Here is a 257,716-nt window from a genome sequence, read left to right on the forward strand (position 1 = left end):
CGGGTGTTTTTAATTTGTAAAAAAGTGTTTTCTTGAATTACACTCTTTTGAAACTTCCATTTCGCTAAATATTAATTGTCCACAAAACTATTTCATATTAATATTAATAATAATCATAAATCAGTGAAAAAATGCGAAATTGTTCTCTCGCCTCTCTTGCCGCTCTCGCGTTATTGTATGAGACAGTTTAACTATAAATAGAAATTAAAAATTTACAGAATTGTGCTAAAAATACCAGTTTATAAAATTTAAAGTCTGAGATCTACCCTTTTAACACCCTTTTTGAGAAAAAGGAGTAATTCCAGATACATTTTACACCTATATTAACTTAGCGTTTTTGTCGTAGATAATGGTCACCTTTAAAATACCAATATAACACCGTTTTTGTTATTCATGTGAAAATGTTAGGTGTTATATAGGTGTATTTAAAAAGTACACCATTTTCACTCCAAAGAAACACTCAATTTTTTTGTGTGTGGCCAAGTCTATATATGTTAGTTAGATTAATATCCTTACATGATTGTCTTTGAGAAACTTTGCAGACAGGTTGGTTGCGTTGAGTACAAACTGATTCAAATAAACACCAATAATAATTTTCTCTAAAGGCTCTTTCAGACGATCCAACTTTTTGACTCAGCTTGATGGGTCAACTCGAGTTGAATCAAGTAGTTGGATCGTGTGAATAGACGCTGGATGAGTTGAGTCACCAAAAACGTTGGCTAAGAAAAATTGGATCAGTGATCCAATTTTTGCTGACTCAACTTTTAATTTCATTTCTTCAGCCAACCAAAATGATTTACGAAAAAGCCTTTTTCGCGGCTTATTTCGTAAGTGCCAAGGTAGGTGGCGCTTAAAAAGTTCCTGTGACTGTGAAAGTTTGGTCTTGTGAAAAGGAAGGATTTACTACACTTTTCCCTTCAAAAGTTGGGCAAGTTGATACAACTTTTTGACCCATCGAGCTGGGTCAAAAAGTTGGATCGTCTGAAAGAGCCTTAACTCTGGTTGTTGCGACCAAGAGATAAGAATTAAAAAATTATAATATTGTGCATACCAAGCCTTAAAATGGACCTAGCGTAAATTTTCTCCTAAATCGAGCTAAAAAGATGAAACCAAGCTTGTCTTACCTTTTTTATTAACGGACTTGTTCAGTTGTCGTATGTCTCTCTCATCTTTGAAAATTAGAAAAATAAACATTTATATATATTCTTGATGTACGACTTTAGGTATTTATTTCTGAAAATACGGTATGGAGAGCTCTTTCGGGTCTCCTTCGCTCCATTGTATCCACAGCCACGGCTAACGTCATAGCGTACAACGAGAACAGTATCCGCCAAACTATCCAATGGTGCTTTGAACACCGATATGGTTCGAACACAATGCTGAAAATCTCCATTATTTTCACTACATATTCTTGGATATGGGCTAGCTTCGCTTTATCAATTTGGATCGCTATTATGGTTAAAATGGACCTTGAGTCGGCCTTTAATCTGTATTACTTCGGTTTATCGCCTGCTACAATGTCGACTTTCAGCGCTTATCTTCTCGTTGCGTTGGAACTTACACTAAACACATTTCTAAATCACTGCGTCATGGCATTCTCCTTATCCCTGTACATCGTGTTGTGTTACGGCACCAAAAGACGCGTATCGAAAATGGGACGCAACATGACGTTATCGTTGAAATGGTATGGCTTCCAAACATTATCCGTGATACGCAAGAACAGAAACGAATTTTTGGAACACTTAGAACGCTTTGACGGGGTCATGTCAAAATTACTCTTTCTATGGTACTGTTATTTCATGTTTCTCGTTTGCTTCGATGTCACTAATCTGATACAAGCCGAAGGTGACGCCCAAATTCTCCGAGTCCGTTACTACATATTTTTTCGTTGTATCACTTTCATACTTTGGTTTGTGGCATTGACGTTGGCAGCGGCTTCGGTACACGAAGAAGATCAAGCTTTGAAAATGAACGTTCAACGTTGGGTTTCCCAGCAAGTATTTACAGAGCAAAAGAATTACGGGGAGTTTCTGTGTTTGATCAACTTTTTCCAAGAGATTCCTTTGAGTATGACTGCCTGGAAATTTTTTTTAATCAGAAGGAAGGTTTTGTTATCGATTCCAGGAACTATAGTAACTTACATGGTTATCATATTTCAATTAAATCCTAAAGTTATGGGCGTGCTTAACGGATAAGGATAATACCGAATAAACAAAAAAAAATAATAATTCTGACTTATTCATTTTACAAACTATACTTCCATAACAGGTATTCATAAATTGTTCAAACTAGAAATTGGTAATGTTTATGGATGACTAAAATTTATTCTTCACAGATTCAAATAGGAATAAAAAAATTTTTGGGTATCGGGATGTGAAACTTTAACTTTACTAATCTTCTTATGTCTTCGTAGAGAGAAAAACAATAGAATAGACGAAAAAAAATGATCTTACTTTTTATTTGAAATCGATAAGTTTGAGTAAAAATAGATTCATTATGTTCCATCTAATACATCGTAATTGTAAATCTAAATCATTTTATTTAAAAATGACATTGTTCTAGTGAACGTCCCAACGTTTATAGTGACACTTTTAAAATTTAATTGGGAATTTGTGTTGTATCACATATATCATGCAGTAATTGTAGAAATTACAAAATTTTAGACAAATGTTTGAGACGTTTTTTCACGATGGCTTTAAAACTAAAAGAATAAATTTTATTATTTTCATTATCGTTATTAAAAGTTTTATGGTCGCAAAATGTCAACAAAATTTTAATTATAAATCACAATTTAACACAAGCAATATTTAATAGTGTAAAAATTAATTCTTTTTGTGCAAAAGTTAAATTAAATAATATTTTTTTCCGAAATTGAAAATGTTAAATGATTTATTTAGTGTTTAAATCCACAGATTAAAATTAATCATTAGCTAATTTCATTGCATGCATGTAATTCTTTTATAGCTACCACCGTGGGTCAAGATAAGCAGGAATAATTTGAATTTTGAATTTGAAGGATGCGTTATGAAAGCTCTTTCGGAGTTTCTTTCAATAACGTTGAACATAACGTAATATATTTTAAAAACTGGACTGTGTTTCAAATATTCTTTCAGTAAGACAGACTTTACTTTCTCAATGTAGGTTTTCGATTGTGAAACCTCCCGAAGATGTTCATGGGAACTTGAAATCTGATGGAAATTGGACTGGAGTTATAGGCGTATTAAGCAGAAAAGTAAAATGCGCATAAAGTTTTAGCGCATAAAATTAAAAACTGCTCAATTTCAACAGGAAGCGGATGTTGGACTGCTTCCATTTGGTTTAAGCATTCGAAGATTTGACGTTGTTCAATTCACTGTTCCGTTTTATTATTCGTACGCTACTATACTGGCACAATCTCCTTATAGCTTGAAGGATCCATTCAGCTTTCTAAAAGCGTTCGAGATTGAGGTAAGTTTTAATTTAACATACTAAGTATTTAATTTTAAATTTTAATGGAAACCTTCACGAATAAAGATAATGCTATAACTTTGAAAACTTTTATCAGGTTTATTGTTATATTCTAGTTAATAAATTAAAATTATGAATATGAATATGATTATCATTAATATACATGATTTGATTGAAAATAATATCAGATGAAAATTTATGTTTATAATGCAAACTAATTAGAAATGAACAGATTTTGTTAGAGACAGTTTTTCTGCTCAATTTTAAATTAAATCATTTTTCCCTGCGTTATTACTTGTTAAAAAAATTTAATTGAATCGAAATGAGGTTTTTTTTAAATCCTGCATTATAACATGACCTAGTCACTTTTTACAATTATGTAGGATTGTTATTTTCTAAGGCTCTGATATTTCAAATCATTTTAAATTTTAAAATACAATTAAAATTTCCCTTAAAATAATTATAATTTCTCTTAGAATACAATTAAAAATTAATATTCATAACTAGCAATAAGGATGTCCAGTAAATTTCCAGAACGGGATTTCATCCTTAATGAAAATCCTTGCTACGATTTTTTCAATTTGTCATGAATATATCTGAAAATATTATCACTGAATTTCTTTTAACAATAGAGAAATTATGTGATTACCTCTTTAAAATAAAAGTTTAGAGATTTAAAAATAAAGAGTCTCAAATAAAAATTGCAGGTCTGGACTTGCGTTATGATGTCGTTATTGGCGATTTCATTGGTCTTGTACATCATAGAGAACTATTCGAACTATAACAGTGTTCGAAATAAATATAATGAATTCAAACCTCATCCAGGATTGAGCTCCTATATTTGGATTTTAGTTTCTAATGTCTTACAACAAGGTACGTTTTTGGATATCTTTCAATATGTACCTTGAGGTTTTTTAGTGTGGACTCACTACAATCCAAAGACATGGATTCTTGATTGACAAGTGTCGTTAAAACAAGTTTGAACCCATAAGCATTAGAGCATGTAATAAGAGTCAAGATTTCGATACGGTTCTCGAGAAGTTTTGTTGCAGAAATGTCTACCCTCCCCTTCGCATGTGTGGTAGGTTGAACGGTACGTGGCGCCCCTATCGACGAGCAAAAGAGTTAATAAATTTGAACAATAAAGAAATACTATAACTTTGCATCTCGCAAATGTTTAAATTATCTGTTATTAAACCTCTCTGCTTTCTGCAAATAGTTTCCTTCCATTAAATTAAAATATAATAACTGTTAAAAGTCTCCGGCGGGATTCAAACCCTGGTTGTCTCCACCCTAAGTTGTTGAACTTCGAGTGTTAACCAGTTATTCAACCCATTACACATGCGACGGGGGTCTGCCACAACTCTGAAAATTAAACTGTTCATCTTGTATTTTTACTGTTGAAGCAACGAAAATTTTAAAAACACGTGAGGACTAGGCATATGGTCTTTCATCCCAAAACCAAAACACGCAGTTTTATTCAACACGCGACATTGTTATTGGTTTGTTGATGTGAATGTTGAATCAACATACATTAAAAACCAATTATATCCCATAATTTTATTAATAAAAGCTTTGTTCTTTTGTATCTATTTATGCTTTTATGTTTCTTAATACCTCGGCAGGTGTTAACTGGAAACCCAAAAAACCTTTGAGTAACGCCGTATATGTCGTATGGCTGTATGCCAGCGTAGTTATTGCTCTGGGCTTTTCTGGAATACTAATTGCACTATTCGCTTCGTCGAAAGAAATAGTTATTGATAGCTTAGAAGATGTTGCGAAATTGCCAGGAATAAGACCGACGGCTCCTAAAGACAGCATGTTTCAAGACTATTTCGAAGTAAGACAATTAAGGTTACATGATGCTTATGAGTCGTTAAAAGGATCAAACAAAGAAAAAGATATTCGCTTTTAATCCTTCTAAAACAATAGTATCATAATGAATAAAATTAACACATTAGTTCATAAGACATGTTCCATAAGTTTGTCACTGGTTAATGAGAGCTTGGCATGAATGATGAAGTAACGTAGGTGAAACGTTATATAGTCTCGTAAAGCAACGCCTGGTGAGGTGCTGTCAAAGGCTTAGTACAGACTAAATAGGAAGATGGACTGCAAAACAGTATAGTGTAGTCAATTCTGGCTTGTCGTTCTCGAACTAGCTCTCAGTAAGTCTCTAGCATTACGAAGCATAAAAAGTGTCATATACTTATGGAACATATCTTATAAACTTATGTTAACGAAATGATTACACTTGTGTTAACGCTAATATGCTTATGATACCGCTTCGTATATTGTCTGTGCTGACATCTATAACCCATATTTTTTTTTGAATAACTTCGGTTCATTTAATTCTGATCAGTTAAATTTCAAATTCTTTCAGTTTTCACCTTTTGAAACGAACCTCAAAATTTGGAAAAATATGAAAATGAAAGGCGGTTGCTTGTCAGTGCCCCAAATATTGGGCCAGAAAAATATGGACGCCATCACACGAGGAAAAAGTGTTATTATTTACGAAATAATCCCCATCAAATTCGCCATTTCTAAGATGTGTGATACGGATAAAATTTACCATATTTCGCAACCACTCTTTTGGATTCCTCTTTCCTTGGCAGTGAGAAAAGATATGCCTCCGTCTGATGTTGAACGACTGAATCAAGCGTAAGTAGTCAATCACGAAGGAAAAATTAGATAAAGATAAGCAGGAAAGTTACATTGGGGAAATTACGTTGCGCTTGTACCACCATCAACGGCTTAAAAAATTGCCTCTGCATTCTCAGCATTTTAGTAAAGTTGTTTTTGAGGCACCACTATGCCAAAATACAAAATAATTGTCACACAAATTTAATGAGAAATCGTTTTCCAAAAAAATTACGCCCCTTCCAATACGCCGTGAATTCTGGGAATATTTCTACACACATGCCTACCAGCATTTTTCTCTATTTAACTTTCGTCTCCAAGCTCTAACCACATGTTGATTCTAGTCCCACATATTAGAGTATGGGATTTGGAATGTTAGGATAGTCAAATAAAACGTTTTTACCATTAAGTGGCGCCCTCTTTCCCTGTTTAAGAAGTTATCGTCACATAAAAACTAACAGACGCAGAGTTGCAATAATGTGAGGTTTTTATCTTTGACAATTTTATTTCAAATATGATATGTTTTACAGACGAAAGTCTAAAAACAAATCAAAAGTTAGCAATCTATATTGTAAATTTCACTTCGTTTTCCAAAACCTTTATAACTCGTTGATGTGAGAGTCTGAACACTTTCATTACCAAATTCAGTGTCAAACATTTATGAAAATAATTGCTACGAAATTTTGGGTTTGAAAAATGTAATTTAAGAAAAACAAACATACGTAAAACTAAAATTCATGAGGTTTAACTATTGCCTCCAATTTTTAGCCAATAATTTATCTATATGAGCTTTCATATTTTACATTTTAGAATGAAAACATTAATAATTTTCTGTAGGATTTTGCGTTTTGTGGAAAGCGACCGAATTCAGATAATTTTGGACAAACTATTTCATCTGGGAAGAGAATGCATTTGGATCAAGAAACCTCCAAGAGTTGGTCGTCTTGGACTCAAGGAAATATTAGGGTTAATGTATTTCTTGCTGATTGGATATTTAACTGCAATTGTCGTATTTGCTTTTGAACTAAAATTAAACCTGCTAAACCTGCGTAGGAAGTAATATTTTGTTGTATTAAAAAGCCACGCCAAGGGCTATCTCATTTAGACCATGATTAACTAGTATAAAATGTACTTTGTTGTGTGTATTCATTCTCATGGCAATTGGCAAGCACCCTTGACACCCCCCCCCCCTAAAAATAGTTGCATATAAAACCTTACGTGCATTTTGATTGATCATTTGAAAAAACTGTAATATTTATTTGCTGATAAACACATGTCGTTTGCTTTTACTTTATTTGCCTCATTTATTATTCCATTGTTGAAAAAATACATCACAAAATTAGCGCCGTCTTCTAAATGAAATTTAACGTTTTTTTAAATTTTTAAAATTTATTAAAGGTGCAGTTCGGATTAAACATAGTTTCAATTGCGTATAAGTGTAATATTTGAAAATTATCAGCAAGTGCATTATGTCGATTATATAAGGGTTTTGCTGTATGATTAAAATCGTGTTCGTGTGAAATGTCCCTGGTGCAGTATTGACTCCTCTTGGTTGAATACAAATTACTTTCGAGGTCCTATGTAAGAATATTTGAAATTAAATGTTGGCACTTATCATGTAATGAAACATAGAAAAAACATAAACTTATATGGGAACAGCTATGCTATAATGATATGGGACACCAATTTGAAATACCGAAATTATACGATGTCTAAATATAAATTGTTAAAGTAATAGATTATTTTCAAAAGAGGATTCGAGGAATGCATGATCAAAGTCGTAGAATTGTAATTTTAAGAAACTAAGTCTCTATTTCAAGTCATTCTTTTGAGAACTAACTGTTTCTAATCCTTTATCAAACGTTTTAGGGAACTTTCAAGCACGGTTGGCACACTGGTATCCAGTCCGGTTTTATCCAGGTGGATAAAACCGGTTTAAACCACGTTGAAAAATCCAGTGGACTATATGAAAACCCTACCCGACCCAACCCAAAAAAGGTTTTAATTAATTTTTCCAACCAGACCCGACCTGGGATTTTTCGACGCTTTTCGGGTAGGGTCGGGTTGAAAAATCCCGATTAAATCGGGGGTCCTATATTCGTCAACAGGGGAAATGCCTATAGAGTTTTATCAACTATCATAAACATTCAAAGTTATTCTCACTAGCACTAAATGTAAAAAATAAGCGCCAGAATTAAGCACTATAGAGTAGTTTTCTTCCTTTTGGAAAAACGGCGGATAAAAGCAATAAAATCCGGTTTAAACCAGCAAAACACCATACCAGTGGTTTTTTCAAGAAAAATCCGGATTTTTGCCAACCCTGCTTTCAAGTCTCAAAGGGTCAAAATCAAAAACTCTATATTCCGTGCCTAATCATAACGCAATATTTGATTTGAAAAGAAAAGCATATTTTTTTCTTTTAACTATATACAATTAAACAATAAATAATCGAAAAAATTTGAGAAATCTTACTGGCTATGCAAAACAAGTTGTATAAAAACAAAATAAAACAGAAAATGTGATTAAACTAAGCATAAAATTAATAAACATAATCGAAACTTACGGACTATGCAAAATAAAATGTTTAAAGAATAATAAAACAGAAAATGGGTCAAACTAGGCTTAGAAAAGAAATTTTACCAACTACGCAGAAAACAATGTTCAAAATAAAATAAAAAATATGTTCACAAATAAGGCATAAACTTAATAAAAATAATCGAAATAAAAAGAAAAATCTTACAGTCTATGCAAAACAAAATGTTTAAAGATTAAACACGAAAAATGTTATCAAACTAGCCATTGAATTAATAAATATAAACTCTAAATAAACAGAAAAATCTTACCGCCTAGCCAAAACAAAATGTTTAAAGATAAAATAAAACAAAATGTTATAAAACTAGGCATAATCGATGGAAACAGAAAAATCTTACTTTCTATTTAAACACATATTAAAAAAATAAAATAAAATAAAACAAAAAAGATAAGAGTTGAACCTAGTAGGCATTGAATAAATAAATAATAATTGAGATAAGCAAAGAAATCTTACCAACTACGCAAAACACAATGTTCAAAATAAAATAAAATTAAAAAGCATGTTCTCAATCTAGGAATATATTTAATAAATAAATAATCGAAATAAACTGAGAAATTTACTTGCTGTTAAAATAATGTTTAAAGATAAAATTAAACGGAAAATGTTATCAATCTAGGTAAACAATTAACATAAATTAATAGTTATAAAGACAATAATCTTACGGACTATGCAAAAAAATGTGCAAAGAAAAAAATAAAACAGAGAACGTTATCAAATTATAGAAGTATTAAATAAAATCTCGTAATAAACTGAAAAATCGTTAATCATACCTCCTATGCAAATGAAAATGTTAAAGTTAAAATAAAACCGAAAATTAAACAAAACAATTAAATGAGAATTCTTTCTAGTTTTCATTGAGTAAATAAATAAATAATTGAAACGAGTAAAGAAATTTTACCAACTATGCAGAAAACAATGTTCAAAATAAAATAAAAAATATGTTCACAAATAAGGCATAAACTTAATAAAAATAATCGAAATAGAAAGAAAAATCTTACAGACTATGCAAAACAAAATGTTTAAAGATAAATTAAAACGGAAAATTAGTAAATAAAAACTCGAAATAAACAGGAAAATCTTACGTTCTATGAAAAACAAATAATTATAGATAAAATAATATAAAAAAGGAAAATATTAACAAACAAGGCAATTAATAAATAAAAACTCAAAATAAAAAGAAAAATCTTACCTCCTACGCAATCCATAGTGTTTAAGAAAAATAAAAGAGATAGGAATTCCAACTAGTACGATTGAATAAATAAATATTTTAGAGAAGAAAAGAAATCTCACCCACTATTCATAACAAAATGTTTAATATTAAGAGAAAAAAGTACTTCTCATTCTAGGAATGCAATTAAAAATACAATACTCGAAATAAACCAAAAAATCTTACGTCCTATGCAAAAAAAAAGGTTTATAGAAACAAAACAAAAAAAGGAAAACGCTATAAAACTAGACATGATAGAATTACTAAAAACTCGAACGAAGAAGAAACATCTTACTGGCTATGCAAATAAAAATGTTTAAAGATAAATTGAAACGGAAATTGTTACAAAATTAGGAACAAAATTAATAAATAAAAACTCGAAAACTAAACGTAGAAATCTTACTGCCTACGCAAAAAAAAAGTGTTTAAAGATAAAAAAGAAAAATGTTATCACACTAAGCATAGAATTAATAAATACAAACGAGAACTTAACAGAAAAATCTTACGGCCTAGGCAAAACAAAATGTTTAAAGATAAAATAAAACAAAAGTGTTATGAAACTAGGCAAAGTATTATTGAAATAATCGAAATACACAGAAATAAGTCTTACCTTCTATTTAAACACATGTTTAAAAAATAAAATAAAACAAAACAAACAAGTTGGAAAAACCAAAATATTACCTCTCCGAGTTGAATCTAGTAGGTATTGGAATAAATAAATAATTGCGAAAAGCAAAGAAATCTTACCAACTATGCAAAACACAATGTTCAAAATAAAATAAAAAAACCATGTTCTCAAACTTGGAATAGAATTTATAAATAAATAATCGAAATAAACTGAGAAATTTACTTGCTATGTAAAAAAATGTTTAAAGATAAAATTAAACGGAAAATGTGATCAATCTAGGTAAACAATTAATATAAATTAATCGTGATAAACACAATAATCTTACGGACTATGCGAAGTAAAATGTGTAAAGAGAAAAATAAAACAGAAAACGTAAACAAATTATGGAAGTAGTAAGTAAAATCTCGTAATAAACTGAAAAATCATTAATCATACCTCCTATGGAAATGAAATGTTAAAAGTTAAAATAAAACAGATAATTAAATCAAATTATTCAAAAATTAACAAAAAAAAATATAAACGTAATAAACAGAATATTCTTACGGACTAGCAAAAAAAAAAAACGTTAATAGAAAAAGTAAAACGGAAAATGTCATCAAACCATCGAAATATTAAATAGAAACTGAAAATAAACAGGAAAATCTTACAGGCTGTGTAAGACAAAATGTTTAACATTGAAATAAAACCGAAAATAATATCAAACTATAGAAATTTTAAATAAAATATAACAACTCGAAGTAAACAGAAATAATCTTACGGGCTATGCAAAAAAAGTTTAAAGATAGAATTAAATGGAATATGTTATGAAAGTAGGCAAAAATTAAAAAATTATTATCGAAATAAACAGAATAATCTTAAGAACTATCAAAACAAAAGGTTTAATGAAAAAATAAAACGGTAAATTTTATCAAACTACGGAAATACTAAATAAAAACTCGAAATAAACAGAAAAGTGTTACCTCCTATGCAAAAACAAAATGATTAAAAATAAAATAAAACGGAAAACGTTATCAAAATATAGAAATACAAAGTAAAAACTCGAAATAAACAGAAAAATCTTACCTCCTATGCAAAACAATATGTTAAAAGATAAATTTAATCGAAAAATGTTATTAAGATAGGAAAATAATTAATAATTGTCATTATAAAATGATGAGTGAGGGACGCCAAGTAGTGTAAAGCCGCACTTCGTACCTCCGTAGGTGTAGAATGTAGGTGTAGAGTGTAGGTGTAGAATTTCAAGGTCACCCTCTCGCCACGCCCCCTTGGGAAACTCGCGCGCGCCCCCTCGCGGGAAAACTCGCGGGCCCCCGCGCGCCCCCTGGCGGCTGCGCCCCCTCGCGGGAAAACTCGCGCGCCCCCTGGCGGCTGCGCCCCCTCGCGGGAAAACTCGCGCGCCCCCTCGCGGGAAAACATTGCGCGGGAATCTGGCAGTCCTGTCTACAACTGTCTCTGTGACGTCATTGGCGGGAAAACACCTGTCAGTCTCTTCTACAACTGTATTTGTGACGTCATTGATAAGAGACGAGAATTTTATTAAACGTACATGGCCAAGGGTTAATGATAGGCTGAAAGTTGCGCAATCCATTGTAATATTTAGTTTGACTCAAAATTTTAACCTTTTTTAAGGAGTTTATTTTGATTATGGTATTGTTTTTAATGGTAATTAAAAGGTCCACGTAAAAGCGTAATTAATATATAAGAAATTCATCTTAGACGTAATAGTAGAAAGCAACTGTATCTGTAACGTCATTGGCGGGAAAATCTACAACTGTATCTGTGACGTCATTGATATAAGAGATGAGGATGAATGGATAAAGGTTGAACTTATAGCTTTAAGCATACATTGACAAGGGTTAAATAGAAAATCTTTCATTGAGAAAGTGTAATTATGGAAAATAAGTTAAGCCGAGTGTATTATAACAGTGAAAGTCCTCTCAGTTACGGTAGCGTAAAGAAATTGAAACAAGGAGTGAAAAATGTTTCGAAGAAAAAAATTAAGACATGGCTTCAGTCTCAACCAACATATACCATTCACAAAGCAAGGAGGATATACTTTCCAAGAAATCGTACTTACGTTACAACAGCCAATGAAGTATTTCAGTGCGACTTGATCGATCTACGAAATCTTAAGAAATATAATAAAGGGTTTCAATATATTCTAACTATTATTGATATCCTCTCAAAATATGCTTGGAGTCTTCCTTTGAAAAATAAAACTAGTAAAGAGGTTTTGAAAGCTATGCGGAGAGTTATTAAAGAAAGAAAGCCGTTACGAATTAATGTTGATCAAGGTAGCGAATTTTTATCAAAATTGTTTAAAGATTATTTAAGAAAAGAGGGGATAAGTCTTTATACTAGTGTAGGTGCGATTAAATGCGGAGTAATTGAAAGGTTTAATAGAACTTTAAAGGATAAAATCTTCAAGTTATTAACTAGAACGAAGAAACTAAATTACATTGATGCCTTACCCAAAATAATGAAAGCCTACAATTCAACTGTACATTCAAGTACTGGTTTGGCTCCTGTTGATGTCAATATGCAAAATGAGCATTTAGTGTGGAAACGTCTGTATGGTAAACAATCTAGGGCAAAACCACCAATGTTAAAGGTCGGTGATCTTGTTAGGCTATCAAAAAGCAAACCTTTGTTCGAAAAGGGTTACAAAGGGTACTGGACCAAGGAAATATTTATCATTTCAAAAATTCTGTACAGAAACCCCGTTTGTTATATTGTAAAGGACTTTGATGATGAAGAAATAAGGGGAGCTTTTTACGAATGTGAACTTCAAAAAGTTATCTTGTAAAATATATAGAATAGTAATTGAAAAATAAAAAACATTTAAAGTTAACGAGTCATGTCGAACGATTCATTTTACGTAACTCTCGTGAGTACGGCTTCTATGAACGTGTTTCCGGGAAACACGCAATCTCATTTTAAAGTTCAATTACCAGCTCCATTGCATTTGAATGGAAACTGGCATGTGGGTTTAGCCGAAGCATTTTTACCTAAAGCTTGGGATAATGTGTCTGCAGACTATCTTTATTTTAGGGCCGGAGTCTACGATTATACGGACAATATTTGGGATCAATTTAAGGTGCAATTTACCGGCGGAACTTTACGCGGAGATGGTTACGACGCGTACAAAAATTTATTAAAAACTATGAACAATGCCATACCACCGGAAATACGATCTTCGGTATACATGTTTGTAGCATATAGTGACGATAATGAAAAAGCTTTTTGCGCCCTTAGGGCTAAAAATGGGTATGAAGTTCAAATACCTGAGGAGATGGGTAAAATCCTAGGATTGAGTTCCATGGAATGGATAAAAGAAAGATTTACGTTTCCCGAAGAACTCGTTAAAAGAAAGAAAGAGGACCCTCTCGTCCTAGATAGTTCCAATAATTTTTTCTATATCAGGAAGAGAAAAGGTCATAAAAATGCTCGAGAGTTGATATTACAAATACAACCTGGTCAATATACAAGCATTGAAAACGTCATCGAAGCTATGACCAATGAAATTCCTACGGAACATAGATCTATGATTAAAATAAACCTGAATCCCGACGGAAAAGTAAATATCAAATGTGTAAATGATTATTATCTACTGTTCACGAAAGAAAAGTCGGGTCTTGGAAGATTGTTAGGGTTTCACGAGGATCAAATGGACTATCCTCTTAGAAATTCAACTAGCAAGAGTATAGCGGATATTGACAAGGGCACTGCAAGTTTATATATTTATACAAATTTAATACTACCTCAAGTAGTTGGTGATGTCTATGCTCCGTTACTAAGGGTTGTGCCTATAGTCAATGATAAATCAACAACGTTAGCCGTCCATCGGTTTCAAAACATTGACTATTACCCATTAAGATGTCCGTCATTTGAAATGATAGAAATAGACATGAGAACTGATTATGGAGAGAATATTATGTTTAAGTTAAACAAATCAGTGATAAAACTTCATTTCATACTCAAACATGACACGAAGTAACATATACCTAAATTACTACTTGAACCAAACCGGAAGTGGTCTTACCGGAAGTGGTCTTAGTCACTTCCGGGGACCAGTATTTCAGAGAGGAAATGGTCTTGGGAGTATTTTTAAAAGCTTAATAAGATTTATAACACCAGTTTTTAAGCCCGTTGGGAAAGCACTAGGAAGAGAAGCCCTAAGAACTGGGTCCAAAATAGCTGGTGATTACATTGCGGGTAGAAACCTAAAAGAGTCTCTGAAATCTAATTTGAGCGAAGCTGGAGCAAATTTATTACAAAAAGCGAGTCAACACTTGTCACAACCGCAAACTGGTTCGGGTCGCCGTAGAAAGCTGAAGACTAGAAATCGAATCATAAAGAAAAAACGAACCAAGACTGACTTTTTGGACTAAAAAACAATAAACATGGTTGAGGGTATGATGTCAGAACTGGATTTATTCGCGGTGCCACCGGCGAATTACAATGTTGAAAATAGTGACTACGTAATTTACAAGCCTTTGGCATCAATTTCGGATCAAGGCCCTATTGAGTTCTTTGTTCCAGGATCTAATGATCTCTATACGGACTTGGCTAAAACATTGTTACAAGTTAGAGTAAAATTACTCAAAGATGATGGTTCTGCATTAACTGCTCTAGAAACGGATGTGGGTCCTGTGAATTTGTTACACGCTGCTCTGTTTAATCAAGTAGATGTGTTTTTCGGAGATACTCAAGTTAATACTTCGACAAACGCTTATCCGTATTTGGCATTCTTTGAAACGCATCTAAATTACGGTGACAGTGCAAAAAATTCCTATCTATCTGCAAAAATGTACTACAAAGATAATCCAGTAGACGCCGCAAAAATGTTTTTAGCTGCGAATAAAAATGATAACAATGGTATGTTGAAAAGAAAAAATCGCGTAGCCCTCTCAAACCCCGTTGATATGATCGGTGATTTACATCTTGATGTGTGTCGAATGGACAAGTTTCTTTTAAATAACGTAGATGTTAGGTTTCGATTCATAAAGTCAGTAAACGAATTTGCTATTATCTCAACAATAGCAAATCAAAAATTTAAATTTAAAATATTAGACGTAACTTTACTAATTAAAAAGGTTAAGGTCAATGCGGAAATAATGTTAGCTCACGCTATGGTTCATGAAAAGCATAACGTTATTTACCCTATTAACCGGACCGTGTTAAAATACTTTTCTATTAGTAGTGGTTTAACGGATATTACACGCGAAAATGTATTTATGAACAAAATGCCAGCCCGGGTAATTATTGGTTTAGTTAGAACGGCAGCCTTTAACGGCGATCTGAGTTTAAATGGTTTCGAATTTGCTCATTTCAATTTAAACTACTTGGCCTTAACAATAGGGAACCAAACATTTCCCAACCCTCCATTTACGCCAAACTATAACGTTAACGAGTATTCCCGAGAGTATCTTTCAAATTATACGGCTTTGGACTTGTTCAAAAGAAATAAAGGAAATTGTGTTTCTTACGAAGAATATAAAGAAGGTAACGTTCTCTACGGATTTGATTTAACCCCGGAAGAGCAAGCTAGTGCTGACCATCTATCACGGAATAAACAAGGAAACTTGAGAATATCAATGAAATTTAAGTCTCCGTTGGTTCATAATGTAACGGCTATTGTTTACGCGGAATTTGAATCGGAAATAATAATTTCAAAAGATCGCACCGTGATTTACAATCCCTCAGGAGAATGAACACCGTAGAAATAAACGAATTTTTAACGTGTGAATCCGTAACAAAACCATTTTTTCTCGGTGTTTTTGCCTTTGATCAAAAACCATTACCACCCAGACAGAAAAAATATTGTTTTTGTTTGAATACGGAACCAAAATCAAGCCGAGGCATTCACTGGTTAGCAATCTACGTAGATAATGGAATAGGTACCTTTTTTGATTCTTACGGAAATGATCCTTTTTACTACAATCTTGTAGACCTTAACCTTTACGCTAGTAAATGGTATTTTAACAACGTACCTATACAATATCCTTTGTCAGAAACGTGTGGACTACATTGTATTTTCTATTTATTTAACATGTGTAACGGCTATACCCTAGATATGATTATTCAAGACTTATATAATCCTCATGATTTAATGTATAACGAAGCAATGGTGCTTTTGTTTATGTGCAATCATTTATTAAATCATAAAGACATGTATTGTAATCAATAAACTTTATTCGTATAAATCGATCCATTTATTTTCCGTCTTTCGTCTTTTGTTTTGTCGTCTTACAGTTATGTTTGATTCTTCTTCTTTTGGTTTGGAATTTTTTTTAGGTTTCCTTCTTAGTTCAAGCGGAGAGTACAATTTTTTCAGTTCTTGATATTCGTGAATTACTTGGGCCATACTGTTTTTCCTATTCTTTTTAAGCCTTTCAGGATTTGGTAATACAGTAGATACTGGAGCAGTAAATGTAAATGGCGGAGCTGGTGCTGTTGCTGCTGGTGACTGCGTTGACATCACATTTGCAGGTGTTGATGGCATTATATTTGGAGGCAGTGTAGGTATTAGATTAGGTGTCGATGTCGGAACCATTGGAACTGGCAATGGTTGTACAATAGGGGGTTGACTTAATTTTACGGTCGGTGGTTCAACAAATTTCTTAACGTTTAGAAACTTTTGTAGCGTTGTCAAATATTCTCTCAATTTTGTTTCGGATGTTCCTGGTTTTTCAAGAATTTCACTCATTTCTTTGTCTAAATCGGATAATTCTCTGTCTACGGCCGACAAAACTGTAGAAGCCGGAACTAGTATCATTTTTTTCATCGTACAGCGTTAATCGCCGAAATTACACTAGGGACCAATGTTCCTAGTAGTAAAGGCCAGAATCCTCCTGTTTGATTAGTCATCAAACGACGTTTCTTTTTTAATGACAAAGATTTCAGAGCTAATCTTCTTATAACCCTTTTATGACTCCTAAGTTTTGCCTTTTGAGCCTTGGTGATTGGTAAGCCTCCAGTTGTAATATTATGACAAATATTGCAAATAGCTTTTATCTGAGCATTGCTACTATTTTTAAGAATTTTTTTTCTTTGTTTACTATGTTTTAAAACGTGTAAGAAGGGATAGTGTGGACGAAGTGATCGGGGTACCATCGTTATGGTAAATAATTTATTTTGGAGAGTTCGCGTTAATTTAATCCTCGACAAAAACTATCATAGGACCATCAGAAGGAAGGACATTGCTCCTTAAACGTAGTTTATCATCTTGGTCCTGTTTACAATCAATTAATATATAACTATGAGGTTTCTCCGTAGCCATTTCATAGGCTTTAGCTAAAAAATGTTTCTTTTTGGGAAACGTTTGCCGTCCTAGGTATTCAACAGCGGACGAATCTCTCGGAGACTTATAGATAATTATATAAGAACAATTAAGACTTATTGTCCTGGCCTCTTTCCCCTTAGCGAAGAGGTTCTGCGTAATTAAAATCAACGAGGTATTGAGATGATGAGACCCCTTGACAAACCAATCAGAAATTTGACTGCTACTATTACACTCGGATGATAAGTCGTCGAAAATCAACAGATTATTTTTAGTCCTATCGAAGAAATCTTCGTCATTAGGCGGTAAACCTTTTATAAAATCGATATTTCCAATTTTTCTTTTTAATTCGTCAAATTTTGGTTGATACATAGAATAACAATAAACTATACGATCTGGAGGTGGCTCAATCATTAATCGACTATTTTCCAACAATTTAAATACAAATGTCGATTTTCCCGACATAGTTGGTCCGGAGCAAACCATTTGATAAGGATGAATAAATTTTAATCTGCATGCCATAATTTATAATAAGTGAATAAAACCTTTTTTTAGAAAAACGTTAATATATACGTACGAGCAAGGTTGATGCAAAAGTCGTCAAGACGACATCGTGGATATATATCCCGCGAATTACGTTGAAGAAGTTAAGAAGTAATTGTCAAAAATTGCGATTAATTGAAAAACAGCAGCGCGTGTGTGCATCTAGGGACTAGAGTACGTTACTTGAAATAAACCTCAGAAACAGATGAAATCGTTTCTTCAGTCCCTGCCCCTTCATTTTATTAAAAAATAAAAGGAACGAAAAACGAAATATCAAAGACAAATAAACAACAACAATAGCTCTTCATTTAAAAAACAAACTCTTAATGAAACATCTCTTAGGATTGAGTTCGGGTAAGGTATAGGGTTCGAGGTTGGTTACGGTTAGGGTTTGGGTTACGGGCGGTGTTTGAGTTCGAGTTACGGGTTGGGATTTGAGGTTAGATTAGGAGTATAGATTGAGGTTGAGTGTTTCAAAATGGTTAATATTTCCCCGCGAATTACGTTGAAGAAGTTAAGAAGTAATTGTCAAAAATTGCGATTAATTGAAAAACAGCAGCGCGTGTGTGCATCTAGGGACTAGAGTACGTTACTTGAAATAAACCTCAGAAACAGATGAAATCGTTTCATCAGTCCCTGCCCCTTCATTTTATTAAAAAATAAAAGGAACGAAAAACGAAATATCAAAGACAAATAAATAACAACAATAGCTCTTCATTTTAAAAAACAAACTCGTAATGAAGCATCTCTTGTTTGTAAAGAAAAACATAAAATAAATGACACTATTAAACATTGTGGTGAACTGTTTTATTATTAATTTTAATTTTCTTAACCAATCAATTAAGTTATTAGGATATTATTTCTGTATTTTTCATAATATAGTTGAACTGTCTATTTCTACGAGGATGAATTCAGGGTTCGTACAAACCTGGGTAACTGGGAAAACTTTCAAAAATTCAGGGAAATTTAGAGTTTATGGTAAAATTCAGTTGGAGCGGCGCCTGTACGTAATTAACTGTTAGAACGCGTCTTCTATTGTAGGTCTTGGAGTAGTGTTACGGTTAATGTCTTCCCCCATAAAACCGTGTTCGAAGGGATAATTATTTGACGGACTATGCCAATCAGTAGTTTGTTCGCAATCGTCAGCATCTTTTAATGAGAATAATGGTTGTAAAATGCAGTTGGAACACCAACTTTTGTTATAGTTCCAGATATAATAGTGTAACGCATCTTTACTATTAACCTGATAGTGATCAGTTAACTGTTCATATTTAGCGTTTAAACAATCGTTTAAACTATGATGAAAATAGCAACCGGGACATATTCGTCTATAATTTTGAGGGCAACCACAATAGCAAATTTTTGCAAAATATTGGTAATGTAAATGATTTTGTTCATTTGTTAAGATAAATGGTGGCGTTTCTATCCGATTGCGATGCACTAGTTCAAATTCTTCAAACGTTAAGGGAATGAATTCGTCGAACACTATTTTTCTCTCTATAGACGATTTTGATATACTTATATCCAAATCTTCGAAAGTTCCAGGTGGTCGATGTTTCTCTACTTCGGCGGCTTTAAAAAAGACGGATTCTATTTGCCCCCAAAAAGTTTTCGGTATAAAATTTTTTACATCGTTAAAATTAAAATATCTTTCATTATGCAACTTATATTTAAAAACATGCATCAAATTTTTTATAGCGATATCTTGTAAAGACGTTACTTTAACGTCTTCTATTTTTTGTTTTTTTCTAGGAGATTCTATTATATTTTCTTCTTCCATTTCGGTCACAAGAGCGTGTCTCTTACTCTGATTCGCTGTATAAAATAACTATTTCCCTCTTACTAAATTTTCAAGTCCATTTGAAAAGTATAAAGTACTCACCTTTTTATAGAAATTTGTTATAGCAAGTTGTTAGTAAAGTATTTTTCGGTCCGAATGATTCTCGTCCTTTAAGGTATGCTGAACCGAGGTTCATAGATTTTTGTAGAACGAAGTCTATAACCTTGACGTCACACGTATATTTCGAATTACCTTTGACGTCAACCTTGTTTTCGCTTTATTAAAACACCTGTTAATTATAACGAAGCAAAATATAACACGGTATAGGCGCTATATTATTCACCTTCAGGTATAACGAATCCTTGGGTCCTAGCTAGATTAAGTTATTTTATGGAACGAAGTCTATAACCAACAACTATAGTATTTTATAAAACGAATAAAATACACTAAAAACACAATAAACCATTTAAATTGCAATAAAATATACTAAAAGTACAATAAAACTATAATGAAACACTCTAAAACACAATAAAACACTCTAAAACTACAATAAAACACTCTAAAAGTACACTATACCATAATAAAATACATTAAGGTACAATAAAACTACAATAAAACACAGTAAAACACAATAAACCATTTAAATTGCAATAAAATATACTAAAAGTACAATAAAACTATAATGAAACACTCTAAAACACAATAAAACACTCTAAAACTACAATAAAACACTCTAAAAGTACACTATACCATAATAAAACTACAATAAAACACAGTAAAACACAATAGAATACACTAAAATTACAATAAAACACTCTAAAAGTACAATAAAACACTCTAAAACACAATAAAACACTCTAAAACTACAATAAAACACTTCAAAAGTACACTATACCATAATAAAATACACTAAAAGTACAATAAAACTACAATAAAATACACTAAAAGTACAATAAAACTACAATAAAACACAGTAAAACACAATAGAATACACTAAAATTACAATAAAACACTCTAAAAGTACACTATACCATAATAAAATACATTAAGGTACAATAAAACTACAATAAAATACAGTAAAACACAATAAAACACTCTAAACCTACACTATACCACTATAAAACACACTAAAAGCACAATAAAACATTTAAATTGCTATAAAACTGCAATAAAACAGTCTAAAATTCACTTAAATTAAAACAAAACACACTAAACTACAGTAAAACATGGTTACACTAGACCGCCAAGAAGAAAAACATTGAATTTTTTGAAAGTTATTTATTTGCCTTAGTTTTCCCAGGTTTGTACGAACCATGAATTAAACCTCGTTCAGATAGACAGTTGTTTAAATGGTAAAAAGATAAGGTTTGAAAATAGGCTTATATTAAAGAAAGTCTGCGAAATACTTATTCGCGAAATAATTATTCGCGTCATTGGATCTCATGTGATAATGAACTTCATGAAACATTAAACTGTTAGTGTTATCACACAAACACTCGGCTAACCTGCAAATCTGCATGGCCTTGAATATATAATGCGTAGCTATGTCGTTTTCATCACTATAATTTTTCCTTATGGTTTTGTTAGTTTTATATACCATAAACATACACATATGAAGAGCTAAGTTAAGAACTCTTAAGTATTGGTTTGGACAATGAAATTCGTATCCTCCATAATAAAATGTACGAAATTTACATCCCTCCTCATTGCGAGGATGGCAACTACCTAACTGACAAATATTTGAGGTTCCATACATTTTGTTCGGTGTCAGGTGTACGTTAAATTCGTGGATACTATCCCCAGTGATTTCTTTCAATTTGAATTGATGAACCTTGTTATTTATGATACATGGAAACTGTCTAACAAACATGTTAATTAATGACCCTGGGGGTAATTGCACTGTAGAAGTTAGTAATCTGTACATTGCCAAGTGTTTCAATCCAAAATTTATATTAGGACCATTAACGTATTGCCATATATAACCTTCACCATCGGCTATATTATAGACTTCATTCGGTGTGGGGTTTATTAGTAAATACCCCGTTTCGGGATCTGTAGTCCTTTCGGATTTTCCGTAATCTTTATCCCATCCGATAGCACCAAATTTTTCAATTCGTCTTAAGTTGTTTCGTCTAACGACGGCTTCTAAAGTAATGGGTGAATTCATTCTACAATCCTCACTACAGCAGATAGGCTAGGAAGGGGTGTCCGATGTGTTGTCAGTTTCGGAGAACGCTTTTGATTCGTCCCTGATGGTGTAAAAATTAACCAAATACTCTAACTGTTTGTTATAAGAGAGTAAAATATATTTCCAATTATCTTTGACGTCAACCTTGTCTTTGCTTTATAAAAACAACTGTTTGTTATAAGATATAAAAATATATTTCCAATTATCTTTGACGTCAACCTTGTTTTCGCTTTATAAAAGCAACTGTTATAAGAGATAAAAATACATATCCTTTACAAAAGTAACCTTGGTTCGCTTGTTAAGGACTCTCGCTAAGGGGATTCGAACTCGTGAACAACGAGTTTAAAGGCAGATACGTTAACGAGCGAACCAATGTTACTTGAGGGTGTATTCGGTTGATGACTATAGTACCGTGGATTTATTAATATAATATGATTCTTTCCCCCCCGTGACGAAAAGTATATCTACTGAATAACCAATGTAGTTTTTGCTAACGCAATAGTCGAAAAAATCGTTTAGTTCTAGTTCTTGATAATATGTCTACTGATAAAATGAAACCTTATCCGACTGGATGTTATCAATGCGGCGGAAGCCTTATTGAGTTTCCAGATCACGCCGGACAAACGTTTTATTGCGATGGAGATCTCGATTGTCCTTTAAGACATCACACTGTTTTTGTAACAAAAAATAATCACATACACCCGATAGAAGAAAAATTTCAACCTTTGAGTCCGGATAGAGTGTGTTTAGTATGCGGTACGTATTCGTCGGCGAAGGACGCTCGTAACGCCGAATGTTCCGAAGAAGGCACAACTTGTCGGTTTACGGCTAAATCCGTTATAAAAGCGAGAGGCACCACGACCGTACACTGTAAAATTTGTTTTTTTTGGCATTTAAAAAACACCAAATGCGATACGAAAAACCGTTGCTTCAAATGCGACAAACTTTACCTGATGAGAGAAAATCATCTTTATGTAAAAAATTAAAAATAATAATAAAATGTTGCTTAGTTTTTCACATATAATAACTGTACATTCCCAATAGCAATCCAATATTATAACGATATTTTTCGTTTGAATCAACTAACCATTCCACGAACATCTGTCACGACAAAACGGAAACAGTAGGTGTACCATTTTTGAAACGCTTTTCACCCAATACCAGTTCAATATAAACCAACTAGTTTTTTCTACCTTTGGCTGCATAGTGATAATTTATCTTTGCGTATGAATTTACGATTGTAGGTTTGTTGTTTGTACATTTTTTTATTTAAATGAGAAAGTATACAGATCATATACAAATAACATTGAGATTACTTGAATATCAAGTATTGATTAACTTAGTTTTGAAGCTGTTGTTTGTACATTTTATATTTAAATCAACATTTATACAGATGAGATTACTTGAATATCAAGTATAGATTAACTTAGTTTTGAAGGTGTCTATTTTCTCAGGCATACTCCAGGAACATTTCGTGGAGGTTATAGTTGGGCATCATATCAACGTCTAAGACTTATACAAATTCTGTGGGGGGAATTTCTTCTCGCCATCTTACGTAATAAGTTGTTGGGGTACGGCCCTTTATGGCTATAGTTTTCACCCGCAACTCTGACTGACTGTAGTTTATCTATCAAAGATTTACAAGGGTCTCTGCGACTTTCTTCAGCCGTTAATGGATCTAAGCGGTTAGGTTTAGACACGTTAGGACGAGTCCTGGAATTTGGTGTTGACCTGTAAACGGGGTAGCCTCGGCCTCCACCTTGGCTTTAGTACCATTCTAATAGAAAATTAGACGTGAATTGCTTTGTCTTCAATCTCGTTGTTAATTGCTTTAAACTTGAAGACTCTATTTTCAATCACTTGGCACAGCTAAATAGTTTGTTCTTTATGTTAAAATCAATTAAAAATAATTTACTTTCTACACCCTGAATATCTAAATAGTGGAATGTGTGCTCTATCCATTTTTAAATAAACAAACTATGAATTCAATTTCAATAGGGAATAACAAAGTAGGTTCTAGTACCTTGATTGGAACGTTGGTAATAAATATAAACATACGACAGGAGGAAAATGCCTGAAAAACTAGTTATTTCAAAAGGTATGACAATCTAACAGCTCAAATTAAAGTCGAGTCCTTTCAGATTTCGATGCCGATTTAGCTGGAAAAAACAAATCCCTTAAACATTTATATGTTGGAAGAAATTTTGCTACTATTAAACCATTGCAAGTACGACATCTTTACCAAAATAGTCTGGTTTAGTATAGGTAATTGCTTTCAAACCACTACTAACCTATCGGTGATTTATTTTGAATCAGTGATAACTTCGTTATAACTTGGAGGTAGGTTAGGTTTAGACACGTTAGGACGAGTCCTGGCATTTGGTGTTGACCTGTAAACGGGGTAGCCTCGGCCTCCACCTTGGCTTTAGTACCATTCTAATAGAAAATTAGACGTGAATTGCTTTGAATATGCCAGATTTAAAAGGAGAGTATTTTCACACGCTTACTTTTCTGTGATTGTATTTTGAAACTAAGTACTGGTATTTGATTCCGTTTGGGCTGACAAATCTTTGTTCCTTTTGTAAGTATAACTCTACATTCAGAGACTAATTACGCTTTCTACTATTGCGTCTAAGATGAATTTCTTATATATTAATTACGCTTTTACGTGTACCTTTTAATTACCATCCAGCAGAGACCTATCATTAACCCTTGGCAATGTATTAAAGCTATCCATTCTCGTCTCTTATCAATGACGTCACAGCTACAATTGTAGAAGATTTAAGCCTTGGTAATGTACGTTTAAAGCTTCCATTCGTCTCTTATCAATGACGTCACAACTACAATTGTAGAAGATTTAAGCCTTGGCAATGTACGTTTAAAGTTTTTATCGTCTCTTATCAATGACGTCACAGTTGTAGAAGAGACTGACTTTTAATTACCATTAAAAACAATACCATAATCAAAATAAACTCCTTGAAATTTTGAGTCAAACTAAATATTACAATGGATTGCGCAACTTTCAGCCTATCATTAACCCTTGGCCATGTACGTTTAATAAATTCTCGTCTCTTATCAATGACGTCACAAATACAGTTGTAGAAGGGAGGAGTTTCCCAATAGGCGGCGCACGGTGTTTTCCCGCCAATGACGTCACAAATACAGTTGTAGATTTTCCCGCCAATGACGTCACAGATACAGTTGTAGACAGGTCTGCCAGATTCCCGCGCAGGGTTTTCCCGCGAGGGGGCGCGCGAGTTTTCCCGCGAGGGGGCGCAGCCGCCAGGGGGCGCGCGCGAGTTTTCCCGCGAGGGGGCGCAGCCGCCAGGGGGCGCGCGGGGGCCCGCGAGTTTTCCCGCGAGGGGGCGCGCGCGAGTTTCCCAAGGGGGCGTGGCGAGAGGGTGACCTTGAAATTCTACACCTACACTCTATACCTACATTCTACACCTACATTCTACACCTACGGAGGTACGAAGTGCGGCTTTACACTACTACGCCAAGGAGGATAGTGAACTATGGTCTCTGTCACTGTATAGCCTGTTTAAATATTACCCTCTAAACTTATACAGTAGAACTGAATCGAGATGAATTAGTCAATTGTTTTTGGAACAGATCGAAAAATAATTTTTTACTACCAAAAATCTAACCCCGAAATACACCATCTACACTTTACATCTTAGGTACCGGGGTCGGGCAAGAATTCCGGGGGTCCCCCTACTAACACTGACTTGGTGTTATCAATATAACATATTTTATTTCTATACAGGGTAGCAAATCTTGGCCGGCGACCAGTTTCGTAATTTCCCCTAATAACAAATCAGATAATAATTACCTTGAGATTCAAGATTTTGCGCCATACAAAAAATGCATAACATCACGATGATAAGAAGCATAGATAAGCCAACGAGAGTCTGAAGGAATGACATCTTTGTTTAACTGTAACAAGATGACCCAAGGGTTGGGCTCATAATATTAGCGACATCGTGCCGTACTTAACATGAGTAGAGAAAATTTGTGTGAATAGCTAAAATTATTACCTGTAATCCTAACGTTATTTACTTATGTTATAATTATAATAGTGCGAAACAAATAGAAAACTTGATTTATTACCCCCACGATGCGCAGCCTTTAACCCTTAATAGTAGTACACTTCCCGGGGACACAATCATTCAATAAATTTACTCAGGCTATAATTGTAATATCCCGTTGCCATTCTAAAAATAACACCAGTATAGATTTGCTTTAGCTCTTAAAATTCCCTTCGATTTCTTTGAATGTTGAAATGGGGGAGCGGTATTGAAAGCGTGAAATCTTCATTATCGACAGGTGAGTGAAAGTTTAATGGGAGCTTAATCTTACTATCATAATGCCCTTAGTTTAAAGTAGACGAACGAAAAATATCACCTCACTACATTTTTCTCCCTTTCACTTTCCCTTCAATGACGAACGAAAAATTTTATACTGCTAAAGGTGGTATTGTGACATACCTACTACGACAACAGGGCAGGTCTAAATGAGCCTCATACGATGTGGCTAAACAAATAGTATATTCATGGTAAGATAAATGCATTTTGCAAGTTCTTGTCTTGAACATTTTGTTGGAATGGTGCTAAACTTCACTAATTTACGTGCATTACAAGTAGGGCCGGAAATATGCTAATAGGTTAACAAAACATTAAACATTAAAATTAATAGTGTGCGAATACCACTTTTTGGGTATCGAACCGGTTATCGAATACCAAAATATTTTCCTTATCAAATACCGAATCGAATAGTTTATTCCAAATCGAATACCGAATAGTTGGGCCTTGGTAATTTTTTTCCTTCCCAATTAATCGCGAATAGTTAAGCCTAGTAACCGCGAATATTTAACACTAATATTCGCGAATACTAGGCCAACTATTCGCGGTTAATCGGGTAGTAACCCTAATATTCGCCAATAGTCAATACAAAGCAAGGAGAAGAACATCTAGAAGCTCCAAAATTTCAAAATACCTCTCCTCATTGGTGGTCAAGTATTTCTTAAAATTTTCCTATGCACTTGCTAGTAGTTTTTGATGGGAGACAAATAAAATTCGGATAATATTTTTTAAATAAGGTGGGTCTCTCTAGTGCCAAGGACCTAAATTTATGGTTGTTGAACTTTAACAGAATAGTCAGTTCGGTATTCGATATTCGAATCGAATAGTGAAAATGGGCTTATCGAATACCGGATCGAATTATTCGATTGAAACGGTTAACCGCACACCTCTAATTAAAATTGAAAAAAAAGCCCATCAAACCAGTAACCTCTCAAGTTGCTAAAACGTTATGATATTTTATAGAAATATCTAATGATACTTAGTGAATTAAGGCTTATTAAATGACTGGATATTTTCACAAACTTAAGCTATAAAATTTTGAATATTTTTAAACGGCAACGAATTATGCTCGAAATTACTTACATTCGAGGTACGTTTTGCGTATGAGGCAGTCTCTTATTTACAATTTCAAGTACTGTTTTTTAAAATCGTCAACTAGGAAACGAGGCTGAAACTTGTGTTGATCTAGATCCTTTCACACTCGTCCTATTTATATATATTTTTGCAATAAGCCTGTTTTAAAACGTCCTCTACACAAAATATGTAGCCGGGGGAAAGCAGAGATGGAAGGCATTTTTCCCTCCCTTGAAATGCGGTTTTATGAAAACCGTCAACTAGGAAACGAGACTGAAAACCGTGTAGTTCTAGATCATATCACATTTTTCCTAGGTGTGGTTATAACACCTAGAATTTCAATAGTGTTCTCTGTGTGTGGCCCCGGACACACGAAAAACAAGCGTGGATCGAAACCGTTTAAGGCAAGATCTACAACCACCTTAAAAATAGTTATGTGGAAGAATTGCGAAAGGAAATTTCTATGGTATGACTTAACAGCAATTTTCCGACTTCGGATAAACGTAAAACAAGTTTGTCAGGACCAATGTTTCTTCCGGCTTTTGGAAGTATTGGGAAAGAAATTAGATTGGCATCGTCAAAGAATTCACCCGGTTAGATTGCGGCAACCCTCAAGTTTAAAGTTAATTTGATGGTCGGGTGTATCGAAACAGATTTATTGGAAAGCGATATATATTCTTTATAGATGGGTTTTTTAGGTAGGCTAGTGGGATGGGAATGTGGGCACGGTTGCTAGAACGAGTGATCATTTTCATACGGAAATGACACTATGTGTAAAGGCTGGGTCGTTGTTATTTATTTATAGTTATCGTTGAAAACAAACATCTCCTGACACTTCAATGTGTGTATATGTATATATTTAGTTGCTATAGGTTATTATCTACGTTGTGAGACATACTGGGTTTTACGATTATGATCTGTGAGTGTGTATGTTTTTGGTGTGTCTGTGGAGGCTGGATAGACGAAAAGACCATTTTAGCTAGGTACAACAACCGTTGGGCCATCTCGAATATTATCTTAGCGAGTTAGAAAACATGAATACTGTCAGATACTGTACTACATTTTAGTTGATTAAGATCAAGTTCGAAGTCATTTTCGAGTTCCTTTTCAGGTTTGATCAGAAGTCCATTAAATTAGCCTAGGAAGTAACCAAAAGCGGGGTTTGGGACTGCCCTCTCTTGTGTAGCAATAATGAAGAAGGGCGACACATTCACCAGCTCGCGATCATTTTTCTCAGATCCCCGGTTTAGGTGCGACTCGTGCGCCAAAATTTGCCCTATTGCGAGAGAAAAATCTATTGGCTGAAAATGAACACTGTATCTCTAAAGGGACCGGAAAACGCCCCCTTCCACTGTAAAACCGAGCCCTCTTTAGCATAGAATCAGGAGAATTTCTAAATTTTGCAACATTGAGTTTTTTATGACTCCTCATAAACCTATTGAAAAAAAAAACTATTTAACGACCGTTGTCGATCCTTTATTTATTTTTTTATAAAGCAAACTATCTACCCTTTAGAGATCCAGCGTTCATGGGCTGAAGAAGTCACGCCCCGCTCACGTCAAGAAAGACTTCCTAGAGAGGAGTTCGAGATTTCTAACAGTGTTAGGAAAGGGGGGAAAATTTAACCCCCTATCCATGGAGTTAGAAGGAGTTCTTATCCCAGCAGAGACGTACGTCATACCAGCTATTGTAATTGTTTACTTCCTAGGCTAATTTAATAGGCTTCTGGTTTGATTGATTAAATGACAAGTTTTAAAGGCGGTTCCTGGTATAAACTAGATGGTTTCAGGTAGAGTTTTTACCTCTCCGAGTGACGTATGTCACGGAGAGGTTCTGTGACGATCGTGTGTGTGTGTGTGTCTGGGTGTGTCTGTGTGTGTTCGTAGCCCTGGGTACACGAAAAACAAGCGTGGATTGAAACCGATTAAGGCAAGAGCTCGTAACGCAATGTGAAAGAATTGCGAAAGGAAGTATATTAGCACAATGGTACGAGATTACAGCAGTTATCCTAACTTCGGAACCCTTGTTAAGAAAAGATCCTCTTTCGCCTCTAGGAAGTATTGAGAATGAAATAACATTGGCATCTTCAAAGAATTCATCCGGTTAGATTGCGGCAGCCCTCAAGATTAGAACTACTTTTTCAGAAATATTATTATTATCATCATCATCATTATCAGTTGTTGCTCCAGTCTTTAAATCGGGTGCGTCTTGCGATGGGGAAATTACAGGCCCATTTCACTTCTCTGTGTATTTGCAAAATTATTTGACATTGTTATGCATAGGCATTTACAACATTGGTTCAATCTGTTCCCTAATGACTGTCAGCACGGTTTCACACAGGGAAAATCTGTTGAGACTAATCACGCTGCATTTATGAATTACGTAGCTCCGGTTGTTGAGAGCTGCGGGCAAGTTCATGTCATTTATTTGGATCTTGCTAAGGCCTTTGATCGCGTCTCGCATAAATTTTTAAGGGATAACCTTTGCGCCTTGGGCGTTAACGGATTGCTGCTTGATTGGATTGGCGATTATTTGAAGGATAGGACTTATGTCCTTAAATGCAATGGGAAACTTACATCCATTGAATATAATCTGAAATGTGGAGCACCTCAGGGCTCTTCATTAGGGCCACTGCTCTTTGATATATATCTCTTCGACCTCCAATTGCTTATCCGTCAGTCCAATCTACTGCAATTTGCTGACGATAACAAGCTTTGTAAGGTGAATAATGATGAATTTGATTGCTCATTACTGCAAAATGATTTAAACACTGTCTCTACATGGTGCCGGAACAATAACATTCCGATTAACCCCAAAAAATGTGTCCATGTCACCCTTACTAGGAGAGTTAGCAGAACAATTATTTACTCCTATAATATTGACGCTAATCTAATTCGCACAGCAACGGACACTAACGATCTGGGTACGTTGTTTGATGCCAAGTTACACTTTTCTGCAAAATGATTTAAACACTGTCTCCACCTGGTGCCGGAACAATAACATTCCGATTAACCCCAAAAAACCTGTCCATGTCACCTTTACTAGGAGAGTTAGCAGAACAATTATTTACTCCTATAACATTGACGCTAATCTAATTCGCACAGCAACGGACACTAACGATCTGGGTACGTTGTTTGATGCCAAGTTACACTTTTCCAAGCATATCTCGAGAACATTTAATTCATGCCGCCGCACCTTGGCTGTTTCTCTTAAGATTTGTCGACAGTTACGCTCTCTGCGTCATTTTCGACTTTTATATTTGAGTCTCGTTCGCTCGCGTTTGATATTCGGTTGGGTTGCCTGGGCTAACTGCAGCCAGTATCTAAAAAATAAAATTGAAGGCGTGCAACGAAAATTTATTTACTTTCGCCACAAATTCTTTATACCACGATCTAAATATAATTATACCTTTCTGTTAACTATTCTTAATATCCTAAAAATTGAAGATTATGTTAGTATCATTGATTTTTCTTTTCTATTTAAATTGATAAATTACAAAATCCCCCTCTCTAATCTTTTAATGAACCTAAAATTTTTAACTCGTAAAAATTTGCGTTGCCCTGACACCTTCTATATTAATCGTAAAAGTTTAAACCCGATAGTTCGTATGCAAAGTACATGCAATAAATTTGCTAATATTGTAGACATTTTTTCTGATACCCTGCATGATGTCAAGAGGCTAATCCGTCTTCAATTGTTTAATAATTATTAAATAGAACATTTCACAATATAACTTCCTAGTCTCAATGTACTGTCGTGGCTATTGTATTGTTTTATATAATTGTAAATAATTCTGTATAATTTGGAATCATTCTAAGTAATTTCGTTTAATTCTGTATGATTTTGTGTAATTATGTATAATTTGTTTATTGTATACTTTGATTTATTCCACTAAGTGTGTATAATCTCGTGAGTTGTTCTGCAACTTTTTTTATACACAATAAACTTCAATTTCATTTCATAATGACTCTGGTGAGATTTATACTCGTTATATACTCGACCTGGATGGTATGCTTGATACTCAAAAATTTCTCTCACGCCACGAGTGAAAGAGGCAGCACAAGCTCACTACATGTTAGAGGCTAGCCAACTCGGTCTTGCCAATAGCGGTGTCTCCTGCCGTGAAATAAATTATCCAGTTTGGAGGCTTGACCCTGGAAGTTTGTTCCCTGCATGTAATATTCGTATTAGTCTATAATGATAGGTACGAAAAAGTCTAAAATTAATTTATCATTAAAAACAATGATAAGAGAAGTTTACAGTTGTTAAATGAATTAATTTAGGACTGAATATTACCAAAGTCGAAAATATGAAAATTTAAATCGGTTCCATTTTTATGCCAAATCAATATAGCGCCTAGAACTACAAATTTGTTTGTGCCATGTGTCCGGAATTCCCACGATCTACCTCTAGGATAATTGCGGAAAAGCGGCCAGTCATTAGGTTATTCCAACGTTAGAAAGGTTAAATATTTCCGTAGAAAACCTGAAATTTTCTACGCAAAACTCTACTCCTTCTAATGTTGCGCTTATTTACAGTTACTGTTCAAAACACTGGAAACCAATAATGACCAGACTGTCCGGTCACACGAGAATAAGCAATCATGCGACACGGATTTGGTTATATAACGATTTAGGCCTCAAGATTTCTCCAAATTTATTAAAACCTTTTATGCCCCATGCAGAAGCAGTTTAATACTCGGGCGTGAGTGGTTAACAACAAGCGCGGTTAATGACGCATTACCCAACCTACGCGTGCTAATTGCGGGGTATAGGTAATTGATCTAGAAATACTTGATTCCAACATTTCAGAGATCAGTGTGCAGTTCTTATAATTTATATCGTGTATAGATTTGAGAGATTTCGAAGTGCAGACTAATTAATCCTTGTCTTCGTCTTGGATAGATCCCGTAACTTTGTGGCTGCATTCAAGGGAAATTAATCGACACCTATCAAACCAAGAGCTTCGACAGAGCGCAACTTCAATTCTCTTTCTAGAAGCTTATTTAAAATATCATTAAGTTTGTTCTTATTTATAATTTGATGCTTTCGTTAAAAGGGAGTATGGAATGGCAATTTTGTGTTATGTTTAAAATTAGAAACGTTTATTAAAGGGACTGTAAAGAAGGCATCGTCGGGTGAGTAAAAATTATTTTAAATTCGTCGCAGGCCCCATGTGACTCCAGGATACAAAGACTAAACATGGGTGGGACTGGGCAATTAGTTCTTGTTTTTCGCTACAACGCAGCGTGAATTCCTCGAAGTGGTATTTTTCGAAAGTAAAAAAGTAGCCAAAGGAAATTGGCCAGACTTTAGACTTCTACTCTTACGCAGGTGTGTGTGTGGACAAGTAGGCCCCGCCCCTTTCATGTCCGTCATTGCTCTGCGCTTTCCCATTGGATCCTGTGCGGATAGGTCATGTAGACGCGAATGACGTATTCAGACTAGAGAAAAAAGCCTCGGACAAAGTAAACAGAAATGTAGGCTTCCCACGGTGATGAAACTGTACGCCGGTTGCTTTTAATTACCATTAACAAGTTAGTTAAAGATTTTGAGCCTAACTTGATGGATTAGGAGTATGTGCCTCTACGTGAAAATCGTCATATAATTATTTCTAAGTCGAATCAAGCGTACTATAGTTAACATTTCGTGAGATGCAAAAACCAAACCAAGGCTTAAGGAAAAGGTAAAAGAGATAGATGGTGGAAAACATAGAGTAAGATAAATCTTAAGTTCCACCTTCGTTTCAACCTACCCACCCATGAAGAAAGGATTGTAGACTATCACGAGAGTGATTTAGGTCTTCTTTTAGGTATATTTCTTCTTGACCACGCCTATCCTCGGTAACTGTAATTTTTTTTAATATTTGAGTCTAGGCAGTACTTGTTAAAAAAGGACGCGCTTTTACGTGAACTTCAAAATGGCACTGAACCAATTTGAGTTTCTTGGAAATGACCGGTATTTTAAATACAGGTAGAATTTAATGGGCTTTCAAATCTTAAATGTTATATCCGGTTTGAAAATTAATTAATTACTATAGATACAACCAACAGGAACCAATAAACGTGACGACAATTGAGGTTAGTTAACACTAGATCGAGTGTCTCAGATCAAATTATTTTTATTGATGCGGCAATTAAAATTTAAATATTTCTTGTCAGGAAACGTGGGAGATGGAGAACCTTGAGTCATTTTACAGTATCATGAAGGATTATTTCAAACGATCCCTTAACATGAAGTATAGTCTTTGAAATTAGATTCGAGAAAATAGATTGAAAGAGAAAGAATTGTGTTAGCGAACTACGTCTCGCTCTTTCGGTCAAGTGGGTGTGAAAATTTTTGAGAAATTGAATATTTCTCGCCTGTTTCGACTCGATAAGTTGGAAAACGTATTGATGATTAATCGATATGTTATATCATTGTTTTGGGGCCAAAGTTTGGAAGTCAATATTTCCGTAACTAAATGTTGTCGACCGATGTCCTTTGACACTATCCAATCTATTTGACTTTGAGAAAACATCCATTAATTTATGGCTGACTTATCAAATATCGCCTATATCTCACTGTAATTTAATTTTGATGGGTTTAGGGTATTTTACGAATTACATAAAGTGGGCGCTTTTGAAGTTAAAAAAATATATAATGAAGCCCAAGTTTTTAACGTAAGTGAAAGAGAAATCAGGCCCAATTTAAGTAAGTATATTTAAGAAGCAATTTCAAATAATCCTCGCACTTGGTTTAGAATGCCAATGTTATCATTATACCCAAGCAAGGCTCATTTTTCGATGGCCGACAGGAATATTTCAGTCCATCTCCGGTGTTCGAAACTGCCAGGACGATTATCGTCTCCGCCGCCCCGAAGAAAGTGTTGTCCACGACCATGTCCTTTTTAAATATAGATTCTCAAGTAACTTTAGCTCAAAATACAATCCAATCAGTACCCAATACATTGACTTACATCGTTTCAATTAGGTGTTGATTTTAATAGTCTCAACCATTATCCTTTTATCACTTTTGCTCGTCTTTCACTCCATCGTATCGAAAAAATTTAAATCTATGCCCGCCAAGAAAGTTGCCAAGAAACTGGCACAAGAAACCATGAGGAATGTCTGGGAGAACACGTCACTCTTGTGTGCCGAACGTAAGCAATTAAGTGCTCCCTTAAATTACAAAATAATGTTTCCTAATATGTTATATCGTAACGTTGGATTGTGTTAACGTAACTTTAATAAAAAAAATATTATGCTTTGTAGCGATCCCTGACGTTTTACCCCACATTACTTGTCGTCTCCTCGTTTCGTCGTGGCTAATTGGAGTAAGTTTCATTCTGTTTTTCTTGGGTTGTTTCTTGAGAACGGAGTTCACGACGGAAAGCTACAACTGCATCGACGGCCTCTCGGATTTGATTAAGTCCGGAATTCCCCCTACTGTGGTGAAAGAAAGCGGCGCTTTCGACTATCTGGAATATTTGGTAAACTGGCGATTCAGTGTCAAGTCCTCTATTCTTCTGACCTTATTGGTACTTATCTATAGGCAGCCAAGGACCCACTTGTTAAAAAATGGTTAGACGCTTACGATAAGGAGAAAATTTCCAGTAATCTTCTGGATTATCTGACGCTTGATGGATATCTTCCAATTCTTTCGGGAGAAAAAGCTCTGATCACAGAGGACACCTACATGATCTGGATAATGGCGGAATTTCTGACAACTGATTCTGAGAGTAAAGATTTTTTTGTGGACAATGGAGGTCTTTACTTTTCGCAGCACGTAATTAGCTTTGAGTACTTACACTTCATATGCAACACCTCTTGGATGAGAAGCACACCACAATTGCACGAAAACCTCCAGCTAAGGTCGGTACCAATTTTATCGTAAAATGATTCACTGGCTTGAAGACAGTTTTTGTTTCAGCCTGGTACCGATTTTTGAAACGCATTCTTTGAAGTATCTGGATTTTGAGAAGCACAACTTAATTGAACAAGTCAAGTGGAAGAGACCGTTGAAAAACACGGCTGCCTTGGACTTAAGTAGCGTCTTCGTTCCTTTCTATTTGCTTTTCATGCTATTGTCAGGAACGGTAGCCGTTATGATAATCGAAATATTCTTGAACCAATTTTCTTCAACGCTGAAAATTTAGGATGTCATCACTGGAAATGGAATTGTTCGATTTTTGCGAGAATTCAAAAATAACACCTCCCGCTTTAAATTTTACGTCATTTTATATTGACTTGCAATTATTCAAATTGGCACATTTTAGGAGAAAACTTATGAATAGAATAGTTCGTAGTTCTAGTTAACACTAGAAGTTTTAAAAAAGGCACAAACTGAATTTGAATTTCAAAGATTTGGTCTACAAACAATAGTATTTCAATGTAAAATTGTATCTTTGATTTACAGAATTCTTTGATTATGACAGGTTTTCCATAGAAACTCATATGAACTCTTCGTAAAAATAAGATAATTTTTCACACGAGCAATTTTTATATTTATTAAATTAATTTATGGAGTATAAACATTAAATTGGACCAATTCTAAAATTTAAAAGAAAAGAGGAAAAAAACCTTTTCAATTAGTTTGTCAAATCAAAATAGCATTCACTGAAATAAATGTGGTGTCTGGAGTTAGCGACTCGTCAGAAATTTATAACTATTCTAAAAAACTAAGATAATATTTCACACGAGTTTAAGTTAACAGTTATTAAATTAACTTATTCAGATTAAAGATTAAATTGTACCAAAGTCCAAAATATAAAAAAATAAATAAATAATAAAACCTGGTCCATTAGTTTATCAAATCAATATAGCGTTGACCGAAATAGATCCTTCTGCTTTGTGTCAGGAAGTACCACAATTTAATTTCACTAATAAAGCATAAAAGTGAATATCGTTAGGTGTTAGTTCCAAGTTTCTAAGAACAGTTCTCATATAATTGAGTTCAATAATTCTAGTATAAATGTTTGAGAAACTCAAGCACAAGGCTTGTTAATTTTCGGTTACATCAGAATGAAAAATACTTTAACTTTTTGTCTGCATTGACGTAACTAATCGGCACATATCAAATCATGTGGGTCCATAGCGTGACGTAACTAATCGGCACATATCAAATCATGTGGGTCCATAGCGTACAACTACAGCTGCACAGCACAATTGCCTTAAAGGGCGAAGATTTAGGGGGAGCCATATCGTGCTTTTCAACGGGCCAAATATTTCTGTTTCCTTGCCAAGTCATTGCACTCACCAATATGCCGGAATATTACTACAGTTGCCGTTACGACTTTGACAGAAATAATACAGTATTACGCAACGTTAATGATTTTACTGTTTATCGACCCGTTTGGATTGTGGCTGTCTTTCTTAGCGCTTCTAGGGATCCGCCGGACTTGATGGACCAGTTTATTGCGTTTCCACCAGATTTTAGTGGGTGCAGGTACAACACAGGGATGATGAACGACCTGCAGACGTTAGGACTGGTATTGAAGACTCGCTTAATTGATCGGTTCGTGTTTTGACATTACAAAAACTATCGTTGGCCTTGTGGTACTTACAGGCATATTCTTTCAGAGTTGTATCAACGATACGCTAATACCGTTGTGGTATTTAATGGGACTTGGGCTTAGTTTCGGACAAGAATAAATAAAAGCCACACATATCTTCGGCTCCCGTAAAAAATTTATAAGGACAGTTGTTAGATCCTAGAGAATACTCTAGTATGTTCACGATGCTTTGGTGTAAAGTTGAATTGTTTCTTTACAGTTTTTCCCTGTTCCGAATATATTATGACAGTGCGAATTTACTCGGTGAAACACACTTCACCAGTGATGTATTAGAAACGTGTTATTATTATTATTAGAGATCAAGGTATTATGACGTAATTGATCGGAAAAAAATTGTATAAAGAAAATATTTTACGTCGATTCCTGATAGCAGTGGTTCCACCGTAATCACGACCAAGTGGAAACTAAGCTTAAGTTTCGAAAGTAAAAACTCCATTACTAAAGAAATCGATATTTCAGCTAACGTTTGCCTTTTCTTATATTTATTGACAAAATTAAAAATACACCGTCACCTTGTGATTTATGGCATAGGTTAAATATCAATATTTGTTTCACCGTAATGAATGTAAGACCTTTTCACCTCTCCGAGTGACTATGTCATGGAGAGTTTTTATCCTCGACGTGTGAGGGTGTTTCTGTGAGTGTATCTGTTACCTCACCCACGGGGACTGTGTTTTCAATTTCTGGACCGAATTCTACGTACACAAAAATTTGGAAAATTTTATTTCATTTCTTTTTCTATTCGTCTTAAGTACCAATCATTAACTAGCCATAATTCCATAAAGACACCAATCTGTACATATAGACTTTTAACACCACCATCTTCTAGTCCTTGTCTATCCCACAAAGACATCAATCTGTACTTATTGGCTTCTAACACCACCATTTGCTGATCTTTGTTTATCCCACACATACCAATATGTAACATTGGTTTGTTCTTCGTCATCAACGTTAGCAGAAGCGCATGACATACGAAGTGATTTTCTAGACTCTTTGGTAGACCCGTCTCATACGGAAAGATTTTTATTTGAGTCGGCACTAGCCACCTATGGGGGGATACTGACAAGAACTGCATCGATTTATTAGGGTTGCCGTCTGGCGAGAATAAGGGGAACTATTTCTAGGCGGTGACATATGCGTAGGACTGTTCACGAGCTCGAGCCAGCTCGGGCTCGTGACGAGCGAGCCGAGTTCGAGCCGAGCCGAGCCGCCACTTTTGCGGCTCGATTAATTAACGAGCGAGCTTTTTTATGGTCGAGCCGAGCCGAGCCGATAGGCATCGAGCCGAGCCGACTCGCGAGCCGGCTCGCGAGCTTAGTCACTGATATAGTGCTTTCCTTTTAGTCTTTATTCTCTCCACCAATAGCGTTCCGTTGTATCTTTACATGAAATAAAGCGTGGGAAAAATCTCTCGTCTCTAACCTTGAGCATATTTTAAAGAGCGGGGTTTACTGAACCACTACATTCCTAAACATGGGATGGCATTTATAGTCATTCTCAAGTTTGACGTTAGTAGTAGCAATTTTTTTTAATCATGTATATGTTAATCGAGCCAGCTCGGCTCGGCTCGATCATTTTCGAGCCGAGCCGAGCTAGAGCCGAGCCAAGACCCAGCTCGGCTCGAGTCGAGCCGAGCCGCCGTTTTTTTGACTCGAGCCGAGCCGAGCTTTTAAAAAGCTCGCTCAGCTCGGCTCGTGAACAGTCCTACATATGCGTACGCACCTACAAAATCCACCCGAACCCCACCCGCTTGGATTTCTCGGCGAGAGAGGAAAAATAAAGTTGGAAAGGGGGCTGACATTCCCCCCCCCCTTGATGGTAAAAGCTTTCCGTGTAAGACGGCCGCTATGTTATGCATAATAGAAAATCACTTCGTATGTCATGCGCTTCTGACGTTAGGGTTAAGACTTACACGGCGATCGTCTTGGGTTACGAGAAACGTCTACCCTCCCAATGGCAGAGTTTCACGCACTTGCGCTGTTCTTATCCTTAGCTGTGATTCGAAACTGTTATATATTACCAATTTGTGTAAGGAGAAACTTTGACAGTGTTGTTGGCAAATAAAGAATTTCGCTGAGGTATAACGAGAGGATAATGATTATTCACAACCTTGATTATAGCTTTGATTAATTAATTTAACACCTGCAGTTGCTTATCAATAAAGAGCAATAATTGCATAATAATTTAAATAAGTTTCTAGATCCCCGTCTCGACTCGGAGAGATAATATTTAGGTTTTAGCAACTTGTTTTCTTTTATGCAGGCGCATTATTGCAATATTTCGAATCCCTCAAACGTTCAGGCTTCTAGCGTAGAACGAGTTTGGAAAATTTAAAGCTGTTGTAATAAGTGAAGATGAATTTTAATTCGCAGGGCTGGTCGAACAGAACATTTTGGCGTGCTGTGATCATTGTAATGACAGTATGGTCCTCAATTTCGGTGGTTTATTTGTCTTACAACCGTCTCAGCTGTCTTTCAATCTACCTACAAGATGCACCCACAAGAGTAGGATATAAAGAAGCGATACTTAGTGGCTTCGTTAGAACGTACTCGTTAACGATTGTTTTTGTCTACTTCTGCATACGTCAAAAACAATTGAAATTCCTTATAAAGGACATTTTGCGACAAATGCACAAAACGTCTCTACGTAAAATAACGCGACAATTCAAGTTGGCTCTATTGTTAGTATTCATTTACTTGACTTTTTATTGCCTTACAATTATTCACACGCTGTTGGATACAAAAGAAATTAAACGTCGATCAACGAAGTATATTGCTAGGTCAATTTGTTTCGGATGCGATTTGAAATTATCCAAAAGAGAGTTAGAAGTAGCGTTCACTTTGATACAGATTGCGTTCCCCGTATCTCTAATCGGTTTAACATCTCCCTTAATTTTGTTAATTTGTTTCGTGTTTGTTGCGGTATCGGAAATTCTGAATAATTGTGTAAAAACTTTCGTTTCCGTCAAGCAACATTCAGTAAAATTAATCCCCAAGTTACACCGCGAGCTATTGGATATGTACGACTTGATTGACCGTGTCAACTCTCTGTTTCAAATGGTAACGCTTATAATTATCGCGTCGTCATCGTTCACAATGTGCCAGAACTTTAACACGGTTGCCGTTAGCAGTTTGACGGGGAAATCACAGTACCATTTACCGTTTTTTGCTTATTCATTTATGGATTGGATCTTAATAGTTGCCCTTGTTCTCAGCGCATCTAAGGTACCGGATTCGATGGAAAAATTGAAAGAGTTTCTACCTGAACTTTGTAGGGATATTTACAGCACAGTACAGGTGAAAGACGTGCAGATTTTAGCTTTGGTACTAAACTCTCGTATAATTGGGTTTAAGGTCGGTTCGTATTTCATCATTACAAAAAGCCTGTTGTTGTCCTTTGTAGGCCTTGTAGCAACCTATAGTGTTATTTTCATTCAGTTAAATCCGCGATACACCAATCCGGTTGTGGTGGTTAATGGTACTACTACTTAGTTTCGGAAGGTGAAAATGGTAGCTGCACTGGGAATCTTTTATTTCCTCTTCTTAGCAGTGTAACATCTATAAGAACGATCGTGGCATCATAAAGATTCGCTGTGTTGCGTCCATTTTTGCTGTTTCGGATATTAACACCATGTCTCTGTTTTATAGTAATTGTCACTTTCAAAATCGTGGTAACTTACCTTGTTAACTAAATCAATAAATTCGGTGTGTTTTATTTCTCATAATTTATGGCGTAGCAATGACAGCATTGTAAATGTCTCATAACTCCAAGATCTAGCAAAGAACAAGCTTGATAAATATAGAATTGCCCTAAAAGCTCACCATGAACACGATTATCAAGATTGATTGTCACACGTAATATTTTTCGGTGCTATGTATCCTGCGATCATTGAAATTTGTCTTACTTCCGTCTCAGATCTCTTATAATCTACGCAACAGGTATGCGCAAACTCGCGGTATTTAATGTCTTTGTCAAACAATGGTTTTTGTGTAGTGTTGCATACGTCAAAAACAACCACGCCTAATTCCTCTTAAAGAACATTTTAAAAACAAATGTACTAAACGTCTCTTCGTAAAATATTGTGACACTTCAAATTGGCTCTTTTGGTTGTTTGTTGTCTAACAGTTATTCATTTGCTGATAACTGCAAATTAAAATGCAATCCGATCAACGAACTATGTTTATTTAAGTATTAAACATATTCGCTAAGCCTTTAATCTGTAGGCTTCTATGCAAATAGAAAAAAACATTATGAGTTAAAAAACATGTATTCAATTATGCAAAAAGGGGGGGGTGGGAGAACAACAACAAAAAAAATTTAGGAAGTTAAACTATGTTGGGTTGAGCATTTGTTTAGGATGTGAATTGAAATTGTCCAAAATACAATCACCGAAAAAAAAAATTAGTTAACCCATGGTTATAATCGTTTAGCATCTCCGATAAGTTTTTGCTTTTCATTTGAATGTAATTGCCCACACATTTAAGAAAATAAAACACGCACAAAGCTATAATTAATGAGGTTTTCCTTTGACTATATTTTTAACCAATAACGAATAGTCTAATTCTTTAGCAGTTCTTCTGTTACAAGTCAATTGAAAACAAAATTTTATGTGTATACAGGGATAGATTTAATTTTAGAAGTAGGAATGGAGAACAGAGTAATGTGGGCGCGCGCCAAAGTCCCCGACCTCCTACCCCGGGAAGGGGGTATGAAAGAAGAGGTGGGTTATAGCGAGAGGTAAAAATGGATTACGTATTTTTCGCCATCCCCGTCGGTAACTTCATCAAAACGTAGTTTAAGTCAGCCAATAAGATAATTTAAACTGTTCGTTACGTGTTGAAGGGAGAGGCTCTACACTGGGCTATGAGTCGGACTGAATTAAATACTAACCGTTCTCCATTCCTACTTCTAAAATTGAATCTATCCCTGATATATATAAAATTACTTTTGGTATATATAGTTATATTTATTATTAAAATCTAGGCCAATCTGGCGCCATATGCATTAGTATGGCCGTATACTTTAAAAACATATTCATTCGAAAATGATCCGAAGTATAATTGTCCATCGAAGTCTGACACTTGTGACAAAACGCAATTACTATTTAAATTTGGCATAATTATTTGTTTCGTCGAACCATCGGCGTTGATCTCCAAGGCCACGCACTGTAAAATTTAAAGAAAATTGGCCAATTGTAATCAACTTCCTTACATTAGGGAGGAAAATAAGCTCACAAATAATTTAAAATAACAAATAATAACACATCGATGTCATCACTAACTCGGGGGCATTTAATCTTGTATTTAAGTGTTACCTCCATATGTAGTTCTTTTGTCAATCGTGTAACAGCAACCCAATTATTGCCACTTGAACTTGGTCTTATATTATCCGGCAATCCCGGTGTATTTGTTAGAAAAGTCAATGTGCCAGCATTCGGTCCCGCCAAGCTGTACCTGAAACACAAGGAACATGAACTTCATGATTCGGATATAGAATTTATTTATTTTATTTTTGTAAAATAGTAGTAAAGTTTACCTCGAAACTCTTGCCTTCGTAAATTCGGATAACGTAAAAGAGTCGTAGTTTTTTGAAAGTTGAATCCCGTTACTAAAATAAAGATCGCGTAATAGAATCTCTTCTTTCTTCGTCTTCAAATTGTACTTGATTACCCTGCAAGTGTACAATAGTTAATGCGCGTAAGAAAAATGCAACAGTTGACAAAGACTAAATGTATATTTTTGAAATAAACAAGGAACGTTTAATCCCTGTAACTAGCACCGCGTTTCTACGATGCGCTTTATGGCTACGTCTCGACTAGCCAAGGGTTAAACAAGTTGGGAAAACCAAAATATTACCTCTCCGAGTCAAGACGACTACTTACAAACTTATTTACCCAGATATGGAAATGTTTCTTAAAATAAAATTTATGAAATATTAAAGCAGTATACAAAGCATAGCAAATTTACTGTAAATCAGACGACATTTTACATCCAATAATGATATACTTGTACACATTAAAATCATCCGATGGGGGAAAAACGGGTCATCGGCGTTTTATAAATGACGCTAGCCTAATAAAGCGTGCAAGGTACCAAGGCTTAACAAAAATTGTAGGATAACATATTTATAGAGATAGATAACAACTTTTATAATTAAAATTAGAAACTAACATATCTCTTAAAATTCTCGCGTGATCAACTGGTTTCACGCCAATTAAATAGCTATAGTCCCATAGAGCTATTTGTATTAATTCCTCCATGGTTTTTTCGCCAAGCTGAGAACTACGCGTTTTACGTCACGTTATCCAAAAAGCCGACTATTTTCTTTGAAGACCGCGCTAGCTCAGCGCTAAGCACCGTGACGTCAAAATTCAAAAACCCTGGGCCGCGTTCAGCAACGCTGGGCTCTGCTGAACGCGGCCCAGATTTCCACCATGATAATAAAATTTAAGCCTAATTATTTAAAAGTGTATTTAACTTTCGGCTCACTCTGAACCGTTAATGTCTATGCATACAGAAACAAAAACCAAACCCAAGCGTTTACTTTTCGGTTCACTAGGCCTATTGACAAATAAGAGTTTATTTGACCAACATAGCAACGTTGTGCTTGTATTCACTGTGAATTTAGAAAGGATTTTGCTATAAACAGATGTAGTATAGCTTAAGTAATATATAAACATCCATTTTAAATAATAATATTAAAAAAAATCTTTGGAATATCAAAATGAAATAGAGCTTTAAAGCTACAAAAGTACTAAATGCTTCATAATTACGAAAAATATTTCCACATATTCACTTTATATTAAGGATAAAGGGAATATTATGGTTGTGTTGGATTTCTTTACACATCAAAACAAAACGAACTTCTAACGCAGCGCACTACTGTAACAACGGACGGACACATACAGACAAAAACATAGACTGCTTTTAACTCTTTCCGTATTAATTTTGAATTGAGAAACAAGATTATCTTAAATATTAAAATAAATATAATTAATATTTAATATTTTCTTCGTTAGTTATTCGCCTTATTGAACGTTACATCGTTTTGAAAAAGAACAATTAAACATTCTTGAGAGACTTGACTAATATTGGCGTTTGAAATGAAGCATACGCCGGTTGCTTCGCCTTCATCAAATAATTAGTATATAAGGGTGTCGAATCGCAGCTTTGGATAAGAACAGCGCAATTGCGTGAACCTTTGGTGGAAGCCCCACCATTGGGAGGCCGGACGTTTCTCGTAACCCTGGCCGATCGCCGCGTATGTCTTAACCTTAAGGAGTTGAAGCCAGGTGTACAGACTGGTGTCCATGTGGGATGGACAAAAACAAAGACCAGAAGATGGTGGTGTTAGAAGCAAGGTGTACAGACTGGTCTCCATGTGGGATGGACAAAAACAAAGACCAGAAGATGGTGGTGTTAGATGCCAGGTGTACAAACTGGTGTCCATGTGGGATGGACAAAAACAAAGACCGGAAAATGATGGTGATAGAAGCCAGTAAGTGCAGACTGGTGTCTATGTGGAATGGACAAAGACCACAAAATGGTGGTGTTTGAACCCAATAAGTACAGATTGGTATTCATGTAGAATAGACAATTGACTAGTCAGATGAAGTAATTGTGGCCAGTTGATTTGTGGATAGATTCAAGTTTTGAAATTTCCGGGAACTGTGAATACGGTCCGGAAATAGCGAACACATTTGCTTCAATTCGGAAACTGCGAACACGGTCCCCTGGGGTGTAAGTCAATAACAACAGACAGACACACACACACACACACCCAAACACACACACCCACACACACACACGTCGAAATTAGAACCTCTCCGTGACATACGTCACTCGGAGAGGTAAAAAATATCAGGAATTTTTTTTTGGAGGGTTTCAATGCGAGTGGGTCAGTGGACCTCGGCAAGGATGTGATTATACAGGGTTCAGTACGTGTGTAAGCAGGGGAAGGAAATAAGGTTTACTTGGGAGGTGACGGACGGGGTGTGGGGGTCAAGTCACCTCCGGCAGACACGGGGCAGTCGGCACCTATAGGGAAATATCAGGAATCCGACAGAAAAAGGTTGAAATTATGCGGCAGTGAATAATTCTTTGAAAGGGGAACTTTTTTAATTCGAACCATGAGCTCAAACCAGAAACGGCAAGAGTGTATTTTTTCGTACGTTACTGATTTTTAACTGCTCAGGTTGGGTAATAGTGGGTTCTCTACACGAAACCATATAAACCGCTTTTTTACAGATATCGGCACTAGATATCTGACCGCCTGGTTGCATGAAAGCACTAGTTTTCTATAATTTTCGAGGCAAAGTGGGGATACCAATCTTAATCCGAAATCCGAACCGAGTGGTCTTGAAATTCTCCATAAATAATGATTATGTACTCACATTCCCGTGTTATCCGTCATGTCTGCCTGCATAATTTTTTCCAACGCTGCTTCATCATATTTTTGAGTCGCGACAACAATGTAAAGCGTTTGAGACGAGATGTCCATGTCAAAGTCGTCCAAGAACAAGTATTTAACTTTTCCATACGCATCGTAAGAAGAAAACAGTTCCTTCGACGTATCTTTACGGAACAAATATTAACAAGATGGGAACCAAAATTAACTCGCCGAGTCGAGACGCGTGAATTAAGAGGTTTTTCTTAAATAACTATATAAATATAATTGATATTAATTATTTTAATCGTCATTAATTTAGCTTAATTCTGTTTAAATCGTTTTAAGAAACTTTATTCCTAAAATCATTTTAAATATAGCTATTGTTGAGTTTTGAATTCAAGCGTATGCCTCTTTAACAATTTTTGGAAATTAAAGGCGATTGATTCACAATAAATGATAAGAAAACCCGCAATTGCGTGAACATTTGGCGGAAGCCCGGCCATTGGGAGGCCAGACGTTTCTCAAAACCCTAGCCGATCACCGCGTACTACTTAATCCAAAAGATGGGAGTACAAGCAAAAAATTGCTTTCTGCGAACACGTTTGCTCCGATTTGCCAACTGCGAACGCGGTGACAGAGTCGTCCAGTGTAATACCTCTCCGTGACGTTATCGTCACTCGGAGAGGTAAAAAGTCATAAAACCGTATTAACGTACGAAAAATGTAGCATTGATTGAAATTATTGTTTTAAATTCTTCTTGTTAATGACTGCGTATTCTCAGCCTTGCTTGACTAAATGACTACTAAATGATTTAATCCGAAGAAAGGTTTAGCTCGAATCTTTTGTTCGACTAATTCTTTGCCATTGGGAACAAATACAATCCAATTAAGTATAAATTATCTCTTCTTACAATTGCAAGTTTTCAAGTCCACCGAATAGACTCCGTTGAAAGTATCCACCGCTACAAGAACTCCGTCGAATATACGCAATCCCAAAAATCGTCGCCGAGGATTTTTACCACTGACTTAAAACCAAATGAAAGCGATGAAAATTAAGAATATGCATTCTGATAATGAAATAATACTTCCAGAAATGGACGATATTACCTATTTCGGGTAGTGAAATAATTGAAGTGTCGTTGAATTTTATTATTTGACCATTGGCAGTGCCAGAGTAGAAATAACCTATGGTAAGTACATGTTTATGTAAAGTATTTTACAAAATAAAGTAACACCAAAATGACGTTTTCCCTAAAAACTATAGTTATTTATGCCACAAGGTAATAAATCAACTCCAAGGGAACAGCCGGCAATCTTCCGGCTGAGGGTGTTTCAGATTTTGTCAGTCGAACCAGGAATGAATGGAGAGGGGTTGGAATGGCAAAGGTCAAATCATAATAGGCGTGAAATGATCTTGGAAACATCTGGCGTGGCTTATTTTATGTAAGCGACGTCATGGACTGACGAAATACGAGTATTTCCCGCTTAAATATTTTCATTGGCTGCCGAAAAAGTGAAAATTCTTCCGCTAACTCCACCCTCTATCCGCTCGGTCCCTAGTTTGAAACGACAAGACATTTACCGCCTTCAGGAGATGGCTAAGCAGACGATGGGGGGAGGAGCTACACTTTTCAAAAAAAATAATAAATAAATAAATAGCCATTCCAACCCCCCTCCATACATTCCTGGTAGCGGCTTAAAACTGCACATTTGTAATGAAATCGATTATTTAATTTTCCAGCAATCTTTACCATTGTATTGCGCAATAGATTCTGGACCCATGACTTTTCTATAAAATATTTTGTCGCCGTTAACGTATTTCACATCTTCAGAGTCTAGCTTTGACGTGACTTCTTCAAATTCCCTAAGCAGATCGGGGAAACAAACGTACACTGTTAATTTATAATAAGTTTCCGCACAGCTTTTTTTCACACCTTAACCTGTAGCCCCTTTCCGCACAATTTTTCGTAACTCATTTCAGCACAGTTTGCAATTAAAACATTTTCATTTTCTAGTTGATTACATTTTAAAACCCTGAAACTTACGCTGCTGGCCCATAGGACAGAGCCCCGTTGGACCGAATATAGTCAAAATGTGAGTTTTCATGATCACAAATCCTAACCCTAACCTAACCAAACCTAACCTAATCAACAAGAAAATAAAAACGTTTTATTTGGAAACTGTGCGGAAATGGGTTATGGTAAAAAGTGGCGAACTAAAATTTCGATGTAAAATCTGTGCACAAATGGGCCATAAAAATTGTGATTCTTGAAAATTGTGCGGAAATGCGCCTCCTCGCTCGAAACTATACCTGAAGGTATCGGATTTTCCGTTGGCGTAACTAACTCTCGTTATCGAAATTATTAGAAGAAATATATATAAAAACATAATTTAAGGTTTTGACTGAATTCGCTACTCGGTCTCGTCTGTTTTGCGGAAATCAAATTTTCACGTACGGCTATTCCATAATATTGAACTAACGTAGGTTGCGATAGGGGCGGAAATGTACACGTCGGAACGTAGTTAACGCTTAGCAAGTCGTATACTCTAGCGTTAATAAATATGCATATGTTGACATCTAGGCCTACCTATCCAAATGTCCAGACGCTTTAACTTTAAGAAAAATGCCCGCAAAGACATAAAAAAGAAAGATCAAAATAGAATCCATATTCGATTGCTGATTTTGATATGTATAGAATTCATATTATAAGATGTTGGTTTTAATCATGAAAATTGTGAATCAAAATACTACTTAGTGTTTAGTTTCTGCATAAAAATTAAGCTATTATCATTCTGAAAATTAAGCTATTATCATTCTGAAAATTAAGCTATTATCATTCTGAAAACTAAGCTATTCATAATTATAAAAGTAAGCTACACATTACTCTAAAAATTAAGCTAATCATCATTCTAAAAATTAAGCTACGCATCATTCTAAAAATTAAACTAAGCATCATTCTAAAAATTAAGCTACTCATCTATAAATTAAAAATTCTACAGGGCCGGTAGGCCCTTGTAGACTTGATACCGTTTTGTAACGTTAAAGTAATATTCACCCGCTTTTGCTAATTTCCTATGGAGATTAACATGGGTTTTTCTTGATTTTTCCCCACCGATAACTTAAAAACTACAGCAAAGATACTTTTCGGAATTATCTTAAATTAACAATTAAGTATTCAGGGTGTGCTATCAGCCAGTTTGATCAAAACAATTAAGTCTAAGTATGTTAATTTTAGTTAATTACAGAAGTACGGCTTTGACCATCGTGATTGGACATAATAATTAGCTAGATCACTACCTCCTATATAAGAATCAAGGCCCGAGTATGGGATTTTTTTATCTTCGAAATGAGGAATTTTAATTCGCGGGATTTAGACGCAGCGCGGCGCTCGTTTCCAGACTTTGACGTCACAGCTATGACGTGTTTGTGACGTCTGTAGCAGACGAGAGGCTCTCGTGGTTGTCTTCAGTCTGGGAAATAAGGATATTTTTTAAACTAGTCCTTGGGACCAGTGACCCCCCTATGTCCGAAATAATAAACTGGTCTCTTAACTGGTCCCAGCCTTTGTTCTCCTATAGATTTGCAATTAATAAACTGGTCCCGAGGACCAGTAACCCCCACTTCTTGAATTAAAAAACTAGTCCAACCAATTAATAAACTGGTTTTGGACCAGAGGAAGTGTGCTATTTCCCAGACTGGTTGTCTTGGCGGATTGGGAGGGACTGCTCGAGACCTTTTTGTTCGTCACATTTGTGAATTATGCGTTAAGGCAGAAATAATATAAGAAACCTTCCGTAGAAACCTCCCTACGGAAGGTTTCTTATATTACTTTTGGTTAAGGTAATTTCTTTAACTTTTTCTTTCAAAATACTAAAGAAGTACTAAATATTTGATTATCGATTTGCTTGTATTAAATATTGACTTAAAAAGCATTATTAAAATTTGAAGGTTGCATTTAACCCTTGGTCTATTTTCATAATAGGAAATGTAGAAATAAATTTTCAATTCTTTCATAACAGTATTTTTAATTTAGGTTCAAAAAGGTTCCCTGAATATAATTATTTAAACAAGATAAGTTGATGTTTAAGTTCACTCATTTAAATGAGATTTAAAAGTTTAAAATGATGCACTGAGTTTAAATAAAATTATTTTTAAACTTTAATAACACCTGTTTTTTAAGCTTGCCTATAATTATAAATTAAAAGTATGAAACTGGTATTGAATTAAGTCTATTAATATTAATAAACATAAAATAGTTCTAATTAACCAATGTTGGCCAAATAGTCAAAGTCATTGTGCTAATGCGAACGGGCGTGATTTGAAATAAGAAATCCTGATACGAGCTCCACCTCACGGGGAAACCGCACAATTATATACAAGTTCAAATCCCCATCTGACGAGGGAGCATACTCGGGCCTTGATTCTTATATAGGAGGTAGTGGCTAGATCTCTTGGAAAACTCAGTGTTATTACGTATCTGTAGTGTGGTGGTTATCACGTCCGCTTCACATGCGGAAGGTCCCTGGTTCGAGCCCTGGTAGATACATGTATTGACCGTCGTGATTGGACATAAGAATTAGCTAGATCTATTGGAAAACTCAGTACTACCACGTACCTATGGTGCAGTGGTTATCACGTCCGCTTCACACGCGGAAGGTCCCAGGTTCAAGCCCTGGTAGATACATGTTTTGACCATCGTGATTGGACATAATTATTAGTTAGATCTCTTGGAAACCTTAGACTTACCACGTGTCTGTGGTGTAGTGGTTATGATAAATATTTAACAATTATTTCACTTCACTTGGTTTAATAATGTGACATAGGAAGCATACTTTTTCCCTACTTTTAAAACCATTAAACTAAGTAATATTAGAAGTTCAACAGATTGTCAAAAAAAAAGATGTTAAAAGCCACTGTAAATGGTGCTTAAATGCCTAATATTTCCTTAATACTTCCAAATAATATTAGTAAATGGCGTGAATTGATCATAGAAATGGGGTTAAAGTACACCATAAATGATGTCTTTTTTGGCACTGGAAAAAACAGCATATGTGGTGTTTGAATGCACCATTATATTTTAGAGTGCAAATGTATGACGGTAAAGCAAACATAATTATTCAAAATTTAATTACATTAAGACTGAAGTGACAGATATTATATAAAACCGTCTTGGTTTGGACCAAGGCCGAAAAAACAAACGATATGTGTGAGGTTTATCAATTGACTGAAGTTTCAGATATTGAAATTTTTTTCTAGTTATTTTTATCCACTCAATCCTTAATCAATATTTAATTCAATCAACTGATTTTACTGTTAATCGATCTAGTCCCTCTAAATTTATTGAAAAAATTACATATCTACGCTTTTTCAAGAACCATTAATTTCATGATAAAATGTTTTCGGAAAATGTAATTGTTCTTGAAAAAGCGTAGATATGTAATTTTTTCAATTAATTTAGAGGGACTAGATCGATTAACAGTAAAATCAGTTGATTGAATTAAATATTGATTAAGGATTGAGTGGATAAAAATAACTAGAAAAAAATTTCAATATCTGAACTTCAGTCAATTGATAAACCTCACACATATCGTTTGTTTTTTCGGCCTTGGTCCAAACCAAGACGGTTTTATATAATTAATCAATGTCCTGAAGGGTTAATTAACGTTACCCATATTGCATTTACGCCTAATTTTGGCTCTCCATCGTTCATATATAAACTAATGTCAGTTCCATTTTAATCATACTTACCTGGCGTCGCTGCGGCCTTGATCTTATAGGAGGCGGGCTGGGGCGAGACCCGATCACTGCACTCCGATCGGCTTGACCCTCACCACTATCACTAATCGTGATCAGTGGGGCGTACTATTTTTGGTAGCGGGGGTCGTGCGTTCGCGCTCACCCCCAAAAATTTAAAACATCAAAATTAAACGCAAATATATACGTAAACTTTCAACGTATTGAAAGTATCGTAGGTAAGGAATCAGTATATATTAAAGATAGAGGAAATTTAAACTTAGATCAAGGTTCAGTAAACATAAGCGGGTGGGGAGGATTTAACTTCAATAAAAAATAATATATTAAAAACGATATAAAAAAGGGGCAATGTCACCTTCAATCCATGTAAAAAAATGAAAATTGGTTGCTTGTAAAATTAAATTATTTTAGTTCATTTTAAAAATTGGCTGACGAAGGACCGCGGTCCGAAAGCTCCCGAAGTTTTAAATTTTAAATAAACATATAAAACTTACTCCATGAAGTATCAAAAACCTACGCATGCAAAATCATTTTTAAATTTTAGATCATCCCATAATGAAAAAATAAAAATAGGCGTTGTAAAAACATTTAAAAAACGGATAGAATGTTTATCAGATATCACTTAGTGATAAAAACAAGTTAAAAGAACAATTTATAAATAGTGGATACCCGAACCGCTTAATTGATCAAATATTTAACAATCATGATGTCGAAAATATTAAAACCAAAGAAAAACCAGAACACATTATATCATTACCCCATGATAAAGGAATTTCTGAAAAGACAAGCAGACAATTAAAAAAAAACACACTATTACCTTAGTTAGCAAAATAACGAACACATTAAAATCAGAATTAATTAAAAATAAACCTAGAATAGATGAAATGAAAAAAACGGGTATAATTTATGAAATTAGATGTAAATGTGATGAAAAATACATAGGACATCCAAAACGACAACGAAAAAAAGACAAACGGAACATAAATATGCTGTAAAAAATATGACGAAACCAACGGACTGGCGACCCATATAAAACAGAACAACGACCATCAAATTGATTGGGATTTAACTCGGGTTTTATGTCAGGAAACTAATTGGTATAAACGATGTTTTAAGGAATCAGTATATATTAAAGATAGAGGAAATTTAAACTTAGATCAAGGTTCAGTAAACATAAGCGGGTGGGGAGGATTTAACTTAAATAAAAAATAATATATAAAAAACGATATAAAAAAGGGCAATGTCACCTTCAATCTATGTAAAAAAATGAAAATTGGTTGCTTGTAAAATTAAATTATTTTAGTTCATTTTAAAAATTGGCTGAGGAAGGACCGCGGTCCGAAAGCTCCCAAAGTTTTAAATTTTAAATTTTAAATAAACATATAAAATTTACTCCATGAAGTAGCAGTTCTTATTGAAATTAACAACATTAGAAATATTAAAATACCATGGATCAGAAATTCAATATCTACGCAATTTAATCATTGGCTGTTTTTTTCTAAACACTTCTAAAATTATAGAAGTGTTCGACTTACCAAAATACAGTTGTGAAATTTAGAAAATGTATATTTAATTACATAAAAAATTAAGGAAACATCATATTAGTGGTGTACATATTTATTTTGCATAAATCAAATGTTTATTAATTTTCTTGACATAAATGAAAAGGTATATATGGTGCTATTTCTAGAAGGAAAAAACTTGTTACCCGTTTTGAGACACGTTTACATTGGTCGCTTAAAATTCGTTTCCCATGATTGACAATCCGCCATCAATCAAGACATTTGATCCGGTCATAAATGATGCATCATCAGAGGCGAGAAATGCGATAGGTTTAGCAATTTCCATCGAATCAGCCACTTTGTTCAGAAGGTGAAGCTTCTTAAGGTCTTCCAAAACTTTGTCAATTTGATCCGGTGGATAACCCAACTGTTCGAAAATATCAGTGGCAACAAAACCGGGATTGACGCCGTTTACTCTGATTTCATACTTTCCCAACTCCCTGGCAGTCGTTTTGGTAATATGGTCCAGACCCGCTTTCGACAGAGAGTAAGCGTGAGTCATGGGGAAGATCCTGACGGCACTGACGCTGGATACGTTTATAATGCTGCCTTTGGTCACCTTTAAGTGCGGCGCGCATTGCTTGATCAAGTTGAAAGGTCCCTTCAAGTTTGTATTCATGATTTTATCAAACATCTCCGTATTATGATTCTCCATATCTCCCATTATGGCTATACCAGCGTTGTTGACCAGAATGTCGAGCTTACCAAAATGAGAAATTGTCTTTTCCACGATATTAATGACTTCTTGCTCGACACTGACGTCACCGACTACGACAAGAACCTTTTCTTTAGGTAGACCAGCGGCCACGCATTCCAACGATACTTTACTCAGTTTGGTGACATTTCGGCCGTTAATGGCAACAGCGCACCCCAATGAAGCGAAGTGAATGGCTGTCGCTGCTCCAATACCTGAACTAGCACCGGTTATGAGGGCGACTTTTCCCAGTAGGTTGACCATTTCTCCAGATGCCGATAGCCGACGAGGAAATTGAGGTGAAAGTTTGAAACAAAGTCTTTTATAGATGAACGAGAAGTCGTAATAGCATGCCTGATCTGAAATTCGGCTTTTATATCGTTTTAAATAATCACAATGCCAGAAATAGATAAAACTGAAGATATATAACGATAAGCCCCTATACCTATGAGTTACAATTTTCAATTTTAAAAATAGCTTTGTGATCTTAAAGAATGGTTTGAGAAATTAATGCCTTTCACTCTATGCAGAATAAAAAGTAGGCCTTAAACCGAGACACCTGCATTTCAAAAAGGTCCATCCTGCTCTGACTGGAATTGTTGAAGACCTGCATACAAAACCGGGCACGGCCGGAATTGTCAAAACTGACCTACAAAAAATATTTTGTAGGAACTATTATAATACCATCTGATATTTATTTGTCTAATAGTTTCCTTTATACTAGTGGATGTCACCAGTAACCATTAAAATTACGTAAACCAAGTGCTTGTACATTTTCTCAAATGAAAATAATAATGGTAACAAAATCACTTCATTGATCTAAGCTAAAGTAGTCTATGCTAAAAATACGATAACTTTGGGTTCATCCATTCGTTTAAAGCAATATCTCGCAAACATACTTCTATTGTATTTTAACAAAATGGTTTTAATTTAGAAATGCAAATTTTTGTAAATCTTTTTATTCACCGTTTCAACTGATGACTTATCATGAATGGAAAATGGATAAGAAGGTAAAGTCAAGCGAGAAGAAACTTAAGACAGTATATTATTGTTTGCAAGTCTCCTTAAGGTTAAGCTTAATATCAAAATTATGTAATTATATTCTGACTAATCAATTTACCGCATGAATTATATTGAAAACGGAACAACAATAGGACGTAAGTAATTAAGTTCAGTCTTAAGATAAAGCGTTCATAGTATTATAGGGTCCTACGTTTCATTTCAGTGGTTATTCTTTCGTATCACCTTTACTTCATGGCTAGCCGGCTGAAACGTTAAATATTAATTTTAATATAGATATACAGGGTGTTTCTGATAAGAGTGCCATAAACTAAAGGGTGTGTTCTTTGAGTCAAATTGAGTGAAAAGTGTCAGAGAACATGGGGTTTAAACATTTAATATCGGAGGTACGGGCCCCCAAAACATTGTCACCTAAAACAAGTAAATTGGAACACATATGGAGTTAGACATATCAGAGTGCTCATCTCGTTTAGACAATTTCAATAACCTCCAATCATATAAAGGTAATGTTTAAAATGTCCACTCTTGTGCTATTGCAATTTTAACTACTTTACATTACCATGCTTTGGCAAACTTCTACATTTAAACATAGACGCCTTCTAGATTAAGGTTCACAGATTGGAGGCTATTGAAATTGTCTAAACAAGATGGGGACTCTGGTATGTCTTACTGCACATGTGTGCTAATTTCCTTGTTTTAGAGGCCAGTGTTTGGGGGTCCCGTACCTCCGAAAATAAATGTTTTAGACCCCATGTTCTCTGACACTTTTCACTCAATCTGACCCAAAGAACACACCCTTTAATTTATGGCAGACTTATCATAAACACCCTGTATATTTCTTATTTATAACTCGTTTTGTTTAAACACGACATAGATATGCACAAAAAGGCCAAGCCTCGCATCGCGGCCTCTCCACCGTGAAACGCTCTGAGATACCGTGTAGAGCTAAGTCAGTAATTTTCATTTCATTCGTCGCAAATTGAACAATTTTGCTATGAATTAAGTACAAATCGTGGATGGCAATCGCAGACCGAAAATATCATAATATTACCTATGTACATACTTACCTGAGATTTCTAACTCACGATATCTTTTGTATGTATAATAGAGCCTAATGATAAAGTCACAAAATTGATTAGAAAGTGTGATAAATGAGCTGAAAATGACAGACTTGGCTCTACTTGGGGTCTCAAAACTAATCACGTTGGATGCGAGGCTTGCATTAATTTTTGTACATGCTTACATTTTTGATTAGATTTAAATTTTGAATATTCTTGTTATTGAAATTAAATCTCTAAATTTAATAAGCAGACTAGTATCACTATGCTTGGGAAACGTTGATCTCAGCACTTGGCTTTTAATCTATCAGAGGGTCTGATTACTGATACTGATTTATAAACTATAAAAACAGTGGGGAGCTCTTAGAATTCATAAAACAGAGGATTACATTTGAAGCTGATCGTAAGTATCGACAGTTATGTTTACAATATTCGTAATGCTAAAAGTAACTGAGCGAAAGGATTAAAATTAATTAAACCATAAACTCCCTTAAATTAACGCTGTTGACTATACAGGGTGTTTCTGAGAAGACTAGGATAAATTAAGGGGGCTGTTCTTGGAGGGAATTTGAGTCGAAATTTGAGGTTTTGTCGGTCATGCCACTGTTTTGGAGTTATGATTTTAGTGTTTTAGGGATGACCCCTTAAATTTAATTAGCGTTGTCTTTCAGTAATTAATTAAATTTGAGGGGTTACCCATAAAACACATTTCAAAATCGACCCAATGTTCCTTGACACTTTTAACTCAGTCAGACTCAAAGAACACACGCTTTAGATTATGGCAAATTTATCAGAAACACCATGCATAGTTCGCTAGTCGTCTTCGTGCAAGTTTATCCAACGATTGCATAGTTTAACATATTTATAAGGACATTTTAATTCTTCTAGATAGAAAAACTAATGGCTTTACGAAACTTCATCGTGGCGTTAATATGCGTTGGAACTTTCATTACGATAACCTTGCCAATTTCTGACGCTTCAATGCGATTATGTGGCGAGGACTTATTAGCCGCTCTTAACACGGTTTGCAGAGGCGGTTATTACTCTATTGGTATGTAAATAACTTTACAATCACTTATATTTAATTTTCTTGTAAACCTGTTGAAATACCATTCTCAAAAGTTGGTAATTATGTCCTTCCCAATACAATCTGGGTTTAACAATGCAGCAAGAAAAGCATTTATAATAATTGCACAATTTACATCATTATAGACAGACCAGCTGTCAAGAACAATGTGGGTCGTCGTTCTCGCCGCTCCATCGTTAAAGAATGTTGTCATAATGTTTGCGGGGTGGAGACATTGATATCGTATTGTGGTCGTTGAGGTATCAAATTACCATAAACTTCATTCTCAGCAAAAAAACTGTATTGTTGTAATAATATTCTCAGGAAAAATAAAATTAATTCGTAAATGAGGACTTTTTAACAAAAAAAAACATTTTAATGGTTTAATATTTTTGAGGATTATTTTGAATTTGTTTTGAGCAAAGATTTGTTTACTTGCTTAATTTTTATGTAAAGTATGGTTGCTGTCACACAGAATATTTTTAGAGAAGTCAAGAAGCTTATAAACGTTTTCTTGTCACAGATATGATGTAGTTCACATTCTTTTTCTTTCTTTTTTTATTTTTAGCCACGTCGTATGATGAACATCTACGATGTGGGTCTTAGTTTGACCTGGCCTGTTGTTGGTGGTGGTGGTGGTGGTGGTGGTGGCGTCGTGAAAGAGAACTGCCTTAGACAGTATAAAATTTTTCGATCGTCATTGAAGGGAGAGTGAATGGGAGAGAATTGTGGTGAGGTGATATTTTTCGTTCGTCTACTTAAAAGGAAGGAAATTAAGACAGTTAGGTTAAGTCATATACCCTCCCTTAAAAATTCCTCTTACCCGTCGACAATAAGAGTTTCACGCTCCCCTGTTTTAATATTCAAAGAAATCGAGGGAAATTTTGGAAGCAAAAGCAAGTATTTACAGACTTTCTTTTTAGAATGGTCTTAAGGCACCGGGATATTACAATTATTGGGTGTTTTACCGAATTCTTTCTCTTTCAAACTCTTCTGACCATAAGTTCATGTTAGAAATTTATAAGAAGCGATAAGTGTGCATCGGCATAAGTCTATGTTGTAAACTCATCGAGGGGATAATCACTAAAACTATCTGTTCTTCGATTCGCCGGAATATTACAATTACGGCATAAGTAAATTTATACGGGTAATAATTCTATCACCGTTTAGGGTAGGGCATCGAGGGGCTATTCACTCTGATTTTGTGCACGGTAAAATATTTAAGCATTGTAAAAGATAGAGCTATTCACTCATTAGGGTAAGGTATAGAGGGATTATCCACTCATTAGCGTAGGGTATAGAGAGGCTATTCACTCATTAGGGTAGGGTATAGAGGGGCTATTCACTCGTACGATGTGGCTACTATTACGACCCCTTGGGTCGCCTTGTTATTTCTATGTTAGGCGGTCCTTTGATTTTAGTTTCTCTCCAGGTTGTCATGTCCCGGGTAATTTTATTTGGGAATCAAATAAGTTAAAGGGGTTTTTTCGTGGAGTCTTTGCGCGAGTTGGTTTTCATACATAATTTGACACAAATCCCTGCAAACAACTATTAGGTACCAAAAACCAGTGAGAAGGAGAGTCAAAGAGGGAGGGGGAAAGGTAACTACAACGGCACAGCCAGATATCTCTCTTACGCGCACAGCCGAGAAGCCAGACGTCACGTGATCCGTTAAGAAGATAATTCAAAAAGGGGAAAATACCAAAAAAATGTTAGAGGCTCACACCAGAGGTCAGCGTGGTTAACTGTAGCCTCGGCTGTAATACTGGCAGTAAACAAACTTCTCTGATTTTTTCCTCTCTGTTGAATCGAATGCACATGTGCCGATTTCTGTTGCCGAGTCTATTGAACAATTTTGCTTTAATTCAAGTAAATGTCGTGGTGACAATCGTAGACGAAAAATATCTAAACTTTACCAATAAACGTATGCACTTACCTATATACGATTTCCACCTCGCTATATCTATATCTATATCTATATCTATATCTATATAAATCGAAGTCCTGACTGACTGACTGACTGATAATCAACGCCCAGACCAAACCGCTTGCCCTAGAAGGCTGAAAATTTGCAGGAACGTTACTCATATGTAGTAGGCGCGTACTAACAAAGATTTTTCCAATCCGCCGCCATCTTAATAAATGGCTCCCAGAAATGTAAAAAAATATTCTCTATGCAACATAGTCCGCGTTTCAAACGATTTCACAAATAGTCATCAGTGAAATCTACCCATTCTTTATATATTCTTGTTACACGCGAGCGACGCCGTGGGTAACAGCTAGTCTTTTATATTAACAAAATGTATAGGAATGGTAGTCGCAAAACATTGGTTTTTAATTAGAAAATTTGATTAATTTATAACAAAGTCGTTCAATTGGCGATTGACTGAAAAGAAAATGATAGCTTTGGCTCTACATGGGATCTCAAAATGTTTCACGGTGGATGAGAGGCTTGGATTAAATTTTGTTTATGTTTATATTTTTGATAAGATTGAAATTTAGAAACTTCTTGTTATTGAAATTAAATCTCTAAATTTAATAAGCAGATTTGTATCCCTATATTCTTGGAAAACGTTGATGTCATCACTTGGCTTTTAATCTATCAGAGGGTATGATTACTATTACTGATTTAAAATCTATAAAAACAGTGGGGAGCTCTTAGAATTCATTAAAACAGAACTTGACTGCATTTGGAGCAGATAGTAAGTATCGACTGTTATGTTTACAATTTTCTAAATGCTAAAAGTAACTGAGGGGATGGATTAAAATTAATTAAACCATTAACTCCCTTAAATTACGCTGTTGACTATACAGGCTGTTTCTGATAAGACTAGCGTAAAATAAGGCGACTGTTTTTGGGCAATTTTGACTCGAAAATGTTCTATAACATTTTGAAATGCATGCCACTGTTTTCGAGTTATAATTTGAGTGTTTTAGGCATGACCCCTTAATTAAATTTAAGGGGGTCACCCGTAAATTTCTCCAATCTTAACTTGAAAACAGTGACCCGAACAGGAAAATGTGTTAGAAGATACATTTTCGACTCCAAATCGCCCAAAGAAAACCCCCTTAATATATGGCAGAAACATCGCTAATCGTCTTCGTGCAACTTTATCCAACGATTGCATAGTTTATCATATTTATAAGGACACTAGCGGCGTCGCTCGCGTGTAATAAGAACTTCCATCAAGAATGGGTAGATTTTACTGATGAGTTATATTTTTGTAGCACCCTAGGAGCGAAGGCACTCGGCGGTGCCCGTCAGCCCGTCGGAACATTTTTTATTACTTTTCACGCGGACATTATTCCATAGAGAAGGGTTTTTAAGTTTTTGGCCGCCATTTAAAAAGATGGCAACAAATAGAACCCAAAAGAACATTCAGTCTGTCTATAGGTTAAAGGAAACCAGTGTACTAAATATTTGTGAAATCGGTTGAAACGCGCGGACTTTGTTGCATGGAGAAGAGTTTTTTACATTTCTGGGCGCCATTTATTAAGATGGCGTCGGATTGGAAAAAATCTTTCTTAGTACGCGCCTACTGTTTATGAGTAACGTTCCTGCAATTTTTGAGCCTTCTAGGGCAAGCGGTTTGGGCTGGGCGTTGATTATCAGTCAGTCAGTCAGGACTTTGATTTATATAAATATAGATTTTTAATTGTCCTAGATAAAACAATCATGGCTTTACGAAACTTCATCGTGGCATTAATATGCGTGGGAACATTCATGACGATAACATTACCAACTTCTGATGCTTTAATTCGATTATGTGGCAAGGACTTAGCCGCTGCACTTACCTTGGTTTGCAGAGATCAGTTTCACCCTACTGGTATGTAAAATACTTAATAATCATGTCTAAATAATTTTCTTCTAAACCTGTTGAAATACCATTCTCAAAAACTGCTAAATATATCCTTCCTAATTCAATCTGTGTTTGAGCAGCGAGAAAAGCATTTATGAAAATAGTTTAATTTACATCATTGTATGCCTAGATGTTCCAGCTGTCAAGAACAATGCCGGTCGTCGTTCTCGACGCTCCGTCGTTAGCGAATGCTGTCTTGGTTATTGCAGTTATGGGACGTTGATGTCATATTGCAATCGATGAGATATCTAATTATAGTAAACTTCATTGTCTCAATTACCGCACTAAGCGAAAAAAAACTGTAGTGTTGTAATAATATTATGAGGGAAAATAAAATTAATTCGTAAATGAGGATTTTTTAATTTTTTAATGCTTTTATATTTTTGTGGATTAGTTTGAATTTGGTTAGAGCAACGATTTCTTAATTTTTCAGTAAAATATGCATGGTTCCAAGTTGCAGAAATCTACGCAATCCTGGTTTGAAATGTATGTGGGACTCACCCAACATTCAATCAGAGAGCTAGTTTCAGTCCCGTATAAGTCAATTTCGTCGAATTCGCCAAGTAAAAATACAGATTAGTACTAGTACTCCAGCGAGGCTGCGTCTTGATTCCAGTTATGTTATTTTCATTGATAATATAATGAGTTTATAAGATATGTTCCATAAGTAGGACACTACCTATACTTCGTAATGCTACAAACAAACCCCTCCATAGGAAATGCATTAGACTAAATTTTGGAGGCTCGTAAGTCTGGTTCTACCAGAGATACGGGGATGTCCTTTGAGTATGTTATAGCCCAATTTGTCCCCCATCTAACCATGCTAAAAACTTTGGGCTGCGACAAACAGGGGCCGAGTACTTAAGCAAAATGTGACCTTGACACAAATGTTCGGATAATTATAAAGGTCTTTACATATCCCAAGCAAAAAAAAAAACTTCGCGGTTTCGAACCTGTGGCCTTCCGGGAGTAAGGCGGATGTGATAACCACTACACTACAGATATGTTATTATTTTTGATCGAAAAAACAGGGCCAAGTAATTAAGCAATATGTGAACAAACAAACCCCTCCATAGAAAATGCATTAGACTATACTTTGCAGGGTCGTAACTCTGTGTCTACTAGAGATACGGGGATGTCCTTAGGATATGTTATAGTCCAATTTGTCCCTCATCTAACCATACTAAAAGCTTTGGGGTAAGACAAACACTGGCCGAGTACTTAAGCAAAACGTAAAGAAAGAAACCCCTCCATAGGAAATGCATTAGACTATATTTTGCATCGTCGTAACTCTGTTTCTACTGGAGATACGGGCATGTCATTTGAGTATGTTATAGACCAATTTGTCCGCCATCTAACCATACTAAAAGCTTAGGGCTACGACAAACAGTGGTCAAGTAATTAAGCTAAACGTAAACAAACAAACCCCTCCATAGGCAATACATTACACTAAGTTCTGGAGGCTCGTAACTCTGGTTCTACCAGAGATACGGGGATGTAAATAATGTGACCTTGACACAAATGTTCGGATAATTATAAAGGTCTTTAAATATTCTAAGCAAAAAAAGAAAACTTCGCGGTTTCAAACCTGTGGCCTTCCTTCCGGGAGTGAGGCGGATGTGATAACTACTACACTACAGATATGTTATTATTTTTGATCGAGAAAACAGGGCCAAGTAATTAAGCAATACGTGAAATAACAAACCCCTCCATAGAAAATGCATTAGACTATACTTTGCAGGCCCATAACTCTGTGTCTACTAGAGATACGGGGATGTCCTTAGGATTATTATTATTATTGTTGTTGAGGAGGGTACGCGCCCTAGCACCGATGCCAAAGGCATATTGTGCATCCTCGTATTCAGGCCTTGAAAAGGCCCGTAGCAGCAGCGTAGCGAAGAATTCGCTCCACCGTAATAGAGGAGACCCGGAAGGGTTCCAAAGTGTGTGAATCAGAATATTCTAGTCTAAGCGAGGCGAAGCAGTCGCACTCGCAAAGTACGTGAGCGGATGTTTCTTCCTTCTCCTGACACGACCTACAGAGAGGGTCGTCGGCAAAACCCATAAGATGGAGGTGCCTATTAAGCCGACAGTGCCCGGTCAGAAGACCGGTGGCCAGCCTAATATCCCATCTGCTGAGCGAAATTAGGTCTCTAGCACGAGACCTGCAGGGACCATTGACTAACAGTTTAGTCTGTCTCTGGCCCTCCATGTTATGCCAGAGCTGGTTTTGTATGACAGTCAACCTGTCATGCAGACACCGTTTCACGTGCCTGTAGGGGATGGGGACGGCCGGCTCCGGCCCCAAGAGCTTGGCCTCCGCACCCCTTTTCGCAAATCTATCGGCTTGCTCATTGCCATGATATCCGCTATGCCCTGGCACCCAGTACAACAGAACTTTTTTGCAGGATGCCAGTCGCGCTAGCAGATCAAGGCAGCTGCGCACCAGTTGAGAGGTAATCTGACACTGGTTCAGCGCGTTCAGGGCGGCCTGACTGTCAGAATAAATTCTCGCAGTCCGTCCGGTATACCCTTTGTTAATACAGTAATCTGCGCAATAACAGATCGCGGCAATTTCCGCCTGGAACACACTAGCGAAGGTGCCCAGGCAAGCAGAAAAGCCGACCCTTGTGGTTTGGCAGTAATAGCCGGCGCCAGCGCCGGAATCAGTCTTGGAACCATCGGTGAACCAAATAGTTTCACCCTCAGTGCCAAGAGGCAGCAGGTTAGTCCACTCTGCCCGACTGGGGAAGTGGATGCTGAATGGCTTAGTGAAATCAAAACTGGTAACGGTTTTGTCAGAGCACATCGTTAGCGACGGCTCAAGTGCGGCGTACTCCCGAAAGAGCTTTGTATGGCTGTAATCCCAAAGTCTTGGAACCCAGCAGCCACTAATGTTGAGCCTGTAGGCCCCGATGACAGCCTCCTCCTCAATAAAGAGATGAAGAGGAAGCATGTCAAGGAGCACCTCCAGGGAAGCAGTTGGGATCGATCTCATGGCCCCCGTAACACCATTGCAGGCAAGCCTTTGAAGCTTGCGCAGGGCAGCCTGCACCGTCTTAAGCCGGACCCTTGTCCACCAGACAAGTGCCCCGTAAGATAGTATGGGTCTGATGATCCCAGTATAGAGCCAGTGTACAGCCTTGGGGTTGAGGCCCCAAGTCTTGCCGATAGAGCTCCTGGTCCTCCAGAAGAGCATCTTGACCTTCATAATACACCGATCAAGATGCGGCTTCCATGGGAGTCTGCAATCAAAGGTATTTCACCTCGGAGGACTTTGTCAGGACCTGGCCAAAGAAAGAGATATCATTGAACAGATCCTTAGTATTTTTCCTCGTAAACGGAACAAGGACAGTTTTATCAGGATTAACGGTGAGGTTAACCGCCTGACACCATTGCTCCACGCTAGAGAGAGCAGATCTCATAAGCGTGGTAACAGTATCCGGGAACTTCCCGGTAAAGACTATCGCTACATCGTCCGCATACCCGAAGCAGCTACAGCCCCCAGCACCCCCGAGCCTCCCCAAGAGTTCGTCCACCACCAGGCACCACAACAGGGGGGAGAGCACTCCACCCTGAGGGCAGCCCTTGCTGGTAGTCACCCCTAGAGAGTCCCCAAGGAGGGCCGCCGACACCTCGCGGTCGGTAAGCATGGACTTGATCCAGCGGCCAAGAGTGTCGCTGATGCCAAATCTCTTAACAGCTTCAGTAATAACCGAGCTAGAGACCTTGTCAAACGGAACGGGACATTTGGGCGCCGACGTTTAGGCGCCGGTCATTTAGGCACCGCCACTTAGGTGCCGGGACAGTTAGGCGCCGCGACATTTAGGCTCCGCGACAATTTGGCGCAGCGACATTTAGGCTCCGCGACAATTTGGCGCAGCGACATTTAGGCTCCGCGACATTTAGGCTCCGCGACAATTTGGCACCGAGACATTTAGGCTCCGTGACAATTTGGCACAGAGACATTTAGGCGCCGAGACAATTAGGCGCCGCGACATTGCCGTAAAATTTTCTCGAAAGATTTGAGATATTTAATAAAGGAACATGACAAGTACTTTTAGGCTTATATTCTTTTTATTCAATTGACTTCAGAGTTCAACCATGTTGTTGTTTATCTTCATTGACTTCCCAAAAGAATATGCCTTTTCCAAATTATTGTTTATCTTCTTTATATGCCTTTCCAAGATATTGTTGTTTATCTTCTTTATATGCCTTTCCAAGATATTGTTGTTTATCTTCTTTATATGCCTTTCCAAGATATTGTTGTTTATCATCCTTGACTTCCCAGAATAATATGCCTTTTCCAAAATATTGTTGTTTATCTTCATTCATTTCGCAAAATAATATGCCTTTTCCAAAATATTGTTGTTTATCTTCATTGACTTTGCAAAATAATATGCCTTTTCCAAAATATTGTTGTTTATATTCATTGATTTCCCAAAATAATATGCCTTTTCCAAAATATTGTTGTTTATCTTCATTGACTTCCCAGAATAATATGCCTTTTCCAAGATATTGTTGTTTATCTTTATTGACTTCCCAAAATAATATGCCTTTCCAAAATATTGTTGTTTATCTTCATATACTTCCCAAAATAATATGCCTGTTCCAAATTATTGTTTATCTTCTTTGACTTCCCAAAATAATATGCCTTTTCCAAATTATTGCTGTTCATCTTCATTGACTTCCCAAAATAATATGCCTTTTCCAAAATATTGTTGTTCATCTTCATTGGCTTCCCAAAATAATATGCCTTTTCCAAATTATTGATTATGTTCTTTGACTTCCCAAAATAATATGCCTTTTCCAAATTATTGTTTATCTTCTTTGACTTCCCAGAATAATATGTCTTTTCCTAAATATTGTTGTTTATCTTCTTTGACTTCCCAAAATAATATGCCTTTTCCAAAATATTTTGTTGTTTATCTTCATTGACTTCCCAAAATAGTTTGCCTTTTCCTAAATATTGTTTTTATCTTCATTGACTTCCCAAAATAATATCCCTTTTCCAAATTATTGTTGTTTATGTTCTTTGACTTCCTAAAATAATCTACCTTTTCCAAAATATTGTTGTTCATGTTCGTTGACTTTCCAAAGGAATATGCCTTTCCTAAATATTGTTTTTATCTTCATTGACTTCCCAAAATAATATCCCTTTTCCAAATTATTGTTGTTTATGTTCTTTGACTTCCTAAAATAATCTACCTTTTCCAAAATATTGTTGTTCATGTTCGTTGACTTTCCAAAGGAATATGCCTTTCCTAAATATGGTTTTTATCTTCATTGACTTCCCAAAATAATATCCCTTTTCCAAATTATTGTTGTTTATGTTCTTTGACTTCCTAAAATAATCTACCTTTTCCAAAATATTGTTGTTCATGTTCGTTGACTTTCCAAAGGAATATGCCTTTTGCAAAATATTGTTGTTTATTTTCATTGACTTCCCAACTTAGGTTAGGTTAGGTTATGTTTGTTTTTTTATTATTTTAGGATTGTTATGTAAAAACAAGTAAGTTTTCGTGTCCTTTAATGGAGATTGCGAACATGCAGTGACGCACAGGGACAATACACGGGTTGCCAAATTGAGAGGTCATTACGGATTTTTAGAAGAAATAATGGAAAAATTATTGGCACGCAAATGTCTCGACGCCTAAATGTCGCGGAGTCTAAATGTCACGGTGCCTAAATGTCGCGGCGCCTAAATGTCACGGCGCCTAAATATCGCGGCGCCTAAATGTCGCGGCGCCTAAATGTCGCGGCGCCTAAATGTCACGGCGCCTAATTGTCTTGGCGGCTAAATGGCGGCGCCTAAATAACCAGCGCCTAAGTGGCGGCGCCTAAATGTCACGGACCGTTGTCAAAGGCCCCCTCAATATCGAGGAAGACGGCCAGTGAAATTTCCAGAAACTCGAATGCCCTATCCAGGCAATTCGTAAGGCCGTGAAGGGCCGTCTCAGTGGATTTGCCTTTTTGGTAAGCAAATTGTGAAGAAGAGAGAGGAGTTAACGAAAGTACCTCGTCTCTAATGTACCTGTCCACCAGCTTCTCCAGAATTTTGAGGAAGAAGGAGGTCAGGCATATGGGCCTAAATGCCTTCGCCTCGAGATAGGAAGCCTTCCCGGGCTTGGGAATAAAGATGACCCTAGAGCGTTTCCAGAGCAATGCAGAGTCTGTAGATCTTGCATAGCGGAGAGGCGATGTGGTCTAAGCCCTCCTGCAAAAGCAGAGGGAAGACCCCATCGCGTCCTGGAGACTTGTAGGGCTCAAAACAGTTGACAGCCCACCGAATCGTGACAACCTGTCTGGCTACAAGCCAGTCTTCCCTCTTAGCCCTGTGCAGGACAGGGTAGAGAGAGTCAGGGTTTGTTGGATTGATAAAAGTAGAGTCAGGAAAATGGACCTCCAGCATGTGCTTGAGAGTCTCAGCCCCAGACTTAGTGTACACACCCTCCCGCAGCTTAATAGCATTAAGTCGATGTGTGCTGTCGTGCGCTAGAATCTTCATGACCCTAGCCGTAGCAGGGACATTGGAGACTTGCTCACAGAAGGTCCACCAGGAGTCCTTCTTAGCAGCTCTAATGGCCCTGTTGTAGGTGTTAAGGGACTGCCTGTATCCAGCCCAGTCACCCGTGCGCTTGGCTTTGTTAAAGAGCCTGCGCGTGTATTTACGAAGCCGGCTGAGATCCGCGTTCCACCAAGGGACAAGCCTCGAGCGGTTGACGCTCTTAAGTGGGCAGTTCCGGTGGAACGACTCCATGATGGAACACTGTAAATCACCAGCAGCCCTATCAAGATCCTTAGGTGAAGTAAGTTTAGGAGTGTGACCCCCTCCGTAGCGTAGGATTAGGTCTTCCCTATAGCCGGCCCAATTAGTCCGTTTTGGATTGCGTATCTCCGTCCCCGCCGGGACAGAGGTAGTCGCGACAGTAAAGCAGATGTGCCTATGATCCGACAGAGACGGCTCATTAGACACATGCCAGTTAGACACGGAAGACACGAGGTTTTCCGTGGCTAGCGTGAGGTCAATGACCTTCCTTCTATTAGAAGTAACAAAAGTAGGTTCATTGTTTTGATTAAGAATATAGAGTTTACAACCAACTAAATATTCTAGTAAATCATCACCTCTCCTGTTGCAGCCAGAACTGCCCCACGTGATGTGATGAGCATTGGCGTCGCAGCCAATGATTAGTTTGTCCCCTCTCTTTTCACATTGATTGACCAAATTGATCACCTCAATTGTCGGGAGAGAGTCCGCGTCGTGGGCAAAGTATGCAGAGGCAGCCGTGATAGTCAACTTGGCATGCCCAGTGGCCAGGACTAGCTTCACGGCCGCCGTGTCCTGGGACGTGTACAGCGGTAGAGAGATACAAAAAAGATCCCTCCGAACCAGAATACACGCCCTAGGTCTAGCAGCAGTATGGTCATAAAATAGTGACCCCGCCGCGTCAAGACCGAGGATTTTGCCATGGCAAATCCACGGTTCTTGTATGAGGGCCAGATCCAGACCCTCTATAGCAAACCTCCTGCAGAGTACCGCAGAGGCCGCCTTACTATGGTGCAGATTGATTTGAATTGCACGTAGTGTCCCCATGGTCCTTAAGAGAGGGGTTCAGAAGGGACCTAGCTACACCTCATCGGTCCCGAGAGGGCTAGTGGCACCTCCCCCCCGACAGGCGAGCTCCCAGTCCCAAGATCCTCCCCCTCATCAGGACCACTAGAACGCACATCGGCTGGATCCCGAAGGGTCCCATCCGATTCTTCCAGTAGGGTGCACTCATCCATGGAAGAACAAGCTTCCGAATGAGCCACCCCCTCCCCCTCTGTGCCTAGAGCGACACCAGCGAGCTCCACAGCGAGATCCCCCATCTCGCTAGTCCCACCCCCTGCCGTAGACTCGGCTGCAGTGGTTTTGGTGGTTTCCGTGTGCTGTAGGAGTTTGAAGGAACCCTTGTCCTCTCCAGTGAAGCCCACGAAACCAGCATTCTTAATGGCGTCCAGCGAGGAGCCATCGATGGACAGTACCCAGTACCTCACTGCCCTGTCCACGTATGTCCGAATACATTTCCATTATTCGGTTGCAAAGCCATCGTTAAGGGCCTTTAGGCGCCGGAACAGCACCGCCGGCTCTTTGGTGATCTGGTCCCTGGTGCGGAACATTACCTTAAACGGCTTAGGGAGTTCGCTAGCTCTCATTACTGAGAGCGCCGCATCCCCCACCACCGAGTAGGCTAAGTTCTCCTTCAGCCATTGACCAGTAAACGTATCCTCACAGGCTAAAATGCGCAAGGCGCGGTAGACGGCTCCCCAAAGGTATCCCATTCAGCGCCCCTAGAATCGCCTTCTGGATTGGGCCCACGTCTTCCTCCGTGATGACCGCCTTCGGATAGCCTTTTTTAACAATGGCCATCTTTTCTGCGCTGGCGGCGTCACTATAGGACTTAGCCTTTTTTGCCGCCGCCTGCAAGGTGCTAGGAAAGGGAGTCGAGTCCTCCGTTCTAGGCCTCTTCAATTGGGTGCCCCGTGCCACCGCACCCCCAGCGGGGGTGGACACCGTTTCAGACCCCGATTTGGCCTTTTCCCGAGCAATATGTCGTTTACGGCGACGTCGCACGGTACGTTTCGAAGCCTGACCAGTCACACGCACCGATAAATCGGTACGAGTATCGCTGGATACAGGCCCTAGCGTAGTGGTATCAGTGTGGGTTCTGCCCTGAGCAGACCCCTGCACCGTAGGTGTTGTAGTTTTAGAGTTGTTTTCTGATGTGTTATCCATAAGAATCCCACGAGTAAGGGGGCAAGTAAACGGTCACCACCCGGTAGTCCCCCACCCGGGTGGAAGGCTAGATACAACGGGGTGTCGCCTGGTGCCCCGAGGGGATCGTTAGCGATACCGTAGTTTTACTTCCCCGGTACCATGCAGCCCTCGGCACGATGCCTCAACACCTTGGCTTGGGAAGGGCGCATATCCGCTTAGCCCACACAACGTAGTGGTTACCAGCTCTCACCACCGAGGAGGTGTGATACTTCGCATCGATGAGGACCCAAGCTAGCGTGTGTGAAGTTAAAAACGCCAGCGGGAAGCCAAAGCAAGGGGGGGGGAAAGAGAGAACACCCCATCTAGCTTGCGTCCCCAACTTCGAGAGCCATGTTAAAGTCCAATTTGTCCACCATCTATCCGTACTAAAAGCTTAAGGCTACGACAAACAGGAGTCGAGTAATTAAGCTAAATGTAAACAAACAAACCCCTCCATAGGAAATGCATTAGACTAAATTATGGAGACTCGTAACTCTGGTTCCTCCAGAGATACGGAGATGTAAATAATGTGACCTTGACACAAATGTTCGGATAATTATAAGGGTCTTTTCATATCTCAAGCAAAAATAAATAAAAAACTTCGCGGTTTCGAACCTGTGGCCTTCCGGGAGTGAAACGGATGTGATAACCACTACACTACAGATATGTTATTATTTTTGATCGAAAAAACAGGGCCAAGTAATTAAGCAATACGTGAACAAACAAACCCCTCCATAGAAAATGCATTAGACTATACTTTGCAGGCTCGTAACTCTGTGTCTACTAGAGATACGGGGATGTCATTTGGATATGTTATAGTCAAATTTGTCCCCCATCTAACCATACTAAAAACTTTGGGCTAGGACAAACAGGGGCCGAGTACTTAAGCAAAACGTAAAGAAACAAACCCCTCCTTAGGAAATGCATTAGTCTATACTTTGTAGGCTAATAACTCTGTGTCTACTAGAGATACGGGGATGTCCTTTGAATATGTTATAGTCCAATTTGTCCCCCATCTAACCATACTAAAAGCTTAGGACTACGACAAACAGGGGTCGAGTAATTAAGCAAAACGTAAGCAAACAAACCCCTCCATAGGAAATACATTAGACTAAATTCTGGAGGCTCGTAACTCTGGTTCTACCAGAGATACGGGGATGTAAATAATGTGACCAAGAAGTTATATAAGTATCTCAGAGAGAAGATATAAGATGCCTTTGTATTCCCGCGCCATAGTCCCAGTCCCTCTTTCAAAATACAAGGGGGGACGTAAAAGGAGGCGCCGGGCTATTTCGCTCTCGTCAGTCGGAAATTTTCCTCACTCGTGTCGTCGCGCTGACGTGAGTTTTCAAGAACCAATGAGATGCTGGTTGTAATTTAGAGACGGGGATTGACTGCGGACCTACGTTAGGACTGGAGATAAAGCTGGAAATCTGGCGAATTTATATCTTCTCTCTGAGATACTGATATAACTTCTTGATGTGACCTTGACACAAATGTTCGAATAATTATAAAGGTCTTTACATATACCAAGCAAAAAAAAATAAAACTTCGCGGTTTCAAACCTGTGGCCTTCCGGGAGTGAGGCGGATGTGATAACCACTACACTACAGATATGTTATTATTTTTGATCGAAAAAACAGGGCCAAGTAATTAAGCAATACGTGAACAAACAAACCCCTCCTTAGAAAATGCATTAGACTATACTTTGCAGGCTCGTAACTCTGTGTCTACGAAAGATACGGCGATGTCCTTTGACTATGTTATAGTCCAATTTGTCCCCCATCTAACCATACTAAAAACTTTGGGCTACGACAAACAGGGGCCGAGTACTTAAGCAAAACGTGAAGAAACAAACCCCTCCTTAGGAAATGCATTAGACTATACTTTGCAGGCTCGTAACTCTGTTTCTACTGGAGATACGGGGATGAAGATTGAGTATGTTATAGTCCAATTTGTCCCCCATCTAAACATACTAAAAGCTTAGGACTACGACAAACAGGGGTTGAGTAATCAAGCAAAACATAAACAAACAAACCCCTCCATAGGAAATACATTAGACTAAATTCTGGAGGCTCGTAACTCTGGTTCTACCAGAGATACTAGGTGTAAATAATGTGACCTTGACACAAATTACAATAAAGATCTTTACATATCCCAAGAAAAAAAATAAAAACTTCGCGGTTTCGAACCTGTGGTGTTCCGGGAGTGAGGCGGATGTGTTAACCACTATACTACAGATATGTTTTTACTTTTGATCGAAAAAACAGGGGCAAGTAATTAAGCAATACATGAACAAACAAACCCCTCCATAGAAAATGCATTAGACTATAATTTGCAGGCCCATAACTCTGTGTCTACTAAAGATACGGGTATGTCCTTTGGATATGCTATAGTCCAATTTGTCCCCCATCTAACCATTTTAAAAGCTTAGGGCTACGACAAAACGGGGTCGAGTAATTAAGCTAAACGTAAACAAACAAACCCCTCCATAGGAAATACAATAGACTATAATTTGCATTCTCCTAACTCTGTTTCTACTGGAGATACGGGGATGTCCTTTGATTATGTTATAGTCCAATTTGTCCCCCATCTAACCATACTAAAAGCCTAGGACTACGACAAACAGGGGTCGAGTATTTAAGCAAAACATAAACAAACAAACCCCTCCATAGGAAATACATTAGACTAAATTCTGGAGGCTCGTAACTCTGGTTCTAACAGAGATACGGGGATGTAAATAATGTGACCTTGACACAAATTACAATAAAGGTCTTTTCATATCCCAAGAAAAAAAAAAACTTCGCGGTTTCGAACCTGTGGTGTTCCGGGAGTGAAGCGGATGTGATAACCACTACACTACAGATATGTTATTATTTTTGATCGAAAAAGCGGGGGCAAGTAATTAAGCAATACGTGAACAAACAAACCCCTCCATAGAAAATGCATTCGACTATACTTTGCAGGCGCATAACTCTGTGTCTACTAGAGATACGGGGATGTCCTTTGACTATGTTATAGTCCAATTTGTCCCCCATCTAACCATACTAAAAACTTTGGGCTACGACAAACAGGGGCCGAGTACTTAAGCAAAACGTAAAGAAACAAACCCCTCCATAGGAAATGCATTAGACTATACTTTGCATTCTCGTAACTCTGTGTCTACTAGAGAAACGGGGATGTCCTTTGACTATGTTATAGTCCCATTTGCTCCCCATCTAACCATGCTAAAGGCTTAGGGCTACGACAAACAGGGGTAGAGTAATTAAGCTAAACGTAAACAAACAAACAACTCCATAGGAAATATTTTAGACTAAATTCTGGAGGCTCGTAACTCTGGTTCTACCAGAGATACGGGGATGTAAATAATAAGACCTTGACACAAATGTTCGGATAATTATAAAGGTCTTTACATAGTCCAAGCAAAAAAAAAAAAATAAAAAACTTCGCGGTTTCGAACCTGTGGCCTTCCGGGAGTGAAGCGGATGTGATAACCACTACACTACAGATATGTTAACATGGGTGACCGAGAATACAGGCCGAGTAATTAAGGAAAAAGTAAACAAACAACTCCTTCCATAGGAATAGCATTAGACCCAACTCTGGAGGCTCGTAACTCTGGTTTTAGTAGAGATACGGGGATGTCCTTTGAGTATGTTATAGCCCAATTTGTCCCCCATCTAACCATACTAAAAACTTTGGGCTACGACAAACAGGGGCCGAGTACTTAAGCAAAACGTAAAGAAACAAACCCCTCCGTAGGAAATGCTTTAGACTATATTTTGCAGGCTCGTAACTCTGGTTCTACCAGAGATACGGGGATGTAAATAATGTGACCTTGACACAAATGTTCGGATAATTATAAGGGATTTTCATATCTCAAGCGAAAAAAAAAAAAAAACTTCGCGGTTTTGAACCTGTGGCCTTCCGGGAGTGAGGCGAATGTGATAACCACTACACTACAGATATGTTCTTATTTTTGATCGAAAATACAGGGTCAAGTAATTAAGAAAAACGTGGACAAACACACCCCTCTATAGGAAATGCATTAGACTATAATTTGCAGGCTCGTAACTCTGTTTTTACTAGAGATACGGGGATGTCCTTTGAGAATGTTATAGCCCAATTTGTCCTTCATCTAACCATACTAAAAACTTTGGGCTACGACAAACAGGGACCGAGTACTTAAGCAAAACGTAAAGAAACAAACCCCTCCATAGGAAATGCTTTAGACTATACTTTGCAGGCTCGTATTTCTGTTTCTACTAGAGACACGGGGAAGTACTTTGAGTATGTTTTAGCCCAATTTGTCCCCCATCTAACCATACTAAAAACTTTGGGCTACGACAAACAGGGACTGAGTACTTAAGCAAAACGTAAAGAAACAACCCCTCTATAAGAAAAGCATTTGACCCAATTTTGGAGGCTCGTAACTCTGGTTCTACCAGAGATACGGGGATGTAAATAATGTGACCTTGACACAAATGTTCGGATAATTAAAAACGTCTTTACATATCTCAAGCGAAAAAAAAAACTTCGCGGTTTCGAAGCTGTGGCCTTCCGGGAGTGAGGCGGATGTGATAACCACTACACTACAGATATGTTACTATGGGTGACCGAGAATACAGGCCGAGAAATTAAGGAAAAAGTAAACAAACAACTCCTTCCATAGGAATAGCATTAGACCCAACTTTGGAGGCTCGTAACTCTGGTTCTAGTAGAGATACGGGCATGTCCTTTGAGTATGTTATAGTGCAATTTGTCCCCCATCTAACCATACTAAAAACTTTGGGCTCCGACAAACAGGGGCCGAGTACTTAAGCAAAACGTAAAGAAACAAACCCCTCCTTAGGAAATGCATTAGTCTATACTTTGCAGGCTAATAACTCTGTGTCTACTAGAGATACGGGGATGTCCTTTGAATATGTTATAGTCCAATTTGTCCCCCATGTAACCATACTAAAAGCTTAGGACTACGACAAACAGGGGTCGAGTAATTAAGCAAAACGTAAGTAAACAAACCCCTCCATAGGAAATACATTAGACTAAATTCTGGAGGCTCGTAACTCTGGTTCTACCAGAGATACGGGGATGTAAATAATGTGACCAAGAAGTTATATAAGTATCTCAGAGAGAAGATATAAGATGCCTTTGTATTCCCGCGCCATAGTCCCAGTCCCTCTTTCAAAATACAAGGGGGGACGTAAAAGGAGGCGCCGGGCTATTTCGCTCTCGTCAGTCGGAAATTTTCCTCACTCGTGTCGTCGCGCTGACGTGAGTTTTCAAGAACCAATGAGATTCTGGTTGTAATTTAGAGACGGGGAATGACTGCGGACCTACGTTAGGACTGGAGATAAAGCTGGAAATCTGGCGAATTTATATCTTCTCTCTGAGATACTGATATAACTTCTTGATGTGACCTTGACACAAATGTTCGAATAATTATAAAGGTCTTTACATATTCCAAGCAAAAAAAAAATAAAACTTCGCGGTTCCAAACCTGTGGCCTTCCGGGAGTGAGGCGGATGTGATAACCACTACACTACAGATATGTTATTATTTTTGATCGAAAAAACAGGGCCAAGTAATTAAGCAATACGTGAACAAACAAACCCCTCCTTAGAAAATGCATTAGACTATACTTTGCAGGCTCGTAACTCTGTGTCTACGAAAGATACGGCGATGTCCTTTGACTATGTTATAGTCCAATTTGTCCCCCATCTAACCATACTAAAAACTTTGGGCTACGACAAACAGGGGCCGAGTACTTAAGCAAAACGTGAAGAAACAAACCCCTCCTTAGGAAATGCATTAGACTATACTTTGCAGGCTCGTAACTCTGTTTCTACTGGAGATACGGGGATGAAGATTGAGTATGTTATAGTCCAATTTGTCCCCCATCTAAACATACTAAAAGCTTAGGACTACGACAAACAGGGGTTGAGTAATTAAGCAAAACATAAACAAACAAACCCCTCCATAGGAAATACATTAGACTAAATTCTGGAGGCTCGTAACTCTGGTTCTACCAGAGATACTAGGTGTAAATAATGTGACCTTGACACAAATTACAATAAAGATCTTTACATATCCCAAGAAAAAAAATAAAAACTTCGCGGTTTCGAACCTGTGGTGTTCCGGGAGTGAGGCGGATGTGTTAACCACTATACTACAGATATGTTATTACTATCGATCGAAAAAACAGGGGCAAGTAATTAAGCAATACATGAACAAACAAACCCCTCCATAGAAAATGCATTAGACTATAATTTGCAGGCCCATAACTCTGTGTCTACTAAAGATACGGGTATGTCCTTTGGATATGCTATAGTCCAATTTATCCCCCATCTAACCATTTTAAAAGCTTAGGGCTACGACAAAACGGGGTCGAGTAATTAAGCTAAACGTAAACAAACAAACCCCTCCATAGGAAATACAATAGACTATAATTTGCATTCTCCTAACTCTGTTTCTACTGGAGATACGGGGATGTCCATTGATTATGTTATAGTCCAATTTGTCCCCCATCTAACCATACTAAAAGCCTAGGACTACGACAAACAGGGGTCGAGTATTTAAGCAAAACATAAACAAACAAACCCCTCCATAGGAAATACATTAGACTAAATTCTGGAGGCTCGTAACTCTGGTTCTAACAGAGATACGGGGATGTAAATAATGTGACCTTGACACGAATTACAATAAAGGTCTTTACATATCCAAAGAAAAAAAAAACTTCGCGGTTTCGAACCTGTGGTGTTCCGGGAGTGAAGCGGATGTGATAACCACTACACTACAGATATGTTATTATTTTTGATCGAAAAAACGGGGGCAAGTAATTAAGCAATGCGTGAACAAACAAACCCCTCCATAGAAAATGCATTCGACTATACTTTGCAGGCGCATGACTCTGTGTCTACTAGAGATACGGGGATGTCCTTTGACTATGTTATAGTCCAATTTGTCCCCCATCTAACCATACTAAAAACGTTGGGCTACGACAAACAGGGGCCGAGTACTTAAGCAAAACGTAAAGAAACAAACCCCTCCATAGGAAATGCATTAGACTATACTTTTGCATTCTCGTAACTCTGTGTCTACTAGAGAAACGGGGATGTCCTTTGACTATGTTATAGTCCAATTTGCTCCCCATCTAACCATACTAAAAACTTTGGGCTACGACAAACAGGGGCCGAGTACGTAAGCAAAACGTAAAGAAACAAACCCCTCCGTAGGAAATGCATTAGACTAAATTTTGGAGGCTCGTAACTCTGGTTCTACCAGTGATACGGGAATGTAAATAATGTGACCTTGACACAAATGTTCGGATAATTATAAGGGATTTTCATATCTCAAGCGAAAAAAAAAAAAACTTCGCGCTTTCGAACCTGTGGCCTTCCGGGAGTGAGGCGAATGTGATAACCACTACACTACAGATATGTTCTTATTTTTGATCGAAAATACAGGGTCAAGTAATTAAGAAAAACGTGAACAAACACACCCCTCTATAGGAAATGCATTAGACTATAATTTGCAGGCTCGTAACTCTGTTTCTACTAGAGATACGGGGATGTCCTTTGAGAATGTTATAGCCCAATTTGTCCCCCATCTAACCATACTAAAAACTTTGGGCTACAACAAACAGGGACCGAGTACTTAAGCAAAACGTAAAGAAACAAACCCCTCCATGGGAAATGCTTTAGACTATACTTTGCAGGCTCGTATTTCTGTTTCTACTAGAGATACGGGGAAGTCCTTTGAGTATGTTTTAGCCCAATTTGTCCCCCATCTAACCATACTAAAAACTTTGGGCTACGACAAACAGGGACCGAGTACTTAAGCAAAACGTAAAGAAACAACCCCTCTATAAGAAAAGCATTTGACCCAATTTTGGAGGCTCGTAACTCTGGTTCTACCAGAGATACGGGGATGTAAATAATGTGACCTTGACACAAATGTTCGGATAATTAAAAAGGTCTTTACATATCTCAAGCGAAAAAAAAACTTCGCGGTTTCGAAGCTGTGGCCTTCCGGGAGTGAGGCGGATGTGATAACCACTACACTACAGATATGTTACTATGGGTGACCGAGAATACAGGCCGAGAAATTAAGGAAAAAGTAAACAAACAACTCCTTCCATAGGAATAGCATTAGACCCAACTTTGGAGGCTCGTAACTCTGGTTCTAGTAGAGATACGGGCATGTCCTTTGAGTATGTTATAGTGCAATTTGTCCCCCATCTAACCATACTAAAAACTTTGGGCTCCGACAAACAGGGGCCGAGTACTTAAGCAAAACGTAAAGAAACAAACCCCTCCATAGGAAATGCATTAGACTAAATTATGGAGACTCGTAACTCTGGTTCTGCCAGAGATACGGGGATGTAAATAATGTGACCTTGACACAAATGTTCGGATAATTATAAGGGTCTTTTCATATCTCAAGCAAAAAAAATAAAAAACTTCGCGGTTTCGAACCTGTGGCCTTCCGGGAGTGAAACGGATGTGATAACCACTACACTACAGATATTTTAACATGGGTGACCGAGAATACAGGCCGAGTAATTAAGGAAAAAGTAAACAAACAACTCCTTCCATAGGAATAGCATTAGACCCAACTTTGGAGGCTCGTAACTCTGGTTCTAGTAGAGATACGGGGATGTCCTTTGAGTATGTTATTGCCCAATTTGTCCCCCATCTAACCATACTATAAACTTTGGGCTACGACAAACAGGGGCCGAGTACTTAAGCAAAACGTAAAGAAACAAACCCCTCCATAGGAAATGCATTAGACTAAATTATGGAGACTCGTAACTCTGGTTCCTCCAGAGATACGGAGATGTAAATAATGTGACCTTGACACAAATGTTCGGATAATTATAAGGGTCTTTTCATATCTCAAGCAAAAATAAATAAAAAACTTCGCGGTTTCGAACCTGTGGCCTTCCGGGAGTGAAACGGATGTGATAACCACTACACTACAGATATGTTACTATGGGTGACCGAGAATACAGGCTGAGTAATTAAGGAAAAAGTAAACAAACAACTCCTTCCATAGGAATAGCATTAGACCCAACTTTGGAGGCTCGTTACTCTGGTTCTAGTAGAGATACGGGCATGTCCTTTGAGTATGTTTTAGAACAATTTGTCCCACATCTAACCATACTAAAAACGTAGGGCTACGACAAACATGGGCCAAGTAATTAAGCAAAACGTAAACAAACAACCCATCTATAAGAAAAGCATTTGACCCAATTTTGGAGGCTCGTAACTCTGTTTCTACTAGAGATACGGGGGTGTCCTTTGAGTTTGTTATAGCCCAATTTGTCCCCCATCTAACCATACTAAAAACTTTGGGCTACGACAAACAGGGGCCGAGTACTTAAGCAAAACGTAAAGAAACAAACCCCTCCGTAGGAAATGCATTAGACTAAATTTTGGAGGCTCGTAACTCTGGTTCTACCAGAGATACGGGGATGTAAATAATGTGACCTTGACACAAATGTTCGGATAATTATAAGGGATTTTCATATCTCAAGCGAAAAAAAAAAAAAACTTCGCGGTTTCGAACCTGTGGCCTTCCGGGAGTGAGGCGAATGTGATAACCACTACACTACAGATATGTTCTTATTTTTGATCGAAAATACAGGGTCAAGTAATTAAGAAAAACGTGGACAAACACACCCCTCTATAGGAAATGCATTAGACTATAATTTGCAGGCTCGTAACTCTGTTTTTACTAGAGATACGGGGATGTCCTTTGAGAATGTTATAGCCCAATTTGTCCTTCATCTAACCATACTAAAAACTTTGGGCTACGACAAACAGGGACCGAGTACTTAAGCAAAACGTAAAGAAACAAACCCCTCCATAGGAAATGCTTTAGACTATACTTTGCAGGCTCGTATTTCTGTTTCTACTAGAGATACGGGGAAGTACTTTGAGTATGTTTTAGCCCAATTTGTCCCCCATCTAACCATACGAAAAACTTTGGGCTACGACAAACAGGGACTGAGTACTTAAGCAAAACGTAAAGAAACAACCCCTCTATAAGAAAAGCATTTGACCCAATTTTGGAGGCTCGTAACTCTGGTTCTACCAGAGATACGGGGATGTAAATAATGTGACCTTGACACAAATGTTCGGATAATTAAAAACGTCTTTACATATCTCAAGCGAAAAAAAAAACTTCGCGGTTTCGAAGCTGTGGCCTTCCGGGAGTGAGGCGGATGTGATAACCACTACACTACAGATATGTTACTATGGGTGACCGAGAATACAGGCCGAGAAATTAAGGAAAAAGTAAACAAACAACTCCTTCCATAGGAATAGCATTAGACCCAACTTTGGAGGCTCGTAACTCTGGTTCTAGTAGAGATACGGGCATGTCCTTTGAGTATGTTATAGTGCAATTTGTCCCCCATCTAACCATACTAAAAACTTTGGGCTCCGACAAACAGGGGCCGAGTACTTAAGCAAAACGTAAAGAAACAAACCCCTCCTTAGGAAATGCATTAGTCTATACTTTGCAGGCTAATAACTCTGTGTCTACTAGAGATACGGGGATGTCCTTTGAATATGTTATAGTCCAATTTGTCCCCCATCTAACCATACTAAAAGCTTAGGACTACGACAAACAGGGGTCGAGTAATTAAGCAAAACGTAAGTAAACAAACCCCTCCATAGGAAATACATTAGACTAAATTCTGGAGGCTCGTAACTCTGGTTCTACCAGAGATACGGGGATGTAAATAATGTGACCAAGAAGTTATATAAGTATCTCAGAGAGAAGATATAAGATGCCTTTGTATTCCCGCGCCATAGTCCCAGTCCCTCTTTCAAAATACAAGGGGGGACGTAAAAGGAGGCGCCGGGCTATTTCGCTCTCGTCAGTCGGAAATTTTCCTCACTCGTGTCGTCGCGCTGACGTGAGTTTTCAAGAACCAATGAGATTCTGGTTGTAATTTAGAGACGGGGAATGACTGCGGACCTACGTTAGGACTGGAGATAAAGCTGGAAATCTGGCGAATTTATATCTTCTCTCTGAGATACTGATATAACTTCTTGATGTGACCTTGACACAAATGTTCGAATAATTATAAAGGTCTTTACATATTCCAAGCAAAAAAAAATAAAACTTCGCGGTTTCAAACCTGTGGCCTTCCGGGAGTGAGGCGGATGTGATAACCACTACACTACAGATATGTTATTATTTTTGATCGAAAAAACAGGGCCAAGTAATTAAGCAATACGTGAACAAACAAACCCCTCCTTAGGAAATGCATTAGACTATACTTTGCAGGCTCGTAACTCTGTTTCTACTGGAGATACGGGGATGAAGATTGAGTATGTTATAGTCCAATTTGTCCCCCATCTAAACATACTAAAAGCTTAGGACTACGACAAACAGGGGTTGAGTAATTAAGCAAAACATAAACAAACAAACCCCTCCATAGGAAATACATTAGACTAAATTCTGGAGGCTCGTAACTCTGGTTCTACCAGAGATACTAGGTGTAAATAATGTGACCTTGACACAAATTACAATAAAGATCTTTACATATCCCAAGAAAAAAAATAAAAACTTCGCGGTTTCGAACCTGTGGTGTTCCGGGAGTGAGGCGGATGTGTTAACCACTATACTACAGATATGTTATTACTATCGATCGAAAAAACAGGGGCAAGTAATTAAGCAATACATGAACAAACAAACCCCTCCATAGAAAATGCATTAGACTATAATTTGCAGGCCCATAACTCTGTGTCTACTAAAGATACGGGTATGTCCTTTGGATATGCTATAGTCCAATTTATCCCCCATCTAACCATTTTAAAAGCTTAGGGCTACGACAAAACGGGGTCGAGTAATTAAGCTAAACGTAAACAAACAAACCCCTCCATAGGAAATACAATAGACTATAATTTGCATTCTCCTAACTCTGTTTCTACTGGAGATACGGGGATGTCCATTGATTATGTTATAGTCCAATTTGTCCCCCATCTAACCATACTAAAAGCCTAGGACTACGACAAACAGGGGTCGAGTATTTAAGCAAAACATAAACAAACAAACCCCTCCATAGGAAATACATTAGACTAAATTCTGGAGGCTCGTAACTCTGGTTCTAACAGAGATACGGGGATGTAAATAATGTGACCTTGACACGAATTACAATAAAGGTCTTTACATATCCAAAGAAAAAAAAAACTTCGCGGTTTCGAACCTGTGGTGTTCCGGGAGTGAAGCGGATGTGATAACCACTACACTACAGATATGTTATTATTTTTGATCGAAAAAACGGGGGCAAGTAATTAAGCAATGCGTGAACAAACAAACCCCTCCATAGAAAATGCATTCGACTATACTTTGCAGGCGCATGACTCTGTGTCTACTAGAGATACGGGGATGTCCTTTGACTATGTTATAGTCCAATTTGTCCCCCATCTAACCATACTAAAAACGTTGGGCTACGACAAACAGGGGCCGAGTACTTAAGCAAAACGTAAAGAAACAAACCCCTCCATAGGAAATGCATTAGACTATACTTTTGCATTCTCGTAACTCTGTGTCTACTAGAGAAACGGGGATGTCCTTTGACTATGTTATAGTCCAATTTGCTCCCCATCTAACCATACTAAAAACTTTGGGCTACGACAAACAGGGGCCGAGTACGTAAGCAAAACGTAAAGAAACAAACCCCTCCGTAGGAAATGCATTAGACTAAATTTTGGAGGCTCGTAACTCTGGTTCTACCAGTGATACGGGAATGTAAATAATGTGACCTTGACACAAATGTTCGGATAATTATAAGGGATTTTCATATCTCAAGCGAAAAAAAAAAACTTCGCGCTTTCGAACCTGTGGCCTTCCGGGAGTGAGGCGAATGTGATAACCACTACACTACAGATATGTTCTTATTTTTGATCAAAAATACAGGGTCAAGTAATTAAGAAAAACGTGAACAAACACACCCCTCTATAGGAAATGCATTAGACTATAATTTGCAGGCTCGTAACTCTGTTTCTACTAGAGATACGGGGATGTCCTTTGAGAATGTTATAGCCCAATTTGTCCCTCATCTAACCATACTAAAAACTTTGGGCTACAACAAACAGGGACCGAGTACTTAAGCAAAACGTAAAGAAACAAACCCCTCCATGGGAAATGCTTTAGACTATACTTTGCAGGCTCGTATTTCTGTTTCTACTAGAGATACGGGGAAGTCCTTTGAGTATGTTTTAGCCCAATTTGTCCCCCATCTAACCATACTAAAAACTTTGGGCTACGACAAACAGGGACCGAGTACTTAAGCAAAACGTAAAGAAACAACCCCTCTATAAGAAAAGCATTTGACCCAATTTTGGAGGCTCGTAACTCTGGTTCTACCAGAGATACGGGGATGTAAATAATGTGACCTTGACACAAATGTTCGGATAATTAAAAAGGTCTTTACATATCTCAAGCGAAAAAAAAAACTTCGCGGTTTCGAAGCTGTGGCCTTCCGGGAGTGAGGCGGATGTGATAACCACTACACTACAGATATGTTACTATGGGTGACCGAGAATACAGGCCGAGAAATTAAGGAAAAAGTAAACAAACAACTCCTTCCATAGGAATAGCATTAGACCCAACTTTGGAGGCTCGTAACTCTGGTTCTAGTAGAGATACGGGCATGTCCTTTGAGTATGTTATAGTGCAATTTGTCCCCCATCTAACCATACTAAAAACTTTGGGCTCCGACAAACAGGGGCCGAGTACTTAAGCAAAACGTAAAGAAACAAACCCCTCCATAGGAAATGCATTAGACTAAATTATGGAGACTCGTAACTCTGGTTCTGCCAGAGATACGGGGATGTAAATAATGTGACCTTGACACAAATGTTCGGATAATTATAAGGGTCTTTTCATATCTCAAGCAAAAAAAATAAAAAACTTCGCGGTTTCGAACCTGTGGCCTTCCGGGAGTGAAACGGATGTGATAACCACTACACTACAGATATTTTAACATGGGTGACCGAGAATACAGGCCGAGTAATTAAGGAAAAAGTAAACAAACAACTCCTTCCATAGGAATAGCATTAGACCCAACTTTGGAGGCTCGTAACTCTGGTTCTAGTAGAGATACGGGGATGTCCTTTGAGTATGTTATTGCCCAATTTGTCCCCCATCTAACCATACTATAAACTTTGGGCTACGACAAACAGGGGCCGAGTACTTAAGCAAAACGTAAAGAAACAAACCCCTCCATAGGAAATGCATTAGACTAAATTATGGAGACTCGTAACTCTGGTTCCTCCAGAGATACGGGGATGTAAATAATGTGACCTTGACACAAATGTTCGGATAATTATAAGGGTCTTTTCATATCTCAAGCAAAAATAAATAAAAAACTTCGCGGTTTCGAACCTGTGGCCTTCCGGGAGTGAAACGGATGTGATAACCACTACACTACAGATATGTTACTATGGGTGACCGAGAATACAGGCTGAGTAATTAAGGAAAAAGTAAACAAACAACTCCTTCCATAGGAATAGCATTAGACCCAACTTTGGAGGCTCGTTACTCTGGTTCTAGTAGAGATACGGGCATGTCCTTTGAGTATGTTTTAGAACAATTTGTCCCCCATCTAACTATACTAAAAACGTAGGGCTACGACAAACATGGGCCAAGTAATTAAGCAAAACGTAAACAAACAACCCATCTATAAGAAAAGCATTTGACCCAATTTTGGAGGCTCGTAACTCTGTTTCTACTAGAGATACGGGGGTGTCCTTTGCGTTTGTTATAGCGCAATTTGTCCCCCATCTAACCATACTAAAAACTTTGGGCTGCGACAAACAGGGGCCAAGTAATTAAGCAAAACGTAAACAAACAAACCATCTATAAGAAAAGCATTTGACCCAATTTTGGAGGCTCGTAACACTGGTTCTAGTAGAGATACGGCAATGTCCTTTGAGTATGTTATAGCCCAATTTGCCCCCCATCTAACCATACTAAAAACTTTGGGCTGCGACAAACAGGGGCCGAGTACTTAAGCAAAACGTAAAGAAACAAACCCCTCCATAGGAAATGCTTTAGTCTATACTTTGCAGGCTCGTAACTCTGGTTCTACCAGAGATACGGGGATGTAAATAAAGTGACCTTGACACAAATGTTCGGATAATTATAAAGGTCTTTTCATATCTCAAGCGAATAAAAAAAATAAAAAACTTCGCCGTTTCGAACATGCGGCCTTCCGGGAGTGAGGCCGATGTGATAACCACTACACTACAGATATGTTACTATGGGTGACCGAGAATACAGGCTGAGTAATTAAGGAAAAAGTAAACAAACAACTCCTTCCATAGGAATAGCATTAGACCCAACTTTGGAGGCTCGTAACTCTGGTTCTAGTAGAGATACGGGCATGTCCTTTAAGTTTGTTATAGAGCAATTTGTCCTTCATCTAACCATACTAAACACTTTGGGCTGCGACAAACAGGGGCCGAGTACTTAAGCAAAACGTAAAGAAACAAACCCCTCCATAGGAAATGCTTTAGACTATACTTTGCAGGCTCGTAACTCTGTTTCTACTAGAGATACGGGGGTGTCCTTTGAGTATGTTATAGCCCAATTTGTCCCCCATCTAACCATACTATAAACTTTGGGCTACGACAAACAGGGGCCGAGTACTTAAGCAAAACGTAAAGAAACAAACCCCTCCATAGGAAATGCATTAGACTAAATTATGGAGACTCGTAACTCTGGTTCCTCCAGAGATACGGGGATGTAAATAATGTGACCTTGACACAAATGTTCGGATAATTATAAGGGTCTTTTCATATCTCAAGCAAAAATAAATAAAAAACTTCGCGGTTTCGAACCTGTGGCCTTCCGGGAGTGAAACGGATGTGATAACCACTACACTACAGATATGTTACTATGGGTGACCGAGAATACAGGCTGAGTAATTAAGGAAAAAGTAAACAAACAACTCCTTCCATAGGAATAGCATTAGACCCAACTTTGGAGGCTCGTTACTCTGGTTCTAGTAGAGATACGGGCATGTCCTTTGAGTATGTTTTAGAACAATTTGTCCCCCATCTAACCATACTAAAAACGTAGGGCTACGACAAACATGGGCCAAGTAATTAAGCAAAACGTAAACAAACAACCCATCTATAAGAAAAGCATTTGACCCAATTTTGGAGGCTCGTAACTCTGTTTCTACTAGAGATACGGGGGTGTCCTTTGAGTTTGTTATAGCCCAATTTGTCCCCCATCTAACCATACTAAAAACTTTGGGCTGCGACAAACAGGGGCCAAGTAATTAAGCAAAACGTAAACAAACAAACCATCTATAAGAAAAGCATTTGACCCAATTTTGGAGGCTCGTAACACTGGTTCTAGTAGAGATACGGCAATGTCCTTTGAGTATGTTATAGCCCAATTTGCCCCCCATCTAACCATACTAAAAACTTTGGGCTGCGACAAACAGGGGCCGAGTACTTAAGCAAAACGTAAAGAAACAAACCCCTCCATAGGAAATGCTTTAGTCTATACTTTGCAGGCTCGTAACTCTGGTTCTACCAGAGATACGGGGATGTAAATAAAGTGACCTTGACACAAATGTTCGGATAATTATAAAGGTCTTTTCATATCTCAAGCGAATAAAAAAAATAAAAAACTTCGCGGTTTCGAACATGCGGCCTTCCGGGAGTGAGGCCGATGTGATAACCACTACACTACAGATATGTTACTATGGGTGACCGAGAATACAGGCTGAGTAATTAAGGAAAAAGTAAACAAACAACTCCTTCCATAGGAATAGCATTAGACCCAACTTTGGAGGCTCGTAACTCTGGTTCTAGTAGAGATACGGGCATGTCCTTTAAGTTTGTTATAGAGCAATTTGTCCTTCATCTAACCATACTAAACACTTTGGGCTGCGACAAACAGGGGCCGAGTACTTAAGCAAAACGTAAAGAAACAAACCCCTCCATAGGAAATGCTTTAGACTATACTTTGCAGGCTCGTAACTCTGTTTCTACTAGAGATACGGGGGTGTCCTTTGAGTATGTTATAGCCCAATTTGTCCCCCATCTAACCATACTAAAAACCTTGGGCTGCGACAAACAGGGGCCAAGTAATTAAGCAAAACGTAAACAAACAACCCATCTATGAGAAAAGCATTTGACCCAATTTTGGAGGCTCGTAACACTGGTTCTAGTAGAGATTCGGCGATGTCCTTTGAGTATGTTATAGCCCAATTTGCCCCCCATCTAACCATACTAAAAACTTTGGGCTGCGACAAACAGGGGCCGAGTACTTAAGCAAAACGTAAAGAAACAAACCCCTCCATAGGAAATGCTTTAGACTATAATTTGCAGGCTCGTAACTCAGTTTCTACTAGAGATACGGGGGTGCCCTTTGAGTATGTTATAGCCCAATTTGTCCCCCGTCTAACCATACTAAAAACTTTGGGCTGCGACAAACAGGGGCCGAGTACTTAAGCAAAACGTAAAGAAACAAACCCCTCCATAGGAAATGCTTTAGACTATACTTTGCAGGCTCGTAACTCTGGTTCTACCAGAGATACGGGGATGTAAATAAAGTGACCTTGACACAAATGTTCGGATAATTATAAAGGTCTTTTCATATCTCAAGCGAATAAAAAAAATAAAAAACTTCGCGGTTTCGAACCTGTGGCCTTCCGGGAGTGAGGCCGATGTGATAACCACTACACTACAGATATGTTACTATGGGTGACCAAGAATACAGGCTGAGTAATTAAGGAAAAAGTAAACGAACAACTCCTTCCATAGGAATAGCATTAGACCCAACTTTGGAGGCTCGTAACTCTGGTTCTAGTAGAGATACGGGCATGTCCTTTAAGTTTGTTATAGAGCAATTTGTCCTTCATCTAACCATACTAAACACTTTGGGCTGCGACAAACAGGGGCCGAGTACTTAAGCAAAACGTAAAGAAACAAACCCCTCCATAGGAAATGCTTTAGACTATACTTTGCAGGCTCGTAACTCTGTTTCTACTAGAGATACGGGGGTGTCCTTTGAGTATGTTATAGCCCAATTTGTCCCCCATCTAACCATACTAAAAACCTTGGGCTGCGACAAACAGGGGCCAAGTAATTAAGCAAAACGTAAACAAACAACCCATCTATAAGAAAAGCATTTGACCCAATTTTGGAGGCTCGTAACACTGGTTCTAGTAGAGATTCGGCGATGTCCTTTGAGTATGTTATAGCCCAATTTGCCCCCCATCTAACCATACTAAAAACTTTGGGCTGCGACAAACAGGGGCCGAGTACTTAAGCAAAACGTAAAGAAACAAACCCCTCCATAGGAAATGCTTTAGACTATAATTTGCAGGCTCGTAACTCAGTTTCTACTAGAGATACGGGGGTGCCCTTTGAGTATGTTATAGCCCAATTTGTCCCCCGTCTAACCATACTAAAAACTTTGGGCTGCGACAAACAGGGGCCGAGTACTTAAGCAAAACGTAAAGAAACAAACCCCTCCATAGGAAATGCTTTAGACTATACTTTGCAGGCTCGTAACTCTGGTTCTACCAGAGATACGGGGATGTAAATAAAGTGACCTTGACACAAATGTTCGGATAATTATAAAGGTCTTTTCATATCTCAAGCGAATAAAAAAAATAAAAAACTTCGCGGTTTCGAACCTGTGGCCTTCCGGGAGTGAGGCCGATGTGATAACCACTACACTACAGATATGTTACTATGGGTGACCAAGAATACAGGCTGAGTAATTAAGGAAAAAGTAAACAAACAACTCCTTCCATAGGAATAGCATTAGACCCAACTTTGGAGGCTCGTAACTCTGGTTCTAGTAGAGATACGGGCATGTCCTTTAAGTTTGTTATAGAGCAATTTGTCCTTCATCTAACCATACTAAACACTTTGGGCTGCGACAAACAGGGGCCGAGTACTTAAGCAAAACGTAAAGAAACAAACCCCTCCATAGGAAATGCTTTAGACTATACTTTGCAGGCTCGTAACTCTGTTTCTACTAGAGATACGGGGGTGTCCTTTGAGTATGTTATAGCCCAATTTGTCCCCCATCTAACCATACTAAAAACCTTGGGCTGCGACAAACAGGGGCCAAGTAATTAAGCAAAACGTAAACAAACAACCCATCTATGAGAAAAGCATTTGACCCAATTTTGGAGGCTCGTAACACTGGTTCTAGTAGAGATTCGGCGATGTCCTTTGAGTATGTTATAGCCCAATTTGCCCCCCATCTAACCATACTAAAAACTTTGGGCTGCGACAAACAGGGGCCGAGTACTTAAGCAAAACGTAAAGAAACAAACCCCTCCATAGGAAATGCTTTAGACTATAATTTGCAGGCTCGTAACTCAGTTTCTACTAGAGATACGGGGGTGCCCTTTGAGTATGTTATAGCCCAATTTGTCCCCCGTCTAACCATACTAAAAACTTTGGGCTGCGACAAACAGGGGCCGAGTACTTAAGCAAAACGTAAAGAAACAAACCCCTCCATAGGAAATGCTTTAGACTATACTTTGCAGGCTCGTAACTCTGGTTCTACCAGAGATACGGGGATGTAAATAAAGTGACCTTGACACAAATGTTCGGATAATTATAAAGGTCTTTTCATATCTCAAGCGAATAAAAAAAATAAAAAACTTCGCGGTTTCGAACATGCGGCCTTCCGGGAGTGAGGCCGATGTGATAACCACTACACTACAGATATGTTACTATGGGTGACCGAGAATACAGGCTGAGTAATTAAGGAAAAAGTAAACAAACAACTCCTTCCATAGGAATAGCATTAGACCCAACTTTGGAGGCTCGTAACTCTGGTTCTAGTAGAGATACGGGCATGTCCTTTAAGTTTGTTATAGAGCAATTTGTCCTTCATCTAACCATACTAAACACTTTGGGCTGCGACAAACAGGGGCCGAGTACTTAAGCAAAACGTAAAGAAACAAACCCCTCCATAGGAAATGCTTTAGACTATACTTTGCAGGCTCGTAACTCTGTTTCTACTAGAGATACGGGGGTGTCCTTTGAGTATGTTATAGCCCAATTTGTCCCCCATCTAACCATACTAAAAACCTTGGGCTGCGACAAACAGGGGCCAAGTAATTAAGCAAAACGTAAACAAACAACCCATCTATAAGAAAAGCATTTGACCCAATTTTGGAGGCTCGTAACACTGGTTCTAGTAGAGATTCGGCGATGTCCTTTGAGTATGTTATAGCCCAATTTGCCCCCCATCTAACCATACTAAAAACTTTGGGCTGCGACAAACAGGGGCCGAGTACTTAAGCAAAACGTAAAGAAACAAACCCCTCCATAGGAAATGCTTTAGACTATAATTTGCAGGCTCGTAACTCAGTTTCTACTAGAGATACGGGGGTGCCCTTTGAGTATGTTATAGCCCAATTTGTCCCCCGTCTAACCATACTAAAAACTTTGGGCTGCGACAAACAGGGGCCGAGTACTTAAGCAAAACGTAAAGAAACAAACCCCTCCATAGGAAATGCTTTAGACTATACTTTGCAGGCTCGTAACTCTGGTTCTACCAGAGATACGGGGATGTAAATAAAGTGACCTTGACACAAATGTTCGGATAATTATAAAGGTCTTTTCATATCTCAAGCGAATAAAAAAAATAAAAAACTTCGCGGTTTCGAACCTGTGGCCTTCCGGGAGTGAGGCCGATGTGATAACCACTACACTACAGATATGTTACTATGGGTGACCAAGAATACAGGCTGAGTAATTAAGGAAAAAGTAAACAAACAACTCCTTCCATAGGAATAGCATTAGACCCAACTTTGGAGGCTCGTAACTCTGGTTCTAGTAGAGATACGGGCATGTCCTTTAAGTTTGTTATAGAGCAATTTGTCCTTCATCTAACCATACTAAACACTTTGGGCTGCGACAAACAGGGGCCGAGTACTTAAGCAAAACGTAAAGAAACAAACCCCTCCATAGGAAATGCTTTAGACTATACTTTGCAGGCTCGTAACTCTGTTTCTACTAGAGATACGGGGGTGTCCTTTGAGTATGTTATAGCCCAATTTGTCCCCCATCTAACCATACTAAAAACCTTGGGCTGCGACAAACAGGGGCCAAGTAATTAAGCAAAACGTAAACAAACAACCCATCTATGAGAAAAGCATTTGACCCAATTTTGGAGGCTCGTAACACTGGTTCTAGTAGAGATTCGGCGATGTCCTTTGAGTATGTTATAGCCCAATTTGCCCCCCATCTAACCATACTAAAAACTTTGGGCTGCGACAAACAGGGGCCGAGTACTTAAGCAAAACGTAAAGAAACAAACCCCTCCATAGGAAATGCTTTAGACTATAATTTGCAGGCTCGTAACTCAGTTTCTACTAGAGATACGGGGGTGCCCTTTGAGTATGTTATAGCCCAATTTGTCCCCCGTCTAACCATACTAAAAACTTTGGGCTGCGACAAACAGGGGCCGAGTACTTAAGCAAAACGTAAAGAAACAAACCCCTCCATAGGAAATGCTTTAGACTATACTTTGCAGGCTCGTAACTCTGGTTCTACCAGAGATACGGGGATGTAAATAAAGTGACCTTGACACAAATGTTCGGATAATTATAAAGGTCTTTTCATATCTCAAGCGAATAAAAAAAATAAAAAACTTCGCGGTTTCGAACCTGTGGCCTTCCGGGAGTGAGGCCGATGTGATAACCACTACACTACAGATATGTTACTATGGGTGACCAAGAATACAGGCTGAGTAATTAAGGAAAAAGTAAACAAACAACTCCTTCCATAGGAATAGCATTAGACCCAACTTTGGAGGCTCGTAACTCTGGTTCTAGTAGAGATACGGCGATGTCCTTTGAGTATGTTATAGCCCAATGTGCCCCCCATCTAACCATACTAAAAACTTTGGGCTGCGAAAAACAAGGGCCGAGTACTTAAGCAAAACGTAAAGAAACAAACCCCTCCATAGGAAATGCTTTAGTCTATACTTTGCAGGCTCGTAACTCAGTTTCTACTAGAGATACGGGGGTGCGCTTTGAGTATGTTATAGCCCAATTTGTCCCCCATCTAACCATACTAAAAACTTTGGGCTGCGACAAACAGGGGCCGAGTACTTAAGCAAAACGTAAAGAAACAAACCCCTCCATAGGAAATGCTTTAGACTATACTTTGCAGGCTCGTAACTCTGGTTCTACCAGAGATACGGGGATGTAAATAAAGTGACCTTGACACAAATGTTCGGATAATTATAAAGGTCTTTTCATATCTCAAGCGAATAAAAAAAATAAAAAACTTCGCGGTTTCGAACCTGTGGCCTTCCGGGAGTGAGGCCGATGTGATAACCACTACACTACAGATATGTTACTATGGGTGACCGAGAATACAGGTTGAGTAATTAAGGAAAAAGTAAACAAACAACTCCTTCCATAGGAATAGCATTAGACCCAACTTTGGAGGCTCGTAACTCTGGTTCTAGTAGAGATATGGGCATGTCCTTTGAGTATGTTATAGAGCAATTTGTCCCCCATCTAACCATACTAAAAACGTAGGGCTACGACAAACATGGGCCAAGTAATTAAGCAAAACGTAAACAAACAACCCATCTATAAGAAAAGCATTTGACCCAATTTTGGAGGCTCGTAACTCTGTTTCTACTAGAGATACGGGGGTGTCCTTTGAGTTTGTTATAGCCCAATTTGTCCCCCATCTAACCATACTAAAAACTTTGGGCTGCGACAAACAGGGGCCAAGTAATTAAGCAAAACGTAAACAAACAAACCATCTATAAGAAAAGCATTTGACCCAATTTTGGAGGCTCGTAACACTGGTTCTAGTAGAGATACGGCAATGTCCTTTGAGTATGTTATAGCCCAATTTGCCCCCCATCTAACCATACTAAAAACTTTGGGCTGCGACAAACAGGGGCCGAGTACTTAAGCAAAACGTAAAGAAACAAACCCCTCCATAGGAAATGCTTTAGTCTATACTTTGCAGGCTCGTAACTCTGGTTCTGCCAGAGATACGGGGATGTAAATAAAGTGACCTTGACACAAATGTTCGGATAATTATAAAGGTCTTTTCATATCTCAAGCGAATAAAAAAAATAAAAAACTTCGCGGTTTCGAACATGCGGCCTTCCGGGAGTGAGGCCGATGTGATAACCACTACACTACAGATATGTTACTATGGGTGACCGAGAATACAGGCTGAGTAATTAAGGAAAAAGTAAACAAACAACTCCTTCCATAGGAATAGCATTAGACCCAACTTTGGAGGCTCGTAACTCTGGTTCTAGTAGAGATACGGGCATGTCCTTTAAGTTTGTTATAGAGCAATTTGTCCTTCATCTAACCATACTAAACACTTTGGGCTGCGACAAACAGGGGCCGAGTACTTAAGCAAAACGTAAAGAAACAAACCCCTCCATAGGAAATGCTTTAGACTATACTTTGCAGGCTCGTAACTCTGTTTCTACTAGAGATACGGGGGTGTCCTTTGAGTATGTTATAGCCCAATTTGTCCCCCATCTAACCATACTAAAAACCTTGGGCTGCGACAAACAGGGGCCAAGTAATTAAGCAAAACGTAAACAAACAACCCATCTATAAGAAAAGCATTTGACCCAATTTTGGAGGCTCGTAACACTGGTTCTAGTAGAGATTCGGCGATGTCCTTTGAGTATGTTATAGCCCAATTTGCCCCCCATCTAACCATACTAAAAACTTTGGGCTGCGACAAACAGGGGCCGAGTACTTAAGCAAAACGTAAAGAAACAAACCCCTCCATAGGAAATGCTTTAGACTATAATTTGCAGGCTCGTAACTCAGTTTCTACTAGAGATACGGGGGTGCCCTTTGAGTATGTTATAGCCCAATTTGTCCCCCGTCTAACCATACTAAAAACTTTGGGCTGCGACAAACAGGGGCCGAGTACTTAAGCAAAACGTAAAGAAACAAACCCCTCCATAGGAAATGCTTTAGACTATACTTTGCAGGCTCGTAACTCTGGTTCTACCAGAGATACGGGGATGTAAATAAAGTGACCTTGACACAAATGTTCGGATAATTATAAAGGTCTTTTCATATCTCAAGCGAATAAAAAAAATAAAAAACTTCGCGGTTTCGAACCTGTGGCCTTCCGGGAGTGAGGCCGATGTGATAACCACTACACTACAGATATGTTACTATGGGTGACCAAGAATACAGGCTGAGTAATTAAGGAAAAAGTAAACAAACAACTCCTTCCATAGGAATAGCATTAGACCCAACTTTGGAGGCTCGTAACTCTGGTTCTAGTAGAGATACGGCGATGTCCTTTGAGTATGTTATAGCCCAATGTGCCCCCCATCTAACCATACTAAAAACTTTGGGCTGCGAAAAACAAGGGCCGAGTACTTAAGCAAAACGTAAAGAAACAAACCCCTCCATAGGAAATGCTTTAGTCTATACTTTGCAGGCTCGTAACTCAGTTTCTACTAGAGATACGGGGGTGCGCTTTGAGTATGTTATAGCCCAATTTGTCCCCCATCTAACCATACTAAAAACTTTGGGCTGCGACAAACAGGGGCCGAGTACTTAAGCAAAACGTAAAGAAACAAACCCCTCCATAGGAAATGCTTTAGACTATACTTTGCAGGCTCGTAACTCTGGTTCTACCAGAGATACGGGGATGTAAATAAAGTGACCTTGACACAAATGTTCGGATAATTATAAAGGTCTTTTCATATCTCAAGCGAATAAAAAAAATAAAAAACTTCGCGGTTTCGAACCTGTGGCCTTCCGGGAGTGAGGCCGATGTGATAACCACTACACTACAGATATGTTACTATGGGTGACCGAGAATACAGGCTGAGTAATTAAGGAAAAAGTAAACAAACAACTCCTTCCATAGGAATAGCATTAGACCCAACTTTGGAGGCTCGTAACTCTGGTTCTAGTAGAGATACGGGCATGTCCTTTAAGTTTGTTATAGAGCAATTTGTCCTTCATCTAACCATACTAAACACTTTGGGCTGCGACAAACAGGGGCCGAGTACTTAAGCAAAACGTAAAGAAACAAACCCCTCCATAGGAAATGCTTTAGACTATACTTTGCAGGCTCGTAACTCTGTTTCTACTAGAGATACGGGGGTGTCCTTTGAGTATGTTATAGCCCAATTTGTCCCCCATCTAACCATACTAAAAACCTTGGGCTGCGACAAACAGGGGCCAAGTAATTAAGCAAAACGTAAACAAACAACCCATCTATAAGAAAAGCATTTGACCCAATTTTGGAGGCTCGTAACACTGGTTCTAGTAGAGATTCGGCGATGTCCTTTGAGTATGTTATAGCCCAATTTGCCCCCCATCTAACCATACTAAAAACTTTGGGCTGCGACAAACAGGGGCCGAGTACTTAAGCAAAACGTAAAGAAACAAACCCCTCCATAGGAAATGCTTTAGACTATAATTTGCAGGCTCGTAACTCAGTTTCTACTAGAGATACGGGGGTGCCCTTTGAGTATGTTATAGCCCAATTTGTCCCCCGTCTAACCATACTAAAAACTTTGGGCTGCGACAAACAGGGGCCGAGTACTTAAGCAAAACGTAAAGAAACAAACCCCTCCATAGGAAATGCTTTAGACTATACTTTGCAGGCTCGTAACTCTGGTTCTACCAGAGATACGGGGATGTAAATAAAGTGACCTTGACACAAATGTTCGGATAATTATAAAGGTCTTTTCATATCTCAAGCGAATAAAAAAAATAAAAAACTTCGCGGTTTCGAACCTGTGGCCTTCCGGGAGTGAGGCCGATGTGATAACCACTACACTACAGATATGTTACTATGGTTGACCGAGAATACAGGCTGAGTAATTAAGGAAAAAGTAAACAAACAACTCCTTCCATAGGAATAGCATTAGACCCAACTTTGGAGGCTCGTAACTCTGGTTCTAGTAGAGATATGGGCATGTCCTTTGAGTATGTTATAGAGCAATTTGTCCCCCATCTAACCATACTAAAAACGTAGGGCTACGACAAACATGGGCCAAGTAATTAAGCAAAACGTAAACAAACAACCCATCTATAAGAAAAGCATTTGACCCAATTTTGGAGGCTCGTAACTCTGGTTCTAGTAGAGATACGGCGATGTCCTTTGCGTATGTTATAGCCCAATTTGCCCCCCATCTAACCATACTAAAAACTTTGGGCTGCGACAAACAGGGGCCGAGTACTTAAGCAAAACGTAAAGAAACAAACCCCTCCATAGGAAATGCTTTAGACTATAATTTGCAGGCTCGTAACTCAGTTTCTACTAGAGATACGGGGGTGCCCTTTGAGTATGTTATAGCCCAATTTGTCCCCCATCTAACCATACTAAAAACTTTTGGCTGCGACAAACAGGGGCCGAGTACTTAAGCAAAACGTAAAGAAACAAACCCCTCCATAGGAAATGCTTTAGACTATACTTTGCAGGCTCGTAACTCTGGTTCTACCAGAGATACGGGGATGTAAATAAAGTGACCTTGACACAAATGTTCGGATAATTATAAAGGTCTTTTCATATCTCAAGCGAATAAAAAAAATAAAAAACTTCGCGGTTTCGAACCTGTGGCCTTCCGGGAGTGAGGCCGATGTGATAACCACTACACTACAGATATGTTACTATGGGTGACCAAGAATACAGGCTGAGTAATTAAGGAAAAAGTAAACGAACAACTCCTTCCATAGGAATAGCATTAGACCCAACTTTGGAGGCTCGTAACTCTGGTTCTAGTAGAGATACGGGGATGTCCTTTGAGTATGTTATTGCCCAATTTGTCCCCCATCTAACCATACTATAAACTTTGGGCTACGACAAACAGGGGCCGAGTACTTAAGCAAAACGTAAAGAAACAAACCCCTCCATAGGAAATGCATTAGACTAAATTATGGAGACTCGTAACTCTGGTTCCTCCAGAGATACGGGGATGTAAATAATGTGACCTTGACACAAATGTTCGGATAATTATAAGGGTCTTTTCATATCTCAAGCAAAAATAAATAAAAAACTTCGCGGTTTCGAACCTGTGGCCTTCCGGGAGTGAAACGGATGTGATAACCACTACACTACAGATATGTTACTATGGGTGACCGAGAATACAGGCTGAGTAATTAAGGAAAAAGTAAACAAACAACTCCTTCCATAGGAATAGCATTAGACCCAACTTTGGAGGCTCGTTACTCTGGTTCTAGTAGAGATACGGGCATGTCCTTTGAGTATGTTTTAGAACAATTTGTCCCCCATCTAACTATACTAAAAACGTAGGGCTACGACAAACATGGGCCAAGTAATTAAGCAAAACGTAAACAAACAACCCATCTATAAGAAAAGCATTTGACCCAATTTTGGAGGCTCGTAACTCTGTTTCTACTAGAGATACGGGGGTGTCCTTTGCGTTTGTTATAGCGCAATTTGTCCCCCATCTAACCATACTAAAAACTTTGGGCTGCGACAAACAGGGGCCAAGTAATTAAGCAAAACGTAAACAAACAAACCATCTATAAGAAAAGCATTTGACCCAATTTTGGAGGCTCGTAACACTGGTTCTAGTAGAGATACGGCAATGTCCTTTGAGTATGTTATAGCCCAATTTGCCCCCCATCTAACCATACTAAAAACTTTGGGCTGCGACAAACAGGGGCCGAGTACTTAAGCAAAACGTAAAGAAACAAACCCCTCCATAGGAAATGCTTTAGTCTATACTTTGCAGGCTCGTAACTCTGGTTCTACCAGAGATACGGGGATGTAAATAAAGTGACCTTGACACAAATGTTCGGATAATTATAAAGGTCTTTTCATATCTCAAGCGAATAAAAAAAATAAAAAACTTCGCCGTTTCGAACATGCGGCCTTCCGGGAGTGAGGCCGATGTGATAACCACTACACTACAGATATGTTACTATGGGTGACCGAGAATACAGGCTGAGTAATTAAGGAAAAAGTAAACAAACAACTCCTTCCATAGGAATAGCATTAGACCCAACTTTGGAGGCTCGTAACTCTGGTTCTAGTAGAGATACGGGCATGTCCTTTAAGTTTGTTATAGAGCAATTTGTCCTTCATCTAACCATACTAAACACTTTGGGCTGCGACAAACAGGGGCCGAGTACTTAAGCAAAACGTAAAGAAACAAACCCCTCCATAGGAAATGCTTTAGACTATACTTTGCAGGCTCGTAACTCTGTTTCTACTAGAGATACGGGGGTGTCCTTTGAGTATGTTATAGCCCAATTTGTCCCCCATCTAACCATACTATAAACTTTGGGCTACGACAAACAGGGGCCGAGTACTTAAGCAAAACGTAAAGAAACAAACCCCTCCATAGGAAATGCATTAGACTAAATTATGGAGACTCGTAACTCTGGTTCCTCCAGAGATACGGGGATGTAAATAATGTGACCTTGACACAAATGTTCGGATAATTATAAGGGTCTTTTCATATCTCAAGCAAAAATAAATAAAAAACTTCGCGGTTTCGAACCTGTGGCCTTCCGGGAGTGAAACGGATGTGATAACCACTACACTACAGATATGTTACTATGGGTGACCGAGAATACAGGCTGAGTAATTAAGGAAAAAGTAAACAAACAACTCCTTCCATAGGAATAGCATTAGACCCAACTTTGGAGGCTCGTTACTCTGGTTCTAGTAGAGATACGGGCATGTCCTTTGAGTATGTTTTAGAACAATTTGTCCCCCATCTAACCATACTAAAAACGTAGGGCTACGACAAACATGGGCCAAGTAATTAAGCAAAACGTAAACAAACAACCCATCTATAAGAAAAGCATTTGACCCAATTTTGGAGGCTCGTAACTCTGTTTCTACTAGAGATACGGGGGTGTCCTTTGAGTTTGTTATAGCCCAATTTGTCCCCCATCTAACCATACTAAAAACTTTGGGCTGCGACAAACAGGGGCCAAGTAATTAAGCAAAACGTAAACAAACAAACCATCTATAAGAAAAGCATTTGACCCAATTTTGGAGGCTCGTAACACTGGTTCTAGTAGAGATACGGCAATGTCCTTTGAGTATGTTATAGCCCAATTTGCCCCCCATCTAACCATACTAAAAACTTTGGGCTGCGACAAACAGGGGCCGAGTACTTAAGCAAAACGTAAAGAAACAAACCCCTCCATAGGAAATGCTTTAGTCTATACTTTGCAGGCTCGTAACTCTGGTTCTACCAGAGATACGGGGATGTAAATAAAGTGACCTTGACACAAATGTTCGGATAATTATAAAGGTCTTTTCATATCTCAAGCGAATAAAAAAAATAAAAAACTTCGCGGTTTCGAACATGCGGCCTTCCGGGAGTGAGGCCGATGTGATAACCACTACACTACAGATATGTTACTATGGGTGACCGAGAATACAGGCTGAGTAATTAAGGAAAAAGTAAACAAACAACTCCTTCCATAGGAATAGCATTAGACCCAACTTTGGAGGCTCGTAACTCTGGTTCTAGTAGAGATACGGGCATGTCCTTTAAGTTTGTTATAGAGCAATTTGTCCTTCATCTAACCATACTAAACACTTTGGGCTGCGACAAACAGGGGCCGAGTACTTAAGCAAAACGTAAAGAAACAAACCCCTCCATAGGAAATGCTTTAGACTATACTTTGCAGGCTCGTAACTCTGTTTCTACTAGAGATACGGGGGTGTCCTTTGAGTATGTTATAGCCCAATTTGTCCCCCATCTAACCATACTAAAAACCTTGGGCTGCGACAAACAGGGGCCAAGTAATTAAGCAAAACGTAAACAAACAACCCATCTATGAGAAAAGCATTTGACCCAATTTTGGAGGCTCGTAACACTGGTTCTAGTAGAGATTCGGCGATGTCCTTTGAGTATGTTATAGCCCAATTTGCCCCCCATCTAACCATACTAAAAACTTTGGGCTGCGACAAACAGGGGCCGAGTACTTAAGCAAAACGTAAAGAAACAAACCCCTCCATAGGAAATGCTTTAGACTATAATTTGCAGGCTCGTAACTCAGTTTCTACTAGAGATACGGGGGTGCCCTTTGAGTATGTTATAGCCCAATTTGTCCCCCGTCTAACCATACTAAAAACTTTGGGCTGCGACAAACAGGGGCCGAGTACTTAAGCAAAACGTAAAGAAACAAACCCCTCCATAGGAAATGCTTTAGACTATACTTTGCAGGCTCGTAACTCTGGTTCTACCAGAGATACGGGGATGTAAATAAAGTGACCTTGACACAAATGTTCGGATAATTATAAAGGTCTTTTCATATCTCAAGCGAATAAAAAAAATAAAAAACTTCGCGGTTTCGAACCTGTGGCCTTCCGGGAGTGAGGCCGATGTGATAACCACTACACTACAGATATGTTACTATGGGTGACCAAGAATACAGGCTGAGTAATTAAGGAAAAAGTAAACGAACAACTCCTTCCATAGGAATAGCATTAGACCCAACTTTGGAGGCTCGTAACTCTGGTTCTAGTAGAGATACGGGCATGTCCTTTAAGTTTGTTATAGAGCAATTTGTCCTTCATCTAACCATACTAAACACTTTGGGCTGCGACAAACAGGGGCCGAGTACTTAAGCAAAACGTAAAGAAACAAACCCCTCCATAGGAAATGCTTTAGACTATACTTTGCAGGCTCGTAACTCTGTTTCTACTAGAGATACGGGGGTGTCCTTTGAGTATGTTATAGCCCAATTTGTCCCCCATCTAACCATACTAAAAACCTTGGGCTGCGACAAACAGGGGCCAAGTAATTAAGCAAAACGTAAACAAACAACCCATCTATAAGAAAAGCATTTGACCCAATTTTGGAGGCTCGTAACACTGGTTCTAGTAGAGATTCGGCGATGTCCTTTGAGTATGTTATAGCCCAATTTGCCCCCCATCTAACCATACTAAAAACTTTGGGCTGCGACAAACAGGGGCCGAGTACTTAAGCAAAACGTAAAGAAACAAACCCCTCCATAGGAAATGCTTTAGACTATAATTTGCAGGCTCGTAACTCAGTTTCTACTAGAGATACGGGGGTGCCCTTTGAGTATGTTATAGCCCAATTTGTCCCCCGTCTAACCATACTAAAAACTTTGGGCTGCGACAAACAGGGGCCGAGTACTTAAGCAAAACGTAAAGAAACAAACCCCTCCATAGGAAATGCTTTAGACTATACTTTGCAGGCTCGTAACTCTGGTTCTACCAGAGATACGGGGATGTAAATAAAGTGACCTTGACACAAATGTTCGGATAATTATAAAGGTCTTTTCATATCTCAAGCGAATAAAAAAAATAAAAAACTTCGCGGTTTCGAACCTGTGGCCTTCCGGGAGTGAGGCCGATGTGATAACCACTACACTACAGATATGTTACTATGGGTGACCAAGAATACAGGCTGAGTAATTAAGGAAAAAGTAAACAAACAACTCCTTCCATAGGAATAGCATTAGACCCAACTTTGGAGGCTCGTAACTCTGGTTCTAGTAGAGATACGGGCATGTCCTTTAAGTTTGTTATAGAGCAATTTGTCCTTCATCTAACCATACTAAACACTTTGGGCTGCGACAAACAGGGGCCGAGTACTTAAGCAAAACGTAAAGAAACAAACCCCTCCATAGGAAATGCTTTAGACTATACTTTGCAGGCTCGTAACTCTGTTTCTACTAGAGATACGGGGGTGTCCTTTGAGTATGTTATAGCCCAATTTGTCCCCCATCTAACCATACTAAAAACCTTGGGCTGCGACAAACAGGGGCCAAGTAATTAAGCAAAACGTAAACAAACAACCCATCTATGAGAAAAGCATTTGACCCAATTTTGGAGGCTCGTAACACTGGTTCTAGTAGAGATTCGGCGATGTCCTTTGAGTATGTTATAGCCCAATTTGCCCCCCATCTAACCATACTAAAAACTTTGGGCTGCGACAAACAGGGGCCGAGTACTTAAGCAAAACGTAAAGAAACAAACCCCTCCATAGGAAATGCTTTAGACTATAATTTGCAGGCTCGTAACTCAGTTTCTACTAGAGATACGGGGGTGCCCTTTGAGTATGTTATAGCCCAATTTGTCCCCCGTCTAACCATACTAAAAACTTTGGGCTGCGACAAACAGGGGCCGAGTACTTAAGCAAAACGTAAAGAAACAAACCCCTCCATAGGAAATGCTTTAGACTATACTTTGCAGGCTCGTAACTCTGGTTCTACCAGAGACACGGGGATGTAAATAAAGTGACCTTGACACAAATGTTCGGATAATTATAAAGGTCTTTTCATATCTCAAGCGAATAAAAAAAATAAAAAACTTCGCGGTTTCGAACCTGTGGCCTTCCGGGAGTGAGGCCGATGTGATAACCACTACACTACAGATATGTTACTATGGGTGACCAAGAATACAGGCTGAGTAATTAAGGAAAAAGTAAACAAACAACTCCTTCCATAGGAATAGCATTAGACCCAACTTTGGAGGCTCGTAACTCTGGTTCTAGTAGAGATACGGCGATGTCCTTTGAGTATGTTATAGCCCAATGTGCCCCCCATCTAACCATACTAAAAACTTTGGGCTGCGAAAAACAAGGGCCGAGTACTTAAGCAAAACGTAAAGAAACAAACCCCTCCATAGGAAATGCTTTAGTCTATACTTTGCAGGCTCGTAACTCAGTTTCTACTAGAGATACGGGGGTGCGCTTTGAGTATGTTATAGCCCAATTTGTCCCCCATCTAACCATACTAAAAACTTTGGGCTGCGACAAACAGGGGCCGAGTACTTAAGCAAAACGTAAAGAAACAAACCCCTCCATAGGAAATGCTTTAGACTATACTTTGCAGGCTCGTAACTCTGGTTCTACCAGAGATACGGGGATGTAAATAAAGTGACCTTGACACAAATGTTCGGATAATTATAAAGGTCTTTTCATATCTCAAGCGAATAAAAAAAATAAAAAACTTCGCGGTTTCGAACCTGTGGCCTTCCGGGAGTGAGGCCGATGTGATAACCACTACACTACAGATATGTTACTATGGGTGACCGAGAATACAGGTTGAGTAATTAAGGAAAAAGTAAACAAACAACTCCTTCCATAGGAATAGCATTAGACCCAACTTTGGAGGCTCGTAACTCTGGTTCTAGTAGAGATATGGGCATGTCCTTTGAGTATGTTATAGAGCAATTTGTCCCCCATCTAACCATACTAAAAACGTAGGGCTACGACAAACATGGGCCAAGTAATTAAGCAAAACGTAAACAAACAACCCATCTATAAGAAAAGCATTTGACCCAATTTTGGAGGCTCGTAACTCTGTTTCTACTAGAGATACGGGGGTGTCCTTTGAGTTTGTTATAGCCCAATTTGTCCCCCATCTAACCATACTAAAAACTTTGGGCTGCGACAAACAGGGGCCAAGTAATTAAGCAAAACGTAAACAAACAAACCATCTATAAGAAAAGCATTTGACCCAATTTTGGAGGCTCGTAACACTGGTTCTAGTAGAGATACGGCAATGTCCTTTGAGTATGTTATAGCCCAATTTGCCCCCCATCTAACCATACTAAAAACTTTGGGCTGCGACAAACAGGGGCCGAGTACTTAAGCAAAACGTAAAGAAACAAACCCCTCCATAGGAAATGCTTTAGTCTATACTTTGCAGGCTCGTAACTCTGGTTCTGCCAGAGATACGGGGATGTAAATAAAGTGACCTTGACACAAATGTTCGGATAATTATAAAGGTCTTTTCATATCTCAAGCGAATAAAAAAAATAAAAAACTTCGCGGTTTCGAACATGCGGCCTTCCGGGAGTGAGGCCGATGTGATAACCACTACACTACAGATATGTTACTATGGGTGACCGAGAATACAGGCTGAGTAATTAAGGAAAAAGTAAACAAACAACTCCTTCCATAGGAATAGCATTAGACCCAACTTTGGAGGCTCGTAACTCTGGTTCTAGTAGAGATACGGGCATGTCCTTTAAGTTTGTTATAGAGCAATTTGTCCTTCATCTAACCATACTAAACACTTTGGGCTGCGACAAACAGGGGCCGAGTACTTAAGCAAAACGTAAAGAAACAAACCCCTCCATAGGAAATGCTTTAGACTATACTTTGCAGGCTCGTAACTCTGTTTCTACTAGAGATACGGGGGTGTCCTTTGAGTATGTTATAGCCCAATTTGTCCCCCATCTAACCATACTAAAAACCTTGGGCTGCGACAAACAGGGGCCAAGTAATTAAGCAAAACGTAAACAAACAACCCATCTATAAGAAAAGCATTTGACCCAATTTTGGAGGCTCGTAACACTGGTTCTAGTAGAGATTCGGCGATGTCCTTTGAGTATGTTATAGCCCAATTTGCCCCCCATCTAACCATACTAAAAACTTTGGGCTGCGACAAACAGGGGCCGAGTACTTAAGCAAAACGTAAAGAAACAAACCCCTCCATAGGAAATGCTTTAGACTATAATTTGCAGGCTCGTAACTCAGTTTCTACTAGAGATACGGGGGTGCCCTTTGAGTATGTTATAGCCCAATTTGTCCCCCGTCTAACCATACTAAAAACTTTGGGCTGCGACAAACAGGGGCCGAGTACTTAAGCAAAACGTAAAGAAACAAACCCCTCCATAGGAAATGCTTTAGACTATACTTTGCAGGCTCGTAACTCTGGTTCTACCAGAGATACGGGGATGTAAATAAAGTGACCTTGACACAAATGTTCGGATAATTATAAAGGTCTTTTCATATCTCAAGCGAATAAAAAAAATAAAAAACTTCGCGGTTTCGAACCTGTGGCCTTCCGGGAGTGAGGCCGATGTGATAACCACTACACTACAGATATGTTACTATGGGTGACCAAGAATACAGGCTGAGTAATTAAGGAAAAAGTAAACAAACAACTCCTTCCATAGGAATAGCATTAGACCCAACTTTGGAGGCTCGTAACTCTGGTTCTAGTAGAGATACGGCGATGTCCTTTGAGTATGTTATAGCCCAATGTGCCCCCCATCTAACCATACTAAAAACTTTGGGCTGCGAAAAACAAGGGCCGAGTACTTAAGCAAAACGTAAAGAAACAAACCCCTCCATAGGAAATGCTTTAGTCTATACTTTGCAGGCTCGTAACTCAGTTTCTACTAGAGATACGGGGGTGCGCTTTGAGTATGTTATAGCCCAATTTGTCCCCCATCTAACCATACTAAAAACTTTGGGCTGCGACAAACAGGGGCCGAGTACTTAAGCAAAACGTAAAGAAACAAACCCCTCCATAGGAAATGCTTTAGACTATACTTTGCAGGCTCGTAACTCTGGTTCTACCAGAGATACGGGGATGTAAATAAAGTGACCTTGACACAAATGTTCGGATAATTATAAAGGTCTTTTCATATCTCAAGCGAATAAAAAAAATAAAAAACTTCGCGGTTTCGAACCTGTGGCCTTCCGGGAGTGAGGCCGATGTGATAACCACTACACTACAGATATGTTACTATGGGTGACCGAGAATACAGGCTGAGTAATTAAGGAAAAAGTAAACAAACAACTCCTTCCATAGGAATAGCATTAGACCCAACTTTGGAGGCTCGTAACTCTGGTTCTAGTAGAGATACGGGCATGTCCTTTAAGTTTGTTATAGAGCAATTTGTCCTTCATCTAACCATACTAAACACTTTGGGCTGCGACAAACAGGGGCCGAGTACTTAAGCAAAACGTAAAGAAACAAACCCCTCCATAGGAAATGCTTTAGACTATACTTTGCAGGCTCGTAACTCTGTTTCTACTAGAGATACGGGGGTGTCCTTTGAGTATGTTATAGCCCAATTTGTCCCCCATCTAACCATACTAAAAACCTTGGGCTGCGACAAACAGGGGCCAAGTAATTAAGCAAAACGTAAACAAACAACCCATCTATAAGAAAAGCATTTGACCCAATTTTGGAGGCTCGTAACACTGGTTCTAGTAGAGATTCGGCGATGTCCTTTGAGTATGTTATAGCCCAATTTGCCCCCCATCTAACCATACTAAAAACTTTGGGCTGCGACAAACAGGGGCCGAGTACTTAAGCAAAACGTAAAGAAACAAACCCCTCCATAGGAAATGCTTTAGACTATAATTTGCAGGCTCGTAACTCAGTTTCTACTAGAGATACGGGGGTGCCCTTTGAGTATGTTATAGCCCAATTTGTCCCCCGTCTAACCATACTAAAAACTTTGGGCTGCGACAAACAGGGGCCGAGTACTTAAGCAAAACGTAAAGAAACAAACCCCTCCATAGGAAATGCTTTAGACTATACTTTGCAGGCTCGTAACTCTGGTTCTACCAGAGATACGGGGATGTAAATAAAGTGACCTTGACACAAATGTTCGGATAATTATAAAGGTCTTTTCATATCTCAAGCGAATAAAAAAAATAAAAAACTTCGCGGTTTCGAACCTGTGGCCTTCCGGGAGTGAGGCCGATGTGATAACCACTACACTACAGATATGTTACTATGGGTGACCGAGAATACAGGCTGAGTAATTAAGGAAAAAGTAAACAAACAACTCCTTCCATAGGAATAGCATTAGACCCAACTTTGGAGGCTCGTAACTCTGGTTCTAGTAGAGATATGGGCATGTCCTTTGAGTATGTTATAGAGCAATTTGTCCCCCATCTAACCATACTAAAAACGTAGGGCTACGACAAACATGGGCCAAGTAATTAAGCAAAACGTAAACAAACAACCCATCTATAAGAAAAGCATTTGACCCAATTTTGGAGGCTCGTAACTCTGGTTCTAGTAGAGATACGGCGATGTCCTTTGCGTATGTTATAGCCCAATTTGCCCCCCATCTAACCATACTAAAAACTTTGGGCTGCGACAAACAGGGGCCGAGTACTTAAGCAAAACGTAAAGAAACAAACCCCTCCATAGGAAATGCTTTAGACTATAATTTGCAGGCTCGTAACTCAGTTTCTACTAGAGATACGGGGGTGCCCTTTGAGTATGTTATAGCCCAATTTGTCCCCCATCTAACCATACTAAAAACTTTTGGCTGCGACAAACAGGGGCCGAGTACTTAAGCAAAACGTAAAGAAACAAACCCCTCCATAGGAAATGCTTTAGACTATACTTTGCAGGCTCGTAACTCTGGTTCTACCAGAGATACGGGGATGTAAATAAAGTGACCTTGACACAAATGTTCGGATAATTATAAAGGTCTTTTCATATCTCAAGCGAATAAAAAAAATAAAAAACTTCGCGGTTTCGAACCTGTGGCCTTCCGGGAGTGAGGCCGATGTGATAACCACTACACTACAGATATGTTACTATGGGTGACCAAGAATACAGGCTGAGTAATTAAGGAAAAAGTAAACGAACAACTCCTTCCATAGGAATAGCATTAGACCCAACTTTGGAGGCTCGTAACTCTGGTTCTAGTAGAGATACGGGCATGTCCTTTAAGTTTGTTATAGAGCAATTTGTCCTTCATCTAACCATACTAAACACTTTGGGCTGCGACAAACAGGGGCCGAGTACTTAAGCAAAACGTAAAGAAACAAACCCCTCCATAGGAAATGCTTTAGACTATACTTTGCAGGCTCGTAACTCTGTTTCTACTAGAGATACGGGGGTGTCCTTTGAGTATGTTATAGTCCAATTTGTCGTCCATCTAACCATACTAAAAACTTTGGGCTGCGACAAACAGGGGCCAAGTAATTAAGCAAAACGTAAACAAACAACCCATCTATAAGAAAAGCATTTGACCCAATTTTGGAGGCTCGTAACACTGGTTCTAGTAGAGATTCGGCGATGTCCTTTGAGTATGTTATAGCCCAATTTGCCCCCCATCTAACCATACTAAAAACTTTGGGCTGCGACAAACAGGGGCCGAGTACTTAAGCAAAACGTAAAGAAACAAACCCCTCCATAGGAAATGCTTTAGACTATACTTTGCAGGCTCGTAACTCTGGTTCTACCAGAGATACGGGGATGTAAATAAAGTGACCTTGACACAAATGTTCGGATAATTATAAAGGTCTTTTCATATCTCAAGCGAATAAAAAAAATAAAAAACTTCGCGGTTTCGAACCTGTGGCCTTCCGGGAGTGAGGCCGATGTGATAACCACTACACTACAGATATGTTACTATGGGTGACCGAGAATACAGGCTGAGTAATTAAGGAAAAAGTAAACAAACAACTCCTTCCATAGGAATAGCATTAGACCCAATTTTGGAGGCTCGTTACTCTGGTTCTAGTAGAGATATGGGCATGTCCTTTGAGTATGTTATAGAGCAATTTGTCCCCCATCTAACCATACTAAAAACGTAGGGCTACGACAAACATGGGCCAAGTAATTAAGCAAAACGTAAACAAACAACCCATCTATAAGAAAAGCATTTGACCCAATTTTGGAGGCTCGTAACTCTGGTTCTAGTAGAGATACGGCGATGTCCTTTGAGTATGTTATAGCCCAATTTGCCCCCATCTAACCATACTAAAAACTTTGGGCTGCGACAAACAGGGGCCGAGTACTTAAGCAAAACGTAAAGAAACAAACCCCTCCATAGGAAATGCTTTAGACTATAATTTGCAGGCTCGTAACTCAGTTTCTACTAGAGATACGGGGGTGCCCTTTGAGTATGTTATAGCCCAATTTGTCCCCCATCTAACCATACTAAAAACTTTGAGCTGCGACAAACAGGGGCCGAGTACTTAAGCAAAACGTAAAGAAACAAACCCCTCCATAGGAAATGCTTTAGACTATACTTTGCAGGCTCGTAACTCTGGTTCTACCAGAGATACGGGGATGTAAATAAAGTGACCTTGACACAAATGTGATAACCACTACACTACAGATATGTTACTATGGGTGACCAAGAATACAGGCTGAGTAAATAAGGAAAAAGTAAACAAACAACTCCTTCCATAGGAATAGCATTAGACCCAACTTTGGAGGCTCGTAACTCTGGTTGTAGTAGAGATACGGCGATGTCCTTTGAGTATGTTATAGCCCAATGTGCCCCCCATCTAACCATACTAAAAACTTTGGGCTGCGACAAACAGGGGCCGAGTACTTAAGCAAAACGTAAAGAAACAAACCCCTCCATAGGAAATGCTTTAGACTATACTTTGCAGGCTCGTAACTCTGGTTCTACCAGAGATACGGGGATGTAAATAAAGTGACCTTGACACAAATGTTTTTATAATTATAAAGGTCTTTTCATATCTCAAGCGAATAAAAAAAATAAAAAACTTCGCGGTTTCGAACCTGTGGCCTTCCGGGAGTGAGGCCGATGTGATAACCACTACACTACAGATATGTTACTATGGGTGACCAAGAATACAGGCTGAGTAATTAAGGAAAAAGTAAACAAACAACTCCTTCCATAGGAATAGCATTAGACCCAACTTTGGAGGCTCGTAACTCTGGTTGTAGTAGAGATATGGGCATGTCCTTTGAGTATGTTATAGAGCAATTTGTCCCCCATCTAACCATACTAAAAACTTTGGGCTGCGACAAACAGGGGCCGAGTACTTAAGCAAAACGTAAAGAAACAAACCCCTCCATAGGAAATGCTTTAGACTATACTTTGCAGGCTCGTAACTCTGGTTCTACCAGAGATACGGGGATGTAAATAAAGTGACCTTGACACAAATCTTCGGATAATTATAAAGGTCTTTTCATATCTCAAGCGAATAAAGAAAATAAAAAACTTCGCGGTTTCGAACATGCGGCCTTCCGGGAGTGAGGCCGATGTGATAACCACTACACTACAGATATGTTACTATGGGTGACCGAGAATACAGGCTGAGTAATTAAGGAAAAAGTAAACAAACAACTCCTTCCATAGGAATAGCATTAGACCCAACTTTGGAGGCTCGTAACTCTGGTTCTAGTAGAGATACGGGCATGTCCTTTAAGTTTGTTATAGAGCAATTTGTCCTTCATCTAACCATTTTAAACACTTTGGGCTGCGACAAACAGGGGCCGAGTACTTAAGCAAAACGTAAAGAAACAAACCCCTCCATAGGAAATGCTTTAGACTATATTTTGCAGGCTCGTAACTCTGTTTCTACTAGAGATACGGGGGTGTCCTTTGAGTATGTTATAGCCCAATTTGTCCCCCATCTAACCATACTAAAAACTTTGGGCTGCGACAAACAGGGGCCAAGTAATTAAGCAAAACGTAAACAAACAACCCATCTATAAGAAAAGCATTTGACCCAATTTTGGAGGCTCGTAACACTGGTTCTAGTAGAGATTCGGCGATGTCCTTTGAGTATGTTATAGCCCAATTTGCCCCCCATCTAACCATACTAAAAACTTTGGGCTGCGACAAACAGGGGCCGAGTACTTAAGCAAAACGTAAAGAAACAAACCCCTCCATAGGAAATGCTTTAGACTATACTTTGCAGGCTCGTAACTCTGGTTCTACCAGAGATACGGGGATGTAAATAAAGTGACCTTGACACAAATGTTCGGATAATTATAAAGGTCTTTTCATATCTCAAGCGAATAAAAAAAATAAAAAACTTCGCGGTTTCGAACCTGTGGCCTTCCGGGAGTGAGGCCGATGTGATAACCATTACACTACAGATATGTTACTATGGGTGACCGAGAATACAGGCTGAGTAATTAAGGAAAAAGTAAACAAACAACTCCTTCCATAGGAATAGCATTAGACCCAACTTTGAAGGCTCGTAACTCTGGTTCTAGTAGAGATACGGGCATGTCCTTTAAGTTTGTTATAGAGCAATTTGTCCTTCATCTAACCATACTAAACACTTTGGGCTGCGACAAACAGGGGCCGAGTACTTAAGCAAAACGTAAAGAAACAAACCCCTCCATAGGAAATGCTTTAGACTATACTTTGCAGGCTCGTAACTCTGTTTCTACTAGAGATACGGGGGTGTCCTTTGAGTATGTTATAGCCCAATTTGTCCCCCATCTAACCATACTAAAAACTTTGGGCTGCGACAAACAGGGGCCAAGTAATTAAGCAAAACGTAAACAAACAACCCATCTATAAGAAAAGCATTTGACCCAATTTTGGAGGCTCGTAACACTGGTTCTAGTAGAGATTCGGCGATGTCCTTTGAGTATGTTATAGCCCAATTTGCCCCCCATCTAACCATACTAAAAACTTTGGGCTGCGACAAACAGGGGCCGAGTACTTAAGCAAAACGTAAAGAAACAAACCCCTCCATAGGAAATGCTTTAGACTATACTTTGCAGGCTCGTAACTCTGGTTCTACCAGAGATACGGGGATGTAAATAAAGTGACCTTGACACAAATGTTCGGATAATTATAAAGGTCTTTTCATATCTCAAGCGAATAAAAAAAATAAAAAACTTCGCGGTTTCGAACCTGTGGCCTTCCGGGAGTGAGGCCGATGTGATAACCACTACACTACAGATATGTTACTATGGGTGACCGAGAATACAGGCTGAGTAATTAAGGAAAAAGTAAACAAACAACTCCTTCCATAGGAATAGCATTAGACCCAACTTTGGAGGCTCGTAACTCTGGTTCTAGTAGAGATACGGGCATGTCCTTTAAGTTTGTTATAGAGCAATTTGTCCTTCATCTAACCATTTTAAACACTTTGGGCTGCGACAAACAGGGGCCGAGTACTTAAGCAAAACGTAAAGAAACAAACCCCTCCATAGGAAATGCTTTAGACTATATTTTGCAGGCTCGTAACTCTGTTTCTACTAGAGATACGGGGGTGTCCTTTGAGTATGTTATAGCCCAATTTGTCCCCCATCTAACCATACTAAAAACTTTGGGCTGCGACAAACAGGGGCCAAGTAATTAAGCAAAACGTAAACAAACAACCCATCTATAAGAAAAGCATTTGACCCAATTTTGGAGGCTCGTAACACTGGTTCTAGTAGAGATTCGGCGATGTCCTTTGAGTATGTTATAGCCCAATTTGCCCCCCATCTAACCATACTAAAAACTTTGGGCTGCGACAAACAGGGGCCGAGTACTTAAGCAAAACGTAAAGAAACAAACCCCTCCATAGGAAATGCTTTAGACTATACTTTGCAGGCTCGTAACTCTGGTTCTACCAGAGATACGGGGATGTAAATAAAGTGACCTTGACACAAATGTTCGGATAATTATAAAGGTCTTTTCATATCTCAAGCGAATAAAAAAAATAAAAAACTTCGCGGTTTCGAACCTGTGGCCTTCCGGGAGTGAGGCCGATGTGATAACCACTACACTACAGATATGTTACTATGGGTGACCGAGAATACAGGCTGAGTAATTAAGGAAAAAGTAAACAAACAACTCCTTCCATAGGAATAGCATTAGACCCAACTTTGGAGGCTCGTAACTCTGGTTCTAGTAGAGATACGGGCATGTCCTTTAAGTTTGTTATAGAGCAATTTGTCCTTCATCTAACCATTTTAAACACTTTGGGCTGCGACAAACAGGGGCCGAGTACTTAAGCAAAACGTAAAGAAACAAACCCCTCCATAGGAAATGCTTTAGACTATATTTTGCAGGCTCGTAACTCTGTTTCTACTAGAGATACGGGGGTGTCCTTTGAGTATGTTATAGCCCAATTTGTCCCCCATCTAACCATACTAAAAACTTTGGGCTGCGACAAACAGGGGCCAAGTAATTAAGCAAAACGTAAACAAACAACCCATCTATAAGAAAAGCATTTGACCCAATTTTGGAGGCTCGTAACACTGGTTCTAGTAGAGATTCGGCGATGTCCTTTGAGTATGTTATAGCCCAATTTGCCCCCCATCTAACCATACTAAAAACTTTGGGCTGCGACAAACAGGGGCCGAGTACTTAAGCAAAACGTAAAGAAACAAACCCCTCCATAGGAAATGCTTTAGACTATACTTTGCAGGCTCGTAACTCTGGTTCTACCAGAGATACGGGGATGTAAATAAAGTGACCTTGACACAAATGTTCGGATAATTATAAAGGTCTTTTCATATCTCAAGCGAATAAAAAAAATAAAAAACTTCGCGGTTTCGAACCTGTGGCCTTCCGGGAGTGAGGCCGATGTGATAACCACTACACTACAGATATGTTACTATGGGTGACCGAGAATACAGGCTGAGTAATTAAGGAAAAAGTAAACAAACAACTCCTTCCATAGGAATAGCATTAGACCCAACTTTGGAGGCTCGTAACTCTGGTTCTAGTAGAGATACGGGCATGTCCTTTAAGTTTGTTATAGAGCAATTTGTCCTTCATCTAACCATTTTAAACACTTTGGGCTGCGACAAACAGGGGCCGAGTACTTAAGCAAAACGTAAAGAAACAAACCCCTCCATAGGAAATGCTTTAGACTATATTTTGCAGGCTCGTAACTCTGTTTCTACTAGAGATACGGGGGTGTCCTTTGAGTATGTTATAGCCCAATTTGTCCCCCATCTAACCATACTAAAAACTTTGGGCTGCGACAAACAGGGGCCAAGTAATTAAGCAAAACGTAAACAAACAACCCATCTATAAGAAAAGCATTTGACCCAATTTTGGAGGCTCGTAACACTGGTTCTAGTAGAGATTCGGCGATGTCCTTTGAGTATGTTATAGCCCAATTTGCCCCCCATCTAACCATACTAAAAACTTTGGGCTGCGACAAACAGGGGCCGAGTACTTAAGCAAAACGTAAAGAAACAAACCCCTCCATAGGAAATGCTTTAGACTATACTTTGCAGGCTCGTAACTCTGGTTCTACCAGAGATACGGGGATGTAAATAAAGTGACCTTGACACAAATGTTCGGATAATTATAAAGGTCTTTTCATATCTCAAGCGAATAAAAAAAATAAAAAACTTCGCGGTTTCGAACCTGTGGCCTTCCGGGAGTGAGGCCGATGTGATAACCACTACACTACAGATATGTTACTATGGGTGACCGAGAATACAGGCTGAGTAATTAAGGAAAAAGTAAACAAACAACTCCTTCCATAGGAATAGCATTAGACCCAACTTTGGAGGCTCGTAACTCTGGTTCTAGTAGAGATACGGGCATGTCCTTTAAGTTTGTTATAGAGCAATTTGTCCTTCATCTAACCATTTTAAACACTTTGGGCTGCGACAAACAGGGGCCGAGTACTTAAGCAAAACGTAAAGAAACAAACCCCTCCATAGGAAATGCTTTAGACTATATTTTGCAGGCTCGTAACTCTGTTTCTACTAGAGATACGGGGGTGTCCTTTGAGTATGTTATAGCCCAATTTGTCCCCCATCTAACCATACTAAAAACTTTGGGCTGCGACAAACAGGGGCCAAGTAATTAAGCAAAACGTAAACAAACAACCCATCTATAAGAAAAGCATTTGACCCAATTTTGGAGGCTCGTAACACTGGTTCTAGTAGAGATTCGGCGATGTCCTTTGAGTATGTTATAGCCCAATTTGCCCCCCATCTAACCATACTAAAAACTTTGGGCTGCGACAAACAGGGGCCGAGTACTTAAGCAAAACGTAAAGAAACAAACCCCTCCATAGGAAATGCTTTAGACTATACTTTGCAGGCTCGTAACTCTGGTTCTACCAGAGATACGGGGATGTAAATAAAGTGACCTTGACACAAATGTTCGGATAATTATAAAGGTCTTTTCATATCTCAAGCGAATAAAAAAAATAAAAAACTTCGCGGTTTCGAACCTGTGGCCTTCCGGGAGTGAGGCCGATGTGATAACCATTACACTACAGATATGTTACTATGGGTGACCGAGAATACAGGCTGAGTAATTAAGGAAAAAGTAAACAAACAACTCCTTCCATAGGAATAGCATTAGACCCAACTTTGAAGGCTCGTAACTCTGGTTCTAGTAGAGATACGGGCATGTCCTTTAAGTTTGTTATAGAGCAATTTGTCCTTCATCTAACCATACTAAACACTTTGGGCTGCGACAAACAGGGGCCGAGTACTTAAGCAAAACGTAAAGAAACAAACCCCTCCATAGGAAATGCTTTAGACTATACTTTGCAGGCTCGTAACTCTGTTTCTACTAGAGATACGGGGGTGTCCTTTGAGTATGTTATAGCCCAATTTGTCCCCCATCTAACCATACTAAAAACTTTGGGCTGCGACAAACAGGGGCCAAGTAATTAAGCAAAACGTAAACAAACAACCCATCTATAAGAAAAGCATTTGACCCAATTTTGGAGGCTCGTAACACTGGTTCTAGTAGAGATTCGGCGATGTCCTTTGAGTATGTTATAGCCCAATTTGCCCCCCATCTAACCATACTAAAAACTTTGGGCTGCGACAAACAGGGGCCGAGTACTTAAGCAAAACGTAAAGAAACAAACCCCTCCATAGGAAATGCTTTAGACTATACTTTGCAGGCTCGTAACTCTGGTTCTACCAGAGATACGGGGATGTAAATAAAGTGACCTTGACACAAATGTTCGGATAATTATAAAGGTCTTTTCATATCTCAAGCGAATAAAAAAAATAAAAAACTTCGCGGTTTCGAACCTGTGGCCTTCCGGGAGTGAGGCCGATGTGATAACCACTACACTACAGATATGTTACTATGGGTGACCGAGAATACAGGCTGAGTAATTAAGGAAAAAGTAAACAAACAACTCCTTCCATAGGAATAGCATTAGACCCAACTTTGGAGGCTCGTAACTCTGGTTCTAGTAGAGATACGGGCATGTCCTTTAAGTTTGTTATAGAGCAATTTGTCCTTCATCTAACCATTTTAAACACTTTGGGCTGCGACAAACAGGGGCCGAGTACTTAAGCAAAACGTAAAGAAACAAACCCCTCCATAGGAAATGCTTTAGACTATATTTTGCAGGCTCGTAACTCTGTTTCTACTAGAGATACGGGGGTGTCCTTTGAGTATGTTATAGCCCAATTTGTCCCCCATCTAACCATACTAAAAACTTTGGGCTGCGACAAACAGGGGCCAAGTAATTAAGCAAAACGTAAACAAACAACCCATCTATAAGAAAAGCATTTGACCCAATTTTGGAGGCTCGTAACACTGGTTCTAGTAGAGATTCGGCGATGTCCTTTGAGTATGTTATAGCCCAATTTGCCCCCCATCTAACCATACTAAAAACTTTGGGCTGCGACAAACAGGGGCCGAGTACTTAAGCAAAACGTAAAGAAACAAACCCCTCCATAGGAAATGCTTTAGACTATACTTTGCAGGCTCGTAACTCTGGTTCTACCAGAGATACGGGGATGTAAATAAAGTGACCTTGACACAAATGTTCGGATAATTATAAAGGTCTTTTCATATCTCAAGCGAATAAAAAAAATAAAAAACTTCGCGGTTTCGAACCTGTGGCCTTCCGGGAGTGAGGCCGATGTGATAACCACTACACTACAGATATGTTACTATGGGTGACCGAGAATACAGGCTGAGTAATTAAGGAAAAAGTAAACAAACAACTCCTTCCATAGGAATAGCATTAGACCCAACTTTGGAGGCTCGTAACTCTGGTTCTAGTAGAGATACGGGCATGTCCTTTAAGTTTGTTATAGAGCAATTTGTCCTTCATCTAACCATACTAAACACTTTGGGCTGCGACAAACAGGGGCCGAGTACTTAAGCAAAACGTAAAGAAACAAACCCCTCCATAGGAAATGCTTTAGACTATACTTTGCAGGCTCGTAACTCTGTTTCTACTAGAGATACGGGGGTGTCCTTTGAGTATGTTATAGCCCAATTTGTCCCCCATCTAACCATACTAAAAACTTTGGGCTGCGACAAACAGGGGCCAAGTAATTAAGCAAAACGTAAACAAACAACCCATCTATAAGAAAAGCATTTGACCCAATTTTGGAGGCTCGTAACACTGGTTCTAGTAGAGATTCGGCGATGTCCTTTGAGTATGTTATAGCCCAATTTGCCCCCCATCTAACCATACTAAAAACTTTGGGCTGCGACAAACAGGGGCCGAGTACTTAAGCAAAACGTAAAGAAACAAACCCCTCCATAGGAAATGCTTTAGACTATACTTTGCAGGCTCGTAACTCTGGTTCTACCAGAGATACGGGGATGTAAATAAAGTGACCTTGACACAAATGTTCGGATAATTATAAAGGTCTTTTCATATCTCAAGCGAATAAAAAAATAAAAAACTTCGCGGTTTCGAACCTGTGGCCTTCCGGGAGTGAGGCCGATGTGATAACCACTACACTACAGATATGTTACTATGGGTGACCGAGAATACAGGCTGAGTAATTAAGGAAAAAGTAAACAAACAACTCCTTCCATAGGAATAGCATTAGACCCAACTTTGGAGGCTCGTAACTCTGGTTCTAGTAGAGATACGGGCATGTCCTTTAAGTTTGTTATAGAGCAATTTGTCCTTCATCTAACCATACTAAACACTTTGGGCTGCGACAAACAGGGGCCGAGTACTTAAGCAAAACGTAAAGAAACAAACCCCTCCATAGGAAATGCTTTAGACTATACTTTGCAGGCTCGTAACTCTGTTTCTACTAGAGATACGGGGGTGTCCTTTGAGTATGTTATAGCCCAATTTGTCCCCCATCTAACCATACTAAAAACTTTGGGCTGCGACAAACAGGGGCCAAGTAATTAAGCAAAACGTAAACAAACAACCCATCTATAAGAAAAGCATTTGACCCAATTTTGGAGGCTCGTAACACTGGTTCTAGTAGAGATTCGGCGATGTCCTTTGAGTATGTTATAGCCCAATTTGCCCCCCATCTAACCATACTAAAAACTTTGGGCTGCGACAAACAGGGGCCGAGTACTTAAGCAAAACGTAAAGAAACAAACCCCTCCATAGGAAATGCTTTAGACTATACTTTGCAGGCTCGTAACTCTGGTTCTACCAGAGATACGGGGATGTAAATAAAGTGACCTTGACACAAATGTTCGGATAATTATAAAGGTCTTTTCATATCTCAAGCGAATAAAAAAATAAAAAACTTCGCGGTTTCGAACCTGTGGCCTTCCGGGAGTGAGGCCGATGTGATAACCACTACACTACAGATATGTTACTATGGGTGACCGAGAATACAGGCTGAGTAATTAAGGAAAAAGTAAACAAACAACTCCTTCCATAGGAATAGCATTAGACCCAACTTTGGAGGCTCGTAACTCTGGTTCTAGTAGAGATACGGGCATGTCCTTTAAGTTTGTTATAGAGCAATTTGTCCTTCATCTAACCATACTAAACACTTTGGGCTGCGACAAACAGGGGCCGAGTACTTAAGCAAAACGTAAAGAAACAAACCCCTCCATAGGAAATGCTTTAGACTATACTTTGCAGGCTCGTAACTCTGTTTCTACTAGAGATACGGGGGTGTCCTTTGAGTATGTTATAGCCCAATTTGTCCCCCATCTAACCATACTAAAAACTTTGGGCTGCGACAAACAGGGGCCAAGTAATTAAGCAAAACGTAAACAAACAACCCATCTATAAGAAAAGCATTTGACCCAATTTTGGAGGCTCGTAACACTGGTTCTAGTAGAGATTCGGCGATGTCCTTTGAGTATGTTATAGCCCAATTTGCCCCCCATCTAACCATACTAAAAACTTTGGGCTGCGACAAACAGGGGCCGAGTACTTAAGCAAAACGTAAAGAAACAAACCCCTCCATAGGAAATGCTTTAGACTATACTTTGCAGGCTCGTAACTCTGGTTCTACCAGAGATACGGGGATGTAAATAAAGTGACCTTGACACAAATGTTCGGATAATTATAAAGGTCTTTTCATATCTCAAGCGAATAAAAAAATAAAAAACTTCGCGGTTTCGAACCTGTGGCCTTCCGGGAGTGAGGCCGATGTGATAACCACTACACTACAGATATGTTACTATGGGTGACCGAGAATACAGGCTGAGTAATTAAGGAAAAAGTAAACAAACAACTCCTTCCATAGGAATAGCATTAGACCCAACTTTGGAGGCTCGTAACTCTGGTTCTAGTAGAGATACGGGCATGTCCTTTAAGTTTGTTATAGAGCAATTTGTCCTTCATCTAACCATACTAAACACTTTGGGCTGCGACAAACAGGGGCCGAGTACTTAAGCAAAACGTAAAGAAACAAACCCCTCCATAGGAAATGCTTTAGACTATACTTTGCAGGCTCGTAACTCTGTTTCTACTAGAGATACGGGGGTGTCCTTTGAGTATGTTATAGCCCAATTTGTCCCCCATCTAACCATACTAAAAACTTTGGGCTGCGACAAACAGGGGCCAAGTAATTAAGCAAAACGTAAACAAACAACCCATCTATAAGAAAAGCATTTGACCCAATTTTGGAGGCTCGTAACACTGGTTCTAGTAGAGATTCGGCGATGTCCTTTGAGTATGTTATAGCCCAATTTGCCCCCCATCTAACCATACTAAAAACTTTGGGCTGCGACAAACAGGGGCCGAGTACTTAAGCAAAACGTAAAGAAACAAACCCCTCCATAGGAAATGCTTTAGACTATACTTTGCAGGCTCGTAACTCTGGTTCTACCAGAGATACGGGGATGTAAATAAAGTGACCTTGACACAAATGTTCGGATAATTATAAAGGTCTTTTCATATCTCAAGCGAATAAAAAAATAAAAAACTTCGCGGTTTCGAACCTGTGGCCTTCCGGGAGTGAGGCCGATGTGATAACCACTACACTACAGATATGTTACTATGGGTGACCGAGAATACAGGCTGAGTAATTAAGGAAAAAGTAAACAAACAACTCCTTCCATAGGAATAGCATTAGACCCAACTTTGGAGGCTCGTAACTCTGGTTCTAGTAGAGATACGGGCATGTCCTTTAAGTTTGTTATAGAGCAATTTGTCCTTCATCTAACCATACTAAACACTTTGGGCTGCGACAAACAGGGGCCGAGTACTTAAGCAAAACGTAAAGAAACAAACCCCTCCATAGGAAATGCTTTAGACTATACTTTGCAGGCTCGTAACTCTGTTTCTACTAGAGATACGGGGGTGTCCTTTGAGTATGTTATAGCCCAATTTGTCCCCCATCTAACCATACTAAAAACTTTGGGCTGCGACAAACAGGGGCCAAGTAATTAAGCAAAACGTAAACAAACAACCCATCTATAAGAAAAGCATTTGACCCAATTTTGGAGGCTCGTAACACTGGTTCTAGTAGAGATTCGGCGATGTCCTTTGAGTATGTTATAGAGCAATTTGTCCCCCATCTAACCATACTAAAAACGTAGGGCTACGACAAACATGGGCCAAGTAATTAAGCAAAACGTAAACAAACAACCCATCTATAAGAAAAGCATTTGACCCAATTTTGGAGGCTCGTAACTCTGGTTCTAGTAGAGATACGGCGATGTCCTTTGAGTATGTTATAGCCCAATTTGCCCCCCATCTAACCATACTAAAAACTTTGGGCTGCGAAAAACAAGGGCCGAGTACTTAAGCAAAACGTAAAGAAACAAACCCCTCCATAGGAAATGCTTTAGTATATACTTTGCAGGCTCGTAACTCAGTTTCTACTAGAGATACGGGGGTGCCCTTTGAGTATGTTATAGCCCAATTTGTCCCCCATCTAACCATACTAAAAACTTTGGGCTGCGACAAACAGGGGCCGAGTACTTAAGCAAAACGTAAAGAAACAAACCCCTCCATAGGAAATGCTTTAGACTATACTTTGCAGGCTCGTAACTCTGGTTCTACCAGAGATACGGGGATGTAAATAAAGTGACCTTGACACAAATGTTCGGATAATTATAAAGGTCTTTTCATATCTCAAGCGAATAAAAAAAATAAAAAACTTCGCGGTTTCGAACCTGTGGCCTTCCGGGAGTGAGGCCGATGTGATAACCACTACACTACAGATATGTTACTATGGGTGACCAAGAATACAGGCTGAGTAATTAAGGAAAAAGTAAACAAACAACTCCTTCCATAGGAATAGCATTAGACCCAACTTTGGAGGCTCGTAACTCTGGTTCTAGTAGAGATACGGCGATGTCCTTTGAGTATGTTATAGCCCAATTTGCCCCCCATCTAACCATACTAAAAACTTTGGGCTGCGACAAACAGGGGCCGAGTACTTAAGCAAAACGTAAAGAAACAAACCCCTCCATAGGAAATGCTTTAGACTATACTTTGCAGGCTCGTAACTCTGTTTCTACTAGAGATACGGGGGTGTCCTTTGAGTATGTTATAGCCCAATTTGTCCCCCATCTAACCATACTAAAAACTTTGGGCTGCGACAAACAGGGGCCAAGTAATTAAGCAAAACGTAAACAAACAACCCATCTATAAGAAAAGCATTTGACCCAATTTTGGAGGCTCGTAACACTGGTTCTAGTAGAGATTCGGCGATGTCCTTTGAGTATGTTATAGCCCAATTTGCCCCCCATCTAACCATACTAAAAACTTTGGGCTGCGACAAACAGGGGCCGAGTACTTAAGCAAAACGTAAAGAAACAAACCCCTCCATAGGAAATGCTTTAGACTATACTTTGCAGGCTCGTAACTCTGGTTCTACCAGAGATACGGGGATGTAAATAAAGTGACCTTGACACAAATGTTCGGATAATTATAAAGGTCTTTTCATATCTCAAGCGAATAAAAAAAATAAAAAACTTCGCGGTTTCGAACCTGTGGCCTTCCGGGAGTGAGGCCGATGTGATAACCACTACACTACAGATATGTTACTATGGGTGACCGAGAATACAGGCTGAGTAATTAAGGAAAAAGTAAACAAACAACTCCTTCCATAGGAATAGCATTAGACCCAACTTTGGAGGCTCGTAACTCTGGTTCTAGTAGAGATACGGGCATGTCCTTTAAGTTTGTTATAGAGCAATTTGTCCTTCATCTAACCATTTTAAACACTTTGGGCTGCGACAAACAGGGGCCGAGTACTTAAGCAAAACGTAAAGAAACAAACCCCTCCATAGGAAATGCTTTAGACTATATTTTGCAGGCTCGTAACTCTGTTTCTACTAGAGATACGGGGGTGTCCTTTGAGTATGTTATAGCCCAATTTGTCCCCCATCTAACCATACTAAAAACTTTGGGCTGCGACAAACAGGGGCCAAGTAATTAAGCAAAACGTAAACAAACAACCCATCTATAAGAAAAGCATTTGACCCAATTTTGGAGGCTCGTAACACTGGTTCTAGTAGAGATTCGGCGATGTCCTTTGAGTATGTTATAGAGCAATTTGTCCCCCATCTAACCATACTAAAAACGTAGGGCTACGACAAACATGGGCCAAGTAATTAAGCAAAACGTAAACAAACAACCCATCTATAAGAAAAGCATTTGACCCAATTTTGGAGGCTCGTAACTCTGGTTCTAGTAGAGATACGGCGATGTCCTTTGAGTATGTTATAGCCCAATTTGCCCCCCATCTAACCATACTAAAAACTTTGGGCTGCGAAAAACAAGGGCCGAGTACTTAAGCAAAACGTAAAGAAACAAACCCCTCCATAGGAAATGCTTTAGTATATACTTTGCAGGCTCGTAACTCAGTTTCTACTAGAGATACGGGGGTGCCCTTTGAGTATGTTATAGCCCAATTTGTCCCCCATCTAACCATACTAAAAACTTTGGGCTGCGACAAACAGGGGCCGAGTACTTAAGCAAAACGTAAAGAAACAAACCCCTCCATAGGAAATGCTTTAGACTATACTTTGCAGGCTCGTAACTCTGGTTCTACCAGAGATACGGGGATGTAAATAAAGTGACCTTGACACAAATGTTCGGATAATTATAAAGGTCTTTTCATATCTCAAGCGAATAAAAAAAATAAAAAACTTCGCGGTTTCGAACCTGTGGCCTTCCGGGAGTGAGGCCGATGTGATAACCACTACACTACAGATATGTTACTATGGGTGACCAAGAATACAGGCTGAGTAATTAAGGAAAAAGTAAACAAACAACTCCTTCCATAGGAATAGCATTAGACCCAACTTTGGAGGCTCGTAACTCTGGTTCTAGTAGAGATACGGCGATGTCCTTTGAGTATGTTATAGCCCAATTTGCCCCCCATCTAACCATACTAAAAACTTTGGGCTGCGACAAACAGGGGCCGAGTACTTAAGCAAAACGTAAAGAAACAAACCCCTCCATAGGAAATGCTTTAGACTATACTTTGCAGGCTCGTAACTCTGTTTCTACTAGAGATACGGGGGTGTCCTTTGAGTATGTTATAGCCCAATTTGTCCCCCATCTAACCATACTAAAAACTTTGGGCTGCGACAAACAGGGGCCAAGTAATTAAGCAAAACGTAAACAAACAACCCATCTATAAGAAAAGCATTTGACCCAATTTTGGAGGCTCGTAACACTGGTTCTAGTAGAGATTCGGCGATGTCCTTTGAGTATGTTATAGCCCAATTTGCCCCCCATCTAACCATACTAAAAACTTTGGGCTGCGACAAACAGGGGCCGAGTACTTAAGCAAAACGTAAAGAAACAAACCCCTCCATAGGAAATGCTTTAGACTATACTTTGCAGGCTCGTAACTCTGGTTCTACCAGAGATACGGGGATGTAAATAAAGTGACCTTGACACAAATGTTCGGATAATTATAAAGGTCTTTTCATATCTCAAGCGAATAAAAAAAATAAAAAACTTCGCGGTTTCGAACCTGTGGCCTTCCGGGAGTGAGGCCGATGTGATAACCACTACACTACAGATATGTTACTATGGGTGACCGAGAATACAGGCTGAGTAATTAAGGAAAAAGTAAACAAACAACTCCTTCCATAGGAATAGCATTAGACCCAACTTTGGAGGCTCGTAACTCTGGTTCTAGTAGAGATACGGGCATGTCCTTTAAGTTTGTTATAGAGCAATTTGTCCTTCATCTAACCATTTTAAACACTTTGGGCTGCGACAAACAGGGGCCGAGTACTTAAGCAAAACGTAAAGAAACAAACCCCTCCATAGGAAATGCTTTAGACTATATTTTGCAGGCTCGTAACTCTGTTTCTACTAGAGATACGGGGGTGTCCTTTGAGTATGTTATAGCCCAATTTGTCCCCCATCTAACCATACTAAAAACTTTGGGCTGCGACAAACAGGGGCCAAGTAATTAAGCAAAACGTAAACAAACAACCCATCTATAAGAAAAGCATTTGACCCAATTTTGGAGGCTCGTAACACTGGTTCTAGTAGAGATTCGGCGATGTCCTTTGAGTATGTTATAGAGCAATTTGTCCCCCATCTAACCATACTAAAAACGTAGGGCTACGACAAACATGGGCCAAGTAATTAAGCAAAACGTAAACAAACAACCCATCTATAAGAAAAGCATTTGACCCAATTTTGGAGGCTCGTAACTCTGGTTCTAGTAGAGATACGGCGATGTCCTTTGAGTATGTTATAGCCCAATTTGCCCCCCATCTAACCATACTAAAAACTTTGGGCTGCGAAAAACAAGGGCCGAGTACTTAAGCAAAACGTAAAGAAACAAACCCCTCCATAGGAAATGCTTTAGTATATACTTTGCAGGCTCGTAACTCAGTTTCTACTAGAGATACGGGGGTGCCCTTTGAGTATGTTATAGCCCAATTTGTCCCCCATCTAACCATACTAAAAACTTTGGGCTGCGACAAACAGGGGCCGAGTACTTAAGCAAAACGTAAAGAAACAAACCCCTCCATAGGAAATGCTTTAGACTATACTTTGCAGGCTCGTAACTCTGGTTCTACCAGAGATACGGGGATGTAAATAAAGTGACCTTGACACAAATGTTCGGATAATTATAAAGGTCTTTTCATATCTCAAGCGAATAAAAAAAATAAAAAACTTCGCGGTTTCGAACCTGTGGCCTTCCGGGAGTGAGGCCGATGTGATAACCACTACACTACAGATATGTTACTATGGGTGACCAAGAATACAGGCTGAGTAATTAAGGAAAAAGTAAACAAACAACTCCTTCCATAGGAATAGCATTAGACCCAACTTTGGAGGCTCGTAACTCTGGTTCTAGTAGAGATACGGCGATGTCCTTTGAGTATGTTATAGCCCAATTTGCCCCCCATCTAACCATACTAAAAACTTTGGGCTGCGACAAACAGGGGCCGAGTACTTAAGCAAAACGTAAAGAAACAAACCCCTCCATAGGAAATGCTTTAGACTATACTTTGCAGGCTCGTAACTCTGGTTCTACCAGAGATACGGGGATATAAATAAAGTGACCTTGACACAAATGTTCGGATAATTATAAAGGTCTTTTCATATCTCAAGCGAATAAAAAAAATAAAAAACTTCGCGGTTTCGAACCTGTGGCCTTCCGGGAGTGAGGCCGATGTGATAACCACTACACTACAGATATGTTACTATGGGTGACCGAGAATACAGGCTGAGTAATTAAGGAAAAAGTAAACAAACAACTCCTTCCATAGGAATAGCATTAGACCCAACTTTGGAGGCTCGTAACTCTGGTTCTAGTAGAGATACGGGCATGTCCTTTGAGTATGTTATAGAGCAATTTGTCCCCCATCTAACCATACTAAAAACGTAGGGCTACGACAAATATGGGCCAAGTAATTAAGCAAAACGTAAACAAACAACCCATCTATAAGAAAAGCATTTGACCCAATTTTGGAGGCTCGTAACTCTGGTTCTAGTAGAGATACGGCGATGTCCTTTGAGTATGTTATAGCCCAATTTGCCCCCCATCTAACCATACTAAAAACTTTGGGCTGCGACAAACAGGGGCCGAGTACTTAAGCAAAACGTAAAGAAACAAACCCCTCCATAGGAAATGCTTTAGACTATACTTTGCAGGCTCGTAACTCTGGTTCTACCAGAGATACGGGGATGTAAATAAAGTGACCTTGACACAAATGTTCGGATAAATATAAAGGTCTTTTCATATCTCAAGCGAATAAAAAAAGTAAAAAACTTCTCGGTTTCGAACCTGTGGCCTTCCGGGAGTGAGGCCGATGTGATAACCACTACACTACAGATATGTTACTATGGGTGACCAAGAATACAGTCTGAGTAATTAAGGAAAAAGTAAACAAACAACTCCTTCCATAGGAATAGCATTAGACCCAACTTTGGAGGCTCGTAACTCTGGTTCTATTAGAGATACGGGCATGTCCTTTGAGTATGTTATAGCCCAATTTGCCCCCCATCTAACCATACTAAAAACTTTGGGCTGCGACAAACAGGGGCCGAGTACTTAAGCAAAACGTAAAGAAACAAACCCCTCCATAGGAAATGCTTTAGACTATAATTTGCAGGCTCGTAACTCAGTTTCTACTAGAGATACGGGGGTGCCCTTTGAGTATGTTATAGCCCAATTTGTCCCCCATCTAACCATACTAAAAACTTTGGGCTGCGACAAACAGGGGCCGAGTACTTAAGCAAAACGTAAAGAAACAAACCCCTCCATAGGAAATGCTTTAGACTATACTTTGCAGGCTCGTAACTCTGGTTCTAACAGAGATACTTGGATGTAAATAAAGTGACCTTGACACAAATGTTCGGATAATTATAAAGGTCTTTTCATATCTCAAGCGAATAAAAAAAATAAAAAACTTCGCGGTTTCGAACCTGTGGCCTTCCGGGAGTGAGGCCGATGTGATAACCACTACACTACAGATATGTTACTATGGGTGACCGAGAATACAGGCTGAGTAATTAAGGAAAAAGTAAACAAACAACTCCTTCCATAGGAATAGCATTAGACCCAACTTTGGAGGCTCGTAACTCTGGTTCTAGTAGAGATACGGGCATGTCCTTTGAGTATGTTATAGAGCAATTTGTCCCCCATCTAACCATACTAAAATCGTAGGGCTACGACAAACATGGGCCAAGTAATTAAGCAAAACGTAAACAAACAACCCATCTATAAGAAAAGCATTTGACCCAATTTTGGAGGCTCGTAACTCTGATTCTAGTAGAGATACGGCGATGTCGTTTGAGTATGTTATAGCCCAATTTGCCCCCCATCTAACCATACTAAAAACTTTGGGCTGCGACAAACAGGGGCCGAGTACTTAAGCAAAACGTAAAGAAACAAACCCCTCCGTAGGAAATGCTTTAGACTATAATTTGCAGGCTCATAACTCAGTTTCTACTAGAGATACGGGGGTGCCCTTTGAGTATGTTATAGCCCAATTTGTCCCCCATCTAACCATACTAAAAACTTTGGGCTGCGACAAACAGGGGCCGAGTACTTAAGCAAAACGTAAAGAAACAAACCCCTCCATAGGAAATGCTTTAGACTATACTTTGCAGGCTCGTAACTCTGGTTCTACCAGAGATACGGGGATGTAAATAAAGTGACCTTGACACAAATGTTCGGATAATTATAAAGGTCTTTTCATATCTCAAGCGAATAAAAAAAATAAAAAACTTCGCGGTTTCGAACCTGTGGCCTTCCGGGAGTGAGGCCGATGTGATAACCACTACACTACAGATATGTTACTATGGGTGACCGAGAATACAGGCTGAGTAATTAAGGAAAAAGTAAACAAACAACTCCTTCCATAGGAATAGCATTAGACCCAACTTTGGAGGCTCGTAACTCTGGTTCTAGTAGAGATACGGGCATGTCCTTTGAGTATGTTATAGCCCAATTTGCCCCCCATCTAACCATACTAAAAACTTTGGGCTGCGACAAACAGGGGCCGAGTACTTAAGCAAAACGTAAAGAAACAAACCCCTCCATAGGAAATGCTTTAGACTATAATTTGCAGGCTCGTAACTCAGTTTCTACTAGAGATACGGGGGTGCCCTTTGAGTATGTTATAGCCCAATTTGTCCCCCATCTAACCATACTAAAAACTTTGGGCTGCGACAAACAGGGGCCGAGTACTTAAGCAAAACGTAAAGAAACAAACCCCTCCATAGGAAATGCTTTAGACTATACTTTGCAGGCTCGTAACTCTGGTTCTAACAGAGATACTTGGATGTAAATAAAGTGACCTTGACACAAATGTTCGGATAATTATAAAGGTCTTTTCATATCTCAAGCGAATAAAAAAAATAAAAAACTTCGCGGTTTCGAACCTGTGGCCTTCCGGGAGTGAGGCCGATGTGATAACCACTACACTACAGATATGTTACTATGGGTGACCGAGAATACAGGCTGAGTAATTAAGGAAAAAGTAAACAAACAACTCCTTCCATAGGAATAGCATTAGACCCAACTTTGGAGGCTCGTAACTCTGGTTCTAGTAGAGATACGGGCATGTCCTTTAAGTTTGTTATAGAGCAATTTGTCCTTCATCTAACCATACTAAACACTTTGGGCTGCGACAAACAGGGGCCGAGTACTTAAGCAAAACGTAAAGAAACAAACCCCTCCATAGGAAATGCTTTAGACTATACTTTGCAGGCTCGTAACTCTGTTTCTACTAGAGATACGGGGGTGTCCTTTGAGTATGTTATAGCCCAATTTGTCCCCCATCTAACCATAATAAAAACTTTGGGCTGCGACAAACAGGGGCCAAGTAATTAAGCAAAACGTAAACAAACAACCCATCTATAAGAAAAGCATTTGACCCAATTTTGGAGGCTCGTAACACTGGTTCTAGTAGAGATTCGGCGATGTCCTTTGAGTATGTTATAGCCCAATTTGCCCCCCATCTAACCATACTAAAAACTTTGGGCTGCGACAAACAGGGGCCGAGTACTTAAGCAAAACGTAAAGAAACAAACCCCTCCATAGGAAATGCTTTAGACTATACTTTGCAGGCTCGTAACTCTGGTTCTACCAGAGATACGGGGATGTAAATAAAGTGACCTTGACACAAATGTTCGGATAATTATAAAGGTCTTTTCATATCTCAAGCGAATAAAAAAAATAAAAAACTTCGCGGTTTCGAACCTGTGGCCTTCCGGGAGTGAGGCCGATGTGATAACCACTACACTACAGATATGTTACTATGGGTGACCGAGAATACAGGCTGAGTAATTAAGGAAAAAGTAAACAAACAACTCCTTCCATAGGAATAGCATTAGACCCAACTTTGGAGGCTCGTAACTCTGGTTCTAGTAGAGATACGGGCATGTCCTTTAAGTTTGTTATAGAGCAATTTGTCCTTCATCTAACCATTTTAAACACTTTGGGCTGCGACAAACAGGGGCCGAGTACTTAAGCAAAACGTAAAGAAACAAACCCCTCCATAGGAAATGCTTTAGACTATATTTTGCAGGCTCGTAACTCTGTTTCTACTAGAGATACGGGGGTGTCCTTTGAGTATGTTATAGCCCAATTTGTCCCCCATCTAACCATACTAAAAACTTTGGGCTGCGACAAACAGGGGCCAAGTAATTAAGCAAAACGTAAACAAACAACCCATCTATAAGAAAAGCATTTGACCCAATTTTGGAGGCTCGTAACACTGGTTCTAGTAGAGATTCGGCGATGTCCTTTGAGTATGTTATAGAGCAATTTGTCCCCCATCTAACCATACTAAAAACGTAGGGCTACGACAAATATGGGCCAAGTAATTAAGCAAAACGTAAACAAACAACCCATCTATAAGAAAAGCATTTGACCCAATTTTGGAGGCTCGTAACTCTGGTTCTAGTAGAGATACGGCGATGTCCTTTGAGTATGTTATAGCCCAATTTGCCCCCCATCTAACCATACTAAAAACTTTGGGCTGCGACAAACAGGGGCCGAGTACTTAAGCAAAACGTAAAGAAACAAACCCCTCCATAGGAAATGCTTTAGACTATACTTTGCAGGCTCGTAACTCTGGTTCTACCAGAGATACGGGGATGTAAATAAAGTGACCTTGACACAAATGTTCGGATAAATATAAAGGTCTTTTCATATCTCAAGCGAATAAAAAAAGTAAAAAACTTCTCGGTTTCGAACCTGTGGCCTTCCGGGAGTGAGGCCGATGTGATAACCACTACACTACAGATATGTTACTATGGGTGACCAAGAATACAGTCTGAGTAATTAAGGAAAAAGTAAACAAACAACTCCTTCCATAGGAATAGCATTAGACCCAACTTTGGAGGCTCGTAACTCTGGTTCTATTAGAGATACGGGCATGTCCTTTGAGTATGTTATAGCCCAATTTGCCCCCCATCTAACCATACTAAAAACTTTGGGCTGCGACAAACAGGGGCCGAGTACTTAAGCAAAACGTAAAGAAACAAACCCCTCCATAGGAAATGCTTTAGACTATAATTTGCAGGCTCGTAACTCAGTTTCTACTAGAGATACGGGGGTGCCCTTTGAGTATGTTATAGCCCAATTTGTCCCCCATCTAACCATACTAAAAACTTTGGGCTGCGACAAACAGGGGCCGAGTACTTAAGCAAAACGTAAAGAAACAAACCCCTCCATAGGAAATGCTTTAGACTATACTTTGCAGGCTCGTAACTCTGGTTCTAACAGAGATACTTGGATGTAAATAAAGTGACCTTGACACAAATGTTCGGATAATTATAAAGGTCTTTTCATATCTCAAGCGAATAAAAAAAATAAAAAACTTCGCGGTTTCGAACCTGTGGCCTTCCGGGAGTGAGGCCGATGTGATAACCACTACACTACAGATATGTTACTATGGGTGACCGAGAATACAGGCTGAGTAATTAAGGAAAAAGTAAACAAACAACTCCTTCCATAGGAATAGCATTAGACCCAACTTTGGAGGCTCGTAACTCTGGTTCTAGTAGAGATACGGGCATGTCCTTTGAGTATGTTATAGAGCAATTTGTCCCCCATCTAACCATACTAAAATCGTAGGGCTACGACAAACATGGGCCAAGTAATTAAGCAAAACGTAAACAAACAACCCATCTATAAGAAAAGCATTTGACCCAATTTTGGAGGCTCGTAACTCTGATTCTAGTAGAGATACGGCGATGTCGTTTGAGTATGTTATAGCCCAATTTGCCCCCCATCTAACCATACTAAAAACTTTGGGCTGCGACAAACAGGGGCCGAGTACTTAAGCAAAACGTAAAGAAACAAACCCCTCCGTAGGAAATGCTTTAGACTATAATTTGCAGGCTCATAACTCAGTTTCTACTAGAGATACGGGGGTGCCCTTTGAGTATGTTATAGCCCAATTTGTCCCCCATCTAACCATACTAAAAACTTTGGGCTGCGACAAACAGGGGCCGAGTACTTAAGCAAAACGTAAAGAAACAAACCCCTCCATAGGAAATGCTTTAGACTATACTTTGCAGGCTCGTAACTCTGGTTCTACCAGAGATACGGGGATGTAAATAAAGTGACCTTGACACAAATGTTCGGATAATTATAAAGGTCTTTTCATATCTCAAGCGAATAAAAAAAATAAAAAACTTCGCGGTTTCGAACCTGTGGCCTTCCGGGAGTGAGGCCGATGTGATAACCACTACACTACAGATATGTTACTATGGGTGACCGAGAATACAGGCTGAGTAATTAAGGAAAAAGTAAACAAACAACTCCTTCCATAGGAATAGCATTAGACCCAACTTTGGAGGCTCGTAACTCTGGTTCTAGTAGAGATACGGGCATGTCCTTTGAGTATGTTATAGCCCAATTTGCCCCCCATCTAACCATACTAAAAACTTTGGGCTGCGACAAACAGGGGCCGAGTACTTAAGCAAAACGTAAAGAAACAAACCCCTCCATAGGAAATGCTTTAGACTATAATTTGCAGGCTCGTAACTCAGTTTCTACTAGAGATACGGGGGTGCCCTTTGAGTATGTTATAGCCCAATTTGTCCCCCATCTAACCATACTAAAAACTTTGGGCTGCGACAAACAGGGGCCGAGTACTTAAGCAAAACGTAAAGAAACAAACCCCTCCATAGGAAATGCTTTAGACTATACTTTGCAGGCTCGTAACTCTGGTTCTAACAGAGATACTTGGATGTAAATAAAGTGACCTTGACACAAATGTTCGGATAATTATAAAGGTCTTTTCATATCTCAAGCGAATAAAAAAAATAAAAAACTTCGCGGTTTCGAACCTGTGGCCTTCCGGGAGTGAGGCCGATGTGATAACCACTACACTACAGATATGTTACTATGGGTGACCGAGAATACAGGCTGAGTAATTAAGGAAAAAGTAAACAAACAACTCCTTCCATAGGAATAGCATTAGACCCAACTTTGGAGGCTCGTAACTCTGGTTCTAGTAGAGATACGGGCATGTCCTTTGAGTATGTTATAGAGCAATTTGTCCCCCATCTAACCATACTAAAATCGTAGGGCTACGACAAACATGGGCCAAGTAATTAAGCAAAACGTAAACAAACAACCCATCTATAAGAAAAGCATTTGACCCAATTTTGGAGGCTCGTAACTCAGTTTCTACTAGAGATACGGGGGTGCCCTTTGAGTATGTTATAGCCCAATTTGTCCCCCATCTAACCATACTAAAAACTTTGGGCTGCGACAAACAGGGGCCGAGTACTTAAGCAAAACGTAAAGAAACAAACCCCTCCATAGGAAATGCTTTAGACTATACTTTGCAGGCTCGTAACTCTGGTTCTAACAGAGATACTTGGATGTAAATAAAGTGACCTTGACACAAATGTTCGGATAATTATAAAGGTCTTTTCATATCTCAAGCGAATAAAAAAAATAAAAAACTTCGCGGTTTCGAACCTGTGGCCTTCCGGGAGTGAGGCCGATGTGATAACCACTACACTACAGATATGTTACTATGGGTGACCGAGAATACAGTCTGAGTAATTAAGGAAAAAGTAAACAAACAACTCGTTTCATAGGAATAGCATTAGACCCAACTTTGGAGGCTCGTAACTCTGGTTCTACCAGAGATACGGAGATGTAAATAATGTGACCTTGACACAAATGTTCGGATAATTATAAAGGTCTTTACATATCTCAAGCGAAAAAAAACTTCGCGGTTTCGAACCTGTAGCCTTCCGGGAGTGAGGCGGATGTGATAACCACTACACTACAGATATGTTACTATGGGTGACCAAGAATACAGGCTGAGTAATTAAGGAAAAAGTAAACAAACAACTCCTTCCATAGGAATAGCATTAGACCCAACTTTGGAGGCTCGTAACTCTGGTTTTAGTAGAGATACGGGAATGTCCTTTGAGTATGTTATAGGGCAATTTGTCCCCCATCTAACCATACTAAAAACGTAGGGCTACGACAAACATGGGCCAAGTAATTAAGCAAAACGTAAACAAACAACCCATCTATAAGAAAAGCATTTGACCCAATTTTGGAGGCTCGTAACTCTGGTTCTAGTAGGGATACGGCGATGTCCTTTGAGTATGTTATAGCTCAATTTGCCCCCCATCTAACCATACTAAAAACTTTAAGCTGCGACAAACAGGGGTCGAGTACCTAAGCAAAACGTAAAGAAACAAACCCCTCCATAGGAAATGCATTAGACTAAATTTTGGAGGCTCGTAACTCTGGTTCTACCAGAGATACGGGGATGTAAATAAAGTGACCTTGACACAAATGTTCGGATAATTATAAAGGTCTTTTCATATCTCAAGCGAATAAAAAAAATAAAAAACTTCGCGGTTTCGAACCTGTGGCCTTCCGGGAGTGAGGCCGATGTGATAACCACTACACTACAGATATGTTACTAAGGGTGACCGAGAAAACAGTCTGAGTAATTAAGGAAAAAGTTAACAAACAACTCCTTTCATAGGAATAGCATTAGACCCAACTTTGGAGGCTCGTAACTCTGGTTCTACCAGAGATACGGAGATGTAAATAATGTGACCTTGACACAAATGTTCGGATAATTATAAAGGTCTTTACATATCTCAAGCGAAAAAAAACTTCGCGGTTTCGAACCTGTAGCCTTTCGGGAGTGAGGCGGATGTGATAACCACTACACTACAGATATGTTACTATGGGTGACCAAGAATACAGGCTGAGTAATTAAGGAAAAAGTAAACAAACAACTCCTTCCATAGGAATAGCATTAGACCCAACTTTGGAGGCTCGTAACTCTGGTTCTAGTAGAGATACGGGCATGTCCTTAGATTATGTTATAGAGCAATTTGTCCCCCATCTAACCATACTAAAAACTTTGGGCTGCGACAAGCAGGGGCCGAGTACTTAAGCAAAACGTAAAGAAACAAACCCCTCCATAGGAAATGCTTTAGACTATACTTTGCAGGCTCGTAACTCTGTTTCTACTAGAGATACGGGGATGTCCTTTGAGTACGTTATAGCCAAATTTATCCCCCACCTAACCATACTAAAAACTTTGGGCTGCGACAAACAGGGGCCGAGTACTTAAGCAAAACGTAAAGAAACGAACCCCTCCATAGGAAATGCATTAGACTAAATTTTGGAGGCTCGTAACTCTGGTTCTACCAGAGATACGGGGATGTAAATAAAGTGACCTTGACACAAATGTTCGGATAATTATAAAGGTCTTTTCATATCTCAAGCGAATAAAAAAATATAAAACTTCGCGGTTTCGAACCTGTGGCCTTCCGGGAGTGAGGCCGATGTGATAACCACTACACTACAGATATGTTACTATGGGTGACCGAGAATACAGGCTGAGTAATTAAGGAAAAAGTAAACAAACAATTCCTTCCATAGGAATAGCATTAGACCCAACTTTGGAGGCTCGTAACTCTGGTTCTAGTAGAGATACGGGCATGTCCTTAGATTATGTTATAGAGCAATTTGTCCCCCATCTAACCATACTAAAAACGTAGGGCTACGACAAACATGGGCCAAGTAATTAAGCAAAACGTAAACAAACAACCCATCTATAAGAAAAGCATTTGACCCAATTTTGGAGGCTCGTAACTCTGGTTCTAGTAGAGATACGGCGATGTCCTTTGAGTATGTTATAGCTCAATTTGCCCCCCATCTAACCATACTAAAAACTTTGGGCTGCGACAAACATGGGCAAGTAATTAAGCAAAACGTAAACAAACAACCCATCTATAAGAAAAGCATTTGACCCAATTTTGGAGGCTCGTAACTCTGGTTCTAGTAGAGATACGGCGATGTCCTTTGAGTATGTTATAGCTTAATTTGCCCCCCATCTAACCATACTAAAAACTTTGGGCTGCGACAAACATGGGCCAAGTAATTAAGCAAAACGTAAACAAACAACCCATCTATAAGAAAAGCATTTGACCCAATTTTGGAGGCTCGTAACTCTGGTTCGAGTAGAGATACGGCGATGTCCTTTGAGTATGTTATAGCCCAATTTGCCCCCATCTAAACATACTAAAAACTTTGGGCTGCGACAAACAGGGGCAAGTAATTAAGCAAAACGTAAACAAACAACCCATCTATAAGAAAAGCATTTGACCCAATTTTGGAGGCTCGTAACTCTGGTTCTAGTAGAGATACGGCGATGTCCTTTGAGTATGTTATAGCTCAATTTGCCCCCCATCTAACCATACTAAAAACTTTGGGCTACGACAAACATGGGCCAAGTAATTAAGCAAAACGTAAACAAACAACCCATCTATAAGAAAAGCATTTGACCCAATTTTGGAGGCTCGTAACTCTGGTTCTAGTAGAGATACGGCGATATCCTTTGAGTATGTTATAGCTCAATTTGCCCCCATCTAACCATACTAAAAACTTTGGGCTGCGACAAACATGGGCAAGTAATTAAGCAAAATGTAAACAAACAACCCATCTATAAGAAAAGCATTTGACCCAATTTTGGAGGCTCGTAACTCTGGTTCTAGTAGAGATACGGCGATGTCCTTTGAGTATGTTATAGCTCAATTTGCCCCCCATCTAACCATACTAAAAACTTTGGGCTGCGACAAACATGGGCCAAGTAATTAAGCAAAACGTAAACAAACCACCCATCTATAAGAAAAGCATTTGACCCAATTTTGGAGGCTCGTAACTCTGGTTCTAGTAGAGATACGGCGATGTCCTTTGAGTATGTTATAGCTCAATTTGCCCCCCATCTAACCATACTAAAAACATTAGGCTGCGACAAACAGGGGCCGAGTACCTAAGCAAAACGTAAAGAAACAAACCCCTCCATAGGAAATGCATTAGACTAAATTTTGGAGGCTCGTAACTCTGGTTCTACCAGAGATACGGGGATGTAAATAAAGTGACCTTGACACAAATGTTCGGATAATTATAAAGGTCTTTTCATATCTCAAGCGAATAAAAAAAATAAAAAACTTCGCGGTTTCGAACCTGTGGCCTTCCGGGAGTGAGGCCGATGTGATAACCACTACACTACAGATATGTTACTATGGGTGACCGAGAATACAGTCTGAGTAATTAAGGAAAAAGTAAACAAACAACTCCTTTCATAGGAATAGCATTAGACCCAACTTTGGAGGCTCGTAACTCTGGTTCTACCAGAGATAAGGAGATGTAAATAATGTGACCTTGACACAAATGTTCGGATAATTATAAAGGTCTTTACATATCTCAAGCGAAAAAAAAACTTCGCGGTTTCGAACCTGTGGCCTTCCGGGAGTGAGGCGGATGTGATAACCACTACACTACAGATATGTTACTATGGGTGACCAAGAATACAGGCTGAGTAATTAAGGAAAAAGTAAACAAACAACTCCTTCCATAGGAATAGCATTAGACCCAACTTTGGAGGCTCGTTACTCTGGTTCTAGTAGAGATACGGCGATGTCCTTTGAGTATGTTATAGCTCAATTTGCCCCCCATCTAACCATACTAAAAACTTTGGGCTACGACAAACATGGGCCAAGTAATTAAGCAAAACGTAAACAAACAACCCATCTATAAGAAAAGCATTTGACCCAATTTGGGAGGCTCGTAACTCTGGTTCTAGTAGAGATACGGCGATGTCCTTTGAGTATGTTATAGCTCAATTTGCCCCCCATCTAACCATACTAAAAACTTTGGGCTGCGACAAACATGGGCAAGTAATTAAGCAAAATGTAAACAAACAACCCATCTATAAGAAAAGCATTTGACCCAATTTTGGAGGCTCGTAACTCTGGTTCTAGTAGAGATACGGCGATGTCCTTTGAGTATGTTATAGCTCAATTTGCCCCCCATCTAACCATACTAAAAACTTTGGGCTACGACAAACATGGGCCAAGTAATTAAGCAAAACGTAAACAAACAACCCATCTATAAGAAAAGCATTTGACCCAATTTTGGAGGCTCGTAACTCTGGTTCTAGTAGAGATACGGCGATGTCCTTTGAGTATGTTATAGCTCAATTTGCCCCCCATCTAACCATACTAAAAACTTTGGGCTGCGACAAACATGGGCAAGTAATTAAGCAAAATGTAAACAAACAACCCATCTATAAGAAAAGCATTTGACCCAATTTTGGAGGCTCGTAACTCTGGTTCTAGTAGAGATACGGCGATGTCCTTTGAGTATGTTATAGCTCAATTTGCCCCCCATCTAACCATACTAAAAACTTTGGGCTGCGACAAACATGGGCCAAGTAATTAAGCAAAACGTAAACAAACCACCCATCTATAAGAAAAGCATTTGACCCAATTTTGGAGGCTCGTAACTCTGGTTCTAGTAGAGATACGGCGATGTCCTTTGAGTATGTTATAGCTCAATTTGCCCCCTCATCTAACCATACTAAAAACTTTGGGCTGCGACAAACATGGGCCAAGTAATTAAGCAAAACGTAAACAAACAACCCATCTATAAGAAAAGCATTTGACCCAATTTTGGAGGATCGTAACTCTGGTTCTAGTAGAGATACGGCGATGTCCTTTGAGTATGTTATAGCCCAATTTGCCCCTATCTAAACATACTAAAAACTTTGGGCTGCGCCAAACAGGGGCCGAGTACTTAAGCAAAACGTAAAGAAACGAACCCCTCCATAGGAAATGCATTAGACTAAATTTTGGAGGCTCGTAACTCTGGTTCTACCAGAGATACGGGGATGTAAATAAAGTGACCTTGACATAAATGTTCGGATAATTATAAAGTTCTTTTCATATCTCAAGCGAATAAAAAAAATAAAAAACTTCGTTGTTTCGAACCTGTGGCCTTCCGGGAGTGAGGCCGATGTGATAGCCACTACACTACAGATATGTTACTATGGGTGACCGAGAATACAGGCTGAGTAATTAAGGAAAAAGTAAACAAACAACTCCTTCCATAGGAATAGCATTAGACCCAACTTTGGAGGCTCGTAACTCTGGTTCTAGTAGAGATACGGGCATGTCCTTTGAGTATAATATAGAGCAATTTGTCCCCCATCTAACCATACTAAAAACGTAGGGCTACGACAAACATGGGCCAAGTAATTAAGCAAAACATAAACAAACAACCCATCTATAAGAAAAGCATTTGACCCAATTTTGGAGGCTCGTAACTCTGGTTCTAGTAGAGATACGGCGATGTCCTTTGAGTATGTTATAGTTCAATTTGCCCCCCATCTAACCATACTAAAAACTTTGGGCTGCAACAAACAGGGGCCGAGTACCTAAGCAAAACGTAAAGAAACAAACCCCTCCATAGGAAATGCTTTAGACTATACTTTGCAGGCTCGTAACTCTGTTTCTACTAGAGATACGGGGGTGTCCTTTGAGTATGTTATAGTCCAATTTGTCCCCCATCCTACTATACCAAAGGTTTGGGGTTGCGTCAAACAGGGGCCGAGAAATTAAGCGAAATTTTCAAAAACATGCCATAGAAATAGCGTCACACCCAACTTTAGAGTCTGGTAACTCTGGTTCTACTAGACATAGGGGGATGTCCTTTGGGTATGTTATGGTCCAATTCGTCCCCCATCCAACCATACTAAGACCATAGGGCTACGACAAACAGTGGCCGAGGTATTAAGCAAAATGTTCGTCAACGTATGGTATGGTCTCACTTATTGTTATTATGTTACTTATGATTTTAACACTGAACTTTGTAGCAACATAACTCTCGTTCTATTAGAGATACGGGGATCTCCTTTGGATATGTTATAGTACTCTTTGCTCCCCATACAAGGATACTTTAAACTTGGGGCTACCTCAATATCGTCGTCAACTTATTTTTCGTCTCACTTATTGTTAGAAGGTTACTTTTGATTTTTGAAAATAAACTTCGCAGGCTCGTAACTCTGTTTCTACTAGAGATACGGGGATGTCCTTTGAGTATGTTATAGTCCAATTTGTCCCCCATCCTACTATCCCAAGAGTTGGGGTTGCGTCAAACAGGGGCCGAGAAATTAAGCGAAATTTTCAAAAACATGCCATAGAAATAGCGTCACACCCAACTTTAGAGTCTGGTAACTCTGGTTCTACTAGACACAGGGGGATGTCCTTTGGGTATGTTATGGTCCAATTCGTCCCCCATCCAACCATACTAAGACCATAGGGCTACGACAAACAGGGGCCGAGGTATTAAGCAAAATGTTCGTCAACGTATGGTATGGTCTCACTTATTGTTATTATGTTACTTATGATTTTAACACTGAACTTTGTAGGCTCATAACTCTCGTTCTATTAGAGATACGGGGATCTCCTTTGGATATGTTATAGTACTCTTTGCTCCCCATACAAGGATACTTTAAACTTGGGGCTACCTCAATATCGTCGTCAACTTATGTTTCGTCTCACTTATTGTTAGAAGGTTACTTTTGATTTTTGAAAATAAACTTTGCAGGCTCGTAACTCAGTTTCTACTAGAGATACGGGGTGTCCTTTGAGTATGTTATAGCCCAATTTGTCCCCCATCTAACCATACTAAAAACTTTGGGCTGCGACAAACAGGGGCCGAGTACTTAAGCAAAACGTAAAGAAACGAACCCCTCCATAGGAAATGCATTAGACTAAATTTTGGTAGAACCAGAGTTACGGGGATGTAAATTAAGTGACCTTGACACAAATGTTCGGATAATTATAAAGGTCTTTACATATCTCAAGCGAAAAAAAAAAACTTCGCGGTTTCGAACCTGTGGCCTTCCGGGAGTGAGGCCGATGTGATAACCACTACACTACAGATATGTTACTATGGGTGACCGAGAATACAGGCCGAGTAATTAAGGAAAAAGTAAACAAACAACTCCTTCCATAGGAATAGCATTAGACCCAACTTTGGAGACTCGTAACTCTGGTTCTAGTAGAGATACGGGCATGTCCTTTGAGTATGTTATAGAGCAATTTGTCCCCCATCTAAACATACTAAAAACGTAGGGCTACGACAAACATGGGCCAAGTAATTAAGCAAAACGTAAACAAAAAACCCCTCTATAAGAAAAGCATTTGACCCAATTTTGGAGGCTCGTAACTCTGGTTCTAGTAGAGATACGGCGATGTCCTTTGAGTATGTTATAGCCCAATTTGCCCCCCATCTAACCATACTAAAAACTTTGGGCTGCGACAAACAGGGGCCGAGTACTTAAGCAAAACGTAAAGAAACAAACCCCTCCATAGGAAATGCTTTAGACTATACTTTGCAGGCTCGTAACTCTGGTTCTAGTAGAGATACGGCGATGTCCTTTGAGTATGTTATAGCCCAATTTGCCCCCCATCTAACCATACTAAAAACTTTGGGCTGCGACAAACAGGGGCCGAGTACTTAAGCAAAACGTAAAGAAACGAACCCCTCCATAGGAAATGCATTAGACTAAATTTTGGAGGCCCGTAACTCTGGTTCTACCAGAGATACGGGGATGTAAATAATGTGACCATGACACAAATGTTCGGATAATTATAAAGGTCTTTACATATCTCAAGCGAAAAAAAAACTTCGCGGTTTCGAACCTGTGGCCTTCCGGGAGTGATTCGGATGTGATAACCACTACACTACAGATATGTTACTATGGGTGACCGAGAATACAGGCCGAGTAATTAAGGAAAAAGTAAACAAACAACTCCTTCCATAGGAATAGCATTAGACCCAATTTTGGAGGCTCGTAACTCTGTTTCTAATAGATATACGGAGATGTCCTTTGAGTATGTTATAGCCCAATTTGTCCCCCATCTAACCATACTAAAAACTTTGGGCTGCGACAAACAGGGTCCGAGTACTTAAGCAAAACGTAAAGGAACGAACCCCTCCATAGGAAATGCATTAGACTAAATTATGGAGGCTCGTAACTCTGGTTCTACCAGAGATACGGGGATGTAAATAAAGTGACCTTGACACAAATGTTCGGATAATTATAAAGGTCTTTTCATATCTCAAGCGAATAAAAAAATATAAAACTTCGCGGTTTCGAACCTGTGGCCTTCCGGGAGTGAGGCCGATGTGATAACCACTACACTACAGATATGTTACTATGGGTGACCGAGAATACAGGCTGAGTAATTAAGGAAAAAGTAAACAAACAATTCCTTCCATAGGAATAGCATTAGACCCAACTTTGGAGGCTCGTAACTCTGGTTCTAGTAGAGATACGGGCATGTCCTTAGATTATGTTATAGAGCAATTTGTCCCCCATCTAACCATACTAAAAACGTAGGGCTACGACAAACATGGGCCAAGTAATTAAGCAAAACGTAAACAAACAACCCATCTATAAGAAAAGCATTTGACCCAATTTTGGAGGCTCGTAACTCTGGTTCTAGTAGAGATACGGCGATGTCCTTTGAGTATGTTATAGCTCAATTTGCCCCCCATCTAACCATACTAAAAACTTTGGGCTGCGACAAACATGGGCAAGTAATTAAGCAAAACGTAAACAAACAACCCATCTATAAGAAAAGCATTTGACCCAATTTTGGAGGCTCGTAACTCTGGTTCTAGTAGAGATACGGCGATGTCCTTTGAGTATGTTATAGCTTAATTTGCCCCCCATCTAACCATACTAAAAACTTTGGGCTGCGACAAACATGGGCCAAGTAATTAAGCAAAACGTAAACAAACAACCCATCTATAAGAAAAGCATTTGACCCAATTTTGGAGGCTCGTAACTCTGGTTCTAGTAGAGATACGGCGATGTCCTTTGAGTATGTTATAGCCCAATTTGCCCCCATCTAAACATACTAAAAACTTTGGGCTGCGACAAACAGGGGCCGAGTACTTAAGCAAAACGTAAAGAAACAAACCCCTCCATAGGAAATGCTTTAGACTATATTTTGCAGGCTCGTAACTCTGTTTCTACTAGAGATACGGGGATGTCCTTTGAGTATGTTATAGTCCAATTTGTCCCCCATCCTACTATCCCAAAGGTTTGGGGTTGCGTCAAACAGGGGCCGAGAAATTAAGCGAAATTTTCAAAAACATGCCATAGAAATAGCGTCACACCCAACTTTAGAGTCTGGTAACTCTGGTTCTACTAGACATAGGGGGATGTCCTTTGGGTATGTTATGGTCCAATTCGTCCCCCATCCAACTATACTAAAACCATAGGGCTACGACAAACAGGGGCCGAGGTATTAAGCAAAATGTTCGTCAACGTATGGTATGGTCTCACTTATTGTTATTATGTTACTTATGATTTTAACACTGAACTTTGTAGGGTCATAACTCTCGTTCTATTAGAGATACGGGGATCTCCTTTGGATATGTTATAGTACTCTTTGCTCCCCATACAAGGATACTTTAAACTTGGGGCTACCTCAATATCGTCGTCAACTTATTTTTCGTCTCACTTATTGTTAGAAGGTTACTTTTGATTTTTGAAAATAAACTTTGCAGGCTCGTAACTCTGTTTTTACTAGAGATACGGGGGTGTCCTTTGAGTATGTTATAGCCCAATTTATCCCCCATCTAACCATACTAAAAACTTTGGGCTGCGACAAACAGGGGCCGAGTACTTAAGCAAAACGTAAAGAAACGAACCCCTCCATAGGAAATGCATTAGACTAAATTTTGGAGGCTCGTAACTCTGGTTCTACCAGAGATACGGGGATGTAAATAAAGTGACCTTGACACAAATGTTCGGATAATTATAAAGGTCTTTTCATATCTCAAGCGAATAAAAAAAATAAAAAACTTCGCGGTTTCAAACCTGTGGCCTTCCGGGAGTGAGGCCGATGTGATAACCACTACACTACAGATATGTTACTATGGGTGACCGAGAATACAGTCTGAGTAATTAAGGAAAAAGTAAACAAACAACTCCTTTCATAGGAATAGCATTAGACCCAACTTTGGAGGCTCGTAACTCTGGTTCTACCAGAGATACGGAGATGTAAATAATGTGACCTTGACACAAATGTTCGGATAATTATAAAGGTCTTTACATATCTCAAGCGAAAAAAAAACTTCGCGGTTTCGAACCTGTGGCCTTCCGGGAGTGAGGCGGATGTGATAACCACTACACTACAGATATGTTACTATGGGTGACCAAGAATACAGGCTGAGTAATTAAGGAAAAAGTAAACAAACAACTCCTTCCATAGGAATAGCATTAGACCCAACTTTGGAGGCTCGTTACTCTGGTTCTAGTAGAGATACGGCGATGTCCTTTGAGTATGTTATAGCTCAATTTGCCCCCCATCTAACCATACTAAAAACTTTGGGCTACGACAAACATGGGCCAAGTAATTAAGCAAAACGTAAACAAACAACCCATCTATAAGAAAAGCATTTGACCCAATTTTGGAGGCTCGTAACTCTGGTTCTAGTAGAGATACGGCGATGTCCTTTGAGTATGTTATAGCTCAATTTGCCCCCCCCATCTAACCATACTAAAAACTTTGGGCTGCGACAAACATGGGCCAAGTAATTAAGCAAAACGTAAACAAACAACCCATCTATAAGAAAAGCATTTGACCCAATTTTGGAGGCTCGTAACTCTGGTTCTAGTAGAGATACGGCGATGTCCTTTGAGTATGTTATAGCCCAATTTGCCCCCATCTAAACATACTAAAAACTTTGGGCTGCGACAAACAGGGGCCGAGTACTTAAGCAAAACGTAAAGAAACAAACCCCTCCATAGGAAATGCTTTAGACTATATTTTGCAGGCTCGTAACTCTGTTTCTACTAGAGATACGGGGATGTCCTTTGAGTATGTTATAGTCCAATTTGTCCCCCATCCTACTATACCAAAGGTTTGGGGTTGCGTCAAACAGGGGCCGAGAAATTAAGCGAAATTTTCAAAAACATGCCATAGAAATAGCGTCACACCCAAATTTAGAGTCTGGTAACTCTGGTTCTACTAAACATAGGGGGATGTCCTTTGGGTATGTTATGGTCCAATTCGTCCCCCATCCAACCATACTAAAACCATAGGGCTACGACAAACAGGGGCCGAGGTATTAAGCAAAATGTTCGTCAACGTATGGTATGGTCTCACTTATTGTTATTATGTTACTTATGATTTTAACACTGAACTTTGTAGCAACATAACTCTCGTTCTATTAGAGATACGGGGATCTCCTTTGGATATGTTATAGTACTCTTTGCTCCCCATACAAGGATACTTTAAACTTGGGGCTACCTCAATATCGTCGTCAACTTATTTTTCGTCTCACTTATTGTTAGAAGGTTACTTTTGATTTTTGAAAATAAACTTCGCAGGCTCGTAACTCTGTTTCTACTAGAGATACGGGGATGTCCTTTGAGTATGTTATAGTCCAATTTGTCCCCCATCCTACTATCCCAAGAGTTGGGGTTGCGTCAAACAGGGGCCGAGAAATTAAGCGAAATTTTCAAAAACATGCCATAGAAATAGCGTCACACCCAACTTTAGAGTCTGGTAACTCTGGTTCTACTAGACACAGGGGGATGTCCTTTGGGTATGTTATGGTCCAATTCGTCCCCCATCCAACCATACTAAGACCATAGGGCTACGACAAACAGAGGCCGAGGTATTAAGCAAAATGTTCGTCAACGTATGGTATGGTCTCACTTATTGTTATTATGTTACTTATGATTTTAACACTGAACTTTGTAGGGTCATAACTCTCGTTCTATTAGAGATACGGGGATCTCCTTTGGATATGTTATAGTACTCTTTGCTCCCCATACAAGGATACTTTAAACTTGGGGCTACCTCAATATCGTCGTCAACTTATTTTTCGTCTCACTTATTGTTAGAAGGTTACTTTTGATTTTTGAAAATAAACTTTGCAGGCTCGTAACTCTGTTTTTACTAGAGATACGGGGGTGTCCTTTGAGTATGTTATAGCCCAATTTATCCCCCATCTAACCATACTAAAAACTTTGGGCTGCGCCAAACAGGGGCCGAGTACTTAAGCAAAACGTAAAGAAACGAACCCCTCCATAGGAAATGCATTAGACTAAATTTTGGAGATACGGGGATGTAAATAAAGTGACCTTGACATAAATGTTCGGATAATTATAAAGTTCTTTTCATATCTCAAGCGAATAAAAAAAATAAAAAACTTCGCTGTTTCGAACCTGTGGCCTTCCGGGAGTGAGGCCGATGTGATAGCCACTACACTACAGATATGTTACTATGGGTGACCGAGAATACAGGCTGAGTAATTAAGGAAAAAGTAAACAAACAACTCCTTCCATAGGAATAGCATTAGACCCAACTTTGGAGGCTCGTAACTCTGGTTCTATTAGAGATACGGGCATGTCCTTTGAGTATAATATAGAGCAATTTGTCCCCCATCTAACCATACTAAAAACGTAGGGCTACGACAAACATGGGCCAAGTAATTAAGCAAAACATAAACAAACAACCCATCTATAAGAAAAGCATTTGACCCAATTTTGGAGGCTCGTAACTCTGGTTCTAGTAGAGATACGGCGATGTCCTTTGAGTATGTTATAGCTCAATTTGCCCCCCATCTAACCATACTAAAAACTTTAGGCTGCGACAAACAGGGGCCGAGTACCTAAGCAAAACGTAAAGAAACAAACCCCTCCATAGGAAATGCATTAGACTAAATTTTGGAGGCTCGTAACTCTGGTTCTACCAGAGATACGGGGATGTAAATAAAGTGACCTTGACACAAATGTTCGGATAATTATAAAGGTCTTTTCATATCTCAAGCGAATAAAAAAAATAAAAAACTTCGCGGTTTCGAACCTGTGGCCTTCCGGGAGTGAGGCCGATGTGATAACCACTACACTACAGATATGTTACTATGGGTGACCGAGAATACAGTCTGAGTATTTAAGGAAAAAGTAAACAAACAACTCCTTTCATAGGAATAGCATTAGACCCAACTTTGGAGGCTCGTAACTCTGGTTCTACCAGAGATACGGAGATGTAAATAATGTGACCTTGACACAAATGTTCGGATAATTATAAAGGTCTTTACATATCTCAAGCGAAAAAAAAACTTCGCGGTTTCGAACCTGTGGCCTTCCGGGAGTGAGGCGGATGTGATAACCACTACACTACAGATATGTTACTATGGGTGACCAAGAATACAGGCTGAGTAATTAAGGAAAAAGTAAACAAACAACTCCTTCCATAGGAATAGCATTAGACCCAACTTTGGAGGCTCGTTACTCTGGTTCTAGTAGAGATACGGCGATGTCCTTTGAGTATGTTATAGCTCAATTTGCCCCCCATCTAACCATACTAAAAACTTTGGGCTGCGACAAACATGGGCCAAGTAATTAAGCAAAACGTAAACAAACAAACCATCTATAAGAAAAGCATTTGACCCAATTTTGGAGGCTCGTAACTCTGGTTCTAGTAGAGATACGGCGATGTCCTTTGAGTATGTTATAGCTCAATTTGCCCCCCATCTAACCATACTAAAAACTTTGGGCTGCGACAAACATGGGCCAAGTAATTAAGCAAAACGTAAACAAACAACCCATCTATAAGAAAAGCATTTGACCCAATTTTGGAGGCTCGTAACTCTGGTTCTAGTAGAGATACGGCGATGTCCTTTGAGTATGTTATAGTTCAATTTGCCCCCCATCTAACCATACTAAAAACTTTGGGCTGCAACAAACAGGGGCCGAGTACCTAAGCAAAACGTAAAGAAACAAACCCCTCCATAGGAAATGCTTTAGACTATACTTTGCAGGCTCGTAACTCTGTTTCTACTAGAGATACGGGGATGTCCTTTGAGTATGTTATAGTCCAATTTGTCCCCCATCCTACTATACCAAAGGTTTGGGGTTGCGTCAAACAGGGGCCGAGAAATTAAGCGAAATTTTCAAAAACATGCCATAGAAATAGCGTCACACCCAACTTTAGAGTCTGGTAACTCTGGTTCTACTAGACATGGGGGGATGTCCTTTGGGTATGTTATGGTCCAATTCGTCCCCCATCCAACCATACTAAGACCATAGGGCTACGACAAACAGGGGCCGAGGTATTAAGCAAAATGTTCGTCAACGTATGGTATGGTCTCACTTATTGTTATTATGTTACTTATGATTTTAACACTGAACTTTGTAGGCTCATAACTCTCGTTCTATTAGAGATACGGGGATCTCCTTTGGATATGTTATAGTACTCTTTGCTCCCCATACAAGGATACTTTAAACTTGGGGCTACCTCAATATCGTCTTCAACTTATTTTTCGTCTCTCTTATTGTTAGAAGGTTACTTTTGATTTTTGAAAATAAACTTTGCAGGCTCGTAACTCTGTTTCTACTAGAGATACGGAGATGTCCTTTGAGTATGTTATAGCTCAATTTGCCCCCCATCTAACCATACTAAAAACTTTGGGCTGCGACAAACAGGGGCCGAGTACCTAAACAAAACGTAAAGAAACAAACCCCTCCATAGGAAATGCTTTAGACTATACTTTGCAGGCTCGTAACTCTGTTTCTACTAGAGATACGGGGGTGTCCTTTGAGTATGTTATAGTCCAATTTGTCCCCCATCCTACTATACCAAAGGTTTGGGGTTGCGTCAAACAGGGGCCGAGAAATTAAGCGAAATTTTCAAAAACATGCCATAGAAATAGCGTCACACCCAACTTTAGAGTCTGGTAACTCTGGTTCTACTAGACATAGGGGGATGTCCTTTGGGTATGTTATGGTCCAATTCGTCCCCCATCCAACCATACTAAGACCATAGGGCTACGACAAACAGTGGCCGAGGTATTAAGCAAAATGTTCGTCAACGTATGGTATGGTCTCACTTATTGTTATTATGTTACTTATGATTTTAACACTGAACTTTGTAGCAACATAACTCTCGTTCTATTAGAGATACGGGGATCTCCTTTGGATATGTTATAGTACTCTTTGCTCCCCATACTTTAAACTTGGGGCTGCCTCAATATCGTCGTCAACTTATTTTTCGTCTCACTTATTGTTAGAAGGTTACTTTTGATTTTTGAAAATAAACTTCGCAGGCTCGTAACTCTGTTTCTACTAGAGATACGGGGATGTCCTTTGAGTATGTTATAGTCCAATTTGTCCCCCATCCTATTATCCCAAGAGTTGGGGTTGCGTCAAACAGGGGCCGAGAAATTAAGCGAAATTTTCAAAAACATGCCATAGAAATAGCGTCACACCCAACTTTAGAGTCTGGTAACTCTGGTTCTACTAGACACAGGGGGATGTCCTTTGGGTATGTTATAGTCCAATTCGTCCCCCATCCAACCATACTAAGACCATAGGGCTACGACAAACAGGGGCCGAGGTATTAAGCAAAATGTTCGTCAACGTATGGTATGGTCTCACTTATTGTTATTATGTTACTTATGATTTTAACACTGAACTTTGTAGGCTCATAACTCTCGTTCTATTAGAGATACGGGGATCTCCTTTGGATATGTTATAGTACTCTTTGCTCCCCATACAAGGATACTTTAAACTTGGGGCTACCTCAATATCGTCGTCAACTTATGTTTCGTCTCACTTATTGTTAGAAGGTTACTTTTGATTTTTGAAAATAAACTTTGCAGGCTCGTAACTCAGTTTCTACTAGAGATACGGGGTGTCCTTTGAGTATGTTATAGCCCAATTTGTCCCCCATCTAACCATACTAAAAACTTTGGGCTGCGACAAACAGGGGCCGAGTACTTAAGCAAAACGTAAAGAAACGAACCCCTCCATAGGAAATGCATTAGACTAAATTTTGGTAGAACCAGAGTTACGGGGATGTAAATTAAGTGACCTTGACACAAATGTTCGGATAATTATAAAGGTCTTTACATATCTCAAGCGAAAAAAAAAACTTCGCGGTTTCGAACCTGTGGCCTTCCGGGAGTGAGGCCGATGTGATAACCACTACACTACAGATATGTTACTATGGGTGACCGAGAATACAGGCCGAGTAATTAAGGAAAAAGTAAACAAACAACTCCTTCCATAGGAATAGCATTAGACCCAACTTTGGAGACTCGTAACTCTGGTTCTAGTAGAGATACGGGCATGTCCTTTGAGTATGTTATAGAGCAATTTGTCCCCCATCTAAACATACTAAAAACGTAGAGCTACGACAAACATGGACCAAGTAATTAAGCAAAACGTAAACAAAAAACCCCTCTATAAGAAAAGCATTTGACCCAATTTTGGAGGCTCGTAACTCTGGTTCTAGTAGAGATACGGCAATGTCCTTTGAGTATGTTATAGCCCAATTTGCCCCCCATCTAACCATACTAAAAACTTTGGGCTGCGACAAACAGGGGCCGAGTACTTAAGCAAAACGTAAAGAAACGAACCCCTCAATAGGAAATGCATTAGACTAAATTTTGGAGGCTCGTAACTCTGGTTCTACCAGAGATACGGGGATGTAAATAATGTGACCTTGACACAAATGTTCGGATAATTATAAAGGTCTTTACATATCTTAAGCGAAAAAAAAAAAACTTCGCGGTTTCGAACCTGTGGCCTTCCGGGAGTGAGGCGGATGTGATAACCACTACACTACAGATATGTTACTATGGGTGACCGAGAATACAGGCCGAGTAATTAAGGAAAAAGTAAACAAACAACTCCTTCCATAGGAATAGCATTAGACCCAACTTTGGAGGCTCGTAACTCTGGTTCTAGTAGAGATACGGGAATGTCCTTTGAGTATGTTATAGAGCAATTTGTCCCCCATCTAAACATACTAAAAACGTAGGGCTACGACAAACATGGGCCAAGTAATTAAGCAAAACGTAAAAAAAAACCCCTCTATAAGAAAAGCATTTGACCCAATTTTGGAGGCTCGTAACTCTGGTTCTAGTAGAGATACGGCGATGTCCTTTGAGTATGTTATAGCCCAATTTGCCCCCCATCTAACTATACTAAAAACTTTGGGCTGCGACAATTAGGGGCCGAGTACTTAAGCAAAACGTAAAGAAACGAACCCCTACATAAGAAATGCATTAGACTAAATTTTGGAGGCTCGTAACTCTGGTTCTACTAGACATACGGGGATGTAAATAATGTGACCTTGACACAAATGTTCGGATAATTATAAAGGTCTTTACATATCTCAAGCGAAAAAAAAACTTGGCGGTTTCGAACCTGTGGCCTTCCGGGAGTGAGGCGGATGTGATAACCACTACACTACAGATATGTTACTATGGGTGACCGAGAATACAGGCCGAGTAATTAAGGAAAAAGTAAACAAACAACTCCTTCCATAGGAATAGCATTAGACCCAACTTTGGAGGCTCATAACTCTGGTTCTAGTAGAGATACGGGCATGTCCTTTGAGTATGCTATAGAGCAATTTGTCCCCCATCTAAACATACTAAAAACGTAGGGCTACGACAAACATGGGCCAAGTAATTAAGCAAAACGTAAACAAAAAACCCCTCTATAAGAAAAGCATTTGACCCAATTTTGGAGGCTCGTAACTCTGGTTCTAGTAGAGATACGGCGATGTCCTTTGAGTATGTTATAGCCCAATTTGCCCCCCATCTAACTATACTAAAAACTTTGGGCTGCGACAATTAGGGGCCGAGTACTTAAGCAAAACGTAAAGAAACGAACCCCTACATAAGAAATGCATTAGACTAAATTTTGGAGGCTCGTAACTCTGGTTCTACTAGACATACGGGGATGTAAATAATGTGACCTTGACACAAATGTTCGGATAATTATAAAGGTCTTTACATATCTCAAGCGAAAAAAAAACTTGGCGGTTTCGAACCTGTGGCCTTCCGGGAGTGAGGCGGATGTGATAACCACTACACTACAGATATGTTACTATGGGTGACCGAGAATACAGGCCGAGTAATTAAGGAAAAAGTAAACAAACAACTCCTTCCATAGGAATAGCATTAGACCCAACTTTGGAGGCTCGTAACTCTGGTTCTAGTAGAGATACGGGCATGTCCTTTGAGTATGCTATAGAGCAATTTGTCCCCCATCTAAACATACTAAAAACGTAGGGCTACGACAAACATGGGCCAAGTAATTAAGCAAAACGTAAACAAAAAACCCCTCTATAAGAAAAGCATTTGACCCAATTTTGGAGGCTCGTAACTCTGGTTCTAGTAGAGATACGGCGATGTCCTTTGAGTATGTTATAGCCCAATTTGCCCCCCATCTAACTATACTAAAAACTTTGGGCTGCGACAATTAGGGGCCGAGTACTTAAGCAAAACGTAAAGAAACGAACCCCTACATAAGAAATGCATTAGACTAAATTTTGGAGGCTCGTAACTCTGGTTCTACTAGACATACGGGGATGTAAATAATGTGACCTTGACACAAATGTTCGGATAATTATAAAGGTCTTTACATATCTCAAGCGAAAAAAAACTTGGCGGTTTCGAACCTGTGGCCTTCCGGGAGTGAGGCGGATGTGATAACCACTACACTACAGATATGTTACTATGGGTGACCGAGAATACAGGCCGAGTAATTAAGGAAAAAGTAAACAAACAACTCCTTCCATAGGAATAGCATTAGACCCAACTTTGGAGGCTCGTAACTCTGGTTCTAGTAGAGATACGGTCATGTCCTTTGAGTATGCTATAGAGTAATTTGTCCCCCATCTAAACATACTAAAAACGTAGGGCTACGACAAACATGGGCCAAGTAATTAAGCAAAACGTAAACAAAAAACCCCTCTATAAGAAAAGCATTTGACCCAATTTTGGAGGCTCGTAACTCTGGTTCTAGTAGAGATACGGCGATGTCCTTTGAGTATGTTATAGCCCAATTTGCCCCCCATCTAACCATACTAAAAACTTTGGGCTGCGACAAACAGGGGCCGAGTACTTAAGCAAAACGTAAAGAAACAAACCCCTCCATAGGAAATGCTTTAGACTATACTTTGCAGGCTCGTAACTCTGGTTCTAGTAGAGATACGGCGATGTCCTTTGAGTATTTTATAGCCCAATTTGTCCCCCATCTAACCATACTAAAAACTTTGGGCTGCGACAAACAGGGTCCGAGTACTTAAGCAAAACGCAAAGAAACGAACCCCTCCATAGGAAATGCATTAGACTAAATTTTGGGGGCCCGTAACTCTGGTTCTACCAGAGATACGGGGATGTAAATAATGTGACCTTGACACAAATGTTCGGATAATTTTAAAGGTCTTTACATATCTCAAGCGAAAAAAAAACTTCGCGGTTTCGAACCTGTGGCCTTCCGGGAGTGATTCGGATGTGATAACCACTACACTACAGATATGTTACTATGGGTGACCGAGAATACAGGCCGAGTAATTAAGGAAAAAGTAAACAAACAACTCCTTCCATAGGAATAGCATTAGACCCAATTTTGGAGGCTCGTAACTCTGTTTCTAATAGATATACGGCGATGTCCTTTGAGTATGTTATAGCCCAATTTGTCCCCCATCTAACCATACTAAAAACTTTGGGCTGCGACAAACAGGGTCCGAGTACTTAAGCAAAACGTAAAGAAACGAACCCCTCCATAGGAAATGCATTAGACTATACTTTGCAGGCTCGTAACTCTGTATCTACTAGAGATACGGGGATGTAAATAATGTGACCTTGACACAAATGTTCGGATAATTATAAAGGTCTTTACATATCTTAAGCGAAAAAAAAAACTTCGCGGTTTCGAACCTGTGGCCTTCCGGGAGTGAGGCGGATGTGATAACCACTACACTACAGATATGTTACTATGGGTGACCGAGAATACAGGCCGAGTAATTAAGGAAAAGGTAAACAAACAACTCCTTCCATAGGAATAGCATTAGACCCAACTTTGAAGGCTCGTAACTCTGGTTCTAGTAGAGATACGGGCATGTCCTTTGAGTATAATATAGAGCAATTTGTCCCCCATCTAACCATACTAAAAACGTAGAGCTACGACAAACATGGACCAAGTAATTAAGCAAAACGTAAACAAAAAACCCCTCTATAAGAAAAGCATTTGACCCAATTTTGGAGGCTCGTAACTCTGGTTCTAGTAGAGATACGGCGATGTCCTTTGAGTATGTTATAGCCCAATTTGCCCTTCATCTAACCATACTAAAAACTTTGGGCTGCGACAAAACGGGGCCGAGTACTTAAGCAAAACGTAAAGAAACGAACCCCTCCATTGGAAATGCATTAGACTATACTTTGCAGGCTCGTAACTCTGTATCTACTAGAGATACGGGGATGTCCTTTGAGTATGTTATAGAGCAATTTGTCCCCCATCTAAACATACTAAAAACGTAGGGCTACGACAAACATGGGCCAAGTAATTAAGCAAAACGTAAACAAAAAACCCCTCTATAAGAAAAGCATTTGACCCAATTTTGGAGGCTCGTAACTCTGGTTCTAGTAGAGATACGGCGATGTCCTTTGAGTATGTTATAGCCCAATTTGCCCCCCATCTAACCATACTAAAAACTTTGGGCTGCGACAAACAGGGGCCGAGTACTTAAGCAAAACGTAAAGAAACAAACCCCTCCATAGGAAATGCTTTAGACTATACTTTGCAGGCTCGTAACTCTGGTTCTAGTAGAGATACGGCGATGTCCTTTGAGTATTTTATAGCCCAATTTGTCCCCCATCTAACCATACTAAAAACTTTGGGCTGCGACAAACAGGGTCCGAGTACTTAAGCAAAACGCAAAGAAACGAACCCCTCCATAGGAAATGCATTAGACTAAATTTTGGGGGCCCGTAACTCTGGTTCTACCAGAGATACGGGGATGTAAATAATGTGACCTTGACACAAATGTTCGGATAATTTTAAAGGTCTTTACATATCTCAAGCGAAAAAAAAACTTCGCGGTTTCGAACCTGTGGCCTTCCGGGAGTGATTCGGATGTGATAACCACTACACTACAGATATGTTACTATGGGTGACCGAGAATACAGGCCGAGTAATTAAGGAAAAAGTAAACAAACAACTCCTTCCATAGGAATAGCATTAGACCCAATTTTGGAGGCTCGTAACTCTGTTTCTAATAGATATACGGCGATGTCCTTTGAGTATGTTATAGCCCAATTTGTCCCCCATCTAACCATACTAAAAACTTTGGGCTGCGACAAACAGGGTCCGAGTACTTAAGCAAAACGTAAAGAAACGAACCCCTCCATAGGAAATGCATTAGACTATACTTTGCAGGCTCGTAACTCTGTATCTACTAGAGATACGGGGATGTAAATAATGTGACCTTGACACAAATGTTCGGATAATTATAAAGGTCTTTACATATCTTAAGCGAAAAAAAAAACTTCGCGGTTTCGAACCTGTGGCCTTCCGGGAGTGAGGCGGATGTGATAACCACTACACTACAGATATGTTACTATGGGTGACCGAGAATACAGGCCGAGTAATTAAGGAAAAGGTAAACAAACAACTCCTTCCATAGGAATAGCATTAGACCCAACTTTGAAGGCTCGTAACTCTGGTTCTAGTAGAGATACGGGCATGTCCTTTGAGTATAATATAGAGCAATTTGTCCCCCATCTAACCATACTAAAAACGTAGAGCTACGACAAACATGGACCAAGTAATTAAGCAAAACGTAAACAAAAAACCCCTCTATAAGAAAAGCATTTGACCCAATTTTGGAGGCTCGTAACTCTGGTTCTAGTAGAGATACGGCGATGTCCTTTGAGTATGTTATAGCCCAATTTGCCCTTCATCTAACCATTCTAAAAACTTTGGGCTGCGACAAACAGGGGCCGAGTACTTAAGCAAAACGTAAAGAAACGAACCCCTCCATTGGAAATGCATTAGACTATACTTTGCAGGCTCGTAACTCTGTATCTACTAGAGATACGGGGATGTCCTTTGAGTATGTTATAGAGCAATTTGTCCCCCATCTAAACATACTAAAAACGTAGGGCTACGACAAACATGGGCCAAGTAATTAAGCAAAACGTAAACAAAAAACCCCTCTATAAGAAAAGCATTTGACCCAATTTTGGAGGCTCGTAACTCTGGTTCTAGTAGAGATACGGCGATGTCCTTTGAGTATGTTATAGCCCAATTTGCCCCCCATCTAACCATACTAAAAACTTTGGGCTGCGACAAACAGGGGCCGAGTACTTAAGCAAAACGTAAAGAAACAAACCCCTCCATAGGAAATGCTTTAGACTATACTTTGCAGGCTCGTAACTCTGGTTCTAGTAGAGATACGGCGATGTCCTTTGAGTATTTTATAGCCCAATTTGTCCCCCATCTAACCATACTAAAAACTTTGGGCTGCGACAAACAGGGTCCGAGTACTTAAGCAAAACGCAAAGAAACGAACCCCTCCATAGGAAATGCATTAGACTAAATTTTGGGGGCCCGTAACTCTGGTTCTACCAGAGATACGGGGATGTAAATAATGTGACCTTGACACAAATGTTCGGATAATTTTAAAGGTCTTTACATATCTCAAGCGAAAAAAAAACTTCGCGGTTTCGAACCTGTGGCCTTCCGGGAGTGATTCGGATGTGATAACCACTACACTACAGATATGTTACTATGGGTGACCGAGAATACAGGCCGAGTAATTAAGGAAAAAGTAAACAAACAACTCCTTCCATAGGAATAGCATTAGACCCAATTTTGGAGGCTCGTAACTCTGTTTCTAATAGATATACGGCGATGTCCTTTGAGTATGTTATAGCCCAATTTGTCCCCCATCTAACCATACTAAAAACTTTGGGCTGCGACAAACAGGGTCCGAGTACTTAAGCAAAACGTAAAGAAACGAACCCCTCCATAGGAAATGCATTAGACTATACTTTGCAGGCTCGTAACTCTGTATCTACTAGAGATACGGGGATGTAAATAATGTGACCTTGACACAAATGTTCGGATAATTATAAAGGTCTTTACATATCTTAAGCGAAAAAAAAAACTTCGCGGTTTCGAACCTGTGGCCTTCCGGGAGTGAGGCGGATGTGATAACCACTACACTACAGATATGTTACTATGGGTGACCGAGAATACAGGCCGAGTAATTAAGGAAAAGGTAAACAAACAACTCCTTCCATAGGAATAGCATTAGACCCAACTTTGAAGGCTCGTAACTCTGGTTCTAGTAGAGATACGGGCATGTCCTTTGAGTATAATATAGAGCAATTTGTCCCCCATCTAACCATACTAAAAACGTAGAGCTACGACAAACATGGACCAAGTAATTAAGCAAAACGTAAACAAAAAACCCCTCTATAAGAAAAGCATTTGACCCAATTTTGGAGGCTCGTAACTCTGGTTCTAGTAGAGATACGGCGATGTCCTTTGAGTATGTTATAGCCCAATTTGCCCTTCATCTAACCATACTAAAAACTTTGGGCTGCGACAAACAGGGGCCGAGTACTTAAGCAAAACGTAAAGAAACGAACCCCTCCATTGGAAATGCATTAGACTATACTTTGCAGGCTCGTAACTCTGTATCTACTAGAGATACGGGGATGTCCTTTGAGTATGTTATAGAGCAATTTGTCCCCCATCTAAACATACTAAAAACGTAGGGCTACGACAAACATGGGCCAAGTAATTAAGCAAAACGTAAACAAAAAACCCCTCTATAAGAAAAGCATTTGACCCAATTTTGGAGGCTCGTAACTCTGGTTCTAGTAGAGATACGGCGATGTCCTTTGAGTATGTTATAGCCCAATTTGCCCCCCATCTAACCATACTAAAAACTTTGGGCTGCGACAAACAGGGGCCGAGTACTTAAGCAAAACGTAAAGAAACAAACCCCTCCATAGGAAATGCTTTAGACTATACTTTGCAGGCTCGTAACTCTGGTTCTAGTAGAGATACGGCGATGTCCTTTGAGTATTTTATAGCCCAATTTGTCCCCCATCTAACCATACTAAAAACTTTGGGCTGCGACAAACAGGGTCCGAGTACTTAAGCAAAACGCAAAGAAACGAACCCCTCCATAGGAAATGCATTAGACTAAATTTTGGGGGCCCGTAACTCTGGTTCTACCAGAGATACGGGGATGTAAATAATGTGACCTTGACACAAATGTTCGGATAATTTTAAAGGTCTTTACATATCTCAAGCGAAAAAAAAACTTCGCGGTTTCGAACCTGTGGCCTTCCGGGAGTGATTCGGATGTGATAACCACTACACTACAGATATGTTACTATGGGTGACCGAGAATACAGGCCGAGTAATTAAGGAAAAAGTAAACAAACAACTCCTTCCATAGGAATAGCATTAGACCCAATTTTGGAGGCTCGTAACTCTGTTTCTAATAGATATACGGCGATGTCCTTTGAGTATGTTATAGCCCAATTTGTCCCCCATCTAACCATACTAAAAACTTTGGGCTGCGACAAACAGGGTCCGAGTACTTAAGCAAAACGTAAAGAAACGAACCCCTCCATAGGAAATGCATTAGACTATACTTTGCAGGCTCGTAACTCTGTATCTACTAGAGATACGGGGATGTAAATAATGTGACCTTGACACAAATGTTCGGATAATTATAAAGGTCTTTACATATCTTAAGCGAAAAAAAAAACTTCGCGGTTTCGAACCTGTGGCCTTCCGGGAGTGAGGCGGATGTGATAACCACTACACTACAGATATGTTACTATGGGTGACCGAGAATACAGGCCGAGTAATTAAGGAAAAGGTAAACAAACAACTCCTTCCATAGGAATAGCATTAGACCCAACTTTGAAGGCTCGTAACTCTGGTTCTAGTAGAGATACGGGCATGTCCTTTGAGTATAATATAGAGCAATTTGTCCCCCATCTAACCATACTAAAAACGTAGAGCTACGACAAACATGGACCAAGTAATTAAGCAAAACGTAAACAAAAAACCCCTCTATAAGAAAAGCATTTGACCCAATTTTGGAGGCTCGTAACTCTGGTTCTAGTAGAGATACGGCGATGTCCTTTGAGTATGTTATAGCCCAATTTGCCCTTCATCTAACCATACTAAAAACTTTGGGCTGCGACAAACAGGGGCCGAGTACTTAAGCAAAACGTAAAGAAACGAACCCCTCCATTGGAAATGCATTAGACTATACTTTGCAGGCTCGTAACTCTGTATCTACTAGAGATACGGGGATGTCCTTTGAGTATGTTATAGAGCAATTTGTCCCCCATCTAAACATACTAAAAACGTAGGGCTACGACAAACATGGGCCAAGTAATTAAGCAAAACGTAAACAAAAAACCCCTCTATAAGAAAAGCATTTGACCCAATTTTGGAGGCTCGTAACTCTGGTTCTAGTAGAGATACGGCGATGTCCTTTGAGTATGTTATAGCCCAATTTGCCCCCCATCTAACCATACTAAAAACTTTGGGCTGCGACAAACAGGGGCCGAGTACTTAAGCAAAACGTAAAGAAACAAACCCCTCCATAGGAAATGCTTTAGACTATACTTTGCAGGCTCGTAACTCTGGTTCTAGTAGAGATACGGCGATGTCCTTTGAGTATTTTATAGCCCAATTTGTCCCCCATCTAACCATACTAAAAACTTTGGGCTGCGACAAACAGGGTCCGAGTACTTAAGCAAAACGCAAAGAAACGAACCCCTCCATAGGAAATGCATTAGACTAAATTTTGGGGGCCCGTAACTCTGGTTCTACCAGAGATACGGGGATGTAAATAATGTGACCTTGACACAAATGTTCGGATAATTTTAAAGGTCTTTACATATCTCAAGCGAAAAAAAAACTTCGCGGTTTCGAACCTGTGGCCTTCCGGGAGTGATTCGGATGTGATAACCACTACACTACAGATATGTTACTATGGGTGACCGAGAATACAGGCCGAGTAATTAAGGAAAAAGTAAACAAACAACTCCTTCCATAGGAATAGCATTAGACCCAATTTTGGAGGCTCGTAACTCTGTTTCTAATAGATATACGGCGATGTCCTTTGAGTATGTTATAGCCCAATTTGTCCCCCATCTAACCATACTAAAAACTTTGGGCTGCGACAAACAGGGTCCGAGTACTTAAGCAAAACGTAAAGAAACGAACCCCTCCATAGGAAATGCATTAGACTATACTTTGCAGGCTCGTAACTCTGTATCTACTAGAGATACGGGGATGTAAATAATGTGACCTTGACACAAATGTTCGGATAATTATAAAGGTCTTTACATATCTTAAGCGAAAAAAAAAACTTCGCGGTTTCGAACCTGTGGCCTTCCGGGAGTGAGGCGGATGTGATAACCACTACACTACAGATATGTTACTATGGGTGACCGAGAATACAGGCCGAGTAATTAAGGAAAAGGTAAACAAACAACTCCTTCCATAGGAATAGCATTAGACCCAACTTTGAAGGCTCGTAACTCTGGTTCTAGTAGAGATACGGGCATGTCCTTTGAGTATAATATAGAGCAATTTGTCCCCCATCTAACCATACTAAAAACGTAGAGCTACGACAAACATGGACCAAGTAATTAAGCAAAACGTAAACAAAAAACCCCTCTATAAGAAAAGCATTTGACCCAATTTTGGAGGCTCGTAACTCTGGTTCTAGTAGAGATACGGCGATGTCCTTTGAGTATGTTATAGCCCAATTTGCCCTTCATCTAACCATACTAAAAACTTTGGGCTGCGACAAACAGGGGCCGAGTACTTAAGCAAAACGTAAAGAAACGAACCCCTCCATTGGAAATGCATTAGACTATACTTTGCAGGCTCGTAACTCTGTATCTACTAGAGATACGGGGATGTCCTTTGAGTATGTTATAGAGCAATTTGTCCCCCATCTAAACATACTAAAAACGTAGGGCTACGACAAACATGGGCCAAGTAATTAAGCAAAACGTAAACAAAAAACCCCTCTATAAGAAAAGCATTTGACCCAATTTTGGAGGCTCGTAACTCTGGTTCTAGTAGAGATACGGCAATGTCCTTTGAGTATGTTATAGCCCAATTTGCCCCCCATCTAACCATACTAAAAACTTTGGGCTGCGACAAACAGGGGCCGAGTACTTAAGCAAAACGTAAAGAAACGAACCCCTCCATAGGAAATGCATTAGACTAAATTTTGGAGGCTCGTAACTCTGGTTCTACCAGAGATACGGGGATGTAAATAATGTGACCTTGACACAAATGTTCGGATAATTATAAAGGTCTTTACATATCTTAAGCGAAAAAAAAAAACTTCGCGGTTTCGAACCTGTGGCCTTCCGGGAGTGAGGCGGATGTGATAACCACTACACTACAGATATGTTACTATGGGTGACCGAGAATACAGGCCGAGTAATTAAGGAAAAAGTAAACAAACAACTCCTTCCATAGGAATAGCATTAGACCCAACTTTGGAGGCTCGTAACTCTGGTTCTAGTAGAGATACGGGCATGTCCTTTGAGTATGCTATAGAGCAATTTGTCCCCCATCTAAACATACTAAAAACGTAGGGCTACGACAAACATGGGCCAAGAAATTAAGCAAAACGTAAACAAAAAACCCCTCTATAAGAAAAGCATTTGACCCAATTTTGGAGGCTCGTAACTCTGGTTCTAGTAGAGATACGGTGATGTCCTTTGAGTATGTTATAGCCCAATTTGCCCCCCCATCTAACTATACTAAAAACTTTGGGCTGCGACAAACAGGGGCCGAGTACTTAAGCAAAACGTAAAGAAATGAACCCCTACATAAGAAATGCATTAGACTAAATTTTGGAGGCTCGTAACTCTGGTTCTACTAGACATACGGGGATGTAAATAATGTGACCTTGACACAAATGTTCGGATAATTATAAAGGTCTTTACATATCTCAAGCGAAAAAAAACTTAGCGGTTTCGAACCTGTGGCCTTCCGGGAGTGAGGCGGATGTGATAACCACTACACTACAGATATGTTACTATGGGTGACCGAGAATACAGGCCGAGTAATTAAGGAAAAAGTAAACAAACAACTCCTTCCATAGGAATAGCATTAGACCCAACTTTGGAGGCTCGTAACTCTGGTTCTAGTAGAGATACGGGCATGTCCTTTGAGTATGCTATAGAGCAATTTGTCCCCCATCTAAACATACTAAAAACGTAGGGCTACGACAAACATGGGCCAAGTAATTAAGCAAAACGTAAACAAAAAACCCCTCTATAAGAAAAGCATTTGACCCAATTTTGGAGGCTCGTAACTCTGGTTCTAGTAGAGATACGGCGATGTCCTTTGAGTATGTTATAGCCCAATTTGCCCCCCATCTAACTATACTAAAAACTTTGGGCTGCGACAAACAGGGGCCGAGTACTTAAGCAAAACGTAAAGAAATGAACCCCTACATAAGAAATGCATTAGACTAAATTTTGGAGGCTCGTAACTCTGGTTCTACTAGACATACGGGGATGTAAATAATGTGACCTTGACACAAATGTTCGGATAATTATAAAGGTCTTTACATATCTCAAGCGAAAAAAAACTTGGCGGTTTCGAACCTGTGGCCTTCCGGGAGTGAGGCGGATGTGATAACCACTACACTACAGATATGTTACTATGGGTGACCGAGAATACAGGCCGAGTAATTAAGGAAAAAGTAAACAAACAACTCCTTCCATAGGAATAGCATTAGACCCAACTTTGGAGGCTCGTAACTCTGGTTCTAGTAGAGATACGGGCATGTCCTTTGAGTATGCTATAGAGCAATTTGTCCCCCATCTAAACATACTAAAAACGTAGGGCTACGACAAACATGGGCCAAGTAATTAAGCAAAACGTAAACAAAAAACCCCTCTATAAGAAAAGCATTTGACCCAATTTTGGAGGCTCGTAACTCTGGTTCTAGTAGAGATACGGCGATGTCCTTTGAGTATGTTATAGCCCAATTTGCCCCCCCATCTAACTATACTAAAAACTTTGGGCTGCGACAAACAGGGGCCGAGTACTTAAGCAAAACGTAAAGAAACGAACCCCTCCATAGGAAATGCATTAGACTAAATTTTGGAGGCTCGTAACTCTGGTTCTACCAGAGATACGGGGATGTAAATAATGTGACCTTGACACAAATGTTCGGATAATTATAAAGGTCTTTACATATCTTAAGCGAAAAAAAAAAAAACTTCGCGGTTTCGAACCTGTGGCCTTCCGGGAGTGAGGCGGATGTGATAACCACTACACTACAGATATGTTACTATGGGTGACCGAGAATACAGGCCGAGTAATTAAGGAAAAAGTAAACAAACAACTCCTTCCATAGGAATAGCATTAGACCCAACTTTGGAGGCTCGTAACTCTGGTTCTAGTAGAGATACGGGCATGTCCTTTGAGTATGTTATAGAGCAATTTGTCCCCCATCTAAACATACTAAAAACGTAGGGCTACGACAAACATGGGCCAAGTAATTAAGCAAAACGTAAAAAAAAACCCCTCTATAAGAAAAGCATTTGACCCAATTTTGGAGGCTCGTAACTCTGGTTCTATTAGAGATACGGCGATGTCCTTTGAGTATGTTATAGCCCAATTTGCCCCCCATCTAACTATACTAAAAACTTTGGGCTGCGACAATTAGGGGCCGAGTACTTAAGCAAAACGTAAAGAAACGAACCCCTACATAAGAAATGCATTAGACTAAATTTTGGAGGCTCGTAACTCTGGTTCTACTAGACATACGGGGATGTAAATAATGTGACCTTGACACAAATGTTCGGATAATTATAAAGGTCTTTACATATCTCAAGCGAAAAAAAAACTTGGCGGTTTCGAACCTGTGGCCTTCCGGGAGTGAGGCGGATGTGATAACCACTACACTACAGATATGTTACTATGGGTGACCGAGAATACAGGCCGAGTAATTAAGGAAAAAGTAAACAAACAACTCCTTCCATAGGAATAGCATTAGACCCAACTTTGGAGGCTCGTAACTCTGGTTCTAGTAGAGATACGGGCATGTCCTTTGAGTATGCTATAGAGCAATTTGTCCCCCATCTAAACATACTAAAAACGTAGGGCTACGACAAACATGGGCCAAGTAATTAAGCAAAACGTAAACAAAAAACCCCTCTATAAGAAAAGCATTTGACCCAATTTTGGAGGCTCGTAACTCTGGTTCTAGTAGAGATACGGCGATGTCCTTTGAGTATGTTATAGCCCAATTTGCCCCCCATTTAACTATACTAAAAACTTTGGGCTGCGACAATTAGGGGCCGAGTACTTAAGCAAAACGTAATGAAACGAACCCCTACATAAGAAATGCATTAGACTAAATTTTGGAGGCTCGTAACTCTGGTTCTACTAGACATACGGGGATGTAAATAATGTGACCTTGACACAAATGTTCGGATAATTATAAAGGTCTTTACATATCTCAAGCGAAAAAAAAACTTGGCGGTTTCGAACCTGTGGCCTTCCGGGAGTGAGGCGGATGTGATAACCACTACACTACAGATATGTTACTATGGGTGACCGAGAATACAGGCCGAGTAATTAAGGAAAAAGTAAACAAACAACTCCTTCCATAGGAATAGCATTAGACCCAACTTTGGAGGCTCGTAACTCTGGTTCTAGTAGAGATACGGGCATGTCCTTTGAGTATGCTATAGAGCAATTTGTCCCCCATCTAAACATACTAAAAACGTAGGGCTACGACAAACATGGGCCAAGTAATTAAGCAAAACGTAAACAAAAAACCCCTCTATAAGAAAAGCATTTGACCCAATTTTGGAGGCTCGTAACTCTGGTTCTAGTAGAGATACGGCGATGTCCTTTGAGTATGTTATAGCCCAATTTTCCCCCCATCTAACCATACTAAAAACTTTGGGCTGCGACAAACAGGGGCCGAGTACTTAAGCAAAACGTAAAGAAACAAACCCCTCAATAGGAAATGCTTTAGACTATACTTTGCAGGCTCGTAACTCTGGTTCTAGTAGAGATACGGCGATGTCCTTTGAGTATTTTATAGCCCAATTTGTCCCCCATCTAACCATACTAAAAACTTTGGGCTGCGACAAACAGGGTCCGAGTACTTAAGCAAAACGCAAAGAAACGAACCCCTCCATAGGAAATGCATTAGACTAAATTTTGGAGGCCCGTAACTCTGGTTCTACCAGAGATACGGGGATGTAAATAATGTGACCTTGACACAAATGTTCGGATAATTATAAAGGTCTTTACATATCTCAAGCGAAAAAAAAACTTCGCGGTTTCGAACCTGTGGCCTTCCGGGAATGATTCGGATGTGATAACCACTACACTACAGATATGTTACTATGGGTGACCGAGAATACAGGCCGAGTAATTAAGGAAAAAGTAAACAAACAACTCCTTCCATAGGAATAGCATTAGACCCAATTTTGGAGGCTCGTAACTCTGTTTCTAATAGATATACGGCGATGTCCTTTGAGTATGTTATAGCCCAATTTGTCCCCCATCTAACCATACTAAAAACTTTGGGCTGCGACAAACAGGGTCCGAGTACTTAAGCAAAACGTAAAGAAACGAACCCCTCCATAGGAAATGCATTAGACTATACTTTGCAGGCTCGTAACTCTGTATCTACTAGAGATACGGGGATGTAAATAATGTGACCTTGACACAAATGTTCGGATAATTATAAAGGTCTTTACATATCTTAAGCGAAAAAAAAAACTTCGCGGTTTCGAACCTGTGGCCTTCCGGGAGTGAGGCGGATGTGATAACCACTACACTACAGATATGTTACTATGGGTGACCGAGAATACAGGCCGAGTAATTAAGGAAAAAGTAAACAAACAACTCCTTCCATAGGAATAGCATTAGACCCAACTTTGAAGGCTCGTAACTCTGGTTCTATTAGAGATACGGGCATGTCCTTTGAGTATGTTATAGAGCAATTTGTCCTTCATCTAACCATGCTAAAAACGTAGGGCTACGACCAACAGGGGCCGAGTACTTAAGCAAAACGTAAGGAAACAAACCCCTCCATAGGAAATGCTTTAGACTAAATTCTGGAGGCTCGTAACTCTGGTTCTACCAGAGATACGGGCATGTAAATAATGTGACCTTGACACAAATGTTCGGATAATTATAAAGGTTTTTACATATCCCAAGCAAAAAAAAAATTCGCGGTTACGAACCCGTGGCGTTCCGGGAGTGAGGCGGAAGTGATAACCACTACACTACAGATTTGTTATTATTTTTGATCGAAAAAACAGTGGCAAGTAATTAAGCAATACGTGAACAAACAAACCCCTCACTCTTAAAATCAAAGGTGTGATTTAGCACCTTATGTCTTAATTTTGACGGGTCCAAAAACAGCACCATTAAAGTGGTTAAATAACGCCTCTGAAGGTTTTAAATGGCCCATTTTCAACACTTTGCGTCTTAAAAATATTTTCTCCCGACACATTTATTACACCTTATAAAGCTTTATCTTACACCTTTTAAAAACCATATATATTTAAAACGTGTTCTTAAAGTGTCTGTATGTTCTTCTAATATTCTTCAAAAGGCGTCATTTTTGGCTTGAAGTGTGAAATAGTGCAGAAATGGAATATTACACTCTTAAATGGTGTGATTTAGCACCTTTCGTCTCAATTTAAAGATGTTAAACAACACTTCTGAAAGTGTTAAATAGACAATTTTTAACACTGCATCTTAAAAATATTTCACACTGACGCATTTATTACGCCTCATTGAGCTATTTCTTACACCTTTTAAAAATAATATTTTTAAAAGGTGTTCTTTAAGTGTTTGTATGTTCTTCCAATATTCTTCAAATGGCGTGAATTTGAACTACCGAAGTGGGAAATACTGCAGAAAAGGCGTGAAATATTGTAGGAAGCCTGTATTACACAGCGTGATTTTAATACAGTTTGCCACCTTTACCAAATCGTGCTACACTCACTAAAGATGCTACAGATACTTTTCACTGTACACTCAAAAATATTTAGTGTTTTGACACCTTTAAAAGTAGTTTTTATTGGTCCACATTTGAAACAGACCGAAACCATAATTGGGAGGTCCCATTTGACCAAACTCCCGCAACTTAGGCGGTTTTCAAACAGTGGTAAATAGCCTCAAATGACTACACTTAACTGTTCATTGCTAAAATTTCTCTCATAATAACAGAGTTGCAAGGAGATACATTATTTAACGATTTGAAGGCTTATCTAATTATAAGGGATAGGTGAAATAAGCCATAATCCATAACATATCCCTTGTTATTATTGTAAGATGATGCTTAAAAAGATAAATTGATATTTAAATTATGGTAAATAAACATGTTCCAGTAAATTGTTGAGATATTTATGGATTTTTAATGAAAGGTTTGTCTGTAGTTCAAATTTACATCCGCAGAATCACGAAATTTTAGTGCAGAAGAAATTTTGTTATTATATGGGTTCTCTAAACTATTAATACAACCAGAAGTGAGATGAGACCAGAAGTACTGAGCTAACCAAATTCTTCACTCGGCGAAAGTGAATATTCTTGATAACACAAGAACGGTTGGCCCACTAGTAGCGGTTTCTGAGTTTTCCCTCCAAAACGTGAGACGCTCGCGGTGGTAGACGGCCGAACTAGATTCAATTAGCCGCGTCCGTGTTCGGCCGCTTTAGGTTTTGGGGAAGGGGATAGGAAATGTTTTTGGAACTCGACCAATTTTTTTCTCAGTAGTGTGGGCGCGTGGGAAGCGGCATAAAATCCTCAAATTTGTTCACTAGTGCCAGGATCTACTATCAATGCTAGAGCCCTTCACTTCTAGTCTCATCTCACTTCTGATTCAACCGATAACCGATACTTTGGACCGTATACGCAGAGTGTGGGCGTCGTGAGCACTTAACGATAAATTAACCTTGTTTGATTGGATTAAAAATGTTAAACCCGGGACGCAATGTGTCAAAACAATGATTATAAAACTTTATGGGAAATATCAAATAAGGTAGACTTAGAAACTGTTCTTTAGATATTAAGCTGAAAGGATTTAAACACACTTATTTGAACAATGGGTGTCGAAAATAAGAATGGAAATTGTTCAACAGAGGTGCAGTTTAACACCTTTTCAACTCGTCTTTCGTACTAAAAGATAATTGTTACTCTTTTATGTGTGTTGTTCAGCACCTTTGCGAGCTTAAAATAACACTTTTAAGAGTGTCGCATAACAACTTTAAGAGTGTCGCGTAACGCCTTTAAGAGTGTCGCGTAACACTTTTAAGAATGCCGCGTAACGCTTTTAAAAGTGTCACATAACACATTTAGCAGGTTTTATAAAGCTACCATACCACCTGATCACCAATTTCTTAGCTACGTTTTACTCGGGGATAAAAATATTTTCTAAAGAAAATATCATCTTTAAAAATGCTGTTATTTAATACGAACAATTAAGTCTTTTTCCTTGACTTTATAATCTTTGGATTGACTTCAAAATTAAAACAGAAACGGAAGACCTCATTTAAGAAACAAGTTATTGATTTTCTATCCCGCAGTATTATTATTTAATTTCCATGTTTAATTTCAAACGGTGTTTTAAAGGTTTTTATTACCGAATTTACACCTTAAATTGTCCGGAAAACTCAAGGTGACGAAACTCAATTTCGGGTGTTTTTAATTTGTAAAAAAGTGTTTTCTTGAATTACACTCTTTTGAAACTTCCATTTCGCTAAATATTAATTGTCCACAAAACTATTTCATATTAATATTAATAATAATCATAAATCAGTGAAAAAATGCGAAATTGTTCTCTCGCCTCTCTTGCCGCTCTCGCGTTATTGTATGAGACAGTTTAACTATAAATAGAAATAAAAAATTTACAGAATTGTGCTAAAAATACCAGTTTATAAAATTTAAAGTCTGAGATCTACCCTTTTAACACCCTTTTTGAGAAAAAGGAGTAATTCTAGATACATTTTACACCTATATTAACTTAGCGTTTTTGTCGTAGATAATGGTCACCTTTAAAATACCAATATAACACCGTTTTTGTTATTCATGTGAAAATGTTAGGTGTTATATAGGTGTATTTAAAAAGTACACCATTTTCACTCCAAAGAAACACTCAATTTTTTTTGTGTGTATTTTAAAAACACCATTAGCTTAACCCAATGGTGTAGAAATGGGTTTATAAAACATAATTCTTTAAAAGGTGTGCAAATGATACCTTAATTATATAAAATAACCCCATCGAATACCCCATTAAATGGTGGTCATATGGCATAGAATTAGTGCGATATTTTTTAAACACCATTCGCTTAAATAAACGGTGTGAAAAAGGGTTGAAAAAGCCTCATTCATTAAAAGGCGCACAAATGATACCTAAACGATGTAATATAACACCTTTGCAAGGCCAATATAAAAGGTGTAGAAATAATGTGAATATAGAGTTATGTTTCGAACACCATTGGCTTAAATAGAAGGTGTAAAAAAGGGCTGAAAAAACCTCATCCTCGAAAAGGTGCGCAATTGATATAAAATAACACCTTCGCAGGCCCATAAAAAAGATGTTGAAATGATGTGAAAATGGAGTTATGCACTCTAAATTAAGGTACCTGAATAGTGTTCTAGTGGTGTAAAATTTATTCTGCACTATTTGTACACCTTAACAAGGCGGTGAAATGGTATGAAAATAGTGTGATATTTTATTAACACCATTAGCGAAAATGAATGGTGCAAAAAAGGGTTCAAAAAAAATCATTCGATAAAAGGTGCTCAAATTATACCTAAATGGATTAAAATAACACCTTCGATTATACCATTAAATGGTCTTAAAATAATACGAAAATGGAGCTAATTTTTAAAAAAACTTACACCATTGCAAACCCCTATTTACCCCATTTTAAGTCCTTAATTACCCCATTCCAAGTCTATATTTACCCCATTTCAAGCTCCCATTTACACCATTGCAAACCCCTATTTACTTCATTTCAAGTCCATATTTACCCCATTTCAAGTCTATATTTACCCCATTTGAAGTCCATATTAACCCCATTTCAACTCTATATTTACCGCATTTAAAGTCCCTATTCACCCCATTTCAAGTCTATATTTACCCCATTTCAAGTCTATATTTACCCCATTTCAAGTCTATATTTACCCCATTTCAAGTCTATATTTACCCCATTTCTAGCCCTATTTACACTATTGCAAAACCCCTATTTACCTCATTTCAAGTCCTTATTTACCCCATTTCAAGTCTATATTTACCCCATTTTAAGTCCATATTCACCCCATTTCAACTCTATATTTACCGCATTTAAAGTCCCTATTCACCCCATTTCAAGTCCCTATTCACCCCATTTCAAGTCTATATTTACCCCATTTCAAGTCTATATTTACCCCATTTCAAGTCTATATTTACCCCATTTCAAGTCTATATTTACCCCATTTCAAGTCTATATTTACCCCATTTCAAGTCTATATTTACCCCATTTCTAGCCCTACACTCTAAGAAATTGGAGTGTGATTTAACACATTTATAAGTACTTTATATGGGTCCAAATTTGACACCGTTACAGGTGTACATTTACACCCCTGAAGGGATTTAATCACACTTACACTCTAAAAAAATGGGGTGTGATTTAACACCTTTAAAAGTCGTTTATATGGGTCCAAATTTGACACCGTTACAGGTGTTCATTTACACCCCTGAAAGGGTTTAATAACACTTATTTGAGCAATTGGTGGCAAAGATAAGTATAATATTGTGCAACAGGGGTGCAGTTTAACACCTTTTTAACTCTTATATCGCACTGAAAGTGAATTTTTACTCTCATATTAGTGTTGTGCAACTCCTTAAAGGGTGCGGCATAGCACCTTTCAGAGTGTCGCTTCACACCTTTAAGAGTGTCGCGTAACACCTTTAAGAGTGGGAGATTATTTGGTAGGATAGTAGTAGAAATTCTGGTACTTTTCCTAGACTTAAGAGCAAAACCGATGACGTAAAAAACACTATAGTAGCTACATTTTGACCACTCATGAGGCATAACTCAAATATCGAGTATGATTTTCCTGTTTAATTAAATTTTGATTATCCACCATTCCGCAGTATTATTAGCAATCAATGCTATATTCATAGCAGGGTTCTTCCTTGAGAGAACTTCATCACCTATAGGGAGGAAAGTTCTCACATGCAGAACTATACCTCTTTAAGCGAGGGTTGTTGCGTGTAAAGTCATTTTTACGGGTTTATAAAATTCTGAAAAAGGCAGAAAGTTTTCAATTCGTACAAATGCATAGGGTATTAAATTAGTTTTGGAGGCTATAATATTCAAGCAGTAGATATAGACGTTCTTGTTAAATTTAATAATCTCTTTTCACTAAGAGTTTTTCGAGCACCAGAAACTCGTTTAATCTAATTTGCACTACAGATTTTACAAAAACAAATCCATTTAGTACTCTAATTTTTCTCAAAATAATGATAAAACATGTCACAAAAGCAAGTGCCCCACTTTGGCTTCTCAAGCTGGCCCTACTGTGAGGCCAGTATCTAACCTAGTCTCGTTTTTTAAAGAGTATCGCTTAACACCTGTAAGAGTGTCGCCTAACACGTTTAGCATAGTTTTATGAAGGTACAACACCGCCAGATTACCAATTTCTTTGTTAATTTTATTTAAAGGATAAAACTGTTTTCTTTCATGAAAATCATCTTTAAAAAAGGTTTAACACGTACGTTTTTCAATAATTCTTTACCGTTTGTATTGACTTTAAAGTGTTAGTGCCACGTTTTTTGAAAAGTGGCTAATTTTCGTTTTAAAACATCAATTGGGTTATAATAACAGTAGATCCAAGGTACAAAGTCTTATAGAAATTTATTCATTTTGTAATATGAAAAACAAAATTGATATTTCATATACCTCATTTAAACGGAATTATAAATATACCCCTGGTGACGTCATAAGAGGTTGACCAGCGCGAGACAGATTTCATTACGAGAGCTAAGCCTAGTTTTTCAACATCGTGCGCGCGTTAAATTCGATCACTTTGAAAGCACCACCTATCAATAAAAAAAATAGGACTTGCGGAGTCGCGCGTGCCCGTGCTCACGCGCGCTCGAATCGTGACGTCAACAGGGGTATAAGGAGTATTCAACTGTCATAATAGTTTGAAAAAATTCTGCGAGTAGGTTCCGAAAGCCGGGGTTTTAATAATATTTGGAAAATTATAATGCATTATATAAATAGATATTCTGAATCAGAAAGATTTGATCTTTCAGATGGGAATAAAACCTTTTAGTTTTAAAAATAGCGATTTTTGGTGACTCTAACACTTTAATATTAAAACATTAATGAAAAATAAATGAAAGACCTTATTTAAGAAACCCGCAGTATTATAACTTTTCATGTTTAATTTCGAACGGTGTTTAAATAGTGTTATTTTACACCGAATTTACACTTTAAATTGGCCCCTAAAAGCTCAAGGTAATAAAACACCCTTTAGGGTGTTTTTACGGTGTTTACACCGTAAAAACACCTTTTTAACACTTCCATTTCTTAGAGTGTATTTACACTATTGCAAAACCCCTATTTACCCCATTTCTAGTGCATATTTACCCCATTTCAAGCCCTATTTACACCATTGCAAAACCCCTATTTACCACTTTTCAAGTCCTTATTTACCCCATTTCAAGTCCTTATCTACCACATTTCTTGTCACTATTTGCCCATTTCAAACCCCTATTCACCCCTTTTACAGGAATCTTTATTGTCGTGTTCAGTGGGACTTCAAAACCTTTCCTATAGAGCTATCTCAGAAGCTTTTGTGTGACGTCACCCATGCTATTTGCCCATAGAACCAAAGTGGTACCAAACATGGCCGCCCACTGCCAAAGCTAAGCCCGTGACGTTTTACCTAGGCACTGACGACACAACTGAGATAGCTCTATTGTGTATATACACGTTGAAGGCTTTTCTATTATATCAAGCTCGAATTAACACGACTATGAGTTGATGCCGTTAAAATTATCCAAATGAACTCTCTTGGGTAACAACTAATGTAGTCAGATTGGTGTTAATAAAGAGCACATTTTACTTTTTAAACACGACCTTTCTTAGGTCTGTAAGCACAATTTTTAAAACTATACATATATTCAATGCATGATTTCAATTATTGCTCATTCGAAAATATTTCATGACATAAGAATTGTTATTTTTATGCTACAGATCGAGATTAATATAAGGTCATTGCATTATAAAAGCGGGCCTTTTCGAGAAAATGCTTTATTTCTTTAGGTCCTTGAACAATAACGCTATATTCATTAAGGTTTTTGAACAATAGGCATCTTCCTTTTCCAAATATTGCTCTTTTTATAGATCAGGTTAGGGTTAGGAAAGACATAGGTTAGTTTTGCTTAGGTGTCTTTGAGACCTACGGTTCCAAATGTAAGCATTTGACCTCTTGATAGTAAGCGTATGCATATATTCATAACCTATAAATGGAAAAAATTGAAAAACAATTTCAATAATAATAAACTTATTATCGGTGACAGCGTTTAACAAGTTGGGAAGCCAAAATAAACCTTTCCCAGTCGAGACGTGGGCTAACATTTTCAATAAATAAATTACTTTTTAAACAAAGGTCAATCAGCCAATGAGAAAAAGCGGAAATAAATATCACGCCAAGTGCATTTTTAAAGGTTAAACTGTCACTTCTTTTACTACATAACCACAATAATTCCTTCAAAGGACATAATATCTATCACTTAAATGTGTATTTAACATTCGGCTCACTCTAAGCCGTTAAGACCTCCTAAAAAATTACACGAAAGAAGGCCAATTTCGGTATCTTAATACATAGACCAAATCGTAACAAAACTTGTAGAAAGATACAATATAAAGACCCATATTATTTAGTGGAGTTTAAATTTACGTTTACACTATATATAAATGTAGTAAAGCTGAATCTCACCAAAAACATCTCTGTAAAAATATGCCAAGTTGTTTGGCCGTAAAAAGAAGTGAGATCTAAAATACGGCCAAGTTATTATCTCCAGGTGAACCAACATTTTATTCGACTTAAAACTTCTCAAGAATGTTTTTCTGACTTGGCCATTTGCATATCAAGGATTCGTTTAATTCCAGATATGGATCGAAATTAAAATATTAAATCAAATTGGTTAAATATTCTTGATAAGCCTTTGTGGTTAAACTTGTAATTTCCGTTATTAACCTTCACGGGTGCAAAGAAGAAGGATGCAAGTTTGGAATGCTAATGGCCAAGTCAGAAAAACATTCTTGAGAAGTTTTAAGTGGAATAAAATGTTGGTTCACCTGGAGATAATAACTTGGCCGTATTTTAGATCTCACTTCTTTTTACGGCCAAACAACTTGGCATATTTTTACAGAGATGTTTTTGGTGAGATTTCACTCCTTTTTGTACGTGCATGTTCTTGTAGATTTATAGAAGTAGGATTATGAAGTGAAATAAACATTTGTACTTTTAGATTTTTATTTGTTCTTTCCAAGAGTTTTACTTGGCTTTGCCTTTTTCAACTTTTTTGCATTCAACTTTCGTTTTTTTTCTCAGGCTGTGATAATTGTTAACCGTATTTCTATTCGAAGAACACAATATTGTGGCAAGTAACACTTTTAATCAACAGAATTGATTTAAGAAAAACTAAATGAATCAAAACACGCTTAGAACCATTTCAGACGAAATGAAAAGGAAATGAGTAAAAAATTTAATTACTAAAACATTATGTAAAAAACATAAATTTTGCAATAATACGAAAGAATCATATTAGTTAAAAATATTAATATTAAAAGACGAAAAAATTAAATTATAATGTCCTATAACGAGGGGATATAAATATAAAACCCCCATTTCAGGGGCTAACAGGGGAAAATTCCCGCTTTTGGGACTTTTTCCTTTCTTTGTATGCTAAGTCCTACTTGTATGCCAAATTTTATCATTACCGCAACACCGGAAGTGCCCTAGAGGTTTAGATGATGACTCTAATTTTAAACCCCCATTTCAGGGGCTAAAAGGGGGAAACTCCCGCTTTTGGGTCTTTTTCCTTTGCTTGTATGCTTAGTGGTACAAGTATGCCAAATTTCATCATTCTAGCACCACCGGAAATGCCCTAGAGGTTTAGATGATGACTCTAATTTTAAACCCCCATTTCAGGGGCTAAAAGGGGGAAACTCCCGCTTTTGGGACTTTTCCCTTTGCTTGTGTGCTTAGTGGTACAAGTATGCCAAATTTCCTCATTCTAGCACCACCGGAAATGCCCTAGAGGTTTAGATGATGACTCTAATTTTAAACCGCCATTTCAGGGGCTAAAAGGGGGAAACTCCCGCTTTTGGGACTTTTTCCTTTGCTTGTATGCTTAGTGGTACAAGTATGCCAAATTTCATCATTCTAGCACCACCGGAAATGCCCTAGAGGTTTAGATGATGACTCTAATTTTAAACCCCCATTTCAGGGGCTAAAAGGGGGAAACTCCCGCTTTTGGGACTTTTCCCTTTGCTTGTATGCTTAGTGGTACAAGTATGCCAAATTTCATCATTCTAGCACCACCGGAAATGCCCTAGAGGTTTTGATGATGTGTCAGTCAGTCAGTCAGTCTCATAATGTGTCATTTTCACATAGGATTATCACAGAAACCAAATGAGTTAGAAAGCTGGAAGTTGGAGGACTTCCTAGGATTAACACTGTGCCCTTGAGGTGCAAATATGAGTGGTGTACTATTCCCCAGTACCGAGTTAAGAGGGGGTCAAAATGAGGCTGAAATGTTTCGGGTAAAGGATTGCTGGTAGTGCACGACAACTTGGCGGGTGCACTGCCGTGCACCCAGATAGTGCACGACAACTTGGCGGGTGCAATGCCGTGCACCCAGATTAAAAAGTAAACACCAAATTTGAAATATTAATACCAAAAGATGTTCTTGGAATATTGAGATGAGACAGAGATTTATAGCTACACAACTACTAACAGAATCGTAATGCCGAAACATATTTAAAATATTTTCATTTAGAATTCTGTAAAAAGAAATTGATATCGTTTTGTAAGAGATCTTTTCATGCTACTGGCTTTATATTAACCTTGATACGCCTATAGTGTTCGATTCAGATGCAATCTTCATTACTCGTTCTATATTAACTTTGATATGCGTATAATGTTTCAATTCAGATGCAATCTTCATTACTCGTTCTATATAAACTCTCACTTGTGTCACTTCAAAGAGAGACGTTTATCTTATATAATTAAATAATTATAACTGATGTTATTTTAATCGTCAGTATTTTACATTAACTATAGTTAAGTCGATTTAAGAAACTTTATTCCTAAAATCATTTTAAACATAGCTATTTATAACGTTTGACTTCTAGCGAACACCTATTTCAGAAGTTTTGTAAATTTAGGGTATATAGGGCGATTGATTCACGTCAAAGAATAAGAAAATACGCAATTGCATGAACCTTTGGTGAAGTCCTGCCATTGGGAGGCTAGACGTTTCTCGAAACCCTAGCCGATCGCCGCGTAAATTTTAAGCCTAACGACGATGATGGAGTAGAAGCCAATGTTGCAGATTGGTGTCTATGTGCTATAGACGAAAGACCAGTAAATGGTGGTGTTAGAAGCCAATGTTGGAGATTGGTGTCTATGTGGTATACACAAAGGACTAGTGAGTGCATGGTGTTGTTGTTAGAAGCCAATAAATACTGAGGGTATTGAGTAAAAGAATTGGCTGTTAGTCAGCAGATGAAGGTGTAACGACTAGCTAACCATTGGCGTTAAATAAGCAATGAAGTAGAGTTTTCGGAATTTCTGTTTACCGCGAACCTGGTCCGGAAATTGCGAACACGTTTGCTCCGATTTGCCAACTGCGAACACGTTGACAGATACGTCCAGTGTAAAACCTCTCCGTGACGTCATCGTCACTCGGAGAGGTAAAAATGAGATATTTGCTTATGTCGTTTTTTAGAGGCACTATATTACGTTAGAAAATTTTTTGGGTACTCATTCTATGTTCAAACTTCATTACAGTGTGACATAATGCATAAGACTTAAATATTACAATTTGCTAATCGCTATATCAAGGTAAATTTCTTCGATTTGAAAATATTTCGTTCTTCTAAACTCTAAATTTTGCTTAATATTTTAAAAAATACATGGAATTATTGCTCATTTTACCAAACAACTCAATCTTCATTAGATAATCAGATTGTCGATGGTATAGAATCTTCTTGTTCCCGAGAATTTCTGTATTTCCATCGGGAACTTTCAATCATAATATACCGAATCCAAAATCCGCCAAATTGCGGGGTTTTTTACCCGAATTGTTATTGGCCGTAGTAAAATCAACTTGAAATGGGGTGAACAGGGGCATGAAATGGCTTAAACTGGGACTTGAATTAGACTAAATATTGGCTTGAAATGGTGTAAGTAGGGGTCTGAAACGGAGTAAATAAGGGTCTGAAACGGAGTAAATAAGGGTCTGAAACGGAGTAAATAAGGGTCTGAAACGGAGTAAATAAGGGTCTGAAACGGAGTAAATAAGGGTCTGAAACGGAGTAAATAGGGTCTGAAACGGAGTAAATAGGGGTCTGAAACGGAGTAAATAGGGGTTTGAAACGGAGTAAATAGGGGTTTGAAACGGAGTAAATAGGGGTTTGAAACGAAGTAAAAAGGGCTTTGAAATGGAGTAAAAGGGGCTTTGAAATGGAGTAAATAGGGCCTTGAAATGGAGTAAAAAGGGCTTTGAAATGGAGTAAATAGGGCCTTGAAATGGAGTAAATAGGGCCTTGAAATGGAGTAAATAGGGCTTTGAAATGGAGTAAAAAGGGCTTTGAAATGGAGTAAATAGGGCTTTGAAATGGAGTAAATAGGGCTTTGAAATGGAGTAAATAGGGCTTTGAAATGGAGTAAATAGGGCTTTGAAATGGAGTAAATAGGGCTTTGAAATGGATCAAATAGGGCTTTGAAATGGATCAAATAGGGCTTTGAAATGGATCAAATAGGGCTTTGAAATGGAGTAAATAGGGCTTTGAAATGGAGTAAATAGGGCTTTGAAATGGAGTAAATAGGGCTTTGAAATGGATCAATAGGGCTTTGCAATGGAGTAAATAGGGCTTTGAAATAGAGTAAATAGGGCTTTGAAATGAAATAAATAGGGCTTTAAAATAGGGTAAATAGGGTTTTGAAATGGAGTGAAAAGGGACTTAAAATGGTGTATTAATGGATTTGTTTTACACCTTAAACGTGGTGCTAAATATAGAAAAAATATTTAACACCTTTTTCACTTCATTTGGTATAGTAATGTGATATACGTGGCGTAACCTTGCCTACTTTTAACACCATTAAACTAAGTAGTAATATTAGAGACCAACAGATTTCCTAAAAAAGATGATAAAAAGCACAATAAATGGTGCATAAATGCCTAATATTTCCTTAATACTTGCAAATAATTTTTGTAAATGGCGTGAATTTATCATAAAGATGGTGTTGAAGTACACCATAAATGGTGTCGTTTTTGGCACCGCAAAAAACAGCATTTATGGTGTAAGAATGCACCATTATTTTTTACAGTGTATACTTTGCAGGCTCGTAACTCTGTATCTACTGGAGATACGGAGATGTCCTTTGACTCTGTTATAGTCCAATTTGCCCCCCATCTAACCATACTAAAAACGTAGAGATCTAGTAAACAGGAGCCGAGAAATTAGGGAATAAGGTGAAATTCTCTCTTCTTTACACAATTCACGAAACATTGTCGCGTCGGTAATGGTAGCAAGGTTACTGAACCGAATCACATACGCCATGTACATAGTTCCCTACTCATCATTACTCTGTTAGCGCTTCTGAACTATTTGCCTGCCAAGGCGCATGCGCTGGTGGGTTTTTGCTCCCCCACGTCAAGACAATCAAGGTTTGTGCCTATTTGATTGCTGAGGATTTTGTATACATTTAAAGAGTTAAAGAAATTCACCCTAGTACGGTGCGATACTTACCCATCTCTAGTTTCATGAGGGTAATTCCTTCGCCTGGGAAGAATCACGTTGCTTACCTAATTTATTAAGAGGATACCAAGTGTCATACTTCTTCCATTATCCCCTTCTGATATTATTTATTTGGATTCTTTTTTTTTTTACTTTTTTCATATAACTTATTTCAAAATGGCGTTTGAATAGACCAAAGAGTCCAATTAAAGAAGAGGATTTAGTACTTGTCTATAGACTGTATGGTTAGATAGTTAATTACAATAACGAGGAAAGATAATAGGCCCTAAAAATTATGGGAAACCGGCGGTGAATCAATAATTGTGAACAGTGTTTTTTATAATCGGCTCGCTAGTCGCGTAAAGCCACGTTCACACTTTACATGGGAAACCGATTCGAAGCGATTCAAAACGCGCCCAAAGTTAAGTGTGAACAAAACTGATACTCGAGAACCCAAATTACAAACGCGGTTTCTTGAATGTGCTTCGCGAACCAACTTATAGCGGCTTTGGAAGCTATTTTCCAGGGCCGGAAATAAGCGCGGGACAGTGGACATTGTCCAAAAACATTTTAAAATGACCCATAATTTTTTTTAAAAGCTAAGGGGGGGGGGTCACAGGACGGTTTGACCAATACATTTTCCCAAGTTTTGAGAGCTTGGCCATGGAGAAGCGACACTATTTTTGCACTGTACTTCAGTGGACAATGTCCTATAAATTTTTCATTCAAACAGGGGGTCAATGGACACTTGTCCTATAAGAATTGGAAGCTAGTTTCCAGTTTTCAGGGGTATTCTCGAAAGCTGTTACCTAATTATTTCTTTCCTAATACAATCTGGGTTTAACAATGCAGCAGGAAAATCATTTATGAAAATAGTTTAATTTACATCATTGTATGCCTAGATGGTCCAGCCGTCAAGAACAATGCCGGTCGTCGTTCTCGACGCTCCGTCGTTAGCGAATGCTGTCTTGATTATTGCAGTTATGGGACGTTGATATCATATTGCAATCGATGAGATATCTAATTATAGTAAACTTCATTGTCTCAAATACCGCACTAAGCGAAAAAAACTGTAGTGTTGTAATAATACTATGAGGGAAAATAAAATTAATTCGTAAATGAGGATGTTTTGACTTTTATAATGCTTTTATATTTTTGTGGATTGTTTTGAATTTGGTATGAGCAAAGATTTTTTACTTTCTTAATTTTTGAGTAAAATATGGTTGTTGTTTGAGATTACAAGTTGAATAAGTTTATGTAATTCTGATTTGAAATGTATGTGGGATTCGCCCAACATCCAATCAGAGAGCTAGTGTAATACACGTCAATTTCGTCGAATTCGCCAAATAAAAATACAGATTAGTACTAGTACTCCAGCGAGGCTGCGTCTTGATTCCAATTAGGTTATTTTCATTGATAATATGAGTTTATTATGTTCCATAAGTAAGACACTACCTATATTTCGTAATGCTAGAGACTTACTGAGAACTAGTTCGAGAACGACGCGAGAATTGACTTAATTCCATTTAGTCTGCGCTAAGCCTATGATAGCGCCTCACCAGGCGTCGCTTTACGAGAATCTATGACGTTTCACCTACGTCATATCAAGACAAGCTCTCAGTAACCTGTGACAAACTTATGGAACATCTTCTGAACTTATGCTCATAGTAACTCGAGTGGAACTATGTCTGGGTGGCTCTTGTAAATATTCATTAAAGAAATTAGTATTGGTTAACACTAAAGGTGGGTTAGAAGAGATTGGCATCTTTGGCTAATTCTTGGAAAAGTGATTTATCGTTCTTCAGTAGAGCTTGCGGAGAGTCAAATTCCACAATTCGCCCTTGATCAAAAACCATCACCCTATGAAAAGTAGGGGCAGAATAAGGCAATCACTTCGACGCAATTGTTTAGATTGTTTAAAGGATTGGTAAACTAACTTGTCATAATCCAAAATGGTGTTTATTCTATGCGCGATGGTGATGATTGTAGAATTGGCGAACTCCTTCCTAATTGTTTCCTGAATGAGATCGTCCGTGTCCATGTCGACCGAGGCCGTCGCTTCGTCCAAGATGAGGATCTTGGTGTTTCTCAACAAGGCACGAGCCAAACAGACCAACTGACGCTGCCCCACACTCAGGTTCTGTCCACCTTCGGCCACGGGGTGATCTAGTCCCTGATCAAGTGATGCCACGAAGGATTTCAGGTGCGATTGTTCCAAGACGGCCCACAGTCGCTGGTCGTCTTGCATCCCGAAGGGATCCAAGTTGAGTCTCAGAGTTCCCGAGAAGAGCACGGGCTCTTGAGGGATAATGGTCAACCGCGATCGCAAATCGAACAACCCCAATCCCTCCACCTCCACTCCGTCAACCACGATCTGACCCCGCACAGCCTCGATATGACGGAAAAGCGCCAGCGTCAGCGTCGACTTTCCCGCACCTGTTCGCCCCACCACGCCCACCTTCTCTCCAGCCGCGATCCTGACATTTATGTCCTTCAAAACTAAATCCAATCCTTCGCGGTATCTGGTGCTGTAGTCCCGGAATGTAATTTGTCCTTGTTGAGGCCAGTCAGCTGGTAGTTGAGATTCTGGTTTGTGCCACGCACCCTCTGACTCCAAATCGCAGTATTCGTAAACTCTTTCTATAGAAACGGTATTGGTTTCCAAACCCGTTGTTCCAGCGACGAAGGTTTTGACAAATTGTAGTATCTGTGTGAATCAGAGCAGGGTTTTTAGAACGATAGTAATTGTTCCAATAGAAGTTTGGTCATTTTTGAATCGACATTAATTACAACGCTCAGCGAATAAAATTACTATTGCATTTTTACGCCGTAGTGTATTTTTAAAGAGATCATCTAGCTGTATGGGTTCAGACGTAAATTAATCGTCTTTTACTTAATTTATCTATACGAAATTATCTCAGTTACAAGTTTGAAACAATTGGCCAGCAATTTCCATATGTATTTATTTTTATTGTTCAAAAAGTAATTGATTTAATAGCTTGGTCGAAATTCTCGGAACTTACATAATCAGCATTAGCCAAAATAAATCCCACGAAATTGGTTGGTAGAGATTCTTTGCTCAGAACGATGAAAAGTGCGGTGCAAAATAATAAGCAATTGCCCACAAGATTGTGACGTACTGTCAGCCATCTGGAAATAAGTATAATTTTAATCAGAAGAAAAATTATTTCTTTCAGTCCAACTAATCGGAAAACTGCAAGAAAAGGGAGTTGAAATTCAGCTTTGTAGGCCCGCTTGCAGTGTATGCTTTAATAACTGCTGTGAAACATAGCTTTTAAAGTTGTATTGTTAAGTGTTCGGTTAATTTGCAACACTAAATTGATTAAATATTGTAACTTAGAGATACCTTTGCGCCATGCTCATCATGTAATTAACGGCAGTGCATTCATCGATCAGTTTCAGGAAGTTTCCTTCAAAGCTCTTCCCTGCGTTGCACGCCCTGATGACAGTACTACCAGCCACTGATCCTCCAACGTGTGAAAACAGAAAGGAATTTCTCCAGCAAGATATTCGCTTTAATTGACGATTGTTCGCCATCAAGAAACGCTGTAAAAGACATTGAAAATTGCTCATAATAGTTTATTTTCTGCCAGAAGAACTTTCCAATACACCGGTGGCAAGCTCTCACTACATTTCTAAGCTTTTTGCCTTTGGTTTTATTGCTTGTTTTATATTTTGTGTTATTTTAAGCATCAATCTAGCTAAGCCTAATTTAACGTTAAACGTTCTCGTGCATCTTTACTCTCGGTGTAAGAGCAAAGATTATGGGGAACGACTCAGGTCCGGTGGGACGCTAGAAAATGGGGGACGAATACACGGAAAAATGGCGGACGGTCTTCCTGATTCGTCTGACGTAGACCGCCCACCATTTTTCCAAGTATGACTCCCCCATTTATAGCGTCCCACTAAACCTGAGTCGTTCCACAGTTAGCGTGCCGATTTCCCTCAGATTACACATCCTCCCCCGTCATCCTTCGTAAGAGCACGAGGTTCTGACCCAACAAGCCCCTTCCACATGTATAAAGGTCAACACGATTTTTCCGCACTCATTACAAATACTGACCACGACATTTTCTATATGAATAATTACTTTTAACAGCACACAAAAGTAGAGTTCCTACCTGAAGTAAAAAGTATCCAACAATAACAGTCAAGCAGGGAATTACATAAAATGGTAAGAAAATTGCATTTGCCAAACTGAAAAGAGTTGAAACAATCAATCCCATCAATGTTTGTCTTATCACAGGAGGTAGTTGCAGGTCGAGGGCGTCGATGTCTTGCGAGAAACGATTGAGTATTCTTCCAACAGGTGTCGTGTCGAAGAAGGACATGGGAGAGTGAGACACGCTATCTAGCATTTTTTCGTGTAGTACATTTGCAGCTCGTACAGGGCCAAATATGTTGATAATTACGCCCACAAATGAGCAAGAGGCTTGGCCCACACCTAGAACCATTGAGACGGCTATACGAGTTGTCCTTAAATGTGGGTTCGCCTTTATATCTTCTTTGGTATCCGTGCACCACAGGGTTAGCCAGTAGACTAACGACAAACCAAAGACGTTAAGCATGGTATACAAAAATACCAACAAAGCAAACCATACTATCCCAAAGGCTTTAAAATATTTTTTATATGCTGATAAAGATGTCTGCAAATACGAAAACCATTATTACGAGTGTGTTACTCCATCTCAGTTTTAAAAGTACATACATTTCCTTCTATGAGCGTCTCTTTCTTCACTAGTTTTGCCTCATTTTCGTCCGATACTTCACTTTTGGATGCCAGCTGAAATTGTTCCACTTCATCAATTATCTTACTACAGAAAAAATGCATTATGTACAAATTAACAGTAGGCTGTGTTAAATGACTAAAGACTTTTCCCAACGTTGGATTGCGTTCACAAAGGTGATAATTAGATTTAGAAAAAATAACTCACGATGGTCTAGCTTTATCGTCGTCATTCATGTGTTGTGCGAAATAATCTCTAGCCATTCCATGATGGCTCATGATTTCATCATACGTTCCCCTCTCGATGATTCGCCCTTTGTCCATGAAGACGATCTCATCCACTTCTCGTACAAAGCTCAAATTGTGCGTCACCAAAATTCTCGTCTGTAAAATTGGATGAGAATTTGTTGAGAAAGGAAAAATTAGCTATAGGCTCAACTTAGAAGAGTGTGCGATCAAGGGTAATATTAATAAGGTAATACGTGCTTTTTTACGTTGGGGGTTTTTGATAACAAGTTCTCCCGTCATTATCGAATTTGTCCGTGAATATAAATCAAATACAATATTGATAGGCCTGTGGCGTGTACTTGCAATCCTTTTTCTCGGGACTTTCAAGGCAGCCATTTTTAAAGATTACGAAGACCAGGCATCACCATCGTCAACGAAAGCATTTACTTACTTTGTTTTTAAGTAATCCATTTGGTCCGATGACTTCGTCGAAGAGATGTTTTGCCACGTGTGAATCAACCGCTCCCAATGGGTCATCCAAGAGATATACGTCGTCATTACGATAAATTGCCCTGGCCACGTTGACCCTTTGTTTTTGACCACCACTCAAGTTGAGACCCTGTAATGAATGGTATCGTAAATTCGAATGGGTCTAATGATTGCGGCCATTCGATAGTTCGAAAATAGTTTTTTCTATGGGTCTGTCGGAGAAACAAAACTGCCTAAACTTAAAATCAAAATTAATATTTTTTAATGTTTCATCAATACGTACTCTTTCTCCAATTTCTGTCTCGTCATCAGCGGGTAGCTGGTCGAGATCTGGTTGTAGGGCGCATGCGCGTATGACTTTGTTATATCTTTCTCGATCCATGTCGTCGATGAAAAGTATATTCTTCCTAAGTGAAGCATTCTGGATCCAGGGTTGTTGAGTGACGTATCCCACTCTCCCAGCCACTCTAACCTCCCCCTCAACCTTATCCATCTCGGAAACCAAAGCGGACAAGAGAGAAGACTTGCCACAACCTACTGGACCCACCAAGGCCACCAATGAGCCACGGGCCACCTTGAAGTTGATGTCTTTCAGAGACGATGTCGACTCATTCAGATTCCAATTAAATATTCCATTGTTAATTTCAATTGCTGAAAGTTTCATACTAATAAATTAATTCGTTTAACTGTTGGTCGAAATTGACCAGTTGCTCAGTAATGAGTGGAAATAATTTAAAACGACTTAAATCCTATTAAAAAAATTACTTTAAGGCTCAATGTTGTGTAGGGATGGAGATTGAACCTATTCAATTAAAATACATTGGTATTGGGCTCTCTTAAATGGTAAACTGGACAGGGGAAATCGAGATGCCCTCTGTAGAATTGCGAGATTCTCAAACTAATTATTGCCCTAGTTTTTATTTTCTCTTACTAACGTACCGTTCTGGGCGTCGCTATCCATTTGTTCCACGTAATTCTGGGTTTCTCCCCGATTTAACAAGTTTGCAATTCTTTTCACCGAGACACGCGTCTATAAAAAGTAATTTTGAGGATTGGTGTCTGTTTTCAAAATTTGAACAAAGAAAAGGTCAACAGAATAATTCTTCTAGTGAAAAAATATCTGATTGAGAAAGGCAAAATGTTTAAACGGTAAATGTTGATAAACGGTATCTACATTGTATTTTTAAAGCATCCAGTAGGATGCTTTAAAAATACAATGTAGATACGGTTTATCAATGACGCCAATTCAAATATGTTTTATATGGAAGCTCGACAACTGGGTGAAAGACATTTGGGTGACAACGGCTGGGTGTCCAATAATCGGGAGAGCGAGAATTTGGAGGATTGAAAATTGGGTGAAAAAAATGTGTTTTGTAAAACTACGTACTTCTTAAACACCATAAAATTTAGGTGGTCAAAATGTATTATGGTGTATTATGTTCTGTGAGTTAAGGTCAGGTTTGGGTTCAATTAGGTCGGGTTAGGTTCAGTTTGGTGATGTTAGGTTTGATTCAGTTTGGTCACGTTAGATTTGGATCAGTTTGGTCTCGAACTCGACAATTTTGGATCAGTTTGGTCTCGAACTCGATAAGTTTGGATCAGTTTGGTCACGATAGATTTGGATCAGTTTGGACACGATAGGTTTGGATCAGTTTGGTCACGATAGATTTGGATCAGTTTAGTCACGATAGATTTGGATCAGTTTGGTCATCTTAGGTTTGGATCAGTTTGTTCACGATAGGTTTGGATTAGTTTGGTCACGATAGGTTTGGATCAGTTTGGTCACGATGGGTTTGGATCAGTTTGGTCACGTTAGGTTTGGATCAGTTTGGTCACGATATGTTTGGATCAGGTTGGTCACGATAGGTTTGGATCAGGTTGGTCACGATAGGTTTGGACCAGGTTGGTCACGATAGGTTTGGATCAGTTTGATCACGTTAGGTTTGGATCAGTTTGGTCACGTTAGGTTTGGATCAGTTTGGTCACAATAGGTTTGGATCAGTTTGGTCAGGATAGGTTTGGATCAGTTTGGTCACGATAGGTTTGGATCAGTTTGGTCAGGATAGGTTTGGATCAGTTAAGTGCCGTTAGGTTTGGATCAGTTAGGTTGGGTTACGTTTGGTTCAGTTAGGGTTTCGTTTGGTTAGTTAGGTTTGGTTTGGATCAGTTGGGTTAAGTTAGGTTTTGTCTTTCACGAACATTTTATGGTTTAATTACCAACAAATTTAAAAGGATGAAATAAAATTTCTATTCGCCGAATTGACGCTCTGTGGGTTTCATTGCCACCCAATTGTCGCCCAAACAGTTTTAATTTTTCTCCATTGACGGACACCCAATTTAAATCACCAAATTACTGTGCTCCATTTGTTAGAAACCCAGTCATCGTCACCCTAATATCTTTCACCCTGTTGTCGTAGACCCGAGATGATCAATAAAATTATGAATAATAGTCAAAATTATAGCCTAAACATTTTTCATTCAAGCTAAACAGATATTTCATTTATAACTAAAACCTATCTGCTTGATCCCAACCTTACCATAACTAATGTGTTCATTACTTCCGGAAACGTAATCATTGAGATCATTAACATTCGTATCAACTGAAAGGACACGAAAGCTTTCCTCATGGTGAGAACGTTATCGTCGTCAATTAAGACATACATGGCGAAACATGGAGTACCAACCTGAAAATAAAAAAATACCTATAAGAATTTCAAAAGATCTAAATTAGAAATTAAACGTCTTAGAATTGAATTGCCTAAGAGAAGAAGAAACCGACCAAGGGATAACGTGGGCATGAAATGTCGAATAGTCAGACTGAACGCGATATTCCGCATTACCCCTGATTATGGTTCCTCATGCTCTTCTTTCGCATTCGTACCCAAATATAGTCTAGAATACGATTTTCTTACCAAAGCCGGTATGAGGCCAACTATGAAAAAGTTTAATGCTTGGAACAGCGATTGTTTCTTCAAAACTGTCACTTCTTTCTTCCTGAAATCAAGAATGATTCTTTGGAATGATTTCTCCCAGGCGTACAACTTCAAGACGCGAATTCCGTTCAGGATTTCACTCGTCATTTTGATCCTATCGTCTTTAATTTTCATTAGCTCGATCTAACAATGAAGAGAATTGGAAAGAAAACATGAGTGAAAGTTAAACATCAACCTAAAGCTAAACAAAATTCCGTCGATGCAGATATTGTAATATTTCTTCCGACAATTAGTGAAACATTGAGTTGCTAAGCATAAGTTCATAATATATGTTCATGGTTTGTCATTCGTTACTGAGAGCTTGTCATGAAGTGACATAGTTGAAGTGTCTTAGATTCTAGTGAAGCAGAGCTTTGTGAGGGGCTGTCAAACCTCAAACACTTAGTACAGACTAAATTGGAAGATGGATGTACTACGAAACCGAGTGTAGTCAATTCTCGCAACGTTCTCGAACTAGCTCTCAGTAAGTCTCTAGCATTACGAAATATGAGTAGTGTCATTCTTATTTACCATATCTTATAAAGTTATGCTATGAGCAATGCTTTATATTCTGGCCGGCGTTGACAAAGAAACTTTTCTGAAAGCTCTTATTCTCAGTACACATGGGAGTGAACTGTGTTTCCCCTTTAATAGTCTCTGTGATGAGGTCTATCGGTGTTTAAACTAAATAGCATTTACCTGCAATTTCTTGTATTTCATGGTGCTTAGATAGTAGAGTGGAACAAAAATAAGCATAGGTATGATGCCAGCAAAGGCGGAAAAGCCGAGCTCCTGATACATGAAAGTGAAGCACAGTATCAGTTGTACCGGCACTGACCACAAGAGGCTCAGTTGCGGCGATAGAACTTGGAATCTGTTCGTGTCAACGTACATCGTGTTAAGAATTTCCCCCATTGTCAAGTCACGTCGATCGCTACTCGTCAAGCGAAATATCTGTTTCGACGAATCTCATTAATGAACCTGCGTCCCACTATGACGATAACACTACCTTACTTTTTTGTACAGAACGTGCATGGTGGCGGATTTGAGTCTCAGTCCTAGTTTGGTGTGGAAAATAGCGCTGCCTTCTTGCAAAAGAGATTGGGCAACACCGGCTATACCGAAAAGGCAAGCGTAGAAAACACCTTTCCATAAAGGATCTTCGCTCAAAGAGTAATCAATAATGACACTAAAGGTAGAAATAAGTAAAATTGGTAAATCGGCCTACAACTAGTTCAATATATGGCCTAGCAAAAACTCCTGCAGCAGTTAGCAGCTTGCAAGCAGTTAGTATTTACCCTATCAGAAGAGGAGGGGCGAAGGACACTACGTCGCATAACAATTGTAAGACAACTCCAGCAATCAAGCAAGGTCCTATTGTTCTCAACAGAGGCCAAGTGATAGATCTGCTTGGAATTCTTCTGGTTCGTTCTTTTGAAATGCTTTTCATTTCCATTTCATCGCCTACAATATTGCTCTTGGCGTTGCATTTCCAGTGTTTTTCGAAAATGCGTGAGACCGTTAGCGCTTGTTCCGAGGAATTCAGATCGTACACATCCGATGGTTCGAGGGTTTTCTTCCAGCCTTTCCACAGGGCACTACAATTTAATTAAAGGCTACACAAGCTATATAAACTTTGTCAATTATGATCAACTAACTATACCTGGTAAGCCATGAATGTACCAAGCGTGAACAAAACGAAGCATTGGCCTCCTTTGATTTCTTAAAAGTTTAAAAAAATTATATTTTTGTAAAAAATAAAGAATTCTAAAATATTCACAAATTTTTATGTTAAACCATAAGTTTATAAGTGTTCCATAAGTGTGACACTACCTATACTTTGTAATGCTAGAGACTTACTGAGAGCTAGTTCGAGAACGACAAGCGAGAATTGACTACACACGGTTTTGCAGTACATCCATCTTCCTATTTAGTCTGTACTAAGCCTTTTACAGCGCCTCACCAGGCGTCGCTTTACAAGAATCTATGACGTTTCACCTACGTCACTTCTTGACAAGTTCTCACATTAACCAGCAACAAACTTATGGAACATATCTTACGAACTTATGATGAACGTATCAACGTATGATGGAATTTTTTAGAGAATTACCCATTTGCCTTCGATGGCATACGTGTGTTTCTCGTAGTAAGACGTGGTGTCAGACAGCGTGTGTAGTACGAGAGAACCCACCACAAATGCGTAAATTACTGACTCAATTATCACTCCGAAATAATCATCATTCTGGAATATTTCGTACATTTTTATGACGCCATTGCATCAAATGTAAAAAAAAGCTTTAACTAACTTGTAAATTGTATTTCATGACGGTGGATCTAAGTGTAATAGTTTTAGTTATGGTTAAAAGTAACCAATAGAGTGTCAGGATTCCCGACAACAGTGCGCCACTTGCAACGCCGTAAATAATCAAGTATAAAGCCAGGATCTGAAACATGGAAAGTCACTTTATTTGGTGAAATGTTGCGTAGACTTTAATAGGTTCCCTCACGTATGTTGCGAATTGAAGTACGACCGCTAAAATATCAACGACTTCAAGATTTCCATGGTAAATATGTTCTCCAAATTTAAAGACGTTAATTGAGGCGAGTAAAAAAACCAACAGCTGAAACGAAAAAACAAGTGGTACCAATTTTTAATGAAGCTTGGATTATAGCGAATTGCGAACGGCTTATCACTTTCAGTATTCCACTGTGGCACCGGGACTAAGAAAATTATTCAATAGTGGAAAAACATGTTTTCAAAAGGCTTAAGTTCAAGCTCACCGCTCAATAATTTCCGCAAAAAAAACGTGATATAATAATAATATAATATAATGTTTCAAATCCTCTGCCATCTTGAAACTAGCTCTCAGTATGTCTCAAGCATTACGAAGTATTTGTAGTGGCATACTTATGGAACATATCTTATAAACTTATGCTATTAGTGAAATATAAATTATGAACGACATTCTACAATTAATGCAAATTCTAAAAGGTCATTCTAAATAGGCCTTTTTTAAAAAAATATTCTAGGGTGGGTGTATGCCCCGTGATAAACGTTTTATGCAAAGGCCTATAAATGTTTTCAAATTCAACAAAACGACACATCATAAAATATGAAAAAGCAGTGCCAAGAACGCACACTCTGTTACGGTAGATGTTTAACGGCGGTAAGGGATAAACCCCTCCTACGAAACGTCAGGCCTCCGCTTATCCAATCATATTTACTCCTACACTAGCCTTCAATTTCGTAAAATCCTCCCTCATGTAGATGCATATGGGAGGAGCCGTCTGAAGCTCCGCCCCTTTTGCTGTTTCTCAATTTGTGTCGTTTAAAAGTACAAAAATACTTACGCCTTTCGTAATGGCTAAATGGGAACGACGAACGCTTCTCCATTGGGATTTGGCGACCAAAGATAATTCCAGTGGAAGAAATAACCACAGTACTGCGCATGGGACCCAGACTAAGATTGTTTTTTGGAAACATAACGTAAAATCCGGATTATTCGTGTACCAAGTAAAATTGGAGTCCTGTCAGAAATAAATACAAACTCCATAATTACTCATGACTCTGAATATTTTGTTTAGCTGCCCTTCCTTATCAAATATGTTATACCAGATGTAATTTTAGAAGCTGCAGGAATTGAGAACAGAGTAGTCTGGGCGCGCGTCAAAGTCGCCGACCCCCTTCCCCGGGACGGGAGGGTATGAAAGAAGAGGCGGGTCATGGCGACATATTCAAAGAGGAATTATGTATTTTTCGCCTTCCCCGTCAGCAACGTCGTCAAAACGTAGTTTAAGTGAGCCAATAAGATAATTTAAAATTTTCGTTAAGTGTTGGAGGGAGGGGCTCTTTACTGGGACTGAAGTAAATACCGTTCTCCATTCTTTCTTCTAAAATTACATCTATCCCTGGTTATACTAGATAAACTACCCGGAAAATTTCATAGTTAGAAATTCTTGCGTCGTTCTCGAACTAGCTCTCAGTAAGTCTCGATAGCATTACGAAGTATAAGAAGTGTCATTCTTATGGTACATATCTTATGAACTTATGGTATCAATAACTCAGTTTGGTCAATTTCGTGAATTAACAAATTGTGACGAAGCAAAAAGGAAATAAAAACATACCCAAAATTGAGAATGGCAAAATCGATCCAACATTGAGAAACCCATTTGAAAAGGATGTACGCAGACTTTTGTAATCACGTTATAGTCGGTGCGCGGCTTTCAACAACAACTAGCTCATCATTTCAGGTTCCTATTTTAGTTTACGCTTAATCCTCTACGTTAAAAGACCTTCAGGGTTCGAATAACACAAGTTTGTATCATAAATCATTCGAGTATACGTTAGAGCTCAGCAACAAACTGACTGATTTCAGGGGTTGTATCCTTTTAATAAAAACGTGCCCTTAATTTTAGAAATGTATATTATATAAATAATTTATATATTCGCTGATAACGGATGCGAGCGGATGTTATGAAAGAAAAAGTAGTGAGATTCGCAGTTTTTAAAGAATTTGATAATCTTTTTAGTTTATACAATAAATAGTGCTTAAAACGGGGAAAAACCTCTGCACTGAATCCTTGGTAAATGAAAGTGTACTAGATTAATCAATGACAAAATTGTCATTTTTGGAGATACGAAAACATATGATGTCTATAATGAAATATCGGGGCTATCACATGAAGCATAGGTCACTGCTTGTGCTATAAAAATCCGTTCAAACCATCATAAAACACGTACCACGGAGGGAATTTCAAAGGGTACCAAAATTAATATACGGTTCTATTGGAGGAAGTAGGTTAGTTTAGAATCATCAGAAGTATGTAATACTTCTCTTCAAGAGAAGTGTATCACAAAGCGGGGTAAGTGTAACGTCATTCTTCCCAACACTGGGACATTTGGAGCAAGGTTACTAAACCGAATCAAACACGCGATGAATAGTTCCTTCATCATTACTCTATTAGCGCTTAACTATTTGCCAAGGCGCATGCGCTAGAGGATTTTTGTCTCGAGTCCAGACGAGGTTTGTGGACTGATTGCTGAGGATTTAGTACCATAGAGTTCATCCCACGGTGCGATGCCCATCTGGAATTTGATGAGCGTGAGAGCAAACAAAAATTGTGAGCCTGTCAAGAATGACGTTACATAACTAAAGTATTAAAGGCCGACTTCCATCGAGAAGAGTTCTAGCGAACTGAAAACCGAACATCGAGACTAACAATGGAGCGACCGTGCCGATTTTCGAATCCCCGCTGGGGTAAAAGATGGAAGGGTTCTAGCTAACCGAAAGCCGTGCAATGTGGTTCTAGCGAACTGAAGATACACAATAAAGAATTTCCTTCAGGGGAAAGCCAAAATTCGAGAGGAAATAAATTTAAAAGGATTTCTATTGTTCATCTTCAGTTCGCTAGAACCACATTGCACGGCTTTGAGTTAGCGAAAACCCTTCCAACTTTTGACCCAGCGGGGCTTCGAAAATCGGCACGGTCGCTTCATTGTTAGTCTCAATGCTCGGTTTTCAGTTCGCTAGAACCCTTTTCGATGGAAGTCGGCCTTTAAGAAGATACAGAGTGTCATCCTGGTATTATCTGTTCAACTAATATGAAATTTTAATGAAAAATGTTTTTTACAGGCGGCGATATTTGCTTTAACATTTCTCTCCAGTTGTCTGTTACAGTGCAAAGCTAACCACCGCATATTTCATTTAAAAATGCAGATTACTTTATGAACTATTATTTTGATCTATACACGTCCCCTGACGACATTAACCGTTAGCTCTTTAGCCAATCAAGGTAGTGAAGATAACTTGAAGCTGGTAAGAGTCTTGTTTCAGCCTTAAAGCATAATAGACCACACCATTAATTACGTACAGAGAAAGCAACGCACAAAAGGGCGTCACCGCCATATGAGTCTTCTTCAATCTCGCCAAGCTGCAACGGCAGACGGAGCCCGCATTCGCTACACCACTACGCTGCCTCTTGTGGCGCTTCTTGGCTCGAGGGAAGTAGACCCGGCCCTTGTTCTGATTGCTTTTCCTATGGCATTACAGGAACATTCTACGTAAAAATATCCTTATGTATTGAAGGGATCATCACGCTTCCCGATCATTGGCTTCATCAGCTCATATTTTAAACTGGGTTCTATGCTTCTCAATATGTCGGCGATGAATGCAGGAGGGAATAGGATATAGTGGGGGTAAACCTGAGATCATAACAGTTCACTTATGATACACGTTATTAATAAAAGACTCTCTTACAAAAATTTCATTACTTTTCCGTAAAATGTTGAAACTAAACAGTTCAATTTCAATTTACAAACCCATGATGCTACCGAAGATCGAAATTCGTGTCATTGCCCCTCCCCTGTTTTGGTCTCCCAGAAATATTTAGTCCTGGATCGAAAACGCAGGAGGTCACTACGCATCTATTAATGATATTTCTTACTTAACTACTTAATTTTACAAAGCACGTATTGATAATCGTTTAAAAACATCACGTCGAAGCAATCATTTTTGGGAACACAAAAATACACACCCTGAATATGAAATAGCCTTTAAGCATTTTAGACTAGACAGGAAATCATGGTATGATGCAAATTAGCTTGTGTTTTTATTGTTAATTTAGAAATTATTTAAATATGATATGTAAATATTTTGATAGTGTCAAAGTATTTTTCACCGTAATGAAATAATTTTATTCAAAGTTTTGTAGTATGGATTCGTATATTTCCTTGCTAAAATTAAAAACTTTAACTTCAGTGCTTTTTGTAAGCAGTTCATCAACACCAAATGGTTTTTATATAATGCCACAAAATTCTTTCAAAAAAAGTGAATAAACCTTACATGTATCCAAAAATTGTAAAAAAGGCAAGTTAATTAGTGAAATGCTATCCAATTCTTTGCAAGAACGGAAATAAAGCCTTACATGTGCCCAAAAATTGCCTAAATAGCAAGCATTTTTAGTGAAAGTAAACCGAAAAGTGTGTCCAATGTTCAACGTCAAGCAAATGTCACCCACACTAATTGCTGTTGGAAATATTTCATATCAATTAATTATGGCTGCAAAAATTAGAACATACATCAAAGATTTTAACACTATATAGGTCTAGTTTGCAATAATTAAATTCGGCAAAAAAAAAAGTCTTTCAAACCCAAAATTTAGCTATATTAAAATTCCGAGTTCGAACTCAGACACACGACGTCGCCGTGTCGACTTTGGCAATAGCCGTAATTAATTGTTCTTCTTTTAAAAACCGTATATTTAGCGTTAAATATGGGTTGTTTGTCTTTAAACGATTACCGACAACTCTAGGCCTAATGGTTCAATTGTCTGCATTTTCAGACAAACGGGCATCAACTAAATGACACCCTTTTACCTTTAAACGTTTCCTTATAAATATTTGCAACTAGGGGCCCTGAATATATTTCATCTAAGCATCCCAATAATCCTTTCTTAGAAAATACCATTTATTTCTTTTGGCAAAGCCTATAAATTTGATCGTAGCTCTTATTTGCGTTAGTAACGTATAACCATCCCTGATTGATACAAGATTAAGTTTTAATCTATAAAGGGTACAATATGTCTTCAAAGTTATTCGTATTTTTAATTGGTATAGTTGTTATTTTAATAACTGGTACACATGGAAAAAGGAAACAACAGAAGAAGGTGTTTAAAGTCGAGATACCGGTACCAAGTGAGAATCCCGGAATCTTTAACCCATTACCGAACTCGTTGGGCATTCCACTGCGGCCCAAATTGACCAAGGGTTACAAGATTATCAATCCTCCAGAAGAGTGGTTCAAATTTAAACCATAGTTGCTCAATTTGTCTTCAAAAACTCAACAATGTGAACTGTTTCATTTCATCGAAAGTTAAAATATTTACTTTTTTCACCAAAATCAAGATAGTGCTTGAAACGTGAACTGAATCAAGGTAGTGATTGTAAAGTTGCGAACCGATTCAAGTTAGAGCTTGTAAAGTTGCGAACCGATTCAAGTTAGAGCTTGAAACGTTGTGAACTGATTCAAGTTAGAGCTTGTATAGTTGCGAACCGATTCAAGTTAGAGCTTGTAAAGTTGCGAACTGATTCAAGTTAGACCTTGTAAAGTTGCGAGCTGATTTAAGTTAGAGCTTGCAAAGTTGCGAGCTGATTCAAGTTAGAGCTTGTAAAGTTGCGAACCGATTCAAGTTAGAGCTTGTATAGTTGCGAACTGATTCAAGTTAGAGCTTGTAAAGTTGCGGGCTGATTCAAGTTAGAGCTTGTAAAGTTGCGAACGGATTCAAGTTAGAGCTTGTAAAGCTGCGAACTGATTCAAGTTAGAGCTTGTTAAATTGTGAACTGGTTCAAGTTAGAGCTTGTAGAGTTGTAAACTGATTCATGATAGGCCTAGTACCCATATTGGGTTTTTATTATTTTTATATAAATGTTATTTTGGTATTATCAAAGTTTGTATGCTCCGTATGTTCAAATATGATTTAATATGTTAATTAGAACAAAATGAATTTAAAATGTAAGTTATTTATCAAAAAAAAAGATACCTAGTGCTTTTAATTCATGGTTATTTACCCATATTGGGTTTTTATTAGTTTGTATACTGTGTATTTTTGGATTTAATTTAACATGTTGATTAAAACGAAATAAAATTTAAATTTATATTTTGCACACGTTTTTGCTTAACATCTAATTAAATAAAATGGGTTTAAAAATCCTTCTCAAACTTTTCGACTCTTGACTTGGATTATATCGCTTGCAAATACGTAAGTAAACCAATTTAAAGGGTCTGTAGAGAAGGCATCGGCGGGTGGGTAAAAATTATTCGAAATACGTCATTGACACGTGACTGAAGGGCGTGGTTCAAAGAAGCTTAGCTCGTTTTAATTCGAAAACTACCACTTCAGGGAATTGGTGCTGCAAACGTGCGAAAAACAATTAAGGACTAGGTGTCCAGTTCCACTCCATGTGGAGTCTTTGTATCTTAGCGTCACGTGGTACCTGTGACATATTTCATATCATTTCTGACCACCCGCCACTGCCTTCTTTATGCAACCTCTTTAAACACCTCAAGCATTTCTCGCTGCACCTCTTTCTTGGTGCCAAGTAGTCTCTGCCATGGATAGCTGGCGTTTCCTCATATTTTAACTCAATATTCTTTATCCTTTGGTTTTTAGAACTTCGATTAAACAAAGATATTTTGAATATAAATTCGTGAAGCTTTCACTCGCACGTTTCTACATATCCCTCAGGCCGAGTTCATTAATTAGTTTATTCTCCACCGCCGGGGAGCGTTGTTTCGAAATCTGCGTATAACACGTGGCTGAAATGCTTCCAAATATTTCTCTCTACACTCGGGCTAGCACCGAAATTATGATCACAAACAACTTAATTTTTAATGGTCGGTTTCTAAAAACGTAGATAAAATTAAAACCTCAAATTAGTAAGTTTCAAAAAGACAAATTATCGTGAAAAACTTGTAATTGTAAGATTGAAGAGACAGTTTTAGATGAGAACAAGTTGGGAAACTTAATTAAACCTCTCCGAGTCGAGACGCAATTAAGAAGTTTTTCTTAAGTAATTAAATAAATATAATTTACTTTAATTATTTTAATCGTCTTTATTTTACCTTAATTCTAGTTAAATCGTTTTAAGAAACGTATTACCTAAAATCATTTTAAACATTGCTATTGTTGACGTTTGAATTCAAGCGTATGCCTCTTTAACAAATTTTGGAAATTTAGTGCTATTGATTCACAATAAATGAAAAGAAAACCTGCAATTGCGTGAACCTTTGGTGTAAGCCCTGCCATTGGGAAGCTAGACGTTTCTCGTAACCCTAGCCGATCGCCGCTTAAATCTTAACCCTAACGAGAATCATGGAGAGGCTAATATTGCTTTCTGAGAACACGTTTTGCTCCGATTTGCCAACTGCGAACGCGGTGACAGACACACATCCACGTCCAGTGTAATACCTCTCCGTGACCACTTCGTCACTTGACACTCGGAGAGGCGGTAGTAATCGCTTGGCTGAATTTCAGATAAGTAATTTTTAATTCTTAATTTAAAAGATATGCTTAATTTTGAAAATTAGTGCTTATATAGTTTTTACTCTAAAAATTAAAAGCAACTGATTAATACTAAATAATGTATTCGTTCAACAATACTTTCATTTTCCGAAAAAGTTTTATAAATATTTATTTTTCGAAGGAATTGGTGATTATAACGGCTTGCAATATTTACAAGGCTTAGCGTCGCAACTTGTTTCATCAAGTATCAGATTTACTTAAAAAACTGTAATATACGATTCGTACCAATCGCCAGGATACTGTTTATTTAAAGAAAATCGCGGGTCATGTAGTTCCCCTACAAGTTGACTTTCCTTACGAACTCCAGTTTTGGCTTGGTGAAGGCACGCCCACATCTACCTCGTGGTCCTTATTTTTTGAGGAGATTGAGGAAAAACTTTACTTTAGCTCGCGCATTCAAAATACAGTTTTTCCAATAAATATCATTTCTTGGAGGTTAATTATATGATAATTAATTACATTTAAGTCGCGGAAACTATTTTAATAAATATTTTCACGACCACAAAAACCCGACCAGTTCCTTCTTCTTAGCCACCAAATACCATAAAATATATAAAAATATAACCTAACCTAACCAAACCAAACCTAATATTGATTATAATAGTTTCCGCAAACCTAACATTTCTTGGAGTTGACAATAAACAAGCTAATTAACAATAATTTGGAAAGGACCAATATTTTGAGGTAAAAAAACGTACAAAATTTAGTAATATTTTGGAAAAGGGGATATTTATGCAGTTGATAAGCCTTGACAATAACAAAAACAGGCGCACATTTAGCCGCTCATGGAAGAAGGGAATAAGAGGGAATAAATTACAAAAAAAAGGAAAATATTGATGTTAGTTTCCTTAAATTTAATTATTTATCATATAATTAACCTCCCAGAAAAGATATTTATTGAAAAAACTGTATTTAAAATGCGCGAGCTAAAGTAAGTTTAACCGAGATGGTAAAGCTACGTTTTCATGGTCGCTTGTAGCGTGTAAATGACTAGCGTGCGAGTATTTTTTGATAGCGTCAAAGTTACGCGTGTAGTTTACTCGCTCGGAAACAAGCAATCATGTTTTCATGGTAGCATTGAAAAATGAAAATACCCGCTGGCGACATCTAGAGCTTGTTTACTAGGCTTTTTAAGATGGCGGACAAAGAACTACGAAATCTGCTGATTCGAAAGAAAATTCTATTATTATCGCTATTAATAATAAAGAGAAAACAAAATATTAAACGACGATGCAAAGCGAAACGCGTGTGGGTCCACCCGATATGGCGAAAAAGTAAAACAGAGGGGGATTTCGGCTCTTTGGTAAGTTATATTCATTTCGAATTAAGCCTTGGTCATATTATTATTATATACATATTGCTTTATTAGCTTCAAGCTATGCGGTCCCACGATCATAGTTACCTCAATAAATTTTTCTTTTAACTCAATTTCCCTTTTTTCAATTCCTTCTTTTGATCCGCCACCGACTTTTTACTGGGTTTTGACATTTTGCAACTGTACTAATGCCGGGGTAAAAACGGTTCTTTAAAAATGGCGAACAAATAAATTTCCTATTGCCCTTTCTGATCACGTGACACTCACTCACACGCCGCTTGCGCGTAAAATATCCGTTTCGAACTTTCGATTTGATCGCGGCGTGTAGCGTTCAAACGTTGCCTACGTTAATCAAGGCCTGTGCGCGGCGCCGATTTTTATTTTTATTTTGGCAATTTAAGTTGCCAAATTCTCTCACCCGAGGCGCTATTAGCTGGACCTAAATAATTTGAAATGTTCATTTTCTCGCGCTTGGTATATTTTTTTTTTGCTCCAACGAGGTTGTCGAGCTAGGGCTTGTATAGTCTTACAGCTCCAAATATATGTTAGATAATGTGAGAATTCAAATGCCCAAAAATTTTTTAACTCCCGATTTAAAATGAATTATTGATGTCTGGGAGGAGGTCATTCGGGAGGGAGTTCCAAATAGGGATGGTTCGACGGTCATGGTGTTATTTTTAAAATAAAGGCTGCGCGTGAAAAACATTCGACGCTCTATAGGATGTGCAGCTCCCTATACTAAAAAGTAGACAAGTAGCGCCGCCTGACTACCAGCAAAAAGTCCTGGACATAAGAAAAAGAAACCACTGTTTTGCATCTAGCAGACGACGCTAAGAAAAAAATCGACGGTAGCGCGTTCTTTTTTTATTTCCAGTATTTTTTTATTTTTCACACAAGGCTTTGCATCGCTGGTAGCCAGGTGGCGCTAACATCGATTTGTTTACTTTTTAAGCGCGGCGGTAAGTGCAGCGAATTAAGTTCAAAGTATTTAGCTTTAAAAAGAGAAATAAGTACAAGTGTTTCGCGGTTTTTCAGTCTCAGAATTAAACCTAGGCCTAATTAAAGTTCAGGCAATGACAGTCTTGGAAGAAGACAACCAAAATTATGTCCAAGCTCGTCCTAATAGCGAAGCCACGCCTATCGACTATGGACGTGTTCTATCCCATTCCATAATGTCTATTATTATAAATAGCCGCACCTGTGGTTTAAAACAACAATGCTATAATATACTCGGCGTAACTAATAACTACGAGGGCGAAAGGGTGCTAAAAGAAAAATATGAAATGGTATATTACCTAGATTTCATTATTTTCATGTCCAAATCCATGATTCCCTTAGATTAGACTTAGGAAGTTCACCATGTTAAATTGGGGAAAAATATTTGCAAAAAAATTTTTTTGAGAAACGCTAATTTGCAAAAATTGCGTTAAAATTGTCCGAAACTGCATGAAATTTAAAATATGGTGAAATTAACAAAATTTATCTTTGATTTAAAAAGATTAAAGGAATGCACGGTAATCATCCTGCGCCTGAAGTGGAAGCTCAACAAATTAACGATAGTTCTGACGATTGGCCTAGTGATGAAACTGATGAAAATGAACTCGAAACTCAGAGTGAAGATGAAGATGACGAAGATTTCAACTCTTTGCAATGATTAACTTAATCACACTTTGTTTGAATAATTTCTCAATAAAGAAACTAAAAAACAAAAACAATTTTTTCTTGCCTATTCTTTTACTGATTTCAATAAAAATACCAGGAAATATGTCAAAAATAAGAGAATTACCCAAAACTTCAAAATAAAACATAAAAAACTTCCCAAATACTAAAATTTACTATATGTTTTCAAAAGTGAAAATGAGTTTATGGTTTTAAAAATATCCCATAGGACGGTTGACTAGAGTACCATGAAGAAAATTACACCTTTGCACACTCAAAACGAACTTGTACTTTCTAGTGCCAAATACACGCCATTTTATGCAAAATTAGCATCGTAGAAAGGTATTTTCGGTCGCTGCCTACGTTAATCAAGGCCTGTGCGCGGTAGTTTCGAAGTGGGCAACTTTTAAGAAACGCGACTTTTTATTTTCTCTCTATTTTACCGCGAGATGGCATTGATAACTGGACCGAAACGCGCGCGAAAATTAATATTTCACATTCTTTAAGTTCAGCTTACAGCGCTCTCAGGTGTGAGAATTCGGCAACTTAAATTGTCAAACGAAAAATAAAAATTGGCGCCGCGCACAGGCCTTGATTAACGTAGGCAACGTTTCGGAGAATAGTCAAATAGTTTGGCCAAGTTCCTTTTGGAAACGCACCATAACCTTTCTTTTAAATTGTGAAGGCTTGTAAATTAGTTTAACTCGACGCCGTGACCCTAAATCTGGCAGTACCATACAGGAACGAAAAGTTCCCGCTTTCTTTCACCCTACCGTCTCTATGTGGAACCTGTATCTTATGTCCAGTACTTTTTATTTATCACGCGAGACTTTCCAGTGCTGGCAGTCAGGCGGCGCTAGTATCGACTTGTCTACTTTTTAGTATAGGGAGTTGCACATCCTATAGAGCGTCGAATGTTTTTCACGCGTATTCTTTACTTTTAACAATGCCTTTCCTCAGTCACGTGCCTATGACGTATTTCAAATAATTTTTATCCACCAGCGGATGCCAACTTTATAGACCCTTAAAGGGAGGGTGAAGTAGAAAATCAAGTTATTTTTTTTATCGATTCTTCTACTAATTATAAGACCAGTCTGCATAGTGAAACATTCAGGAAACACTTCCGAATGATTTTAAAACTCAAATTAGGTTCAGATTTTAAGGATAATTTAAAAAAAGGACTTCCGACCAATCGCGTAACTCCCTGCCTTTTTATTAACAAAATTCTCGTGGCATGTTCCGTGTCGAATGAAATTTATCACGAGATTTAATAAAATTCGCGCGCGACGTGACAATCGTGGTACGACATGGAGCGTGCCACGAGAATTTTGTTAACAAAAAGGCAGGGCATTACGCGATTGGTTGGAGGTCTTTATTTAAAATTATCCTTAAAATCTGAACCTACTTTGAATTTTAAAATCTTCGGAAGTATTTCCTGAAAGTTTCACGATGCAGACTGGTCTTATACTTAGTAGAAGAATCAATAAAAAATCACTTGATTTTCTACTTTACCCTCCCTTTAAGATATCGGTTCCTGCGCAATAAGTTTAAAGTACGAAATGAAATAAAACTTCCTATTTTCAACAATTATTTAATTTCTTAAGAATAAACCGAACCAAAATCTGGCAAAAATATATGAAACATTTTCAGTGAAATACACGTTACGTATAAAACTATTTCCCAGAGCTGATTCGCCGCAACTTTCAATTAACAATACAATACGAAAGAATTAATTTTCGTTACGAAAATCGGCTTTCTTCTCTATTTACATTTTAGTACAAGCACAAAACAAATTTAAGGGGGTTCTCTCTTAATTTTAAAGCATATTTATACATAATTTATATTCGTATCACAACATTTTTCAAGGTGTATAAATAACCAGTTTGCACCGGATTAGAAATAGTTGTTACTTAACCGTGGGAATAAGATAATTAACACAAGCATAAAGACATTATCAAAACTCGCCTAAATTTGAGGGCTCAAACATTTCCTTACAACATTACTCAGTCTTTAATCGTACCAAGTGGCAAATCTAGATGGAGCCAGTAACTTTTGCCCCTAAGGGGCTGTTAGTGTATGATTTAACGTGCCAGGCTACATCTTGACGTGTTTACAATAGGGAGCTGCCAGAGAGGTGTGGCTTAAGATAGCTCCTCCCCTTTCCATCAAAATGGCGGCAACGTCACAAAGTGAAAGGCTAATAGGGAAAGGCTCCTGATTTCAAGAGACAAATCTAGATGGAGCCAGTAACTTTTGCCCTAAGAGGTTAGTTAGTGTACGATTTATCCTGTCCGGCTACATCTTGACTTGCTCTTCGCTGTTTACAATAGGGAGCGGCCAGAGAGGTGTGGCTTAAGAAAGCTCCTCCCCTTTCTACCAAAATGGCGGCAATTTCACAAAGTGAAAGGCTAATGGGGAAAGCCCCCTGATTTCAAGAGACAAATCTAGATGGAGCCAGTCACTTTGCCCCTAAGGGGCTGTTAGTGTACGATTTATCGTGCCAGGCTACATCTTGACTTTTCCTTCGGTGTTTAAAATAGGGAGTTGCCAGAGAGGTGTGGCTTAAGATAGCTCCCCCCCCTTTCCACCAAAATGGCGGCAACTTCACAGAGTGAAAGGCTAATGGGGGATTGGCTAAGTGAGGATCTGACGCTTAGTAGGGGATATTTTAACCCATTTGCCCACTCCCTATGAGCCGGAGTATAACTCAGAAATGTTATATATATATATTAACATTATAAAAACAAAATAAGTCATTTTGTTTTTATAGTGTTAATTTATGTATGCATGATTATGTATTGTATTTTGTATCGACATTGTACGACTTTATACAGGTTTTTATCTCTCTGTGGTGGCCACTAATGTCGCTTACGAAGGGACTCCAAAGTTGTTTCAGTGATCAAGAGATTACTTAGTTGCATAAAGCTATCCATATTCGCGAAGACAACAAAGCATTACCTTCACTTGTAAATTAACTAAATTTGAGCCATTTTCAAACATCCTATAAACTTTAAATAAATAGAGTTCCGACGACAATTCAATATTTTAACGTCACAAACTTGATAAAGCAGTACTTCGTCAAAATCGAAAAATAGACCTTCTGTTCTTTGGTTTTTCTTTTTTAATACTTTTTCTAATTAATTTATTTAATATATAGGGTGGTGGCTTGTAATTCCGAACGCTTCTAATTCCGAACAGTTTTTTTAAATTGATTTTTCTTTTACTTGCGAGGCTTTAGACCGTGAAAAATAGGCTTAAATTATGCCTTGATTCATTGTCTATCCGAAAAACATCATTTCAAATCCATATCTAAAAGTCAGGGAACGATGTGACACGAAATAAAAATGTACCTAATTTGCGAATTTAATTTAATGTCAATTAAAGGGAATGCCGACCCTGATGCCTCCGAAAATAAGGTTTCATTTTCTTCAGATAAATCAGAGGCAAATAAACTCAATTTCAGCCAAAACGTCAAGTTTTCCCCCACAAAATAAGCATTCGTAACGAAATTTTGGCTCAAAATTAAATTAATAAAAGAATATTTATAAAAACCTTTGCGAGCAGCTAATTCCGACCACTCGAAACAACACTCCATTAATCATAAATTATCGACAGTAAAATTAAATTTAACGCTATTAAACGACATGGTTTAACAGATTAGTTATCCTCGATAATACGGCGATACGTTTTCCCGGGCTTTTCAAGCAGACAACTTTAGTTTAACCCGGCTAGCGTAAAGTCCCTGTTTCCTTCCCTCCCCGCCGCGGCGCCGTCACTCGTACTCGTACACTATTCCGCGATAAAAAAAAATAACGGTTCAATCTCGCGCCAAGTTTGAAAATTTGCGTTCGCGCGTTTCAAACTTTTGCATAAACGGGTCGCTAAAGGTTTATACCTACTTGAATATGGAATATGACGATCAAGGTAATGTAAATCGCTGTTGCATTTATTAATAATCTTTTTTATCCTATTAACCTACGAGAGATTTAAAACTTGAAAGCGAAATTTATTATAGAATTAACGTCCCAAAACTTAAGCCTTGGTTAGGGAATTTTATCCCGATTCACCTAATGAAAAAAATATTTCAGTTTTAGATAATCCCAATTTAGCATACAAATGAGATAGGCGCTGAAGTTTATTTCACCATAGTTATACCACATTACAGGTGGTGGTGTTAAAAAACCACGTAAAATATCCGGCTTAATTATGAATGGGGAAAAATCTATTTTGTGCCATAAAAATAATTAAAATACAACCAGAAACAAGGGAAAAATATATGACGCGACAACTAAAGATTATTTATTATAAATGATAAAACTAATAGTTATGTTACCGGTTACTGTCCAGTTACAGCTTACAATATTTTTCCAGTATTACTCGAACTTAAAGCATAGCGTTGGTTCCAGTGGACAACTTGACTTTCCTTACGAACTCCAGTTTTGGCTTGGGAAAGCTAGAGGCATTTGTGGGCGGAATTTGTACGTGCATGTATAAATCCCGCCCACTAGCCTTTGCCAAGCCAAACCCGGAGTTTAGAAGGAAAGTCCCCTTGTAAGGGATCCACTGGAGCCGCGCTAGTGTTAGGTTCGTGCACTCAGGAAATAAATTGATTTCATGAAACATTTTATCAGTTAAACTAGCAGACTATTTTACATTGGAATCGGGGCTAGGGGTCGGGAAGTGCCCCAAAACTAAAATAAGAGCTACACAGAAGTACTTTGCCTTCAAAAAACCCTAAAATAACTCGTGTTTTTAAAAAATCCGGTTTAATCCAATAAAAACCACTGGTCTGGATTTTATTCAAATTATCCGGATTTTTGCCAACCCTGTAAGCAGGTTCGGTAATTAGAAGCGGGGGTTCGGAAATTAGAAGCGGGGGGTCGGAAATTAGAAGCGGGGGTTCGGAAATTAGAAGCGGGGGGTCGGCAATTAGAAGCGGGGGGTCAGAAATTGGAAGCGGGGGGTCGGAATTGAAACCCCCTACGTCGGAATTACAAGACATCAGTTCGGAATTGGACGCCACTACTAGAAATGGGGAAATAGATATTTCTCCACAAGTTACCGGTAATTTTGGCTCAAAATAGGCTCAAAAGTAGCGCAAATGTTCAAGCTATTTGGTACAATATCAAATATTTCTCATAACATTATACGTGTGTCATGTTTCAATCGATTTTAAAAAAGTGTTCGGAATTACAAGCTACCACCCTACGCCATTTTGGTGTCCCTTTAAAGAAGGCTTAAAGAAATAATGAACTAAATTACAAGAATAATTAACTTTCAAAATTGATTAGAACTGATAAAACACGTATAAAAAACAACTAATGAAAATCTCAAAACAGAGTTACGATTAGCGAATGTTTCATAACTTCGACATTGACTTTAAATTTAATAACTAATCAAAGGGATAAACAATATGCAATGTAGGGGGCGGGGCCTATATCAAGCTTATCTTTCATCAAATAAAGCGCCACTGGGCATGCGTGAATTTCGTAGCCTCATCTGTGCATTGGGAATGATAATCGGCATTTCCCTTCAATCTATACGCTTAATCACGTGACATTGCCCAATCACTACTTCATGAAATAGTAACACTACTACTACAAAATATAGTTCTTGACACGCCCCTACATAACGAATTGCACATCCCTTTAAAAATACTGAAATTTTTACAGAACTTAATTACTTTAACAGCCCTGATCAATTAAAATTATTCTCATAGTTCGATCATTATTCAGTAGCTTAATTGGATACTTAATTATAAACTCATTAGTGGCAAGAATTTTGATAAAGCTTTACGCATGCGCTAATAAGATTAAAACGTATTCCCACGGTTAATTAATAAATAGCCAATTAATTAAAATGCATTATGAATAAAAGTTCTGTTGGATTATTGAAGCGCTCTCTGAAAAGTAAATTGGACCAGTTGCTAAACCCGCAGCTAATACCTTTGAAAAGAAAAATTATTTCTATATGTTCATCGATCGTTTACCAGTATGCTATTGGTGCACATCTTTTTAATTGTTAATTTGCTTTTTTTAATTAATTAATTTAAATTGTTCTGACTAGAGATGTCGTTAATAACGAAGCCATCTTCTGGATACCGTCAACAGAGGAAAGAAAGGTAAGGGTGATACCGCATTTCTTTAAAAAAAGTACTTAAGATTAATTGCCCATATTTAATTATTATTATTATATTGATAAAATGTTTTTTAAATTTTTTTAAATAAATAACTTAATTAAAATGCGCCTCTTGTTAGTTCTACCAAGAAGTGATATCTAGTTTATTAGGGAGAAGGTATAAGATGCCTAAGTGTTCGCGCGCCATAGTCCCAGTCCCCCTTTTAAAATACAAGGGGGGGGGGGGACGTAAAAGGAGGCCGGGATATTTCGCGGCCTCTCCTCAGTCGGAAAATATGACTGTAATTTTCGTCATTCGCGTCGCGCTGACGTGCACAAGTTTTCAAGAACCAATGAGATGCTGCTGGTTGTAATTTAGAGGCGGGGATTAACTCCGGACCTACTATACGTTTGGACTGGAGATAAAGCTGGAAATGTGGCGCGAATTTATAACTTCTCCCTAGTAAACTAGATATCACTTCTTGGTTCTACCTAATTTTCAATGTCGAAGTATTTTATCGAAAAAACTATTTATTTTTTATTGCAGTTTAATTCATCTAGTCAACCAGCTGCAGTTTCTTTCAGCTGGAATTTTCTTGAAGCAAATTTTTATGCGAATTTCTATGCAAATATAAAAAACCAAAGGAGACCTGCAAATGCTGAATAGAAATTAAGGTTTACCGCGACAACTGCACAGTGCGATTATGGTTTATATGCATTGAATTCACCTTTGCAAGGCAATGCGAGCCTTTTTTCCTCTATTGGCTTTGATCCAGGAGAGTGACGTACTATATAGGTTCCCGTTTTAAGCGATTTATAGCAAAAATAAAAGCATCAAGAGTTTGGAATAAAATAAACCAAAATATATATATATATAATAACTAATAGGGGAATTAATTATCTAATATAGTCAAAGATCTGGATCATCGGTGTCGTAACCTTCCAGAAGAACTTTGGTTTCAGCTTTCTTCTGCCTGAAACGAAATTAAAAATGATTTCCATCATTAAACATTGTGTTCCAAAAAGTGGGTTCTACGGTTCATTTGAAATCAATAAAGTTCTATGACTTTTGACCTAAGGGCAACCGGAAATAAGTGTTTTAGAGATGACAAGATACTAGCTGTTACCCGCGGCGTCGCTCGCGTGTAATAAGAACTTCCATCAAAATGATATAAAGAATGGGTAGATTTTACTGATGATTAAAATTTTTGTAGCACCCTAGGAGCGAAGGCACTCGGCATTGCCCGTCAGCCCGTCGGGATTCATTTTTTATTACTTTTCACGCGGACATAATTCCATAAAGAAGGGTTTTTAAATTTCTGGCCGCCATTTAAAAATATGGCTACAAATCGAACCCAAAAGACTATTCAGCCCGTCTATAGGTTAAAGGAAACCAGTGTACTAAGTATTTGCGAAATCGGTTGAAACGCGCGGACTTTGTTGCATAGAGAAGATTTTTTTTACATTTCTGGGCGCCATTTTTTAAGATGGCGGCGGATTGGAAAAACCTTTCTTAGTACGCGCCTACTACTTATGAGTAACGTTCCTGCAAAGCTTCTGCCTTCTAGGGCAAGCGGTTTGGGCTGGGCGTTGATTATCAGTCAGTCAGGACTTCATAGATGTTCCATTAATTGACACTACCCATAATTCGTAATGCTAGAGTTACTAAGAGCTTGTACGAGAACGACAAGCGAGAATTGAAGTCCTACACTCGGTTAATTTTGCAGGACTAACAAGTTCCTATTTAGTCTGTACTAAGCCTTTGACAGCGCCTCACCAGGCGTCGCTTTACCTCGAATCTTTGACGCCTACGTCACTTCATGACAAGCTCCAGTTTGTAACCAGTGATGTCCAAACTTATTGCCAACATATCTTATGAACTTATACTTAAACTTCGTCCTACAATCCCCTTTGTATTAACACCCAGTATTTCAATTAGAGTAAGACTAAGACTAAGAACCAGTCACGGAAAGAATGTGATGTATTATAGTTTAAAACGATACATACTTATTTCCCTTCCTTCTATGAAGTAGCCCATGTCCCTGATTATTTTGTGGAATCCCATCGCTACCCCCTCTATGGACGACACCTTCTGGTTCATCCATCATACGCATAATTATGGCTTGGTCGCTAGCGTCAATAGGTGCAACCGAAATGTCCCTGACAGCTCTGAATTTACCACAGTTATTCAAGTGTTCATTTTCCAAACGGAAGAAGTTCCAAACGAAACGTCTATTAAACAATAAAAAACCTCATATAATCGATTTAAAATTTCTCACGCAGTTACAGATTTGCACTATCATCGCTCGGAATTGTCTACCTAAACAAACAAATTGGCCTTATTCCTGATCAACGCCACCGAGGCGTAGCGGCGACTTTTGGAACTATAATAATACGGTAGCCAATTACAGGTGGCGGTGGAGTCGATGGACTCTGATGGAGATCTGTTATTTTCTATGTTTTGTTGATCTTTCTGAATCATGTGAATAGCCAAGGCTTAACGAGCGATATGGCTTCAAAATCATTAAAAGTTGATTTTACCTTTCTTATTCTGTCTAATATTATGAAATAAGACTTTCGGAGTAAGTTTTCATTCGATTTGGTCTATTTGGAGATTATTTGCTTAATAATAATTAGTTAAAACATGTTTTTTGAAGTTGAAGCGGTAATAATCAAAACATAGAAAATAACAGATCTCCATCAGAGTACATCGACTCCAGCGCCACCTGTAATTGGCTACCGTATTATTATAGTTCCAAAAGAAGCCGCTACGCTTCGGTGGCGTTGATCAGGAATAAGGCCAATTGGTGTTCATACCTGATAACTTCTAACGGTGCCAGCAACGAAACCATGTATTCTCTTTCTATAAGGCCAATCTCCACTAAGGAGACTGAAAGAGTCCAACCAAACCTCAAAACGAAGTCTTCAACCACAGCAAAATAGTAATATCCCTGGAAAATAAGTAAAATTGGGACAAGGTTATGTAAGTAAAGAGCTATGATACAAGCTACTCCCGCTTCTACATAATTCCCTGAATATATTAAGACGAATGAAGATTCATGTGAGAATTTCAGTTTTCAAGCTTAATGGTACCCTAACTTCAGAGTGCATTTTTTCCCACATATACTCTGTCTCACCACAAGCAAACCTATGGGCTCATCAATGAGATAGATAGAGTTACAATTCAAATCGGCTTACCGCGAAACACATTGTTTTTATCAAACACGTTTATCAAAACCTGACAGCGCCATCTGTGAGCCTCTAGCGGAACTAATTACAACTTTTACTTATTGCTTATTTGCAATCAGAAACATCATTATGATTTTTATTTCATCTATTTATTAGATTAAAAAGGATTTATTATTTAACTGAAACTATCTTGACAGCTTGTTACGCAGATTATAGCCGCAGACGGTAGGAAAAAGTTCTTCGAGTGATTAATAGGTGGCGCCACCCGTATTTGATAAAGATTCATGCTCGACAAAAAGGGTATCGTCAAATGTTGATCTCGAGATCCCACGTTGTGACTCTAGGTTTAATACATATATTCTATCTCATTGGGCCCCATCTCGAAAGCGCCATAGCAATTACCTAAATGGTAACTTTATTCGTGCTAACTGTAGTGCCATCTGGGAACACACGCAGAAAAGCTGGAGTTACCAACCTTGAAAGTGTGAAAACAAATTCTCACATGGATCTTTATATATGATTTGTCCACACGATGAATAGCAAAATAGTATGTGGCATCACATACACAAGCCAGGCAGGTGTGACGTTACTCAAATTTTGTTAATCCAATCTCTGGCCACTTTAAAGGGACTGTAAAGTGGGCATCGGCGGGTGGGTAAAAATTATTTGAAATACGTCACACGCGTGACGCCAAGATAGAAAGACTCTTCATGGAGTGGGACTGGACATATAGTCCTGGTTTTTCGCGAGATTGCAACGCCAATTCTTCTAAGTGGTAGATTTCAAAATAAAACAAACTAAGGTTCTTTGAACCACGCCTCTCCGCGGTCACGTGCCTGTGACGTATTTCAAATAATTTTTACCCACCCGCCGACCCCTCTTTACCGTCCATTTAAAGGGTCTGTCAAGAGGCATTGGCGGGTGGGTAAAATTATTTCAAACATGTCACAGGTACGTGACTGAGAGTTCAAAGAAACTTAGTTTTATTTCGAAAACTACAACTTTGGGGGAATTTGTCCTACGATCCCTAGAAAAACAAGGACTAGGTGTCCAGTCCCACAGTCCCACTCCATATGGAGTCCTTGTACGTGGTACGTGTGACGTAAATCAAACAATTTTTACCCACCCTACAGTCCCTTTAAGGTCTTGGAAAACTCATCAATGCTATTATAACGATACCCACTTTGGCAGGAGGGTATGGAAGGAGGTCAAGGAAGCACTTGGAATTATGGGCATCCGTTTAATAAAGTATTGACAAAAACTCACTGGTGAAGAGTAAACAATTTCTTCTCTGAGAAACTTGTTTTCAGAGTTTTCTTCCAGAAGGCCCCAATCCATTTTTATATCCCACGCGTACGTGTAGCACGAGCTGATAAGCGCGGAGAGAATCCATAAGAAAAAGAATGGATTTTGCGATGAAGTGCCATATTTATCTAAAACACGGGCCGAAACAAAATCACAATTTTACACAATTAATGTAATACTTCAACAATAACAAGAGTTATTAATATTAATTAATAACTCTTGTATGTGAAATGCTATGATGTGCGAGTCACGTTTTCTCGGCTGCAAGCCGAGTCCAAGTATAAAAAAAATTATATTGCATAACGAGCCGAGTATAAAAAATTCTTTGGAGTATCGAGTATTTCTCGAGTCCAGAATATTTACTTGTCGAGCATTAATCATGTAAATTTCTAGTAAATAACCAAGATGTTCAATCATCTAATATCTAACATGTTTAATTCTTTTTTTCTGAGCAACTAAACATTAAACAGGTTATTTTCAAAATAAATGTTCATCAGCCATCAGCATATCGTCTACTAAAGTTATAAGCCTTGGATTCGAGTATTAAAGAAGTTAAAAAGGTACTCAAAGCTTTCTCGAGCATTTAAATATGTTGTTATCAAGTATCAAGTAGAGAACTCGAACTTAACGAGTACTCGCATACTTCTGGTGAAATGCCAAATCCAAAATGAAAACTTTGTTATTCATTGGATTTTCTGGCTACTAAGTAATATTTCTGCGAAACCTCTTCAACAAAAGTAGTCGACTTACCTTTGTATATATTGAACAGAGTCGAGAATATGATAACGAAAAATGTCGTAGAGTATTTTCCCGCGTTTGCTAAATGCGGAACCGCTTCTCTAGTATCTCTGAAACGTCTCAAGCACTGCGCAAATCGAAACCATGCAGGCAAGCAAGCCACGATTGGCTTCAGAGTTTGACCACAAACATTGATTTCGTCTACAATTAACAACAAGAAACCAACGTGTATCATAATGTGCTCAAGTGACCGACTTTTTAAAGAAAGTCTTGGCTGTGGTTTAGTTTAGGCAAATGTCACTAGATGCTCCCATAGTCGAGGGGTGGAGTAAACTGGCTCGCTAAGCTTAGCAAAGACTAATTTTAGTTACACCCTCATGGACTAGCTCTGATTCGGTCCTGAATTGGTGTGTAGAAAATTAGCCCAAACGTCAGGGGCACCGCAGGAGCCAGCATTGGCATTGAAGCAAGTTTCGGCTATGGTTTAGTTCAAACAAATGCCACTAGATGCTCCCATAATCGAGGGATTAAATTGACTGGCCCTCTAAGCTTAGCAAAGGCTAGTTTTCTGGCCCTCGACATTAACGAACTCTGATTGGCTTCTGCCTTTGGCAACGGTAAAATGTATGCATAGAAGATCAGCCAGAATGTTAGGGATATATTACAGGAGCTGACATTTGCTCTAAGGGTTCACCATTTTTTCCCCCCCAAAACACGCGGTAAAAATGTGTACGAACCATTATTTACATTCCAGTTTTGAATACTGATGTAGAAGCACACAAAATATTGGAAGTCAAGTAAAACTGGCACTAAGCTATTAAGCTGGTCGGCAAGCCAAAAGTCGGCAAAGCCTACGTGGAAAAAAGGAGCTGCTACCACACGACCCTAAAGAAAAGAAAAACGAACTTTTATTTAAAATTTGAAATCCTACTTCCCACTAATACTACTAATATTATCATACAGTTATGATATGTTATGTTCCTTAAAGGGAATGCGAATTTTCAATTTCATATCATATTTTAGCACGAAAGTGGTATTATGTTACACTTTTGAGTCTCTACTTTCAAAATATCAAGTTTTTAATATAATTGAACCAAAGTTTCTATTTTTAAAACCCATTGAAAAATCACGAAAACTCTGCAGTTTCGATATGCATCAATAATTTTGTCTTGTCGAGCTTGTTCGCCCGTTTGATGACATCACTATGACGTCAGGGGGAAAAAGCGCGGGAATCCTATACGCGTCTCGAGCTTCTCTCGCCAGTCTAAACTCTGGGTCTGATAGCGGAGAGAGTGGCACCATCTCTAAGGGGAAAAATATATCTGTGACGTTAGACTACGGGAAACGTTTTAGCCTTTCATAAAAAGTGGATTTCAAATAATTTCATATGAAGCATTTTCAAATGCATATTGCGGCCAAATAAGCAGCAGAAATCGGAGGGAGAATTAAAAGCTTGATATTTTTGAATTCACAGATATTAATTCTACCCTTTGTTACATAAATCAGATGTTTTTCAAACGAAGCTTCTCATTCCCTTTAAAAATAATACTAATGCAACGCGAACAAAGTCGCTTGTAACAAATAGTAGGTATTAAATGATAAAATATCAGGTTTCAATTTGTTTTTTGGTGTAAGGATGAATTTTAAAACAATATATACTCACTAGAATCCTGAGAAGCCAAAATCGTGCATGGTGTCGCATTGTGTGAAATGGGTTCACCAGGAAGATAATCATGATAACAATGAGGGCGAGTGGATTGGCGTAGGCCGGAATGGATAAAGCACTGCTGTACAGAAAAGCTAGTACGCTCAGAGACCACATGACACCAAATATTGCTGCCATCTACAATTAAAATAAGGATAAATATTATTCACTCGAATCTAAGAACTTTCCCACGCCTATAATTAACTTCACGTTTTTATTCACGTCAATTAAACGAAGAAAGAAATGGGCAAACATCAAAAATTCAAAATCATCAAGAAAATTGCAAAATATGATAACTTTATGCTATTATAAATAAACTGTATATACAAAAATCTCAATTATATGAAACTTATACTTGAAATTTTTTATAAGAAAAAAAATATCTAACACTGAAATTTTGAACATGTGGAACTTCAGCCAACTCATTTTTCTAACTTATCTTTCACTTTTCCAAGTCATTGTCCACAAAGACAGTTTTTATTAAAGGTACTGTAAAGAAGGCATTGTCGGGTGGGTAAAAATTATTTTAAATACGTCACAGGCACCACGTGACGCCAAGATATAAAGACTCCATATGGAGTGGGACTGGACACCTCGTCCTTGTTTAACGCGAGATTGCGGCGCCAATTCCCGAAGTGCTAGTTTTCGAATTCGAAATAAAACGAAACCAAGTTCCATTGAACCACGCCTTTCCTCAGTCACGTGATTTTGACGTATATCAAATAATGTTTACCCACCCGCCAAGGCCTTCCTTAACTGCTATAAAAGTTACTATGGGAAGAAAAACCGTTGGTTTAAGCTAAAGTGGAACTTACCTCCATGAGATGCTGCTCGGACAAATGATTCCTGGGGTCTAATTCAAAAATGAGCACGTGATTGACGCCAGATGTCCTCCAGCCATAAACATTGATCCCCATGAGAAACATGAACAAAATAATAAGCAGAGTCCCTCGGTAAAGACGAAAAACGATACGCCAGTCGTTTCTATTGTCGCTAAATGCACCCGATAAAGCCACCGCTATGACTAAAATTGCAAATGCCCCCGAGAACAGACCCACTTTAAACGTTGTCCAAGGAGAAGGCTAGAAAAATAATGAAAATATCTTGCGTTGAACATCATTTCAAACATTATTCACAAACTTATTTATCAGTATTGGTTACCGATATTGCAATTTTTCCGAAACATATCAGTTGTACCTTAACTTAAAGATTTTCTAAAAAAAATCGATAGATGGCGCTTTCCAATTAGCTAATGACATCGCCCTATGTGTATTGGGGGGGGGTTTCAAAAACATTTTCCGACAATGGTTTTTAGTTTCTAGCTATTTTGAGGGTGCTGAACACGAATATCAACTATATTTTCAATTTAAAAAGTGCCCGGTAATCGGCACTTGTTCCATAGTACACAATATTATCCAACGCTACTTAGTTCCTTACATTTCAAAAACTAACACTCCGAGTTGTTAACTGTTTCTAATAGAGTGTGTTAAACCGATTCACTAAACCACGCCCACTTTTTGGTCACGTGCTTGTGACATAACTGACTCATATTACCGACCCGCCCCTATCGTCACCCCAATTACATTAAAGAAATAAAGACTTGTACAGAAACACAAAAGAACATGCTATTGGGTCCAACACACAATATTTCGTAGTGTCCTAAGTTGACTTATAATAAAATCTACAATTTAAGCACTTACTTGGTCATTAAGAGGTGGTACTCGAAGCCTTTTCATAGCACGTTGGCGATCACCACCTTCGAGTTCACTGGTGAATAACGTCTAATTTGATAAATTTAGATATAAGATGAATGGTTCGATTAAAAGAAAGGGTTATATGAAATAATTATATTCAAATCTTTACTTCTGTCTCTTGAATTAATTTATCGATGTCTTTGCTCGTATGGAAGGGAGAAGCTTCTACGTGAAGCTGGCGCCATCTCGCCCCAGCTTCCGTTTCTAATAACTACAAAAAGTAATTTACGTTTAAACATAAAACTTCTGAGTAGCGAAACTCTATCAATGACATATCTTCAACACTTTGTGACCAGACAGTAGCCATTAATTTTGACTACCATATGATTTTGATTGTTTTAAATAGGTGAAAATCAAGCGTAATAACTCAGTTTTGTTACTTAAAACATTGAAAACATTTCGAAACTTAAAACAGGCATGGATTAACTAACGCTAGGGATAGTTTGTTCCCCCTTGAAGATAAAGTATACATGTTCCAAACGCCCCCTAGCAGCAGCTACTGTCCCTAACAGGAAGTTATAAGAAAATTGGACCAAATGTCACGTGTTCTATGACGTAAAAATTGAAATACTGCCTAAATTGGGCAAAAACGATTTATTTTGCCTAGAGATGGCGCTATATCTACATCCGTTTTGGTCCAATAAATTGGGGGAATGAAGAGGAGAATCAAGGAATAATTCGGAACATGTAGTTGGCGATAGCATTACATGGGAAACCCAGTTAGTGAACAATCCCTAGCGTTAGTTAATCCATGAAACAGGCACATAGTCCGCTGTGATAACATCATAACAGTGCCATCTTCTGGCGGAAAAGATTAATATCACGCGACAGTCGACTCGTTTGCAACTTAGAGTAAACCATGAACGGTGAATAGTTGATTTCATAAAAGAGGAGGAGCTTACAGAGAAAATGTTGCCCTCGACGTCATTTAATTTCTACGTCATATCGCTATAGAGCAAATGAAAGTCGACCATTTCCTTAAAGCATGACCCACTTGATCACGCTGTTTGCTCGAGCTACAAGTGTGATAGAGTGGACTAAACCTTAAGTGAAGACCGTTAAGCCTTGGCTATGTGGTTTTATTTTAAAATTTAAGTAAGATAATGAATGTAAATCAGTGTTCAATTTAGTATAATAATTAATTTATAAGGTTATCTTTCTCGCTTGATGTAGTGCTTTCCAAAAATTCCATGGCCAAGGCTTAGACTAATCAAAGCGAAATTGGCCCCTAAATATTTTTGCAATACATCTAGGCCATGTGACTTAGAGACGAAGCAACATTTCAACAAGATGGCCAAGACCATACGCTTTTATTTCATAAAATCAACTATTCGCTAGCCTTTACCAGCACAAAACGTCCTCCCTCGAGCAACAATCAGCTCGAGGGAGTGTAGGCATGGTGTTTGGAGCAAAAACAGGTTATATTTGTACCTTCTTGTGCATCTCATACACGCCCACCATTATGATATTTGTTTGGTGGCCTTGTACGATGATATCGCCTTGCCAGAGGCAGGAACTAATCAGAACTCGTTAACGAGAGTACCGAAAACTAACCTTTCCCAAACTTAGTGCTGAGCAATGTGCTCAGCATATAAAAATATATACGCGCCGAGGATTGAGAGGTTAACTAACACGCAGCGCCTCTAGCGGACTGAATTTAAAACTCTTGGCGGGAAGTTCGCGAATGGTAGATTGGCAGTTTAAAAGTGGGGAGCGCTACAATTATAAAATACGTCGCATTTTTAGCATTAGAAGGTTTACAAAATTATTTTAGGGATTCTAATCGTCGAAAAGTCTAAAATCTAACGTAAGAAATGTTTGTAAACCAAACGAAGTTAATACCGAAGGCTCAGGGAAATTCCTGTAACTAAGCAAGCTTATGATATTACCATCAATGTAAGTGTTCAAATTAAATAAATATGTTTATATTGCAAGTTAATTAAATTAAGTGCTTCCATTTTTGAGGTTAACTGTACCTATTTACATCTCGTAGGCGTTGTGTACATTTAATTTGGGTGTTGGGATTACATAAGATAATGGCCAAAAACTTACTTTTTCTCTTTAAGCGCGTTAATTCATTCATTTCTTTTAATACAATGAATTCTAGAACTTCGAAAATGGGTAAAATTTCACCCCTTCTGGGGAATTTCACTAATAATTTCCACAAGTAACTACATAACAACCCTATGCTCCATTTAAAGACGCGGTCATTTTCCCGCCAATTTGTTCTTCTAAATTCCGCTAGGTGGCGAACGCGGCGCCTCGCTCGGCGCGTATATTATAACGCTAAGATTAGCGGGACAATCAACTCCACGCCTCGACTATGGGAGCATCTAATGGCATTTGTTTAAACTAAACCACAGCAGAGACTCACATTCCTCAAAACATAACAGACATTGCAAAGGCTTAATTTCGATGCAAAAACTTTAAACCCTCCCATCCTTACAAATTGTACAACTTTCAGAGCAAACCATTGAAAAAATAGACGAAAATAATGCATTATTTAAGATAAGTAAGTATACCTTATCGTGTTTCTTTAATATTTTTCTGAAACCAGTGAAATTGAGATTCTGATAATTTTGCAGCAAAATGAGGCTTAAATAAAATTCACTGAAGGCCAGCTTCAAATCGTGAATTTTTCGGGACTGTGTTCGCACTTGCTTATGCCATGATTCCCTGCTCAAGGCTGCTTTTAAAGCAAACGTAGTCCTGCCAAAAAAAATCAATGAAAACATGAGCAAATTTTCGTTAACAAATAAATAAAAAAAAATTGCCATAAGTTTCAAATGTACCTTTTTTCTTCTATCAAGCCTTCTTGCCGTGAATAATAATTATTTAATTCTGATTTTAAATTAGCGTACTTTCTGGTCGCCTCGGCCATTTTTTCTAAAAATTCAAAATTTTTCATTTTCAAATTAGTTGTAAAAATATTTAGCAACAAGGGCTTGTTAACAAGCTTATTAAGCCTCGATCGCTGTTTAACTCAACAATTCGGAAAAGTTTCTTCCAGACGATTGAAACGGGCTTCAACTAATGTCTGGAATTAATATTTCACCTAGAAAATGCTTCAACAGCAAAAACATTTGGTAGTCGTTTCGCTTCATAAGTTTCCTATACCACATTGACATATAGCTTTTCAGAATTTTTGAAATCTCAGCTTTGAATCTTAGTTTCGTTTTGTTTTGAGAATATTTTATGATTTGTTCTAACTCTCGCAGTCGCTATAAGTTAGGCTAGAAAAGGTTTTAACAATACCTGAAAAAAACGTATTGATTTTTGCAAGCTCCTTGTCACAAAATGTGAAAAACTCTTCCTCAAAAGTCGCAAAATATCTTGTTATGAGATTCTGCTCCACCACTGAAATGAAACGGTAAAAGTTGCAGTAAAGTGTAGACATGGGCTTTCCTCACAGGAGTTTTATGGATGCAGTGTGAGTCGTAAAGTTAGTTACTGAATTTTATCCTTAAAGGTCAAAGCATACATAGCGCGGGTGTCCAGTGGATCCCCTACAAGGGGACTTTCCTCCTGAACTAGCTCCGGGTTTAGCTTGGCAAAGGCTAGTGGGCGGGATTTATACATGCACTTATAAATCCCGCCCACAAATGCCTCCTGCCTTCGCCAAGCCAAAACTGGAGTTCGTAAGGAAAGTCACCTTGTAGGGGAACCACTGGGCCCTCGCTTTGCTTTAAAACAAAGCGCGGGCCCAGTGGATCCCCTACAAGGGGACTTTCCTCCTTAACTCGGGGTTTAGCTTGGCGAAGGCTAGTGGGCGGGATTTACAAGTGCACTTATAAATCCCGCCCACAAATGCCTCCTGTCTTCGCCAAGCCAAAACTGGAGTTCGTAAGGAAAGTCACCTTGTAGGGGATCCACTGCTTTAACAAAGAAGTTAAATTTTGAAATTTTTATGCCCAATAGAAATATAAAATATTTCGAATATGTAAATATAATTAAAAGGGCAATTTGAATTGGTGTCATCTTATGCTGGAAAATCTGTGTAGCTCGCGAATTTCACTTGCTACACCTCGGATTATTAATAATAGATCTGTTTGCTTCAATAAGCATGATGCCGTAAGGCGACGTTATAACTGTTTCGTTTTCTTCCAGACGGCGCGAAACACTTATATCTCAATTTTTGAAATTGATAGACCGAGTATGGCGTAAGAGAAAAACAGAACGCCACAAACTTCGTACTCGCGTTGAAATTCGAAAAGAAAAACAACACCACTCGATATACAGTATATCATGTGAACATAGTTCCTTCTAATTTGAATCGAATTCTCGTTTTCAATTTGGATTTAACCCCTTCTGTATTCGTATTTAAATCGGTTATTCAAATTTAATTTCGAATAATCGTTTTGTAATTTGAATACTCGTTAACCTCGAAATAGCAAATTCGATAATATTCGAAAATCCGAGTATTCGCACCGCCCTATTATAAATTAAATTGCATAGTAACGCAGAACAAAAATATTTAACGCGCGTTGACCAAAACATGGAGCACAAATCTATTTTTGTGCGCACTGACCAAAATTAACGAACGAGTTGCAGCCATTTATATCAAATCCCGATTGGCCCCGGAAAATTCGTCCTTTTACAGAAATTTCCATATTCAAAATTTGTTGCAACTTGGAGTTAGGTCACTGCCTTCTCTAATACTAGGCCTTGCGATAGGAATAAAAGGGGGTGGCAGTTAGGATTTCACAAATGGCGCTAGATGTCGCTTTTCTGAGGTTTTAAACTGGCGGCAAATTCAAAACTATGGGAAATTGTTAGCAACGACGAAGTGTAATCTGCTAAGTTCGGCTCGACAAAGAAAGCAATAAACCGGTTCATGATGCTGAACGGTTTCCGAGTTCGAAAAATACTAGTTTAAATTTGGTGTACGTTTTGACACGTGTCAATGGCGTCTGCATGGAAATTTCAACCCCATAAGTTTTTCCCATAAACTGCCACTGCCAATGAAATACCTTAAGTTTGATTTGGATTGAGCAATGAGCGAGCTTAGGAGAGGTATTAGGAGATTTCTTTGGCAGCTGAATTCGGACACAGACAAAACTCCAATATTTTAATCACCCACTTCTCTAGTTTAGCAGACGATGTGCCCTGGTCAATGATCATGGACCATGTTATTTAGTAGTTTAAAAAAATCCTTATTTCCCACCCTGGTCCACCCAAGGATTATTTAAAATGTCTAAGGATAAAACGCTCACACAGATCTCTATAGTAAGGGAATGTTCTCTAGTTGTTCCAAAATTTTAACACATCCCCCTCTTCTCCACCTACTGTTTTGGTGCGTAAAACGGAAAACAAATAGCGATATGGCGCCACCTATCTTATTATCGCAAAAGCATAGACGAAAGAGAGATAGTTTTCGAAAGCATGCGGTATAGTTCTTTTTCGAATTGTCAACGGTCGTTAAGAACTGTTAGTTAAACTTCAAGATTCAAGAATGAGGTTAGTTCCTAAAATCATAATTTAATTTTAATGATAGCAATTATCTTTGATTAAAGCAATATATACGAGGTGAGTATACACTAATTTAGTTTAATAGGAAGGCCTTGTTTGAGTACATCTGCCAGAGCAGACGAGAGCGACAAAACTTTCAAGAACCCGGTCACGTGTTGACGCTTCAAAATATTGGCTTTCCGGTTTGCCGATTGTGTCCGCTAGGTACCGTTTGGAACATCTGCCTTCGATATTTCCTTCTCTGCGTTTTATCCTTAGACATTTTAAATAATCCTTGGTCCACCATAAGCGAAGACGTGACGTCATGCGAGACTGCGCAGTACGAATTTACTTTCGTCATCGCGAAAATTCGCATCAGAAAAGAGCCATCTAACGGTTACTAAGCGCAAATTCGAACTGTCACATAAAAAATGCTTCTGTCATACATTTCAAGGCCTAGTATTAGAGTTGGCAGTGGTTAGGCTTTGAAAAATCGATTATAAATTAGCGAGAAAGTTTTGGTTGGTTATCCCAATGTTTTTATGCATATATTAACACCCTTAATCAATTAAAAATAATTTGTGTTTTCTACTCCGTTATCCATTTAAATTACAGCGAAATAAGTCCTTGCAAAAGATATATAATTGTTTATGGAAAATGAACTTGCCTTCTGGAGAAGGGGCTCTTTCCATGGCAGAATAGAGCATTGCTTTCATTTCCTGTGGAAGAGAACAATATGATATTTAATTAGTATCATAGTTCTAAAACAAACGGAGCTTGCTTTATAATTTAGGAATTAAAAGTAAAAAGATATAACTGTTTAGAGTTCATATATATACATTATTACAGTTAAGAGGTCTAACTCGAAAAATGGGGCATGAAAATCTGTTCACAAAGGGCTTTGCTCTTAAAATAAAAGTTTAGGTAACATAACATTACACCTTAGAAGAACGAAATTTTTCAAAATATAAAAGGAAAATTATTTGAAAAAAATATATAAATGATCTCTTATTGCAAATTAATCAAGGACTACTGCGCCATCCGCCATTGCTTTAGTGGCGTTTGCTAAATCGAACCACTTACCCATACTGGATTGGTTGAATTATTACAGGCTGAGAGAGGTAAGGGGTAAGAGGTTCGATTTAGCAGACGCCACTAAAGCAGTAGTCCTTGATTTTAAGACTAATTAAATGCTAATTATTTTGTAATAAGAGATCATTTGTTTTTCCTTTTATATTTAGAAAAAGGCCGTTTTGTGTTTTAAGGTATAATGTTATGTTACCGGTCAAAAATTCATAAAAGCTTTATTGATCGAGGTGACATCTAGTGATGGATTTATTTTCTCTGAATTTTTCAATATAATTTCGAATTAAAAAGAATGAAAACGTCAAAGAACCATTTTTTAAGCAAGATTAGAATCATTAACAAACCTTACCAAATCTAACACACTATCTTTATGTAGATTGTTTGTATATTAGTTTTCTATCTATATTGTCAAAGTTTCAAATCTTTTTATGAATGAAGTGTGTATTTTCACATCGAAAAACAATAAACTATACATTATAGTTTTACAGACTAGGAGGATTAATACCATTTACACAGGGAGGACAGGCTTCAGGTGTTATATAAGGAGGCCTGACACCCTGGGTAACTCCTAGTGTAAATGGTATGAATCCTCCTAGTCTGTATAACTATGTATTACTGGTAAAAGTTTTCTTAACCATTCTGATGTTATTTTATCAATAAAAAACACTTAAAAAATCGTTATCAGGCTAATTTCCCCCAGATTAGACAGACAGTGGTTGTACTTTGAAATTTTGATAAACATAATGAATGCACTTCAAGTAATTTAATATATTCCTTAAAATTATATCAACAATTACTATTAGAATATAAAACTTATTTTATAATAATGATAAAAATTTATAAAATGAAAAGTTTTTAAGCTTCCAAAAATTCCCAAAAGATGTCGCCTTCATTAACTATACATGTATAACTTTGAAAATTAAAATTTAGCCAGTGTTTTTGAAAGCTTTCAACGTTGCAACACATCTTTCCATGTGTATTTTTTTTTGTCAATTTCTATTATTGGCTTTTGCCTTTGTGGCCATTTGGTCAAAAAACATTTTTTTTTTGATATTATAGCCTGTGTTAGCTTGGTAGGCGCAATCGGTGTAAATAGTAATTATTGTATGCTTTAACTTGTCTCGCATCTAATTAGTTTATACAGTGAGGTGAATGATCTATTTATATAACAAATTTTTAAGTGGGGGGGGGGGGGCTATGCCTCAAGTTTGGTAGGGGCTAAGTCATTTTAAATTAAGCCAAGCCCCTTCTCCCTCTAGCTATATAAAATGTTTATGTAATATTGGGAGAACATTGAACTGTCTTATTTGAATTACATAATTATCTCCTTCATTGTTCTATAATATTATAACCTATATGAAATATAGTGCGCGACTAAAGTAACACATGCATGGCGCAAAGGCTTATTTTAGTAGCAGACACTCACTTCGTATTGTATATATTGTTTTCGCCATTCCGGAGTAATATGAGCCGATAAATGCTCCGCAAATTTCATTTTGAACAACCGGGAGCTTACTTCGCTTATCCAGTGTCATTTACAGCCTTCTATTTAAAACTTTAATAATTGCTCTCCTCCAAAAGTATCCCGCAACTTGCAAAGGGTGAAGTTGAAAATTCGGGGCAAGCGGGCTCTATTCTCTAACTTTTCCGATTGCACAGTTGCACTAAGCCAAGGTTAGCGATAGTGAAGACGAACCTTGTGTCAATTGCGATATTGCGTCACAGTCTTTTTCTAGGAAAATTAATCTAGATACATAGCCTCCTGGATCATGCAACTCGGCGAACATTACCTGCTCATTCTATAGAAGACCATACTATCGGCGTGGCCAGCCCCAAAAAGGCGTATCTCGCATTTTAAGCCACGCTCGTTTGTGGGAGGAACCACGCTTTTTTGACACAAATTCCTTCTAACTCCGAAAATACTGGTTAAAAATCTCTTGAAATTGTGTAAAATAAGGTTTATAACTATTGAGCATAGTTTCAAACTTTTTAATGAAAAGTATATTGAACGGTTTCAAACGATCGTGCAAAGTTTCAACATGGATAAAGAATGCGCGTGCGGAAATTTGTTTTCACGCTATAGGATCGGCAACTCCCTATCTCGAACGACAGAATATTCTGTATACACTCTGTTACAACATCGGTTGTCAGCACGCGCAAAGCTAGGTCTCTATGTAATCTAGCCTTGCGCGTGCTGACAAGAGACAAAAAACTTCAGGATCTTCAGGATTTAAAATCAGTTTAAAATATCCTGAAGTTTTTTGTCTCATGTCAGCACGCGCAAGGCTAGATTACATAGAGACCTAGCTTTGCGCGTGCTGACAACCGACGTTGTAACAGAGTGTATACAGAATATTCTGTCGACCGAGAGTGAAAACAAATTTCCTCACGCGCATTCTTCAAAAAGTCACTATAGGAAAATAATTCTTTGGGCGGTGAGCTGCCGAGCTTCCATAGTGCGACTCCGAGTAGCCTGTGTCCGCTAGGCGCATGATCCAGGAGGCTATGCTAGAGACGAGGGATCGAACCCAGGGAGAGACATAAGGATTAATTTTAAACTGGACATATGGCCAGTAGAGCCATAGCCCACAAGGGGTACGTTCAGTAACGAAAATCTCAAAGAAATCGCTGTTTTCTTGATTTTGGGTTGATGGGCTCGAGACGTCACAGTGACGTAAAAAGTTGTTGAACGCAAAAGTGACAATTTGAAGTTAGCGCTGTTTTTGAAAATGGAGTTGGGGAAGCGTCTTACTGACCCTCAAAACGTTACGAAGAGCAAATGGTTCTTTTCAATTATTAACGAGCTCGCAAATAATGAAATTGTTCAAGAAAATTGTCCATTTGAATGGTAGAAGTAGTTTTGTAAAGAAAACTAAAACAATTACTGTAGGAATAGCATTATTGGAATTTAATTTTTAAATCCCACGCCAACTTTTCGTCTGTCAAGTGTTCAAGAGTCAAGCGCTACGTCACTCCATCAAAAAAACCATATCGATTAGATGGTTTTTTTGATGACCAAGCGCTGAGCATCATGACGTCAAAACCGGAAACGCGAAAAAGCGTACAGTACTTAAAATCTGACATCGCTTAGTAATCGCTGTCATCAAAGAGGGTTACTGAACGGACCCAAGATCCGCGCTCGCGCGAGCAGCTTGCGTCGAGATGCGCGTGATCGAAAGAAAAGACCTATTCGTTTTAGAACTTTGAAACTTTGCACGATCATTTAAAATCCCTCATTATACCTCTCTCTAAAATTTCAAGATATTCGAACCAGTGAAACCGAAGAAACCACATTCAAACCGTTTGAAGCCCTTTAATTACGGCTAATTTTCGTTTTAATTTTTTTACAACAAAACTATAAAAGAGAAACTTTTAAAAATTTTCACAAAAATAACAAACCTTATTTTGCACATCTCATTAAAATTGCAAGAGATTTGAACCACTATTTTCAAAATTAGAGCCAAAAAACGGTGTTCCTCCCATAGACGGCTATGTTAAAAGCTGACTCCTTTGATTTATTTGGGTTAAAATGTGTGATACACGTCACAGCCGAAAGCGTGATCGAGTCGGCGGTGCTCTTTACCATCCATTGATTTTTAACAGTCGGCCGTATTATAGCAGACGTGAAGACGACAAGTTACTGAATAACGACGATAGTTTCATCATTTAACTAATTACATTCAAAATAATCGTAATTTAAAACAGTATTTCTCTGTAATTACTATTATAAAGGATGGCGGATAACGAGCAAAAGGCGATGCAGTTAGTTTCTGATGCAGAGAAGAAACTAAAATCATCACAAGGATTTTTAGGATCACTGTTTGGGTAAGATGAAGCCTTGGTTTGCATTTCATTCATTATCATCATATTCATCATAACACACTTGAACAGTTACTTTTAACTGATAGTATTAATATTAAACTTTTCATTTGAAAATTATTAAGTTTTGAAAGAAAAAAATAAACGCTATTAACTTGGCAAGAATGTAGAGCAGCTGTCCATAATGCTATTTAGTGAAATGAGTGAAAGTTTATTAACAGTATCGTTTGGGGGAGTGACTTAGCAAGATGACAAAAGTGTATTTTCCTTGTAATCTGAGCTATAAACGGCAGCCCTTGAACATGATTCAATTTTAATAAGCTTGGTTAGCATACCACAAACAATCTGCCTATGTTTTAAACCTAAAAAAATGTCAGACTCTATGAACAACATGCCTAATTCACCCATTGAGTTGCTACTCGCTAAAATAATTCACCAAACTTATGGAAATGAGATGAACCCAATATAACCCACACCTATTTTCAATTGTGTCTGTATAACCAAGACATTATAGAGGTGACACAGTGAATGCTTTTTGTCTAGTGATGGTACTTATAAATGGTTTGCAGGCAAGTGTTGCCAGTCATATTCAACCGCTGAAAAGCTCAGATCATTAAGTTCCAAACCTGAGATGCTTCACAAATTAATGGCAACCCTGAAGCTGGGGTGGAAATTTCTCTAGCTCCTTTAGTACACACTATCTATTGATGTGTGTGGAGCTTTTATCATAGCCCTTTATTGACATCAACATGGCTCCCAAGCGTCATGAGCTTGCCCTTTTCATCATGAAGAGGGATATTCCATATTTCACATTTATACTTTCCTGGTGGAAGCTATAAATGCTACCACAAATGACCCTTTTTACCTTGAATCAATTCCACTCAATATAAAAAGTTTTCATAAATTGGTCTGAAATTGTTGATGTATTATTGGGCGGGGTCTCGAGTCATTATTGGGCGGGGTCTCTAAGCCGTTGTTGGGCGTGGTCTCTAAGCCGTTGGGCGTGGTCTCTAAACCGTTGGGCGTGGTATCTAAACCCTTGTTGGGCGTGGTCTCTAAACCGTTGGGCGTGGTCTCTAAACCGTTGTTGGGCGTGGTCTCTAAACCGTTGTTGGGCGTGGTCTCTAAACCGTTGTTGGGCGTGGTCTCAAACCATTATTTTCATCTTCACCATTTCATAACCAAACAATTAGTAGAGCAAATCTTACATAATTTCCTGAATAAATGAAAGGTCTTACTGAATTGATTTGATTTGTCATCCCAATCGAACTGGAAGTTAGGCTTATCTCGGGATTCTTGGAGGGGAATAATTTGAATAAATTCGTCTGTCATCTTCTACAAAGGCAAAAAATGTACTGTAGCTAATCCTTTGTGCTGTTATCATACATAAATATGTGGAAGGTGCTTGTATCATATCCCTTTAATGATAGTAAGAAGATCCAAGCATAGCTAGCTTACTAAATTAACAGTTGGTATATGGTGTAGATAATGTAATAAGGATTTCAAGTGTCACCTATATAATTTCCTGGTCATACTTCCTTGTTTTAAACATAAATAAAGAACAAAATTAGCTTAGACACAGCAAATCTATGGAGTACTCAAAGCAAAGCGTGGCCCGTTGGCGCCCCTTAAAGGGAATGAGAAACTTCGGTTTGAAAAACCTCTGATTTATATAACAAAAGATAGGATTAATTTCTGTGAATTCTAAAATATCTCCTGACGTCATAGTGATGTCATCAAACGAGCGAACAAGCTCGACAAGACAAAATTATTGATATATGGAAACTGAGTTTTCGTGATTTTTGTATGGATTTTAAAAATAGAAACTTTGGTTCAATTAAATTAAAAAACTTGATATTTTGAAAGTAGAGACTTGAAAGTGTAACATAATACCACTTTCGTGCTAAAATATGATATGAAATTGTAAATTCGCATACTTGCTTTTGTTAAAGAGCTCCTTCGGACCCTTAGACACATGGCCCCGCGGATTTCCATCCCCTCTTCATAGACGATCTTCCTCAACACTTTGCCCCACCGATTTCCGACCCACCCCTAAGTAGTTCCCTCCTTGTTAATATCCCCCTTCTTTCACTCCCTCCCTCTGGTTAGGTAGGGGGGCTCGGAAATCCGCGGGGCCATGTGTCTAAGGGTCCGAAGGAGCCCTTTAACTTAGGTAAAATTGGTGTGTAGAAGCTAGGAGCGCCACAGTACTCGCGCTTTGCTTTAAGTTATCCACCTTTTCACGATGCGTGTGCCAAGGCTTAACGCGCGTTTTTTAATTAACAAACTTATGGAACATATCTTATGAACCTATGCTTTAAACAGTGGAAATAGGTTAAACTTCTAAACTCCTTTCAGAAAATCGGCAAAGGTGGAAGAAGCATGTGAAATGTACGCAAGAGCCGCTAATATGTTTAAAATGGCAAAAAAGTGGAGCGGTATGATATTAATATAATTCCATAATGAATTACAACAACTTAGTTTTATTCTGTAATATTCTTAGTAATGGATTTTGGCTTTTTACAGCTGCTGGAAGCGCTTTCTGCGAAGCTGCCAGTCTCCATGAGAAGTGTGGGAACAGACACGATGCTGCGTCTTGTAATGTAGACGCTGCTAACTGTTACAAGAAATCTGATCCACAAGGTACAACTTCACATTGATCACTTTTGTATATCCGTGCATATTTTAAAAAAAAAAAAATTGAAACCATTCTTTCTTTCAGAGGCTATCAACTGCCTATTGAAGGCCGTAGAAATATACACTGATATGGTAATATTACTGACTTTAGTTAGAGAAATTAAAGTTTTTATAATCTTAATTACAATTGAAATTCTTTTAAAGGGTCGCTTTACAATTGCCGCTAAACATCATATGACTATCGCTGAAATCTATGAAAATGAAGTTGCCGATATTGAAAAGGCTATCGTTCATTATGAGCAAGCCGCTGATTATTATAGGGGAGAAGAATCTACTAGGCAAGTATAAGTTGAACATGAACATCTCAGATGTGTTAGGTTTCTAACTCAACCTTGAAGTATTCGATAATTACTTATCTTAATATTAATTATGATTAGTTCAATGTGGAACCAGCGATAATCTCACTAATTGCACATTTATTTTTATGATGAATTCTAAAGTTGTCATGATTTTTATCTTGCAGCTCTGCAAATAAATGTATGTTGAATGTTGCAAAGTACGCTGCTCAACTAGATCAGTATGATAAAGCTATTGAGATATATGAACAGGTAATACGCTCATAATTAACTAGGAAACGGTGGTTTTAATAGGGAGCGAGCAAAGGGTGGCAAATATGCCTTAAAGGGGCAGTAAACAAGGCATTAGCGAAAGGGTAATATTATTTGAAATGCGTCATAGGCACTTGACTTAAAAGCATAGTTCGTGTTATTTCAAAAACTACCACTCTGGGGAATTGGCGCTGCAATCGCGCGAAAACCAAGGACTATGTGTCCAGTATCATTCCGTGTGGAGTCTTTGTATCTTGGCGTCTTTCGCTGCCTGTGACGTGTTTCAAATATTTTATACCCTCTGCCTACTTAAAGTGCCTCTAAATGAAAAGTTGTTGCTATAAATTGACTTATCTAAAACATTGGTCGCCTGGTGAATGGGAGTTGCGTAATTTATTCATGACGTCAAAAAAGGCGTGAAATGTGAAAGACGGCTGCAAAATGTTTGGCCTCTGCTTAAAATTGCATTGATGATAAAATTTCAAACTTGAGTCTGTTAGATGGCGGTTCAGTTGTCCCCAAAATAATGACGCCATTTTTTAACATTACGGTCATAGGAAGAGCCCAATCCCTATTAAAGCGAGTGTCGGCTGTGGCGCCACTAGATGCTCCCATAGTCGAGGGGTGGAGTTAACGTGACTGCTAAGCCCAGCAAAGGCTATGTTTTAGTTCCGCCCCCTTGTGCGAGCTCTAATTGGTTCTTGAGTTTGTCATTTTAAAATTTGTGGGTAGGGGTGCCACAGGAACCGTCATTTGCTTTAAATACTGTGATTATCTAAAATCCCTGACCAGGCAAAAGGGAGGAGACTCTTTAGGAAAGAAACATCCCTCTGTCCCCTCACTCACTATAGAGAGATAGAGGAATTTCTTTTTAATAAAACATATTTGACCTTTGCTTTGTACAGGTGGCTGCGTCATCTCTTGAAAGTTCCCTTCTTAAATATAGTGCCAAGGAGTACTTTTTCAGAGCAGCCCTTTGCCATCTATGTGTCGATACCTTAAACGCTGAAGTATTATATTATTCTTTAAGTGGATTTATGTATGTAGTCACTAATGTTTTCAACAAGTAATATCAATAATCTTTAGCACGCTCTCAATAAATATGTGGAAATGAGCCCTTCGTTCCAAGATTCGAGGGAATGCAAACTAATCAAGGTGAATTAATTTTTATTTATTTACCTTGGGTGTAAAGAGAATCCTTCAGACATGTGAATTGATTTGGTGTGCATACACAATAGACTTATATGGGGTGACGTTTTGATCTTGTATATCTTATACCATGAGTAAAATGTTTACAATAGGCTTCGTCATGGCATAGACCTTTGAAATGTCTAGTTTAGAAACATAATTATCAACCAGTTTGTTAATTAACAACCGAGTACCATTGGTCCCAAGGACTGCTTTACTATTAACGTTTCTTCAAAATTTTGATGTGGACCAGTTTCATAATTACCATTTTTCTTAAATTACATGCACTTATACACTCCAAGGCTTATTAGTTACCTTAGTACTAGTCAGTCTATTAGTAGAGTCTTATTCGTAATTCGTTACTGTCCATGCTGACCAAGTCCTTTAATTCACAAAACCTCGGTTCTTAGCACTAATATTACAATTTGGTCTTCGGGACCAGTAGAAAAATACATAGGGTAGGGGGTACTGATCCTTGGAAGGAACCAGTTTAGGTTTTATAAGACACTAGTTAAGAAAAATATCCTGAATTGCTTCACAAGCAACGGAATGATTATTGAAAAGGACGCAGTGTTCTCCTTATTAGAACCAATATGAGATAGATAGTTACAATTCAAATCGGCTTACCGCGAAAGACATGGTTTTTTTATCAAAACATGACAGCGCCATCTGTGAGCCTCTAGCGGAACTAATTACAACTTTTTATTTATTGCTTATTTGCAATCAGAAACATCGTTATGATTTTTATTTCATCTATTTATTAGATTAAAAAGGACTCGAGTTTTTTTATTATTTAACTCGCGTATTTTATTTAACTCGTTTAAAAAACTACCTTGACAGCTTGTTACACACGTTATAACAGCAGACGGTAATAAAATAGTTCTAAAAGTGATTAATAGGTGGCGCCACCCGTATTTGATAAAGATTCATGCTCGACTAAAAGTGTATCGCGAAACGTCGATCTTGTGACTCTAGGCTTAATACATATATTCTATCTCATTGATTAGAACCTGATTGAAAAATTAAAAGAAGAGGATGTTGATGGATACACCGAAGTTGTCCAAGAATACGATTCAATATCCCATCTCGATCAGTGGTACACTAACATCTTACTTCGTATTAAGAAATCCATCAATCAAACCCCCGATCTCTGTTAAAACGTTCCACACGGAGAGAGAAATCTCGCACATTATAATTTAAAAGTTGGATATGTGTGAACGGTACTGGCTTTTGAAAAAATGTAATAAGTTGAACGTTACCTTCGTGAAATACAATAAAAGAAAAAAAAAAGCTTTTTATTTACTATTTATGTATATATTGTGTAAATTAAGATAAAAAGGTCCCTGTTTATAATTCCAAAAAAAAATAATAATAATATTAATATTAAGACATTTTTTCTTATAATATCTATATATATAAGTGGTAGAAATTTTTTCATAGAGTTTAATATTAATAAAATAAAATAAAATAGTGACTTAATATCTAGATTAGATTTAAATTTTCTCAATTTTAAACCGCGAATGTGCTTTTAAATTCTACTTCGATGTTTCTAATCTAAAAATAAATGTAACGATACAATTCCGCTTTGTTTTTAATTACGATTACGTAAAGAATAATGCGGAGTATCAATTAATTCAAGTATTAAAATGAAATTACATGAAATTACGGTTGCGATTGGATTGATGATGCCTATCCTATAATTTCTGATTGTTTTACGTAATATCTTTAATAAAATGCCTTGAAATGAATTTCTTTCTGTGATTTTTCAAATAAAAAAGTTTTATTATCTGGTCTTGAGAAAATTAAGTTGTTTCTGAAGTGCAGTGCTTTTTGCTGTTTTAGTTTATTTGGTTATATTTTAAAACTAATTTTAAACACTATGATGTTAGTGTATCATTAGATATTGATCGATGGCCCACCAAGAAAAATGCCCAAATTTTTCAATACCTTTCTTTTGGTGTTATGAAACATTAATAAAAGAAGTTATAAAAGCTAATTTGGAGTTCCAATTTATGTTGGATCGGATTATTTGGAATTTTTGATTTCAAAATTCAAAACGAATTTTATTGACGTTCTTGTGTAAGTGGTATAATTCAAATAATCTAATTTGGGAAATGTGTAGTGGGTCTTGGTGTACAAAATTTGAAAAGCATCACATCGCTCGCGTGCAATAAGAACTTCCATCAAAATGATGTAAAGAATGGGTAGATTTTACTGATGACTAATATTTTTGTGGCACCCTAGGAGCGAAGGCACTCGGCGTTGCCCGTCAGCCCGTCGGGACATTTTTCATTACTTTTCATGCGGACATTATTCCATAAAGAAGGGTTTTTATATTTCTGGCCGCCAAGATGGCAACAAATCGAAACCAAAAGAACATTCAGCCCGTCTATAGGTTAAAGGAAACCAGTGTACTAAATATTTGCGAAATCGGTTGAAACGCGAGGGCTTTGTTGCATAGAGATTTTTTTACATTTCTGGGCGCCATTTGTTAAGATGTCGGCGGATTGGAAAAATCTTTCTTGGTACGGGCCTACTACTTATGAGTAACGTTCCTGCAAATTTTCAGCCTTCTAGGGCAAGCGATTTGGGTTGGGCGTTGATTATCAGTCAGTCAGTCAGTCAGGACTTTTGATTTATATAGATATAGACTGCGGTGCGGGTGTCATTGTGTTCTTAACGTTTATCAGCTCGCAGCTTCAGCGTCGCAAAAACATAAAATTTACAATGGAGTTTAACATCATATTTTTACCTCTCCGAGTGATGATGACGTCACGGAGAGGTATTACACTGGATATATCTGTGTGTGTGTGTCTGTTACCGCGTTTGTAAGGGGTGTTACCTTGTTGGGGGCAAGTCACCTCCGGCAGACACGCTGCAGTCGGTACCTATGGTTTAGGATCGCCGACATGTGTCGTATTCCCTCAAACTTTGTCGCCCAGAAGCTTGGCTTACAGGAGTGCGCCACACTCCCGACTAGTAATACATTATAATATTTTATTTGTGATGAAGCACCACTAACTGATAAACTGTTACCTCTCAATTTTGTAAGAGAAAACTTGTTATAGTTAACACCATTTAATAAAGATTAAGACAACGATGTTATTTTTTAGAAATATACTTTAATGAATCTCAGAGACATTGACTTTAACACACTACAACAAAATCATCCACACTCATAAGCAAAAAAAAAGTGTTAAACCTTCGTCTAAATAAAAACTAAGTTTAAGGTACCAACTAATCATACATGGGAGGTAATTTTTAAGAACAATTTTAAACTATTGTATGCCGAGAAGATGAATGGGTGCTGAATTTTTCTTTCAACGAATACTGCCAGGTTTTTAAACAACTAAAGACTCCCGATTGAAAAATTAACAAGTTTAATTACGTTTCCTTAATTGTCATTAAAGCATTTTATTCTTACAAATTGTGTGTTTAAAATTTTATCATATATACAATTACTTTTCGTTTTAATGGGATACGAACACAAGTACCTAAAAATTTTAAACGCATTAAGTTTTACGTCAAATCATAGTTCCTTTTTCAAAATATGAACTTGACAAGAATTTTTTTGTTAATATCTCCATATCAAATCGGAAAGTTTAGAGAACACAATCTCACTGAACTTAGCGTGTATTTACATCCAAAATCTCTCCAATTGATTAAGGAGATATTTTAAATTTTCAAATCTATGATGAAATACTAAAACCAATCTTTATTCTACAAAGGATCACCCAATTTGGTTTTGATGAAAAATTTAACGATATTGGAGTTTCTCGGTATAATGTTGTTCCCATTAAACTACTATTCATAATTAAAAGTAGTGTGAAAAGGAAAAGTCTAGTGATGTTTTAAATCGATTCTTCTACTAATTATAAGACCAATCTGCTTAGTGAAACATTTAGGAAATGCCTCGAAATGATTTTAAAATTCAAATTAGTTTGATATTTCATACATAATTTGAAATTTGCTACATAATTTGAAATTTGTACCTCCGACCAATCGCGTGAATTATTAATAAACCTCGCGCTAAATTTCATTCAACATGGAGTGTGCTCGGGAATTTTACTATCAAATAGACAAATCTGAAACTAATTTGAATTTTAAAACCAATAGACCAATACGAATATTACATGCAGGGGAACAAACTTCCAGGGGCACGCCTCTATAGTGGATAATTTCAATCATGTCAGGAGGCAACGCTAGAGGCATGGCCAAGTTGGCTAGCCTCTCAGATGCAGTGAGCTTGGGCTGCCTCTAGTGTTGTCTTATGGCGACAGGGAAATTATCCAGTATGTAGGCGTGCCCCTGGAATTTTGTTTCTCTGTAGGTAATATTCGTATTGGTCTATAGGAGCTATTTCCTTAATGTTTCACTATAATTTGTAGAACAATCGAAAAAAAAAAAAAAACACTAGATTTTCCTTTTCACCCTCCCTTTAAACGAATTAATTTTTATTAACTTCTAAATTGAAAAAAAATTTCCAAAAAATAATTTTACTACGAACAATAAAGGAAATAAGAAATTCCCCATATACATTAATTGTTACGGACTTTTAAATAACAGAAAATGTTATGTAACTATTAACAATTCATTTTTTCTTATATCATATCATATCATATTATATTATATTAATCCATTATCCTGCATGTACGTACCAGAAAATTAAACTAATTATTTTAATTAAACGCAAGGTGGGTTGGTTTGCAAAAAGAACTAACTAATAATATTGAAAGAATTAATTTTCATCTAAAGAAACAAAAACAAAAACAAAAACAAGAGGGGGGGGGGTTTCACAAGGATTTGTTGGACACTCAAATTCATCAGCACAAACTAACATGAAGATCAAATGAAGCCTCCTAAAATGGAGGCCCCTGATCCATTTTCACCAAATATTTTATTATCTACAGGACTGTGGCTTTTAAACCACGCGAATAATAATTATGAGTTTTTATTTTATTTTATTTTCACAGGAAAAAAAATAGGCGGGGATGTGTAAAATGAAATTGAAAAGGGATCGAAGTTAGCGTTACGGATTTGGGTAACACTGTCGCACGTTAATTAAAACACACACATTCTAAAATTAATAATTATCAGACAAATTGTTTTTTAGCATTCATATTTAGAATTCGTTTGTTTGTTTTTTTGAAAAAAGGGGCAGGGGACCCAGACGCTACGGTGAAATTTCATTTTCATTTTTGGTGTGAAAAATTCTTATTTTATCAAACGGTTTGTTTTTTTTTTATTTGTAATTACAGTCATCAAATTATGATAACATTCTCGTGTTAAATGAACTTTTATACCAAAAAGAAAATGCATCAGGTCAATTTAATGAATGAAGGGTTTGTTTATTTGTTTACTTGTGTTTTTATGAAGTATGACTGGGTTGGTTTATAAGGGGGAGTGCCATGGGGCTTTAGAATAATCTATTAGCAGCCTCGGCGTCGTACGATAATTACGTTTTGCTTTCTTTACCAATTGGAACTGTTAACAATTGCTTCTAGGCCTAAATAGCAATTGAATAAAATCTACCAGAGCAAAAGTCTCCTGTAAGGTTTCCTAAGATAAAACTTTTCAATTTTTAACAACTCGGTTAACGCGGTTTAAAAGAAAAAAGAAAATAACTGATTTAAAGGGAGGGTTAAGTAGAAAATTAACAGATTTTTTATCGATTCTTCTACTTATTACAAGACCAGTCTGCATAGTCAAACATCCAGGAAATACCAGCTCCGAATGATTTTAGGTTCAGATTTTAAGGATAATTTTAAACAAGGACCTCCGACCAATCGCGTAACGCCTTGCCTTTTTGTTAACAAAATTCTCAAGGCACGCTCCATGTCTCGCGCTACGATTGTCACGTCGCGCGATCTGGTGATAAATTTAATTCGACACGGACCGTGCAAAGAGAATTTTGTTAATAAAAAGGCAGGGCGTTACGCGATTGGTCGGAGGTCCTTATTTAAAATTATCCTTAAAATCTGAACCTAATTTGAATTTTAAAATCATTCGGAACTGGTATTTCCTGAATGTTTCACTATGCAGACTGGTCTTGTAATTAGTAGAAGAATTGATAAAAAATATCACTTAATTTTCCACTTCACCCTCCCTTTAATGTTGTATTTTTTGCTGGTTTCTGAACTAGTGTAAAAAACAACTAAAAATGTCCAATGGGTAAGAGTGTTATTTTTTTGGTACAAAAACAACGAAAACTCAAATTCATAATTGTTTTACATATAATTTTTTTAGTAATAAAGACTTTACGCTCTTACCTAATAATTAAAGCATCGATAATTTCTGACAAATATTTCATCACTGTCATATTATAAAGCAATTAAGGAGAAGGGCTTTTAATATTGGGGTTTAGGTTGGGAGGGGAAGGGGGCAGAGAAAAGTGAATATATTTATGATGAGGCGATTTCATTGAAGTCTTTCGTCACAAAAATATAACGAAAACATTTGTTTTTTTTTTTAGTCTTGCATTTCTTCGGGTATTTCGTGTGGATTTAAAATGCCAGGCACTGACATCTGGTTTTTTCTTTTTTCTTCATCAGCTTGCCTCAAGGCTGTTTCACGCTCTTCAATGAACAAGTCACTGTTGTCTTCGCCAGCGAACTCCTTTTTAATAAAATGAAAAATTCTCCTCAATGATTCACGCGAGAAACCAATCAGGCTGCGAACTAAAGAGTCCTGCATAGGCCAAATTTTTCTGCCCAGAATCCGACCACGGGCCGGGATTTTGCATTTAAAAAAGTTCCGAAGCCCGGGCCGGGATTTTGCATTTAAAAAAGTCCGAAACCCGGGCCAGCATTTAACATTAAAAAAGTCCGAAACCCGGGCCAGCATTTAACATTAAAAAGTCCGAAACCAGGGCCAGCATTTTGCATTAAAAAAGTCTGAAGCCCGGGCCGGGATTTTGCATTAAAAAAATCCGAAACCCGGGCCGGGATTTTGCATTAAAAAAATCCGAAACCCGGGCCGGGATTTTGCATTAAAAAAATCCGAAACCCGGGCCAGGATTTAGCATTTAAAAAAGTCCGAAACCCGGGCCAGCATTTAGCATTAAAAAAGTCCGAAACCCGGGCCAGCATTTAGCATAAAAGAAGTCCGAAACCCGGGCCAGCATTTAGCGTTAAAAAAGTCCGAAACCCGGGCCAGCATTTAGCATTAAAAAAGTCCGAAACCCGGGCCAGCATTTAGCATTAAAAAAGTCCGAAACCCGGGCCAGCATTTAGCATTAAAAAAGTCCGAAACCCGGGCCAGCATTTAGCATTAAAAAAGTCCGAAACCCGGGCCGGCATTTAGCATTAAAAAAGTCCGAAACCCGGGCCAGCATTTAGCATTAAAAAAGTCCGAAACCCGGGCCAGCATTTAGCATTAAAAAAGTCCGAAACCCGGGCCACCATTTAGCATTAAAAAAGTCCGAAACCCGGGCCAGCATTTAGCATTAAAAAAGTCCGAAACCCGGGCCACCATTTAGCATTAAAAAAGTCCAAAAGCCCGGGACGGGATTTTGCATTTAAAAAGTCCGAAACCCGGGCCAGCATTTAGCATTAAAAAAGTCCGAAACCCGGGCCAGCATTTAGCATTAAAAAAGTCCGAAACCCGGGCCAGCATTTAGCATTAAAAAAGTCCGAAACCCGGGCCAGCATTTAGCATTAAAAAAACCTCAAACCCGGCCCTGGTCCGAGTATATAATTGAAGACTCGGCCCGTCACATGCATTGACCAAGCCTGGCCCATTGCATGAATTGACTATGCCTGTTACATGTAGTGCAGTTGGCATTTTAATGTTTTTTTTTTACATATTATCAATGAATTGAATTCATATTTGTTTCAGCGTCATGTATTATAATTTCTTTTAGTAATAGTTTGTCACAACGTCACACTCTTTATTCTTAGAACCCTGACCCTAACCCAGATTAACATTTTACCCCATACAAACTCTAGAAATAATGAAAACCACTTACCCTTATTTGAACAAGGAAATCTCGAAGATGTTCCCTGAAGGCTGGGATATCTTGATTCAGATTAAAGAACCCCTGTACAGTAATTTTAACTTGCACCCTAATAACAGACCATGTATGATAAGTTTTTAAATTGTTTAAATCATTTCAATAATTTCAAAGCCAAAGAAAGGCGCTACTTACTCGGTTAGATGAGGAAAGGCAGTTTTGAGAAGATTGGCTACAAATTCCTGCACATAAGCTACATTGGTCTGACCCGATGTAGTTTGCTGCGTTGGATTCAGGGGGACAGTGATTTTACCGGATTCAACAACACTGAACAAGTAAGCCAAAATTGTTGCTTGCATCGTCAAACCTAACATTGTAATAAGTTGCAATTAGTTAAACACTGTTTAAGCTCCGTAATTTTGTTGTCTAGTCAAATATGATGTCGATAAAAGAGATAAATTTGAGGCTTAACTACAAGAAAACTTCGACTGAGTCAAAATTATAGGATATTATAGGACCATTCATGAAATTATAGGATATTACAGGACCTTGCATGAAATTACAGGCCCTTTCATGAAAATACAGGCCCTTTCATGAAAATACAGGCCCTTTCATGAAAATACAGGCCCTTTCATGAAAATACAGGCCCTTTCATGAAATTGCAGGCCCTTTCATGAAATTGCAGGCCCTTTCATGAAATTGCAGGCCCTTTCATGAAATTGCAGGCCCTTTCATGAAATTGCAGGCCCTTTCATGAAATTGCAGGCCCTTTCATGAAATTGCAGGCCCTTTCATGAAATTGCGGGCCCTTTCATGAAATTGCGGGACCTTTCATGAAATTGCGGGACCTTTCATGAAATTGCGGGCCCTTTCATGAAATTACGGGACCTTTCATGAAATTACGGGACCTTTCATGAAATTACGGGACCTTTCATGAAATTATAGGATATTATAGGACCTTTCATGAAATTATAGGATATTACAGAACCTCGCATGAAATTACAGGACATTATAGGACCTTTCACGAAATTACAGGATATTATAGGACCTTTCACGAAATTATGGGATATTATAGGACCTTTCATGAAATTACAGGATATTATAGAACCTTTCACGAAATTATAGGATATTATAGGACCTTTCACGAAATTATAGGATATTATAGGACCTTTCACGAAATTATAGGATATTATAGGACCTTTCACGAAATTATAGGACCTTTCACGAAATTATAGGATATTATAGGACCATTCATGAAATTATGGGATATTATAGGACCATTCATGAAATTATGGGATATTATAGGACCTTTCACGAAATTACAGGATATTATAGGACCTTTCATGAAAATATAGGATATTATAGAACCTTTCATGAAATTATAGGATAATATAGAACCTTTCATGAAATTATAGGATAATACAGAACCTTTCACGAAATTATAGGATAATACAGAACCTTTCACGAAATTATAGGATAATACAGAACCTTTCACGAAATTATAGGATAATACAGAACCTTTCACGAAATTATAGGATATTATAGGACCTTTCATGAAATTATAGGATATTACAGGACCTTTCACGAAATTATAGGATATTATAGGACCTTTCATGAAATTATAGGATAATAATACAGGACAGGTTCAAAAACATAGGAATTCATAGGAATTATACTAACCAGCAGTATGTGATGAATCTGTTACGACAGAAAATAAATGTTGAAGGATATCAGTGTAGTATGTTTGGTAAAAGCTCTGGGAAGCGGTTTCCTCTTGAGAAATATTCTGCAGAAGCTGGTACAAGATCTGCAATCCCGTGTCAGCCACATTTCGCATGGTATGTTTGAATGCCCATATGATTGAATCTAAAACCAACTTAAACTGTGCCGGAGGGATGTTCAGAAGAGCTGACAAGAAATTTACCAATTTAGCGCCAAGTACTTAGCCGCCTGTAGGCCTTAAAAGAATGAAATGTATACCCTACCGGGAAAGCAATGATTAGTAACTGCTTGGAGCAGCAAAGAAAAATTAGTGCGATGTTCAGGAAACTCCTCAAAATCCTTGTTTATCATGTCCAAAGTACATTCAAAGACCGCGTCAAAAATCTTTGGAATTTCAGACGTTATGTGGCTCTGTAATAAAAGGTTAAAGAGATTTAACATCTTTGTATGGTTTTCAACGCAAGAAATGATAAATATTTTGTAGAAAACCGCTTTTCTATGTTAAACATGTTAAGGTCGGAGACATAATTGGGCTGTTGTGCGTTTAAGAAGGTACAGACCCAGTAGAAAAGTTTTATGTCATTTCAGGTTATTTTTTCATATATGTATCAAGTATTTCCAGGCGCAAGGAAGCAATCATAAGTTCATAAGATATGTTCCATTAGTTTTTCACTGGTAACTGTGAGAGCTTGTCATAACTCATGAAGTGACATAGGTGAAACACCATAGATTCTGGTAAAGCGTCGCCTGATGAGGCGCTGTCAAAGGCTTAGTACAGACTTACAGGGTTCATACAACTTTTGGAAAACAAATTTCCCTGAGATTTCCAGGTTTTTCCCCATATACTTCCCTGAATTTTCCAGGTTTTTCCCCTATATGGAGTATCCTATGGAGCAAATGTTAACGGAGGGGGGGGGGCAAATATGACTATTACATAATCGAAGGACATCCCCGTATCTCTAATATAACCAGAGTTATGAGCCTCCAAAGTATAGTGTAATGTTAATCCTATGGAGGGTATGTTTTTGAACATTTTGCTTATTTACTCGGCCCCTGTTTGTCGTAGCCGTATGTTTTTAGTATGGTTGGATGGGGGATAAATTGGACTATAACATACTCAAAGGACATCCCCGTATCTCTAATATAACCAGAGTTATGAGCATCCAAAGTATAGTGTAATGTTAATCCTATGGAGGGAATGTTTACGAACATTTTGCTTAATTATTCGGCCACTGTTTGACACAAATTTCCCTGAATTTTACTAAAAATCATTAATTTCCCTGAGGTTTTTGTCAACAATTTATTTCCCTGATTTTTCCAGGTTTTCACTGTTTTCCAGGTTTGTATGAACCCTGAGGCTAAATAGGAAGATGGACTGCAAAACTGAGTGTAGTCAATTCTCGCTTGTCGTTCTCGAACTAGACCTCAGTAAGTCACTACCATTACGAAGTATAGGTAGCGACATACTTGTGGAACATATCTTATAAGCTTATGATAATATACAGTTTCGACATTTCGCGCAATTAAACAACTGCACATTTCCGAGTGATTATATAAGTTTTGTCACTTGATTCATCAATCCAATATTGTATGTGGAATCAAATACGAAATTATTATATCTTACCTCTAGCCTATTGACTATTGTGGCCATAGTAGATAAAACTTCGGGTTCTCTAGCTGAAGGAACAGTGCATCTTTGATAGTCTAGAAGCACCGCGTCTAAAAGCGGCGGGATAAAATTCTCCAAAACCTTTATTAAAAGAAAACAAAAAATTAACCATAAACGATACCAAAAAAAAAAAAAAAATAAAAATATGCAAATATTTAAAAGTTGTTACCATTTGAGGCTCAGTGGATCGGCTGACCCAGCCAGAGATGAGTTTCAAAGTTTCTCGTTTTACAGTTCTCATACTTCTAATTAAAGGTTGCTTGGTCACACTCTCGCCATTCAACGCAATAGCCGCACTTATATTTTCACTCATAACCTTATACACATTCAGCATATCCAGATAGATCCTCCCCAACTAACAAGAAGTAAAAATAATAGGGGTTTAATTATAAAGGTTAATTCGAATTGAATGGTGAAAATCAAGTAATTTTTAATTGATTCGCAATATCCCTGACCATTTTAAGGTGTTTACCAGGGTTCACTTCGTCAAACCTAGGTTCATATTTAACATTGCTAGGAGTATGGTTTGATATACCACACAAAATCCCTGACCTATCCCTGACGTTTTAGGAAAAGACTTTAAATCCCTGACTTAATAATAATAATAATCTAAGCTTTGTCTATGAAGGGATTTTCACACTAAGCCTGTGGCTTGTTTACAGGTGGGTCCCTTTACAATGCATAGAGGGGTTGTGGCTAGCCCCTATGCCACAGCTAACCTACAGCGCCCTATACTAACTATTACCGTTAACCTCTGCAAGTTTTGATGGAAAGGAGAAACCGGGTTAGATCGCGGAGGAAAACTCCTTTTATCAAGCGGGGAGAGAACTTGCAAACTCTACGCAGAAGGATTTGTTCCCAGATTTTCACCCGGTGCCACAGTCCGGGATCGAACCCGGGATCCTCTTGCTGCGAGGCGAAAGCGCTAACCGCTTCGCCACCCACACCTTTCTCCCCATTTTACAAATCCCTGACTCATCAAATCTCGCTCTAAATTTTTTGGGCATGGAGCGTGCCACGGGAATTTTGTTAAGAAGAAGGCAAGGCGTTACGCTATTGGTCGGAGGTGCTAGTTTTAAATTATCAATGAAACCTCAAACTAATTTTAATTTTAAAACCTTTCGTCTCACCATGCAAATTAGTTTTATAATTACCAGAAAACCGCTAAAAACACTTAATTTTCCTTTTCACCATTATTTTTAAGTAAAATATCAAAGTACCTGAATAACATATGGATGACCTAGAGCTTTACAAGCTCTAAAATTAGTTTTTAGGATGTTTCCTAACTGCTTCACTGCATCCGGATCTTTTAGGACATCCACATTCTGTTAATGTAAAAGAAAAAAACCCAAATAAAGAAACCACTGTTACAAAACCACGTCATTTTAAAGAAACGGTAAAGTGTACCTTAGTCGCTTGATTAATGATATCATCCCAAACTTGATTTGGAAGCAGCATATATTTTTCAATCAGGTGTTCCTGAACAGCCTGATCAATTGGGGCTGCAATCATGTACCCAACAGCTTCGTAAAACGTGTGAACTTGTTGCGGTTGTAGATCGCATATAATAGTACTGATATTGTTAAGAATTTCTTCAATGAAAGGTACCACTTCTCCAACTTGAACCTAATGTAACGCGATAACACCTTATTAGACCAAATGACACCCCCCAAAGAAACAAACGGCAATTTGCTGGAAAGAAGTCAACATACTTGAACAAAATGACGCCTACACTTCTGCGCAATTTTAATGAAGGTATCACAGGCCATGTCTTGAACGCCATCATGAGTCTCTGTTCGCAAATTTAACAAAGTTTTCAATAAGAAAGACGGCCAATAACGTATATTAGCCAATTAAGATGATTTAGTGGTACAGATTTTTCCCAATATGAATCCAATGGAAACCGATATCGACCAATAATAACCCAATGGAAACCGATATCGACCAATAATAACCCAATGGAAACCGATATCGACCAATAATAACCCAATGGAAACCGATATAGCCCAATAATAAACCAATGGAAACCGATATAGCCCAATAATAAACCAATGGAAACCGATATCGACCAATAATAAACCAATGGAAACCGATATCGACCAATAATAAACCAATGGAAACCGATATCGACCAATAATAAACCAATGAAAACCGATATCGACCAATAATAAACCAATGAAAACCGATATCGACCAATAATAAACCAATGAAAACCGATATCGACCAATAATAAACCAATGAAAACCGATATCGACCAATGATAAACCAATGGAAACCGATATCGACCAATGATAAACCAATGGAAACCGATATCGACCAATGATAAACCAATGGAAACCGATATCGACCAATGATAAACCAATGGAAACCGATATCGACCAATGATAAACCAATGGAAACCGATATCGACCAATGATAAACCAATGTAAAACGATATCGACCAATGATAAACCAATGTAAAACGATATCGACCAATGATAAACCAATGTAAAACGATATCGACCAATGATAAACCAATGTAAAACGATATCGACCAATGATAAACCAATGTAAAACGATATCGACCAATGATAAACCAATGTAAAACGATATCGACCAATGATAAACCAATTATCGACCAATAATAACCCAATGATAAACCAATTATCGACCAATAATAACCCAATGATAAACCAATTATCGACCAATAATAACCCAATGATAAACCAATTATCGACCAATAATAACCCAATGATAAACCAATTATCGACCAATAATAACCCAATGATAAACCAATTATCGACCAATAATAACCCAATGATAAACCAATTATCGACCAATAATAACCCAATGATAAACCAATTATCGACCAATAATAACCCAATGATAAACCAATTATCGACCAATAATAACAAAATGATAAACCAATTATCGACCAATAATAACAAAATGATAAACCAATTATCGACCAATAATAACCACATTATCGACCAATAATAACCCAATGGACACCAATATCGACCCAATGGACACCAATATCGACCCATAATAACCCAATGAAAAGCAATATCGACCAATAATAACCCAATGAAAAGCAATATCGACCAATAATAACCCAATGAAAACCAATATCGACCAATAAGAAACCAATTATCAACCAATAACCCAATGAACACCGATATCGAACAATATTAACCCAACGGAAACCAAATGAAAAATATTTGAAACTCACCGTGCATAAATTCAAAAAGCTTGTTAACAACCGTTTTAAGAAACTTCCAGTGGGCTCTCAAGAATCTTGGGTACTGGCCAACAACGTACATGATGTTAGAGGCTATAATAGCCTTGTTGTCCTTGCCTCTCTTTTGGTCGCACAATCCAAGGAGGTCTTTGATTACAGTCACGAGAAACCTTTTCTCATCCTCTTCGTACATGGCTCCACTAATGGAACCAATCGCCCAGCACAATGTATTTAAGTTTTTCCACGACCACTCGGTACCATTTATTTGATTATGAAGCTTTTCTGTCATGATTCTCTCAGTGTCATTGTAGTCCAAATGCGTCAGATATACTGCAATTGCAAATCATTGCATTACAATTATCGGACAAACAGAAAACGGTACATACCCAATGTTTCTCTCATGTTCTTGTAAAGTTGTATCGAATCCGTGTCAGTCATAAACTCTCGAACAACTTCTCCTTGCTCATTCTCAACAACCAGTACCTCTTCGGGCTTCGCCATACGACCAATTATAATGTACCTTAACTGAAACAGAGATGAATATTAAAAGTACTTATCAAAAGGATCGATCACCTTCGAGTAGTCTAAGAGGACTCACTTTAGTCAGAACAGGTTGGTATCTCTGCCGCCTGGGCGGCGTTTTAACTTCCGGTAGTATAAAGCTCGGTATAGAATTGAAGGAATTGTCAGTGTACAAGTCGCAGGCCAACTTGTTCCAATATTCTAAACAGATCTTAAATATCTCTACGTCTTCAACTTCGGAGATAAGCAGCAAGTAATGCAATGCCTACGTTTGGAAAATTTACAAAGTCAGGCATAAGTGAAAGAATTAGTACACTTGTTGTGAAATAGTATGTTATAAATGTTTTTGCCAGAGATGGCCTCAGGGTTCATACAATTTTTGGGAAACCGATTTCCCTAAAATTGACTGATATGTCTAAGTGCAAGCTCAATTAGTAATATCTACAGGAGTGCTTTCTTCTAGCAATAGCAACGGGATTAGGTATAGGCTTGCTTATCCACCTCCGCCTTTTCTTTTTCATGAAGCTTAACCTCTATGTTATACTAATTATACCACTTTATCAATTACTTAAAACGCACACTTACCATCATTAGAGTTTCCTGAAGATCAGGCAACTTTTCGATGAGGCCACCATGCACTTTCAAATAGGTGCAAATGAAAAGGCTTAGATTCTGAATAAACTTCTGTTCGTCGTCCTGACCATTGGCATAAGCCTCTTTGATATTTGTCGAAACCGGAAGCATCTGTAGCAAGAGTTCAAGCGTATTATCTAAGATTGATTTTTTCCTGGTCTATCATTAAGTATTAATTTTCTTCTCGCAATCAACAGTACCAAGGGATAACAATATATTTTAAACCATCAACAGCCATATAAACCCATCGAATGTTCAAAGCTAGCTGTCCTTAATTGCTTTTACTCATGAACTTTTGTTACTTTTCACATGTATAGAGTAATGGCAGTACTACATATGCAAACGTCATACCACTCTACCTCCTACCTACTGGGCGCGTACAGTATCCCCTGTTACAAGAGCGCGCCTAGGGGGAGGGACACACAGTCTACACCCCTATCTACCGCCACTAGTCTATAAGAACCAGACTACAACTGATTATGATTCCCAGAAATCATAGCGATTACTGGTAATTTTTAATTTCTGAGAAGTCAGTTTTTTGTGGAGATTCATTAGTTTTATTATATAATTAAAGTGTTTTCCTTACTTGTTCAAGTTGGGCCATTGTTTGTGTAAAGAGAAGAAGGAACATTTCATCGTAGTGTTTAAAGCCACTGGGAGCAGCCACATAGACACCAGCTAAAAAATTTAAAAAAAAAAAATGTTTCATAAAAATGAGTTAAGACATTGCAGTTAGAAAAGCATTTTTATAACTCGGTAAATTTTTAAAAGTAAAAAGAAACACGTAAATAACCATGAAACAACTTAACATTAATTGGAACCTAAACTAAAACTACGGGTGCCCGCAAATGTCATATCAGCAGTAACTACATTGATATATTTAAAGAAAATTCTGCACTGTAGGCGTTTGGATCCTGAGAGTACTCACAGACTACAATGGACAACCCCTTTGTATGTTCTGAAACCGAGGGTTGCTTACCTTCCCCCCTTTTATTACGTCGAAAAGTCTATAAAGTTTAAGATCTTGGGTCTATAAGTTTATAAGATATGTTTCATATTATGAACTTATTGATTATTATGCGGTCTTAAATAATAAAACTCAAAAATATGTCAATTGCATTAACGAAGCAAACTTCATACGTAAAAAAGTGAAACTTACCGATTTCCGTCAGACACTTTAAAGCAACATTTCGAAAGAGTGGTACATTCAGAAACTTTGGAAGGAAAAAGAAAATACAGTTTTTAATACAAATAAAACCAGCCATACACACAAAAATAGTCAAAATATAACAATACTAATTTAATAAAGACACCTTATTCGCGATGCAGGTGCTAAGGCTTATAGCACGATTTTAACTGACAAATCTAAGTCAGAATGATGCGTCGTCCGCTACAAAGCAGAAACGTTGCAATACACTCCACTGTGAAGCAGACCACGCACCATTTCGACCCAGATTAGTCAGTTAAAAATCCAGCTTTAAGCCTTGGCACAAGCATCAGGAATAAAGCGGATTGTCTTTTAAGGCTTAGTTACTAATAAACTGATTCTTCTACAGGACCTCTGCTCGGCAAACGAAACCAAGCCACCTTATTCGCGATGCGTGTGCCAAGGCTTACAGCTCAATTTTACCAGACAAATCTGAGTCAGAATGATGCGTCGTCTGCCACACAGCAGAAACGTTGCAATACACTCCACTGTGAAGCAGACCACGCATAATTTCGACCCAGATTAGTCAGTTAAAAATCACGCGTTAAGCCTTGGCACACGCATTGGGAATAATGTGGATTGTCTTTTAAAGACTTAGTTACTAATAAACTGATTCTTCAACAGGACCTCTGCTCGGTAAACGAAACCAAGCCACCTTATTCGCGATGCGTGTGCCAAGGTTTAACGCGTGATTTTAACTGACAAATCTGAGTCAAAATGATGCGACGTCTCCTTCCAAGTCAAAACCTTTCAATATCTTCTACTCTGAAGCAAACGCATCATTTTGACGCAGATTTGTCAGTTAAAAATCACGCTTTAAGCCTTGGCACACGCATCGGGAATAAGGTGGGATGCCACTTAAAGGCTTAGTTTCTGTCAAACTGATCAATCAACAGGGTTTTTAGCCAAACGAAACCAAACTAACTAGGCAAATAAACTTAGCTAACTACCAACCTATCAAAATTACTTCATTACCTTATAAATAAGTGTGCTGATGAGTTTCGTTTCAAAAATGTACCCCAATGGAATCCAATTAAGAAACCTCAGCAACGTTTCGAGGGTGGTATTCACTAGCAACGCATTTTGGGAGTTCTCCTGCAAAGGCAAAAAGAAAAACAGTTACCGTTTAGAGCAACTCAGAGAATATGGGGCTTATTAAATATCAGTCACATAAGAGAACATTGGCTGACAGTCATATCCCATCATCCATACATAATTAATGGTCAATTAACCAACCATTTAATCTTTGAAAAACAAATTAATCGTTAGGATAACAACGAAAAAAGGAAATACAAACCCCATTCTGGAAATCTACATAGCTTACCATGATAAACTGACACAATTGAAATATTTGAGAGAACTCGTTACACATTGTGTCTTTCAGCTGCAAGGCTTTGTTCTGCGTCATCTGGCCGCTCGAGAAATCAAAGACTTCTTCGCTTAATAGTTTCAGTATGTTCATATTGTTTTGACAGAGAGACTCGTTCGTCTTGCTGGCACCAACAATGTCGCTGATGAATGTCGGCCAATTCTTCGGCCATTCCCTCTTTAGAATCTATGGTTTAACCTCACAATTAGTTGAAGGGAATGCGAATTTACAATTTCATATCATATTTTAGCACGAAAGTGGTATTATGTTACACTTTCGAGTCTCTACTTTCAAAATATCAAGTTTTTAATATAATTGAACGAAAGTTTCTATTTTTAAAATCCATTGAAAAATCACGAAAACTCTGCAGTTTCGATATGCATCAATAATTTTGTCTTGTCGAGCTTGTTCGCCCGTTTTATGACATCACTATGACGTCAGGGGGAAAAAAGCGCGGTAATTCTATAGGCGTCTCGAGCTTCTCTCCATTCTAAACTCTGGGTCTGATAGCGGAGAGAGTGGCGCCATCTCACGTGAAAAAATATATCTGTGACGTCAGCCTACTGGAAACGTTTTAGCCATTCATAAAAAGTGGATTTCAAATAATTTCGTGTGAAGCATATTCAAATGCATATTGGCAAATAAGCAGAAATCGGAGGGAGAATTAAAAGCTTGATATTTTTGAATTGACAGAAATTAATTCTATCTTTTGTTATACAAATCAGAGGTTTTTCAAACGAAGCTTCTCACTCCCTTTAAGGGACATTCAAATTTACATGACTATAAAATGACCTGGCCCTAAAGTTCAACTGACTCAGGGGAAGTTGCAATCGACTTTTTATCCTGCGTTCTAGAGGTGTCCGAATATACCACTTTTCGGGTATCGAACCAGTTACCGTATGCCAAACATTTTCCTTACCAAATCAAATACCGAATAAGTACGAATTGGTAAATTCTTTTACTACCCGATTAATCGCAAATAGTTAAGCCTAATATTCGCGAATAATGAACACTTAAACCTAGGAATGAAAATGATATTTACTTGAACAAGAATCATGTTAAGTTTATTGAGATAGACTTTTTCTCTCTCTGATATTTCCTGATCTGATGAAGTTTTGATGATCAATCCAACAATGTATTTCTTAATACCTTAAAACAGAGAAAAGGGAAAACAAAGAATTTTCGTCACCATGAGCACATAAACATTCATTTCTTTTCTTTTCTTCAAATGAATTATTTACCTTCACACTGATTTCTAGGTAAAACTTTCCATCTGGTTTTGATTACATTCTCTAGGATTTGCAACGCGTAATACTTTGTCTGCTGGTTTTTCGAAAACTCCAAGATTGTATCAACACGAGTCCAAGCGTCAGGGTGTTCCTTCAACGTCGTCAGTACTTCCTGAGCAACTCTTTGCTGTTTAAAAAATAATTTAATCCATATTAACGATCTGCAATAATTTTGGATGAATTATAGGACAAAAAACTAAAAATCCTAGGAACTATAGGGCAAAAGCCTAAAAATCCTAGGAACTATAGGACAAAAACCTAAAAATCCTAGGAACTATAGGACAAAAACCTAAAAATCCTAGGAACTATAGGACAAAAACCTAAAAATCCTAGGAACTATAGGACAAAAACCTAAAAATCCTAGGAACTATAGGACAAAAACCTAAAAATCCTAGGAACTATAGGACAAAAATCTAACAATCCTAGGAACTATAGGACAAAAGCCTAAAAATCCTAGGAACTATAGGGCAAAAGCCTAAAAATCCTGGAACTATAGGGCAAAAGCCTAAAAATCCTAGGAACTATAGGACAAAAGCCTAAAAATCCTAGGAACTATAGGGCAAAAGCCTTATAATCCTAGGGACTATAGGACAAAAACCTAATAATCCTAGGGACTATAGGACAAAAATCTAACAATCCTAGGAACTATAGGACAAAAATCTAACAATCCTAGGAACTATAGGACAAAAATCTAACAATCCTAGGAACTATATGACAAAAATCTAACAATCCTAGGAACTATAGGACAAAAATCTAACAATCCTAGGAACTATAGGACAAAAATCTAACAATCCTAGGAACTATAGGACAAAAATCTAACAATCCTAGGAACTATAGGACAAAAATCTAACAATCCTAGGAACTATAGGACAAAAATCTAACAATCCTAGGAACTATAGGACAAAAATCTAACAATCCTAGGAACTATAGGACAAAAATCTAACAATCCTAGGAACTATAGGACAAAAATCTAACAATCCTAGGAACTATAGGACAAAAACCTAATAATCCTAGGAAATATAGGACAAAAACCTAATAATTCTAGGAACTATAGGACATAAACCTAATAATTCTAGGAACTATAGGACATAAACCTAATAATTCTAGGAATTCAAGCGGGAGCTATTTTCTTAATTCTACTTGGTTGTGACACATTTGGATTGACCGGGTTAATGTTAAAACTAAAAAAAAAAATGAAGTCTCACTTGTGGTCCATTCCCGACATACATCGCGCTGACAACATTATCTAATAGGCCTATGTCCAGCTTCTGGTTGAAGTCCAGCAGGCGCGCCGCCTGCTCTTCCATGGTTGTCATGTTTCCATTGACTGAAAGAAGTAAATTAAAAGACAGCGTTAGTCTTTAATTAAACGTCAATCATTAATAAACTAAACCAAGGATACACAGAGCGCTACTCTTAAATGATTTGCTAGTGTGTTATCTCACTTTTAAAGGGAGAATGAAATTGTCTGACAACCATTTTTATTTCAGCAATTAATTTTGTTAAAAAAACTTTTCCGTTCATTTTATATAATTTATCAAAAGTTGGCTTCTAATAATAAAAACCAGTGTTGGTCGCTAATGCACCTTATACACTGTACGTGTATATATCCTCGCATACACAGGAAAAAAATATATATATATTCTCGCATATATAGGTGAAATATATATCCTCGCGTATACAGGAAAATATATATGCTCGCGTACATAGGAGAAATATATATCCTCGCGTATATAGGAAAAATATATATCCTCGCGTATATAGGAAAAATATATATCCTCGCGTATATAGGCAAAATATATATCCTCGCGTATATAAGAAAAAATATATATCCTCGAGTATATAAGAAAAATATATATCCTCGAGTATATAAGAAAAATATATATCCTCGAGTATATAAGAAAAAATATATATCCTCGAGTATATAGAAAATTTATATCCTTGCATATATAGCCTTGCATACATAGAAAATATATATCCATGCATACATAGAAAATATATATCCTTGCATATATAGAAAATATATATCGTTGCATATATAGAAAATATATATCGTTGCATATATAGAAAATATATATCGTTGCATATATAGAAAATATATATCGTTGCATATATAGAAAATATAAATCCTTGCATATATAGAAAATATATATCCTTGAATATATATAAAATATATATCCTTGAATATATATAAAATATATATCCTTGCATATATAGAAAATATATATCCTTGCATATATAGAAAATATATATCCTTGCATATATAGAAAATATATATCCTTGCATATATAGAAAATATATATACTTGCATATATAGAAAATATATATCCTTGCATACATAGGAAATATATCCCCGCATAGTTACTTACCAGGACTGCCTATGTGGCTCACAGGATTCTTCATCCCATCTAATCGTACAGTGGTCATGAACTACGTTATAGGTAGCATTCAACTGAAAATCAATATCATATTATTATATCATTAATCTGACAGCGTTGATTAAGTATAAACATAGACGATAATGTAGTGGTCAACTAGGCCACTAAATAAATCAACGGGTTATTCAAAACTTGAATACATAGTTTACAGGCGTGGAGGATTCATACCATTTGCACAAGGAGACCTGGGAACTTAGAGTGTAAAATAGCAGACGATTTTACACTCTAAGTCGCTTGGTCTCCTGGTGTTAATGGTAGGAATCCTCTACGCCTGTAAACTATGTATAATTGAGATTTATATTTCCGACTGTCATATTGTTAGTTAGCTGCGGAAAGTTTTTCTTAATATCAACATTTAGCTTTAGCAGACGAGGGACCTGGTCACGGACCAGTTTATTCCCGGGCTAAAGTCCCCCTTAAAAATAGCTTATTTCCTACCCTGGTTGGAGGTATTGATTCAAATTCAAAAAATTCATTGTTGATCTATGCCTACAAACATTTAACTGTACAGAGAGACCTGACAACTTAAAATTGCGACTTGCTTGAGTTCGACGGGATGGCGACCGAACCCAATCTTAACTTTTAGACAAGATTTTAAAGAGACACTAGCCTATACTATGTTGCCCAAAATTTGTCTAAACATAGTTTGCATCATGCTAATTTGAATGACAGACTGTAGTTGTGGGATACGTAGCAGTCTGGGAAATGATATTTTTACAATTAGTCCTTGGGACCAGTTACCCCTAGTGTCCTAACTAATAAACTGGTCTCCGGAGTGGTCCCAGCCTTTGTTCTCCTATAGATTTGCAATTAATAAACTGGTCCCGACTCTCGAGTTAAAAAACTAGTCCAAGCAATTGATAAACTGGTTTTGGACCAGAAGAAGTGTGCTATTTCCCAGACTGATACGTAGGGGTCATTCCACGTGATATGAGCCAAGTCGTTAACCATGGGTTAGCGGGTTTAGATGAAATTTGGCACAAATGATCATGTACCTTTTATGTTGCTTCTAAAACCATGCTAAGCACATGGCCCACGCACATGGCGAAACTAGAAAATATTTTTATTTAACGCGTGAGTTGGGAATGTCAAACTTCTCCATGTTACAAAAGCCTTATTTCGATTCCGTTATTAATCTTTTTTGACAGTGGTAGGCGTAATTTTGTCCACAGCTCACTCAGCCACGCTTTCTCTCCACGCCCATCAAAACAGTGTTTTCCAATGCATACGAGCTTGTATCCGGAATTTTCAGCTTTTTCGCTTTTAAAACTAGAAACTTAGAACGATAATTTAAAACCGTTCAAAATACCTCTCACTAAAATCTCAAGAAATTCGACCCAGTGAAACTGAAGAAAACACATTCAAACTTTTTCAAGACTAAGCCCTTGAATTATGGCTACTTTCAGTTTTATTTGTTTTATAAAAAAACTATGAGAGAGAAACTTTTGAAACTTTGCATGAAAATAACAAACTTAATTTTACACATCTCATTAAAATTTCAAGAGATTTGAACCAATATTTTCAGAATTAGGGCCAAAAACGGTGTACCTCCCATACTCTTGATTTTTGGCTTAAAATGTGTGATACATGCTTTGAGGCCAATTGGACGGGAGCGCGTGAAGCCAAAGCGTGATCAAGTGGGCTGTGTTTTGTCCTTAGGAAACTGTATCGCCTACTCGGTCATTCCATGTGATATGAGCCAAGTCGTTAACCGTGGGTCGGCGGATTTAGATGAAATTTGGCACAAATGATCCTGTGGCAATTATAAAAGAAAAACCGGAACAGTTTCAAAAAAAAAATTCAGCGGTTTAATTTTTACGTCAAAATTTGTAACACCCCAGAAAAACGGTGTTTCTCCAAAGTCATTTTGGTACCTTTTAGAAAGTCTGCTATAACTTTCTAGTTTTCTGCGCGAATTCAATCAGATTTGCATACAAGACGTAATATAACCCAGGAAACTGATTAAGCCACTCAAAATTAGCTTATCTAGTTTCGTTCACGAGTTACAAAAGCATTTTTGAGAAAAAATAAATTTTCAGGGGACTCGTTTTTGGGCCTAAGGAGAACAACGTCCAACTCGAAAAATCTTATAAAATATCTTGAATTATAGAGCTCGAAGATACCTTTCTAACGGTATATTCATATTTTGCAGTATTTGATTGCCTTAAGCAAGTTCAAAATATATTTCATACTCTTATCTAAACGTAATTTGCCATTAAAGTAAATAAATATTTTATATTTTGAAGTAAAATTTGCGTTTATTTAAATCAAAAATTTAGGCTCTAAGGAATCAAATACTGCAAAATATGAATATACCGTTAGAAAGGTATCTTCGAGCTCTATAATTCAAGATATTTTATAAGATTTTTCGAGTTGGACGTTGTTCTCCTTAGGCCCAAAAACGAGTCCCCTGAAAATTTATTTTTTCTCAAAAATGCTTTTGTAACTCGTGAACGAAACTAGATAAGCTAATTTTGAGTGGCTTAATCAATTTCCTGGGTTATATTACGTCTTGTATGAAAATCTGATTGAATTCGCACAGAAAACTAGAAAGTTATTGTAGACTTTCTAAAAGGTACCAAAATGACTTTTGAGAAACACCGTTTTTCTGGGGTGTTACAAATTTTGACGTGAAAATTAAACCGCAGAATTTTTTTAAAAACTATTCCGGTTTTTCTTTTCTTATAGCTACAGGATCATTTGTGCCAAATTTCATCCAAATCCGCCGACCCATGGTTAACGACTTGGCTCATATCACATGGAATGACCCGTATGTGATACAGTTTCCTAAGGACAAAACACAGCCCACTCGATCACGCTTTAGCTTCACGCGCTATAGAAGCCCGTCCAATTGGCCTTATTCCTGATCAACGCCACCGAGGCGTAGCGGCGACTTTTGGAACTATAAGAATACGGTAGCCAATTACAGGTGGCGGTGGAGTCGATGGACTCTGATGGAGATCGGTTATTTTCTATGTTTTGATTATTACCGCTTCAACTTCAAAAAACATGTTTTAACTAATTATTATTAACCTAATAATCTCCAAATAGACCAAAATCGAATGAAAACTTACTCCGAAAGTCTTACATCATAATATTAGACAGAATAAGAAAGGTAAAATCAACTTTTAATACTTTTAAAACCATATCGCTCGTTAAGCCTTGGCTATTCACATGAATCAGAAAGATCAAAAAAACATAGAAAATAACAGATCTCCATCAGAGTCCATCGACTCCACCGCCACCTGTAATTGGCTACCGTATTATTATAGTTCCAAAAGTCGCCGCTACGCCTCGGTGGCGTTGATCAGGAATAAGGCCAATTGGCCTCAAAGCATGTATCACACATTTTAAGCCAAAAATCAAAGGAGTATGGGAGGGACATCGTTTTTTTGTCCCTAATTCTGAAAATATTGGTTCAAATCTCTTGAAATTTTAATGAGATGTGTAAAATTAAGTTTGTTACTTTCATGCAAAGTTTCAAAAGTTTCTCTCTCATAGTTTTTTTATAAAACAAATAAAACTGAAAGTATCCTTAATTCAAGGGCTTAGTCTTGAAAAGGTTTAAACGTGTTTTCTTCAGTTTCACTGGCTCAAATTTCTTGAGATTTAGTGAAAGGTATTTTGAAGGGTTTTAAATTATCATGCTAAGTTTTAAAAGCGAAATAGCTGAAAATTCCTGATACAAGCGCGTATCCATTGGAAAACACTGTTTTGACGGGCTTCTTCTATAGCACGTGAAGAGAAAGCGTGATCGAGTGGGCTTTGGTCAGAAAAATATTAATAACGGAATCGAAATAAGGCTTTTGGATAAAGAATTCGCGTGAGGAAATTTGTTTTCATTCTCCAGGATAGGCGACTCCCTATCTCGAACGACAGCTTATTCTGTATATACTCTGTAACTTCATCGGTTGTCAGCACGCGCAAAGCTAGGTCTCGATGTAACGTAGCTTTGTGCGTGCTGTCAAGAGTCGAAAAACTTCAGGATCTTCAGGATTTAAAATATCCGCGGGTTTTTTTTTTTTTTTTTTTTTGCTCGAATGCACGGACCTCTAGACCTTAGTTTCAAATACGTGTGAAATTGCCTACAAACTACTACACGTGTTTGAAACTAAAGCCTAGAGATCCGTGTACTCGAGCTAAAAAACTCGCGTATATTTTAAATCATGAATATCCTGAAGTTTTTTGTCTCTTGTCAGCACGCACAAAGCTAGGTTACAGAGAGACCTAGATTTGCATTTGCTGACAACCGATGTTGTAACAGAGTATATACAGAATGAGCTGTCGTCCGATATAGGGAGTTGCCTATCCTATAGCGTGAAAACAAATTTTCTCACGGGCATTCTTTATCCATGGTTTGAGAAACAACATAAAAGCCGCCAGGAAGAAATTGACGTTTTGATAGACCTTTGAACAGGCTTAATTTTCTTTGATTCCGTCATATTTTCGGGACAATTTTTTCCCCCACTACTTTCATTACGTTTCTAATTCTAAATCAAATAGTTACTCCACCCACGTGTTAAGCACAGGAATAACCCACGTGACGATAAAATATTCCTTGCCATGAGAATTGCGTTAACAACAAGGCAGGGAGCTACGCGATTGGTCGGAGGTGCTAATTTCAATTTCCTGGATGTTTCACTATGCCGATTGGTCTTATCAAAGTGAATATTCAATATAAAAAAAAAAAAATCACTTGATTTTCCATTTCACCCTCCCTTTAATTCCTCAAAATTAACTTTCAATAGTACCGCAACACATTTTTGGTTTTCTCAGGGGCTATTTATTTGCTTCTCTTGAGTAATCAGGGTTCATACAAAACTTCCAAAGCTAAATTCCTTAATATTTACTGGCTTGGTTTCATGCTTAATTGACATTATCTTTATGATGGCTCAGCACAGATTTCAAAAGGCAATGAAATGCACACAGAACATCTATTTTCCTACACTATGTCACATTATCAAAACCAAACACATAGTTCTGCTAACCACACTGGTAAGATTCAGCTTCCCTTGTGGATTAAACGCACCCATATTACCGTGAAAAATATCTCAAGAATCTTAGCTCCTTTCACAACGGAAACTCCCTATGGCATGAATCTACCCCTAAGTTCAGGGTTCATACAACTTTTGGAAAACAAATTTCCCTGAGATTTCCAGGTTTTTCCCCATATACTTCCATGAGTTTTCCAGGTTTTTCCCATATATGGAGTATCCTATGGAGCAAATGTTAACGAAGGAGGGGGTGGGGGCAAATAGGACTATAACATAATCAAAGGACATCCCCGTATCTTTAGTAGAACCAGAGTTATGAGCCCCAAAGTTGGGTGTAATGTTAATCCTATGGAGGGTATGTTTATGAACATTTTGATTAATTACCCGGCCCCTGTTTGACGCAAATTTCCCTGAATTTTACAAAAAATTCGAAATTTCCCTGATTTTTCCAGGTTTTCCATGTTTGTATGAACCCTGTAAGTTCCTTTAAAAAAAGGGATAACTACCTTCAACAACGCCCGAACAATTAACCCTTTCAAAATACCCTAATAACTTTGGTCCTTAAACATTAATGAAGTAAACTGATATAAGCTATTTTGCAACATGCATTTTTTTTTTACGCAATGTGCACTTTGTGGTGTGGAACTGTATCCACACAAATGCCAATAACAATAACAATAGTATTTCAACTACATAACAATTATTACATAGAACTTATCATATAACTGTGAAAATGCCGCTTGAAAACTTAAGTTAAAATCACGCAACATTAACCACTACAAATGCACTCTGCATATACTTGTAAGTTTTACTTATAGATAGACCCAACACATGCATTGAATAGATTTATGATGAAAGTTGTGATATTCATTTCACGTTTGACTTTTCGTTACCAAAATTCTTATAATTTAAACCTTGCCAACCTTTCGTGAACGTCTCGTAACTTAAAGTAGCTTCTACAATACAACAACGCTAAACAATGAAAGGAAACGAAGCGAGTAAAGCGTCATTAAGCCTTGGCGATGCCCCTTTTGGAAGTGAGGGTATGATGCGTCTTGCGTCAAGCAAAGAGCTTAATTTAGCTCCAAACTCTGTCTTTAACTTGATATAAGTACCTAAATATGTTAAAAAACGAAAATATGTGAATTACCTGTTCCTCTATGATTTCATTTAACGCGTAAACGTCGTTTCGCGGGTTATTTGTTCTCATTCGTTTAAATACGGTAACACTACGTTCTGATTCGGTATAATCTGGAACCGGTTTTATCTGGTTCTTCCATGTTCAGCTTAAAGATTGCCTTCCCGTCTGGACAAACCCCCCAAAACGTAAAAATAAATGGCAACAAAACTATCCTCGTGTAGGTAGGTGGCGTTAACGAGTTGTGGCATTCAAGGACGGAAATAAGCAGAAAAAAAAGGACCACTTCGTTCATTTTGATTTTTGAAACTATAACCTTTTTTAATTGCAAACGAGAAATAATCAATGGATATTGCTTAATGATTTTTTGATTTTTGAGTTTCTGCTCATTAAAGAAAATCAAGTGGTAATTCGATATTTTTCTCTATAAAACTTTTACTTATTTCCATATCTGAATACGTTTCTTTGCCTTCCGCAGTCTGGGAAATAAGGATATTTTTAAACTAGTCCTTAGGACCCGTGATCCCCTAGGGTCCGAAATAATAAACTGGCCTCCAGAGTGGTCCCAGTCTTTCATCTCCTATACATTTGAAATTGATAAACTGGTCCCGAGGACCAGTAACCCCCACTTTTTGAATTAAAAAACTAGTCCAAGGCTCCAAGCAATTAATAAACTGGTTTTGGACCAGAGGAAGTGTGCTATTTACCAGACTGTTCCCATGGAGTAGTATTACGGGTTCCGCTACTCACTACATCTAGCTTCTTAATAATCAAACAGCCCACTTTCCATTTTGCACCTTCGACGCAAAATAGCGATTTATACATTATTAACCTTTCCACCCACGTGCGTAGTAGTAGTAGTGTTTGGTTATTTCTTGACATTTCAAAATTTTGATATCGTTTTCCCATTGGGCTTGCACATGGAGTAGCATTTTTGGAGTTATATTATTCTCCACCTTGGCCGTAAAAATCCACTATTTGATTACACGATAAATAATGAGGCTCTATCTATGTCCACCTGCGAACGCGATCTGGGCGTCCTAATAGACCCCCTGCTTAAAATGTCAGCCCACTGCTCAAAGGTAGCTAAACGGGTGCGGAGCATCACGGGTATGATACGACGCAATCTTCATTTCCGCTCCTTACCCTTAATACAAACGCTTTATTCTTCCCTTGTTCTCCCTATATTTGACTTTTGCTCCCCAATTTGGTCACCCCA

The 257,716-nt window shown here is 38.3% G+C and overlaps 11 protein-coding genes, 2 long non-coding RNA genes and 3 other non-coding genes across 28 annotated transcripts; 9 read left to right on the forward strand and 7 right to left on the reverse strand.

Moving 5' to 3' along the window:
* Positions 1-13,988: 13,988 nt before the first annotated feature.
* LOC149678654 (uncharacterized) lies at positions 13,989-18,319 on the reverse strand. Of its 6 annotated transcripts, none has more exons than XM_089836598.1 (3): positions 14,384-18,319; positions 14,277-14,321; positions 13,989-14,042 (listed from the first exon to the last, which is right to left on the reverse strand). In XM_089836598.1, the coding sequence occupies exon 1, from the start codon at positions 18,317-18,319 to the stop codon at positions 17,672-17,674; it is 648 nt and encodes a 215-aa protein (XP_089692724.1). In that variant the 3' UTR covers positions 13,989-14,042; positions 14,277-14,321; positions 14,384-17,671. The 6 variants fall into 6 exon arrangements, with proteins under 6 accessions (XP_089692724.1, XP_089692722.1, XP_089692723.1 ...); XM_089836596.1 differs by having other exon boundaries at positions 13,989-14,207; XM_089836597.1 differs by adding an exon at positions 14,127-14,207 and having other exon boundaries at positions 14,277-18,319.
* LOC149678655 (uncharacterized protein F54H12.2-like) lies at positions 14,919-16,229 on the forward strand. The gene is made up of 2 exons (XM_089835917.1): positions 14,919-15,497; positions 15,612-16,229. The coding sequence occupies exons 1-2, from the start codon at positions 14,919-14,921 to the stop codon at positions 16,227-16,229; spliced, it is 1,197 nt and encodes a 398-aa protein (XP_089692043.1).
* A 659-nt stretch (positions 18,320-18,978) lies between the features above and the next one.
* On the reverse strand, positions 18,979-20,803 carry LOC149678656 (uncharacterized). Of its 2 annotated transcripts, XM_089836601.1 has the most exons (3): positions 20,464-20,803; positions 20,223-20,395; positions 18,979-20,168 (listed from the first exon to the last, which is right to left on the reverse strand). In XM_089836601.1, the coding sequence occupies exon 3, from the start codon at positions 20,118-20,120 to the stop codon at positions 19,359-19,361; it is 762 nt and encodes a 253-aa protein (XP_089692727.1). In that variant the 5' UTR covers positions 20,121-20,168; positions 20,223-20,395; positions 20,464-20,803; the 3' UTR covers positions 18,979-19,358. The 2 variants fall into 2 exon arrangements, with proteins under 2 accessions (XP_089692727.1, XP_089692726.1); XM_089836600.1 differs by having other exon boundaries at positions 20,223-20,803.
* A 2,750-nt stretch (positions 20,804-23,553) lies between these two features.
* LOC149678657 (uncharacterized) lies at positions 23,554-25,100 on the reverse strand. Of its 2 annotated transcripts, XR_016366110.1 has the most exons (3): positions 24,994-25,100; positions 24,816-24,939; positions 23,554-24,744 (listed from the first exon to the last, which is right to left on the reverse strand). It is a non-coding gene; the product is annotated as an uncharacterized LOC149678657 (long non-coding RNA). The 2 variants fall into 2 exon arrangements; XR_016366109.1 differs by having other exon boundaries at positions 24,816-25,003.
* Positions 25,101-33,558: 8,458 nt separating this feature from the next.
* LOC149678658 (uncharacterized) lies at positions 33,559-36,501 on the forward strand. Its single transcript, XM_089835918.1, has 10 exons — positions 33,559-33,715; positions 33,783-33,822; positions 33,904-33,980; positions 34,332-34,404; positions 34,485-34,649; positions 34,715-34,883; positions 34,996-35,213; positions 35,276-35,595; positions 35,654-35,769; positions 35,880-36,501. The coding sequence occupies exons 1-10, from the start codon at positions 33,663-33,665 to the stop codon at positions 35,930-35,932; spliced, it is 1,284 nt and encodes a 427-aa protein (XP_089692044.1). The 5' UTR covers positions 33,559-33,662; the 3' UTR covers positions 35,933-36,501.
* A 5,092-nt stretch (positions 36,502-41,593) lies between these two features.
* On the reverse strand, positions 41,594-43,104 carry LOC149678659 (uncharacterized). Its single transcript, XR_016366279.1, has 3 exons — positions 42,831-43,104; positions 42,610-42,748; positions 41,594-42,460 (listed from the first exon to the last, which is right to left on the reverse strand). It is a non-coding gene; the product is annotated as an uncharacterized LOC149678659 (long non-coding RNA).
* Positions 43,105-50,156: 7,052 nt separating this feature from the next.
* Positions 50,157-50,229, forward strand: TRNAV-CAC (transfer RNA valine (anticodon CAC)). Its single transcript has one exon. It is a non-coding gene; the product is annotated as a tRNA-Val (tRNA).
* A 65-nt stretch (positions 50,230-50,294) lies between these two features.
* On the forward strand, positions 50,295-50,367 carry TRNAV-CAC (transfer RNA valine (anticodon CAC)). The gene has a single exon. It is a non-coding gene; the product is annotated as a tRNA-Val (tRNA).
* Positions 50,368-51,423: 1,056 nt separating this feature from the next.
* On the forward strand, positions 51,424-51,587 carry LOC149678662 (U1 spliceosomal RNA). The gene has a single exon (XR_016366340.1). It is a non-coding gene; the product is annotated as a U1 spliceosomal RNA (small nuclear RNA).
* Positions 51,588-55,934: 4,347 nt separating this feature from the next.
* LOC149678663 (insulin-like) lies at positions 55,935-57,188 on the forward strand. Its single transcript, XM_089837191.1, has 3 exons — positions 55,935-56,174; positions 56,660-56,822; positions 56,984-57,188. Exons 2-3 carry the CDS (start codon positions 56,672-56,674, stop codon positions 57,094-57,096), a joined length of 264 nt encoding a protein of 87 aa, XP_089693317.1. The 5' UTR covers positions 55,935-56,174; positions 56,660-56,671; the 3' UTR covers positions 57,097-57,188.
* Positions 57,189-59,445: 2,257 nt separating this feature from the next.
* Positions 59,446-178,383, forward strand: LOC149678664 (insulin-like). Of its 3 annotated transcripts, none has more exons than XM_089836604.1 (3): positions 59,446-59,539; positions 60,503-60,664; positions 178,164-178,383. In XM_089836604.1, the coding sequence occupies exons 2-3, from the start codon at positions 60,514-60,516 to the stop codon at positions 178,274-178,276; spliced, it is 264 nt and encodes an 87-aa protein (XP_089692730.1). In that variant the 5' UTR covers positions 59,446-59,539; positions 60,503-60,513; the 3' UTR covers positions 178,277-178,383. The 3 variants fall into 3 exon arrangements, with proteins under 3 accessions (XP_089692730.1, XP_089692728.1, XP_089692729.1); XM_089836602.1 differs by lacking the exon at positions 178,164-178,383 and adding an exon at positions 60,828-61,049; XM_089836603.1 differs by lacking the exon at positions 178,164-178,383 and adding an exon at positions 60,828-61,049 and having other exon boundaries at positions 59,523-59,539; positions 60,486-60,664.
* Positions 178,379-188,728, reverse strand: LOC149678665 (ATP-binding cassette sub-family C member 1-like). The gene is made up of 20 exons (XM_089835919.1): positions 188,479-188,728; positions 188,205-188,318; positions 188,004-188,141; positions 187,808-187,939; positions 187,361-187,419; positions 186,996-187,295; positions 186,712-186,886; positions 186,397-186,651; positions 185,638-185,841; positions 185,263-185,409; positions 183,665-183,755; positions 183,009-183,376; positions 182,688-182,855; positions 182,217-182,392; positions 181,991-182,096; positions 181,404-181,928; positions 180,629-180,828; positions 180,285-180,411; positions 179,199-179,968; positions 178,379-179,121 (listed from the first exon to the last, which is right to left on the reverse strand). Exons 3-20 carry the CDS (start codon positions 188,019-188,021, stop codon positions 179,010-179,012), a joined length of 3,933 nt encoding a protein of 1,310 aa, XP_089692045.1. The 5' UTR covers positions 188,022-188,141; positions 188,205-188,318; positions 188,479-188,728; the 3' UTR covers positions 178,379-179,009.
* Positions 188,729-196,767: 8,039 nt separating this feature from the next.
* On the forward strand, positions 196,768-198,807 carry LOC149678666 (uncharacterized). 3 transcript variants are annotated; one of them, XM_089836605.1, is made up of 3 exons: positions 197,906-198,051; positions 198,128-198,378; positions 198,591-198,807. In XM_089836605.1, the coding sequence occupies exons 2-3, from the start codon at positions 198,166-198,168 to the stop codon at positions 198,744-198,746; spliced, it is 369 nt and encodes a 122-aa protein (XP_089692731.1). In that variant the 5' UTR covers positions 197,906-198,051; positions 198,128-198,165; the 3' UTR covers positions 198,747-198,807. The 3 variants fall into 3 exon arrangements, with proteins under 3 accessions (XP_089692734.1, XP_089692731.1, XP_089692732.1); XM_089836606.1 differs by having other exon boundaries at positions 197,914-198,051; positions 198,158-198,378; XM_089836608.1 differs by lacking the exons at positions 197,906-198,051; positions 198,128-198,378 and adding an exon at positions 196,768-197,080.
* Positions 198,808-203,963: 5,156 nt separating this feature from the next.
* Positions 203,964-221,900, reverse strand: LOC149678667 (solute carrier family 53 member 1). The gene is made up of 16 exons (XM_089836609.1): positions 221,884-221,900; positions 221,520-221,789; positions 219,675-219,726; positions 216,815-216,916; positions 216,352-216,445; positions 216,082-216,268; positions 213,669-213,770; positions 213,506-213,586; positions 212,621-212,887; positions 211,764-211,943; positions 210,838-210,985; positions 210,113-210,301; positions 209,324-209,490; positions 207,686-207,819; positions 206,876-207,100; positions 203,964-205,842 (listed from the first exon to the last, which is right to left on the reverse strand). Exons 2-16 carry the CDS (start codon positions 221,586-221,588, stop codon positions 205,779-205,781), a joined length of 2,061 nt encoding a protein of 686 aa, XP_089692735.1. The 5' UTR covers positions 221,589-221,789; positions 221,884-221,900; the 3' UTR covers positions 203,964-205,778.
* A 1,783-nt stretch (positions 221,901-223,683) lies between these two features.
* Positions 223,684-230,341, forward strand: alphaSnap (Alpha-soluble NSF attachment protein). Its single transcript, XM_089836610.1, has 9 exons — positions 223,684-223,918; positions 226,271-226,350; positions 226,439-226,555; positions 226,635-226,681; positions 226,754-226,887; positions 227,073-227,157; positions 228,063-228,167; positions 228,244-228,312; positions 229,353-230,341. The coding sequence occupies exons 1-9, from the start codon at positions 223,827-223,829 to the stop codon at positions 229,500-229,502; spliced, it is 879 nt and encodes a 292-aa protein (XP_089692736.1). The 5' UTR covers positions 223,684-223,826; the 3' UTR covers positions 229,503-230,341.
* A 1,106-nt stretch (positions 230,342-231,447) lies between these two features.
* On the reverse strand, positions 231,448-256,671 carry emb (exportin-1 emb). 2 transcript variants are annotated; one of them, XM_089836611.1, is made up of 23 exons: positions 256,510-256,671; positions 250,297-250,379; positions 249,133-249,254; positions 247,880-248,054; positions 247,681-247,787; positions 246,594-246,824; positions 246,245-246,364; positions 245,222-245,276; positions 244,649-244,740; positions 244,015-244,173; positions 243,506-243,694; positions 243,294-243,432; positions 242,899-243,237; positions 241,400-241,479; positions 241,095-241,313; positions 240,908-241,012; positions 239,857-240,042; positions 239,643-239,768; positions 238,282-238,429; positions 237,977-238,204; positions 236,492-236,663; positions 236,312-236,408; positions 231,448-234,960 (listed from the first exon to the last, which is right to left on the reverse strand). In XM_089836611.1, the coding sequence occupies exons 2-23, from the start codon at positions 250,352-250,354 to the stop codon at positions 234,814-234,816; spliced, it is 3,294 nt and encodes a 1,097-aa protein (XP_089692737.1). In that variant the 5' UTR covers positions 250,355-250,379; positions 256,510-256,671; the 3' UTR covers positions 231,448-234,813. The 2 variants fall into 2 exon arrangements, with proteins under 2 accessions (XP_089692737.1, XP_089692738.1); XM_089836612.1 differs by lacking the exons at positions 247,681-247,787; positions 247,880-248,054; positions 249,133-249,254; positions 250,297-250,379; positions 256,510-256,671 and adding an exon at positions 246,440-246,513 and having other exon boundaries at positions 246,594-246,731.
* Between the last annotated feature and the right edge of the window lie 1,045 nt (positions 256,672-257,716).

This window comes from Phalangium opilio, unplaced genomic scaffold, assembly GCF_054372755.1.
Source record: "Phalangium opilio isolate 3A_F unplaced genomic scaffold, DU_Popi_V2 ptg000042l_1, whole genome shotgun sequence".
NCBI classification, from domain to species: Eukaryota; Metazoa; Arthropoda; class Arachnida; order Opiliones; family Phalangiidae; genus Phalangium; species Phalangium opilio.

Bases quoted from the DNA above. Each gene is read 5' to 3' on its own strand.
- LOC149678654 (XM_089836598.1), bottom strand. From the start codon at position 18,319: ATGGCATGCAGATTAAAATTTATTCATCCTTATCAAATGGTTTGCTCC.
- LOC149678666 (XM_089836605.1), top strand. From the start codon at position 198,166: ATGACAGTCTTGGAAGAAGACAACCAAAATTATGTCCAAGCTCGTCCT. The intron at 198,379-198,590 runs GTATATTACCTA...TGATTTAAAAAG, and splicing joins TAAAAGAAAAATATGAAATG to ATTAAAGGAATGCACGGTAA.
- LOC149678656 (XM_089836601.1), bottom strand. From the start codon at position 20,120: ATGGAAGAAGAAAATATAATAGAATCTCCTAGAAAAAAACAAAAAATA.
- LOC149678658 (XM_089835918.1), top strand. From the start codon at position 33,663: ATGGCACTGAACCAATTTGAGTTTCTTGGAAATGACCGGTATTTTAAA. The intron at 33,716-33,782 runs GTAGAATTTAAT...TAATTACTATAG, and splicing joins GACCGGTATTTTAAATACAG to ATACAACCAACAGGAACCAA. The intron at 35,214-35,275 runs GTAAACTGGCGA...ACTTATCTATAG, and splicing joins TCGACTATCTGGAATATTTG to GCAGCCAAGGACCCACTTGT.
- LOC149678664 (XM_089836604.1), top strand. From the start codon at position 60,514: ATGGCTTTACGAAACTTCATCGTGGCATTAATATGCGTGGGAACATTC. The intron at 60,665-178,163 runs GTATGTAAAATA...TTGTATGCCTAG, and splicing joins AGATCAGTTTCACCCTACTG to ATGGTCCAGCCGTCAAGAAC.
- emb (XM_089836611.1), bottom strand. From the start codon at position 250,354: ATGACCACTGTACGATTAGATGGGATGAAGAATCCTGTGAGCCACATA. The intron at 246,365-246,593 runs GTAAGCTATGTA...TTGCCTTTGCAG, and splicing joins AATTGTGTCAGTTTATCATG to GAGAACTCCCAAAATGCGTT. The intron at 238,430-239,642 runs GTAAGATATAAT...CTTTTATTACAG, and splicing joins CAATAGTCAATAGGCTAGAG to AGCCACATAACGTCTGAAAT.
- LOC149678667 (XM_089836609.1), bottom strand. From the start codon at position 221,588: ATGAAATTTGCGGAGCATTTATCGGCTCATATTACTCCGGAATGGCGA. The intron at 219,727-221,519 runs GTGAGTGTCTGC...TCTCTTCCACAG, and splicing joins AACAATATATACAATACGAA to GAAATGAAAGCAATGCTCTA. The intron at 212,888-213,505 runs GTAAGTGCTTAA...TTATTTTTCTAG, and splicing joins TACCACCTCTTAATGACCAA to CCTTCTCCTTGGACAACGTT.
- LOC149678665 (XM_089835919.1), bottom strand. The intron at 185,410-185,637 runs GTAAGAAAATCG...TTTTATTTTCAG, and splicing joins TTGGCCTCATACCGGCTTTG to GTTGGTACTCCATGTTTCGC. The intron at 181,929-181,990 runs GTATGTACTTTT...TCGTATTTGCAG, and splicing joins AGACGCTCATAGAAGGAAAT to ACATCTTTATCAGCATATAA.
- alphaSnap (XM_089836610.1), top strand. From the start codon at position 223,827: ATGGCGGATAACGAGCAAAAGGCGATGCAGTTAGTTTCTGATGCAGAG. The intron at 226,351-226,438 runs GTATGATATTAA...GGCTTTTTACAG, and splicing joins AATGGCAAAAAAGTGGAGCG to CTGCTGGAAGCGCTTTCTGC. The intron at 228,168-228,243 runs GTATTATATTAT...AATAATCTTTAG, and splicing joins TCGATACCTTAAACGCTGAA to CACGCTCTCAATAAATATGT.
- LOC149678655 (XM_089835917.1), top strand. From the start codon at position 14,919: ATGGTTGAGGGTATGATGTCAGAACTGGATTTATTCGCGGTGCCACCG. The intron at 15,498-15,611 runs GTAGATGTTAGG...CTAATTAAAAAG, and splicing joins ACAAGTTTCTTTTAAATAAC to GTTAAGGTCAATGCGGAAAT.
- LOC149678663 (XM_089837191.1), top strand. From the start codon at position 56,672: ATGGCTTTACGAAACTTCATCGTGGCGTTAATATGCGTTGGAACTTTC. The intron at 56,823-56,983 runs GTATGTAAATAA...ACATCATTATAG, and splicing joins AGGCGGTTATTACTCTATTG to ACAGACCAGCTGTCAAGAAC.